Source organism: Idiotropiscis lumnitzeri, chromosome 4 (assembly GCF_059441095.1).
Source record: "Idiotropiscis lumnitzeri isolate Australia: NSW breed Sydney's pygmy pipehorse chromosome 4, RoL_Ilum_1.0, whole genome shotgun sequence".
NCBI classification, from domain to species: domain Eukaryota; kingdom Metazoa; phylum Chordata; class Actinopteri; order Syngnathiformes; family Syngnathidae; genus Idiotropiscis; species Idiotropiscis lumnitzeri.
The window spans coordinates 13666931-13942587 of NC_142394.1; the positions used below are offsets into that span (position 1 = coordinate 13666931).

The following is a 275657-nucleotide window of genomic DNA, read 5'->3' on the forward strand; positions in this document are numbered from 1 at the left end:
ACTTCATTTGTTTCTTTATTTATTTATTTATACGGCAGTGTCAAGTTTCCATGCCCGTTTTCAATTTAAGCATGATTAATTTTCTAAATATATAGTCAGTCCATGAGTAAGTTCTTGTCAGTATTTCAGGCCGACACACGTGCACCCAGTCCGTCCCGCGTCAGCGACGGGACATCGGCGTAGAGAAAATCATTTCTACGTCTCACGTAGGTGCCGCACAAGTGGACATGCAGCCAAAGGAAGATAAAGAAAAAATAAATAAATAAAAACAGGCACAGACACACACACACACGTATCCACGGTGAAATGAAAATAATATGGGACACACGTCATTGAAGTATGAGGGACTGAAATATCCAAGAACAATGTTTTTTTTTTTTTTTTTTTTATTTGGCTGTCAGGGGTGCGGCATATGACCTCTAGGCCATTTGGTTGATCTTGCAGGGTGGACCTGAAATACTGACGAAAACCTACAGACGGACTAAAACACTGTCGAATGCCCACCTTTGAAAATAACAACAACAACAAAAATCACCTGACATGGGCATAAATGCTTGCATCGTTTTTCATTCGACGAGGACGCTCGGAGAACTTCACTTGGCCATACTCCACCGCCACGTCTTCTCTCATTTTTAATGACATCCTCGGCTGATTAGCGATCCGGATGTCAGCGTACGTCAAGTCCTCTTCATCTTTGACCAAAGACAAAAATTGGAGAAGGAATGAAAACTTTAGCAAAAAGCTGTGTTCAAACCACAAATGGCCAAAATCTGTACCTTCGATACTGCTTCGCTTTTTCTTCTGCTTGTAGACAACTGCCAATCCGATCATTAAGAGGATGAACAATGCTGAGAGAATTCCCCCCATTATAGGAAAATAATTATTTTGAGGGCTCGTGGATCCATAGATGGGATTGTCACACTTTTTTTTTTGTATTTCTGGCATCCACTGAGCTATGTGCGTCCCATTCGAGGTGCAGTTAATGAACACTACAAACACACAAATAAACAAAAACATCAACAACCAGCAAACAGTATTCAGCATCACCGTAGTTCCCCGATGAATTTATTTCTCACCACAAGATAGATGAACTTCTTTTTGTAATTCACTGACGTTATTTCTAACAGAGCAGGTTAGTTGTCCTGAGATGTTTTGTTTCAGGGTGATGTTGTTTACGTGCACATCCCCTGAGAGGAGATCGGATTTTTGTAGTGGTTTTTGGTTCAGGCTCCAAATGTATTGAAGACTGTCCCCTCTCGTTGAGGAGCAATACACCGGCTGCTTTCCTTGGATTTGACACTCCGTGGCCACATGGACGGAGGTTACAAGATCTGAGAGAAACACACAAACTGTTCATACTGGCATAAAACGGCTCGATGGTTCCCATTATTTTATTGGTTGAAAAGCGGACATTTAGACAAAGACTAAATGTATACATCACTATGTGGGAGCTGAATCTATGCTGCCTGAACTGAAGCGAGGCGAGTGAACCACTATGCTATCAGTGACTTCATAGTACAATTTATGTGTTCTGGAATATAAATACCAACTAAGGGCAGACAAACAGACAAAAGCAGGAAGTGAGAGTATGGGAATGTGCATGTGGTTGGAGTGGACACAAAGTAAAGAGCAAAATGTGTCCAATTGTCATTTAGTCTCAAGATTTGATGCTAAAACCAGACATATGTTGGAGCTTTGTAAACTGTGACCATCTAGGAGCTTTTTGTCCTTGTCAGCAAAAGAAACAAATCTTGTGGACTTAAATGGATATCGACCACAGTATTTGGCCATTTTTGGGTCAAAATCAATCTCACTTGTTCGAAATAACCCTTTCACTACAAATATTAATGCAGCATCGTAATCATGTCTTGTGAGAATTTGAGAGGCATTTTAATAGGGTGAGCGGCAAGAGCCACAAATCACCTTGCATTGAAAAAAAATCCATGTCTAGCTAAATTTGTAGCAAAAAAAAACATACTGTACATAAAACGACACATTTCCACCAAGCAGTATGGTTTGGTTCACTTTACTGAAATACGCATTTTTTTTGTGGTTTTTTTTTGCAGTAAGCCAGCCCTCCCTCAATATCTCCATTTGATTCAAAATGGCCGTCTCTTAACTGGAACATGTAAGAGGGAACACATTACTACTATTCTGGCCTCCCTGTGAACTTTCGAGTCATTTTCAAAATTCTGTTGCAGCACTTTTTCAGATGTAGTTCTTGTTTGAGTGCTCAATAAATAAATTGAGTTGAGTGCTTCTGCTGTAAAGCGTCCCAAAATGTCTCATGCATACAGTCCCACTTTAGTTGATGTATGCCGCTGTCCATGTAACTGACGTGTTGCAAATAATGGAATGTAAGAGTAAAATGGGAAAAAAATATTTGGTCCCATAAATTAATTTAGGAATTTTCACATTTCATTTTTTTTCTGAACCATATCTTGGTGAAAAATAGGTTAAACATATGTATCGATTAAATTACTTTTGATGATGATTTTTTTTTCCCAAACAAAAGGATAAAGTTTGAGTGAAAAAAAAGCAAATATTGTCATTAACTGAACAAAGAAAGACAAACGACAGACAAACGAATATTTGTCGGGTGACTTAAAGAGGGCTATACACAAGTGATGCACTCATAAGCTGAGACATTTGGAGTATTTTTTTACAAGAAGCTCTATATAGTCTTGATACCCTACTATCCAAAAAGTCTGAATTTGCTTAAGCCTGCTTTGCACACCATCCATCCCATCTGATTTGGGGCAAGATATGGGGTACATCTTTTACAGGTGGTGAGCCAATCGCAAAGCACATAGCAATAAACGCTGATTCACGCTCAAATACACACCCTATGGATAATTTAGAGTCTCCAATTACCCTACCATGAATTAGAGATGTAGTATCAAGTAGCCATCGAAAAAATCCACAGCCACACAGTCATTGCTAACTTCTACCACTCTGTGACTGGAAGCACCATTTTCTTTTTTCCACTGGACCACTGTTTGGAAATTACAAGATCATTCTTTTTTTAGATATTCACCTTGAATGAACAGCTGCAGTGTCCGAGTCTCGGTTTCAATTCCACTGCTGTTAAAGATCCGAAGAGTATAGTTTGCACTATCACTTCTGCTCAGGTTTTCAATTGTCAACGTCCTATCGCTTTGGGTGAAGTTGAATCTTGTGGATTCATTTTTGGGAAATTTGCCCTTTCTCCATGTTAAAATCTTTTTTCCATTTGTCTCCCAGCTAAATCTAAATGGGACTTCATTCAACAATAGGAGGACTATTTTTCCAGCCAGTGGTCCGTAACACTGCGCTCCAGCTCTTGTGCCATCACACAGCTTGTCCGCACCTAGAAAAGAATAATGGAACAATTAATCACATGAAGAGCTCTTGTTCATGAAGCCAAATTTAAAAGTGATCGATAACTCATTGTGTCTTTTTGGATGAGTGGTTGAAATAAATCTTTTAAGAATTATTAATATCAATAATATTAATATTTGCTGATCTGGTAAAGTAATGTTTTTATTGTTGTGAAAATAATGTAAATTGATTTTTACAGTTTTTGGGAAAAGAGATCTCACAAATAATCATTCCACCTAGAATGAAGCGTTAAGTTGTCTGTGACTGTCATACGCCACATTTCGCATATGTAGCATTAAATAAATATTTCATGACATGTAAATTATTTCATTGCCCTACATTTTACATTCAGTTACAATAAATTGCTGAATTATTTATCTACCAAATGTTTAAAGACATTTTCTTCAACTTAATTGCCACTGTTCCAAAAGGATTGGCAATTTGAGACAACAAATGGCAACGGACCGAACGAGCTTAAAAGCAAACACATGAATCCATAATTGCTGCAACTGTAAGAACGAAATGTCTAACCTTGAGAAACTGTGAAGAGCCATACCACAAGTCCAACTGTTGCTCTCATAGCTTTGACAACCAACTCAGCTGCCTCGAAAAGGATGTGAGAGCAGTTTTTGAATTTGTTCTTTTTATCCTGATTGCAGAGAGGAAAGGGAAGTTCTACTTCTTGTTTTATCAACTTTACGTGTGAAGGCCTTCGTTTCAGAATCCCTCCAGCTCAAAAGGAGAAAAATAATGTCAGGTAGCCTGGAGCTCCTTTACACAGACACAACTTGCATAGTTCCCTTAAATAACCTAGTTATATTCTTTTATTTATTTTTTTTATCTTTTTATATTTTTTTTAATATATGTATATAATTTCTTACACTGTGTTGACGTTTGTTGCACACAATTGAATATACAGTGCCTTGCAAAAGTGTTCTCCTATTTGGCTTTGTTCTTCTTGTTTTTTTTTAAACCCATTTTGTGCCCTCAAATTAAAATCATTTTTAAATCTGAATTTAAGAGAATGGATCTGCACAAAAGTCAAGGTTTTGGCATCAAATAAGAATGAGATATATTAAAAAAATACAAAACCAACCAATTACCTTCAAAGGTCGCAGAATCGGTGAAATCAAGTCCACTCATGTACAATCTAAGTGTTACATGACTTTTTAGTAAGACACACCTTTTCTGAAAGGCCTCAGAGTTTGCAACACCAACGCTAGAGGAGCTGTTTGCGGAACACAGCCATGAAGCACAAGTCAGAGGCAAAGTTGCAGAGAGGTAAGAGACAGGGTTGAGTTAAAAAATAAAAAGCCAAATCTGTGATGATCCCCAACAAGTCCATCCCAATCAAATAGAAATAGAAATCTGCTCAAAAACTTTCAAGTTGACTGAGCCTCAAATGGCTGAAGGAATCACAATAACTACACATTAACTTTACTGTTTTGAGGCATTTATACAACCTGCACCAGTTAAAATGAATTTTAACAGACCTTCACAGTTGTTACTTGCTTAGGTGCTTAATTGGTTGGGAATCAGTTGAACATTATAGTCCACTGTTCAATTATTTGAGGCGATGCCATGCATAATTGTCAACTCATTTGTGTCTCTCATTCGGATGTCATGCTCAATACTCAAAAATAATGAGCATTGCATTGTGTCACTGGAAATGCACTTTCCCTCATTATTGTGCTTTGGCTCCCTCTTCTGGTAAAGCAGGGTATTAACAAACAGCATGCAATAGTGTACAAACAGTACTGTAAATATGTTTTGTCTTCTTTTTATTTGCAGTATATTTTGGTGCACAGATTCAGACAGAATTTATTATTCATTGTGTATGCTATTTACAATATACAATTAAAGCAATTTCTACTTTACCCCCAAGAGACCTAATGCAAAATAAAGAAAATAAAGAGGACCGGTTATCCAGTAGGAAATACATATAATCAAAGGAAATCTGAATTAATCTTGATGATACGGATGAGCCACTTAAATGCTGGAGTGGGCCACATTTTTTCATAAGTGGGAGGCTACATAGGACTACGCACTTCTTAACCAGATGCGCAAGATATAAAAAAAAATAAAAAATGAAAAAAAACTACTTTAAATACAGACAAACTGTGTGCATCCATGCAAAATATGTGCTCTTTTACATTTTTCAATGCTAGTATAAAATATCGACAAATCTAACCCAAAAGAAAGGGTTTGAGTAACATATAACCACATCCATTTTTTTTTTCAGTGCAAAGGGCTTACATCACATACATGAAAAAATATGATTCACGGACGTCACAACACAGCTGAACAAAAGAATCAACATTAAGTGCAGGAACTCCTTTTGTATTTTTTTTCCTACAAAAATGAACTCACTCCAGACTTTAATATTATTGAGGTACAATGTTTTTCATGCAAATCATTCCAAAGCCGCAAAAATAATCATCATAAAAATAATAGGCCGACTCATGTTGTCCTATAGGGCAGTGTCAGAGTAAACACAATTAACATGTCTGCTATCTTGTGGTGATTGGTGGTAATATAACTACAACTACGATAACAACAACAATTTTCTATAATTATAACTAACAACAAACTACAGACGACACCCCAATATTTGCAGTACCCCCCCCCAATATTTTGCATATTTTTGTTTTTTCCCAGTGTTCCCAGAATGTTGACCTCCAGTTCCCAGCTTTTCCATGGAAAACGTGTATTGAATGTTTATCAATGTTTTTTGAAGAATTTGGGGGTTTGTAAAAAAAAAAAATGTTTTTTTTTCTTCACGAAGAGGCCATTCAAAGTGAGGGCCAGGAGTGGCCCATCCCTGCTCTTATACACTAGTGTATACATTCATCATGCAGATCTGGGGAAAGTGTATGTACGATTGGATTTTTATTTTCACAGACTTGGCTGTATGCATGGCTCGGCTCATGAAAAAAATAAATTGCCCTTGTCTCATCTTCTAGGTGCTGAAAACTGAACTTGGCCATATCGTCTGTCTCTTGCATCCTCCAGTACGTCCCGTGGTGCATTAAGATAAATTATTTCCTGGGCTCCCTCAACTGTGGAGACAGTTGCACACAAATATGTTAATACTCCATGTATATGCAAAAACAGTGAGAGAAAACACCACAATTAGCTGCATATAAACATATAGAGTACATAGTCAAAACAGTGACTCACAACAAGTGTACCGCCACACATTGCCGTTCTGAGAGAGCTCATGAAACGTGCTGTCGGAAATAATCTAATTTCACTTAAAGATCCAGTTAGAGGTACGCTTGACCCACTTTACGATGAGTAATAAACCTATTTTAAAAATACTCACATTTTTTTTTTAGCGCAAGTGGCCTAGATGCTTGTTGTGCATTGCTTATTGTCCAGTGAGCTGCTTAAATGACATTGTTTTGTGTTTTTCAGCGAAATGCTTCGGCGCTGTGTTGCGATGCATTGTTCATATTCTGGGAAGCTCAATGTGTGTATGCGTCTGCGTGTGCGTGTCTGTTCGTGTGTGTGCGTGGGTCGTAAGTCGAGTTGAACAGCGAGTGGGCGATCAAAACTGCAATCCATCCCGACGCAAGCTCTGAACAAAGGCAGTAGGGACAAGCTTGAGTTATCAGCGAGGTAAGAATTTTTTGTCTCCAGCTCCCCAGCAATCCTAATGAGAACAAGTTCTAAAAAATATGTTTGAACAATGGACTTGTCATAAATCCATCAAAACAAACTAGTTTAATTGAAAAAAAAAAAATTTGCCTTCTTGTGTCTCGAGTGTAGAAGATCACCACTCCAGTCATTAAGAGAATGATCACTGCCAAAAAGCAGTTACGAATTTTCAGCACTAAACCTGTTTTGGCAAAATACAAACATTTTGTGTTGTTATGGAGAAGACTGTAAAACAGCCAAAAATTCATTTATAAAATGAAAAAAAGAAACTGAGCTCATTCTTTCAGTATTCATACTTGTTAGGCTTTTCCAGCGATCGCTGGAAAATTGTGGCTGGACTCTTAAAACGCAGACACAGGAAAAGATGGGTTACAAAGATATTTATTATTACACTGAATATTCAGTTATCCAAACATCTAGGTATAGAGGTATCCATGTATTAGGTTATATCTATAATTACAACCGTCGACGAAAACGATTAACACAAAGCGCTGGTGGAATAACTCACACCAGGAAAAAGGAATCACGACGGAACGAAAAAGGCTTGCAAAAGGCAAGCAAACAAATAACGAAAATAGCTTACCGCAAAAGGGCAAGAAGCGGACCAATGAGTGAAAAGAGAACAGAAACGAACCGAGCATTAGCTGGAGACGAAAAGAACAAAACGCTGAACACAACACACAAAGCAAGAACACTATCGATACATGAGCAATGTGGGATAATAATCCGACGTTGACTTGTCAGTGTTGGTGGCTTAAGTAGTGTGTAATCAGTAGGTGAATGAGAGTCAGGTGTGGAGCTGGTGGGCGCACAAATTTGTACAGAAACTGTGCGGTAATCTATCAATAATTTACTCTAAACGTAGGAGTCAAGTCAAAAATACTTCAACTATTTATTTGAAACTTCCAGGCCCATTGATAGAAAACAATGAAAAAAATTGTGCGCTGTTTATAACCTTGACGTCCCCTTCTAAATCTAATATGTCACAGATATTGGTAAATATGGTGACTCCACTGGACCGAGTTGCGATACAAATACACAATCGGTGGCTGAAAATATTACAGGTATTGTTATTAAAAAACTACCACTTTCTTTTTCTCGGCTACCGATGTGATTTCTAACATAGCCATCCTGAGACGTGCTGTCTCAGTATGATGCTGTTTGCTTGAACATGTCCGGAGAGGAGCTCTGTGCTAGGGCTGGGCGATAAACCGAAAATTTACCGTTACCGAAATTTATTACAATGACCGAAATCATTTTGCCCATGTCGGTAAATTCGGTGTTAAAAAAAAAGAAAAGCCTTTTCTGTCTGCGGCAATGTTCATGCCCCTTTAAGACCGCCACAGCGCCTCTAGTCACGTGACTCCACCCGTCTGATCGAGAAAGAAAACAGACGTCGCTCTCGTTGCTGGCGATTCAAATCCAGAAGCTTTTTCACCACCCACAACACAACCATGCTGTGCTGAAAGTTCAAAGTGAGAAGCAAGGTTCGACAAGTGACAACAGCCCATGAACGGAGGCGACACCATACGAGAGAACGTCTCAGAGGTGGACGCGATAGCCTAGCACATAGCTAAAGATAAAGCACCTCTAGTTACAGAGGAGCGCACAGGATTTAAACGCTTCATGAAAGCCGTATTTCCCGATATGGACTACATCGGGCCGGGAGCTTAGACATGTCAAGCATTTTGCATCTACATCCGACTTGTGGTCGGGTCGCAACATGGATCCCGGATTGAGCCTGACTGTGCATTACATAAATGACAAGTGGCGACTGCGCACCAGAGTACTCGAGACGGCACATTTCCCCCGATGATGCCCACTTGTTTATTTGGCTTGCATTGACATTTTCTTTCATTTTACTTAGCATTTTTTTAATTTGGCTTTATTTACATCATGCGAGCATCTTGGCGCAATCTATTTGCAGTAAAAGATTTTGCAAGAGGGACCCTTTTTCTTTGTGACATTGTTCAAGTCATGCAAAGCAAGCTATTTGGAATGTTTATTCAAATGATTTTTGTACTTTTATTTTTCATTGAAAGTAATGTGTACCAGTTGGTCAATAAAAAACATTTATGTTGATTTTAGTCCACGGGGGAAATTTATCGTGCATTTATCGTTATCGAGGTAAAATTGCTCAATTTCTCGCGATATTGATTTGAGGTCATATCGCCCAGCCCTACTCTGTGCCCTGTACTGTATGGTTTCTATTGCGCAATTTCAACAGATTAGCTGTGGCAGAAATCTACACTCAACTGAGTGCCAGTTCATTAAAACGTGTGGTCAATCAGAAAAGTCTGAGCTTGAGAAAGTGTGAGGAGCATCACCAATAGTAAAGCTGAAGTCCTCATGATGTTTTTAGGCTGACGCTCAGGAAAGTGTTGAGTGAGCAGTTTAATTTTTTTTATTTCTTTTTTTTTTAATTTCCTAGGCAGGGAGGGAAAGGAAGTTCAAGTTCCCGTTTATTTTCTTTCTCACTTTTTAATTGACAATAAGGTAGACATTCTCAAGTCTTCTTTTTGAAATTCATATACATATACACATCCATCCATCAATCCATTATCTGTACGGCTTGTCCTCACAAGGACATATATATATATATATATATATATATATAGAAATTAGGGCTGTCAAAATTAAAGCATTAACTCAGGTGATTAATCCAAAATATTTAAACTTTTTAACTCAGTTAACTCAGTTTGATTTACTTCAAAAATAATTTGCATACTTTGCAAATATTGTGCCATATTAGCTGTCTTTAGCACGTCTCAGAACAAAACACTGTTTAGGTTACCACTGGGCCTTGCAAACCAACACTGCTGGAGTGTGGCGCTTGTGGGAAGTTTTGAGTAATGTTTCGAAAATAAATGTCTGCAAAGATGTCTCCATTTAGATCGTATTCAAGAATCCAAGAAAGCTATTAGAACAGTCTTTGAATCAAATATACTTCATATTTGGTGATTTTGCATCAATTCCAAGTTATTATTCAAGTAAATATCTGTTTTACGCTTCGAAAAAAATAGTAGTTGAAAAATGTGATTAATTATGATTAATCATGGAATTTTTTGTGGTTTAGCTGTATATATATATATATATAATTTATTTTTATTTTTTTGATATTTTGATATTCATATACATAAGTATGTTTAAGGTTAAAAAAAAGAGTTTTGGGAATTTTGGGGGAAAAGACAAGGCAAGGCACTTTTATTTATGGAGCACATTTCATTTTCATACACAAGGCAAGTCAATGTGCTTCACACAAAAAGAGATACAACACCTAAAAGCATTAACAAACACCGCTGTTAACAACATTCAAAAGCAAAGCAGACCCACCATGACATAATTAGCACAACAAAAGGTACTGCGCACAAGTTAATTACAATTAACACAATTAGAAATTTGTAAACGGTTGTTTAAACACTGTACTCTAAAATATTTGCAAAACAGCATCAAAGTCAGCCATATAATACAACTCATAATACATTATTACCAGAGTTGAGCAGGGGGCGGAACGGTCTGGCCTTCCAGCCCGGCCGGACGCCCATTTTTGGAGCGGGAGGATGTAGGGTGACAAATTTTAAAAAAGGGCTCCATTAAGCAAGGCCGGGGCGGGACGGTGGACAACTGGTGGGCACGATGGCCTCATAGTGAAGAGGTCGTGGGATCGATTCAGGCCCCGGCCTTCCTGTGTGGAGTTCGCATGTTCTCCACTTGCCTGTGTGGGTTTTCTCCCGGTACTCCGTGTCCTCCCACATTCCAAAAACATGCATGACAGGTTGATTGAGGTGTAAGTGTGAGAGAGGGTGGTTCCGGGGGCCAACATTTTTTCTGAATGAGGTCGGACCGGTAACTAGGTCGCAGATGGAGGGCGGGGACTGGCTGGCAGAAAAGGGGCAAGTCCCCAGCTCTGATTATTACCCTGAGAATTATATTTGCTGGTTTAATTTAGTCCGTGATGAAAATTGTTTTGCACATGATCATTTGTTTTCCAGAATTCTACAGCAATTTTTTTTTTCTTCGATTTACTTGAACCTGGACAAAAGTCGGAAAATTAAAATCATTATTTTTGTCACGACAATTTGTTCGTACAATATGTCTGTGAGCAAGACGTACCTGACCGCCTGTTTCGCCTTCTTTTCTTGTACACGCAACAAGACAAGACCACAATTACGAGTAAAGCGGCGAGTGCTGAGCAAACTGGAATCAGGATGGGAAAACGGTTTTCTGAAAATAAGAGGCAAGAAAAATACAAATGCGCAATTCATGTAATACTGACATTGGATATGATGGACAAACAATAAAGTGGAACCTCCAAAATTGAGGCTTTACTTTAACCTGAAATAAAAAATTTCAAGATCATTTTGCTCAATTCACAAAAATAGAAGCGTCTGCTTTCATATTTGAAATCTTAATACTTACCCTGAACATCCAGTTCCACCGTGATCATTTTGACATTGCGCCCGTTCGGGTCAAAGACTTCAACTATATATTGACCCGAGTCAGCCTTCTCAACATTGGAAATTTTTAAAGTCCCATTGTTCATGAAGAACTCTGTTCTGTTCCTGAAGGCTTCCTGTATCACCAGCTTTTCTTTTTTCATCGTAAACACAATGAAGGGCCCGCTGGGAAGCATTTTCTTGCATCGCAGCTGATGGCCGCTCACGTCGGGCATCAATTGCATGAAAACCGACCCTCCAAGAGTGACAGAGCAATGAGAGTTCTCCAATGTACTGTTACATTTTGAATCACCGGGAGGAAGAAAACCTGCAAGTAGGAGCAAAACATTCAAACTTAGACTTCATTGTTATTGAAAAGTTCCTCCTGATGAATACGTTACCATTTGCTGTTCCACCAAACAGCAGAAGAAGAATGACAGCCTGGACCATATTCTTGCCTTCTATATTACGAGCGATGTAGAGAGACTTCGAATCATCAGTAATTTGACAGGATACGTACGGGTACTGTCAAGAAGGAAGGAAGTTGAGTAAAGTGTCTCACTTCTCCTTTGAAGGCCTCGAGCTGTCTGTCACTCAATTTGAATCCAAAATCACAGTTTCAAGGTTCTAGCCTGGCACCACCTTCAGTAAACGGTGAAAACAGATAAATGGACAACTAGTGGACTTTAGTACTGCATGTCATTTTTACATGCAAAAGTATTCCGATTATTTGCACTGCTGTTGACATCAAACAACGGAGCTGCTGAAGAGGTGAAAATGGACTGTTTAAAAAAAAAAAACACAAGGTAAGCACATTCTTTGCTTGCTTTATTATATACTGGATTCATCGAGATTTATGTACAATGAGTTACATTTGTTGAAAGCCTTTTTCTTCATGACTAAATACATAAATTGTGTTATATTCTTATTTAGACTTTTCTCCTGCATTGTACGTTTATTTGACACATATTCCTAATGTCACAAAAAAAACAGTTTAACTTTCTAGAATTTTGAAAACATATTGTGTGCTTTCAAAATTTGTATTTTAAAGTTATCTTTAATGTTTACGTGTTTTAAAATTATCTTTCCGCAAATTTTGTCACAATATAAAATATCAAACATGTACAATACATTAATATATTGGATACATTTTTTTTGGGGGGGGGGGCAAAAGAACATGAAAATATATGTAAAAGTATTGCAGTGCACACGTCCGCCCGTCACTATTGCCTTCATAGATGGATTGGTTCATATTTTACCTGAAAGGAAAACATCCAGCATTTGTGAGGTAGCAGAGTCTTCGAATACAGTCAAAGAGCTGCAGTACAAAACAGTCTACAGCCAAACCACCCATAACATTTGAAAGAAAATCTACAATGCAACATTAAATATATTATGATCAAATTATGAATATCGTCATCCCGATAAGGCAATGGCCCAGCCTGTGGCCAACAGGTGTCAGGAACTATGTTGATGTTGGTATGAATTGAGCCTTTATTTAGTCAAAAGTAGAGGTTTTCCACAATCTTATGGCATGTTGGTGTCAAGGAACTGTTGAAGTGAGATGAGGAGTTTCATTTATACAGTACAATACAATATAAGTGACAAAAGGTGTTTTGTGTCCATTTTGTGGCATCTATGCCCTATTATGAACCTTTTTCTTTTTTTTTGGGTGGGGGTGTCAAGGGACGACACTAATTACTTACTGATTTTCACTATTTACACCAGGCCGTTGCCCCTCTCCTCCATGAGTATTTGGTAAACATTGAATGTGTCTTGAGTTTATATATTTATATCCTGTTCGACATGATCCTAGTGTTGAGTCTCTTGAAAAATGATCTGCTATGAGACAGTTTAAGCTTCTTCTTCCAGTCCATATTCTTCTTCGGATAAAAGGTATCCCAGCTGTCAGCTTCCTCGTCTCCCACCCATGGACCCCAGGCACCGCCATTCAGGCTGGGGTCAGCTCGCGGGTCCTCTGATGGGTACCGTACTGGGACGGCAGTACGGTTGTAGTAGACCAGTCTTGCCATCAACTCTTTGACAACATCTGGTCTCTGCTCGGAGAGGTCAAAACGTTCATAGGGGTCACCAGAGATATTGAAAAGCCATACGGATTTCTTGGGTTCAATGTGCCTCTCAAGGTTCCACCAACTGACAGGGAAGCTCGGAAGCACCTGCAGTGGTGTCCAGTCTCCGTAACCAGGATCACCGGTCAGCAATTTCCAGTCTCCAGCTCGGATTGAGGCCTGCACGGCTGTATTCCAAATTCCAAATCCCTTCTGCAGGGAGCCACTGCGAGCACGGTTGTAGAGAGGGTCAATGTTGTGTAGGATCTCCAATCTGGGAGATTCCTTCCCGTCACTGATGGCTTCCCAAACATCAAATCCATCCACTTCCTTAGTAAGAGACTCATTGCCACCTGCCAGGCGTACTAGTGTGGGGTACCAGTCAGTGATGTGCACGAGGGCTTTACTCACCCTCTTCTTCCTTCTCAACAGAGGACTGTGGACAAATCCCAAGCCTCGGACGCCACCTTCCCAGTAGGTGCCTTTACGCCCCCGAAGTGGCCAATTGTTGCCACCAGACAGTGGTTGTCCACCGTTGTCCGTAGAAAAGACGATGACGCTGTTTTCATAGTAGCCATACTTACGGAGGGCATATGTTATATTCCGAACCGCCTCATCCACCACAGAGACCATGGCAGCATATTTCCTGCGGGCCACGTTGCCCAGCCCTCGGTACGGATAGATGTACTCCCGCGGGGACTGCAAGGGCGTATGAACAGCTTGAAAGGACAGGTAGATAAAGAGTGGCTGAGTTTGGGGATCATGTCTTGCCAGGATTTTGCGGACTCTCTGCGTGTATAAATGGGTGGAGTATTTTCCCCTTTCACTCCACGCTACTGTCTCGTCTTCATGGAGGTCAAAACCACACAGGCCCGGACCGTCACAGGAGTTGTAAGTGTAGTAGTTGACACTACCGGTCAGGGAGCCAAAATAGGTGTCAAAGCCACGTCGTGTTGGCAGACACTCCTTCTTGTAAAAGCCCAAGTGCCATTTGCCCACCATGTGGGTGGAATACCCGAGCTCCTGCAGCCTCTGGGGGAGGGTGACATGGTGGAAGGGTAGACAGTTGGGCTGGCGGGGGCGGATGATGGAGTGCTGTAGGCCTGTGTGAATCTGGTACCTGCAGAACAATCACGGAGCAATATCAGGCTGACAAGTGTGTTTCAATAGGACTAAAGAGCTTCATGTTCTCCTTTCCTTCCTTTCCTTCATCAGCAAATTGTCATATATCATTTATTCTTTAGTTGAATGTCTACACCAGTTCACCCAGCCTTTATTGTTTTGGGGCCAAACTGCTGACTGTAAACATATGAAACTATTGTCCAAAGGCCATCTTCAGAATGTACGTTATGGTAAAGAACACAAATGATTTTATTAACTGACAAGTTAAATGTGATCTATGGAGATATTTTTGCAGTTGTTTGTTCAAGAAAATTCCATGACTTTATATTTATTATTCTCATCATATTAAGCCAAATACAAATCACACTCTGCTGTATATATGTGTGGCACAGATCACACATATGCAGACATGCAATGTGAACATTGTGCAAGTTTGGTGCCTTGCTCAAGGGCACCTTGACAGTAGTTAGGAAGCAGACTAGCATCTCTTGAACGACCGGTTGATTCCAAATCCTCAGCCCTTGTAGATGAGCTAGAACTAATCGTAGAGGTTTAAAAAAAAAAAAAAATAAAATATAACAACATTTTTATTATTTAGCCATAAGGCCATAGTTTTTACTTCATTCCTTTAAAGCAGGTGTGGGAAAACTACGGCCCGGGGGCCACATGCGGCCTGTTAAACGTTTTAATCCGGCCCGCCAAACTTGAAAATATTTAAATGAAGACACCTTGTTAATGTTTTATTTTCTAAATACTGTGGTGTGTCAAAGATATATATTCTGTTGTAATCCTTTTGTTCACTTTCATTTAAAATCAAACCCGTTGTCGCCCGCCAATCAAAAAGTTTGCCCAACCCTGCTTTAAAGAAACTAATAAGAAGGCACATTTTTTTAGAATTTCAAATAACATTGAATGAATTCAAACAATTATATGTTTGCCGCAAAACACTGTTGGGTAAATATTCCAATTGTAAGACAAAATATAGCAAATGTGAAAATGGAACAAGAAATTACTACTACAGCAAGAAGTTTAATTGTTATTTAACAGCTGTGAAATAAATCTGCATGTTAGTTCAATTGTGTTTAAGATTGTGTTCACTAAAACAATTGGGACATTGGCGCTTGAACTAAAGTACTTTCATACGATTTTTTTTTTTTTTTTTTACATGCAATAGATGCGCTATGAGAGAGCTACTGTACCTCCCAGTGATGAGTTGGCTTCGGGATGGTGTGCATATGGGCTGGATGTAATAATTCTCCAACTTCACCCCATCAGCAGCCAGCTTATCCAGCACCGGTGTCTTTATATCAGAGCTGTGATAGCCTATATCGTTGAATCCCTGATCATCTGTCATGATGAAAATTATGTGAGGAGGCTTTGAACCGAGAGATCCTCTGCCAAAAGTCGGACCTGGTTCGTTTTCCACCTGATTGGAACCATTCAGATCCCAGGTGAGGTATCCAAGGCTCAGAAGACTCATCATGGAAAAACTAGTCAGGGCTGCTGTCGCCATTGTTATTCGTCTAAAGGCCAAACAATCTCCAGCGTGATGTCACCAAAGCATCTTGCAGTTACCAAATAAAATTGTACCATACTCTCATGTCTCAAAATTTGTAATGATTGGAAGGTTTGTGAGCCTCAGCCACACTTTCATCCCAGTTCGTCGCCACTCCAAAAATGTTTGAAAGCTCCTCTAAAAACATTTTCCTTCCACTAGTGGTCCAGTTAACACCGCCCATTTACCTTGCAGCTTGGCTGAAAAAACATCAGCTTCCTACCACCTTTAAACACACACAGAGTAATGTTTCTACTAAAGCCAAGTGGCACTCATGAACGTAGATCACATTCCAGTTTGGAGAGTTCAACATACTTGTAAACAGGTAGGAGGTGGATGAATGTATTTAAAAGTTCAAGTATTTGGGCCACATATTTTTATTGTTTTGTTAATTAATCAGGGATTGGGCTAGACACCTTGGATAAATTCATCCTTTTAAATATATAGAAACTTTTTGGGGGAGGCCTTCTTTGTTCCAACATGACAAGGTCCAAAAAGGAATGCCAGGATGAGTTTGGTGTGGAATAACAATGAGCTCCGAGCAAAATCTTATCAGACGCTAGCACGATAAATTCTTTACAATGTACTGTATATGTATGATGGCACATCAATCAAAAACGCCATTCCCCACATTAAACATGATCCTAGAGACAGCCCACATTTCCATTTTGACACATAACTAGAAAGCAAAGAAAAACACTACTCGGGACTTGCGATCAGAGATAGACAGACTCTCAGTCAGAAAAGGTAATGCGCTGGGGAGACTTTAGTCATGGGGCGCCTGCAGGGGTGGACAGACACAATCATAGACCCTGTTCCACACTCCACATGCTTTCACAAACATTCCCTTGATATCGTTTCATGACTAATGCAGAGCTACGAGGAAAGAGACAGAGCAAACTGCGGAAGCCAAGCTCAGATATCATCTCCGGGCAGGCGTAAAAGACCCGCTTCACAAATCATCTAGCGAGTCAACACAACATGACAGAACTCGGTGCCCGTGTGGACGGCTTCTGTGTGGTGGACGCTCCTTATTGCCTCGTGTCAAGGCATGAATGTGGAGTCTTAATGCAGATACATGGAAGATAGAAAAAGGTTATGTGGGGTATATCAGTTGTCAGGAAACGTTGGCAGATACACTTTATTGTTACAAATGGCATAAGAGAAAACATTTCAAGTGTGGCAAAACTAAAAGTTTAGTAAAGAAAGCAAGGAAGAGTGATGAAGTGGAAAAGGAGGCCTGGGAAACCATAGATCAGGGGTGGACAAACGTTTTGATTGGTGGGCCACAATGGGTTCTAAAATTTGACAGGGGGGCCGGACCAGGAGCAGATGGATGGAGTGCGTTGGTAACCTCACCTCATGGGAGAAAGAAAATACATTTAATTTGAAATGAAAGGGAACAAATGCATTACAACAAAATATCTGTCTTTGACACACCACAGCATTTAGAAAATAAAACATTAACAAGGTTTATTCATTAACTGTTTTTCAAATTCGGCGGCCCCCACATGTGGCCCCCGGGCCGTAGTTTGCCCACACCTGCCATAGGTGTTAATATTGGAAATATATAAGCCTTTGCACTAATAAATGTATTCTTTGTTAATTACAACCTCACATAATATTGTGTTCCTCTCTCTCTGATCTTGTATTACAACGTATGACTTTGCAGTGAGACAAAGCAAGATGTCTGTGATTGACGGGCACCCAGTTTGCATGAGGAAGATGAGGTGAGGGTCGTCACCTGAGGAGATTTAGGCAGCCATTACTTTGAGTCATCAGATTCTATTTGAACTGTCCCCTTCCATGCATGTTCTTTATTGAATCGTATCTCTGATTCTCAAAGTGCTTGCCTCGCCTCTTGTTAAAGAATAATATAGATAATAAAGGCACAGCTAACAATCCAAAGTTTAATCACATCCAAACACGGTGACAGCTGTTATAGCACAGACATGAATAGCGGCTACTGTGCGATTTCACAAAGGTCTTGAACCGTGTAGTCTCAATGCTAAAGCTGAGGAGCCTTGTGATGCTGAGGTTTGCAAATTAAATAAAGATTCGCAAAGGTCCGTGCAAAACCTCATGCGCAACATATCTTACCTTGCTTATGTTGATGTTGGCAGCCCCACTAGCCTTGTGGGTATGAAGACTGACGGGCAGCTAATGAGGCTGCCGTAAAGGGCAAGATGTTTGCTGAGGAGTGGAGGCATCCCTGCTACAGGCACAATGCCAGCGATAGTTTAAAGCAGGTCAAAGTGAAAAAAGGTTGCAGCTCAATGGCCAAACACTGACCCATGCAACTTATTTTAAGTTACTCTTAACTGGTAATTTCTTGGGTTTTTTTCTCCTAAAAATACTATGTGAAAATAAAGTATGACAACAAATGATTTACCTGAATCAGCCATCTTTTTTGATTATATTGAGCTTGAACACTTGCAGGTCCAACTAGGACAATCTGAGTGATATAAGTCAGATTTCCCACCTTCCTCGAACGCAGCATAGGACCAATGATTCGAAGCGCAACAATGACATGTCTACCATCTATTGGTGATTTATGATATTACAACTTAAAAAATACCATCGACCTCTTTATATTTGCAGTTAGGCACCTGCTGATTAAATGAATCACAAATTGTTTTCTCTTTGGTTTTCCATATTTTTCTTTTTTTGTCCATTTTTTTCCTGTTATCCTCCCCGCCCCATTTTCCCCTGTTTTTCCTGGAAAATGTATATTGGATATTTATTTGGATTTTTTTTTTTTTATATTTATCTGCTACTTGATGTCGACTGAAAATGGACATCACAGCTGCTCAGGGCTCAGATAACGACCAATCATGGCTCAGCTTAGGTAATCAGGTGAGGCGTGATTGGTCGTTACCTGAGCCCTGAACAACTATGGTGTCATTTTTAGTCAACAGAAGCGACAAAATGGCTGCCGCTGAGATAGCTTAAAAACAGGTGGATTTTGCTGCTCAACTCATACTCCACCAACACAATTATTAATCAGAATGCCATGTTTAGACTAGCAAGATCGCATAGAATATTTTATTGCAAATAACTTTAGGGGGTTGACTTCCCCTTTAAACTTGAAGCACGGGAAGTATTTTTATCATTATTTTCTGTTCCAAAGTATCAGATGGTGCACCGCAGTACAAACATAGCCAGTGCTTTTTTTTTTTTAGCTTCTCACAAGGTTTATGTTGGTTCCTGCGACACCCTGATGAGCCAAGAGGTAAGCAGAGACTTGGGGGTGCAGCTGCAATATGTCAGTCACCAGCAGATGTTTGGTTTTGGCTGAAGGAAGAGGCACTGTTACTGAATACGGCTGCTCCCCTTCACCGCGAACACTGCCTCCATTCTAATCAGCACAGCCCTGCCAGTAAACCGGCACATATTACCCAACCTCTTACCCCAATTTTCTAATCTGAGGACTGGATGGCCATTTTTGTGTTTCTTGTCCTCCAGTACAAAATGATGAATCTAAAAAAGAAAATAAATACACAGTCAGCCTTCAATTCCACATAAAGATGCATTTGTTCTAAGAGTGTTGATCAATATTTGCGTGTTGTTGGTATATTACTTCTCAACAATATTGATGAGAGCTATATTAGCTCGGTTTGTTTCTCTAGCTTTCTATTTGGTCACCGCAGAAAAACTGAAAAAATGAAGCCATCATGGCAACATGTCGCCTTTGGACATACGCGAACGTAACAGAAAATGGAAATGAAAAAAATACTTGATGGTTGAACAGGCACTCCTGATTCAGCAGTTGATACACAATCCATTAAAATGATAATTTTTCTGTTTTTGTTTATAATATATCACTTTAAATTTGCTCTTAATAATAATGGAAGAATAAAGCTTAGTTTCATCGACACCATTAGAGTGAGAATACTTAAACATTATACAGTAGTTGTTTGTAGAGGTGTGGAACTGCACCGGTTATATTTTGCTTAACTTATGAGGGTGGTAAAATATTAAAAATGCCTCTCAGTAATGTGTTACACTAAAAATCACTGGAAATCACACATCAAGACATAGTCTTTGCATGTGAATGTGTCATGTTTGGAACAGAAAGTAGATACTGTATATTGCCTGAAAAGAGAACAGAGTTCCATTTATAAGGGTGACTACTCACACTTCCATGTCGGTGAAGGGTAATGCTTGAGGTTTTTTTTTTTAATGTGCTCAAGGAAATTTTTCACAGACCCCGAAGCTTCTCCCAAATATATTCCGCCACTTGATGTTTATAGTAGCAAAAAAACTTTGCATTTAAAATTTTAACAGTTGTTTTTCTTCCATAAAAGCTTGGTGGTCTTCGCTCGTCGAATAAGCCTCATTACAACTTGTCTAATCGGACTAAACTGGAAGTGCCTGCGTGGTTTTCTGGAGCACAAGAGATATAAGATGGTACATTCATACTTGATGACACCCATCAAGTACTAACATTTAGTCATATGCAGTACATTGTTTTTTTAAACGTCTCCTAAGAGTCATATGCATGCGTTTATTGTTGTTTCAACTTCCGCTCTACACTTAAATTCTCGAAGAAGTGGCAGTTTAGCAGTTTGCCTTTCAGTGTCTCCTAAAACTCACAATTGAAAAAAATGGCTTCTCACCGCCTGGTGCTTGGGCCAAAAAGTCTTTGGAAAAACATTCTCATTTTATTCAAAATATCCACTTACAACAGGTGCGTGAAAGCCAACAGTTTCACATTTTTTCACCAATTCCTCTCAGTATCAGTTTCAATTATTATTTTAGTTGTCGATGGTTTTGACCATGGAGAGTAAAAATAACTTTTTTGAACCCACACCAACCACTGCTTCTCCAGCCTTCTTTCACACGTCACTCCGCTTTTACTGAACTTGAAATTAGATGGAATCCAGCGGCGGACTGAGTCCTATTAGAACAGTGATTCTCAACTGGGGGTCAGAGCCCATTTCGTGGGTCGCGCACCTATTATGGGTGGCCCTTAAGATGCCACATGCCGTATTTTTGACTAAGGTTGAATAATTAAGAAAAATATATTATTCTACTTTTCCCCTTTCGCTCCATTGCATCCAAATATTTAACCATCTGCTCCTTTCTTTCCCTATCCCCACAAATCCTGTCATTCAGCAATTCATCAACAAATTTGTGTTCAATCCATTGATCATCCATCTATCAAAATGTCTTCAATAGCGAGTACAAGCAAACGGTCTCCAAACCGGAAGTCACGGTTACAATGCATCCCATGATGCACCGCGACGAATGCAACTGCATCCTGGGTTCAAAGATGAATCTGAAAACACGCGTGATCGTTAATAGCGATTTATTGTAGTTGTTGTACAGTTTCGATCATAATGCCAAAAAAATCTAATTTATTCCCGTGTTCACTATTGTCCGTTCCGAGGAAAACATGTCTGTGAACGTTTCTCAACACGAGCTGATCGTGCTCATTTTTCGCTATTTGAAGGAGAATGGCTTCCACTCGGCTGCGGAGGAGCTCTTGAGACACAGCCCACAGGTACACGCCATCAAGCAAAAATAAAAAGCTCAGGCGACGGAGAATTATGTTTGCTCATCTTATTGTGTGTGTTGGAAATGTGCGCGAACGCGTGGGTTGGGCTCCCAACCGATTTTACTCTTCGCAGTGGTAGAAAGTAACGTTTCATGGTATCTTTACTTGATTCGAGTATTTATTTTTCAGAAGACTTTTTAACTTTACTCCCTACATTTAAAAAAAGAGGCATCTGCACTTTCTACCACTTATTTTGTCAAAACCGCTTATTTTTACCCATACTTTACCCTTTCCGGCGACCTCGCTTAATATCTTCATTGATTGAAGGATTGGGGTTTTATAAAACGAATAAGAAAAAAACAGGAACAGCTGCGACATTGGAGCTTTAATGACAACGATGTCACAGATTAAGAGAAGCAAGATATTCCCTAACCATTTTGTTGAGTACAAGCGTGATTTGTGGGAAACACGTTTTGGTTGACGTTCAAAAAAATCTTTAATCTGGGGGGAAAAAATCCACAACGCAAGGTGTATTCTTTTTGGTTTTCATTTGCCAATTTAGCATATTTATTTTCTTACTCAGTTCTCATTATGAAAAAGACGCAAAGAAACCTGTCGTTTTGATAGCACAAAGGGTATTGTGCCGAGTTAACCAAGACCAAATGGGTATTGCCTATGATAGACAATTAAAGTTTATTTTTACATACATTACTCAGTTTTTTTTTTAACATTTATTTACTTTGCAAGTAAAGGAGTCAGATCGGTACCTTTACCAGATGTTCTTGTACAAGTGTCTGTACTTCTTAAGTACAGGGTGTGAGCACTTTTGCCAAGTGTAGATTTATTTGCATATTCGGGAATGTCTGCATTTTACAATTGCAGGCACCTGTCAGAAACTTTTCAGTTGATCTTACTTTGTATATTCAGATCCAGCTGTATTTTAAAAAAAATAACAATTTATGTCGATATGATGCAAAGTGACTACGGTAATTTATTTGGCAGTCTGTTTATTATTGTTGTCATTGTACAATAATTGCACTATGAACTCGATAGTATGTATAATAACAGATGTTTACTGTATGGGTTACCTTTGTAGCTAAAATATAATAATAAAGTGTTTATAAATTTATAAACAAATTGTGTGCAATAGAAGTCAAAAACAGTCTGTGACTCAATTACAGGAATTTGTTGTGGGCGCTGCAGGTATATCGTCGTCATTAGTGGAAATCTACAGTTCCTGGTTAAAGTGAGTGTATTGTTAAAGCATGTTTTTTATTTTGTTTACAAATGCGTTTGTGAATATTAAGTGTGTCAATTTCTGTCAGGCACTCCAAGTACAAGCAATCCAGTTCTAATGGAGGAGGATCAACTCAAATTAAAGGTATGATGAAGCAACATTTACAATAAAGGGGAACTCAAGTCTTTTCTTTGCATTAATATAAAATGTCCCCGAGACTAGCCACAATATTCTGATTAATATTGAAATATTGCACTTTGGGTGGTAATATAACAACGTACAACTTATTGAAATAAATTGTCTTTCCTTCGATATTCTGTTTTTGGCACCCAAGTAAAAAGAAATATACGACTTCTTCATGAAAATACCACAAGTTATTACATAAAATTGGCAATTGAAGTGATGTTTTATTCACAGCATTGCTGACTGTTCTTTACTGTCCAAGATGAAATTACCATCCATGTGTTAGAGAATTTAGTGCGGTCTACTTAAAATGTGTTGTCCTTTCCCTTAAAGTATCTCCACCTGGCTGATGTGGCTCTTACCCATAAGCTATTTATCAGGCTGGTGAAGTGTTGTATGTAGTGTCAAACCTTTTTTTTTTAGTATGAAAACGGATGTACAGTGTACATAATGATAAAGCGCATACTATTTTTGTGCATTGTTGTATTCATAAATTCTTGTTTGGGTCCTGATAAACCAGGCCCTTCCAAAAAGGACAAACCAGCAAAGAAATCACAAAAACGGAAGGTGAGTTTTTACTTCACTCTTGAGAAATACTTTTTACTAAACTACTACACCTGAGTGATTTGGATTTGAATTTATAGTTGGTAATACCGAAAGAGGAGCCTGTCACACCGGCAAAGACAAAGAAGCAACAAAATGCTGTGGGTGATGGTGATTCTGATTCGGACTCTGACAGCAGTTTGGACATCGACAAATGGAAGAAAGTATTGTTCCAAATGACAGGTAGGCGTCTATGGGGGTGCTTACATGTACTGTATGTGTCATATGAGAGACAACATTTTGGGCTGTGTGACGAGACCCTCTTCATTATGTAATGTTTCTGCCAATCAAATACCCTCACAATGCTCAAGAAAGGCAAAGGTTGTTTGACCCTGCGATGCACATTTAACCCCAAAACAAGTATGCATACCGTATATAGAGTAGTTGCACCTGCGCACCAAGAGTGACTAAATCAACTGATGAAAAATAGACCGCTTCTTTGCATAAGAATGACTGGATGAACAAGAAATTGCGCGACCCCATGTCAAAAGATACTTCTAAAATCAAATGGAAATGGATCCCTAATGTTTTTGCTGTCTGTCTGCATCCGCCGTACTGTTAACACTTTAACTGTGCCAAAAAGCTGCTGGTAAAATGTCTTTATAACGAAAAAGAAATGTATGAATGGGGGCTGCATGGCTCAAGGGTAGCGTGGTTGTCTCCCAACCCAGACGTTGAGGATTCGATCCCCGACCCTTGTGACCATGATGAAGTGTATTAAGCAAGATACTGACACCCAGTTGCTCCTGATGCTCTGTCATCAGTAGGTAGATAAATGTGAAATCAGTGTGAAACCCTTTGAGGGAGTTTCATAATAGGTGGAAAAGTGCTATACAAGTGAAAGACCATTTACCATGTAAGTGTTTTTACATGAAAAGGGAAATTGTTGGAAATCGCACTCCAACTTAAGGTTAACAGTTATTACTATTCTGTGGACTGATCACCCTCTCATTATGATGACACAAAATACAAGTACAATAAGAAACCCATTGTTAAATTAGTACTTGGTGCAAAAATATGAACTGGTGTCGTCATTGCAAAGTGTGTTGTTCTTGTTTGTTTTTAAGATATACTTTCCTTGTCCACAGAGGTTGACATAGCCAAGATAGATAGCATCAATGCTATGGACTCATCTACTAGCAAACCTTTAAGGAATAGCGCCAGGAAATCTGGAGCAAAGCCTAAAACCACCTTACCTTTTCAACAGCCGGCTGCAAGAAAAGGTGATGTCTCGGAGAAGGCGGTGACGGAGAATCAAGAAAAGTCAAGCCCCAAAACGACTTCTATGAGAACTGGAACTGCACCTGAGACACCCTTGGCCACCTTGAATGGTACTCAGCATCTGACTACATCATCATCATCATCATCATCCAAAGAGACAAAAAAGAAGGGAAAGAAAAAAGTAATAACTCCCGTTGAAGAAAAGGCCGTGGCACCCAAGGTCCAACACAAGAAAAAGAAAAAAAAGGAAGGCAAAGTGAGAGAGAGCACAAGCGAAAACATCAGTGAGGAAAAAGAAGCTGTCGAGCCCAAATGTATTGGAAAACTTGTGGAAGATATTGCAAACTGCAGTACTGGATCCTACAATGAGCAGGTAGCAGTGAACACAACTGGGAGTGCCGAAGAAGGAAAAAGAAAAGAGAAGAAAGCCAAGAAAAGGGAGAAGAAGGCTGCTCATAGTCAAAATATTTCTGAGGCCCTGAGAAAAGACAAAAAATCCAAGAAAAGGAAGCTCCAAGATGGTAATCAAGAGAAAATCTCTGAGGCTGTTGACAGTGTAAAAGGTAGTGAGCATCTCGCTCAACAGGAAAATCCAGACCAGATGGACAACGACAAGGAAGCGAGGACAAACGCAGAGACGACACAATGCATAGATACTCCAAATGCCGATGTGGGAGAAAAGAAAGCAAAGGAGAAAAAGAGTGACAGTGATCCTGCGGAGGGAAGTCCTCAGCCTGTAATTACCAAAACAACGCAGACGAAAAAAGATCAAGCTAATCCTGACGAGGTTGATGAGAAGACAAGCATTGGTATAAAAGAGATAGACAAGCCAAATACAGAAGTTAAAAAGAAAAAGAAAAGAAAACTTGGCACATTAGAAGCACTGCCTGTATTCACACTGGAGACACCAAGTCCTCCATCGCACAAAAAGAAAAGTAAGTCAAACTAAATAGAGAAAACGACAGCTGCTGAGTGAAGTACTGCCAGGTCAGTGTTTGAATTTGTCACTTTCTTTGTGCAGGAAAAAGCAAAGTGGACTCGAATGAATTATTAGCATCGCCGACAACCACATGAACACTGTCATGTGACAACCACAAGGAGGTGTGGTTAGACCAGCCAGCCGGAGTCAAGGCATTGAACTATAATATTCTCTTGACCTTTTTTTTTTTTTTTTTATTCCCATTTTCAGTAGAACAAAATGATTTGCTTCATTTGTGATGAACTGGAGGAGGAGTATGATAATAATAAAGAGGACAAAGTTAGTTGTTTTTTTTGTTTTTTTAAATCAAGGTACCACTTTTTAGAATTTTAATATCACCTACTAAGTGTGTGCGTTATAGTGTCCATATTTGTAACACACAGAGCTGGGCACTTGACCCTTTTACCGGTCTGTCCCCCGCCCTTTGGCCGCAATCTCTGTACCGTTCCAGCCTCCACCCTGAGGCCTTGTTCATAAAAATTGTCCTCCCCCGACCCCATTCATGTTGTCCCCAAATGAAGAATCAGAATCAGAAGAAATTTTCTTTTAAACTCTGGATGTTCTTAAAAAAAGTCAAAACATGTCCCCAATATCCTACTAGACAGCTATTAAGATTGCATCATGCAATGACAGCTGGGATTTATTTTATTTTTTTACTAAAGTGGATGTTTGTCTTTGTGTGCCCTACGATTGGCTGGCAACCAGTTCAGGGTGTACGCCGCCTACTGCTAAAAGACCGCTGGAACCAGCCCGCAACCGTTGTGAAGATAAATGGATGGAGGACGGATGTTTTTATTTAAAGTACAGAAATACTGAATACTTTGGCGTTGTTTTTTGTTCCACAACATATTGTACAATATGCTTTTATATCCAATTAAACAGTTTTTTGTTAAACATGCTGGTTTGATTGAAAATTCTGTGAAGTGATTCTGACTGTGCTCAAAATCTCTTGTCAGAAAAGATTATTTTATAGAGTATATCAAATCCAAAATGTTCTCTCAAGTAATACCATCTGGAGTCTCACACCCAGTATTGGCCTTCTCTACGCATAAACCGTGTGCCTGAGAAATACAGTATTCGGATCTCCCGTTCACCAATAGGTGGCAGTGTTGTACCAAATAGCTAGTTGCTATCCGCTAATAAATCCCAAAAGAAGACGTACTCTGTTGTATTTTTCATTTGCTGGACTCAAAATTGAACGCTATGTCAGCCTAATTTTCAATTGAAGCTTATGCGTACTCTTTTTCAAAATCAAGATAATGTGGAGGTTAAATAGAGTCCGCCATAAAGCTGGCCGAGCAGGCAACAGCCTGGAGGAGTTCCGGGCAAAGAGGCAAGAGCACGAAAAAGGTAAGAACGACTGAAAGTGATGGAAAATCAGGTAGATTTATTATTAAATGTGTTTGACTAATAACATCGGAATATGTGATTTGTTACTATGAACGTATTTTGTAAAAAGAAAAATGCATATTTAATTTTGTTAATATTTTGAATGTCATGTTGCCAAAAGCTGCTGTCAGATGGGTGAAATGTGGTTTTTGGTTCCGTAGCCCTTCGTCAGGCCCGCCGAGACAGACAATTGGTGAGCAAGAGACTCCTGGTGAATGAAGATGAGGGGCAGCAAGAAGCCACCATGCAGACTTGTTCAGATGAAAATGTGAGTAGCAGCTAATATTCACATCAATTGACGTGAAATGAAAACTTTGCTTGCGTCTTCCTTGCACAGGATGTAGTCAGTTTGTTCCACAAACTTCAACACAGTGGTCCAGAGAGGGAAGCCCACCTGACAATCTTGTGTAAATCTCTCCGTGACCTGTCGGCTCAGCTCGTCTTCATCAAGTAAGCCCCCCATTTCCTTCTATTTTTCTGTATGTAGTTTTCACTCTGGTTTGTACTCTCCATTGTACACTTCATATACATTCTGTCTAGGCAAGAGAACAGTATCCACATGCTGGTCACCCTCCTTACTGGCTCCAACACTCAGAGACGCCTGCAGGCTGTTCGCTGTCTCCATGAGCTGTCCCACTCTCCTCATCCAAGTGTGGCCCCAGCTTGTCTGCCTGCCACACCTTACCTCCTCACCTATCTGTCTGGACAAAGCACCAGGTTCACGGTCAGTAACTTTGTTCTCCACACCCAGTTTCATAAGATAGAACTATTCATCTTCTAGTTTTTGTGTATTCACACAGGAGTTATGTCTCTACACGCTTGGGAACTTGTGTCCAGACAGCCATGTTGTGAGAAAGAAACTTCTAGCTCAGGGAATTATACCAGCACTTGCCACCTGCATAGAGGTACAAAATTCACTCTGTCGGGAATACTTTAATTGAAGACCTTAAGAATGTGCTTTAAATAATAAATTATAATGCATGTGTCCAGAATCAGAGGCATAACATGGCAGTGGTGGAAGCTGTCGCTTTCACTCTTTCACAGCTGCTCCAAACCAAAGACGCACCAGAGAAAATGATCCCGTAAGCACCTCAACTACCGCATGCATGCGTGGTGATACAAGTGTGAAATTATTTTTTATCATTATTATTATTATTGCTATTTGCAGATCCAAAAAAATCACAAGTGAGAGCATTATAGAGGAACTGCCAACAGTGCTTTGTGGGCCTACTCTAAACGATGATATCAGGCTGTGTCCAAATCTAAACAAAATCAAGAGCAAGCTTAGACAACATCAAGCTAGCAGTAAAGAAGCTATCCTAAATGCAAGATTGGTCATCGTCAAAATGAAGAGGGGGGAAACTAGAAGCAATCATAGAAGAATAAACGTAATAAATCACAACAAAACAAATAAACAAAGTAAAGATTGGTCATCGTCAAAATGAAGAGGGGGGAAACTAGAAGCAATCATAGAAGAATAAACGTAATAAATCACAACAAAACAAATAAACAAAGTAGAATGGAACGCCAAAGCTTCAATTTCAAACAAATATGTAATTTAAAGAAAGCAAAGGGATAAATAATAAAATAATAAGGCAGTGCCTCGCCCGTAGCTAAATTGAAAGGGCAGAGGGAGCATCACTAAACACCGATCCATTTTTTTATTTTACTGAAATGTGTAGAATAATATATATTTGATGCATTCAAAATATTTTGTTGTTTTGCTTGTTATCTATTCATGTGTTTCCTAGTTTCTTCCCGAACTGGTGTGAATTTTAATAAAAAGTGCTGGGTATGTGATGGGGGTCCAGCCAAGGTGGCACTTGGGGATGCAAAGAGACCCCGGTGGGGCAGAGACACCCCAAACAGCCCAGAACAAAACCGGCCTAGATACCCTCTCTCTCTCGATTCGTCTGATTCAAATAAACAAGGAACGGCCCCAAAATAAATATAGGGTATTAAAATCGAGAAGAATGCAAATATGATAATATCATCAAGATATATAATCTTATTATTAATAACCTAACTAGAATTTTAAAAAGTAACTATGAGGAAACAATACACTATAACAAATAATAGACAATTTGTATCAGAATACAGTATGACCAGTGCCTCATGGTGTCTCTCTCATTTTACAGGTTGGTTCTGGCCTCTACTTTACCTTCCCACCTTTTAGCAGTCCTAAAACCTGACCAGAATTTTTCTCTGGGCCCAGCCGTTGAGTGTGCATGGTGTCTGCATTACCTCGCGTGCAGGTGAGTGCTGTCGGCTCACCTCAGCATGGATGTCAATCGGCACTTATTGGCTCACATGTAATGTAAGTGTTATTGAAGACGTGACTCTCCTCTGTTGATATCTTCTGCTAAGTGGGGAAGATAACCGAGCTCTGTTGGCTTGTGGGGCTCTGCTGCAGTGCAGTACCTTGTTAGTGTCGCTGGGTGGCGCTGTCACTCAAGGAAACAGCCCTGACGGAGTTGAATTGGTGAGTTAATGTTTGCATGTGTACTATAATTGGTAATTTTTCAATATTTTTGGGAAACAAAAGAAAACCACAATTTTTAGAACACGCACAGGTATTTGTTTTTCGGGTCTTAACTTACTTGAATATCTGTCTGGTTGACACTTTTGTTACAATGGCAATAGAAACATACCAATGTGTGTTCTAAAATATTTTATCTTGCAAAATTTAAAATGCCCACGTTTGTGTTGCCTTGTGCAGTACACATTCTTTTATTTTCAGACATAATACCTAATTTGAAAGCACATCATTTTATTATGTATTTATTTATGCATGTTTTCCATGTCCACCTCCTCAGCTCATCTGTCCTCTGCTGAGGTGCGTAGGGAACCTCCTGTCCTCCTGCACGCCAGATGTGGCGGGCGCTGGTTTGAGTGACGTTGGACTTGCGGTCACTCTCTGTGCTCTGCTAAAGGCTTACGTCCGGACTCAACCCTCTTTGGCCAGAGAGAGTGCCTGGGTCCTCAACAATCTCACAGGTGGTTCTTCATTCTACACATATTCCAATACATTTTATTTAAACACAAAGTAAAACAACTCACAAGACCCAAATACCCATTACCGTTACCCAATGGGTAGCACAGGGTTTTTTATGAAAAGGAACTGTCGGCATCTACTACAGATCTAAAGTCTACACACCCGTACTCAAATTCAAGGTTTTTGTGATTTAGAAAAATGACACCTAGACATTTTTTCCCAGATGTGTTTGAGAGATTTTGTTATGGTCTGATAAAACCAAGGTAGAACGTTTTGGCCACAATTGCAAAAGGTATATTGGGGCAAACATGCCTACAGTGAAACATCGTGCAAACATCATGCTTTGAGGCTTTTTTTTTTTTTTTAATGTGTCTGTGTGTTCAGTTGGCAGCCTGAAACTATGGCCTTAGAGCAGGGGTGTGTAGACTTTTTACATCTGTTGTGTACTGAGCATGATGCAATCAAACATTTGTTTTGAACTGTCTGCTCATTTCCTTTGTATTTTATTTTCCAATCGTTGAATCGAAGAAACTGGACTCTTTTGTTGAGGATGTTTCACCTTTGTTTCACCGGCTGCCAGGATGGCCGAGTGGTCTAAGGCGCCGCGTTCAGGACCCAGTCTCCCCAGGAGGCCTGGGTTCGAATCTCAAATTTCCCCATTGTGGCACTAATAAAGGGCAAATTATTATTATTATTATTATACAGTTGTAAATGTTACTTTATTTTAGTACTTTAGGTTCTCTGAGATTAATATTAATCAGAATTATTCAATTTTGTTGTAGTTATTAAAAGCTGAATTAAAATACGGTAGTCAACGTCTTTGTAAAAAATAAATAAATAAGGGTGGAACATATATTGATATCAATCAATTTTAATATAATCTAATAATTAATATAATTTTTAATTAATATAATGTTTAATGGTATCTTATCAATATTGTTTTGCTTTGTAATCCAAGTTAAATCTAAGTAGGTAAATTTACCATTTAACTGAATTGATTTTAAAGTGGAAAAATGTGCAAAAAAACTTAAATAGCATGGACTTTGTTGAAAGTTAGTGTTACTTTGCTAATTACACACTATTACACGTTACTCTATGTTCTAAAATATTTTACATATTAAATGAATGTGATGTTAAGTAATTACTGAGATAAATTATTCAATATTTTTCGAGTGAAATGTTTCTTTTTATTTAATTTTCTTAAATTTGAAATTAAAATTACAATTGTTTTTTGTGATCCAGCTGAGTCCAATGTATTCTGTTCGGCCTTGATGACACTCAACTTGGTCCAGAGTTTGATCCAACTCCTTCCAGTCACTCAAGGCATCAACACAATGGTCTGTACAAGAACTGAAGTTAATATCTTATATCTTAACCATGTTGGGCTCCATCTCATGTTCAGATCCTGAGAGTTTTGGCAAATGTGGCCCACAAGAAGAAGGAGTTCTGTGTCCAGTTGGCTGAGATCGGATTGTTGTCTTCCCTCACCGCCACACTTAAAATGGCAGAGCAAGAGGTGGTGACCCTGAGTCTCGACATCCTTTTCATGCTCTTAGCTAGTGGTTCACAAGTACGTAAGTCAAACTTGATTGTGACCCGTTTGCATCAAATTGTCGTCATCTCTCATAAGGACTGCCTTATATTCTTCCTCAGGTGGTTGAGGACTTTGTGAGGCAAGGTGGCATTTCACTTCTTGAAACTTTTCAATACTACAGCGAAGGAGATGTGAGGCAAAAGGCAGCATACCTCCTGGAGCGCCATCTTCTGTCTTCCTCCTCCCAGTGCATTGTAAATAATCTCCAATGGTTTTCTTTTCAAATGTCTTCTAACCAGGCATTTCTAAGTAAAGCTGTGTTGTGTTGCAGGGCAGCTGCATCCCTTCTTCTTGACGGCAAGTCAGATATGGGCAATGTAACATTAAATACAAACGCATCAAAGACCTCTCTGAGAAAGGAAACGTACTCATCACATTTTTTTTTTAAATGCCAACAATGTTTTTAAATGTATAATCATGATTGGTTCTGTATGATTTGATAATAAATGTAATTACCGTACTTTTCGGACTATAAGTTAAACCAGTCAAAAAAATGCATCACGAAGAAGAAATAAAACGTGTCACTCCGCAGTCTAAGTCGCATTGTTTTGTGACATGCTAAAGAATGTTATAGTATTGCACCAAAAGTATGTAACTAACACCCGCTAGATTGCTATTTTTGTATGAGCTGTGATTTTAATATATACAAGTCGCACCCGAGTATAGGTCACAGGACCAGCCAAACTACAGTATGTATGAAAAAAAAATTAAAAAGTGAGACTTATAGTCCGAAAAATACAATGTACGTCAAAAGATTTTTAAAAGTTTATCTCCATCTGCTTTTTTTGGAAAGTGAATTTATCAATTTTTTTGAAACAAGATTTGTTTTTAAAGTGTGTTTTTACCACCCATTTTAAAATAAACCAGCTGCTATGAATCCAACCTCTGAATTACATAATTACAATTATTGACTACATCATTCCCAACGCAAAATCAGTAAGCCAGAATATGTTCTATATTGAACAGCAAAATAAGTTGTCCTGTCAATAAATAAAATAGCGAGTCAACTAACCCTGTCTATTAGGCGGATATTAAAATGAATCGAAGGTTTACCTGCATGACACACGAGTCCTTCAAAGAAGCCTCGTATAGATTGATTTTAAACAAACAAGCCAACTTAACCCTGGAAACCATACTATTTTCACTCATTACTGTTTACAAAAAAAACAACACCTATATCTTAAATAGAGGTGACGATTACGCCACTCAGCTTCTGCAGAACCAGGAAACAGAAGTAGTTTTGCCACTCTTTTAAGTTGTGTTCAAGAGTGGCAGTGTATTTGATTTCAAGCTATTTTCACCGCTTTAAATTGGCTAAAATTGCCTCAAAGTTACAAACAACGTCGGTACGGACCATTAGTATCGATTTGTGAAGGAAAAAAAAGGAATTTTACCATAATTGGACATAAAAGCAAACAGTGACGATATCAAGATCTCTGCACTCAATACAACGTGCTGTAAAAATAAAAGACTTTAAAGGTCATTGTTGAAGCAGTGGCTTTGTGTCAGTGGGCCGCACCATAGACTTTGGACACAGAGGTTTGGGGATCAAGTCTTGTGCTAGGACAATCCCAGGGATAAAGGTTTTACTGTGTATGCCCTGCATTTGGCTGACAGCCAGCTCAGGGTGTAACCTGCTCACTGGCCAAAGTCAGCTGGGATATGCTCCAGCATGCCTGCAACCCTCCTGAGGATAAGTCGTTTGGAAAATGGATGGATGGATTTTGCAGCAGTGACAAGCTCACAATAATGCCCTTGCCATCAATTAAGCAATATCTCAAGTGGAGGAATGCACATGATGTTTTGGTCCTTTATTGTCTCATAAAGAAATACATGATATTGAATTAAATAGAAACGTAAAGAAATGGTTTCTTCACTTCCCCATTTTGTTCCTACAGGCATTCACTAATTGATTGTATTGGTTGGCTTTACACAGTACATATTAAGTAAGATTTCCTTCTCTATGGATGTCCACACAGCATTGGTAGTCTTTCCATGCGAATAAACATCCTGTGACATCCAAAGTGCTAAGCTCCTCCTCTTGATAAGTCTCAAATTTCTGTCACTCTTCTCCCCACCCACAACATTGCATAACAGTTATCCGCTCCATTGGTTCACCCTCCGGAAAACATGAGTTCCATTATGTATTTGAATATTTGACTTTTACAAAGCCGTAACCTTACTCTGATGACACCATGAGTTAGTCATTTATCAGTGGGTTTATTATTGTTGCAGTTTGCATCTGCACAGGGCCTTTAAAATCAATAATGCAAGCTGATATAACTTAAACATTGTTTCCGTAACCAATCCAAGGTTAAATTCACCAAACCATCTTGAAAAGCTATCTGAAGTTTTTTTTTGCCCTTTGATTGGTTGACCTGAGCTAGACTTCTTTTTCTAAGAAAACACTTGCTCACATAATACATTTAATAATCAGAAACTCTGATGAATATATTTTTTTCATTCAGTTGGTTTTGTCACCTTAGATACATATTGATCCTAAACTACTCCATATCACGACTGTGTGTAGCACATTGCCTGTTATTTTGCTTTTTTTTTTTAATAGCACTTATGACTTCAATTGCAGCGTATTGATGGTGACATAAATTGGTGGTTTAAGTCAGGTTAAGACTACACTGATGGCTCAGGTAATCTTGTAACAAAAGAGGCCCTCAATTTTTCAAGTTAGTCACTGAATGTCTTCAGTGATCCTGCTTCAGTTCATGTCACAAGACAGAACAGCAGCATCAACGTCAAGCATATGGGATGGGTCAGAAGTTTGTGTTTTTTGCTCTTTAACAACCACATGATCCTTTGCCTGTGAATGAGCCAAATATCAATTTTTTTATATTGCAAAAGGTGGACCACTTTTATGAGTCTGCGTTCATGTCATGCACTTAGCTTCCAGCACTTCATACACACAGCAAAAGTGTATTTATAAAATACCAGCACCATAAAAATTATTCTATTTCGCAATAATGCAAATGATATTCTAAATCCACAATATTTAGCATTATTAAACCAGTGGATTCCAGTATTTAAGTTTATAAATAAAAAACAAAAAAAAACCTCATTTGGTCACTTAATTTATTTCTTTAAGAAGGCAAACAGCAGTTCAAATGTAATAAGACAATCTCCCCACTCTATGATGTCCATCCCGAGGCGTTTCAGGTCATCCATATTTGGTCCAAGTGCGTCATCGCTTGAGGTCAAAGCATTTAATAGACGTAGTTGGTGGTGTGCAGAGACTGCATGGAGGCCTGGTCGGCTGAGCCTGTGGCCTTGTAGTCTCCTTTGGCAGCCAGGCCATTGATCTGAGGAGAGAGTTAATCATCAGCCATGTTACCTGTGCAACATTACAGAACAAACAACTTCTGACAAATCATTTACCAGTCATAATAAAGTTAGGTAATCCAAGATAACAGAGGGTTAATATTCCAGCGTGTGTTTATTGACGAGCCCCTCGTCGTCATTGAGTCTTACCATGGCCCTTTTGCAGAAAACATCCTGTGCAGTGGCTTTGTTGGCGGCTTTGCCCTGCCAGGCTGCAAGAGTGGAGGCCTGAAGCGCACGGCCATACGAGAAGGTGAGCCTCCAGGGGCGACTGAGCGGCACCTGGTTAATGGCGTTCAAGTTGAGCGAGGCCTCTTCCTCACTCTGGCCCCCAGACAGGAAGCAGATGCCTACAAAGTTACAGCAAGTGACATTGACAAATGAAGCAGTGACTCGTAATTAATATACTGTTGAAAACTGTCAAATTGATCTGAAAATGAACCACAAATGTATCTTCAACTAATTATAGGAGTGAAATGTAGTGACAAGCAGAACAATTAAATGCTCTGAGCACAGATGCCTGAACCTGTGCACCCAGTTGTGTTGTGAAATATTTTGGGAAACATCGTCCGCATGCATGTCGTCGTCATACAAAAACGCTCACCCGGCACAGCGGCTGGCACGGTGCGCCTCAGAGCCGTCACGGTAGCCATGGCGACCTCCTGAGGGGTGAACTTCTTTGTGCAGGAGTGTCCAGCGGTGACCATGTTGGGCTTCAGCAATGTTCCTTCCAGGTACACGTGATGATCAGAAAGAGCCTTGTACACAGCGGCTAGAACCTGTGGAGACACATGCTTCTCAATATTCTATTTTTTTGGGGGGCAAACCGCTTTCTCATTTAAAAGTATTCAACTGAGGGCCTTCCTACCTTTTCGGTGACATACTGGCATCTCTGCAGGTCATGGGTTCCATCAGGAAGGATCTCTGGCTCCACAATGGGCACCAGTCCATTCTGATGAAAGATATCAGTGCGTTTTTATTACCAAATCCCCCCCCCAAAAAAACACATGCACTACTAGGCCAAGATATTTTGGACATCATCCTTACTTTCTCAGAGAAAAATGCACTAGTTTCACCACAATTCCGGCACATGCAGGAATGTGCGAGATTGCTCAGCCACATTAGCATTGTTTGAATTCTCCTGAGTACCATTCTAAAAGTTGCAAATTGAGTCGCGTTTCTGAGAGGGCGATGCCAACCTGTTGACAGATGCTGGCATATCTAGCCAGTACGTTGGCATTCTCGGCAATGGCAAGAGGTGTGGGGCAGCTGTCTGAGATCTTGAGCACACACCTCCACTTGGCAAAGTCACAGCCGTCCTTCTTGTACTGGGCACAGCGCTCCGAGAGGCCGTCAAGACCTGAGGAGAAACGCCAAGCATTGTGGTTTTGAAAATGAATAAAAAAAGACATTTGAAAGAGAAACGGCAGGATGAGCACAGTTATCTGATGAAAAACCAACTGGGATCATTTTTACCTTGTGTGGTTGTCTCTCCGTCTGTTCCATTCAGACCAGCTGTGCCTTTGTCCACCTTAAAGAGGAAGCCGCCATTAACTTTCAAAATAAGGAAACCCGGTAGAAGGTGAATTGTGTCCCACAGTCACAAACCAGTATGCTATCATTTCTTAAAATAACATACATGCTCTAGGTGTATATATGGAAAACTATGGAACGCTTATTAAAAACCCGCTGATTGATCTCTCCACTGATCTATTATTGCACCCAACACTGACAATAGGGATAAATTGTTACAGGCAAGTGGCACTGTTTTTCTCTCTTTGAATGAGTGATTACATTGAAAAAAAACAATGTACATGATTAGAAATCAAAATGTCAAAACATCTGACTTACTTCCTGTTCCGAGCAACTAAAAATATACAGAGTTGTCATTATCCGGGTATAGCACCAACTGAAATTATTCGTGAGTCCAATACTTTTAGAATCAAGTATTCCGCCAATCATCCCATCAGTTAATCAGATAATTGATTTTGCATTATTAAACACTAAGACGGACATTGTATTATTTTTGCCCAGTTGGGGGTGTAATCTTCACATTCTAATGTAGTATGTGTGGTGTTTAAAGGCGGGGCCTAGCTTTTGTCAGGCTGTTTACGAGCAGACCCATTGCCCAGTCTGCGTGACTGTTCTGTGACATACTTGTGAGCGGTGGCGGTTGGCAGCTGTAAATCAACGTGGTAATAATGTGTCGTTTGTTTAAGGAAGCGATTGAAAGTGTTCCTGTACTTGGTCAACTACGGCGGCATTACAATTAATTTTAACTGGTGATGGAGGGCTCTATTAAATTGGCTAAAATCAAAATGTTCCCTTGTGGGTTATTGTAGACGTACTGCTGTAGTACACGTTGCTCTTTATTTTCTTTGGTAGGTCTGGAATGATTCTAAAATTCAACCATTATCTGTCTTGGCATCGTCATGTCAATTTATTTCCACACGCAGAGACAGTCTATGTGGAAACATCATCTCTGAGAATGAGATTTTGTTTCAAACTTTACTTGTCAAATTATTGGCGTTATTCCATGAATTGTTACGGCTTCATTATTGTATTCACATCACAAAATTGCATCCATGTATCTGCAAAGTCAAGTCACCACCCCAGTGACAAGCTATTTGCACCCCTACACGTACAAGGATTTGAGAGAGCTTTGCACACTCACCTTGATGCCCACAACAATGCCCCTTTCTTTGATGACTTGAGGGAAGGGCTTTCCATTATCTGACTTCTGGTAGAGCGTCTCGTGGAAAAGGATGACCCCTCCTATGGCATTAGGGACGGGGTCAGCTGCTGTGAAGAGAAGGTCACGGAAGCAGCGACGGTTTTCCTCATTGTTCTCCACGTTGATCTTCTGGAGACGCTTTCCCATGGTGCCTTCCAGGTCAGAAGAAAAACAAGCAATTCACTCACAACTTAAAAAAATAAGAATACAAAGAAGAATTACTGGTGCCCTCATGTGAACTGACCGGTGGACTCATCTGCCGCCAGGATTCCTTTCCCTGGGGCCACAATCTTCTGTGCAATTTCACAGAGCTCTTTCTTCTGTGCCGGAGAGAGGGATGGAAATTGCTGAGCCATTCTGTTGGGGGACAAACAGGTTATTTAAAAAGTGAGCAAGTCATGCTCTCCAGAAAGTATGAGGAAGATGTTGTTTTTTTTCTCTGTATAATTGACTGCCTCTCCTGCATCACCTCTGTAAATGTTTGGCTTGGTTCAACCTACGCAAATCTTTTCCTCCCTGGCCAACAAGTGGTGGAGAGTAACTAAATACAAATACCTTCATACTGTTCGATATTAGATTGGTACTTTGTGTGAGTATTTCGTTTTCTGATTAATGTCTTGTTAATTTTACTTCCTACATTTGAAAACATATTTACACTTTCTATCCCTTCACCAAAAGTGACTTTTTAGGACAGAAATAAGTGACTAATAGAAAGAGGTCAACCTCAATTGAGTCTATAAAAAGGCAGAAAAACAAGGCCATTAATGACATGGTGGACGTGAACCAGAGAGCATCAACGACAACACAAATGATTCGGAGATAATTTCCTATCCGTGGCCTTATCTGGGCAAATAAGATGTTATCGACGCAAAGAATGATTCGTAGTAAATACCTTGTGTCAGCCTGAAAACAAACACCAATTTCTGGCAACAAATAAAAAATAAATTCCCTTCTTATCAAAATCAGTATTGGATTTGACCGGCAGTAAAAATTTTACTTTTGTACTTAAGTACATTTCAGGCCTTTTTCCTCCCTCCCTTTCATACTATCACTTAAGTATAAAGTATGAATACTTTTGCCACTCCTGTGTTGCAACTGGAGTTCATAGTCGACTTGGACGATACATTCTAAAAAATAAAAAAAAATGAACCTTAAAAAGCCAAACTTGGAAAGGCAGGAGCCTATTTCAAATCAGCGTTATTTTGGCTGCACAGACAACGACTTCTCTTTGCACTAAGTCATGGGATTGGCATGTTTTATCCATGCTGACGCGTCAGTACACGCTCAAATGTGTAGTCAGCAAAGAAACCTCCACAGGCTTCAGCTCGCACAAGCACGCAACTCGTCAAGCAGGTTTTGGGAACTAAAACGCAGAAAAAATATTCAGGGTAATTTTATGAAATTAGTCTCGCCTCTGTCAACCCCTTCCACCCACTAACAAAGAGTAGTAAAAAGTGGACCACTTACTTGAGTAGGACCGATGTGGCGTGGATTCACACTGAAAGCGGAGGATGAAGGGAGCATCCAATGGCGTATTTAAGCGAGCGAGAGAGGCGGACCTCCGGATGTGACGTGGCAGGGCGTGCGTCACCCCGGAAACGCAATTGGCCCAAAGCCCATAGACATGGGCGGTGTTAAAAGACATCAATAGTGCTCCTTTCTGGACTTCGGGGGCAGTCCAGGCAAGAGTTAAAACAATCAAAGGTAACGATGTGTCATCCGAGCAATAAATTGACTCCTGAACATGGCGCTCGGTTTAACTACAATGTCGCAATGCAGGTTTCTGTGCGTGTGATATTAGGTTGATTAAGTCGGGTAAGTCCCTATTGAAGCCCAAGTACTGAATGCACAGCTCAAATAAACTACTGTATGAACAAAATAGTAATCATAGTATAAAGACAAAAGCTGCAGCACAGTAAACGGTTGGGTTGCACATCTGCCTCACACTTAAGACGTTCTGAGTTTGAATCCCAGCTCAGGCCATGTTATGTGGAGTTTACATTTTCTCCCTATGCATGAATGGGGTGCATGTGGGGTACTCCAGCTTTCTCTAAATTCAAAATTTTCAACAGGTGTGGGTGTGAGATTGAGTTGGTGAGATGGTAGTGGTGGAGGTTGAGGAAGAGGAGGACCCAAAAGTGCAGGGAAGTGAGGCAGGGGTAACTTAAATGGCATTTAATAGATAAAAATAAAACACAAAAGTACAAAATAAACGGGAGCAACAAAATGCAAGGACTTGACTGAGGTGAAGTGAAAATAAAGTGAGACAGGCATGAATGCAATGGCCATAGACGCTGACATGAACACATCAAACAAAGGTAATGCACCGACAAGAACTATATGCACTTTGAGAGTGACTGGAGACCACTCCAGCCTGTACCAGGTACAGTGTACCTCACTCCGTTCTAGATGCTTTTCGAGCTCACCTGTGCGAAAGAAGATGAATGGAATGTTCTAGAGTCCCTGTCAGTTGTGGACCCTGAGAATCATTATCATGTGAAACTTGAAAAACTCAAACACATTTGTTGGAGAGCCTAGGGGGTGGACTGTATAGGTGATTTGGTTCAATGGGGGTATGCTCTTTTCACCCCTGGGTGTCGGTCAGAACACAAGGATGAGTCCAAGATGTGGGTTGGCAGCTTTAATAGTGTATCTTCACATAACATGTAACAGCACAGGCAACAGGCGGACAAAACATAGGCACATGGGAATGAGGTGATGGGCTCAGGCATGCAGGATGCATGTGAGCTTGTGGCAGTGAGCTCATGAAGCAATGAGCGGGTGGCAGACAGTGAGCACGTGTGTGCCAAGCAGTGGTCACGTGTATGTGTGTGTGTGTGTGTGGTTTTGCGGTCAGGAACGCACACAGACACTGAGGCATCAAACACGTCACATACTAGTGGTGGTCGGCTGACAATTGCTGCGCTACAGGCATTTGCCAGTAACCCGTATGCGGGCGCTTCTCGCGAGAGCTCGGCACCGACGCAACTCCAGTCATTCAACAAGCACACAAACAATGACGACACTCAACTTCGGAACCTTTCTAACAACATTAATATGTTACCATAATATTGACATATATCTAAATATCAATGCCACAGTACAGTTGAATGTGAATTTAGGACAACACACAAAAAGGCCTCCGTCGAGAAAATGTGTACCTACATTATGAGGATCGATAACATAATCAACAGCTAACTGGTTTTGTGTGGAAGAAATTCACATGTAGTCATCAACAATAAAGATGTGACATCACAAATGTAACCATGAATAAATGCACAGAAATTCCACACTATGCGCTACAAGTTTTTTTTCAGGATTTCTAATAAAAAATATGACGTTCCATTTTCAGTTCTTGCATGTGTAATGGTCAGACGTACCGATATTTTTGTCAAGAAAGTGCAAATCACTCATCATCATATAATTTCTAGTAAAAGTAAGAATTTCTATTCTATAATTGAAATTGGCTTGAGGTGAACGCTTTGCATCTGCCATGCGTCACTGCCCACCAAACACGTCGCACATGCTGTTGACACTGGAGAACCAGTTTTTACACAACATGGACTCTGCACCAAGTGCACTATACCCTCCTGTATTGCTGATCAATGTTCAGTCAAGGGTCCATGACTTGCTTTTACATGTGGACTCTGAGAAAGGACAGTTCATTGTTGAACTCAGCAGACATAGATATGACAAAGAAAACTATTGTATTGTTAATCTGATGGCATGTGGACTTTACAAATCCAGTTGAACTTTTGTCAGTGGTTTTGCAATTCTTAAAATGTCATTTTCACTATTTGTGCCATTGCTCAATCTCTATCCGCCTGTAAATATATTCTCTCATCTCAATCATTATAAAGGGATGCCGGCACAATATAAGAGGATAGTATGCCATCTTAAAATCGATACAACAGTGTAGTGCAGAGTGTTTGGCCGAGATTCCCAGCCACTATGCAACATGTGAGATTCTCAGGTTTCACTCAGATGGTCTGAAAAGAGGACCAGTGACGGGTAGAACAAATACTGTTCCATTACCGCCACCACGACACATCATAACTATTACAGCACGTTTAGTTTTTGCGAGCCATGAGCTTTTCGTCGTGTAAAAACACTGGACTCCAGACACTGGGACTGTGAAGTTCCCATTCTGAACATTTCAAGGCACGTTAAGTCGCTCCATGGCACTAGATGGCGCACGTGCAATTGAATATTGATGTTGCGCTGCAGCTTCCGTTTCCGGGAGTAAAGACCCGGAGTGTCAACATTTGCTAATTATATTTCACATTTTCTTAATCTCCCACGTCAAAAAGTGGTAAGATTTTTTACGACCGACTCGGGTCGAATTAAACATAATAACATGAAGCGGTAAATTTTGTGTTTGAAAAAGACCGTTAGTCCACAGTCTGCACGTTAGCGATCCTCTTAGCATATGGCTAACATTAGCGCCATAGTAGCCTGATGTGAATGCGGCTTTTATTTACCAGATAGAACTTTGTATTTATGCCTGTCTACTGTGTATCGTTCTGTTCTGTTCGGTTTTACACGACAACGCCAGACAGCCACTTTGGAACACTTGTTTATTGCTTATCAACTGAAGTACTCTACACACACAGCACAAGAAAAATGTTCACCATTACCACTACTTGTTTTGTTGTTCCAGGTGTCTCAGGATGTCGGGGCAGAAGCGTCCTGCAGACCCCAGCGGCCCTTCCTCAACCTCTGGTGTGCACCCAGAGAAGCGGAGAGAGCGAGACGGAGAGGACGGAGGTCCCGGTCTAAGTGCTGCAGCTGCTGGGGGGAGCACAGCGGTGGAGACAGTCATCAAATTGGGAGGGGTTTCTAACTCGGTCAGCTTGTTTATTATTCTCGCTGTCTTCGTTATAACTGATTTAATTTGAAGGACAGTTAATTTGTGTGCGTGTTCATTGGTAATGTTCTATCGCTTGTGTTTCAGGAAGAACAAGATATCAAAGCTCTCCAGGCTAAGAACCGAAAACTGGGAGAATCTCTAGATCAAAGACAGGTGCGTTTTGTGAGCTTTTTTCACGAACCAAAATCTGTGGTTGAGTTTGGTACCTCTCCCTGTCCAATATGCAGTACTCTAGCGAGTTCACCATTTGCCGTGCTGTTCGAATGTGTAGTGACTATGCCTACAGTGTATCCTAAAATGCATCTTGAAAAGTACTGAACAACCGATGGTCACGAGAAAAGTAATTAACCCTTGTTGTATCAAGATTTATTACGGTAAGAAATCCAGCTGACATTGATATGACACGTAATTATGGGATACATTTAAAATAAATGTCCCAGAGCAATGTTCCAAAATATGAATGAATTATATAGATCCGAATATAAATCCCTTTTTAGTGAGTAGGGAATGGGAAGAGGATTTGGACCACAGTCTGTTTTTATTTTTTAAACTGGAGATTTTATTTTTGGACTTGATGGATTGCAGGGGATTGAAGATGAATTGCGAGAACGAATCGAGAGACTAGAGACCCGCCAGGCCACGGATGATGCAAGCCTGCTCATACTCAATAGATACTGGAACCAGGTGAACACTTTGTGATATATACTTGACACGAATAAATAAGAACCACTTGAGCACCTTAAAATATGTCAACAGAATGTCAAGGTGTCCTCCTCCTATACTTTCAGCTTGATGAAAATATTAAGCTGTTCATCAGACTGTATGACCAATCGCCAAGCGAACCAGAGAAGTCTCCAACGGGAGAGGGAAGGAACCTCAAGCCGGAAACCCCTGAACCGGATGGAGACTCCAATCAGGAGAGGGCCAAGGACAGAGGTAATGAGAGAGGAAATGTCGAATGAATGTAGTGAAAGTGCTTTTCGACAAAAATAGTTTGGAAACTGTTTCAAGTTAAAAGTCCTTGTGAAGTTAATCTGCCGGTGTTTCGTCATAAGCGGACATCCATACAAAATAATACAATTTAAACGCATACCATTTCAGCTGATTTATTTTAAAGAAGAATTCTATCACATTTTCAATATTTTATTGAACAATTATTTTTTTCTTGAAGAACAAAAACATACATTTTGAGTTACTTATTTTTTATTACTGTTCCATTAAATTGATATTATAATCATGCACTCCACTGTTGTCACACAGGGCACCAGGGCGAAACGTCCAACTCGTTCCTTGCCACTTTGGCCAGCAGCACCAGTGAGGAGATGGAAGCTGAGCTCCAAGAGAGGGTACAGTCCAGCCAATTGCAGGCCACTCGCGTTGTGGAGGTGTACAAGTGTCTAAAGAGCACAGTAGACCAACTGAAGGCAGATATGGATTCTGGAGTTGGTGAGTTAAATTACAAAACATTAAATAATTACACTGGTCAACAATTTTTTTCTTTCAATCAGAGATGCAAGTTAACTTTTGCAAATGAATATTAATATTTTTTTTGCATTGCGTAACAAATCTGCCCCTTGTTTTTTTTTCTCTGGCACAAACGTTTACTTTTTGTAATAATAATGTAATAATATATTATTCTGATATTCATGAGTTACGGGTTAGATTCAGCAACAAGGTTTTTTTCTGAAACGTCAGATATAAATTACAACTCAGGGTACAATCTATGCTTTTACAAGTACATATCTAAAAATTGATGTGCTAGAAAAAATATATTCAGATTATATTAATAAATGTAAAAAATATGTTTAAGGACATAATGCCAGCTCTGATTAAGATTTTTCTGTTGACCAGTGTTATGAATGAACCTGTGTAGATTAAGGACCACAGCTTTTAATGACTTGCTCTTTGTGCTTTATATGATTAATTCTCACAGTTAATAACTGTTGTTGGATGTTATTTGTCAGCTGCAAGTTTGTGCCATGTCGTTTCCAAATTAAACACGCTGCTGACCAGTGAAAATGAGCGTCTTCAACAACTGTCTGAGAACCTCAAGCAGAAACACAGTCACATGACCAGTGAGGTAGGAATAATATGGTCATATACAAATATATTGTTTATGAGAGAAAACTTCCTTCTTGTGGTCATATTGACTTTGCTTCGAGTCGTCATATAAAGTAGAAGATTTAAGGCTACACCAGTTGCTGTGACAATTTACAAATATCACAACATACTGCTGGACATTCACTCATTAACAATTATTTTCATAACATTCATGTATTGTTATCCTATTTTAGTTTTTGTTGTCTCCCACTTCCTTTGAGCAGTAGTGTTCTATTGTGTAGAGCAGAGGTATTCAATTAAAAGTCACAGAGGTCCATGACTAAAATTTCTTCCAATTAAAAGGTCCGAACCAAAGTCCAACTTCCCTTAATGTCTAGCCTATGTTTACATTTTAATATAGTTTCAATATTTAGTCATTTGCAACAGAGCGCACTTATATACTAAATATTTAGCAATGTCCCCATGAAACACCTTTGCCAGTTGGAACGGAGTCAGGGCAATTGGGATTTGGTAGATTATTTCACACATCTGGGCTTTGTGTTTTCCTTTAAATAATGTTTGTGCAACCGCATTTAAGCACTCCTTCACAACTTCCCCATCACTGAATGTTTTTTTTATGTTTCCCCAAAATCCATGATACTTTTATTGAACATTCGTTTGCATGCCGCTGGGCTATAAACGAAAATGTAAAAATCTGTTATACTGCACTCGAAGTTCGATGTTTTTGCGTGCGCTCACCTCAAACTTCAGCGGATAATTTTGCACAAAAGGGCGGTGCTTTGTTTCGTTGTGGCGCTTCGCAATGTTGGGACGGTTTCGGAGCATATGATGCACGTTGGTTTTGAATCGGCAGCAGCCAGAACGAAACTAAATTTCTCCGTCCATTCATTTAAAACAACACGCATCGACCTAGCTAACTTTTTAACAAGGCATACTGTCAGCAGCACTCACTTCCGGTCTGCTGCGCAATTGGCAGTGGATCGTAAACAAAAGATTTGATTGGCTCAAATCAGTGCCGCCTTTTCCGCATTAACTAGAATTGCAGCGTCAACGTTTGCGAATGCGCCCTGAAAAAAAATCATCATAGATTGGTCATGGGTCCGGTACGAACCATCTGTCGGTCCGAATCCGGACCGCGGTCCGCCATTTGGTGGTGCCTGGTGTAGAGTGACTTTTTGTCCTATGTACTTAACACTTTTGCGGCTCTCATGCATGTCTCCCCCTCTCTTCCTCACCTGTGTAGTCCCGATCTCTTGGCCGCGCAGCAAACAAGGCAGACCAGCGTGTCAGTGAGCTGCAAGTTCTGAGTGAAGAGCTTCAGTGGGATATGGAGAAGATCCGTCGACGAGAAAATCGTCTCAATGCCCACATGAGTGAGATACTTGAGAGGGTACGCCATACTTTTTTAGGGAAATACATACTGCATCCATGTATGTCTGTTTGTCGTTAAGTCAAACCTGCTTTCATGCCCGTTAGGTGAACAGCAAAGGTTATAAAGTGTGTGGGGAGGCGAGTAGTGTCTGTGGGACCATCACTATCAACAAAAGAAAGGTAGGAAATATCATATGTTAACATTTATTTTTGTACAGTATATCTTCACTTTTTTGTGTGTTCTGTGACATTCTTCTCCTGCAGTTTGAGGAAATGAACAGTGAATTGGAAGAAAACCAGGAGCTGGCGGACAATCGTCTCATTGAGCTCCAGAAGCTCCAACAGGACCTGCAAAATGTGCTGCAGGAAAACAACAACATGAAGGTGCGTCTCATGTCTCATGTTCCATTATTTTGCGGACATCTTTAACAGGGCCGCCCAGGGCGGAAGCGAATCAGGCGTTCACCTAGGGCGCCATCAGCTGGAGGTGCTGCTAAATTAATGTTAAAAAAAAAAATGCTCGTTAGTTATTCTTAAGCAGGGTACACCCACATGGATTTTTTTTTCATCTTGAAAGATTTTTTTATCTTTGTCAGACACCACAGAAAGATTAAAAAATGTGTGTAACAGTTTGGGTTGTAATTGTGTGTGGGGAGCTCAGAAAATCTAAATACAGCGACCCTCACACATAAGGATTCTTTACCACCAACGTTGTAGTAGTAAGTATTCAGTCCGCCGAGTGAGAGAAACATGAAGACAAGCAAGCTTTTCGAGGTATGCGCCGATAGTTGTCGAGTGAGCAATGTAGGATAACAATGTCGGCGTGGAAATACTTTGGAAAATACTTCCTGCTGTCTAGAGAACACATATTTAAGAAAAAAAAAAAGAAGAAAGCTTGCCTATCTACAGAGCCGCTAAGGTGACATGGAAGAAAAAGAAGGAAAAAAAAACAAAACAACAACAACTGTTGCATTCCTTTGCAAAGATTTATGTTCTCATGCAATGATTGAGCGAGAACACAGTTTGGTCCTCATTCATCAGTCAGAGAAAGGCCGTCATAGAAATTAAAATATTGTGTACGATGTTTCCGTTATGACTCTCAATGTAATTTTATATTTTTGTGGATTAATAATAATATTTCTGTAATATCATATAATGATAATCCACCAAATAATTTTATATTAACATTAACCTTGGGTATGGACATTGACGCATGCATGGAAATTAATTAGGTTCGTAACATTAAATTTAATGTTGCATGAGTCATAAAATTCTGAAAATTTTCCATTTTTTATTTTATATTGTGTGGCGTTATCTTCGGAATTAAAAACAATGTTGAAAATTCAACTTCTATTGTATGTGTATGTGAATCGACAATGAAGGGGTGTGCCATATAAAATCTCGGCGAGGACGTGACATTGGCTGAGGCCGCCCCTGATCTGTACTAATAGAAAGCTTCACAACATTGCATTTCACTCCAATTTTTAAGTCTTCCGTCATGAATGTGTACTCACTCTTCCCACTCAGGCTGAGCTGCTGAGTCGAGCAGAGGGCATGGTGAAGGACACCTCTGAGTATCGCTGTCTTCAGTCCCAATTTTCTGTGCTGTACAACGAGTCTCTGATCCTCAAGGCTCAGTTAGATGAGACACGCTCCCGTCTCAACACAACTAGGACGGCACGACTTCGACAGCTGGAGCACATGGAGGTAAGCTCATTGTGTCCGTGGTGTGCGTGTGTCCGTACAAAGTGAGAGCTGCCATGCTTATTTCGTACAGAATGACGAGGTGACTTTGCAGAGGAAGGTTCGCACTGAAGTGTTTCAGCTAGAAGATACCCTTGCTCAAGTAAGGAAGGAGTATGAGATGCTGCGTATTGAATTTGAACAGACTCTTGCCGCCAACGAGCAGGCAGGTGAGGATTCAAACCTTACGGAACCCCAGGCTTTGCTCATCAGTGTTTGCAAAGGTTGGCAGAGATGTAAATGTTGAATTTTCCTCATTCAGGCCCAATAAACAGAGAGATGCGCCATCTGATCAGCACCCTGCAAACTCATAACCAGCAGATGAAGGGAGAAGTTGTGAAATACAAGCTGAGATTGAGAGAGACACAAGCTGAACTCAACCAGGTTTGATGCAAAAAATAAAAATAGAATAAAAAAAGGAATTCTTTCTCACGTATTGGTCTTTTGAAGCATAATGGTGCTGGACATGATCCTGAAATAATGTATTTTATGTTGTTATTGTAGATTCGCATTTCAAAGGGAAGCACCATTTTGCAAACTCAGTCAAGCACGGAGATAGACGTGAAAGAGGAGACGACGTCCCCTACGACAGCAGCTGTGTCAGGGGAGGCAGTGGTCAAATTGGAACCTCCTGAAAACGACAATTCTATGCCAAATAGCACTGGTAACTGCGACACAGTTGCGCACAGTAACATCTCAGGTCAAGCACGATCCCTTTGAGACTTTCAACTTTTTGAAGCAATTATTCTATAGAAATGTTAGAAATCCCTTTATTGTCATTGTACTCAAGTGTGCAACGAGATTAGATATGAAGTGAAGGTCAAACTTGCACGATCCAAAACCCTTTCTAAATGGCAAAAAACATTTTGAGCGGCATTTTACCATTAACTGTGCGTGTAAATATATTTTCATAACCAAACAAACATTATAGCGTTGCTCCTCAAGTGCAACAAAGACAGTAGGTACATGGTGGAAAAATGCTCAAAAAGCAAAACACATAATCGCTGAACTGATCTCTTGTGAGGCACTCTGTCTCACATGACATAAATCAGAAAGGTGATTTGTGTGACTTGATTTTCCCAAATGTTTTAATCTCTTTACAAACTGTACGACTCATTTGTGTTCAGAGTGTCAATTGTGTGATTATCTGTTTCTCAAGGCAACTCTGTGAAAACTGAGCCAGGAGCCGAACCTGAGGCAACCGTCAAGGAGGAGGAAAAAGAGGAGAAGAAAGAGAAGGAGGAAAAGAAGGACAAAGAAATCATTAAGAAAGAGGAGAAAGACCGTGAAAGGGAAAAGGAGAGAGAACGGCCAATTCGCAGTAGCACGACCAGCAGTGGGATGAAGGAAGAGAAGGAGAAAGTGGGAATTGGCAACCAACCCGAGGAATCATCCGGGGAACGTCTTTCTGCAGCTGGAGGGCCAAAGAGGAAAGAGATGGAGCAGCTGAAGATTGTCAGAGTAGAGCTCAAGTGAGTCACCTATATGGTTTGGATCCCCCCTTGACAATAACGAGTAGTGTTTTACTAATATATATATATTACAAGATAGTTGTGATATCACTTTTACATTGCCTGTGCAGGAAAGCTCAGGAGTCCCAGAGGGAAATGAAGCTGCTCTTAGACATGTATCGATCCGCGCCAAAGGAGCAAAGGGACAAAGTCCAGCTGATGGCAGCAGAGAAGAAGGCCAAGTCGGAGGTGACCAACTCTGCGCAACACAGTCACAAAGTTATGATGACGTGCAAAAATTCTGACCAATGGTGCAGAGGTGTTACGTGATGCTTTCTTGCCGATTCCAGTCAGAGGAGCTGCGTCAGAGATTGAGGGAGCTGGAGGAGCGCGAAAGGAGGGAAGGCAAAAAAATGGCTGACGAGGAGGCCCTAAGAAAGATTCGCTCTGTCGAGGAGCAGATCGACATCCTCAACAAAAAGCTGTCTACAGCGAAACAGGTGTGTGAGCAGGTCATTGCCGCATGTATGCACACAGCCTACAGTTTGTTTTCCAGGGTTATCGGACTGTGTTTTTTTTCTTTTTTTTCTTTTTTTCTTTTTTTTTTTTGTTTTGCAGGCTACATCGTTGTTATAGTTGTAAGGCCATTATGACTTTGAAAGCTGTATAATTGTGCATCATATTACACAGAATTCGCCCATTTCATTATTATGTACATTGTCAATTGTTGTTTGAGGACAGAGATAGAGAGGCCACATTGAGATTGGTTGGGTGTGCAGAGGAGGGACAGTGGCGAAAATAGTAGACGGATGTTGAAAGGGGACGAATTGCTGTGAGGCCTCCATAGTAGGGTTATATCACAATGGGAAAAACATGTATTGTGTTCAACAAATTGAAGTCAGAAGTCATGGAAAATGTGGCCAGCAAAAATAACCATACAGCTATGGTTCAATTGATGTTCAGAAGGGGGTTTGGTGAAATTAAAATAATGCCTTTTTAAAAGTAAACTTGTAATATTCATACTGATTTACTGACAAAATGAAAAATACAAACCCATTTATCAAGAACCATGAGGTGGACGCGCTTTATTTTAGTTTAGTGGGTCACATAAAATGATGTACTGTGCTACGTCTGACCCCTGCGCCTTGAATTTGACATCTATGCCCTCCACCATTGCCAACACCCTTCCTGCTTCGTGTGCAGGAGGAGGACGCCTTGCTGAGCGAGATGGACGTGACAGGACAGGCCTTCGAGGACATGCAGGAACAGAACATACGGCTGATGCAGCAGCTCCGGGAAAAGGATGATGCCAACTTTAAGCTGATGAGCGAGCGCATCAAGTCCAACCAGATCCACAAGCTACTGAAAGAGGAGAAGGAGGAGCTGTCGGATCAGCTGCTCACTTTAAAAACACAGGTGACTTTCCACTCTTACCAAACGTATGCTGACCCAAAGAATTTTTGTTTTCCCAAGGTTACGTATTTAATCTGTTTTTGTGCAATTGTTAGGTGGATGCCCAGCTGCAGGTGGTCAGGAAGCTTGAAGAGAAAGAGCGCCTTCTACAGGGCACTATCAGCACTGCTGAGAGGGAGTTGACATTAAGGACTCAAGCACTGGATATGAACAAACGCAAGGTAGCGTCTCATTTCAGATGGAGGATGCGAGCCATTTTTGCAGTGGCGTAAAGGGCGTCACACATTAACAACCACGATCGATTCCAATCAAAGTCATATGGTGATTTTTATAAACTAGGTTGACATATTGTATCTCTTTGTGGCTCTTGGCATATTTACTGAAGGAAATTGCAAAGCCAAAGCTGCAATGTTCAGCATAAATGAGTACACAACTGAAAATGATTTTCAAATTTCTCATGATTCCACTGGGCAACACATTTAGACATAATTTTTAGAAATGCAAAGCACACTTTTATGGAATATTTTTTGGTGCAGATTCTGAATCAGTCCTTGTTTTTTTCTCTATCACATCAGGGTTTCATAATGATGATAATAATGTAACAATACTATAATATCTAATATATTACTAGATTTCATAGTGTCTATGAATTGAGGGTTGAATTCAAAATTAGGTGGAATTTATTTTCTGAAACTTCATACCTCTGAATTACAACGCTTGGTAATTTTGTGACATTTTTGTTCAGTGATTTTCCATGACATTTTCCAGTGGGAAATGTCCGTGTGCTCAATGAAGGTTGTACAATTCTGTCATAAAACACATTGACTCTGAAAGAAAACTTCCGGTATTGTAATTCGTCGACGTTTACTCATTTAACTCGAGCGCTGCCTTTATTGTTCACTAAACCTTCTTCCACAGGCCACCCGTTTCAAAATTAAGCCGTAAAACAAACAGAAGGGATTGTAGTGATTGAAATGAGTGCTTGAAAGTTCAGTAAGTGAAATTGTCATCCTCCAGGCTCAAGAGTCAACGTTGTTGTCAGAGGAGGTTCGAATTCAGTTGGAGCAAGTTCACCAGAGGCTCGTCGTGGTCCGAGAGGAGGTCGTAGAAAATAGCATCTCCAGGGAGAAGGAGTCGTTCAACTCCCGGAGAGCACAGGTAGCGCATACATACACGAGTGAGACCTCTGTCCCACATCAATTCGTCGCCCCTTAAGAAGCAATAATCTCAAGCCTCTCTTCCATAATGGCCTTCGAAGCTGGCATTTTTATGTCATGTGCATGGTGCTGATGCAGGATGGGAGGGATTGATGTAAAAAAAGAAAGAAAGAAAAAAATCCTCATTGAGACATATCTGGCAGAAAGACACCAGCTGTGACCAGATTGTAAAGATCTGCTGGCCTCAGCCTGCGTTTAAACCAATTGAGGCCAACGTTGACAGGCATCTAATCATCTTAGTAAAGCAACCCCTGTCATGTGTGCAAGTCCCACACATTCCCAGCAAAAAGCTGCTTCACTTTCACGCAAATAAATTCTGGCTGTACTTTTCCGCCTCTGGTGTGTATACCAAAAGTAATACTGGAGCATACAGGAGGTCCTCTGCTTACGACGTTGAGGACAGGCTTGGTTAGCACTGCATTCACTGTTCTTCATTTGACTGACTTATATTGACGGTAAGGCAGGGCGATAAAGCTTTTTGTATTTGACAAAAATCCCTATTTTAGATTTTAGGGCTAGGGGGTGGCAGTTTCTCTCTCTCCCTTTTTCTTATAGTAAAAACAAATGTTCAAAAATCAATTATTAAATACAAGGTTTTCTTTGGGTTTCATGCCCTTCTGGGATTTGCAAACAAGCTTTCAAAACAAGAGTATTTTTTTTCTCATTGGAGAAATGTCTCATTTGTTAAAATCTGTGTAAACACAAGCCTGAATAAATTTGTATTTTACATGCCTCAACAATTCCACAAAATATGCGCCAGCAAATTCTAGCCAGAATTGTTAGTCGAAGTTGTGGCGAGTCTTCACCACAGAAATGATTTTTTTTCTCCCTGACACATCTCATCTGTACCGCATTTATTTTGAAGGGTAATATTGTATGATTTTGAAATCATATGAAACTGCTATACTTTGTCCCATATCCACGGTTTGAATTATTACTATAGGCAACATTTTTAAGAGGAGGGGTTGTCTATTGCTCGTGTTTTTCTCCTTAGTTCAACCAGCCTTGCTTTAATCTAATCCTTAGACTGTTTGATCCAATCACACCAGCACAATACCTCGTATTTTCCACTGATTTGGCTAAAATCAATTGTGATTCTGTAAAACAAACCAAACAAGCTGCAAATTTAATGCCTGATTTGACATTGTTTGTTGTTTCAGGAGGACATCTCAAAACTGAGGCGAAAAATTGAGAAGGCCAAGAAACCAGCTGAGAAAATTAGCAACGGTGATGAAATCCTGAATGAAGAAATTAGCGAGTATAAGGTGAGTTGGTGTCATGAAAATATCTGCCAAATAAATGATTTGGCAGATATTTTTTGGGAGTCTTTTGCAGTTGAGTCTACTACTCAGATAGTCATATCGCTTGCTGTCCTAGATATTCCTATGCACTCATTAAATCCATTCATCTGAGGACAAAACATCCCCCTCTCTCTCTCTCCGTCCCAGGCTCGGCTCACGTGTCCCTGTTGCAACTCACGGGTGAAGGATGCTGTCCTGACAAAGTGCTTCCACGTCTTCTGCTTCGAGTGCGTCAAGACGCGCTACGACACACGCCAGAGGAAATGCCCCAAGTGCAACGCTGCGTTTGGAGCCAACGACTTTCATCGCATTTACATCGGCTAGGCCTGCGAGTCCACTCCTAATGGGAGGGACGAGGACAGAGCATTGTTGTGCAGATGGTGCCGGGAGCGAGGCTGGCCACAGTGCCTGCTCTCCTCTTTTCTGGTCAGGCTCTCATGGGGAAGAGGCTCCAGAGTACATGTGCAGCCACAAACTGGACTAGAGGCTTTTAAGGTTTACTGACTGCATTTCTACACGTGTATGGCTCATACACACACACACACACACACACACACAAAAAAAGACTAACAACATTCCTATGGTTCCTCACGTTGAAGTTGATGGTTTGTAAGGTTTGTGCGTATGCGTTGTTTGCTGTTTCTTTTTTTTTTTATTTGAAAACTGCTGAAACTGTACTGAACTTTTTTCAAGTGACTCAGTGTTGTCACTGGATATTAAACTGAAAGTTGAGCCTTTCTTTACGTGAAATACTTTCCAAGGAAACTGTTACAAACACTATCGTGGATAAGATTACAAGCACTTACTTGTGTTATTAGACTTAACGTCTTTTCAGATTACCCTTGCAAACACCACCATAAAAAAATGCTTGGCAATAAATTTAGCTGCTTTGGAAATTTCAGTGGAAACTTTTAGCAACTTAAAAAGGGACTATGCTAAAGCGCATCTATTTTCCTTTTAATTAATTTTTTGTTTTTGTTTTAGGAAATCTTCAAACTACCGGGCTCTGTGTAAAAAAGAAAAAGAGTACCTACTTGACCCCTAAACCTAATAACAGGTTAGGTCTACCTCAGCAGCAACAACTAAATTAAAAAAAAATCAATAACAGGCAATGAGTCTCACATCTCTGGAGATATTTTACGTTGGGTTCAAGTCTCTTTTTTTTTTCTTTTCTTTTTTTCCCCCCCACTCCAGGTGATTTTTTTGGGGGGGGCGGGGCGACTGATGTCCTGCTGAAGAATTCAATTACGTTTCATCTTAAAGTCGCAAACTGATGGCAGAACATTCTCCCTTAATATTTTCTGCTAAAGAAAATAATTCATGGTTCCATCTATCATGACAAGTTGTCCAGTTCCTGAAAAAACAACGCAACCCCCAGTCCATCACACTGCCACCACCATAATTTGCCTGTTCGTATGATATTTTTCTGAAATGCTCTTACATTTTCTCCATATGGAATGACAAACACACCTACCAACAAAACGTAACTTTTGACTTAACAGTCCGTGACTTTGTAACCCTTTATAGGCTGATGTCAATTACTTTATCTGTTCTTGGATTGAGGCACGGTGGACAATTGGTTTGCACGATGGCCTCACAATGAGACACAGCAGTGGTCGTGGGTTTGATTCCGGCGCTGGCCTTCCTGTGTGGAGATTGCATGTTCTCCCCGTGCCTGCGTGGGTTTTCTCCGGGTTCTCCGGTTTCCTCCCTCATTCCAAAAACATGCATGCCAGGTTGATTGGACACTCTAAATTGCACCTAGGTATGAGTGTGAGCGTGGATGGTTGTTTGTCTATGTGTGCTCTGCAATTGGCTGGCAACCAGTTCAGGGTGTACCCCGCCTACTGCCCGAAGATAGCTGGAATATGCTCCAGCACCCCCTGTGACCCTAGTGAGGACAAGCGGTACAGATAATGGATGTTCTTGGATTTGATGTGGCAGGGGAATCAGACTTGGGTTTGATGGTGAAAATGAACTCAACTTTCCACAAAACAGAAAAAAATAATTTGATAATAAGCCAAAATATTTTTTTCAGGGCACTCTTTGATATTGTGGTTGAAGGATATGTGGTTGAAGGATGAAAGTTATTGATGCTCTTTGGTCACTTACCACCAGCGTTAATAGAACGCACATTTATTCGAGAGCTGCTATTGGCTACAACTCACACCTCGTCACTTAATTCAGTCACTCTTTGGCCCACTCTCAGTTTGTTCTTTATGTGAAATCTTCCTTTGCTCTTTCACTTTTGATGACATCACAACCGAGCCAGCAAACTCACTCTGAACGGCTCACTATCATAATGAAACAAAAACAATAGTAAGTGAAGAGCAACCTTTTGTTTGATTTATTGCACTTATTTAGAACACAACAAATAATGTGTTTATGAAGAAAAACATGATGTTAAAAAGTAATCGTAAATAAAAACGATTTTCATATTTTCATTGTATTTATTTATTTGTTTATTTATTTATTTATTTTGCTGAGCCTCCTCAAATTTACCGCTGCCAAATTACGTCAGGTTTACGTACTCCTGTAGTGACATCATCACACAGTCCCGGAAAATTAGTTTGCATCTCACTGACTACAAGTCCCACAATGCACTCCTGCGTCAATCCCTGTGCTTCTCTTCAAGGAGACACGTCTTCTTGGTTCTGTGGTTGCATTCGTCAAACGCGACGAGACTTGGGATACTTTGTTTGAGCGGCAACAACGACCATTTTGCTTCATACTTAGCAAACTAATCCGAATTTAATGTGAGTGTGGAGAAGAAAGGCCACCAGTCGTGACTTTGTGTACGGCTCCGAGCTCAAATTAAGACGATTTAGAAGTCTCGTGGTCAGATCAAAACCACAGGATTTTCCCTCCATCGTGTTCTCCGAGCTCAAATTAAGACGATTTAGAAGTCTCGTGGTCAGATCAAAACCACAGGATTTTCCCTCCATCGTGTTCTCCACGACTTTAGGAACATTAGAGCACCGAGGCTTTGTTTTTTTTTTTTTAATTATCATCATTAATATTATTAAAATACAATTTACGGTATTTTAACTGTTTGATACCAAATATACCCAGGCGCTTAGTCGTTAGAAGCAAAATTGACATTTGCAACGTTGCCAAAGTTTATAATTAAATTCTCGGTCCCATTCGACTCTTAACACGTTCAGGCTTAGAAGAGCCTATTTTATTGCTGGAGACTATTTTCAACTTCGTATGCCGCATTCTAGTTTGACTTAAGAGTCACACGTCCTGCTCAGCCGGTTCTGCTCAATTTAATTTTATATCGTTATTTTTATTTTTACTGCTCGCCAATCCCGCAACGATGACTTTTTGTGTGCGAGCCGTGCTGCGATTCCTGCGGCCGTCTTATGTGCTGCTGCTTTTGGCTTTAGCGGTGCTCCATGCTGGAGCCCAGCAAGCCCAACAGAAGGCGTCGGCGGCTGGGAAGGAGAGCCAGCCGACGGTCACCCTCCGCGGCATGCTCCGCGGAACCGGCCAGGAGCTCCACCGATACGTGGAGTCACTTGTGGGAATCGGCGCCATCCGATCAGCTGCAGAGGTAAAATGAGCACGTAAATATGAAGTACTGTATGTGTGTCTTTCTACTCTTAAGTTTTTAAATAACTCTTTGTATTTTCCTAACGCTGTTCATGTGCCACAGAGCCGGCCCTTTCAAAAAAAAAAAACGTAACTATGTAAACTGAGTAGGCCTCACAACTATGCATTGGTTTTATACCTGAAGTATATATACCACTATTGTAAGACAAAGTCACGTTATGCACAGTTTGAACATTAACAATGCGCTTAACTATTGATAAATAACAACATTTGTACATAAGGACAGTAAAAACTTGACTTATGAGTGCGGCTGTTTGGTTTTTGCTTTGACTTGCGAGCAAAAAAACTAAATAAATAGAAGCTCTGGATCAGCACGGTGGACGACTGGTTAGCACAATGGCCTCACAGTGAGAGAAAGCAGCGGCCGTGCGTTCGATCCCCGCTCCGGCCATCCTGTGTGGAGTTTGCATGTTCTCCCCGTGCCTGCGTGGGTTTCCTCCAGGTACTCTGGTGTCCTCCCACACTCCAAAAACATGCATGGCAGGTTGATTGGACACTCTAAATTGCCCCGAGGTATGAGTGTATGCGCAGTTGTTCGTCTCTGTGTGCCCTGCAATTGGCTGGCAACCAGTTCAGGGTGTCCCCCGCACACTTCCCGAAGATAGCTGGGATAGGCTCCAGCCATTTGTTTCTGTGTACCTGTATTATGCTGCCCCCTAATGGCCAAGGTGCACACCTTAAAGGAGTAGCACAGTGTCCATTTAAATGAAGCCAAAATTTGTCAAAAACAGTTTATTGTTTACGTTATATTCAGTTATGTTTGTCATTTATTTTCTTTGTTTGTGTCTATGTAATATAAAGCACCCAAGGCACACACACTAAAAGGAATACCACGTCGGGTTGGAATAATGGCACTAACATTCATATCATGTAGAAACATGATTTGAGAAAATACTGTTTTGACTTACAAGTGTGGAGGGAGTGCACGTAAAACCAGGGTCAATAAGAATTACTCATCTTGGCCTGAGATTGAAAATCATTCACGTCTACTTCATTTCTTGCTTAAGGGTGCACCTAAATTGCAAATTGTCATTGCTATTAAATGAGACAAAAAGTCAAAAGAAGAAAAAAACTGCCTATGCTTTGGGCCGGCTCTGATGTACCGCTTGTTTGATCAAAGCTTAACTGAACACTAACTGAACCTATTTCACCCTGTCATGTCTCCATGCAACCACGTGTTCTCTCACGCTCTCGTTTGCTTGTTAATCTCACCACCTCATCTCTTCTTCATCGTCTCCTCCTCCTCTTCTTCACCCACTCACTCCCATCCCTCCCAGAGTGCACTCTTGTTTCTCGAGTCACTGCTTGGTCGGGAGAACGTCAATTCAGTGGCCATGGTAAGAAAAAAAAACCCGGGATGTTTACTCCTGACTTTTATTTATTTATTTTTTGGGTGGGTTCTAGGATGACATGCTTTGTTCAGCCCAAAAGGTTTAAGAATGAATATTAACTTTTTCTTTTCGCGTTTTTGTAGTTCCTTTTCGAGGGACCCAAGGGACTTAGTTATGTTTTACGCTTTTGTGCTCAAGGGTCACATTATTTTTTTTAAAAAACTGTCAATTGTATTTTGTATTTTACTACAAAAGTAAATTATTTTACTGGAAATGTGAGTGTGAATGCAAGTACAAAATACATTTCACATTAAATACAAATTTTATATTTTGGTACAATTGTTTATTTTATTCACCCTAAATAACTTCACCAATTAATGTATTTGATTGCATCAAATGATATTGCTTAATTACAATAAATTAAACATAAACCTGAAATGAGATGGATAAAACATTATTCATTTAAAAATTAATAACACGTTTTAATGAACCAATTTTGGCTGGGGTGGCAGGGTTGTCCGCAGAATTGGTGCAAAAAATATTTTGGGACTCTTGATGTTTCGTAAATGCTTAGTGAATGGGGCCACTACTACTTTGTCCATTCCTACATTAGGGACACTAGTTAAGATGTTATGAACCACAACATGAGGTATATTTGCACAATCACAAACATTATAAGTGTGTTGTGTTTTTTTTATGGTGGTGTCGAGCACTACTCTGAGTGATTTTAATGCAAAAAAAAAAAGTTGAAATACAAAACTTGAGTATCATGTCCATGAGTAGATCAAAGCATTATCATTTTTTTTGTTGCATTTCCTCTTCTTAGCAGATGTCCTGTTGCTGTTCTGTACTGTACCTTCTCCAATTGCTGCATCGTAGCCACTAAAATGTCGTTTACGTGCATTGCATGTCTGCTGCGGCTCCTCTCATCTGATAATGCAGTGGGACAGAAATAGTTGGATCGGAAACTGGAATAGAACTGTAATCTAGCAGGAGATTATGTGTCCAGTTTAGGATTTTGTGTCAAGTCATTGAGGAAAATAATGTTTTGAAATCATTAATTTGTTGCCTTTAATAGGTGGAGTATTTGGAATTCCAAATCCTGATTTTTATTCTGGTTTGTGCTTGAGCTATGTTTGCTGTATTCTGTTTGAAACGATTCCTCCTTACCTCAAACTACACTTCAAGAATTTGTTCATCTACTAGTTTCTTTATCTGTGGTGCAGACTGAGATGACTCATTCTCAGACTGCTGATGTTAGTCACACTGTTTCCTCTCACGTGACTTTAATCCTTTTACACGCTTTGATGTCATCATTTGTTACGAAAAAAAATCACAGCACCACAACTGTGATAGGATACGGTGGCTACGGTGCAGTAATTTCCAGTAACTTTTCATGGCAAGTTGTGGGAATATTTATGACCGTATTCTATATAAATTCTGAGCCCGATCACGTTCACATTTTGTATTTGTAATCACTCGTCAATTTTTGATGAAGCTGTGACATTTTGCCCGAGTTGGGCAAGGAAAGTATCATATGAAATATGAGTGCGCGGTTGTTTTGGCCAATGTGTTTTGAAAGTAAAATTTTGATACACGAGCCCACTTGATGGTGGAGGTGAACTCGACAAACTTCTCAACAAACAGCAGTTTGGTAGATGGGAACAATTCTTCAGAGGTTTTTATTGCCACTCCCACTTGGAGTTTCCTGTCCAAGTAAACATAAAACGAAGAAAATTGGCGCCAGACGGAATTTGTTAATGTTTGTTTACCCAATGTAGTAATGTGTTTAAAAAATAAAAAAAAATTAAAAACAGTGCAGAAGCTGGTATTGGTTGGCCCATAAATCACTCAGGCCCGATTACAAGCATTTTCTTTCTTGCATGGCTGGTATAGATTAGTGTCCTTTCTATTAATTTCAGTGGGTCAAGATGATTTGAGATACGATTTGACATATCGATAATTGTTTGTGTGGTCAAGAAGCGAATTTAACTCGCATCTCAGCAGGGTTCGCGGTTAACCGCTTCCCGATTGCCCGGGGCAAGTGAAATTTGGCCACGGGCAAGGTAAAATTATGGGCAACTTGCCCGACCGGGCAAGCATTTTTTAAAGCGGCCAAATATCTTTAATTTCGACGAAAACTGTGGTGTGATCTGTTTGTGTGCACTGTATGGTGATGGTTTAACCCAGACACCCCTTATGTTGTGGTATGGTCCATTGGCCTTATCGGGGGCAATGGGCGGGCGCTACGGGGATCAGTTAGTTCAGTGAATGTCGAGTTAAAGTGGACGTCAATAAATCCCGCAGTATTGGAACTCGCTGTAGTAGCATCCTCGTTTGAAGTTTGAAAAACACAACAAAAACCTACGATATTTCGGCAGAAAATTGACAGCCGGAAGTTTTCTTACCTTCTGCGCATGTTTACAAGTGGCGACGAGTTCGTTCAAATCCGAACATTTCGGATTCCTCTGACATGACTAAAATAGCTCGAATATTTTTAAGTAGACAATTCAGTTGTGAGTAAGGAAGGGAGTAATATTTGATTATTGGCTGTTAATTCATTAGCTCCATGATGTGACCTGACATAGTGTCAGTGACTGTGTTCTGTTTATGCTATGAAACTTATGGAGGCAGCTCCACAGGCACTGGTCTTAAAGGAATACACAAATTTCCCACACTCATAATTTACTCATGTGATTCCTCGATTAATACGCTCTCCTGGACTTAAAATTGATCATCTGGATTGCTGTAATATCATTTTCCCAATTTAACATGCAGATTTGTTAATTATTAACACTACAATTAACATTTTCAATAACTGCACAGGATGATACATTTGCTGTTGTGAGTAGGGTTTCATGGTTGATGATGAAAACAAGATTAAATTATGCTTATCAGATTATGTTTATTTACATTTGTGGCGCACATTTTACAACCATAAACATTGTATTCTTTGAGAAAAAAAATTGTCACTTGCCCAAGTCGGGCAAGTAATTTGGCCACTCGGGCAAGGCAAATTTTAGTGGCACTTGCCCTATGGGCAAGCAGTTTTTAAAGTTAACCGTGAACCCTGATCTGGAAGCACCACTGTGACTACGAACTTTGTTCTCATGGAAAGTTTACAAGTGCACTTTGAGAATTTCTGGACGATCTCGTCATCATTTGAGATTGATTTTTAAAAATCATTCTTCTCAGACGCAAACAACATCAGTAGATTGAAGTGACACAAGCATAGCGCCTGCTGCCATAAGGTGCCAGATGCCTGAGTCGTGCTCTGATATGCTCACTAGTCGTCACTTATTGAGCCAATGTGTTGTGCAGCAGGTGCAGATCAGCAACTTGCAGGGCTCCCCTCGACCTTGACGGATGCCAGCTGCGTTTGTGAGTGCGACATTGTGCCAGTGTTTGGAGGGTACGCGAATAGAGTGAGGCAGCTGTTGTCACTCGCATTATTCTTGGCTCGATGCAGCAGCACAACGTTTCTGCCAGAATATAATGCAGTTCCGTGGCTCTATCTGGCCACAATATTAGGTACATTGGCTCAATCGAATGAGATTTAATACAAGAGTTGTGTCAGATGATTCCCCTTCTCACCTCGTTTTCAATACTGACTGACCGATTAGACTAAATGTTTGCGTTTGGGTGGAAAGTTCCTGTTTGATCAAGACGACAGTCCGACCAGGCCGTCTTTCTAAAATAATGGTCATCAGATAGAGCACAGTCCATGTTTAGTAAAGATAGTGGGCAGTGACTTACACATGTATAAAAGAGGACTATGAAAAGCTGTATGGGCATTTTTTTCAAAGACTTGTCCACACCAGTAAGTAGGGCTGGATGATTTTAGAGAAAATAATATTCATGATTCCAGTATTTTGGTTGATATTCAAGTCTCGTTTAATAAATTCTTTATTGATTTCAAAACTTTTTTCAGTCTTTTTTCAACTACCAAAACTCAACTTCTCAAAATGACCTCCATGCCTCTTGCGCCTTGTGTTACCATCATTTATGCAAAATTCAAATTTCATTTTCATTGCGCGGCATCCACACCTTTACATTTGTTGTTTTGAAGGTATCCGTCAAACTGAACTATATTTGTTGATGCATATTTTTCCCACTGCTCTTGTATATAATCTTGTTTTTTGAAAATGTTAAACGATTACCCGATGTCGCTTCCTGTGCATTGAGGCTTAATTGAAGCTCTGAACGTGTCAGGGCTCTTTGAAGATGGATGTTTATATTCTGATTCTTATTTGGGTGGTGATCAGAATATGTTGTGTTGGTTTGAGTGTCACGCTCTCGATCTAAAACCAGTCCTCTCTGACCCAAAACAGTTTCTGGGAATGGTGGTCCGCTTCCTGGCTGAAGGAGCTGCGAGCGGCCTGAATGTTATCGCCGTTTACGTCACAGAGATCCTCAGGGTCACCGGATTTGATGGTAGGTGGCAAGGCCACGTTCTTTGGCGGTTAAAGGTGAAAATATGAGAATATTTTGAATTTGCACTGTTTATTTGAAAGTGCATAATTTCATTAGCTTATAACATGATATATACTCTTTAGGAATAAAAACAATCTAGGGTTGAAGCCATTAAATATTTAGGTATTTAGGTATTTGGATAGCCTACTGAAAATTCTAGTATTCAAATAGTGAAATCTGCCAACAATAACTTCAAAATAAAAGCCACTGATGTCTGTGTATTACTGAATTTGTAAAGATTTTATTTTCTAGTTGTCCTTATCACGTTGGCGGTATGTTACCGTCATGCGTGAAATTGATGCTGTGGCTGCCATGAGCTGTCACACCATATAAATAGACACCTGAGGCAAAAAAAAAAAAAAAATCCTTGCACATTTCTTTGAATCAAGGTACTCTACTTAATTGAGAACTCGTTTCACCCCTTAAAAAAAAAATCTTGTTTTGTCATTTATGAACACTTGAGCCTACTACACTACTGTTTTTAATTTATGTTGGTACTTCCTACGTGGAGAGCCAAGTGATTTTTTTTCAGGTCATACTTGGTTTACAGTTCAATACTGTTGAGGAAGCAGCCTACAGATTGTTTAGTTGTACCTGACTTTTATGCACAATACATTTGCAATTTATTTCATTTAGTATTTTCTTTCTTATTTTTATTTAAAAAAATGGTTTGGTTTTAAATATTAATTTAACTATCACGTATATTTTAATTGAATCATTATGGGTTTTTTTCCCCCCCTTATATTTAAGTGTTAATGTTCATGCTGTTCATAATGATGGTGACAATTTTCTCTTCACAGCTGCCCACACGCTACCCCGCTTCACGCCAGAGGGTGTGACCACAGTGGCCCAGTGGGGCGTCTTGGCCATCATTGGTTACTGGGTCCTGACCATCTTTCTGCGCTTGGCGATTGATGCGCTACGCCACGTCTTCTGGTTGGTGAAAATGACTGTGGTGCTGTGGCTCTTCGCCATGATCGTCAGCGACAGCACCGCGAGCGCCGACACCACGGCCGTGCGCCTGGGCGGCCTGGTGCTGGGATACATCCTACTGACCTTGCTCACCACTGGCTCGAACAAGACCGGTGCACTCGAGCATCGCCTGAGGAGCCTAGAGGGCCGAGTGAAGGCGTTTGAAAAGAGGAAAGGCAATTAGGGAGGAAACATTGGACAAAGGTGACAGTGAAGAGCCACTATCGGTTTTTGTTTGTGTGTGATAAAACCCATGATGAGCAATAAAGTGGATTTTTAATTGGGAATTACAATCTGAATTTTTGTTTAAGTGATTTATGTGTGCTGTGTTTAGAGCTGAATGATTTAAAACTAAACCAAAAAAGAGTTCTAACTATAATTATGATTTGTTTTCCCCCCTCAATATCAAAAGTCATTTAATAAGATGTTTTTTATGTTTTCTTCCCATGTACTTTTTAAAGAAACCAGTCATAAAATATGTAGTACAAATAAACAACCATTTTTATTAGACAAATTATTTGTTCTTACAGGTTCTGCATATACAAAAATAAGGAAACATTTAATTAAGATGAAAGATGTGTATATATATATGCAGCCCTTTCAATTTGAAAATCACATTTTGGTGCATTGCGAAGCCTTATTTGAATTACATTATTTTTGGGTAATTAAATGACACCAGATCAAAGAAGCCTCACAATTGAGGGCCTCAGAAGTGCCTCAAAATATTTTTACAGAATGCAGAAATTCACCCAATTGCTGACATAAGGGTGTTATCCATTCCCCTTCTCTCTTGTGCAACACAAATGTTTGAATAGTAATTTAAGTTGTTGGAGGTCCTGGATAGAGTGGGGGGGGGGGGGCGGCAGGGGGTTAACAACCCTCTGCACCTGCTTGGTTTCTTGTTGCTGTCAGCTGGAGGTTTATGTGATCCTCTGAGCTCACCATAGCCATCTCCAGTCACACTTCCCCTCCAGTTTCATCTCAAATCTCTTCTCCGCTTGTCAAGGACGGACGCGAGAGTGCACAATCCAGAGGTCTCATACTTAATGTTAAAAACTCAGAAAAACCTCATTTACATTCACAACCGAAATTCTAACAAGTTTAATGTATTCATTTATTCTTAACGTCATTCCTAATCAATAGTGCCAGCCAACGTAATTATTTACAATGATGACCATTTCTCCCGCCTGGAACAACAGCAGAGCTATGCAAGGATGCTCTTTGTGGACTACAGCTCGGCATTCAACACAATCATGCCGGACATCCTCGTCGCCAAACTGGACATTCTCGGCCTCCCCGCCCTCACACGCATCTGGATTAAGGACTTTCTGACCAACAGACCCCAGACTGTGTTGCTCGGCCCCTACACGTCCTCCACCCGCACGCTGAGCACCGGTTCCCCTCAAGGATGCGTGCTGAGCCCTCTCCTATACGCCCTCTACACCTTCGACTGCAGCCCGGCCCACGGCAACAACACCATCGTCAAGTTTGCTGACGACACAACAGTGGTCGGTCTGATCTCGGAAGGTGACGAGACAGCCTACAGAGAGGAGGTCCAGAGACTGACGGCTTGGTGCGAGGACAACAGACTGCAACTCAACATTGCAAAATCAAAGGAGATCGTTCGTCATCGACTTCAGGAGGAACAAGACGGTGCCGCCCCCCGTCTGCATCGAAGGCGTGTGTGTGGAGAGGGTCCACACGTTCAAGTTCCTGGGAGTACAGATCTCCGATGACCTTTCTTGGACACACAACACCACAGCAGTGGTAAAGAAGGTCCACCAGCGTCTGCACTTCCTGAGAGTCCTCAGGAAATTCAACCTGGACAGGAAGCTGCTGCTAGCCTTCTACCACTCGTCCATCGAGAGCCTGCTGACGTACTGTGTCTCCACCTGGTACAGCAGCTGCACTGAGGCGGACAGAGTGAGGCTCCAGAGGACGGTCAAAACAGCGCAAAGGATTATTGGCTGCCCTCTCCCCTCACTGTCGGACGTCTACACCGCCCGGTGCCTCAGAAGGGCTCTCAACATCGTCAAAGACAATACCCACCCAAACTCCCACCTGTTCGACCTGATGCCCTCTGGTAGGCGCTACAGGTGCATCAAATCAAGGACCAATAGACTGAGAAACAGTTTCTTTCCAAGAGCCATCTCACACACACACACACCCACGACCACCCTTACTTTGCAGAACAGCAATGTGATGTGTTTTTATACATCCTATTCAGTATTATTTTGCATTGCACTAACTATTCTCTTATTTATCTGAATTATTGTTGTATTGCACTGGAGAGGGGGGCTCTCTAATCTCGTTGCACACTTGAGTACAATGACAATAAAGGGATTTCTGATTCTCATTCTTTAACTAATCAGAATTCATATTTGTGCTCACATGGTAAGAGTGCTGGTCCTCGCCAGTGTCATAGAGAAACCAACAGTACAGGAGTTAGTCGCTTTAATGCACAGTTTGTTAGATACATATTTTGCCATGAAACTTGTTTTTATAAAACATTCCCAAGCAAATAACAGCGCACAAGCTTAACATCAATCTTGATTGCATTTACATACAATTGCATCAAACACAATAGAAGAGCAAAAAGCAGAATTCAACTAGACAAACTGCTGTACATGTAAAATGAATGGATGTTAGAGCTGGGTATCGATTCAAATTTGCAAAATCAATTTGATTCACAAGGGCCCAATTTGATTTTCTCTGATGGACTTTCGGTTAATGATTTCACGCAGTACGTACAAATTTGACTTTGATATGGAAGCAAGGCTGTAAATAGTGTGAACGTCTTACGCCAACTTGGTACATTAGTAAAAATATGAATTATGAATTGAACCCAATACAGTAAAACGAATCATGTATATTTTATTGAACATTACCTGATCAAAACAAAAAATAAATCAATTCCAACCATTGGTCAGGCTGTGTATAAATATAGTGGCAAAAAGTCACTCGAACTCATGAAATTCACAAGTTTCAGTTCATTGCTGTCTTTGCTTTTTTAAAGCCCAAAACCTCCAGACATCTGCTTTAAAGCTTGTCGGCACCTATTTGATGAGCTTCCACCATGTTATTTTCATATGCTACTCTCATGCAGTGATGAGCTCTCGTGTGAGCGAGAACTCACATTAATTTATGCGAAAAATATCAACTTATGGTTTTATGAATCGATATCAGGCTCTGAAGAGAAAAATCGATTCGATTAATCAATTTGTTTTAACCCCAGTCCTGATGGGTGTGTGATTAACATTTCTGAGCAATGAGGCAGCTTGGTCTGAGTTTGAGTTCTGATTTAAAAAAAAAAAAAAAAACATTTAGAATTAAAAGCTGTTTCCAAACATGAGGTAGAATAGTCACCCTAAACTTAGGGCCGGGTGTTTCCTGCTCACACAAGGCCTTAAATTAGCGTTTTACGCTTGTTTGCAGAAGATGATGGCTTTTAAAAAGACTCCATAGCTCATGAAGTGATTATAAATGAGACAGACTGAATATAAAATGTTCACAAGTTTGTTGTAAAATTAGGCACAAGTGTTGTTGATTTGGTTGATAAACATTGGTCCTATGCATCTGATGATTTTGCTTTTGCCTTCAAAACATTGTCACATTTGAACTGTCTAAAATACACATTTTGCATAAATTCCACAATGACAAAATAAGTTTTAAAAAAAAAGTTATACGTGTGAAAAATGTCAGTAACAACATACATAAATCATAATTTTCCAAAGGGAAAATTAAAATTGCACAGGTATAATAGAAACGTATGCCAAAGGCACGCAAAAAACAGATTACACCGATTAGAAGTGTTTTGTATTGCCGAGCGCAGCGTGTTCCCCGAGTGCTGAGGTCAATTTGAGAGCTACTTTCTAAAATGAGCTGAGCAGATGTGACCTGAGACATCAGAAAAGTTATCATGAACATGTACATTATACATTCAAGCAACACGTGATTATGAACTGCATCACATTGACACATTTAACTACTGTATGAATACAAAGCGGCAGCACGGTGAGCCTAGTGGTTAGCATATCTGCCTCACAGTCGAGAGGTTTTGGCTCCGAATCTCACTTTTGGCTTTCCTATGTGGAATTTACATGTTCTCCCAACGCTTTGTTCAAAGTACACCGACTTCCTCCCACATTCCGAAAACATGCATGTTAGAATAAGTAAGGACTCATGCTTGGTTGTTGATGAACAGGAAGGATGAATGAACTTGAAGCCCCCTAGTGGCTGAGAAAGGCAATGCTCTATCAATGATGATTTGCACATGTTCCCTAGTGACTGAACTAATGGGCAGATGGTGCAGATTTTCTGTCCCTTTCACTTTTAAATTTAATACAGAGCAGTCAATTAATTGTGAAAAGAATGTATTTAATTAACCGGATAGTCCTGGGAAGAAATTCTACACGTCTCGCCCCTAATTTTCGTTCCCTCCCCTAAGTGAGAGTAGCTGGCATAAGACAATTTTTCATTGTCAGTTATGACTGAGTGCAGGGGCAGACTTGGCATTACAAACACAATTATCAGAGGCCCTTATATTTCCAGGGACCATAAAACGTCTCATAAAGATGGACATAATTGGTTAAGAATTGTTTCGATTGCGTGCAATTGGTGGCTTGTCGCATCTTGAAGCTACTGAAAAACTTAGTTGTCTCGACATGACCAAATCTGACATAGTGTGTTGAGCTACATCCACGCTACACAAATACTGTACTCAAAGCAGCATTATTTTTTGCTCAGATCTCATTAAAATGTAAAAAAATAGCAATAATTGATGATTTTAGCCACGGTCGAGACAAATGCCCAATTTTTTCTTTGAAAATTCTTCCACCTTTGGCCACCCATGCTTTGCCACTATTTTTTTTCAACACCACTGCACATGATGACCTCTATACGTTTCCATTAAATAAACAGTAAATGCCAGCAGAAGCATCACAAAATGAATCAATACTGATGGCACTGCCAGTTTTCTCCACTAAAAGAAGGCCAGCCACACAGACACACTCTTAAAGATTGACCTGACCGTGTGTCGCAATAGAGGAGCTCTTGTTTTCTTTCTTTCATAACCAACATGCACCTTGTGATTTGCGCCTGTAGTGAGTGTAGCTGGTCCCAGTGGTTGTGCACCCCTTAGAAGTTTAGTTTATCGGAGGTGTAAACACTGGCAAAGGTGGAGTCAGAGGTGAGTGGAAGGTCGCCGGAAAAGCGCAGCCCCTTGAGCTCGAACTTCGGGTCGGGGTCCGAGGAGGGACCACCACTTGCAAAGGATGGAGCTGGTACTACGTCGTGCCCAGTGGAAGCAACAACCTGCGAAGGCTGAAAAAGAGAAATATACTTGGTAAGTAGAACTAAGGGCCCCTTTGTTGTTTAATCTGCACTCCGTCAAGCCTAAACTGTCATTTTTTTGGCCATTTGGCTGAAAAAAAAAAATCACAAAATATTCATTGTACACTCACAGAACTTACCAGAACTTGAAATTTAAATTAAGTACTGCACATGACAAATTATTACATGTTGTGTGGGTTTGTACCTCAAGCTGTGTCGTGTTCGGATCCGGATGGATGTCCACTCTGTTGTAAGCCTGATAGTGAAACGACATGTTTAGTCACTGCTGCCATAAAGGTGAAATGCACTTGTGATCCAATCATTTGTGCCACATCAGTAAATTATTGCTTAGTACACCAAGAAAAGTAAGGAGTTCATTTTTGTTCTCCAAGGTTCAACATTTTGTGATATAACCTACAGGGTTCACAATTGAACTCCTTGGTACAAATAGGTACTGTTTATGGTTAGAAAAGGTACAGAAAATAACGCGAATAATGCTTTGTTGTTGTTGTTGTTGTTTTTTTTTGCAGGAAATGACTCCATCGTCAAAAATCTGACTTTGACAAAAAAAAAAAAAAAAGAAAAGAGGCAGTTATGTTAGTAGCGTGACGATAAATAGTCCTAACGAGCAAAGGGACCTTTTTTGTTGATATTTAACGGTCCAAACTAGTGCTTGGTCTATGTGAATGTGTTTCAAAACTTCTGTACGGAATGCAGTTTAAATATATAAACAGTCGTCGCCATTATCTAGATCAGGGATGGGCAACTTGATGAACTTTATGCACTTTCAACGAATTGTCATCGGTTCTTGTATAGGAGGGAAAGAAAAATCACTCGTTTGTGTACTTTTCCAGGTTGCATTGCGGCATTGGAACTTGTCTTATTTGACTGGCACATGAAGTTGAAGCTGCATGTTGTTTATACGAAACCGTGACACTGTAAACAATGGATGGTAGGAAATGAAAAAGACATTACAGGTGGCCCGACGGAGGGGGGTGCAGGCGCAACAGAATGTTCCCTTGGGACCACAGGCTGATACGAGTACGTTCCAGAAGATGGCGCCGCAGAGTACGTTGGTCCTGTGGGTTGATTTGTGCCCTGCCATTTGAAGAAGGATTTTTTTTTTAAAAATAATTCTGAATGTGATTCTGAGCGGCCATTTGAGGCGGCACCTACATGGTAATACACAGCAGGTGCCGGTGCTGCTGCTTGAGTCGTTTGAGGAGCGTTTGTTTTGGAAGCCTTCTTTTTGCAACAGCATCTTCTTATGCAGCAACAGCAGATAGACACCGCAGCAACAATGGCAACAAAAAAGATGACATAAACATACGCAGGGGTATGTACTGTAAAAGCAGAGAGAGGAGGATTGAGTTATAAGCCATCGTTAGTGTATATGGATATGTTTCTGAATGGTAAATGCACCGTGCCTCACCTTCTTCAACCTCCATGTTGGCCACAAACCCCAAGAAGCCGTCCTTGTCCTGGAACTCATAGATACCAGAATCTTCTACTTTCACAGAAAGTATTTCCAGGCTGCTACTCTCCAAGATAAGTCTGTCCTCAAAATGTGAGCCTTCCGAGTAGTCATACTGACCGGTCAAACTGCCAGAGCGCATCACTCTTATGGGATGCAAGTCGCTCATGCTCGGTTTGAAGGTGATGTCCCACGGAGTAAAGGTCACAGGGAAATACATGCTGAAGTGTGTGTCCTCCTTGGGTTTGTAGTTAATTGTGTGCTCTGTGTGGCATAAAATTGATTGTTAAACATGACTTGTTTAGTACAAACAGTTGGGTTGAAACCATTGAACCAATTGTTAGAAACAGGTGAATGCCAATACCGCGCATCACATCGAGCCGATACTGGCCTTATTTCTAGGTAATAATAATAATAATAATTTGCCCTTTATTAGTCCCACAATGGGGAAATTCGAGATTCGAACCCAGTCCTCCTGGGGAGACTGGGTCCTGAACACGGCGCCTTAGACCACTCGGCCATCCTGGCATGGGTATTCGTAAAGGTGCCGATATCAGCCACGATACTTCTCGGAAAAATAAAAGCAACAGTAGTTAAGTCCTTCTTGCCAGTAGTCGGTGCTACTCTGAGGCTGTTTAAGATAGGCGGCTCGGCAAATGGAATCATGGATTGTTTTATATGTTTTTAGCAAATGATGAAAAGATGAAGTCCAAGTAAACTACTACACCACCTTGACACACGCATGCCAAGACTACAAGATACTTAACATTGTTCCCTAACATGCAATATATATCCTCCCAAACACTCACCTGTCACTACGAGTTTTTTCCTTGACAACAAAGTGTAGTCTTTCTTGCGGAAGTTGTAGTAGCCGCTGTCAGCTTGCGTGAGGTCTGACATTTCCCAGGAATTTTGCTTCACCCGGCCTCTGGATGCACCACTGGCCTGAGTGCGATTCCACAGGATTACTGGGTCCGGGTTGTCAAGCGTGGAGAATTCCAGGATTTCGGAATAAGTGGGAATATCGACGCGATACCTAGTGTGGTAATACCTCTGCACCATATCAGCACACTCTAGTAACAGACAGGGAGAAATGGTTAGGCTGTTGGAAAATACTAAGCATGACAAAAACTGTTTTCACCTTGGTTTGTTGATTGTTTGAAAAGTGGTAGTAAAGATTTGATTTATTTTGGCACAACAAACAACCGCCTCATACTTGTTTGGCATCTGTAAATATGCTGGATTTTTTTTTTCTCGTTTTTTTTTCTCTGCTTTTGAGATATCCTACTTTTTGGGTGGTCCCTGAATGCACTGTGAGGCAAACGTCTCTGCGAATGCGCCAAAGAATAGCCTGGGTAGTATACATTAATGTTACAAATTTGCCTGTATTCCCAAATATGAATTATTGTGTGTAAATGTAAAAAGCTGAGGTTTCTGATTTCATGTCGTTGTTTACTCATCTGTTATGTCAGTGTTAATTCTAAACGTGATTTGTTTGTGTGTGTCATGCTTTGTTGCCACCTTGTGTCATCTATACGCAATAACATACCCCCCTTTTTGTGGTGAGGGGGGTTGAATGAGTGGCAGGAGGGCTTCGTCCCTAACACCAGTGTATACCCAGTCACCGTATCGGTGCAAAATAATCTTACCTAAAACTTTCAGTGTGATGCGTTCAAGAAATATGGCACCAAATGGAACTGAAAAATATCCGTTGTCTTTTTCCGTCACGTGTTGCAGAGAAAGACTTCCAAAGTTAACCTTGAAACGTGGGTCCAATGCCTGAAAAGGGTGACAACACAAGAGATGTTTTGGATGAGTTAAGCACGTTTGAGTTTTTCCTTTTTTAATTTATTTTATGCCAATGAGATCCTCGTGATTATTATAGCACAAAGAGAAGCACACCTTGCCGTTTTCAAACACTACCCTCCTGCCTTCACCATTCTTTGGAGAGAAGTAAATCTTTCCAGTGAATCCTGGTGGCGAATAAGTGTAAGGGAAGCTAAGAGTTCCACCGTAGCACACTTCATACTGTTTGCCAAAGGAACCTGGAATTGGACAAAATAAATATAAATTGGGAACATCAAAACATTGCACTCTCTTATTTTATGCTATTTCTTTTATCAAAGTAGCTTCTCGAATGGAGTTTATCTATTCATACCTGTTCAGAAATGATTCATTTATTAAATTATAATTGATTAAAAATGTTTACCCTTAAATCTCTATCGCCATATACTGTATACCGTTACAGCGAAGGGATGCAGTTGATACCGTGATATGAATTTTGGGCCATATCGCCAAGCTGTACTGCACTCTATGTCACCCATTTTTGTCCACCTTACTTATTTAACCATCTTAACTGTATTAATTCAAATGTAATTAACCTCCCCAACTATGTCTATTTTTTTTATTTTCAACTTTTTCGCTTTAAACACTTTATATAAATAATGTACTGTTTTACATCAAATTGTTGCGTGTTATTTACTGGCTTGAATCATAATATTTTTCTAAAACTGGGTTTAAATATTGACTCAACAGTTGAAATTGTAGTTGTTATTTTCTAGATTTTAATATTTTGAATTCCTGGACAAGAAACTAACCTTTCAGTAATATTCATATAGTTAGTGGATAGAGACGTTTAATGGCTTGACTGAATATTACGCATTTTGCTTGCAAGGAGAATCATACGGACCATAATAGTACATAGTGGCAGAATTGAACTTTTTCAAATATAGAAAGCCATTGGAGCAATTAATTGCATACCCTTGATGTCCATCTTACTGACCAATGCACGTACCGTCCTAACTAACCAAGACTTTTCAGCGCACTAGTAACATGACTAGGCGAACTCTTACAAGTAACATTTACTGCCTTCCACTACTTTATGACATTTTTTCACACTAGTAGCACGACTTTGGCATACTAGGACAGCTACACTTTAGTAGACATTTTAGTGCTATTAGTAAGGTCCAACAGGCTACTCGTGCATGACATGCGCTTACTAGTTGAGCCTGATATTATGTCACAACAAGTTTAATTGCATATTAGTAGGCCAAAAGTGACACTAGTAGTGGTGAATACCAACCTGGATACCAACGATATTCAATAAAAGCGCCAACAGCTTTCCATAATACGTGTGCGTGTTATTGCTTTTACTCACCACACAGGAAGCATAGAAGCAGAAGGAATACGAACAACATGATCTGTACAAAAACAACACGGCGATAGATATGTATTGTGCAGTAAACACGGAACAAAACAGTACGCTTTGACATACGGTATTTTATTAGTAACTTATACTTACTCGGGTATTAATGGGCGTTTTCCCCCCCAAAGAAGCGGAGTTACAGTAAACGCAAGGACACACAGAAACTGGGCGAGGCTTTGCTCTCAAGTGGGCGTCACTACTGCGTTGGATGTGCGCACTCTGCCCGTTGACACTTACTGGGTACATTACATACATTTTATTTGGGACTTACGAAGTGCTTCACTTGTAGAATGTGTATCGTTTTTTTTTTTACATTTTAAAAAAGTATACAACGTTTTACATTAAAACACAAATCAAGTAAATCCAATTAAATATCCACCCAGAGGCGAAACATCGCGGAGATAAACTCATCCCAAATTATTTTCGGTGCCCAGACCCCTGCCAAAACTCAAGGGCATGCACGCTATGACGAGCACACACTTACACGCACACATACAGCCCACTCGAGAGAAGTGCTATTGTTACCACTATGTATTTACGCAGGGTGTCCAATTTAATATTGTGATTTGAACATTAAAAATAGCACAAAATTCTTCCAACACATTATATTCTGTTTGACTACCAATTTGTTTGCATATATGCAAAAGGTTAAAGTTACAAGTACTTTGCTATAGATTTAAACCCCACTAATTCATACCACTTCATCATTAAAAGAAGCTGTACCCAGGCAGAAGCTCATCTTATGGGCCTCATGCTCAGCAGTCGTTTTGATTCTTTTTCCTTATTTATTTATTTATTTGTCTCCGGGGTTTGGGCTTGATTGGTCACTGATGGAGCTAGCTGGCAAGCTAGCGCTCGACTCCAGTAGGACCCTAGCTTTTGCCTGGCTAGGCAAATGTTAGTCATTTTAACTTTAACCACATCTTGCTAATTTTTGTCTTTTCTTGTTTTTCCATAGCATTGTGACTAACAGTCGATTGGACAAATGATCAGTTCCTCGTCCAAAACCAGACAAACAGCATGACTGTATAATGCTTGGGATACCAAATTTCTAGTCAGAAGCTGAGATGCACTGTGTTTGTTTACGGATTTAGCTGTAGGGATGTGGATATAGATTAATTTGTACACTTGTTGTCACACGAACTAAAAATAGTTGCTCCATTATGATACACAAATGGTGCTGTATTTGGTAATGATCATTTTTATGGAGTTGTGTATGTATGCAGTGTGGAGTCACCGTCGCACCTCGACGCTCGCTAGCTCGCGGTTTAAATTAGACAGCTCTAATCTTAACCTAACCATAAATAGCCCTCTAATCCTAACTTCCTAATTTAACCCTCTATATTGCAGATATTTATTTTGCTGTTAGAGAATGAGATGATGTGGTTAGAGAAATGATGTGGAGCGCAAAATCTGGTCCATGGTCCTCATGTGTTTTACCTGAGCCAGAGATGAGTATCCATCCTTAATATCAATTGTGTCTGAAACAAGTGATTCCCTCCAGATGTGCTACAAAATTATTTTTCATCTATCTATGCCAACAAAGTGGAGACATGTGTAACAATTAAAAGCTCTTTCACTTAACAGCAGAAAGTGCAATTAACCTGCATCTTTGCCTATTGCCATTCATGCAATCGCTTTCAATGAAACATGCGCAGATTTCAAACTAAGTATACCTGTGAATAAAATGCGATGAGCTCATAATTTTTTTAGTAGCCTATATGTGCATTTTTGTCATGCTTATTTGGAGGTGGTGTGCTGTGTGATTTATGTAATGTAAAATATGTCCCAGTTTGCTTCATGAAGCTTTGGTGAAAATGTGAGCTAATTGAAATGTATATATTCATGTGTAACAATGTAATGCATATTATTACTGTTCTATTGTATTGTGCTGCATGGTAGTTTAAAAAGTGGTGAAAGGAACGAGGGTGACAGGCCCCCAACTTAGATTTGCTCAGACGCTGTGGCAGTTTCGTAATCATTTCTTTAAACCACTTCATCTACCCAATGAATTGAGAGTGTTTTATTTATTTATTTATTTATTTATCTATTGAGAAAGTACTATACAAATTAAGATGTATTGTATTGTATCATATTATATTATATTGTTTATTTATTTATGTATTTATTTATTTATTTATATATATATATTATGGTACTCTGTGTTTTATTGGTTCCATACCTTATAATATTTCATTTTCGTGAATAATGTTACTGAATTGTATATTTTGCGTACTTTGAATGAATCGCACAGCACTTTTGGCCACCTTGTTGTTTATAAACAAGCTCGATATATAAATGTGGACGAGATTGAATACTGATTGAATACTATACTTAGATGTGATAATTTATTTAACACGAGACATTTGTAAGACAAATCACGTCACGTGCAAAAAACATCAATTGTGAATTGATCATTTAAAGCGAAAGTGGATGTTGAATCTGGTTATTTCTGGTCTATGTATATGTGACGCTTAGGGCTTTTCTTTTTTTTTGGTCTGTTCTGACGGAATCGGGGTGACTTTTTACCCCCCTTATTTGCAATCAATTTGAATCTTGGCGCAAAGCCCCGCTGGAGTAGACTGCGCCGTAAGGAAGCGTTTGCGCAAAGAGCGTATCTGTTTCCAGGAGCTACCCAACGTAATGGTGTGTGCGACGCAGTTGGCGTAAAAGCAGTTGAGAATATAGCCGACACATCGCCATAAATAACAGGAGGAAGCCACTGCGCGTGCGCGCTGCGGATCAACGTTTATACCCGTTTATCCCCATTCATGTAGAACATTATCAAATATCTTCCCGTGGACTTGCATCTCGCGTATTCTGCAGGTGGGTTCGGGCTGTTTTGGTTTGAACGTGTGATGACGTTTAGATAATCAATAAGTGATCATTTGGATCGCGTGAGCGGGGCTCATCAGGCCGTCACGTCACTGAGGTCTGCTTTAGATATGTTTGCCGCACCTTGCTCGGTGTTTGCAGGTGTGCATGGAAGATCAACACCACACAATACAATGGATGGAAACTTGTCTGTTTCCTTTGCATTGCTGTCACTTGTGTGGAAAGATGAAACAACCTGACCTTTTTTGTCCCTACAGGAATATGTGCCCCTTCGCCCTGCTCGCAGTGCTGTGCAGCCTCCCATTTGCTACAGGTGAGTTGTCTTTTAATCATTTTGACAGCACTTGCAGCCGAACTCCAGTCTAAGAAAGGTTATAATTAAATGTGGCTATCAGATTGTACACCTGTTAGCATGTCTACAGTAATGCCAATGCCAAGGTCAACTTAAAAAAATAAATCAACATTTGGGACCACAGGAGCTTTTTATCAAGATGGTGACCAATCTTTGTGCCGTGGCACCATTTAGAGAGAAATCCTCCAATTATACGGTTTCACCTTGTTGGTCAGAAGTGGTTTATATACTACAAATAATCATATACACTTTTTTGGATCGATACCAGTGACCGATACCAAGAAACCGATACCACGACTTCTTTTGATAATGAAAATATCTATTAAAATTAATGCTAAATCATTTTTAACAAATATCTTTCATTTATTCCTGACAAAGGGCACAACCGTCATACTGCAATATGGAATTTAAGTTGAAAATAAGACACAATTCACTCTAATTTAGGTTTCTTTGTTCTCTATAAATTGATGTGTAAAAGAATACAGGTGCAATTATTAACTGTTATTAACAATTATTGTTAACTGTTAAGCATGACTGTGAAATTGGAAAATTGGCTGGGTGATACATCTGAATAAAAATCATCACAAAGTACAAATTATTTCACATGAGCCAATATTGATAATTATTCATAGTTTTGCCTTTTCAAAGTAATACAAATATTAAATGGATTAAAGATGAAGCACAATAAAATACAACCATCTGGAGGAAAAATGACATTTATTTTACAAAATCTACATGTACGTACATACAAATACAAAAAAGTAATAAATAAATTTGCTATGAATAAAATGTACACAGTGATGATTATCAGCATGACTTGCGTACTTTATAGACAATCAATAATGGATTGGTTCAACAGTCATGGTTTGCATATTTGACTAAAGAAGTTTTATCAAAAGTGTAAATGGATTATAGTCACTTTATTATTATATGATATGATGTTGTTTTTAATGGAGCATTTCTCTCATGCAGACACTTTACTTGTTAAAGACTCTTCAAGTTATTGCATTTCATGTAGTGTATAAATATAATTTTGCTTCTTTACAGGTTGGGTCGTACTTGGTGAGTCAACCAAAACAATTTATCATATTATTTTCTCCTGGGAAATAGGAAACGAAGGTTATTGACTTCCTTTTCCACTTTGACAGGAGACAGAGAAGAAGTCCAAATGGTTTGTGCTGGGAAGGAATTCCGTTTGCCGGTCTATTCTACATCAAGAACCGTGACATTTACTCAGAACTCTGCAGGACCGAGGCGTATTCTTCTAGAGAAGACCGTTGTGAGTGAATTCTGCGCTGTGAATTCTGTTTTGTGTTCTAATGCACGCAGATGACAAACCTAAATTCTTTATTCAGGTTAATGACCATCGATTTGAGTGGACCAAAGATAAGATGCTGGTCCTGAAAAATGTGACTCATGCAGACCAGGGCCTTTATTCAATCAAACTATCTTCAGGATTCACCTACGAGACGGTTCGTCTGACAGTTTCAGGTTGGACACTTTTCTCTGTTTTGTTAAAGCCACACTTGTCAATCTTTGACATGCCATTAGAGCCCCCCCCCCACCCACTCAAAAAAATGTGTACATTTGTAATGTGTTTGTAAAATGCTAAATAGCAGTGCAATTATCCTCACGTGGGTTGAGGGTTAAAAACGGTACAGTAAAAATATAATAATAACATAAAATGCGAAGAAACAGTGTGAGCGTTATAATGAATTCTGTGCTGTTTACATTCTTAGCCACCTGGGGGCAATATTATGCAGACATACAGACGTACATGATGTCGATCACTACTTCTTACTAAATTATTTTTTATTTATTTATTTATTTTTATGGAGGATAAAGAATATAGGCCTGACCGTGAGTATAAAAAAAAATGTACAAATGGGCACACATTACGAATGTCAGTGTCCAAAATCAGAAAACCAAATGATTGACCTGCAAAATGATGTAATATTTTCTGTAACACCTTATATTATTGCAAAGGAAATTGTTTGTTTTGACTTCCACTTTTAAGCTTTAATACCTTTGTTTTCAAAACACCTGTTTCATAAAGAACATGCATCCTCAATCGTACGCGTCAGTGTTCTGATCGTCCGTTTCACGCATTTGTCTCATCCTAGAATGCATCAAGTCGTACTACAGAAACTACGGAGAAAACTTTGACCACAACATCCCAGAAAACAGCTTCCTTCTCGAGTTTACTCCCCGAGGCGCTCCATCCGAGGCGATGCCAATCGTCTTGTGGAACCGGACCGACCCTGACACAGGCGTTGCGGGTCGGGGCAGGCTGCTGCGAGACAGGAAGGTCCGGATGGCCGACAGAGTGACGCAAGCCGACCAAGGCAACTACACAGTGCGAGACGCTGAGGGCAAAGTGTTGTCTCGCAGCACTCTCGTTGTCCGCGGTGAGGTACAACGTGAGGACAAATGAATCATATTTTCAGCATTTCACAAAACTAACCACCTTTTTTTTTTTCTTAATGATGTATCCTATGCAGGACATACTTTCAACGTGACCCGCTTCACCAAGGAGTCTCTGAACCTCCCCCTCTTCCTCCCCGTGCCACGGGCCTACCTCATCTTTACCCCCACCCGACACCCCGACGAATCCTCATTGGGTCCTTTCGACTCCAAGCCCCCCCGCGGGCCCGTGCAGTTAATGCGTGAGGGCCACATCACCGACCACGACATGCGGTACAGAGGCTTGGTCTCCATGGTCAGGAACGGCTCTGTCAATGAAGTGGTCATTGCGAGGTTGACCTCGAGGCACGATGGCGTCTATGAGATCAGAGACATTAACGGCAACCTGGTGTCGTCGACCTTGTTGCAGGTGATTGGTGAGTGACACACTTTTTAGAACACAATTTCTCTCCGCAGTCAGTGCTAGGTAGTAAAGAATTACAAATACTAAAGACTTCAGGTATCTGTGCTTTACTGAAGTGTTTATTTTTCTGATCATCTTTTCCTTTTTAGTCTCTACATTTGAAAATGGATACTTTATATTCCTTGCTTTGTCAAAAGAAGATAATACAACAGAGAGCAGAATAATGAAACTCTGAGGGCTTATTATAAGCGATCAAACATTCGCACTCTTATAAAGTCTCTTAGAATGTGTTTCCTTCATTTTATACAATTTCTTTCATTGGATGTATGTGATTTTAGCATGTACTGGTACCAGTACAATGTTATTATAATGAACAAAGACTAACAAAATAACTAAAACTAAAATTAAAAAAAAATATTTTGATAAAATAAAATAAAAATTATAGTGGTTTAAAAAAAAAAAGGTTGAACAGTTGTTTACTTTATTGCACTATAGTTACTGCCCCCCCCCCACCTTGCTCTTCCTAAATACGCCATATATTAAAAAAAATAATAATAATAAAAAGTAAACTAAAAGAAAGCATTTTCAAAAAAATAAAAACAAACATACCTGCTCTTAAAACTATAAAAAAGCTAACTGAAGTCTAAATGAAACAAATAACTATAATGAAAAAAATAATCAAAATTATTAAAACACTGGGTCCTACGCACTGCTCTTGTGTGTACTTGACTGCATTTCTGTATTTTTAACTTTTACATAATGACAGGCGTTGAATCAATATTTCTACTTTGACCAATCTTATTTCACATTTGTACTTGTGCAGAATGAGAGTACCTTTGCTGCCTCTGTCTAGAGTTACCATTGGCGTCTGCAGCTGCTAACTGCTTCGTTCTCTAATTGCTCCAGAAAGGGGGAGCAGGTGGCGAGCTCTTCTCAAGTCCATTACTGTCCCTTCCGGCATGTTTGTGTCCATGGCCGGTTTCATCTTGTTCATGAAGCGCTACCCCAACTGCAGCCTGTCACAGATTATCGCCTGCCTCAGGACCAACCGCACGCCGCAAGCCCAGCCCCCGAGGGTCAACATCCAGGTGAACAGATTGATCGGGACAACCACGATGCCCTGTTGAGGAGCCTATTAACTCATTTACTGCCACTGACGGCTAAAGACGTCAAGGATCCATTTTTTTTCATTTTTTTTTTACCAATTGAGATTTAAGTTAGAAAAATGCATCTTAATGACAAAATAGGCAAACGGTTGATTGTTTGCGACGACGCAGATCCAAATTATGAGGTGGACATGTGCACTAGCGCAATACCATAGAAACAGAAGTGAAAGGGTGTATTTGGCCCTACATGACTGTTGTTTATGCTGCATTTAGAACTACAGCCAGCCAAGCCCTCAGCCTGTGGACTATTATAATCACGGCCAGCAGCAAGGGACACCGAGAAAATGGACCCCAAGAGCCAGCCCGATTCATACTGTAAGTGACTCCCAACTTGTTTTACTGCTCATTTGCAATGTACTATCCACACATATTGTATTTATTTGTTGCTGTTTGTATTTCCAGGGTTACACTCCCGTTATGGATGGAACTCCACCTCAGGTGACCCTTGTTCACGGGAGGGCTGAAAATGATGAAGGCCAAAGATGTGTGAGCTCGCCCTGTCAGAATTCAACGGCTGAGGTACGTCAGATGTTTGCGTGTAGAAGTCATTGGATTTTCATGAAATCACTAATTCCCTTCTTAGCAGGAAACGTCAAATGAGGAAGAAAGAAGGATTTCCTTTCCAATCGCTGGTGCTTCAGATTGCCTGCAGTCTTCCGAAGGTTGCGTTCAATTCCAGATCACAAAGGAACCAGTTCAAGAAAGACGGAGCAACACTAATGAGTATTTTACCGCTCTGCCGCTGGACAAAGAAATATCTGACACTTGCGGCGTTTACACTTCGGAAAAGCTGAACTTCTTATAGTGCGTGGAGTGGTGGCAGAGATGCATGTGGACAAAGTTAAAGAGAAGAAAACCCTCACCTGTGCCTTTTGCAACGGAGTCTATAATGTACTTCCAGTGGTTTGCATGCCATTATTGTCTGTGTAATGGTATATTTGAAGCATGAGCTGAATATTATCTTTCCTGCTTCATATTATTCACTCTGATGCTGCCAGAGATTCATAAGTCTCTGCTGTCCTCTGATGCTACCTCCAGATCCTCAGGACCACTGTGATATGCACTGTATATATTTGTTGAATCTGTCCAGGTGTTTGCGTGTGTGCTCAGTGAGATCGCTACATCTAGAGGGCTATAAGCAGAAATTTGGCTGTGTTTGAAAAAGGGAACATTAACTTACTGTACTAATATCGAGAAGGAATTTATTATTGCCATCGTGTTAACCTTGTCAAACTTAAATGAGTTATATTAAATGTCTGTGATGTAAGATCATAATTTTAGCATAACTCTTGGGGCACTGTACAACTGATAAATGTTCTATACACTGAAAAAAATGGAGTGCTATTTCCTTGAAAAAAAATAGTAATGATTTTTTTTTTACTCAGAAATTCTACATAAGTTTTGCAACAAGAGTTTTTGAGTATTTTTTTTTGCATAGTATTAGTTCATTAAAGAATGTCACCCAACCCTTCAGATTGTTAAGATACGGCCACTTTACCAACTTGGCCGTGCCGCTCCTGCTGTGAGTTAGAAATCGCTGGTGTCTGTTGAAATACTCGTACTTCCAAGACCAGTTTTTGGGTTTCCTTATGTTGACACCACTAATATACCAACTTACTGGATGAGTGACTGTCTCCCAACATGAAGGTTGGGGCTTCAGTCCTCAACATTGAGTAACTTTTTTTTTAATAAACTAATACAAGTAAAGAAATCTCCATAGAAAACTTACATTGAATTTTGTTACTATTTTTTTTCCAAGTAAACATTCAATTTTTCTGTGCAGTTTTCTCCCAATTAATAACCTCTGAACCTTGTCAAGAGCGAAATATTGATCAACAAATCACTCCAAGTGAAGAAAATAGCTGAACTTGTAATATTTTAAAATCGTGTATCATTCCTTTCAAAATAAATATATATATTATCGAACTTTTAATATTTTGAAATCGTGTATCATTCCTTTTCAAATATATATATATATATATATATATATATATATATTATCAGATTCTGATTTTATCATTTTGTCCAGTTCATTCTGAACTGTGCTTTCATTTTAGATCAATTAATTAAAACAAAAAGGCATGTCGTCATCGGCGGAGGCGACTGAGCCTATAAAGAGAGCGCAAAGGGCATTTTAACCGTAAAATTATTTTGGTTTTATTATTAGAATAATGGATAGATGGATGGATGTTCACAATTTAACCAATGGGGGGCGCAATGCACTAGTCTGTCGAAAACCAACAAGAAGAAGAAGTTCCTGTTGGAGCGGCAATGAAAGGCGAGCGTGCTTTCTCCAACTTAATGAAAATATTGTGAAGGGAACGTCAACTGCACTATACGCCAGTGTAGAAACGAAATAAGTCAAATCCCGTCATCAGAAGTGATTTTTAAGATTTGACCGGGACGATGTCTTTGGTTTGTGCAAGTAAGTGACCTTAAATTGATACAAAGGCTGGGTTGCAAGCTAGCTGTGCTAACGCTGGTGGCTAAATTAAGCTAACGTTCGCGGCCATGCAGTGCCGCCGCTTGTGTACCAAAGCTCCCAAATTTTCTTGCTGACTCAAAAAACTACCCAAATGTGAATGTCTTTCTTGTTCAGTTTCCAACGAGTTACCCGAGCACCCGTGCGTCTCTCCGGTGTCCAACCAAGTGTTTGAGCGCCGGCTCATCGAGAAGTACATCGTAGAGAATGGGACAGACCCGATGAATGGGCAGCCACTGTCCGAGGAACAACTTATAGATATCAAAGGTGCAGCAATACTTTAAAAATTGGTTTGTCTAGCGCAGCTTCTCTTTTTATTTAATGCCTTGCATTTTGCTAACATTATATTGTGCATATTTAAGTCATCTCTTGAAAATGAGTGGGAGTACCCAATCGATGCAAAGCCACACTATTACAATTTTGCTCTTCCATGTCTCCCTTATGACTGCTCATCATTGTGTTTGTGCAAGGCTGACTTTTTATACTTGTCTGCTAGTCTCCCATCCTGTTAAACCAAAGGTACCATCAGCTACAAGCATTCCTGCTATCCTGAAGTCCCTCCAAGATGAGTGGGTAAGTGTTTGTGAAGATTTCTCTTTGATCGAGTACTCAGGGGATATTTGGCATTGAGGTGGAATTTCAAGACGAACCTGAAATTCCCTACAATGTTTACAGGTGAATGTTCCACTCCTACAACTTTTTCTTAAACAACTAGTACTCTTTCAAAGAGCTGGACAACAAAATTTACAACAGATTTGTTATCCTAAACTCAATCAATATGTTTTCTGGGTAAACTGAAATTTGTGTTTTATCGGAAAGCGATGATATCATTGGAAATTACAAATGCAATCACCTGTTGTGAATTTTGCTGTTTAACTGCTGATTAGAGCACAACAAATTGTGCAAAACGAACGGAAACATTAAAAACATTTTGGCAATGCTTTTTTTTCAAAGTTTTTCTCTCAAGGTTATAGTACATTAAGGGTTCATTCTAAAATTTCACCAAAAGCCAAATATCCTCAACTTTTGATTGTAGTGTAGTTTCCTTCTAAAATATATATATTGTGATTTTTGGAAATTTAATAGTTTGAGAGGAAAATGATTACTCGGCACCACAGATGTATAATAAACTGTATTTCAATGTTTATTTTATATTTATTATACTGAGATTTGAAATTCAAGTTATCCTCAGGTAAAGATATTTTATTAGCTATTTTCTTGTCTTCTAGGATGCTGTTATGCTTCATAGCTTCACCCTGAGGCAGCAGCTGCAGACGACTCGCCAAGAGCTCTCGCACGCCCTCTATCAACATGATGCCGCATGCAGAGTCATCGCTCGACTCACCAAAGAGGTCGCTGCAGCCAGAGAAGGTAGTTTGATAGCAGTTTGTGTGACCTGTTGTTTTAAACATACCCTTGTGTTCTCATTGAATCTGTGAGTTTACACAATTTGTCTATTTTCCTCTTCCACAGCTCTTGCCACACTCAAACCGCAGGCTGGGTTGATCACGCCTCAGGCAGCCCCTGCTTCTCAGCCAGCCACAGTGGTGCGTGATAAACAATTTATTCACACTCAAAGGGGACTGATGATTGGTGTAATTGTGCAGCAAATTTTTGTTCATTCTCCCTTTTGTCTGGCAGGGATCTGCTGGTGTGCCGATGGAGATTAGTGAACAAGTAGGCATGACTCCAGAGATCATCCAGAAGGTAATATATATCTTCTTTAATGACTGTCTTTTTATTTGATGGGTCAGTTTTCTTGTGCAGTGTTTAGACTAGTATTACTAAGTATTTTCTTATTTTTGCAGCTTCAAGACAAAGCCACAATTCTTACCACCGAGAGAAAGAAGGTATGGGGGAAAGGTTTCAACTGTCAAATTTCATTGAGATTCATTTTAGAATTTTTGTGAAGTTTGTCCATCAACTGGCTATTTGTCTTTTGTCCAGAGAGGAAAAACTGTTCCAGAAGAGCTGGTTAGATCTGAAGAACTTGGCAGGTACCGCCAAGTGGCTTCTCATGCTGTAAGTGTTTATATTTATATGAAAGTCATTCATTTAGAGTCCATTGTCACTTAACGATAAGAAACATTTCATCAAGTAACTCCAATAAGTGGATTACAAAAAAGATATACACCAAATCCCTGCCTCGATGCTTACAAAGGGGGCATTTTTTCTACGCTGCTAATGTTATACTGCATTCACACGCTTCACTCTGCATAGAAACAAGTTGGGGCCATTGTGTCAAGCCTGAAAAAAGAGTTCATAACAAACAATTAGCAACAATTGGGATCATTTATCACATTATGAGGAAGATCAAATTGACCACACCTTTTTAAGGCCATATTCACAAATACTGCAGTTGAACGTAAAGCCCTGGTGGACAAAACTTATACTTGCACCTCACACGCACTTTATTGTGGTTAATAATGCACAATAAAATTTTATGAGTGCTCATTCAGTCAATCGGGTAATCAATATAATGTCGATTCTAAAAAGCTTTGCTAGCTGCAGCCCTTCTTTTGTGTTGACACGCATATTTGTTTTGCTTTCAGGGTCTTCACAGTGCCAGTGTGCCAGGTATTCTTGCTCTGGATCTGTGTCCCTCGGACACCAACAAAGTGCTCACTGGTATGTTAGTCTCATGTTTGGAAATTGATTTTGCCCATTTAGTCATCAGGTGACTTGGCTCTGATGTAGCTGTGCTTCATTCTTCTAGGTGGCGCTGATAAAAACGTGGTTGTGTTTGACAAGAGCGAGGAGCAGATTGTGGCAACGCTGAAGGGTCACACCAAGAAGGTCACCTCTGTCATCTACCATCCATCTCAGGTCACTTACCGTTTCATATTTTTCCGCACCATGATTACTGCGATCCTGTAATAATTGTAGTTGTCCTTTCCTGCTCCAGTCTGTAGTTTTCTCTGCATCTCCCGACACCACCATCCGCGTGTGGTCCGTCACCGGGGGCAACTGTGTCCAGGTGGTGCGCGCTCACGACGCAGGTGTCACTGGATTGTCCCTGCATGCTACTGGGGACTACCTGCTCAGCTCTTCTGAAGATCAGGTATGTGTTCCGCTTCTGTCAACAAACAAAGCAAAAACATGACACATTTCATGTGGTCTGGGTCAGGAAATCTGTTTTTACCATGGGTTTTGGAGATGGAATGCTGATAGTACTGTCACATCAGTGACTAACTTAACCTCAATGCAGCCAAGCAGTATGAAATTTAGCAGTGACTTAATTTATGTCGCTTTGGCTTCATTGTCTAATTGTTGTTTTGCAGTACTGGGCCTTCTCTGACATCCAGACTGGCCAAGTTCTGACAAAGGTCACAGATGAAAGTGCCGGCTGTGGTAAGCGCCAGTGTGTGTTGGCCATTCTTAATGTAGGAGCTCTTCTCCAGATACTTATGTTCCTGTTTGACTCTCCTCCCGCAGCCCTCACCTGTGCTCAGTTCCACCCCGATGGTCTCATCTTTGGTACTGGAACTGCTGACTCCCAGATCAAAATCTGGGACCTGAAGGAGCGCACCAACGTGGCCAACTTCCCAGGTCACTCGGGCCCCGTCACCTCCATCGCTTTCTCTGAGAATGGATATTATCTGGCGACAGGTAAAAACAACTTACATGTTTACTTTTTTCTTTTGTTATTGATTTTTTTTTAATAGTCACCCTTTCTTTGTGTTAAAAAAAACGAACAAAAAAAAATCTGCAGTTGTCATCGACTGCTGATTTTACGATAAAGTGACCTGAATTTGTGCTTTGCATTAAGACGTGTGTAATCACCTTTGTTTCTGGTGATGTGCTCCAGGTGCACAGGATAGTTCGCTGAAACTCTGGGATCTGAGGAAACTGAAGAACTTCAAGACAATCACACTGGACAACAACTACGAGGTATTTTTTCGTTTTTTTTTAAGGGCTTCCTTTATTAAGTCAGCATTTTCCCCTTTTTATTGCACACAAATATGTTCTCTAAGGAATTTTGCCATGAAAGAGGGCACCTATCAGATTAGCCCTCAAAGAGATGTTCAGTTTTGTTGAAAAGTGATGACAGACATGCCTAACACTGATTACTTGGTGTTGATGGCAACATCTCTCAACCATTTCAGCCTGTTTGCAGTGTTTTCATTCCTTACTCATTTCTTACTCTTGCAGGTGAAGTCCCTCGTGTTTGACCAGAGTGGTACCTACCTGGCTGTTGGAGGGTCTGACATCCGTGTCTACATCTGCAAACAGTGGTCCGAGGTCCTCAATTTCACAGGTGAGGGCCCATTTGCCATTGTATTATCATATGTAGCTCCAAAGTTTTACATTGGCATTGATTTGTTCATTTGGTGCCTTTGTAGATCACACGGGTTTGGTGAGCGGAGTGGCCTTTGGTGAGAACGCTCGTTTCCTGAGCTCTGCGGGAATGGACCGAAGTTTGAAATTTTACAGTTTGTAGAAATACATAAATTGATTATGACATGAGGCAGACAACTGAGGTACACCAGAGACTGTGGATATGTACGTGGCTTAGATTGGTATAATTTGTAGTTAAAAAAAAAAAAAATCACTGCTAACTCTGCTTCTTTAGTGTTAGTCCTCATGTGCATGAATCAAAAGTTGATAAGATATCTATTTGAAGGCTCAGCAGCATAATTTCTTTTTTGCAGTGTCAGGTTAAATAATGTGAATTCAGACACCGCATCATGTCCTGTTTTATTTTTATAGCATCCCTGATTTAAACCGTTGTATTTTGTGTGTTTATTTGTAACAGTTGGGAGGGTAGGGCCTTAGGTGAGGTCATAAGTAAAATTCCCTGTCTCTTAATGTTGACACGTTAAAATGGTTTGAAAGTGCATCTGGAGTAACAATAGCAGAGACGTAAAATGGTGTTTGAAAATCTCGCCCTTCTCTCGTTTCATTTCCCACTTTGCATTGGGAATTTTGTTCACTCTTGTTGATTGCTGTCTAATCAAATGTGTCTCACAATGTGCTCTTTTACAGTAAAATATCTTTTGTATGCTATTTACCAGATTCCAATTTTCATGATACTGTCTTGATGTGAATCTATAAACCTTGGAACACCCCAAATTATTTACAATATTGAAAAAAATAATCTACATGTCAGTGCATTTTCATTTTTCTATTTTAAAATATGCTGGTCACTGTCCTGAAATATTAAAATTTTACCAAATGCTCACATCTTACCTTTATGTTAGGTTGTAGTTTTTTCAAAATTTTTTTGGGGGGGGGGACTGTTGACAGAAGGTATACATTGTAAAAGCCTGCTTTATACAGCCAAGTTCCTCAACAAGGACTTAATTGTATAGACCATATGCCCTCAATATAATATACGGTGAGAGCGTGTCATAAAGGAAAACAACCTCCTCCTGACTCGCAACATGCAAACTGGTGTATGGAAAACTGTTGAGTGTTTATTGCATATCTCCATGTGCAGTGAAGGCCTTCTCAGCTGACCCCATTATCAGAATCATAGACCTTCAGAGCAGCGCCTTTATTTGTCCTGGGATTGGTTCACCAACAAGGTCTACTATACTTGTACTCTGATTGGTTGAGCTCAATATGCGCAGCCAAGTTGATTTACAAGGTACAATGATGCCGGTCATTTCTAAAAATAAATTTTGAAGATGCACTTTCCAAGAAAAAGTGGACTGTGTGAGGCCGGGTCAACAACCACCATTGCTGGCTGGCTTGCATTAACCCGAAAAATATATTTGGGGGGCACTTTCAGAGCAGCATGTTTGAGTGCTACAGCTATTTTATAGAGACAGGTAGGAGTAAAGAAAGCTCTGCTGCATCAGAACCTCTGGTGAGTATTGTGTATTTTTATTTAAGGTTCCCTTGATAGTTATTATCAGCCGTGAGATCTTAAGTAGCAGGTACTCATCCTAAAATATGCTAAATGTTTCTGCTTCTTGAATGCCACGCATAGTGATGCAGCTTTTATATATTGTGATTGTTTTCTGACCGAAACTTACTCACTGCCACTGCATAATTCTTTTTTTTTTTTTTTAAATCTAATCTATGCAAGACCTTTTGTGGGTCGAGGCTTCTTTAAACACAAGTGGGCAGGGGCGGCAGTGCTGCATGCAGTTTGCCTTATTCTGCTTGCCAGAACAATGGACCTAAATGACCAGATGATCCATTTAATTGCATTGCAAAATGAATCAAGAAGACAGCGTGGTAGGATTGTGCACGTGTATAATTTTTACCCACAACAGATTTTGCTTTTAAATTGGGCCTGCAAATTGGTGCTGTTATTAAATCCCATTTTTTTTTTTATTTGATTTTTTTTTTATTAAACAGCTGGCTGAAGTAAAGCTTCTCCTTTTACAACAGAACTTAGAAACCATATTTCATGTATTTGTTGTATCTCTGTTGGATTACAGTAATGCACTTTATTTTGGAATTAGCCAGGCTACCAAAAGCATCTACCTTTGGTCCAAAATGTTGCTGCTCACCTGCAAACTGGAACTCGTAGAAGGGAGCCATTAACTGAATTTCTGCACTCTATCCCTTCACTGGCTCCATGTCTAGTTTAGAGTACCATTTTAAAATAAATTTTCAACTCTTAAAATGGTCTTGCCCCACCTAACCTCTCCAAGCTCCTTCACCTTTACCCATCAGCCCTGTGCCTCAGGTCTGTAGAATGGACGTGGTGAGGACGAAGCAAACCCTCAGAGGGGATTGAGATTTTTTTTTATTGCAGGTCCTGCCCTTTGGAATGACCTCCAGTTAGATGTTTTACTATAAACAGTTTTTTAAATGTTGTGTATGTATAAATTTAGCTGTCTTTGTTTTCATGTTTGATTCTTTTCTGTATGTTCAACACTTGTCAGGCCAAAATTGTCACTTATTATGGGGAAACATTTTCAATAAAAAAAGTATTATTGTATATTGAATTTAAATAGGATATCAAGGAATTTGATTTAATTCTCGGACAATTTGATTCAATCATACGATGAATGTTTTATTTCGCATGTTTTCAATATTACGGTAAAAGATGGCGCCCTTTGCCGCCATTTAAAATGGCGAGCTCGCGTGTCGTGGCGAGAGTCACGTGAGACCGCAGTAACGTGACTTTTCCCAACAGGAAGTGGGAGTCAAATCATACAAGTTCTCTTTTACGCGACGTCTACTTCGACCCAGTTTACGTTCACCGTTGGTGACGGAGACATCTATGTCAAAAGTGCTTGGAGACCGGCGGAATTGAGCGAAAACAAACGGGTGAGCCTGCTCAACTTCATCTGTGACTAAATGTACCCGTGAGACGTTAACATTTATTCACGCCAATTATTAATTTAACATTAATTTCAAATAACGCACCATCGCGAAGGCTCTGTTGATTGTTTCATAAGGTTCCATCTCATTTTAATTGGTACTGCGTGACAGAAAACAACTGACCCAGTTGGGATATGAGTCATAACTTTTGTTCGTTTTTTGGTTTTCCAATAAAATGAAAATCTCAATTGCACAATATTGGTCCTACTATCATTTACTTTCGTACTCTGTTGTACACAAGGACAAAAACAAACAAAAAGTCATACATCACTGGACTCTTCTTTTCAATACAATCGAAGCGTTGCTTACTTGTCCATCCTTCTGATACAAAGCAAATCAGTAGTCTCCAATATTTTTCTGTACAGCGAAACACCTGAAGAATTCACAAACTCCTTAGTTACTTGCTGAGTTTCGGTTTTTATTGGTACGATCTCAGACAGCTCGAACAATTCATGCAAGAGTGGAATATTCTGATTACACTAAGGGGAACTTCGTGCTTCCCCTTTCACACTTGATTAAATTATGTCTGTTGACGGAGATGATTTAGTTCTTAAATGATGCTTAAAAGTGGTTGCACACTGTACTTAAATTGATGTATGGATACTTAGTAAAAACAGATGCACTAATTCTAATGTTGTACTTCTGTAGAAGCAAAGTATAGAAAGTAAAATGTTAAGTGCAAAAGTAAATATTAATTCTAATTGTCAACAAGAAAAAAAAAACATGGGAAAAAACTGCACCCAAACATTTACTCTATTATTTACTTATTGTGCCCGTAATAAGAGGGAAAAAAGCACAGCACCAAAGTATTTTTATTTCATGTCTTCCTACCACTGTTATAAATACATTCCCCCCCTTCTTGTTTACAGGCGAACTCAGTGGTACCTCAAATCCTTGAGGGAATGTGACACTGAATATATGATTGTGTGTTTTTGGTGCTGTGCAGGCAGCCATGGGCGCCATGTTTCGCAGTGAGGAGGTGTGTCTGGTGCAGCTCTTCCTCCAGTCCGGTTCGGCCTACAATTGTGTCAGCGAGTTGGGGGAGCTGGGCCTGGTGGAGTTCAGAGATGTGAGCTACACTCGCTGCGTGGTCTTTAGAGTTCAGCGACATGAGAATCCGACAACTTGCCTCGTGAACTGTTACGCATTGGACAGATTAATCTTAATTGTCTGTCCACGTGTCACAGTTCTCCACTCCGTATTTCATCCTGCAAACATACCATCAGTTTCAAAGCTGTTCTCTTTTAATAAGTGTTCAAATCGAGCCATCACATGTCACTATGCAGTGCTCATCTTTTTTTTCTATTCTGCATCATGTGTAAATTCCAAGATGCTGGCGTTCAGTCACCTAACAGTAATATTTTCCTTTTCCGTTGCGATCAGATGAGTGATTTCACCCTTTCTTCCTCTTACGTCTCCTGATGCTTTAGTTAAATCCCAACGTGAACGCCTTTCAAAGGAAATTTGTTGGTGAGGTGAGACGATGCGAGGAGCTCGAGAAAACATTTTGTAAGTATTTACCTGTTCTGTTTTCAATGTAAACAATAACTTGGTACTGCTGCAGTTCCTTTATTGGAATTTACGTACTAGATTGCTGTGGCAGGCCATGTATTTGGTACCTGGGCCTTGAAATGGGACATGTCTGACCTGATTTACCCTTTTAATGTCACCACAATCACCCTGTAATTAACAAACCGTCAATACTAAACAAAAACACAAAATGACGCCACTGAATTTGTCTGATTAAAAATAATCACAATAATAAAATACGTCATACTGACCTGAGATGTTAATTAAAAAAATGTTTTATTTTGTGCACATTGCTACACAAGTGTTCTGCTAGTCAAAGTTGGCTGAAAGTTACAATTGACAGCACTACTGATTGTGAAAGGCCGTGGGCAAATTAGCTTGTCGTGGCAACACAGAGTCTGAAATGTCATTTGCAAAAAAAAAAAAAACGACCACGTTGGCTACTCGACGTAGTGGAGAAATCCTACAAAATGAATAGAACAGTCGCGTTTGTAATAAATAATCAAATTTCATGGAACAGGTAGAGTTTGGGTCATGCGTGTCGGTCAGTGCACTGTAAGATTGCTCATATTTGCTGTCCAAACTGATCTGATCCATTTTGTTTGCCCTCCAGCATTCTTGGAGCAGGAGATCAATCGATCCCTTTCTCCCCCTTTGAACGGCCCCCTTCCACCTCCCTGTCCGATGCCTTCTGCCCCTCAGCCCCGCGAGCTCATCACCATCGAGGAGGAGAGCGAGAGGCTGGCCCGGGAGCTCCGAGAGGTATTCCGAAACATCTTACCATACTTTTTGATATCAATAAGAAAGGAAATAAGAAAACTCTGACTTGTTCCTTCTTAATCTTGTGTCTGTTTCTATTCTAACCAGGTGTCCAGGAACAGAGACAGTCTTCGCGCTCAGCTGACCCAGCTGTGCCAGTACAGAGGAGTACTGACCAGAACGCACTCTCTTACAGTCTCGCAGGTCTTTATTGCATCTGTCTTCATTATTAAATCACATGCTACACTAACTAACTGTCATTTTTGGGGGGGATTTCGCTCAGACGCCTCTGTCTATTCTGGAAAACCAAGGTCTGTTTGACAACCACCGTGATGTCCACCTGAGGTACGTCATCATGTCTGTCTCATGGTCTTGCTTGTATGTCTGGACATACCCCTCCGACGGGACTGATTTGAACTAATGATAAAAAACAAACAAACAAAAGGCTGGTGTATTGCAGCATCTGATATTAAATGTCATCTCTTTCAGTTTTGTAGCGGGTGTGGTCCACCCTTGGAGAGTTCCCTCATTTGAACGCCTGCTGTGGCGAGCGTGCCGTGGTTACATCATTGTGGATTTCAAAGAAATGGAGGATCGTCTCGAGCACCCAGACACGGTAGGAAATGCGGTACGGGGAACCGCCGTCGTCTATGACTTGCTGTTCTTACAGGAGTTGTTTCCATCTGCAGGGAGAGATGGTGCAGTGGACGGTGTTTCTCATTTCATACTGGGGGGATCAGATAGGACAAAAAGTCAAGAAGATTTGCGACTGGTGGGTAAATCTGTGAATTTGCTTTTTGGCATCTACGGCGCAGAGTTTGTTAATCTTTAGGCTTCTCTTTTGCGACAGCTTTCGCACACAGACGTTTGCATATCCTGAGAACACAGCTGAAAGAGAAGAGATTCTCCAGGGACTACAAGGCAGAATTGAAGACATCAAATCTGTACGTGTCAAGCCTCTGTACCAATATTGATACAAGGTGACCCAAAAAAATGGACATCTTTGAAATATATTAGAATAATTTTCATGTCCTAGGCCAATGAAGGTAATTAGGCTTGATGTTAAAAATAAAACTGATTGATCAAAAATCCTACAACATATTTCAATTGATGTAGTTTCTAATGACTGATTTCACGAGGCACAAATTATAGTTACGCCTGAATTTTAGCGAATAGAAGAACAAGAATACTATGAGCTGTTTGAACTTGGTTGTTTTCTTCCCGAAGGTGTTGTCTCAGACCGAGGCTTTCCTGCAGCAGCTTCTCATGCGTGCAGTACCCGTGCTGCCTCAGTGGAAGGTGCGCGTCCAGAAGTGCAAGGCGGTCCAAATGGTCCTAAACCTCTGCAGTCCCTCCGTCACAGACAAGTGCCTGATCGCTGAGGCGTGGTGTCCCGTCGCTAAGCTGCCCGAGCTACAGAGCGCCCTGAGAGAGGGAGGGGTGAGACGCATGTTCAAACCTGTAACCTTGAACAGATGAACGGAGCTCTTAATCGAACGTCTTCATCATCCTCAGAGGAAAAGCGGCAGTGGTGTCGACTCCTTCTACAACCGCTTGCCTTCGTCTACCTCGCCGCCTACCCTGTTTCCTCTCAACTCTTTCACCACTGGTTTCCAGAATATTGTGGATGCCTACGGAGTGGCGAGTTACCGGGAAGTCAACCCAGGTACGTCACCATAAAGCATCTCCAACACTGGCCTGTCATTTCTTAACCATTCTCATATTTCAACTCTCTTATGTCTTCATAGCCATCTACACCATAATTACATTCCCCTTCCTGTTTGCGGTCATGTTCGGCGATGTGGGTCATGGTGTGCTGATGACTCTGGCTGGCCTTTGGATGGTTCTCGAGGAGAAGGACCCCAAGCTGAGAAAAAGCAATAATGAGGTGCACCAAAGTTGATTGCGTGATGATCCTTTGCTTGGTCGATTATTTTTGCTATTTGTTGTAAGCTTGAATTTGAGTTAAACATACCCTAAAACATTGCGATAACATAATTTCAAATAATTATAATTTAAAAAAAATGTACAAAAGTTGTTTTTTTAGCATTCCCCTTAAAAATACTTTTTTTATGGTTTACAGCTAAGCATGTACATGTTACTCCAGCAATTTCCGCAGACAATAAAATAAAGGCGAATGGAAAACTAAAGTTACCCCTATAACTGCGGTACACTTCTCGTGATAACTTGCGTTCTTTTTTGTTTGCTATACAGTGCTCTGGTTCTCCCCAAGATGTCTGAATACTGCGGCGTAGCTGTCCTCCTTTCTTTGAGCATATTCAGGCACTTTACCTTCTCCTGGAGCGTTTTGCCTTCTTCTGGCATTTCTGCTGTTTGCCGAAAGGCTCAGAAACAGCGGGTTGTTTGGGTGCCATCTTAGGGAGGTCAAGAAAGAGCACAAAATATGCGGATAGGTGCGAACAGATTTAGTTTTGTCCGCAGAAAACTTAAATCGGCGAGGCTTGAGTAATCCATTTTTTTTTACCTCTGTCAAGTGGGAGGGAGAGAATAATTTTTCTGAACGTCATGCATTTTGATGTCATTGCCATCCCGTGCCTGATTTGTCAAATCGCACGCTGCTGATCAGAAACTGTCCTTCGCCACAATCGTGGTGTATTTGTTTTTTTTTCCCTATGTAACAAATTTGACCTTTTTGGTTTTTCAGATCTGGAAGATGATGTTTGGAGGTCGCTATCTGATTCTGCTGATGGGAATTTTCTCCATCTACACGGGAGCCATTTACAACGAGTGCTTCAGTCGGGGTCTCAACGTCTTCAGCTCAGGGTGGCATGTCGGTCCGATGTTTGAGAAAAACTATTGGAAGTGAGTTATTTTTCCCAAAAATGTTTTGAAATTTTTAATTTTTGCTTAAAGGTTAACTTTTCCTGCATTTTTTAAATATTTTTTGTGTTCCCTGTAGTGCATCCGTCCTGGCAGGAAACAAGTTTTTGTCTATGGATCCTGTTGTGCCTGGTGTCTTTACCAGTCCTTACCCATTTGGCATTGACCCGGTACGACAGTCAAACTAATCTCCAATTAATGTTTCTTTCTCTCAGGTTTTCACTCACTTAACTGTGTTTTCCATTGTGTTCTGGTCAGATTTGGGGTTTGGCCAACAACAAGCTAACCTTCCTCAACTCGTACAAGATGAAGATGTCTGTTATTATTGGCGTCATCCACATGACTTTTGGAGTCTGTTTGTCATTCTTCAACTATGTGTAAGTTGCCAACCAGCACCCTGCCAGTTCTGTTTCCTTCTACAGTATCCTGACTCGATGCCTTCTAAATGCCGTCATCATTGCAGGCACTTTGGCAAGTTGAGCAGTCTGTTCCTCGTGCTGATCCCAGAGCTGTTCTTCATGTTGTGTCTGTTTGGATACCTGGTGTTTATGGTGGTCTTCAAGTGGATCGCTTACAGTCCCGCCCAATCCAAAATGGCCCCCAGTATACTCATCCATTTTATAGACATGTTCCTCTTTGCTGAAAACCAAGACAACGCACCACTATATACGGGTCAGGTGTGTGTGCTTCTTAACATATTTCCTAATTCCTCTGTTGAACTTTCCTTTTTTTGTTTTGCCATACATTTTTTGGTCATGCTGCCTCCTCAACAGTAGAGTATCCAAAATGCTGACATTTTAGTGCTCATTGTTTTTACAATCTATAGCAATCAGCGTGGTATAGGTGTACTCCATCATACTTGATTTGTAATGTAATTGTTATAAATTTTTTTAAATGAAAAATATGTAAATTATCATCAGGCCAGTGCATTTCTAAACCAATACATAATTTCCTCCACAATGGGAAAAAAAGTATTGTGAATAATTTTTCTGACAATATTCAACCAATCAGATCTGAACATTATCTTGAAATGGCATTTTCTTTTTACACTGTGTCTCATTAGATTGTCTAAATGTTCCTAAGGTAGTGTTGTTGACTTTATAATCAGAGTTGTAGATTGAAAGTTGATTTTCTTGAAGCCACATTGTCGTCATACTGTAAATATATTTACGATAAAGAACTAAATTGACAAATGTTGTAGAGCTTCCTTTTAATTTACGAGGAAAAAAATGCTTCATGATCAATAAAATAGAATGCAGCATTTTAGTCTGGATTTTTGAAGACCCAGTAAAAATTGACCCGCAACAATGTTGTTGTTATGGTAACCTGTAAGGAGATCATTCATTGTGTTCATTCATGCAGAGTATCGTACAGAAAGTGCTTGTGGTGCTGGCACTATGCTCCGTTCCCGTCCTTCTGCTCGGGAAGCCACTACAGGAATACATCACACACAAGGGGAGCCGGCGTCAGCTGGTGAGTGCGTCTCCCCGCAACTTGAACACTTCATGTGGGTCCATTTGGTGAATAATGTTTTGCTTGCTACAGCATTTGCAAGAAGACAGACACCCACTGGTGGCCGATGAAACCGCCGTCAACGCCCGACACGTGGACGTCGACGGAGGAGGGTCTGCTGGGGACGAGGTGCAGGCATAACATTTGACAGTTACTGTTCAGTTGTATTATATCTCAAGTACGCTACAGTTGTATTTACGGTAGGTGTAATTACAATCCATTTTGAAAAACGTGTGGTGTGTTGCGTCTATTGTGACAGCTTGTGTGTGACTGGCGGCTGTGATCGCTTATTGAGGACTGCGTGTGTGTGCGTGTGTGAAAAAGGAGCCGAGGAGAACAGCTCTGTCATTCAGTTGGTATGACGTCACACTTCTGGGTTTGTCGCTCGTCAGAATCTAATTTCGGAAAAACTATTATTTTGTCAAATACACCAAATAAATTTTTTTCCCTTGATTTATTATTTGTATTATGCGTAATTACTTTACTTCTGATACAAATAGATTCGATTTGCCATTTTCTGAACTTACTTCACACTTGTTCTTTAAAAAGCCTTGGAACGTAAACTCATAAGTACAATTTTATGACTTGAAGTCGAACCCACAACCTCTGCACTGTGAGGCCACCGTGCCGCCTAATCCAGTATAGTATTATTTAATTGAAACAGTTCTGTTGTGTTGCATATAATCTTTCCGCACTGTTTGTTCTAAAACATTAATTTAGGTCCAATTTCTATTAAGATTGAACGATTAAAATATTACATTTTTTTTCGTTTTTTCAATTTTCTATTTTCCGACATTCTGGGGCAGTGCTAATGTTCAAACTGTGCTAAACAGTGTCTTACTGTATTGCAATATGAATTAGAACTTTTAAGGACTTAAGCTTCAATCTTTTTATCACAGTTTTTTTAATGTGTTTTTAATGAAGCCGTTACTGAACATCTCTTCTTTTTATTTGTAGGAGTTTGATGCTGCTGACGCGTTTATGCATCAGGCCATCCACACTATCGAGTACTGCCTGGGCTGCATCTCCAACACCGCCTCCTACCTGCGTCTCTGGGCTCTCAGTCTGGCACATGCACGTTAGTAGCACCCAAACTGAGTTTTGCTTGCATGGCATGCACAGACACACACACGCACACGCGCACGCACACGCTTCCTTCTTTTCAACAGGACACTCATTCCATTCTATTGTCAGGGAATTATTCAGCCACACATGACTTGGAATTTCCAAGCTGTAAAGACCAGCTGACTGAGGTTGTTTGTCTCCACAGAGCTGTCAGAGGTCTTGTGGGTCATGGTGATGCGCATTGCCCTGAGGTGGCAGGGCTACGTGGGCTCTGCAGTTCTCTTTGTAGTCTTTGCCTTCTTTGCTGTGTTGACCATCTCCATCCTGCTGATTATGGAGGGCCTCTCAGCTTTCTTGCACGCACTGCGTCTGCACTGGTAAATTCCTTTTTTTCCAGTCACATTTTTTTGGAGGAAGTGTCTTTGAGGAAGTGTGACTCATTTAATTTGTACTTATCATTCTCTAAATGAATGGTTCTCAGACTGACGGCCACAAGCTGTAACTGTCATAAATCTAACATCCCTGCATGACTGTAGCATTTCCAGTTCCCACATTATTGATGACATTGGCAAAATATAATTAATATAAGGTTTTCAGCATGTGGTTAAATTCACCGTTTTAGCAACATATAAAGGTGCACCACGTGTTTTAGAATTGGTCAGCATGATTGACTCTGTATTGGCCTTCCACTTCCAAAAGCCATAGAATAAAAATGTATTTTAAGACCAATTTTAAAAATGGACAGAGGGGGGGGGGGCTGCCTAACTCTGACTGCGCTTATGAAAATTAGCTCCTCTTTATTTGCAGCCATGTTGTTAGTGAAGCAATGCACGTCAGTTTTTCTTTCTATTAAACCAGTAGTAAATTTGTCGGTAGAAACGTGAGAAAAAAAATCCCATGGCATTTAGCGGTCCACATGGTAGTTGCATTTGATTGGCGTTAGGAATATTTGGGGGCTTTTTTCTCCCTGTAAGGGGTCCCTGGACCCAAAAGGCTTGAGAACCCCAGCCTTATGTTAAACAAGGGTATAGAAATTATTTTATGTTCTTCATATGTCTGTCTCTATGATCAACGGGTGGTCTGTAAAGTGGCATGGCCTTTGAATGTTTTTCTTCCAGGGTGGAGTTCCAGAACAAATTCTACAGTGGTTCAGGCTACAAGCTGCACCCATTCTCTTTCTCATCTCTGATCAATGCGTCAGCTGCCATATGATCCTCATCCTGGCCAAAGAATTCACTGAAATTGCAAAATCATTCATTTACCTCATTGACATCTTGGACTACAGCAGACGAACACATCAGTGTTCTGTGGACTGAGGCTATGTAACGGTTTAATTGCACAATGAACATGATGGTATGGACTGTTATTATGGCACCATCCAAGAATCAGTTGCATTATATATATAAAAAATAGACTTAACTATTCCCTTTTCTAATTTTATTCACTCAGTGTTATATAATTGTATTCTAATTATTCGTTCCTAAATAAAGATTTAGTTATTGATGCCTTTCACTGTGACATTTGCAATAATCTTACATTTAGGGGAAAGCATGTTAAATTGGCAGGTTGAACTTCAATTCAGCCAGGTCTGCTGAATCAACCGAATGCTGTGTTTCTTGAGCGCACGCAAGTGTTAAACAATTAATGTTAGCAACAGTTCCAGCTTGTGCCTTATTGCTATAGCTTGTCACTCATTAAGTTGTTGGTCCCATGCTGATATTTTGAACCACATTACATGTTTCTTATCTTTTTTCCTTTGTTATGCACTGTCAAAGTGATCAAATTTCGACTGAAATTAAAAATAATTTTCTTGTGTTCTTGTATTTATGTGAACAGTCATTCATTACAAAAGTGAAGTGTAAATACATTTCAGTTGTACTTTAATAGGGATTCATGCAAAAATTAACATGCACATAAATTAGAATTATTCAGTCATCTGATTTTAATTAAGTCATAGTACCGCTCATATAACACCTCGCATCGGACACTCCGCACTCACTTTATCAATTGTTTTATTTTTTAATACTTAAATAATTTCAATAATTGAGTGACTAGGAGAAACAATTGCTTTTAATTATTTCATAAGCGGTACCAGGGCTCCTCGCTTTACTTAGTTCACATCCTAGTTCCTACGGCGACGCAATCAGGGGCCGTGATAGACTACCACTACAAAAATACATTATTGAATGGAAAAGAAGTTAAAAAAACAAGTGCGCCGTTCGTATACCCGAAGTTATTTTTTTATGTATCAAGTCGTGGATTATAAGCGGAACAATCGGATCGTCGACGCTTGTTTCTTTTAGTTCCTTTTTAAAATCACGTACACGGATGTAACCTGAATGTCAAACATGGCGGTGTTTGTATTTTACGGAATACATTGAGCAAAAAATATGTTTAGTTTGTCTTTTTATTTGTATTTTTTAGTGAATGCGCTTTGACGACTTGAATAATAACATTTCTATACGTGGTTTAAATAAATTTGTGGCGAAAATGGCTCTGAACAACATGAGTCGAGGCGTTCGTTTGCTTTTTGGTCAAATTCAGCGATGTACTGTGGCCACAAACCTACAAGGTAAAGACATATAAGTCCATTTGATTGAGTACTCACGGCTTACGTGACATTTCCAACACACTGCTTCATGTATAGAACTATATTTACTTGTATTATTATTGTGTAATTTTGATCTAGTGTTTGTTTGTTCGTTTGAAAAGCTGCTCGGTGTATGACCCAGTCAACTACTCAACCGCAGCCCTGCACAGTAGAAAACGAATCCGTAAATCCAACTTTTAAGAACCGAAACCCTCGGAACCTGGAGCGGATGGCCCTGGCGGTGAAAGATCGCGGCTGGAAGACGACATGGCCACACCGGGAGTTCTACCACAGGTCTGTTTTGGACCCGTTTTGATTTCCACCGCATATTCGCGGTAACCCTTTCGTGGGTTCATTGTTCGCCTGTGGCTTTGTGTGCGCTGTGATTCTGAAATACAACTAGACTGAGCCCAAGTTGTGAATAATCACAAAGTAGTAATTATTGTCAAGTAGTTATGTTGACGTTCAAACCACAAGCTCCAACACCCCCCACCCCCCTTTACCTCCAGGTTGGTGTTTTATCGCAGCCAGAGATATGTGATGGCTCAAGTCTTCTCTTGCTCCTCACCTGATCCGGTGCTCTCGTGCTCGACCAAAGAGTGGGCATTGAAGAAGGAGCTGCCCTCCACAAACTGCGTGGCGGCATGTCAGGCCGTGGGCGAGGTGCTCGCGCATCGATGCAAGCAGGCCGGCATTACCAGGATGGTGTACAGGGCCATTCCCTGGACGTATCGCTCTGATGCTGTAAGTGCGACGGAACGTTGGCTGGAGATGTTTCAAATGCATGGCTGTTAACTTGTCCTGATTTTTGCCTTGTACAGGTTCAGTCATTCCGGGCAGCAATGAAAGAGGGAGGAATCATCCTTAGCGAACCCAGAAGGAAATACATTGGAACCTAATTGTAAGACTCACCTGTTAATTGTTTTGTAAAATTTGTTCTTGTGTTAAAATGGCCACCATGACAATACAATGAATCAGATAATGCTGTTTCTGTCAATAAACTGTCCACCTATTTTCTGTAGCGCCTGTCCTGTTTGCCTTGTTCTCTTGCAGGGCACATTTAGACACATTCACACCGATGTTATGGTCGAAATTTCTTACGCTCTGGATATCTACACACACTGTATTTTCGTCATATGAACCATCAGACCAAGATATATAATTCCAAATGTTTTTCCACCTTTCAACGTGACTTATAACCCATACAACTCAATTGTAAACTAAAATCTTTTTAAGGGGGAAAATACAACCCCAATTCCAATGAAGTTGGGAGTTTGTGTTAAACATAAAACCAGAACACAATAATGCAAATCCTGTTCAAACTATATTTCATGGAATACACCTCAACGACAAGATGTTTAATGTTCAAATTGATTAAAAAAATGTTTTAGCAAGTAACCAAATTATACGGCTGCAACAAGTGTTTGACGAGATATCCTCTTTCCCAGTCTTTTTTGCCACCTGTCCCACCTTTTTTGGAACATGAAGCAACCATGAACTTCTAAGTAAATGATTATTTGCAAAAAAAAAAGTTTATCAGTTTGAATATTAGATATCATGTCCTTTGTAGTGTATTCAATTAAAATGCAGGGTGAACGTGATTTGCGAATCACTATTGTTTTTATGTTTAACAACAAATTGCAACTTCTTTGCTAACGAGGATGTAGAATAACCTGATTACGTATACATGGACACACTCAAAATGATTCTTGATTGATTTTTATTACAGCACTTAGTCTTTTTGTTGAGAAGTCTATAAACAGCGCTTTTGTTGTGGCAATATAGTTCGAATGGTGGGAATTATGCTACAAAAACACTAATAATGACATTCGTTTTTGCTTTGATGAGGTTGTTTAAATTGCTGGAAGTCAAATTTCTTCTTGTGCTGCGGTGAAAATATTCACATCCCTGGTTTATCTTCAAGTTGGACTTTCTCCCCAAAACATCCTATTACATCGCCTAACTAGAAGCTGAGCTACACGGTGTTTGTTTACGCAGCAAACTCGTGACGAGAGTGCATAGGTATTCTCACTTCTTGTCCTGAAACTAATATGTTCATTGTGGGGACTCTATTAGTTGTCCAATCATATTACATAATAATTCCTGCATTGGATTATGATTCTGATGAAATACTGATTTTGAAAAGAAATCCAAGGATAAATTGTGTGACCATGGATCTTGAGTTTGACAACCTCACATGGACACACAACACAGGGGAGAACATCCACACTCCACTTAGGAATACCAAAGCTGAGATTCAAACCTCGGAAATGTGAGGACATCGTGCTGAACGAATTAATGAATAGAATCAAATAATTGTTGGTTCGTTTTAATTTTGATGTGCTTGTGATCATGAGTGAGTTGCATACAGTGGAGTTAAACACATCAGCACAAGTGGACAGTGCTTATAAAACAGTAATTATCATACTACAGCTTGAATTGGCTCAGGCTGTCTGATGTGCCAGATAATAAGGTGCGCGCATGTTAAAACAATGAGCGATTAGTGAGGGGGGAAAAAAATCAGCATCTGGAGATCCCGCAAACAGGATTTGGAATAATAGAGCAAAATATAAATACATGAGACTGAATACCTGAATGATAATTTCTCACAGGCTTGTACAAAACATCAGCAGTTAATTATCCATGCGACAACATGGTACAAGTAGAATCAAGCATGTGACAAAAGAAGATACATACAGTAGCTTATAAATACAATATCATCATTCTCTGGAGAAGGCACTCATGCAGCTGCAATAAACATAAAATATGTAAAACATAAATCTGACATTCTCATTGGCACATTGGAATACACACTTACCGGTTTAACACTGGCCCTGACTCGCTCCAGAAAGTACAGCTTCGAAACTAGAAAAAGCCATCAGTGAGAGTTAGTGAGTCACGTGACTCTTCTGATAGGACGAGACCTTCAATTGGCAGCGTGTCAAGAAAAATTGCATAGTTGACATCTGGAGTGCTGAAATGTTGTTGAAACACTAGATGAACTAAACAGACAAGTCTGAGCCAGTCGCTCAAATACTGCTGTAGTCCAACAACATCTTCAGCAGTGAACCATCAGCTCAATGGCACAACACGCATATGCAAGAACCGAACTTAATTTAAAACTTGCATTGTGTAATTAGCTAAAAGAATCATCCTTGCCATCTTATGAGCCTTCAGGTTCTTAAAAAGAAAAGAAGAAGTAGAAGCTCTTCCTTTTCCTCTGACTTCTTTAGGTTTTGTCGTGGGCGGAGTCCGGCAGACTCCGTGGTTCGGGTGACAGATCCACACAGGCACTCTGGTGAATCAAACCCTTTCGGCCGTGGCTCCGCCTCCGTTGTCGCGGCGATCGTCGTGGACTGGCGGGCAGCTTTGAAAAGGAAGGATAGAGATTTGTATGAGGAGCTATGAGACACTCATGTGCATGATATCACAGATCAGGAGGAGCTATCAAATGTTAAATCATCAATCTATACCGTATTTTCTATCATTGTTCAAATGTGTCTGTTGAAAACTTGACTACATTGTATAAAATAAAGAGTTTATTATTACTCTTTGGAAGAGGTCTGAACTCCACCAAATGTCATTTTAGAGTGTTCACTTGTTTGGTAGTCAGCAAGTATCAAAATGCGGGGGTTTCTTGATGTGTGCATTATCTTTTCAAGGAACTAAAACTAAACCTCCTGTGGCCTATTTGTGCATTAGGCTGCGCTTGCGTGACCGTTACGCAAACGTGATTGCCAAAGGCATTTACCTGATTGCATCCTTTGTCCACATCATCTAGTTCACTAATGGACTGCATGAGGGAAAACAGGTTCATTCTACCACTGCGACTGACACTTGGAGTCTTGGGAGGAGAGATGGAAAAATACATCAAGTGAAGCGATATGAATGCTGCACTACAGTGCGCGTGTGTGCGTGTGTGTGTGAGTTAGCTTACAGTGATGATGACAGGTGGCGCTATCTGCTCAGCTTCTTGGTGAGGATCAGGCTGTATAAACACCTGAGAAGATTAAGGACGAAGGACATGTATGCAAACTACACAATACAATATGGATTGACTACATATCCGATAAAGCAGAACACATATTGTATCAAATCAATTTCCTCCATTGGAATGAATTGAAATGCCAATAGGGCATACTGTAGATCAGGGGTGGGCAAACTTTCTGATTTGGCGGGCCACAATGGGTTCTAAAATTTGACAGAGGGGCCGGACCAGGAGCAGATGGATGGCGTGTTTTTGTAACCTCATCGGGAAAAAAAACCCATTTAATTTTAAATGAAAGTGAACAAAAGCATTACAACAATATATATGTCTTTGAAAAAGCACAGTATTTAGAAAATAAAACATGAACAAGGTTTAGTCATTTAAATTTTTTTCAAGTCCGGTGGGCCGGATTAAAACGTCTAACGGGCCGCATGTGGCCCCCCGGGCCGTAGTTTGCTCACACCTGCTGTAGATGCAACTGTAATCTATTACCTCTTCCACAGACTCCTCTTTTTCATCGCTGCTCTCTGTGATCTCATCATCCTCGTCAAGTCCTTCATCCTCCGGCTCTTCTTCCTCCTCATCTTCTTCCTCATCTTCTTCTTCCTCCTCCTCCTCCTCCTCGTCATCACCCGGCTTCTCTCCGTCGTCTTTGCGCTCAGATTTCTGCCTTTGGTCTCTGGACTTTCGCCTCCAGAGTAAACTGTGACGCTGCTGGCTGGAATGAAGAGCAAAAATGTAAAAACCTTCCGAAGCCACAAAAGCTGACCAGGGTGTCCATAGAGCCTCTTTTTAAATTTAGCCCATTTATTGTGAAATGGGAAGTAGAGTGACTTCCAGTTTTTCAGTGTCTGTGTTAAACAGTCCTTTTGATCGCACTGTTCACATTTTGATGAGACCACGTCAACCTAACAATTAATCAACAGTAACTCAGTTCGGCATTGCAAAACTACAAACAGGATGTTCTCAGGGGGAAGTGGCCAGTGAACTTAAAGTGTCACAGAATGTCATCAGCAGGTTGCAATGGAGATACAGAGAGACTGTGGACATCCTTGAAAATGAAGTCCAGCTCCTTGTAAGAGATCAGTTGTACAAAAAGCAGTCAAACGCTGACCGATTGGACAGTATATACATCATCACTTGCTTTTGTAAGACATTTTTTTTTTACATTGTAAAGCGACTTTGTGGACACACTGAACTCCGATGGTTGACTTTACAACGAGGGTTCATTTCTGACCTGGCGTTGAGGATGCCATTGTAGGTGTGCAGCTGCTTCATGAAGCCGGCGTTGGGTTTGACTATGGAGCGGCAATCCCTCACGTAACCTAACGCCACATCCAAGGACCAGCGCTGCTGCTTCATGGCGTAGGCAATCACTGTGGACGAGGAACGAGACACACCCATCTTGCAGTGCACCAACACCGCCTGTCCGCTTTTCCTGCGGCACACAAGTCAACAAAAAGTTGGTGAACTAAAAAGGTTGAAAGTTGACATGGACTAGAACACTGAATATCAACAAAGACAGGGCATTGTAAACCTTTAGAGGTGTAATTTTCCAGTAAATGTTTGTTGCTCAAAAGTGATTTAGTGGCAAACACGCAGAAACTTCAGTGTCGCCGAACAAAGTCAGAAACTGTGTTGTTGCATGTTGCGCAAAACCTTGCAGCGCTGATGAACTTGTACGTGTCGGTCCAGTGGGGGAGCAGGTCAGTGGCCTCCACGTCATACACTCTGATGTTCATGTAGGTGAAGGATTCTGGGAAGAAGTTGTCGATCTCCCTCGTCACATTCAGAATGTAGCCGACGCTGTTAAAAAAAAAAAATGCACGCTCGCTGGTGAGAACACAACTGTAGGAGACGGCACAATACGGTGCTACAAAGAAAAAGAACAAACTTGTTTTTCTGCAGCTCCTCAAAATTGGCAGCGTTCCACTCCGAGCCCTGAAAGCAGAGAAAAAAAGTCAGTGGGATTGGGAAAGCACGGATTATACGTTGTATTGCTTCCAAAACAGATTTACTCTAATTAGCAGTGCCTCCCAACCTTTACTGACCCCAAGGTACATATCTTAAATTAGAAAAATCTCATCTCAAACAAAACTCTCATAAAAAGTATACATACTGAAACAATGATGATCCTGTCTCAATTTACTTAGGGTGAAATCTGGGCCTGTTTCACCAAATACAAAGACATACATGTGTGATTGGCAATTGGAGACAAAAGTTCTTTTGGACATTGGCTGGAAGCGCATTTAATATTTCTGTCTGTCACTATATTGTATGTTTCCGGCAGAAACAGAAGAACAAAGATTCTTTGAGCAAATAAATACAGTGGTGCCTTGACTTACGCAAAACACACAACTCTTGAATCACGTTTTCCCTTTCAAACGAATGAAAATGCTATTAATCGGTTACAGCCCTGCAAAAAACACTCCCTCAATTTTAAAACATGATTTTAAAGAGGAAATAGCTCTCCACACGGTATTGTACTTTGATGAATGAACTCCATCTTGATAAATCACATGATGTTTAAATCAATCTCGACATGTGAGACGCCTGCAACGCAGCTGATCTGATTAACAGAGTGGCGCATGTAACGAGAAAAGATCATGTCACGTGGTAAACGGGTGAGCAGAGATCTTTATTCAAAATGATTTTCCAAAAGTCTTCATGCAATCTCAGCAAATGTTATAGAGGAAGGAAGAACAAATGCTTCAACATAAAAGCACTCACTCACCAGGTAAAGATAGTCAAAAATCTTCGATGGTTTGTCCATCTGAGCCATGGTAACCAGAATCTCATTGTCAATGTACTGCTTGAACGGCCTCATGTCGAAGCCGATTCGGGTCTTCAGGGTCGTGTGTACCTACAATGCAAAGACCGCTCTCGTCATTTTTCCTTGTCTCTCTCTGTATCGGTCAACGCCTACCATCTTGGACGTGAGGTTATCCAAATCTTCTGTCCTCATGATGTCTCTCAAGTGTTCCCTGATCAGCCTCTCTTTCGAGGTTCTGTCTGGACTACTGCAAATGGAACACAGAGAGTCCCTTAGTTGAGATATTCCAAAAGATTCGATCCAGATTTGTTCATTTCGAGTGTATGCGTGTCAATTCTAAATAGAACGTAAGACTGAGTTAATTCCTCTTCCGGGAGTAATTCTGCCATATTTACTTTTGATTGTCGCTGTCTTTTCTGACCGACTCCAAGTCATCCATGGCCTCCCACTCGTTGAGGCAGAAGCGGTCCGACTCAATGTGCTGGTGGTAGTGCTGGGCCCACTCCAGGCCGCAGCCCGGGATCACGGCGCCTTTGACGGCCCGCTCGCAACAGCCGTGCAAAGACTGGAGTACTGACCTTGAGATAGAAAAAACAGAGGTCAATTTTTATGGCTGTATTGCACTCGTGTAGTGCAGTTTAGGGATGTGTCTCAGCAGTTGAAGCCAAGCGCAAAAAAAAAAAAAGTTAGGAATTGGATATCCTCAGATCTGAATGATGCCTTGAATAAACACTGCTCTCCAAAAGTATTTGAAAAGAAAGGCTAATAGTTTTCGTCATGAGCCAAGAGATCAACATTTCGGATTTTATTTCAAGGTATTTATACCGGATCTGATTTACAACTTACAGGAGAAGATGGCTCCGTTTGATTAAAAATACTGTAAGTTGTCCCGATATTAATTAAAAAAAAATTGATTTGTTCTAGTATTCATCTTTTGATGTCAAACTCAAATATTTTCAGTCTACAGCAAAAATTTGCCTCATGGTTCCCAGAGGTGGGCATTCCGATTGCCTGCTGCTGGTGTGGTGCTGCCGAAAAAGAAGATCTGACGGTCCTAAAATATTTGTGATGAAATGCAATAATTTGTTGAATGAAGCATGAAAAAAATATAAATAAAAAAACTTTAATTTAGCGATGACATTATTGTGGCCAAAGTAACGACGATGGATTGGCTGACACTCCAAAAATAGCGGTGATGACCTGTAATTTAGTGATGACGGAAGTGCAGTTAAAATAATGACAAGGTGACTGACGATGACAGATTTAGTCGGATTTGACTTGTTTCTATAATGGCGAGTAGTTGTTTAACTGCGTTTTGGGCGTGTGCACATGCATGCTGATAACTTGTGGTGTGTGATAAACATAAGCAGAGTGATATCAAATATGGGTCACTGAAGGGAAGATGTAAATAGACAAAAGTGGATATTGTAAACACTAAACCACGTTTGTGCAGGTCCTCCCGTTTTCTCCCAAATTCTAAAAACAAGTATGTTAACCGAAATCTGAATGTGAGCGTGACAGAAAGTTTTGTATGTTCTCTGAGATCGACGGAGCATTAATTTGGGTTTTTGCGCTGGCGTTAGGACTTACCACATGGTCTGCATGGAAACCGGCTTAAAAATTCTTGTTTCTTCTGCTGATGTGACACTAAAACCGCTGTGAAGTAGGAGGAGACAGAAACACACTTGAGTCAAAGGAAGATAAGAGAGTGAAAAGGGTACAGACAAAAATGTAAAAGGACGATGAACTTATTGAGCATCAATTAGCGATGGCTGCCGAGAAGCGAGAGGAGAGAATCGTGTTAAAACGCTAATTGGCACAGTTGCAGGCGCAAGTCGACCAGCAGGCGTGATTAATTAAACGTTCTGTGTGACACAGCGTGTGACAGAGGAGCAGCGTGAACGCAGCAGTGGTGTCACGCAGGACGTTTTCATGCACTTCTAGCACGTCCTCGTTCTCACAGTTAGCGCCAAATGATTTCACATGATAGAACTGCGAGTCTTACGTAAGAGCACGAGTAAGTGATAGCAGCAGTTACAATTCATTGGGAATGATTCAGCTCCATAAATAGCAACATTCCTTCTTCCTATCTTCTCTGGCCCGAAACTCAGTGGTCGGCTCTGTGTCTGTGCTGCATATTTCCACCTTTTTTTATTTAATCCCTTACAAGGCCATGTCTAGACGCATTGTATGTCACGTCAGAATGACCAGCAGAATTGAATGCAAACAATCTCTACGTGAGTGTTTTGCTGTATGTCACTTGTTTACAAGGCTGAGTTCCTGAGGGAAATAAGATACACAAGGTTGGGACAAGTCTGCTGAAAGCTTTGCAGGAGTGAAAAAGTAAAGATGAGATTGTAAAATATCAGCCAGATTGCAAAAGTAGGGTGGGGGCGGGGCTTGCTTTAGGGGTCTGCATGCAAGTCTTGTTATTATTATGTTATTAGCAATTCAGTCATTACACAAAACACACTGAATTATCTTAAAGCTCATTTGCTTACTTGTTTACTGCTGCAAACTGCTCTTGCCCCTGTCTAGACCTGGCCCTGATCTCTTATTCATTCTTTTGTTAATTTTATTTTCATTGGTATAAGTTGTTATTGACAGGATTGTTTAAGTTTGATATCTTTGTTGAATGTTGGCAACGTTTAAGTATGTTTGAAATTCACATGACACATAAAAATAATGACAATTTGAAAATCTCCATCCCTTGTCCGCACTTACCCATCTCCGTCCAGATAAACTTGTGTGTCGCTCCAGACGGGTAGAACCAAGCCAATGGTGCACTCATCACTGAAAACAAGCAGATGACCAAAAATGGCCGATGAAGCCATTTGTGAACGTCTGCCAACGTTTTCCTCTCTGTTGGTTGCACACACCTGTCCTGTTTGGGGAAATCCATTCCGAGCAGGATGGTCTCGTCTTTATTCGCGAGCGTGGAGACAATGATGAGATACCTCACTCGGATTGTGCTGACCGACTCCAGCTGCACAGCCTGCACAGAGCGAGGATGAGGATAAAGCAGGAAGTCGTGCCTTTTGTTGCCTCTTAATAAATTGCATAAGAAACCGATTTCTGATTGAACACACAGTTACAACAAATCCCGTCGCACTCAGCGTAAAAGAAAACCAAGCAATTCAGGATTACGGTGGAGTATGCAACGTAGCTCTACATGGTGTCATCTTTTAAAGGACAGCCCACATTTCAGCTTTTCCTTATGTATATTTTATATTAACAACAACCAAGAACTCTTTTTTCTGGTTCAATCAGATCCAATGCGAGAAAGACATCCAACATTGCACCTCTGAAACGATAACAATGCGCTATTTGGATTGACACGATCAGATAACTAGTATATCTGGTATTCCTGTGTTGCCAAATGGCGTGAACAAAATATTGAAAACAACTCGGAGCATGAGGCAATCCAGCTTTACAACAAGGTAACAAACACATAAATAACATAACTGAACGTCAGTGTCATCAATGAATGATCAAGTTGTATTTGTAAGAGTGAGATTCAGAGGGAGTTTTGGAACTAAATCACAAGTTACGTATCGGTTTTCATCCATGATATGTTTAAACCTCATGTGACTGACCATGTGCAGAAGCCACTTCAGGCTATCCATCAAGTTGACAATAGATTCATTATGAAAACAACCCGAACAGAGCACTTCTCGTCACCTTTTGGGCGGGGATTCAATCAATACATGCAAAAATATGAGCCCTCACCAGCTTGATGCTATCTTCTGGTCGAAGCAGCTCAACCATGGCGTGAATGTGTCGGTGACGCTTGTCTGAAGCGCTGTCTGCTGGTTTCTGGGGAGGAGGCGTCTCCTCGTGCAGCTCCTCTCGCTGGGCCTCATCCAGCAGGAGCACCGCTCCCTTCACGAGGGCAAAGCTCTCCCTGAGGACCAACAAGAAACATTTTGTATTTGATACGCTGACAAAAGGCTGAGGGTTCTCTAATGGAAATTATGTGCGGCCGTCAATGTACCTTTTCTGAAATCGCCCTCTTCTTTGGGTGGTTTCATCCTTAAAACATCACATAAATTAGGAGAAGAATGCTTAAAGAAAGCTCACAATTTTTTTTTGTATAGCAGTGTTGCAAGGCTGACTTTATTTGATTTTAAAAATACTCCTTAATAAGGCATGCCCGCTCTAAATTATGAACATCTTGCCATTCGCAAGTGGTGTTTTCCAATTCAAAAGCCATTACAATGACATTTCAATTGACTTGAAGCCCGTGTCCAAATTTGGTATTAGAATAGCGGGAAACAAAAGTGTCCTGTCATTTTGAGAGTGAAATGTGGTGCAACAGTGATAAGAAGCAGTGGAAGCCTGAAGTGAGGAGCAAACCAAAGATAGTGACGAATAAGCAAAGCGAGGGATGCAGGGTGTTTGAGATGGATAAAAAGCCTGGTCGAGGAATAGAATGGCATGGAAAATAAATTTAAAAAATCCAAAAGAGAGATATTTATTGTTAAACTTAAGAAAGGGGCTTCAGGAAAAAGGAAATGTGACACAGCGACATTACCTGTTACGCAACTGACAAGTCCAGACAGTCAAGAAGAGGGAAAAAAATACATTTAAGTGGAGGACTGGGCAGGAGCTATGGGAGAAGAATTATGTGCATTTTGGAAGAGAAGAAGGAAAAGAAAAAAATAAGTTACGATAGCAGCATGATTAGTATGACAAAATATGCAGAAATGAGACTTGGACTCCAGCTTACTTGATGAAACAAGTCACCTGTGGCTGTTAAGGTGAATGGTATTTGTTTGAAGATGGATGAGCGCAGGAAGATGAGAGAGTCATGAGGCGAAAGCTGATGACACAGCGAGCGTTTTAGACAGACAGGAAGTAAGACGATTGCACCATCTCTGCTCTAATGAATATGAATCAGCTTTAATGAAGTCACAAAATATTAGTGGAATGTTTGCTCCCTAAAACTATTTGATACGATGAAAAAACAAAACATTGTTATTGTGCTGATATGATGTGTTGTCCTGGAGCAGACAGATGTTAGTGTTCTGAATACATAATTCTATCGTGGAAAATCAGTGCTTCATATGTGAAGGCATGATGCAAAATGACTCGCTTGACTGACCACCACAAGGCGTGGGAATGACTCACTGGAGCAGTGCTGATGGAGGGAATCCTGTGCAGAGTCAACAGAGCCATTGCACAGTGCAGGTGTCGCTCCACTCAATGAGGGGCAGGCAAGCTCAGACAAGTTTTGCAGGTTCCCTGGGCCAAAAATGTGGGGTACAGAAACACAAATAATCTTTCCTATGGAATACATCCATTAAATTAAGAATAAATGAACAGGTTCTAAATAAAAAAAAAACAATAACTTCAATAGCGATTGACACAACGATCAGAGGAATGAAGACATAAATATTTGAGAAAATTAAAAAAAAAAAAAAATTAAATGAAATTCAGATTTGGACAATTTAATGTTAAACAAGATCGTTTGTTGAACAAAAACAGCATTAACAACTAACGTGGAAAAAAATTAATGAGTGATTTGTTAGACATTTCCATCTTTAGATTGACATGAAATAATCAAACAAAACGAATTTGTGCACAGTTGATCTTAAAAGTAGTTTTCGATGTATTTATTACTATGTAATAAACACAATACAAGTGCTTCAACAAAAAAAAAGTGCCAAGAGATTCTAAAAAAAACAACAACACAAAATAAGCATGAAACGTCACGTTTAGATCCGTTTGTTCTCGATTGACAGTCTAATTCCAAACGCTGCAAACCTTGTTTATGTTAGCCTGTTGCAGCTAGTGGTAGCTCATGCTTCAAATGCGCAGCTTTGTCAACAACAACAAAAAAAACCAAGAAATCATAAGGGAAAAACGGCACACTTCTTACGTTTACAAGACCAAGTCCCAGCACCTATCCCCGTCTGCTTGCAGCCTAAAAAGTGGCAACCTCGAGGAGGAGAGTGAGTAGGACGCAGAGAGCGATATTCGCTATTCCACTGGTTGTTGTCTTCCGCACATAACGTACTTTAACTACCAAGTAGATACTACAGAGCTACGCTGAGTCCACCTCAGCATTTCATGCTACTATCATACACTAACAAGTTGACGAATCATCAAATACGATTATTCAATTATATGACAAATTATATCATGAACGCAACCGTATGTATATTGGATCTAAATTTAACGCGCCGTAGCAAATCGCTTTCAAGATTTTACGTAAGGGGTGGTGGTTACTTCCGGGTGGCGTGTACGCTGATTTTGTGAATGTCAGGAAGAGTCGTGGTTCAAGGTAATTGATTAACCAACGGAAATTGAACTAAATACGAGATACATATCCAGTGTGTGCGCGCCGTAAGGGACCTGATTGTTTCCCATTTCTGTTTGAATAGGATGAAAGCAGTTCACAAACTTATGAAAGTGTTCGTGGCCAAGTCGCTCCCACCTGAGGGGATGAAGATTCTGTCCACGTCTGGAGTGTATGCATCATTTTCATGTCTTATTTGTTTAATTATATAATGGTAGGATTGTATGCTCGCTAAGTAGCGTTTCCCTTTCAAATGTCTCACTGTAATTTGGCAAACTGTTACACTATTAGGTATTGCACGAAATAATCCACGTGCCTGGTCGAAATTGCAGTTTGTTATAAAGCAATGAGTGACGTAATTTTGGGATTTGTATGGAAACAGGTGTGAAATGTGTCTGTGGGACCCAAACGTGCCAAGAGCAGAGTTTCTCAAAGGTGTGCAGGGGGCCCACGGACTTCTGTGTCTGCTGACAGAAAAAATCGATGCTGAGGTTCTTGATGCTGCAGGTAAGGTCCTCTTGTTTTCAATGAAATTACCCTACTCACTTCATCTGGCCATTGTTTGGCACTGTTGAATTCTCGTCATCACAGGTGTGGAACTCCAGTCTCCAAGAGCAACCATCCTGCATCTTTTAGATGTTTCATTCCTACTTAAAAGCTACACAAACATATCTGCACATCTCTAGTGTTGGCTCAACTTTCATGCAATCAGGGCAACATATTCCCAGTTGAGCTGATCATATGAATCAGGTGTGTTGGAGTAGGGAAACATCTAAAAGATGCATGATACTGGCCAGAGTTTGACGCCTCTGTGTAACATTCGGGAAAAAAATTGCTGTTAAATTTCAAGGGTAATTCCACTCTGTCACTCTCTAGACATTGAATTGATTGCAATTTAACTTTTCCTGTTGCTTCAGATGACTATGCCTCCTACTTCTAACATAAATAGTTGGGTTTTCCACACCAACTCGGACTGGTGCGGTCTTAACCAAGCCTTGTTGCAGGAACTGCTTTCATACCTTTCCAAAGGCGAGGCGAGACCAGCTAGACAACTTGAGTCATCCCTTTGCAATCAATTCAATGCTCTGAGAATGAAATTCTCAAGCATACTCTCACTGCCGCCTTTGCATAACGCAAGTGAAGTGAACATCAAAAAGTGAAAAATTAATCAATTCTTATACTCTTAGCTTTCTTCACTCATAAGGTGGCATGGAAAGTGGTTTTATAGTTGTGCCATGCTCTTAACATGCATCTTTCCAATCGTAATACTTGAGTGATTCGATGACGAGTCATTTGATGTTGAACAAATAATGAGTAACTTTGGAGCCACTCCGTATATTTCAAATATCAAGCCTCTGCTGTGTTCTAAATCACAGGGCCCAACCTGAAAGTAATCAGCACCTATTCTGTGGGATACGACCACTTGGCTCTTGATGAAATAAAGAAACGGTCAGAAACTACATAGACAAAACAGTCTTTACCCATATAAGAGAAAACCGTTAATCTTGTATTTTGTTTTCAACAGCGGCATACGTGTCGGCTACACTCCCGACATCCTGACTGACGCTTCCGCTGAACTGACGGTTGCCCTTCTCCTGGCCACAACTCGCAGATTACCTGAAGCGGTGGAAGCAGTCAAAAAGTCTGTCCTTCAAAGTTACACATTTACTCGAAAGAGTTTTTCCAGAGATGGCAAAAGTTAGCACCCACTGTAAAGTATAAATAACATATTTGCGTAAAAAAAAAAAATTAAAGCATCGATGTAACTCCTTTACATAAAGGGGGAAGCCATAATTCCATATTTCGAGAAGTGGGCCTGCATAAAACATATTTTTGTTAAGAAAATTGGTTGACTCCCCTTTAAGCATAAGTTAAAAAAATAACTTGAGTTAAAAAGTAAAAAGACACTTGTCAGTTATATTCAGTAGGCTTCCTGTTTTGCTAAGTTAACAATGACAAAAAAAAAACATCGCAGTACATCTCTAGCGTTGGCTCAACTTTTAGGCTATCAAGATATCTTTGCTATGAACCAAAAATATATATTTTTTTAGATTTATTGTATGACAAAAGCTCAAAGGTTCTAGCTGGCCCAAGACGCATCAAACAATTCTTTTAAATAGCAATAGGAGTTGAAAACCGGTTCTTTTTTAAAAACAGGTTGTGACTAATTTGATTACCAGGAACAATTAGTTTGCTCGTCTGATGATTCCACACCTTGCAATGCTTTAATTTTGTCAAAGGTGAGCATTTTCATTCGCTGCGCGGTATAATAATATACTTGTATAACGTAGCGCGATATCAAAAACATCCACTGTATGTCGTTTTTATAGTTATTTTTGACGTTTCCTTAAAATTCTGTCCAAATATTGCAGCAACTACCGACCACTTTTGTGTAATCATCAAATGATAATGACATCTATGATGTCATATAATTTGGAATATTTAATTCTCTCACCCAGTTATTACTGATAAGACAATCAATACGGACTCGGACTGTTATCGGAATGGCTAGATTATTTCCAATTCCGTTCATGACTCTTAGCTAAGGCCACGGATGTGGAATATTGCTTATCCATATTTGTTGCATCATTTTATTACTGCTTGGTTCACATTCTGCCTTTGATAGCCCCAAGATTTCGATCAATAAAAATCAAAATCTAAACCGGTTGATCTCGCCACTTGTCATCCAAGTAACAATTAAAAAATACATTTACAATACATTTATATTGACATAGCGCTTTCACAACACACAACACAACTTTTTGTTTTCACTTACCAAGAGTTAAGCAAGTTGTTTTCAGACTTGAAATACTCTATCTGCTGAAGCACAGTTACTTTGCGTTAACATTCGAGTAGAAGTCATTTCTTTCATATCGTTCACTCACCAATGGATGTCTCGCAGTGGCGACTGGAAGACCTGGAGCCCGTTCTGGATGTGTGGATACGGTCTTTCAGGCAGCACCGTGGGAGTGATTGGACTGGGACGCATCGGTGAGGCTTCCTTCCTTGCATTACTTAACATCTAAATTGCACGTTTGAATGACGGCCATCATACGGTTTAGACAACTGCCTGGAGGTGGCATGATCATTTGTTCTCAGGGATAGCTACTGCCCGGCGCCTCATGCCATTTGGAGTGAAACGGCTTCTCTACTCTGGGAGAACAGCCAAAGCTGATGCTGCTGAGCTCAATGGAGAGTTTGGTAAGAAAACAAATGAAACAAATAAACATGAAAGATGATTGAGATGAGAGTTGGCCAAAAATCAGGATCTCCAAAATGCATGGAACATAAACTAAGTCACTCTCTGCCCTTTTGTTTTTTTTTGGTCGCAGTTCCTCTGGATACGCTTTTGACAGAGAGTGACTTCATTGTTGTTTCGTGCTCATTGACGCCAGAGACCCGGGGCCTGTGTGATAAGGCCTTCTTCAGCAAGATGAAGAACACTGCTGTCTTCATCAACTCAAGCAGGTAGCTTCTGAAGCAATCACAAGAATTTGGTCTGAAATCTTTCGTCGAATGCATCTCAGGTTGCCCGAGTTGGAGTTTGATATTAAAAAGAAAAGACGATATGCCAGACGTTATATTATTAAGATTTACACGCTGAACAGTAATGCTGCTGCTAAATAGAACATCCAGCATCCCTTTTGGTGTTGCTTAAAACACTGCCTGTCCAGTTAATAAAAACTTATGATTATGACTCTTTGACGAGCTGTGCTTATGTGATTGAAGCGACTTAATCCACGTCCGAATACCACCACTATCACATTGCTATTATAGAAACCATCATCAATAGCTTATAAAAAAAAATACATGACAGCATATTGTGCCATTTGGAGCTGTTAAAAAAATCAAATGTTTCAATTCAATGAAATCCATTTAATTTGTATCTTGAGCATACTTCAACAGATTTGTGGTGCAACACGGAGGTTTTTACTCTCCTGTATTTAGTCCTATAGATTCACAACAATGATTGTTGACATTTGGCTCTCAAGGGGGGCTGTAGTGAACCAGGAGGATCTTTACGAGGCTCTGACCACTGGAAAAATTGCTGCGGCCGGCCTGGATGTAACAACACCTGAGCCGCTGCCGACAAACCACCCGCTTCTTTCACTCAAAAACTGTGGTAAGTGTGGAGCGCTAAAATTAGACCTGTTTGTCTGCTTCCTCTTATGGTCAATTTGTCTTTGACTCCATGTCTCTCTCGCTTTGCTCAGTGGTTTTGCCACACATCGGCAGCGCCACCTACTCCACAAGAGGCGCCATGGCTTCCTTGGCAGCCCAAAATCTGTTGGCGGGTTTACAGGGCACACAAATGCCTAGCGAACTCACTTTCTAGAACCTGAAATGGAGCGGCCATCGTGCCTTTCAACTCCCCTTGTGCTGCTTGAATGGAAAAGTGAATACATTTTTGGTGACATCAAATATAAGCTCGCATTCGTGCATTTCTGTTACAAACCCACTAACAGCACTTTAACAAACTATTTGCTACAATTAAACATATCCTACTAAGACTCATTGATTGGCTAGCTGACTTTTTTCAATTCAATTCAATTCCAATTGGTATAGTTTACAATAGTAATTTTTTCTGAGAAAAAATAATTACATTTACATTGAATTAAATTTCCTTGTGTCCGTTGCAGTTTCTTCATTGTCAGTGAATTCAGAAGTGGCAAACTTAACAAAAACTTTACGTGACTTCATACAGTACATGAATCAGAATGCAGTCAGGGTGAGAGCTAGGGCTGAACGATTTATTGTTTTGGGATCGAAATCGCAATCTCAGACAAGATCGTCAAACCGTCACGACCCAGGTCACGCAGAACTGATTTAAAGCGCAAAGTAATTTCTTTCTCTGCTGCTTGAATGCTAGGCGCTAAGCTAGCTTGCACAGCAGTAAGAACTTTATTTGTACTAAATGCTATGATGACAAATAAATGACCCCGCTAACAAGTAGCGTATTAAATGAGGAGGCAAACGAGGGGTCGCCAAGTGTGCTAATCGCTGAAGTGAAATGCAGCACTGGGAAGGACCCAAAACAAGTGCTTAGGTGTACAGTTGGCTTTTCACAGATGTCTGGTTAGAACCCCGTTAGGGCAGAGAGCCAGCAGCTATGAACAGAAATGTATTTCAATCAATACGTATGTAGACATAGAATAAGACAACGATTACTTTAGCAATTTAGCAGATGCTCTCAGACCGGTCATCATGAATAAAAGCTCGTTATTGAACGTTCATTAAATATTTATAATCTCATCAATGTTATTTGCACTATTTTGCACAGCAGAGTTTTGAGATTTTAATCAAATTCGCTTTGCTAAGGGACAATGATTTAATTGATATATAATCTAATGTTTATGTACAAAGAAAATTGACATTAGTACGAAATGTAAAACATTTTGGGGTTTAAAAAAATCATTTTTCACATACACAAATACGCAAATACAAATTTATACTTGACAGAAAGTAGTTGTAAAAACCTGAAAGAACTGAGCCCCTCATAAAACCTCTTTAGTGTCCTTGCATTATCACAGTAATCGCTTTTATTGATTTTTAATGGTACAATGGCATTTTCTGTCATGTTTGTAAATGACGTAAAGAACATCGCAAATTAAATTGAAATCGCAATATCTGTCAGAGAAATCGCAACGCAATTTTTTCCCCCAAAAATCGTTCAGCCCTAGTGAGAACATGAATCACATAAGAAATTCAAGAATTTGGTCTGGCCAAGCTGCTGCGGAATCAATGCAGAGTATCTTGGAGAGAACCTTTGTCCTTCCAGCAGGTTGAATTCTTTGAGTGCTTGTGAAGATGCGATGACTGGCTGAAGCGCTTTCCACACTTGAGGCAAGTATAAGGCTTTTCTCCCGTATGGACACGGATATGCTTCTTACAGTCCGCCAAGTTCGTGAATGTCTTTGAGCAGATTTTGCAGGCATACTTTTTGTCTCCTTCCACCAGAAGCACGTTCACTTCAGCAGCTGCTTTCTTGCACTTGGACAACACGTCCTCGGAAGCTCTTGTCAGAGGCGCTTTCTCGGGCTCAACTGATCCGGAGGTTGCTGAGGGATCCTCTTCGGATACTGGCACCGCCTTGGGAGCGATGCGACGGAAAGTCGTTCCGCTTGAGCCCGCTTTTCCCTTTGAGGACCTTGAAGGTTCCAGGCCGAGGAATCCCGCTAGGGAGTTGGGTGCAGGCTGAATGATGAGTGTGTCGCTAAAAGCAGGAGTCCGAGTGGGGAGAAGCTGTTGCAACGGCAAAGAAGTTACTGGGAAAACGAGAGCTGAATCTGATGCCTGAACAGGAGACGCATTTGAGTTTTGACACGAATGGAAAGCACCACCTGCAGCAGCATCACTGGCGGCAGCGGCGGCGGTGGCAGCCGCCGTCAGACTCGCGAGACTCGCTTCTTCTTCCAGAGCGCCTATCTCACTGTCTTGACCAGGATTTAGGAAGCAGGAAAGGGCCAGTTCGGAAAGACTGTCAATGGCCTCATCCTCACAGACATCTCCGCACTCTTTTTCAGGAAGATCTGAGCAAAGCTGCGTTTGTAAACAGCTGACAAGGCCATCCGGACTCGTTATTTTGTCACCATTTACTTCAGATGAGTCCTGTGACGGAGAGGATGGCGAAAAATCAGGAGAGGAGGAGGTCATGTTTTCTTTTTTTATCGTCACTGTCTCCACCAGGGGCCTGCCTTCATCTTTGACAAAAGTCTCTCCACCCGCGCCGCTGTCTGATTGACTTGGCAGCTGAATCTCCTCTGAGTCAGTCATGGTTAGGCCATATTTTTCCTCCACCTCGTCCAATTGGCCCTCCCAGATGTTTACCCTCATCTTTAAGCGTTCCGGAGAGAGCAGATCCTCTCCTTGCTCCTCGTTGTTAGCTATGCTTCGGCTCACTGCTGGAGAACTTTCTTCATCTCCAGACATTCTGCAGCTCCTCTTTCTGTCTCTCAGCCTGTCCTCGTGTAACTTTCTCTTGTGCTCGGAGGAATCTTCCCCCGACTGGCTCACCTCTACGCCCTCCTCGTCAAGTAACTCCACAGATGTGAGCTGGGTTTGAGAGGGTGGATGCTCCCGATGCTGCACTGACCGCCAGCCTTTAGGCGCCGTAGATGGGAAGTTTTTTCTGGACAGGTGGAGCTTACAGGCCTTGACCACAGAGTTGAGGTGCAGGTGCGAGGCAGCCAGCAGGACATCCATAACGTTGGAGGCCCCGAGCGATAAAGTGGATGTGTAGATCATGTCCAGCAGGGTGGAGAAGGCCTCCGGGGTCACCACCTCCGGGTCGAGCACCATCAAACCGGGAGCTCCGACTTTATCGACAGTTTGTCCTCGAGCATCGTCGCCGCCCTCACTGGAGCTGATGAGAGCCTTGAAGTGGGAGCTGCATGCTGCCAGAATGGCGCGGTGTGCATGGAATTTTTGGCCTCCCACCTCCACCACACAGTCACACATGTGAGCATGGATCCGCTGGAGGTTCAGCTGCTGGAAAATGTGCTGAAAATGACTTGGAAAGTCCATATTTCAGCGTTCCCCCACTATATGAACTAACTCTTTCTAATGCCTTTTTACAGTATTGAGAGTTAAGCACTTTGTGTGTAGTACCACACTGAGTCGTAACATAATAGGAAAAACTGAGGTCTATTGGGTGTGATGCATTGTCATTAAAACAAGGAAGAGGCAGAAAAGCTAAACCATAAGAGACCAGTTATATTTGTTCCCAAAGAGTCGGTTGTTGCATGCTCTAGTTTTTGTGTTGCTATTACGTGTGTATTGCACTGTATAGTGATGTTAATTACCTTTAGCCCATCTATGGCGTTTCGCATTGTTAGCATTAATCTGTCAGACAAAAATAATTGTTTAATCTCACCAGTTAATGTTTAAATATGCAATGGTTAATTTTCTTTAATTGCATATTGTTTTGTATTTGTTACTTGCAATTGTTTGGTCGTATATAGCGTAACATCTGCTGTTTTAAACTAAACTGTGAACAAGTACTCGAGAATACTTTTAAAAGTGTGTTTTATTACATTCGTGAGATATAACTATTTTTAAATGGTCTATAATGTAGATGTTCACCTATTGTGGTCGACACTGAAACGCATGCCTCGCGATAAACAGGAGTACACTGTGCTCACGCCTCTGACGACATTACAGCAGGTATAAATGTCTGAAATGTGCTAGAAATTTGGATCATCGTCTGACCTCTCAGTCCCGTCAGACGTGAACGTTTCATTGTCTGCATTCGAGGCTCAAGCAGATCTCTGTGTGGAGGAGATGCTGGCCTTGCAACCCGATCGCACGGAAGGAATCGATCCGTTGCTCAACACAAAGATCCGAAATTAATCGTTGTTCGTGCACGAAATGAGGTCCAGAAATATGCAGGAGGATTCATTGTTGGTCGGAGAGTGCGCGAATGACGTCTGGTGAATATTTCTCAGATCGTCCAACTCGCGAGGAATTCAGCATAATAATGCAACATTACCACCAAGTGGTCGTCTTGTGAAAGCGCAGCAATTATTTCCTGGAACCAATTGCACTATAATTTGATTTTCCACACGGACTGTTGTTACAAACGCACACGTTGGCATCAAGTTGGCGCGATGGCTGATGCCCAAGAAACCGTCCGTAAAAAACAGAAAATGTCCAAAGTTTGGGATCATTTCAGACTTAAAGAATATAACATAGTGCAATGTGACCATTGCCAAGCAGAATTGGCGTTCCACAGTAGCACGTCAACGATGATCTCGCATCTGAACCGAAAGCACCCGGTCGTTGTTTCCAGCTCGACAAGCGTCGACGACACAAGGTAACGTAAACATTCTTGTTACTTTTTTTATTCCAGCCTACAAACGCCCCTGTTATTACTTACGAAGGCAATACAATACATTGATTGGGCTTGTAATTAACGTCATATGTTATTAATTCAACTATCAGTAAAGCAAAACAGAGGGCCCATTTAAATGCACAAAATAAGTGTTTTACTGTTAAATTTCGATGTGTGCCAAATACCACTGGCATTTTGCTAACATTTGCTTAGCCTTACTTGTAATCTTTTATAAATTTTAGCATTCACATTGATTATTTTGTTGAGTAATCGATGAATCAGATTAAACAAAGTTTGAATTTCCATTCCTAAATTGAAAAAAAAATACATTTGAAATTGACAGTGCAGAAAATTTACAAAAATTCTCAAATAAATGAATTGAGATTCAGTCTCTGAATTTGTCCTTAACATGTCAGAGAAAGGGGAAGTAAAAGCAAAAATTTGCAAATGCTTTATTTTCACTCAACACCAATCTACTTTATAGAGCATTGCAGAAGTCACATATTAAACTGTTGAGAGGCTGAAATTTCAGGGATTTGAGCATTTTGAAATTAAATTAGTGCTTGAAAATTAATTTAATCAATTACTCGGCAGTTATTCAATTGTTGCAGCTCTACTTTAACATAATCTCAATTTTTATAACATTCAGAACATTGCAACTTGTAATTGACGATTGTCAAGTAATAATGACATAGTGTGGGTTAGCTTCCGTTTTTCATTGACTACTTGGTAAAGAAATAACATGCACGTGGCCATGACACTCAGTCACTTTGTACCATGTCCAACCAACAAAAAAAAAACTAATTTAGCTCCTAATGCAGAGATGTTTAAACCCAAAAGGTTGATTGACTTATGAGGCTGGGGAAAACATTTTGCATTTCTGGGGGGCCGTGTGTAGTTTTGGTGAAAACTGTTTTCGTCTTAACTTCTCCTGTTTTCCGCTCCACTGTGACGCCTTTTTCTTGACAACTTTGCCAAGGAGTTGGATTTGCTTTAAAATTCAGAATCAAATCTACACTTGTGCACTAAGATCAAATTGTCCATTGGAGGAGGAAATCAGTTGAACGATCATTATGGATTAAACATTTTGATGTGTTTTTAATTGTGTGAAATAAGAATTAATTGGTTGAAATGAAAGAAAACAATTAGTTTGTGGGCCTCTGACAATTTTCTGTTTGTCAAATGGTAAGCCCGCCCTTGTATCTGAAGTTATTTGTTAGTAATTGCAGTTCCATCAATCTATATTACCGGTAAGTTTACTTTGAAGTAAGTACCGGGCTAGTTTAATATCATATTTGCTATGCAAACTAATAAATTGCTTTTTTCCCCACCTCCCAGCACATCACTTGGTCGCTCAGCTGCATCATGCTCAGTTAAAGAAGCAGCTTTGCTCACGGAGAGCATTTTGGACATGCTGGTCACTGATATGCGCCCACTATCCATGGTGGAAGACAAAGGATTTAGAAAGATGATTTCAACCTTCAACAACAAGTACAGCATACCGCCAATATCTTATTTCACAAATATCATGGAGAGGAGGCACCAAGAAATGACTGAGAAATTGAAAAATGTCCTTCAGGACACAGAATGTGTTGCACTGACCACAGACATCTGGACGAGTGTGACCACCGAAGCCAACCTCGGGGTGACCTGTCACTTCTTGGGGGACGATTGGGAGATGAAGTCCCTCTACCTCACAATGATGCGTCTCGAAGAGAGGCACACTGCTGTCGATATTGCGGACTGGCTGGAGGAGACGGCTGCCAAATTTCTCATTCCATTGCTAAAGGTGAAGGCAGTCGTCCATGACAATGATTCCAATGTCGTGGGGGCGGCAGGAATTTTGAAGGAGAGGCATGGCTGGACATCCGTGATATGCTCAGGACACACTCTGAATTTAGTTGTTCAGAGCACGCTTAAAAACAAAGAAAGCATAGCTAATTGTGTGGATTCTGCTCGATGCCTGGTTGAGCATTTTAATAGGAATGAATTAGCTTGTACCAAACTGAAAGAAAAGCAGCAACAAATGGGAATGCCGCCAGTGATGTTGATTCAGGATGTAAATAGTCGGTGGATCAGCACATATCACATGCTTTCCAGGCTTCTCGGACAAAGATGGCCGGTGACCGCGGCGCTTTCCGATCCCGCAGTCACCAAACAGCACTACCTGGATCTCGATCCAGAGCAGTGGAACCTCAGCGAAGAGCTGACTCAGATCCTCGGGCCATTTGAAGGAGCGACAGAGTTTCTGAGCGGGGAGCAATATGTTACTCTCTCTGCTCTTCCACAGCTGGTGCACAATCTTAAGAAGTCAACGCTGAGTTCAGCCGTCAAAACCGCATCTGTCAGGGCCTTCCAGGCTCAAGTGGCAGAACAGATCACAGAGAGATGGCAAAAATTGTTTTTATTTCAACCCGAAGCTCCTAACGCTGTCCTCCTGGCTGCTGCTTTGGACCCAAGGTTTCGAAAGCTGAAGTTCTTGCCTGCTGAGGACGTGTTTAAAGTCCAGTGTGCAATCCAGTCCATGGCACTCGCTGTTAAAAAGGAAGCAAGACAGTCAAATGAAAGCAGAAGTGAAGCCACTGCCAAAACAAAAGACCGTTTAGGTACAAAATATGGATCATTGCTCAAAAGCATTCTGGGATCATCATCAGACTCCAGCAGCAGCGAGGAAGAGGAGGAGGAAGAGGAGAATTTGGATGAGCAGCTAAGTCAAGCGGTGCAGAAGGAGGTCTTGCAGTATTTTGGTGAACAGCCGCTTTCCAAGAAGGAAAATCCACTGCCATGGTGGAGATCAAACGCTGCGCGATATCCAACCTTGGCAAAGTTGGCCAAATCCTTTTTGGGTATCCCAGCGACATCGACGCCCTCAGAGCGGATGTTTAACGCTGCTGGGAACATCTCCTCAAAGCGGAGGGCAAGCCTCGGTCCAGAGCAAGTTGATATGTTGACTTTTCTCCATTGTAATCATACGCTCTTTTAAAGGCTTGCACTTGCACAAATCCATCAACACACACAGCCCTACCTACCTCAAGATACCTTTCAATGTTTGCTTTATGATTGAAGCATCTAAGCCCACATGGCCTGGAATTCCAGTTTTTATATACATTTTTTAGACCAATGTTTTAAATTTGAATGGTACAAGATATCAACAATGATATTCACATTTTTAAGGTTACAAGATCTCAATCTTTTAATTACCTATTCTTTAAAAATGTCTTAAACTGCTCATACGTTGACTTACACTGTTATATTGAATTGTTTTTTGGAATGTTTTATACACATCCATCCATTATCCGAGCTGCTTATCATCGACGCTGCACGCGATAAGCGGTGTCATAGGTTTTTATAAACAAGGTGTTCAAAAAACCCCTCTTCTGTTTTTCTGTGTGGCGCTCAGTGAAAAAAACTTTCATGTTCCAGTTTTAGAATGTTTCACTTGAATTTTTCAGTCACATTGAAATTTGACATGCGACATTTCTAATCCATGTATGTAGTGACAGACACGCGAAATGGAAAAAAGTTAAAAAAAAAGTTAACACCACGTATGTTTAAACATAATATTTTATCCAACATATTGTCTTTTAATAACAATGGTCATTCATACTTTAACATGTTTTGTTGAAAAAATAGGAACAATCGCTATGTTTCAACAGCAAAATCAAGGGACTAAGGAACGCAATGAAAATGAATGTTATGCATGTCGTGCAATTGCGCAGATGCTGGACATTCGTCACATGTCGCCTTGCAAACCGCCTCTGACATTGGAGATCCTCGGGATGGAAGGAAGACGCCCCTCATATACTGTCCAGCTGCTTTAGTACAAACGGAGCTGTGAATAACAAGATTTTTGATCAGCCAACAACAAATGTAACAGTTATATAGTCATTTATAATTAAATTGTAATTTTTTAAACCGATATCAGTTATTTTCCATTCATAACATTTTCTCAAGACAAAACTATCCAAAATGCATTCCTCTCATTGCAGCCATCAAGCTGGTCACCAGAAAACGGAATTTTCAGTATTTTTTTTTTTTTGCATTTGTTCTTCCTTCTTTATCATCACAAACTTAACGTGTATAGTCTCATTAATAATAATGACGAAAAGCCTGATGAATCTTTAGCGGCATTTCAATGTCATTTGCGCCTACTCACTGGCTCTCAGGAGAGCGACGTAAATAAGAAAGTTTCGTAAAGATGAGACAACGTCTTGTCGCATTTTCTTCTTCATTTCCTCTGGGTCAATCTTAGGTCCCAGACCTTCCAGTTTGAACATGATAGCAGTGGGTTAACGATTTAGGTTCTCTGTTTTGCTTTCACCGCGAGGATGCTCTGTTCCAGTAGCGTGGAAGAAACGCTACGACCCGGAAATAAGCGCCGGAAGTAGTTTAGGTCAAGTACGGCGTCTTCGGAGAGACAAACTACGAAGGCTGGAACTTGATATAAATGGCAAAATAATTAAAGATATAAAATATATATTAATAAACCGCTGGATTAAAATTAAAATGGCGAGAAGAAAATATTACTGTACAAAGTACCCTATCAACTGTACTTGTTAATGTCGCCCACCATCGAGCGCTGATATTGATTAAAGACACGAAAATTAAATGAAAATTCCACAAACCACCAAAATGAATAATAATAACTTACTTATTACTATTGTTTCAATAACTTGTCATAGCAAGATGACCTCACTACAAGCCCGTAGATGTAAACAAACAAGCACATGGATTCAAAATTGTTTACTTTCGTTTAATACGAGTGAATGCAGCAGCCCACTATAAATAAATCCGATGGATATGTTGTTAGACTAGTAGAAGTCTGGAACACTGCAATCCTGTAATGAGCCATTGGGATAACACGCATTTGATAATAAGATCCAAAGCCAACACCCTCATCTCCTATTAACTTAGATTTAAGAAACACTTTAACACTGGACGGTGGACCCCCATTCACACCTTCAAACCAAATAGTAAAACGTGGATAATAAACATCAACAAACATTGGTCATTTTGAGAAAACTATTGAGAAATCATCTGTGTGTTGTGAAGTACTCCTAGGATGGCGATGCATGTGGCGGTCTGACCTTGCAAAGGGAGGAGTGTGGGTATAGTGGGCAGACTATAGAGGAGTTGGGGGCGGGGTCGGGGAGGAGGATTGCACGAGAGAGAGGGTGGGTGGGTCTATTTCTGAGCTCAGGGCCGAGGATTAAACTGAGAGCAGTTCCGGCACGATGACAGTATTACGGGTCCCAAGTTGTAGGGAGACCGTAGTAGTGATTTATGCACCCTGGACGATCTGAAAATATATTCATAACAGGGAGACAATGAATACACGAGTGCTGCTGTTAACGTCCAGTTTGTGTTTGAGGCGACACCGGAAGTCCACCACGCAAACCACAAGATGGCAGCACCTCGCTACTGTAGTTCCATCTCCAGGGTTCCCTATGTTGCAAAAATTCAGGAAAGCACTATATTTTCATATTAATTAGTATAAAGGGAGCTAGGATACAGTACAAAATAAAAATAGCTAATTAATAACTTAAAATTATGTGGTGACATTTCAGGTGTACCACAACAGCATCCAGCACATAGACAACACCCCACCACCACCCCATCATCATCATCCTCATCCGGTCTGGGGATCACGCGGCGTATTTTTCGAGAGAGAGAGAGAGAGAGAGAGACAATCGCTGTTTGTGTTCACATTATCCGCATCACCCTCCGTAGACTGCCAGTCTGCCAGACTGCCTCCTCCTGAAAACCACGAGGTGAGTGAACAATAATCCACGCGCACAGGCGCCCGATCGCTTGCCTTCCTCGCACCTTGCGTCCATTCCCGTCATCTCCGCTTGAGATTTCGCGGCCGAATGAATAATTCAATTGACGGCAGTTCACGCAGCTCACGGACTACACCCAGGTTCCAATTTGATTGAGGCGATGGATATTTCAATCGGATTAAGATTATATATGAATCCAACAAAAAACTGACGTTTTTCCTTTGTTTAGACTCTTGATTTGCCCGACTGCTGATTCACAATTTGACCATAGGGGAAGGGTGGATGCTTTCTGGAGGCAGTGTGTGACCACACGTATATCCACATTTCCACATTTTCGATGCGTTTAGTTGAATCATTCTGCATACTGTTAGCTGTGATATTGAGGCGCAATGATGAATGCACGGTGAAAACTGAACTGAATCCTGTGATTCATAATGATCCAAAAAGTGTAGCTAGTCAAGCACATATTATGAATGGGCGTAGGCGACTGGCAGTGCCGTGGGACATTCATCCTTTTTTATTCTTTCCCAGTCTTCATGTCCTGGCCAGAAGCAGTAGCCCCGTTCTCCTTCTTCTGCGCCAGGCCATGCCGTACATGACAACACAACTAGACCGGAACAATGCGTTTCGGTGTTGCGGGGTTTTGATTTAATCCACGACATGGTTTTAACACCGTCTCAGGTCACACTTTCATTGACACAGCTCTGCTTTGGAGGCAGCAACATTACATCTGTGGCCTGTAAGATAATGTGGAATATCAATATTTGTCATTAAGTATCAATCAAAGTGTGAATTTCAGGTTCATATTTGCCGTGATGGAATCCTTCTTGTGCATTACGATGGTCATTAGCAATTTTTAAGATGATGGCTTTATGTTTCCCTAAAAAAAATAGACACTAATTAAAACATTTATTTTTTTTCTTGCGCATCAGGTTTTAGAGATATTCTTTTGATTTATTGTTTTATGTTTGAGATATAAACTTGCACCAACAGATTTGACCAAAAGTTATAATTTATAATAATGACATTTCAGACAAATAAATCCACCAATTGCTCAACCTAACCCTTAATTCGCAAATATTACTGCCAGCCTATGTTATGAGGATAAGTGGTTCAGATAATGGATGGATTTTCTATGTAGAATATTATATTATTGTTTCATACTATTATTATTATTATTATTATTATTATTATTATTATTATTATGAAAACCTGATGTGAAAAAAATGAGGGTGAATTTGTAATAACAGCCAAAAATTCTAGAAATCCATAAAAAGTTGACTTGCATCTCTGATTAAAAAATGTAGTAAAAAATATTGACCAAGGTTAACTAACAGGTGAACCATCTCAACACTTTTATTGTAATTGATAAACACATCTATTGAAATTGACCATAGTTTACCTTTTCAACCGCTTTAATACTCACGTCTTCTTGATGATATCCATTACGCTACTTAATCTTTCTTGCATCCTCCAAAATCTGACAGCAATAAGCAATATTGCAACTGGCAATACCATCTGGTTGTTGCTTAGCCTCTTTCAACCTCAACATTAGGAGGACTGTTCACTCCTCTGGCCTTCTACTGTCCTCCTCTTTACTTGGATAACTCTTCATTGTTTTCCTATAACACGACACATGCACAGTAAGAAGATGGAATAGTCCATTGCCTGAGAAGCTAGAGGAGGAACTTGAAACGGTCAAGATAATTTAAGCATTTTGTTTTGTTTTTACCCACATATAAGACCAAACAATAATAATAGAGTTAAATTAAATCAAACTTTATTCTTCAGTTTTTTTTTAGATGCCCCTGAATATCTTTGGAACCCCAGGCAATTGCCCGTGCTTGCCTAATGGCAAGCCTGCCCTTTGCCCACATGCGAGGGCATTACGGAACTTAAGTTGTCCCATTTTTGTTTTCACTCCACTCAACCGGCAGGGTAGCTCAAGCTTGCTCCTATTTTAAATTTGCTAGCAATCCAATGCAAAAATGTAACCAAGTGACAGCTCGTAACTCAAAAAATAAATCAGGGCACTGGCATGAAGTCTAGTTATTGGGCTAAAGTATGTTTATAATATTGAAGTTCCCGATTAATACTTAATCCTCTATTTGTTAAATTCCAGTTCATTCCTACAGAATATTTCCAATTTAAAAAAAAATCTCCAAATTTCGCATCTCTACTCCTGTGATGTGTGAAAACGGTGGATCTTCTGTGTTTGGCTTACGTGTGTGCTGTGGTCCTGCTGCAGGCGGCGTGCAGTGACTCAGGGATGTATGTTATTCCATGTGATGGGACGTGCATGCTCTGAGCTCATGCTGCCAGAGGAGACACACAAGGGGTAGAGCTCGCACATCAGGAAAGTCTTGATGCCTGCCTGCATTAGCCTCTGACTGCCCCGCTGACTGCTCCACTGTCCCACTTACTGCAGCCAGCCTGGCCTGCCATGATCTTCGTTTTTCCTGCGTGTCCGCAGGGCAGTTACTGGCTTGGTCTTCTAGGCCAAATGATTCTTCGGTCAACCGATAACTTAGCGGAGTCTTGTTGTTGTCACTGTAGGACGTTGACTCATTAATAGTTTAAATTAGGGCATTATTGTCACGGCGATAATGGGATGTGCAATATGCATATCACAAAGACGTGCAGTAAATTCTTAAATTCATATGGGATTGCATGCTTTTATCTGACTTTGACCAATCAAAAGGAGCATTGCCATCCAATAAAAGAACAGTATCTCAAGGCATTAAGAATTCTAAAAAGACTTTAATAACCATATTAACAGTGTTATACATCCTATCAACACATTCAAACTTATGTAAACACTTTTTAAATGATTCTTTAGCACCTGTTCTCACTCTCACTTTGTTGCTTTGGTCCCTCACTGTTGACAATTACTGCAAAAAAATAAAACAGACACAAAACTCAATAAACCATTTTATATTTAAACACCGAAAATCAACTAGTTTAATGCCAGAATGTGATGCAAACTGGCTAACGGAAATTAGCATTGATGTTTCTGTAATTATTATACACCGTAATGACACTTTCTGAATCAGTAGTTCAGTTATCCTTCGATGTTCATTTTTCATCTCACCCAGATATTTTCTAGGCTTCCCTCCTTGGGAGGCGCCTTTATCTCCTCGCATGACGTATGAACTAGATGAATGGAGAGAAAAAAAATGTCACACACACTCCAAAACCTTGTCGAAAGGCTTCTCAGGGGAGTTGAAGCTGCTATTACGCTTGCTGTCGGTCTTCCACTTCTTTTGTACATACAGCCCAGGTTGTTTTTATAATGCTTGGATGGATGATGGTTGTATAGGAGGAGAGGGTGGGTACAAAAATATGAGTGAAAATCATATCCGTGCGTACACTATGTTGCAGAGGAAAGGGAGACACGACCTCATTGATGTGACAGCTCCATGGTGATGGCACAGTTGACTGGCAGCGGTGCCACAATGTAGGCCAACTCTATTTAGGAGCATATCGTACAAAAGGTTATTAGGATGGAACAGCGTAGACTTTCTGTTCAGCTTTAAGGAGATCTCTCTTTTCATTTCAATCGTAATATTTAATATGAATACTTTGAGAAAATGGGTTTACAGGATCCGACATGACATTTCGGCAAAAGAAGGCACGCTCACGTTTTCATTTGATTGTTTTATATTTTGGGCCTTCGTAGGTTCGGGATGCTCTATGCACAAATTGAAGTTACATTGGAATGGAACCCCTGTCTTTGTTTGTTTCGCCTTTGAGCTGCAGTACTGTTGGAATGATATTTTAAGATGGTTCTCCTGATATGCAGTTATTGAAGTAAGCCTCAGACATGGACAATATATCACGCGCTCACATCCAGCGAGGCTTCATCAGAGATCAAGATGTTCTTCTCGCGAAAGCATCGATAGTGACGTGTAGCACAACACAGCGCGCTATTAATCTTCAAAAGGTTCATTATTTCATAGTGCACTGGGGACTGTGAGCCCCGCCAAGTCGCTGATGAAAGGGGAAATGAAATGAGTTGTGTATGGTGAGTCCGGGCTTCATAAGGCTAATGGAATGAGTTTGCACGGCCGCATGAAGAGCAGCAGATGTGATGTTGTCGGGAATACCAGTGGCAGGCCCACATAGGATCATCCAGTTCAGGATTATAAGTTTCCTGTCCATGTGGGCAGCAGTAGCTCTTGGCTTCCTGACTAGACAGTCGCAGGTTCAAAATCTGCTGTAGGCAAAGTCAGGGGTGGGGCTCTTATAATACTCGTTCATATGTATGAAACGCCACTTTTACATTAATGACAAGTTCGTCGAATTACAATCGAATGACTTAAACAAAATTAAATTGTTCCACTTTAAAATAAACCAACTTGAATCGGATCTCACCCTATTTACAGAATCAAGATACTTTATGCATCAAATCAATTCGTCTATTATTGGCTAATAGCTGAGTTTTCTTTCTCTTTATGGTGCTATGATGAATATCCAAATGAGGTCACTTGGGTCGAAATAATTGGAATTGTGTCACTTGCACGATGAATTGAAAATTCTGAGTAATGTGTTTCCATGGTCATTTGTGGATGACCTCAGTCTCATACAAACAAACATTCATTCACATTCACACCACTGGACAATTTAGAGTCTTCAATTAAGCTAACATGAATGTTTTTCGAATGTGGGACGGCGGAGTTATCAAGAGCAGGGGTGGGCAAACCTTTTGATTGGCGGGCCACAATGGAGAAAACAACTACATTTAATTTTAGATGAAAGTGAACAAAAGCATTACAACAATTTATATGTCTTTGAAAAACAACAGTATTTAGAAAATAAAACATTAACAAGGTTTAGTCATTTACATTTTTTTTTAAGTTCGGCGGGCCGGATTAAAATATTTAACGGGCCACATGTGGCCCCCGGGCCGCAGTTTTCCCACACCTGATCGAGAGAGAGAAGCCACAAAAGCACAGAGAACCTGCAAACTCTACACTGGAAGGTTGCATGCAACTTTTGACCAATTTGATTCCTGCCAAACATTTCTGGCTTCACAGTGAGACAAGATACGACCAGTTTTCCAGTTCGTCAAGACATTTTTTAGTACATCAGCTGCTAACCTGTCAAAGTGGTCACAGTTCATTTTAAAGGGGCAACAACAACAAGCAAATGTCATAAAAATCCTTGAAGTGGTTTCTGAGCTACTCAAAACCACAACCGTGATACACACAAAGGAAAAGATGGATATGATTTCATTCGGTGTTGGTCAAGTTACAGTATGAACCCAGATGACTGAAGAAAAATTGTAACTGCAGTTCATCTCCTCCAATTGAGAAAAGTAAGATTGACGACATAAGAATGAAATCTCCTTCTGTGCAGTTTCATTCCATTTAGTTCCAAGCAAAATATTTCATTCTGGAAGCCCCAATTTACGCATTCTGAATTCATGTTTGGATTTTAACTGATATTTTTGTGTCACATTTGACAGCAGCCATTGAAAATAAATATTTTTCTGCCAAGTGTGTTGTGTTTGTGAGTGTATGACTGAAGTGAAGTGTGAAGTATGAAGTGCCACTGCTCTGCTGCTGCTGCTGTGTTCAGCTGGAGGGCAGTTCGTGTGTGTGTACGTGTGTGTGTGTTTGTGGGACAGAATTGGGGCAAGATGTCAATAGCTGCCTTTCCAAAATAAAGCCGCAGTTTAGTCAGTGAAGGAGGCTCTTTTTCTCTCTCGCTTATCATATGAAAGCTTGTGAGGTTGTAACAGCAGCGTTTGCAACCAGCTGACTGAATAATTCAAGTTTGTTATTCGCAAGAAGGACAGAGCGGACCGTCGATGAACTCCGTGTGTGCTCGTAGCAAACCACAGGACTGAACAACAGACTGTTTTGTCAGACAGAGAGACTTTGTGTGGGAAAATGGGCTCCGAGTGGGGGATTGTCTTGAAAGAATGAGACGCAGACGTTGCAGCACAGGGATTGAGACAGCCCTCATAACCTCAAACGCACAATGAAGACTAGAGGAGGCTGCAGGGCATAGTGAGTCGCTGCATGGGAACTTTAGCATACGGCAGTAGTTGACCATCGGACTCCCAGCAGTTTTTGCTCATTGATTTGCTACTGGGATGAAATAAAATGTCTGATAACTAAGTGGGGTATATAAGTGCAGATGCATTTAAAGCAAGCAAGGAGAGGACAAATGAAGCAAAATGGAGAACTCAACTGCATTTGGTAGTTTCCAAATCTCTGCCAAGGCCAAACAATCCTGATTTGAATCACCACAAAATTACACACCTTTGGCTGTGGAGTCAGAAATGCCATACGTGGCGCTTCAAAGTGTTCTAATTGAAAATAAACATGGACTAACCAAACCCTATGTCTATTTTTCTTATACCGCTGGTTCTCCAGCCTACCTATAAAAATACAAATACAGTCACATTAAGCTTAAAAATATGTACTTGATTCAATTAAAATGTGTGGCAAATTAGGTAAATAAAAATGTACCGATAGAAAGGAGTTTACATGTGTTTCTTAAACGTAAAAGGTAACGGAATTTGTCTTAACAAATGTACATGATGAATACGTTTAAGCCACATAATGCACTTTGAACATTTAATTCCACAATTCTTCATATTTAAAGGGAGCTTGTGTACAACCCTAGACTAAACAGCAGCTGTTTGCAGTGCATAAATACAGCCACTCATTCACAGTCAAATTCACACCTACAGATAATTTAGAGTTTTCAACAAATTGAACGTGGGTATTTTTGGAATGTGCCAGGAAGCTAAATTAAAGGAATAACAAGCAATCTCCACACAAGAAGCCCGGAGCCGAGCCTGGATTGCCGAGCCACTCTGTAACCGTGTTGGCGTTACAAGCATCCTTTTGGGCAACCATGACCATTCAAAGAAATCTCTTCAACTACACAGCAGTTATGTGCAGTGAGTGACTGGTGATGAGTTGATGGTGTACCATTCTCGTCTCCAACGGGCGCTTGACCACAATCGTCCTCAGTATAGATTATAGAATATAGATGCATGAATTGGTGCTCAAACAAATTGATTGACAGGGCTTCCTATGTTCCCGTTAAATCGACGCCTCCTGGACAGACAATACTTAGAGGCATATATTATTCATCCTCTGCACAAAATAACTAATATTATTGCTGTTTATTGAGTTACTGAAACTTGTGATGACTCTTCTTCATTTGTTGCCTGTATGATCTTACTATACTGCCCCCTGTTGGCCAAGGCCAGCACGCCAAAAGGAGCAGCACAACGATAATGTATTCTGTTAACTAGATTTTTTGCTGTTTTTATAATGTCCAACATTATAGAGCGCTATTCTCCTAATTGAAAAAAAAATATGACAAAAATTGGTCACTCAACAAATTATCTTTTGTATCTCCAGGGACCGCTGTACTGCTAAGTAACTTAAACAATAGCTGATATCAACATTTCGTTTATTCAACAAGAACACAATACTTGAGTGTCATGCCATCTTGCTATGTTTGCCTTAAGGAATGCTGCTCTCATCAACATTCTCAACTCCTTCTTATGAACACACTCCCTCGCGACACACTGTAGTTACTTTTGTTCTTTCTATTCATCCACTTCACTTGAGCAATGCATTTCTTAGACGCTTCCCTCTTCGGCCTCTTTAAAATCTCCCCTCCCTCCGCACCCCCTCCAATATCCTGTCCTTTCTCTCGTTTCTTTTCTTCGAGCCACTCTTTCACTATCCCAGTCCCCTTTTCTCAGCCCCCTTTAAAGCCGCCTCCCATTTCCCCGTTTCACCTCTGCAACCCCCATCTGTCTTTCCAGTGTCCCCTCTAGTTTTTTGCGCTCGTTGCCTGCTTTGGCAATGGTGTAGAAGAAGGCGGTCGGAGGCTGTGCTAGCTGCATTAGCCCCATGCATTATTCATGTACCCTTGCAGTCTGTGTTGGTCTTCTGCTGCCTTTTCACTGGAACGCACGGGCCTCCTCAAAAAACTCGGTGAATGGGACACAGGGCTTAAAGGAGGAGTTGCAAGATGAAGTCCAACAGAAGCAGTTTACGTCAAGCAGGTCAACGCTGAAGTGTAATTTTAGTCGGTTTTGATGTGTGGTTATGCACTGTCTCTCTTAACCCCGCAGCCAACGGCAAAGCATTCCCCAAATGTTTATTTTCGCCCCAAGCTGGCTTTAGGTTCCAGCCATATCCGCCACTGATGTTCGTGATGAATGCGATTTTAGGACCGGCCAAGATTTTCTGTCTGCTTGGCAGCCTTTCTGTGTGCTCGCCACACTCGGTTGTCCTCTTTCGAGCGCCCAGCCAGAACTGTTAACCGAACTGGGCGCTATGAAATTTTAATTTAGACAACCAGATGAGGATGGAGGGCCTCGTCTCCCCATCGCCATGTGCATCAGAGATTGTGGTGGAGCGAGAGTGAGAGTGAGAGAGAGAGAAAGCGAGAGAGCCTTGGGGACCAGAGGAGGGGCCTCTTGGAAAACCACATTCACATAGCTGGTTTGGATTCACATCTGCTTTGCTTGACATACTTTCAGGAGTCACCCTGAAAATATCATACTGGAATATTTTTTTTTCACTCAAAGATGCTGATCAGATTTGATTACAGGATGTTTCAATCTTCATTGTAGACATCAGCTTCTTGCGTGGACATTGATTATTTTACTCGACACGTCTCGCTGATGGATTTGTAATCTGCTCGTCACAGGTGGCTACTCCAGATTGGGACCAGCACCAATGATCACAAAGGTCCCCCTACAGCTCCTTTCAGCCAATCCTGGAGGGGCTGCAGAGCTGATGTCTCAAAGGGCGAGCGGCTGTTTGTTTTGTGGAGTCCTAAAGAGGCAAGCTTCATCACGGTGAGTCACACCAGCTCACAGTTCCTAGTTATGCGGGGCACTATGTCGGGACCCTGCAAATGTTCATCTGGTTTGGATTATTCCCGTCTTTGAACGTTTATCCTATGTGCATGCTTTTTTTCTGGATTCTGTTTGGAGCTAAACATCTTAGGCAATCCCTTTCTGGGTTTAGCATGAACTCTACTGCACAAGCAGAATCGAGTCATAAAGGTTTAATATTACATGAAAAAAATGTGCTCGTAAACCAATGGAATGGCTTCTTAGGGTGGATATAAAACTGCTAGAATCCTGCTGCTCTAACTCATTGGAGATGGTTACCTGACTCGGCAATAGAAGGAGAAAGAGTGAAAATGAATTCTGTGTGGGATCTGCTCGACCTGACACTCCACTTACACACACCCAGTGCACTTATACACACACGAGATGGAGTGCTTTGCCAGTCCCCGTTCCTCTGCGGCGCGTCAATAATCACACTCATCTCCCTGGCCGCAGCTGTCAGCGATGTCGCTTCGCTCATCCTTTTTCATCTTCACCAATCGGCCTCAGAACAGATCAGCAGGAGGTGCTAAAGTGACACCCTGCCCAATGTTGTCCCGTGCAGATCGAAGGCTTCTAATCCTCTTAAAGGTCAAACCTACGCGGCATGCTATAGTATTACTGCGGGAGTCGCGTCATCACTGGCACACAAACAGCAACTGAGATGACGATCAAGCCAGGATTGTTTCTTAAACCCAATCAGAAATTCTGTCCTGCATATCGTCGAGGAATTGAATCTGATGAATGTAGAATGCGTCATTAAATTTTTGGGAGGACCAAATCTGTTGAGTTGGATGAAAAAAAAACAACATTTTTTTAGCTTCCATTGCTTTGTTCAAAACGACGACATTATTTCAACTTGACAGTGCAGAGCATTCAGGAAAATAAACTAATTAAGATCTATTTACTGGTTTGATCCATATACTGTCAGAAAACTGGCAAAACTGTTGATTATTGTTTTACAAATTAAAAGCAGATGTTTGCAAATATCTTATTTGGCTGGGAGGCTGGAATTCAGAGGATTTGGACAGTTTGAAGTTAAAAGACTTCTAAACCGTTGATCAATTAGCAAAATTGTTGCTGATTCCTTTGATAATTATGGTTAAACAATTTTAATAACCTGTTTTCCAATTTTTTGGATGCAGTGGGTTGGAAGGTATGTGAGGGTCAGCCAATGTCAGGTTGTTCCTAAATTTGGCACTGCGGTTGGGAATCACCATTTCAGAATCGGACAAGACCTGGGTGTTCAAACAATTGTTTCTCATGTGAGTCGCAATTCACATATTAATGTTTTTTCAAAAATAGAAGTGTTTCAAAAATCCAAACCACACATATGCGACAAACCAAATGTCCCCTCCGCATAAGTCGCCTCTGCTCTCTCATCATCTGAGGCTCCAGTGTTAACTGATCCGTTCCAGTATGCAAAACATGTATGACAGGACCGAAATAAAAGAATATTTGAGGAAAACAAAAACACAGAGAGTGAAAATGCATTTCCAACAAATCGAGTATTCGTCTGAAGATGAAGAAGAAACATACCAAAACTGTTTCAGATCTTAAAACCACAATAAGGTTTGATTTTGACACATATCCTTACTCTGTGAATGCCTTTCAACCATACTTCAAAGTTACACAACAAGCACATAGTAAATGTGTGTGTGTTAGATTTCGTAAAGCATATTTTTAGACGAGTCTGCACAAAGCATAACAAAGATGTGGGGAACTCCTTTCCAAATGAAGGTTATAACCCCGTCCTGCTTTTGCTTCCTCGTGGTTTCACTGAGGCCTTTGTCTCTCATTATGTCCTGACATGGTGTGATTAAAGAACAGCCAAATCAGAAGAAATGCGTGACAGCAGAATCCTTGTTAATATGTAGATTGACGCATGTCTGTGAGTTGTTATTGTCCGCCAGTGAAGCAATTTATTTTTTTATTTTTGCTCTGAATCAGGTCTTCAGGTCCGGGAATCATATGATGCGTTCCGGCTGGCGACACTCTGCTGCCTCCTCCCTCTCGTCTTCTTCTTTCTGTCTTGCACTCCTGACTGGTTGCATGTCTGATTAGTCATCGCACACAAGGATGGCAATACACACGTCTTAGCAAATCAAAGAGGATGAGATTGCAATTATGGAGATGAATCTGCGCTCTGATTTATCTTACAAAGATATTTCCTCTGAGATGCTTTGTTCTGCTTCTGTGTGCTCAGTGTCTGAAATGAAAGCCTTCCTTATCTGTGTCTCCTTAGATAAATGGAGGAGAAGGAGCGGTGTCGTAGTAGGTCTCCGGCTCGGAGGGCAAGCCGGGTTCAGCAGGTGGTGGGAACTATAATACGTCGTACCCGAGAATCACTGAGCAGGTACAACTCGTCCCAGTTGGGGAAATGCAATAACGTAATTTTGGTGTGACGAAACTGTCTGAGAAGTGTTACGAAATCTGCACCTTTTTCACTCTGTGGGGGCCGTGCTGCATAATGTCACCTCAAGATTGAATGTCTGGATGTATTTTTTAAACAATACCAATGGAAAATCATACATATGCGAGAGACTGAAGCGCATCAGCCACCAAGTTAAGTTTGAATTCATTTATTGCGCGTTACAATAATGTCAACTTTAGTAGACATCTCTGTGACGTCACATCATTTCTAGTAGATATGCCTCAAATATTTCTACCTCTTCCTCCATCGCTCCTCTGTCGATACGAGATGCTTAAAAGATGAGCCCCCACACACAGCACGTGACGTGACGTCGTCTTTTGCACGTGTCACTTGCCGTCGTGCTTTGTGGGCATGCGTGTCACATCACGGACACGTTCCAGTCACATTAGACGACACGTTTGTTTTTGTAACGTGAACGAGTTCATCAAAATCATCACACCCAGCAGTATGAAGGTTGCTGCCTAGTCAGCTCATCATTTTATTTACTGCATCACTCGTAGCTCTTAGGCTATGTTCACACTGCAGCTCAATTATAATTTTTTTTTTTTTTGGTCCATGTGCGACACGTCAGATTTTTTCAAGTGGCGTGCATTTTCTTCAAATCCGACCATGCGGACGGTTCATTTTTTTTACACCTCATCTTTAGTAAACGTCTCCATGAAATTAGGCCATCAAAAAGCATCGTTTCACTTGACGTTGTGCTTTTTGCGCTTGTTTGTTACATCGTGGACGTGTTCCGTTCACAGAAATCGCATGTTTTTGTAACGTGAACAAATACATAAAAATATCTGATATAACAAAAAAAAATAAAAATACATCTGTATTGGGCATCACGCCATGCAGTGTGAACGGAGCCTTAGACCTTTGAAACATACCAGCAATCATTTAAATAATCAATCAACCATTTGATCTTAACTCTCCATTTTAACAAGAGATTTTGGACAATTCCATATAACCAAATTTGTTTAAATAATTTGGAAAAGGCCCTTTATCCTAGGACAGTGCACAGAACCTGAGCACCCCGACCCTAACCCCATCAAACACGTTTGGCACGGAGGAGAACCCAGATTGTGTGCTTATTCATTACCGGTCAAAACACGCCAATCGGTAATAATACAGGACTGTGCAGTTACATGATCTCCTTGGTCCCCCCACCACCGTAGCCCACCTCACCCCACAAGTCCTTGTTATATGTTCTTACACTTTCCCTCATTTAACTTCTCACCCATTTTGGACCCCTCAGAGAGCGGTTGCTAGGCGATGGGAGGCCTCAACGTTCCAACAGCCTGTCCAATCAGAATTACCAAGCCAAGCTGTCACTGCAGATCACCAGAGATCCTGTGCTGGACCGAAGTACCGGACATGGATTCGCGCTCACCACAAACACACCCCTGCTGGTCAGGGATGTGGTCACAGGTACATGCAGTGTGCTACAGAGTGTGTCCACATTGGGCTCTTTAAGTGGCCACTGCTTTACGTAACACTTCACAACCTCTCTCCCACTCTCACACACAGACATGCACGTGTCGATTGTCTTGGCATTCAGGCTGCCGGGCTTGGAGCCAGCGGGGTTGGCCTGAACAACAGTGACAACCTGCTCACCCTTTCTAAATTCAATCACTTTTCCGTTAGCCATCTTTAAGAAGCAAAAGAAAGAAATGCTGGTGTATTACTTGTATCAGTAGCTCACTGTACAGGATGATTGATGCACCAAGTAATCTCTTTATCGGTCGCTCATTGTAACACAATTAAAAAATTCAACCTTCGACACGTAATAAAGGAGAAGAGTAAGCCAGTTTTATTTTTAGGACTAGGAAAAAAAATTTAAATTGAAATCCACATATAATAGTGATGATGATAATGATTGCGCCATTGTCAGGTGACATTACAAAATGACTTTTGCTACATTGGGTACCTGTCGGTCTTTAGTGGGGACTTAATCCGTCTCTTACTACCGCCACTGTCTCATTGTAATCCTATTCAAAAACTCAATATTACAGCACACATTTATTCCATGCACATCATCCGGAGGAGTTCGCAATTAATATTTACCTAATAACATGACAAATTCATAGAAAAATGTATCATCAGCATCAGGGATGCTGATTATTATGTTTTAATGGTGGAGATGGCTACAGACATGCTTCGCTAGTAGACGTTGTCTAAAACGTGTTTTGGTCAGACCAACCAATCAGAGGATGGAAAAATGCTGATGTCATCGAGAGCAAGTACTCTGGACCAGGACAGAGAAATTTGATATTTGATTGGCTAAAGAAAACGTCCCATTGCTAATTGAGTTGAAGTTACATCAGTGAGCCCAGGGAAGATTAACTTGTCAGGGCAACACTTGATTGCACAAAAAAAATATTACATCAACATCAAATGGAAGTAGTCCTGCCAGGAGAAACAAAATGAAATGAGGAGAGTAAACTATTGGGAATGTACAAATACAGTTCCATGGAACAAATATTACACTTTCTGTAGTCCATGTACCTTGGTGCTTCTGATAGTTTTTAGGCCATCAGAAAAGGCCTTGCTGGCTCTTAAAGCTCACCACTGACATTGCCAAAGATGTTTTCTTGTCCAATTAAAAGGGTAACTGATAGAAAAAGGGGGATAGAACGATGGATGCAGAAAACATGAGACTCGGAAATTGGCCAAAGTGCAAACAAAAGTGAGGAAATGCTATGATATTGACATGGGTGCGGCTGCGCCTGACAGCTTTATTGGGACATTTGTGGATTAGTTTGACGCATGGCAAAACAAAGAGGAAGGGGAGGGCTCTTAAAAAACTGTAAAGATCAGGATATTAGCAGAAGTGACACATAAGCTCGACGGGGGAGGGGCGTGCTCTTGTGCAGCATGAGTGAGCCTGAATGTGTGCCAACGTGTGCGTGTACAAAACTGCATGCATCTCATGGGCAGACGGGGCTTTGCCAGGCAGATGGGGCGTGCGAAAGGAGTGCGGGGGCGTATGCATTTACGCGTATGTGGTCTCCGTGTGTTTTTGTGTTGCAAGTGTGCGTTACTAAGCGTAAGCCCAAACTGCTGCTCCACAGTCTTGCTCGCTTGCCTAAAGACAAATGAGTATAAATAAAACGCGAGAAAGCGGTGTGGAGCCGGGTTGGAAGAGTCCCAGAATAACTGTAACCCCTCACGTTCAGTCGAGCTGTTGAGTCAGCCATGTTGAATAACCAAATGTGTCATTTTGTGTGTGCGTGTGTGCCTGTGTATGTCCGCGTGTATGTACGCCTACGTCCGTGTGTAAAGCTCTGCTTTAATCTGTGCTAAAAGTAGCCATACTAGCCCACATATGCAACCAGGATTGTTTTATGCAAGCATGCACGTTTTTGATTGCGTGTGCGTGTGTGTGTGTGCGTGTGTGTATGTAGGGAGTCCTGCAGATGGGATACTCTATCCAGGAGATCAAGTGCTGCAGATCAATGATACAATGCTGGAGGATTTGAACGCCGATCAGGTGGAAAACATCTTAAGGTGAGAATTGCGGAAACACTTCCATCCATCCATCCAGAAGTGTTTGCTTTTGTACAGGAAGACCCCCTTTGGAGGTTATTATACTCAACAAAAACGAACAAAATAACTGAACAGTCAAATTGAAAAAAACATTATCGTTAATGAAATAGAATAAAAAAGAGAGTGCTTTAAAAACAGAAACACACAACTATCTGAAACTAAGTCTTACGCTTATAAATCTAAAACTAACTACAATTGTTTGTCATTTAATTACATGCATAAATGAGGCTTTGGGGTTCATTTTTAAATGACTTTATTTCTCTTTTACTGTACGGCCGTACAGAAGGAAAGTAGGTCAAACTGTTGTTTGGGATTTACAGTTTCTTGTATTACACTGTACTTATTATTGTGAACTTTTTTAAATATATAACTTGCAGTAAAGAAATACTCTATATATGGAAACAACTGAAACAAATACGAAAACTAATAAAAAATTAATTAAAGCAAATCATTTTGAAAAGGGCCAATAATTTTAAATAACAAAAGTCAAAATGAATCCAAAACTATTCTAAGCCTGCCCCCTTCACCCTCTTGTCATGTTCCATCACAATGGCTTTTGAATGTCTATAGTTGGAGTTTAAAAAGGAAATAAACTATAATTCTATAGCTCATTTCCCAGCTGTCTTAAAAACAAGTCTGTGGCACTGTGGCATTTTTTACAGAATATTTAATGGTGAAAAATAAACTCAGCTTTCATTAGAATGACCACCAGTAGATTGGAAATCACAGGTGCATTCCCGTCGGCTATTGGCTGTCTCCTCCTTTTCCATGCCTAGTGTTTGTGGCAGCAAGCTGATCGCTTCTACTCGCACAAGTAGGGCCCCAAGTGTGGAAAACAAGCGAGTGCCCAGATAATCAAAGCTGATACGACTACTTAAAGTGAAGGCCTAAAGAGATTCCATTGCATTGTCACCTTTAGAGGCAGCATTTAATCACCAAGCTGTTGAAATATACTTGTCGATTCCCTCAATGAAATGGACTCACTGCCCTACTAGTTTATGATTAACTGTATTACATGTCCTCTAATTAAACCACCTGATCAGATCAATTAACCTTTCCAGTAACCAGGCCACGCGTTGTGCCAATATGTGCGTGTGACCCTTCCAGTACAAAGCAGTGTCATTAGATGAGCTTCACTATTTGGCGGCGTACGTTAGGGTTGATTCATGCTGTGGGGGGGAGAGTATGTGAGACAATAGTTTAGCAGGTTTGGGGCAGAGCTTGTAGGAAAAAGTGCTTGCTTGACAGCTGAAACAAGAATATGATCTGTGTGTGTGTATGTTGTTTTTCCGCACAGGGACTTAGAGGACTGTATAACCGTGACAATCCTCCGGCACATGACTGTGAGTACAAAGAAGACATTGATGAACTTCGCTCGGCATGCCTTCACTAAGAGTCATTGCACCATCACTCATACCAATATCTCCCTTTACTGTATTTCAAGCATGTAGCTTCAAGATTAAGTGTTCTACGTGACAAAGTACAAATGTACAAACAGCAAGTCGGCCTACTGAGTCAGACTTAGTGGAATAATGAACTGCTTTTGTCCTGCTTGAGTTCAGCAAGCGTGTTTCCGCCAACACAACGCCACATGTCGTTTATGTGTATGTGTGTTGCAGAATCCCAAATCATCCATCATGTCAGCAGAGAAGAGGGCCCGTCTGAGAAGTAATCCAGTTAAAGTGCGCTTTGCAGAAGAGGTGGTGGTCAATGGGCACACTCAGGTGACAACATTTATATCCACAAAGACTTCTTTAGAAATAGAATTCAAATGAAAAATATACACATTTGTCACAGTGTGGCCATTTAAGGCACACTGTGCAGCAAGTAAACTGTGTAAACGTGTCAATACAGGACGAGAGAAACAGCGAGCATAGAAAGTCAAAAATTACAGATAAAAATTAGTCTTGGGCTGAAAATTTTAAAATTCAGTATTAGGAAGAAATAAAAAGCAATAAATGCTAAAATACAATAAATTTAGAATTCTATTCACATGGACAATAGCGCAGAAAGCCAACATGGACTTTCTATCCCTTTTCATGATTTTCACCAAGATTTTAAGATTTTTTTTTTGTCTGGGAGATTTTTTTTCTTATATTTTCATGTCGTGATTTTCATTCATGTTTAAATTAAATATTTTTTTTTTAAATTATCTAAACTGTTCCCACAAAAAAGCACACGCCAAATGCTTTCATAAAATGCTTAATTATGATGAAACCCCATTGAATAATTTTGTTGATGAAGAGGAGTGTCTCAATACCTTTTTCAGTATATAAGAAAAATATTAGCCCATCTGTCACAAAGACCATCTATTGTCATGAATATTTTGATGATCTATATCATAAGCTTCAATAAACTGTCCATGACAATGTAGTAACAGTATCATTATCCTTACTGTATCTGTTCTGCTACGATCCAATAATGTTAGCAGCCTAATCCAATTAAATTTCCCCTTCACTTCTGAGACACTCAGGTAGATCTAGCGGCTTATTTTCCGTTGATAAAAATCTTTAGTGTTGCTTTATAAGGGGCAGCCATTTTACCATGCTGTGCTTTTTGCACACATTATAGTAGACATTTGAGGCATTTCTCCATTGCAGACTTGTCATGTTCTCTTTGTTCTTTTTTTTTTTAAATTCTCTCCATCAGGGAAACTCTCTTCTCTTCCTGCCCAATGTTCTAAAAGTCTATTTAGAGAATGGACAGACCAAGGCCTTCAAATTTGACCACACCACCACCGTCAAGGTATGTGCTGTACATGAGCACCCGTGTGAAAAGTGTGTCCAAATCTGTTTTGGGTGGAGCTTTCTCATATGCAGTACTCCATGTTTGAATTAATGCTCACTAAAAAGATTTTAGTTTCAAGAAGTCTGAAGTTGGCGTACTGTAAGAGTAATATTCACACAGCATGACATTTTGCAATTGCTCAAGAGTATTCATTGCGGGGGAGACTTTTGCCGCACTCCAATGGCGTGATAGTGAAAAAGCAATTAATTTGATGGCTTCTGAAGGAGGAAAGAGGGGGAGAATTTTCCGGTGTGTGAGGATAACGTAAGAATAACTCGCGTTTGGAATGGCGGTAAAGCTGTGATGTAACGCATTTGGTATTTGTAAATGTAGTTTAAAAAAAAAACACACCATTTTTTTACAGCAGGTTTTGTGTTTTGTTGCTTGTTTTCCTCACCACAGGGAGCCAAAAGTGAGTGAGTCCATTTGCACTGACCATCTGCCGTTAGCAGGCTGGAGTGAAATCATTTTGTCGAACGGGGGTCTCAACTGTTTTTTTTTTTCACCATTCCAGGATATTGTTCTGACTCTGAAGGATAAACTATCCATCCGGGCTATTGAATACTTTTCCCTGGTGCTAGAGCAACAGTACAGCATCACCAAACTCCTGTTGCTGCATGAAGATGAACTTATACAGAAGGCAAGAAAACAACATCAATGAAATCTAAAATGTTTGTTGCTTTGACTTCCAGAACTTGCGGTAACTTTTCCATCGGTGTCTCATGACTCCATCAGGTGGTGCAAAAAAAAGACTCCCATGATTACAGATGTCTGTTTCGAGTATGCTTCATTCCCAGAGATCCCACGGACATGCAGCAGGAGGACGCCTTTGCCTTTGAGTACTTATTTTTACAGGTTAGCGAAGCACAGCTGCTACTTGCTGAGTGTTTGCCTCTCAAAATGTTTGTTTTTAAAATGATAAATTGGGTATCCAAATATTATTTATGTACAAGGATGTACATGTATTTTCGATTTTTACGTCTGGACAAAAAGTGCTTGTCTTGCCTAGCAAGCATAAAATTTACTTTGGTTTGTGCTTCCAGAGTGTAGGCGATGTACTACAGGAGCGCTTTGCTGTCGAAATGAAGTGTAACACGGCACTTCGCCTCGCTGCCCTGCATATGCACGAGAGATTGCATAGCTGCGGACTGACCAGGGCCTCCATCAAAGCCATTACGTAAGTGTTAATGTGCACGGTTTATGGTTCACATTGAAAAAACACATTTCAAGCTAATATACATTACTCACAAAAAAAGTTAGATATCGCTAAATTGATTTCCGGGTGAAATGACAGTATGAACCTAAAATGCACTATAAAATTTGGATTGTCATTTTAGCATCTTTTTCGTGTCGTGGGTGTACACTTTGAGGCTGTATCCATGTGCTTATCATTTCTTCTTCTGGGTGTTGACAGGAAGGAGTTTGGACTTGACAGCTTCATTTCTCCCACGCTGCTGAGCAACATGAGGGAGAAGGACCTGAGGAAAGCCATCAGCTACCACCTCAAAAAAATTCAGTCTCTGTTAGAGCCTCGGCAGAAGGTAAGAGTTTGACCGAGGGGCCTGTGAATACAGTACTGTGTAAAAATGATGGCCAATAAAAGTTCATTTGTGGTTGTAGGGTTGGCTAAGAGCTAATCCTCCTGTGGTTTTAAAGTGATATATAGAGTGACAGCTTGAGTAGTCAGGGCACTTTATGGGATATATGTAGCCTGGTAAGATGAGTGCAGGACATTATTTTGCTGAATTTATTTTTCTTTCTCTGGCGATACGTATTCCCCGTGTTTACTCAACCCACTTTTCTTTTGTCCTCCTATTCCTCATTTTTATGTTGCTTTAGGTGATATCTGCTTCCCAGGCTCGTCTGGCCTACCTCACTCAACTGGGAGAGCTTGTTTCTTATGGGGGAAGATCCTACTCAGCTACGATGATGGTAATGGTTAAGTCCACTATCTCAATTCTAATTTATAACGTGTAACACCATAGATAAGATGATGGAAATTAGTTGTTACAGTCATTGGAAACTTCTAACCAACTGAGTTCAACACACGCGGCGCAGCAACACATACAAATACAACATAAAACGATTCTGAGAGGCATATACTGTATTTTTTCTGGTCTGTCGGAACAGCAACTATGGGTGCAGCTTTGTAAAGGGGCATGAATGACGAACCATGAAATAGCAGGGAACTTTGTATCTGCTTTGTTGACCTTCCCGCAGTATCTGAATACTATTTAAAGTTTTTCTGTGCTGATGTTTTCCCTCTCATCAACACCCAGCTTCAAGAAAGGGAGGTGTTGGTCAGCCTGTTGGTGGGAGCCAAGTATGGCATGAGTCAGGTCATCAACCACAAACTCAACGTAATCTCTACATTGGTTGAGTTTAGCAGCATCAGCCGTGTGGAGTTGCTTTCTGAGTCGGATAAAGTCAGTCTACTGCGCATCTCACTGCACGACATGAAGGTAAGGAAGTTACTTGCACGTGAATACTGAGATACTTGGCTTTATTTTTCATTAAAAAGGAGGCACTTTGATGCTGACACAGATTAGACAATTGATGCTGGAGTAAATATAGGTCAAGCATGCTTCCTGTGACACCCAAGTAGCTTAAGGGAGTGTGTATGAGTTCCATAAGCTTAATTCACTGGACTCAAATGTGACTCTCTCTCCTCCTTTGTCCCACTCCATTTCCTTTTTCTCCCTTACCCCCCTGGCTTAAATCACTTCCGCTTTACACTATCTTCCACAATGCCTTCCATCTCTCAGCCATTTGCCTTACTGATGGACTCTCTGGCAGCCAAAGACCTAGGGTGTCTGCTGGGAGGGTACTGCAAACTCATGGTGGATCCGAGTCTCAATGTCTTCCGAATGGGGCGCCCCAAAGTGAGGGTGCACCGCATTGCTGCTGAAGAAGGTGTGTGTGGGAAGTTCACCGTAGTAGAGGGCGTGTGCTATGAGTCCCTATCAAGTGAGCAAAAACTGTTTTAAGTAATTACTCTCTGCTTTTGACCATTTCGATCCATGGGTCATTCCAGAACATTACATTACAATTGTCCTGAGATGACTGTACGAAAACACAGCACATGATAAATAAAATACTGAACAGTCGTAAAAAGTGTATTGATGATGGCAGAGCTGGACAAATCTGTTTTTCAATTCTGGAATGACTCCGTTATTTCCATCACATGTTAATGTTTGCCACCAAGTATGGGTAGAGACAGAAAAGCCACTCATTCGTATCTAATGATGAACTGACACAGTATTTTGCTAACATATAGTTTCTCGTGCTAGGTTATGTGTCTCGCTGCTGCAGTGACTCAGATGAATCAACCGATGAGGATGATCCAATGGACTCTCAGAATTACAAACACCATGACCCAGCAAGTCAGGACTGGGAGGAAAGGCGGAGGGAGGAGGAAGAAAAGAGGAAAGAGGAGGAGAGACGAGAGAGGGAGGAGCAGAAAGGCAAACAGGAAGTGAAGATAGTAGTGACAACAGAAGGTTGTGAATACGAGGATGAAGAGGAACGAGGTGCTTCAGGAATCGGTCTGCGTAAAGTGATGAATGAGGAACTGAATCCAGAGGCCAGTTGGTACCACACAGATCTACGGGTAACCAGCAGCGTTTCCAGCTTGTCGAGCAGCTCGCTGAGTGCTGCCCTAGAGGAGAGCAGTGCAACAGTCAAGGTTTGTCCTCATCTAGAAGCGTCATTCACAAGAGAGAATCCCCAAAGTTTGGATGTTCATCAACCCTATCTTATGGAAACAAAACGCCTCCAAGGCCCGTCAAGACCGACCAATCTCAACTACCGAATCAATGACAACTCTTGTCTTTGTTTTGCCGAACTCTCTAAAGCTGATTTCCTCTCAAGCCCATCGGGGGCTACTAGTGATGATGAAGAGGAGGAAGAGGAGGAGGAAGAGCGGGGAAGGGAGGTACTAAGACGCATTTCTAAGATCCCGAGTTCGAGAGATTTAAGGATGATTGACAGCACACCTTTCGATAGAGTGCCCATTAAAAGAAAGAAGAAAAAGACCCCTCCCAAAGTACCAATACGAACCAGTTCCATACCAGGCCACAAAGCAGGACAAGCTGAGCAGCGCCTCTCCAAAGATGAAGAGTCTCTTTTCCAAACTCCTTCCCCAAACCCTAAAGCAGCTCTTTTGGCCAAAGAGAATGTGTCAGAGTCTGAAGAGGAGTTCTTTGATGCACAGGAAAGATTCACTCCTCCAGTTCCAGATCTCTCAGGTTTGTTCATGATGTATAACTTCATGATGTCATTATTAATTCAAATGCATGCTTGCATGCTTTTTATTTGATGGACATTTGTCAAACCGTAACTGGAAAAGATGCATACAATTATTTAAGAAAGATTATTCAAGACAAATTGCCTCTCTCTTGCAGATGTAGAGCTTGCGGATCGGCGGAATGCTAATCGGTTGAGTGGAACGTGGAATTCACTTCCAGCTGCTAAAGGGAAAGAGCTATGCTCACCTCTTTTCAAGAAAGTGCAACCTTCTGAATTCAAGAATGGAGTAGAGGATCGTAAACATCCCACAAATAACCTTGTTAGTAAACCATATCCTGCAGAGAAACCTGAAGTTAAGGTTAAACCACCACTGGCACCGAAGCCCCATCTGCCTCCCAAACCCCAGATTATCCCCCCCAAGTCTCCAAAGCATGGGAAATCATATGCTCACTGCAACGGAGATGCTTGTGGACGTCTGTCTTCTGATCTCCTGGAAATGGAGCCAGACACGATGGAGTTCAAGTCGGTTACATATGGTACAGGAGGGTCGCCACTCATCACTGCGGTGCGATGTAACAAACAACCGTTACCAGTCACAGCGCTGCAAACCAGAGAGGAACTGGTAAACAAGCCAAAAGAGAATAGACAACATGTTGTTTCCAAAGACAAAACATACATTCCTGACAAAAAGGACCCGTCTGAATTGACAAAAAGTCATGGGACTACGAAAACTCCACCATATGCCCCCCTTATCCCTCGCTCAAATTCAGGTTCGAAGTTATCTGCTCCCCCTCCAGTACCACCAAAACCCACTTCCCCAAAAATTCTCCACCCTTTAACATTAGTTGCTAGCTCTCCGGTCTCTCCAACAGATCCAAGCAAACGCATCTTTCAAGACAGCACAAGCCCACCAAATGGTATTAACCCCTGGAGCAGCCGCAATGGCAGTGTCCAGTCAGGACCAAGAAGAGTGTCCGTGAGCCATGAGAGCCTGTCACCCAAAAATGCAGACGCATCAATTGCCACCTCCCTCACCTCAGACAGCTCCAAAGTGGTTAGTGGCCACGAAAGTAGAGAAGAACGAAGATCTGGGTCTGGCTCAGATCTTAGGAGTAGTTCTTCTAGCCTTGGAGGCAGACTCTCTGCCTCTGCTCTTAGAGGGAAGATTCAGGCGCTTCCTTGGTATATGACCCGCTCACAGGAGATTTTAGGGACTCTGGACTACCCCTCCACCAACTCAATCAATGGCGATACGTCTGGCTTTGGGTCAGGTTTGTCTGTTGCAAGTGGGCTGTCGGATTCGAACAAGACCCCTGTGAAGGATAAAGAAATGGTGGCCTCAAAATCAGGCGGGAGAGGGAATATTTTAGAGGATGGAGCTGAGGTTGTCATAGCGACCATTAAGGAGGCAGAGGAAGTAAGCTCATACTTGAGAAAGGTTAATGGGACAAATGGGTCGCATCCGAATCTCAATTTTGCAAGCAACAGTGCACACAATGTTTCATCAGAGCAGCCTCAGTCACGGACCCACTCGGCAGTGGGAATGGGAGGCATATCTAACATGCAAGTTGGCGGCGACTCGCCAACCTCTTCTCTTGGAGACGGCACCCCTCCGCAGCAGAGAGAGGCCTGTGGCTGCCGTACCGTTTACGCCAACTGCTTCAGTGGCGACAACGAGGATGGCATCAGCTTCGACGAGGAGCTTACTGTCTATGAGTTCTCCCGCCGCACGCGTCCAAAAACAACACGACCTCCTCCTGTCCCTTCGCCCACCACACCCCCTCCAAATCCCAATATCTTGTCACTGCTGAGAGACAACCCCCGTCCACTTTCTACTTTCTCCACTGCCTCCTCTGAACTCAGCCCCTTAGTTTCGTGTCCGGTGTCGCCGACAACGTCACTCCGGGGTCCCCTTCATTCCCTTACCAACAAGAACTACGGTGGCCTGAAAGGAGGTTTTGCCTCCTTGCGACAAGATATAGATCAGCTTTTGTTGGTTTTGGAGAGGGCATTACCTGAACAGATGCAAACAGACATCCTGTCAAAGCAGGATGGTGCCGCGCCCGACCCCAATCACAATGGAAGTGAAGGCAGCACGACTCAAACGGGTTGTACGGGATGCAGTCCTGCGAGCATGACAGAGGCCGAGAGGAGTCTTCTCCAAGCAGAGGCTCGACGATTAGCGTCCGGGTGTCAGCGGGCCACGCGTGTAGGCTGGGCTCCTGATGAAGCCCTCCGGTCTTTATCTAACAGCTTTGGTGCGTTGGTTCAGCTATCTGCAGCATGCATGCGAACCAGTCCATGCTCCGACTGCGACAGCTGCCATAATGCGAGCTTGGATGACGACAGCCAGGAGCCTATGGACAAGTTGAAAGAGATCGTGGCTCTGTACCGAGAATTTGTTGGGGCTGTTGAGACAGCTGGAACTGGTGCTGGAGGCAAGAGTGTGGGCCTTAATGGCTCTGGACAGAGCCAAGGAGAAGGTGATGGCGTCAGGCTTCTTGCCAAACGCTGCACTGTACTCATCTCGTCTGTGTTTGCGCTCACACAGCTCTTCCGGACACCCACGTTAGTCTCCTCTGATACTGCTAGTGGTGTACCCCTCAACTTCTAAACTTTGAACCCCAGGACTGTTTAGACACTGAATTTAGAGTACGAGAGGTATAGGACCCTTTGTTCTTTGTACAGTAAGTGCCATGCACATGCACACCACACATATCGACGTGAAAACACAAAGCCCACAAAACGCTAAACGAGGAGAGGAAACCTGGCCTAGCCTCTTTGTGGATGCGTCTGGACTATGCATTTGTACATATGAGTTTTATAACTCTTATATTTCTCTTATTTTATTACAACCTGTGTACGTATGTGAGGATGAATTGCCCATTTATGTATTTATGTATTTATTTTTTACAGTATTTGCACCGTGGTCTGTGATGTTCAGGTCTCTGGTGGTTAAAAAATATGAAACTATGGATGTCACTGGATTTTTTTTTTTTTTACCTTATATTTAAGACAGTATTATTTGAATTTAGATTCAGTCACTCCACAAGGTGTAATCTGTAAATTGTCTCTTTTTAAATTAAAATCTAGTAGTCCATTTTACTAAGAACGATCATAAATGCACAAAAATGAACCAACTTGTTTTCTATATACAGGTTTGCACCTTTTTAAGGATTTTGTTTTTCCAACATAATAATAACAAATAACTTGGATTAGACAGTACCATTACAAATCAGGGAGAGTACTTCTGACTGTTACAGATTGCACCTTTTTATAAAGGCACATAACCTTGTGTTAAGTGTTTTTCTACGCTTTCCTCTGTCCTTACTGAGCATCTGTGAAACACTTTCATCATTCAAACATTATGCAGTATTATAATGTAGTTTTCATATACGTATATAAAGACAGCATATATTTTCTGGAAATGTGAGCGTAAGGACCATGGCATAAAACAAGGGAACGTGTTTATGTTAAAATATTTTTGGCAAGTCCGAAAAGTGACTGTTGACGCTGTTTTGATGTAGCAATGATCCAAAGTCTTAAAACAACTATCCACAATTGTCTCCCCTATACTTTCCTTTTTGGGTATGTTAGTGACGAATTATGTACATGAGTTTCAAAATGTACCTTTTTATCTCTGTCTCATATTAATGTCACTACTTCAGTTTCTGGCTATGCAAACGCTAATGATGGGTAAATGAAGCTTCAAATCTGCTTCATGAACCAGTTGTAGTATTTTTGGACTCCTTTATTTAAAGCAACAGTGCCATCTACAGGACTCAAAAATACAACAACTGGTTCATGAATCAAATTTGAAGCTTAATTTTCCCATTACGAGCAAACGCCTCTTCTCTTTTTGTCTTGTAACAACAATAACCGCGCTGTTTGTCCGAGAATAACCGGTGCTTTTTTTGATGGAAATATTGGTCAGTGTCTCAATTCTGGAGAACCTAGCAGCATTTTCACTTGCAACGTTCGGCAAAGTTGCATGGCATTAGAATTTGTCATTTTAAAGCCTCCATACTGATCTATGTGAGTTGTCAGTGTTAATTTAATCTGCTTGTTTACACCACCTGGAAAATAGAGAATAACGTCTGCTTCCACAAATGGGAACGAGAAAGAGTACATTAGCAAAGATGTAGTTTTACCAGTAGGTGACAGTTCATGTTTAAAAAGCCCCCAACTCTCGACAGAAGCCTCCATTTGTGTGCCAACATCTGGACGTAGAACTCATAATGTGCAGCTGTTGCATTTAACAGTGCCTGTGCCACTTCAACGTTTGTTCTCCTTCTGGGTTATAGTTGTACATTTCATCCGCAGTCATGTTTCTGTACCCACAATTATGCAGATGTACCAAGATATATGTTTGGGAATAAATGACACGATGACCTTTAAATGTTTTGGACTGATGTCAAAACATTGTTGTCCCAAGTCCTTCTCTTTTTAACCATGCAATCTGTTTTGATTGCTGCTGTCAGAAAGGTATTCATGAGCATGTTTATTCTAGTGGCAGGATTTTACAGTGGTGCAAAAGCACCTGAGATTCACGTAGCTAAATTTGAACCAAAATGTACAATATGATACAGCTCGTGTGTTGTCGCAGTATTATGTGGAGGAGGCATGACATTGCAGCAAATTACTATATTGTGCAGATATCAATTTTTTTAAATAGTACCTTAGGTTTACGTAATAATGTGGACAGGGAATGTTAACTGCACAACCGTTTTCTTTTTCCCCAGACAGCAAGATGATTGAGAACACTTATAGCCTACGCTCCTTTAAAGCAGAGCTTTTAATTTTGTCCCAATGAAAAGAAACACTTGAGCAGAGAGGCTTTGTAACCACGACAGCTCAGCCCTCCAGCCTGAGCCAAAGTCTCCCTTCCAAGTCAGATTGCCCTTAATCTGATCATTATCTGTCTGACTTCTTGATTTAGCAATCTAGAAAGTCTGCGGCGAGGCACATGTCAAAATCACATTCTCACAGTGATGTGACTGATTTCTGTAAACACAAAAGAAAGCATGTTCGGTGTTTGTTGTTGATGAGATTCAATGCGAAGTAGAGCGAGCACATATTTGTGTATGCGTGGTACTGGTAAAAAAGTACAAGGCTTCCCAAAGTTTCAGATGTGGCACAATTTTCTGAACTGCTTGTCCTGGTTTTGACACAAAATGAGTCAAATAGGATAGGTTCTGCAATATAAAAGTTTGATCATCAGGCGCACAATTTCACATTGAAGGGTTTTGTTCCGTGATGCCTTTTTTTTTAAATAGAATATAATAATCCAATATGATTTATTTCTGTGTCATTGGAGATGAAAACATTAGGGATAGTGTTTTAAAGGACCACAGAAGTCAACTGACTTCATAGTTGCCATTTACAGGAATCACGAAATGAACTGATGAGTCAATGCACTCCACGGAAAACATACAACAGCATTTAGTTTGACGTTCAACATTTTATTTGGTTGTGACAAACGGCTTGAGCCGTTTGTGCTTTAGGGAAAAGCATTCATGTTCATAAAGCCCAACCATATAAAAGGCAACACTTTTGATTGTTGAAAATGAAAAGCAGTTAAGAAATAGGCCAAGTGGTCCATTTACATGGCAGCTTGAGCTTTTTGTGCCACTGAACATTTTCCTCTGCCGCCATTATGGTTCTGTGCACCCAAACAGGACTGCATGTACGCCTCTCCAGGCGGTCAGGGACGGCTGCTGACTGGCTGCAGCTACTCGAGTGTGAAATGTGAGCCCATTATGTCAACAGATGTTACAGACAGCGGAGCAGAGCAAGCATGACATAAGGAAGGACATATTCCGGAGTGAGTGCAGAGCCCAAAATAAATGTGACAAAAAAAGAGAAGCGGAAGTTTTGCAGCTCATTATATTAAATACTTTCCGAATAAGAAATACAAATGCAGCAGTCGTGCATGCTCATCATGATTGTAGGTTTATGTAAGGCTGCCGATATGAAAAAAAAACGCCAATTAGATGTAATGACAAGATGGACACATGCTTGTGAGGCTTACTCCCATTCAAATTGAATGTGGTGGAAATGAACCATCAGGTGAAATCATTTAAGAGACGATCCATTTAATCCACTTTTGGACAATTCCCTGGGAGAATTCAGTAATTATGGCGGTGATGTGGTCAAATTAGAGCTAGTTTTCGAACAAACCAACAGCGATAATGTTCCATAAAACACACAGCACAACACAAAACTCCTCAAATAACTTCAGTTTGATACTGTAAACAAAAAAGGTGCTGAGCTGGCGAGTTTGCACAAAGAGCAAAGCAATACTTTTTTTCCTCATTGGACCCTTGTGTACCGTTGAAATCAGGTGACAGTTACACAAAGTCATGCTCGTAGGCAGTGAGCTCACACCGAATGTTATCCCTCCCAAAGTGCAACGTCATCTCTGGAAATATCCTTACGACGCCATTTGTTCATACATCTTCCTCCTCCTCACTAGGTCAGCCACACATTTTCTCTCTCACACTTTCATATGAGCTTCAGCAGCAGCTCGTAGGTGGCGTTGATTATGCCCCAGGAGAGGAGTGAGCGGTGGTAGTTGAGGTGGGCCCCCCGAAAGAGCATAGCCACGCTTCCACCTCGCTCCCGCCACACCGTGAGCAGCACCTGCCCACACGGCTGGAAGGCTCCGCCCACCCGAGACTGAGCTCGCGACTTAATCACGTTTAATGGGTAAAACATGATGCCGAGCGCCGCCCCCAGAACGCCCCCGCATACAAAATCGTTAACCAGGTGACCGGCCCGGCTAGTGGCTTCGGGGAGCTGTTCCTTTATGGGTCCTCGCAACCCGAAGAAGAGCACGTTGCTGGGGCCGTTGCGGAGGAGTATCGGTACGAGGCCACGGTAGCACTCCCGGAAACCGTACTCCGTCAGAAGTGTCCTGAAGGTATGCGCCGTATTGTTGAAGCGTCCGTGGTGTCGGTGGTCCTGAAGGAGCGTCTGCACACGCTCAAAGGGAGCAAGGAAGGCCTCCGCCGTCCCCGCCAGCGCAGCGGCGAAGCTCCGCGTGACCAGCTCCGGCACGCCGCTGCCCTCGGCCCGCTCCAGAAGAACTCGGGAGAAGTCCTCGTACAAGCCGAACATGATGGCCACTGTGGTGGTCTTCTGGAGAAGCGGGGGGAGCAGCCCCCTGTAAAGATTCCGAAGGCCGTCCCTCTGGAGCTGGCGTACCGCCTCGACCGCCAGAACGCCGTGTAGCTGCTGACGGAAGAGAACCTTCTGGATGGGAAAGGTCACCATGATGTTGGTGAAAGCCGCGAGGGAGCCGCAGACGTAATGCTTTCCTTGAGGTCCTAGAATGGCGCTCAGAGAGCCGGTGGAAAGCAAGGAGTGACCTCCTTTGGTCAAAGAGGCCGGCGGTGGCGGCGTCTGGGCTGATGGAGATTCCATGATGCCAAGGGAGACTCAGTGCTCCTGGAAAATCACATGAGACCTGCTCTCCTCGATAAACACCTGGCATGACACAGACAATATTTTCAGACCAGAGGTGCACAGGTACAAAAAAGAAGAAAAATTATAGCGTACCACCAGTGTTGAACCATAAGGAGTTCAAACAACGAGAGTTCAAGTTTCGGGCGAACGCAAACGGAACGCGTGTATTTTTGATTAACGTTTCTGTGAACAAGTTCATTATGGGTTCAATGAAAGTTTTCTGAATGGCAGTTAAAAAGGCGTGAACTCGGCCAGAGACACTCTAAACAGGCCATAATTGGGCAGAAAATAACATTTAGCAACCCCGGTGGCCACCAGCAGTCGCACTATGCCATCAAAATACGGTGCTTGCTTGGAGGGGAGCAAAAAAAAAAAAGGATGCAATATCAAGAATTAAAATGTTGAATTTTTAATTTTATGCAAAGAATGCAGGAGGAAAAAAATGACAGTATGCCAGAGGATAACGGCACGCAGAAACACATTTGGGGAATGGGGAAGTGGAGGAAGTGAACTTGTTCATATTTGGAACAACTAATTTAGTTAAAAGAAAAGCAGTTATGAACTGAACAAGTTCATGTTATGATTCGTGAGCTGAACTTTGAACTAACTTGTGTATAAAATAAACTTTCCCAGCACGGCATAACACATTTCTTCAGGTACCACTTGATAAAAAAAACGAGAACTATAATGAGACTTAACACAGGATTTAAGGAATAATTCTAAGAAGGAATTAAACACAGCCAGCCGCACAATCAGTAACGCAACAGAACACAACTGAATTGTTTTCTATTTGTTTTGATTTGTTGCAGTTTTTTTTAATTAAAATATCTCTGGATATATTATAAAGATATTTGCAAAGGTTACATAATTAGCATATTAAATCTCAGTGACTCGATTAAAAAAAAAAAAAGCTCCTTTACCATCATGAGAATTTATGTATGGGATTATTATAATTATTAAACTTAACTTTGTATTCTCTGCTACAATGAGCACTTTTTCTCTTTGACAATTGTGTCATGTTTGTGGTTCAAGGCATTCTACACTCAAGCAGGGAATGTATATATTATAGAGAACTCAAAGAGTACCTGTTGTGGCAGTTAATGCAGAAAGTGAACAACCGTGATCTTGGAAATATGACGAGGATGACATCATCATGTGAACAGCCACTAAACAACTTGAGCCCACGCCTCAAATGCAATTCTGGTGAGCCTGCATCACTCACAGTGCATGTCCATCCATCCATTATCGTAGCCACTTATCCTCACAAGGGTCGCGAGCGTGCCTATCCCAGCTGTCTTCGGGCAGCAGGCGGGGCTACACTCTGAACTGCTTGTCAGCCAATTGCAGGGCAAATACGAACAACAATCCGCGCCCACAAACACACCTGGGGACAATTTGGAGTGTTCAATTAACCTGTCATGCATGTTTTTGGAATCTGGGAGGAACCGGAGTACCCGAAGGAAACCCACGTAAGCACGGGGAGAACATGCATACACCACACAGGAAGGCCGGAGACGGAATCGAACCCTGCACCTCTGAACTGTGAGGTCATCGTGCTAACCAGTCAGGCTACCCAGATTTTGGAGGCGTTTGCCAAAGCAAAAATATTAGCACCAAAATCACTGTTCTGCTTAATGTTTGTTTTCACAAAAAGCTAATTTTTGCCAGATTTTAGGAGAAGCGGCTGAATTTTGTAAAACATTTGGTAGATTATGTGTTAATATAATCACAAATCCATCGATTCTCCGTACCGGTCATCCTCACATACAAAGGTCATAAGGACGTTCTTGAGTCAAGAATCTTGACGGCATTTGGCTGTCGCACCGCCGCCGGACTGAGCGTGCCTGAAATTATGACGAAAGTATGACAGACATGCTCACAAACAATGCAATATTATGTGGGTCAAAATGCACAAAAACTGTTGGCAGTGCTGAAAACACCTGGCAGTGAATGAGTGAAGTGAGGTTGCTTTAAGTACACAATGTGTAATTCTCTTTTGTCTTAAGCTTAGTTTGACAACGAACCTCAACTGGAAGTGGAAATAAACAGCTTCAAACGGCTTTTTTTTGAAGATCAATCCATCCAATATCTGAACCGCTTCTCGTCTAAAGTGTCAAGGGCGTGCTGGAGCCTATCCCAGCTGTCTACGAGCAGGAATTGCTCACTAATTCTATTGGCTACACGGCTCCTTTGTGAGAAGTGAGATGAGTTCACTGAGGCCATACAGCACTTCTTAAAGTTGTGGCCCGTAAATGTTTTCAGCAAGCAGGGTTGTAAATTCAGGGTTTGATGCTTCCTGCTGTAGACTTCCAGAGATTTGGACAGCGTGACCTCATAGATGTGGCTATGGTTAAAAGTATTTAAGTTATGTAATACTTATTTAAAATAAAAACTTTCATAAGTCCAACACAGAAAAATTTGCATTGTCTCAGCAGAAATAGTGTTTACGGGAAAAAGAAACCTGAAACAGATATCAGATGATTAACTATCCAACCTAATCTATCAGCAGCGTTATTTGTTATTTCGAGTGCTGATGTTTTTATTAATCATATCTGATAAATCTGATTGAATTGACCTGCACTATTTACTACTTTATTAGGGATGTAATGATTCACTCAAGTTTTTGATTTGATATTCAGTTCCCGATTTTGATTCCATTAGATTTCTTTTAAACTGCTGCCATGCTTGTCTCTGTGTACTATCAACGCAATATGCATTGATGTTTGGCGCAAGCGTGTAAATGTTTAGTGCTTTTTAAATGGACCCAAAAACGATAAACTATGCTAAGTTGCACTAATACTATGAAACTACCAATAAATACTAAAAGAAATACTTATAAAGATATTCCACTTTTATTGGGTACCAATCCATTGGTGCCTGAAAATACATGATAAAATTAAGGCAAACAGTTGAGTTCATGTTCAATCTTATTTAATTCTGTTTTGAATTTTAACGTTAATTCAAAAAATTTAGCCTGTCCAAGGTGACTTCGGGCGAAAGGCGGACGACACCCTGAATTGGTCGCCAATCAATCGCAGGGCACACGGACACATTTTTAAACTTGGGTTTGAAGATTGGGCCTTTTTGTAAGACGCTACGTTTAATAAGTCTAGTTAATAAATGGCTTGGATTGGCATTCATCACAGGGTTAGTCCGTCTCTGATGAGGCAGGAACAAGTTTATACACAGGCCTGAAATATCCTAGGTGTTAACCAGATTATTATTCAACCTCTGGCTGAGACAATTAACATATAATTGTAAGCACTACGACATCGTCAGCAACGTCGCAGCTGAACGGTTACCGTGCAAACATAAAGCAGCAATTCGTGCATCATTGTGCATACTTTGGCTTTAGTTATGGTGACGCGAAGCGCTCCTCCGCCTTAATGTCTTCGATCGATTGCGAACACGCCCTGTTTCATTGCAGTTTGTCCAGTAATGCTAGTTTTCGATCTTGATAAAAACAAATAGTCGTAAAACATTAATTATTCAAAAGGTGGAATGTGAACGTTTTAAGAAAAACGTGCAACACAGGAGGTTAGATGTCATCAAATGCTAGCATTCTTAACGCATTCGCTTATCATACCTGCTAGCTTGACTATAACAACTGATTTTGCACGAATAACCTATCAAAGTTATTAATTATGGAATGTATTGGGAACTACAATCACGGCATGTCAGTTTAGCATGCTAGGTGGCTAACCTGTCAGCCTCTGAATGGACAAGGCGCTGCATGATGACAGGTTGTGGACACTGGACTGAACGGACATTGAACGACAGGAAACAAAGGGGGACCTCCACGTTTAAAAAATTGCGACCTTAAATGTATCCGTACCTGCTGAGTGTTGCAGTCGCTGTCCTGTCCTTTCCTGTCCTGTCCCGCGACAGGTGGAGAGCACAGCACCCAATCTACTTCCCTGCAGGAAATAGGCCACTGGTCTAGGTCGTGTCTGCAGCACCAGCAACAAGTCCCACTTCTTCTGTCTGAACTGTACACTGTACTGACTATTGGTTTGCGTTATCGCCATCTAGTGAATAGATGTGTAATTCTAGGTAATGTAAATGGTAAGATTATACAGTATTTTGATGGTAAGCACTAAGCAGTAAATATATGGCTGTTGTCGTTGATGATAATGCTTATTGTGGTTCCATAATAAAAGATGGTTGGCTCTTGATGTGATAAGGTTTCATATGCAATATCCGCTCGAGACACTGAGGGCAGTTGCAAACTGCATTGTGGGGATTTCTCCATTAGATGTCACTAACACATAGTCAACCCACACATGTATTGAATAACCATAACAAGACTGTAAACCACTAAAACCAGTATAATTGCAAGATACATTTTTCTTTAGATTTTAAAGTCAGTCGTGCCAAACGATACTGTATATACTATTTGGAGGCCAAAATATTGTAAAAAAAAAAAAAAAAAAAAAAGACCAATCATTGTCATTTTTCACGATTTCCACCAATCAGAGCAGATCGTCACCAGATGATGTCCTTGTTTCTCAAATGAGTGTATACTGTCGTAAAAATTAGGATTGCGCTGTAATTTTATTTCAGACATGTCGGCATTCGTTTGAACCCTAAAACAACTACAAGATAACCTAGTGAAATCTACTACCTAGTCGTCAGCAGCACACAGTTGAAATTAATGTATTCCCAAGCGATTGATTTGATGATGATGATGATAAAGATGATGGTGATGATGATTTAGGTGGAGTGGGTTTGATTCACGCATTTATGTCCGTGCTTTGACTGTTGCGGTTGTTTATTTTTACAGTCGTTGTCTATGGCTGCCGTAAAGTAGGGCATTTACGACAGCGAATGACGTCACAAGTAAACCCTGAAATGATCGACCGTCGGGGATAATTACAAAAAATATATATAAGTTGATCTCTTTTACAATGCGTGTAGCATCACACGCGAACTCATGCATGTTGACTGTTACCAATAGGCGTAAATTGGAACACAATAAAACCAACCAGATAAAATAACCCCGAGGACTAGCTTGATAATGCTAGCGTCGGGCTTCTTATAGCTTGCTGGTGATAGGTTGTGCTTAATCTTGCTAATGTAACTTGCTCCCGCTACAAGACAAGAATTCTGTATGCCAGAGCTGGACTACAACGAGAGCTACAGTTGGAGGTAGTTTGTCGCCTTCGATACAAGCAACTGTTCTTCACAAATGTCAGCGCAAAAAGACTGCGAGTTTTTGGTCAAAAGAGCTCGAGAGCTTGTTCCTGATGACCCTTGTGCGGCTAAAGCCTGGCTCATAACTGCCAGAACGCTTTACCCTGCCGACTTCAACATTCAGGTAAGGTGGGCATGCTTTTTGGTTATCAAGTCTTCTGGTACACTTGTACCGTTTAAAGAAATTCTACTTTTACAAAAACTCAATGATGAATTCCTAATGAATGAGTTCAAGTCATCTAAACCACGATCAGTTCTTTTCAATGCAAACGTGTGCAAAGTCCCTGTGTCACAGTAATCATTCTTCTCCACAGTATGAAATGTACATCATTGAACGCAATGCAGAAAGGACATCTTGTGCTGGGAGGTTGCTGTATGACATGTGAGTAACATGCTCAGTAAATGACGTCTTGGAGCGGCAACACATTGATATTTCGTCCATCCTTTAGGTTTTTAAATTTTCCAGATCAGCCTATTGTGTGGCGCGAGATCAGTGTCATTACAGCAGCTCTGCGCAGTGATGCTCAGGACAAACATTCTCTGTTCCTTCGAGGTGAGAGAAGTGTGCATTGTTATGTTATAATACTCTCTTTGAGGATTTAAAGCCTATTTTGATGGCTCTATTGTCTTCACCAGGGCTTTTTGAAACATTGCCTGGTCGTATACAGTGTGAGATGTTGCTGAAGGCAACCGAGCAGTGCTTCAACACTTTGGAGAAGGCAGAGATGCTCTTGCTCCTCCTGAAACGCTTTCCAGAGTCCGTGGTCCAACATGGGGTGCGTGATTCATAACAAAGCAGTGAAAAAAAGGGTAATCAACTTGACAATGCGATGAAATATAATTGAATGATCCGTTTGTGTCAATAGGTGAGTCTGGGTGAGACACTTTTAGAAGCAGAAGCATCTGAGAAAGTGGAATCACCGATCAACTGCTTCAGAAAACTTTTTGGTCCGTAAACACTTTCCTTAGTGCTTGCAATTATTTGCTTGCAATTATTTTCTAGAGTTAAAAAAACACTTGCAAAGTGCAGTTAGAAATTATGAACTTGATCACAGGACACTGTTTTACCTCAAAGACACAGTATGAAATAATAGTCAAACTGTCACCACCATGTAACACCTGCTCAAAAGTTTTAAAGTCACATTTTAACCTTAATAAATGTCATGTATTGAAATAAGTTAATCACCAATGTAAAAATGACAACCCTAATTTAAATGATGAATAATTTAGGTGTAAAGCAAAAGTAACATTGGTCAACAGCAAATTTTAATCAGAGATGGCTCTGTGTGTTCGAAAATGTATTTTTGACACTAATTTTAAAAAATGTCTTTACTTTTTTTATAGCACGTGAGGCATATGAGATATTTTCATTTTTCTTTTTGTTTGACCTACAAAAGCTTGTGCAATGCAGATTTTACCATACATTGTTATTTATAGTTATGATGTTTCAGAAATAAAAAGTTGCTGAACCTAGTTTCTGCCTTTGTATTACAGTGTGTGACGTCCTTCCTTTGGTTATAAACAACATGGACATGCGTCTGCCAGCCAGCTTGATGCAGAAATACATCCTGAAAGCTGCTGAATTCTACATCGGTTATGTCACCCGGGGACCTTCACCCGATGGACAGATAAATGGTGCAGTAGATCAGCTTGCTTGTTCTTGACTTCTGTGGTTTCATTTATTCTGACAGCAGTAACATTCAGCTTTGTCTTTTTATTCCTTCTGTTAGCATCTCAAGAAGGAGGTCCCCTAAAGTCTCCCAGTGTCTCCCGTGGCTCCCAGCGCTACATTATAGACGGCTTGTCGGAAAAGTCTTCAGTGGTCGCCGATCCTTGGGAGAGGCTGTTGGACCTCCTTGCTGTCGTCGGCACTCGATGTGAGTGGCAGGGGGACAAAGGACAGAGGTAGACAATCTATGATGTCTCTTTTTACCTATAAAATAGTTATTTTGTATTGTATAAAAATGATCAAATATCATGCTTGTTACTCATCACTGTTATAAATCAACAAATATGCCATTTTTCAAATGGTAGTGTTGGAATACTTAGCGCTTTCATAATTCATAAAATCGAGGATCCTTTGTAGTCTAGTTGATTGAATATTTTGAAGCCCTTGCTCATCATCCCACTGATGCCACCACAGTGATTCCTTGTGTTCAATCATGGTTATCTTATAATGCCGATCCAGCAAATAAAGGATGGGTGCTTTTTTATGATTTTCAATTGAAATACACATTTTATTCATTAGCTCCACTCATAAATGTATGCTGTTAGTACAGTACATCCATTTTGACAAGCTTTGTATTTTTCTAATTTTGATGATTAAGACTTCAAATTTGGAATAGCTGCTATGGTTGAAATTGGATTTCTAATGTATAACATGTAGCTTTGCTGGACTTAAATTGGCGTGCAGTCATGGTTGAAACTTAAATAATATTTGTTTGAAAAATGTTTTTTGTTTGTGCAAAAAATTATGGGAGTATAAATCAAGGACTCTTAAGGCTTTTGAACTAATCTGTTGGGGTGTACTCATTAATGTTGGAGACTGTAATAAAGATTTTTGATTTTAATTAAAAAAAATTAAAAAAAAAAGACAGCAATATAATACCTTTGCTAATGTATTTGTACCTCTATTTTCTAGGAGCTATATCGACTTACTTCAGAGAGTGAAGGAGCTGTGTCGATACTTACCAGGCCTTGAGGGAGACACCAGAGCTCGCTGCTGCAGTCAGGTGGTTATCTGCACCGCCCTCGTCCTCTTCCGCAACGCCTTCCTCTATGTCTCAACTGTACAGCCGGCGCTGTTCCAAGGTTGCTGCACACACGCACACAAACATTGACTCACTATGTTAAAGTGTATGAAACCTGACGACCTGTTGGTTGTATTCATCAGGTGTGAATACCCTGAACTTGGGCCCGTGGATTCTAGTGGAGGATTTTAGCTCAGTGTACAATGATGTGGACGTGGAGAGAGGAACAGTCAAACACACTCACAAGAAGCGCAAAATGGCTGATGGTCGAGAGAAGACCATTGTGAGGATAATACCAATATACACCAATGAATGTATTCTATTATGTCTTCAATTACAGTGTCTGTGTGTGCGTATGTGTTATTCCAGAGCTCAGATGATGAGGAAGGCTTGGGTAAGGTGCGTGGTCGACACATCCTGGTGAACAAGACTGAGATGCCCAACTGGTCAGAGACTCTAGAGGGCTTTTATACAGCCAGGGAAAGCTGGGACCTTCTTCACTCCCATGACAGCCTTGAAACTGGTGATCACTTCCTATGCTCTTTTATGTGTTCATGTTCCGTTAGTCCCAGGGCACTTTGTAAAAATGGGTTGAGGAGCTTCATTTAGATTCAATTAGTGCTTTGCCATCATCGTTTGCCATCTGCCGGCAATTATAAAACTTGTGAGATTTTGGGCGTCACTTACTCACAGATTATCACTATTTGTGAGGGAACACTATAAATTTCAAATGATTGTGTCGTAATTTTTTTTATTTACATTTTTGGGGGGTTATCTTTTTTCTTTTTACAGAGTTCAAAAAGATTTGTGCCTCTTGGAAGACAGACAGCTGGCTGTGGTTCCGAATATTCCTCACTGACATGATCATCTACCAGGCAAGAAACAATTCCATAAACTGGAACAGTACTGAGCCAAGTCCTGTCAAGCTACTACAAACAATCACAAAAGTCCCTGACAGAATATTGTCCTATCATCTTGCTTGTTAAGTGAGGGTTTACCCTGTGTTTTCCAGGGACAGTACCGTAAGGCCCTGTCCAGCCTGCACCAGATGGCCGCCGTGCAGCAGCCCCTGTCGGGCCAGCAGAGTCCCTCGGGTCAGACCAGTCTGGAGCACCACCGGGCCCTCATACAGCAGGCATCTTGCCACTATGCACTGGGAGAATACAGGGTAAGCTCAAAAAGAAGCATGCTTGTTTCGTACAGAATGACTTGTCGCTGCTGCCACGAGGTTGATTTAATTGTTCATTTTTTTAGATGGCCTGTGAGAAGCTTCTTGATGTTGTCGGCGGACTGGTACCCCCGAATCATGCACCAACAAAGACCACTGAGGATCAGACAAAAGTCAAGACAAAACTGAAGAAAAGTAAGATATTTAGTTTTTGGTTGTTTCCGAAAGTGATTTGATCAATAGCAAAATCATATGAATAATTATTAATTTGTCCAAACTAGGTCATGACCTGAGACTGCTCCCATGTACCAGTAACGCTGTATTACCTTTCTGCCTCCAGTTGATGTTGGCCTGCTTCAAGGTACTGTATGTCCACCTTGTTGCACTACGCAGTGCTGCACTAAAACAAGCTCTGATTGACCATTTCCTTCTTTGTGCCACCCAGCCTCGAGCCTTTACAGACAACCGAGACGACCTGTCGTTGGGTCACGTGGTGGTCCTCCTGCAATATGACTGGCCTCAAGGCGAGATGCTCTTTCTAAAAGCAGTGGATAAAATCTGTCTGCAAGGCGGTTTCCAGTATGAGAATTTCTTCAACTATGTCACCAGTATCCTCCCTTACAGCCTCTTCATTTTCTATTCTAATCAGTTTTCTGTATGTTGGTTTAGTAGCCTGTGTGACAGAAAATTGGATTATTGAGCCATTGCAAAAAGGGAAATTTTTTTGGGTGTGTTTTCGACCACATTTTTGTTTAAAAATATCTGTCAAACAAGGTGATGCCCTATTTTAACAAACGCAGGCAGAAAGGAAGACATCTAAGCGTTTTTTTGTATTGCTGTCAAATGGCAACAATAGTCAAATTTGACCCAAGCAGGTTGTCAGTTTTTTTTTTTTCAGACAGTAAATCATTTCGGAGTATAATTCGTTCCAGTCAAAAAATGCAACATGAAGATGGCAAAAAAAAAAGAAAAAAAGTCGCTTTACAAAAACAAAGACCAAGAACTTGACTTGGACTCGCACCCAAAATCCCCGTTCCCCAATCGTGGGTGCATTCGGAAATATGCTCCGAGTGCGCAGGCGCGCACAGCTTCACTCCGACAGTTCGGAAACTCAGCACATTGTTCAAATGTTCCGTTTGGTTATACAGTGTGCCCCATGAAAGTCAACACGATGAGCAAGTCCGAACTCTAAATTTAATATATCGAGTACAAGTCGCACCTGGGTGTACGTCGCTGGACCAGCCACAGTATGAAAAATGCATCCAAATTTATCAATATGCTTAACCAGCCGCTGCTACGAGAAGCTGGGACTTCCTCCTGGGACCAAAATCTTAGCAGCGCCATACCCCTTCTGTTCTCTTGTCTTGGATGATCCTTGATCCTCACATCCTTTGTCAGACATCGACATGCTGGAGGAGTTTGCATACCTGCGCACCCCTGACGGAGGCAGGATCCAGCTGGAGCTGCTGCCCAATCAGGGAATGCTGATTAAGTAAGTACCTTACATTCAATCAGTCAGCATCCGCTCCAGCATACCCCAAGTTTTGTTGGTGTGTTGTTAAGAGAGATCAACTTGATAATCAGCTTGTCGAAGACCTGAGCTGAAAATAAGCTGTCATAGGAGCGGGCTTTAAAAAGAGAAGGGTTATGCAGTATCTCATGAAATTGAGTACACCTCTTGCATATTTGGAATTTTTTTATGGGTGAGTGCAGAAGAAGAAATTACACTTTGCTATAATGTAAAGTACTAAGTGTAAATGAACTATCCCTTCAAAATAACTAAACACAGCGATTATTGTCTAGACTGCTGGCAACAAAAGTGACTACAACTGTTTATGATTTTTCACAATAATTACGTATCAACAAATTTTTCACATTTTTTAAAATCAGAGATGCAAGAAACTTTCTCGATTCTTTTTTTCAATTGATTCTGAATATGACCTAATTTTTTCCGAGCACATCAGGTTTCATAATGGCAATAATAACATCATAATAGAAATATTATATAGAAATATAATATGTACTATTTCGTAATGCTTCTGAATTAAGGGTTCGGTTCAGCAACAGGTGGATTTTTTTCTGACACATCAAAGCTATAAATTACCCATAAACTACAACGCATGGTAAAATCCGTGTTGTGCAAGCTTTTATAAGTCAAACTTAATAAAGAAAAATGCTAATTTCTTAATAACCTGATGTGATAGAAAAAAATGGACATTTGTAGCAGTCAGCGTCAAAAATACGTTTAGTGTCACTTAAAGCCATCTCTGAATAAAATTAGCCGTTGACCAGTGTAAATAATGACGTGATGAGGATGTGAAGGCACTGATCACCTCACTTATTATCAACGATGATTGAACAAGGTAGGAAACGAACACATCTACAACATTCCTAAGATATCCCAATATCTGATCACTGTTGTTACTTTTAGAAGGGGCCTCGGTGTGTCTTTTTCACATTTTTAGCGTTTATTTGTCATAAGGCGTCATACTGACCTTGCGGAGACCAATATGAGAGTACGAGAGGTGATAACACCAAATGTAACACTAACAAGCCAAATGACACCTTGGAGGAGAAATTGCTCATTGGGCCCAATGTGGGCAATTTCCCCTAAGGATGTGCTCACTTTTGTTGCCTGCAGTTTAGATATTAATGGTTGTGTGTTGAGAGGAAAGTACAATTTATACTGTGATACAAGATTTGCACTGACCGCTCTCCAATGTTGCAAAGTGGCAAAATTCTTCTCTATTGTCCCATGAAAAGATATAAAGTATTTCCAAAAATGGGAGGGTTGTACTTACTTTTGTGAGATACTGTCTGTCAAATTGCTCCATTTCCACTTTCAAAGTTGCAGACTTTAGCACACTTAAATGCAGCCACACTGACCGAGTGTTTGAATGTTGCTGTCCCTCAGGAACCCTAGGCCCGCCCTGGGGTTGGAGTTAAACACCCTTCTGCTACAAGGGGTGCAGACGATGGACAGGTACCCCAGGCCCCTCCTACCACAGTGCCCATCCCTCCCCCCGCACCAGTCACCATTCATTCCAAACTCCAACACCTATCATACCGACCCCGCTCCCTTCCAGAATTTTATTTGGGCCAGTCATTAAAGAACAAGTCGTCGTCGCCGTTTGGTTGATTTGAGCCATCGCTCGTCTTTCTGTGGTCATCACCGTTGTTAGTTGAGACGATGTCGTTCTTGTTGTGCAGTTAGTTTCTTTTGGCCTTTCCACAGCACTTGATCTCATTTCATTTGTGCTTATATTTCACGTGTACTGTTGATTGATCTCTTGTTGTTCAACCACGTCTGATTGATATATGTCACGTTCAAACATTTGTCTCTAAACGCAATGACCGTTTCCCTGTGCTCTCTTGCGTAGACACCACACAGTGACGAGAGGGATCACCAAAGGAGTGAAGGAGGATTTCCGTCTGGCCATGGAGAGGCAAGTGTCACGGTGTGGGGAGAACCTGCTCAATGTGCTTCACCGTTTCTGTATCAACGAGAAAATCATCATCGTCCAGTCTCTCCCTTGACACTTTTAACACTCGCAAAAAGGAGGTTTGACAGATTTTTTTTTTTAATGGAAGAATTTGGAAACAGCACCTCATAGTGACCACACTGGTATTCTTTTTTTTATTTTTTAATAATAACCATATGTAGTTAAGTACTGGTGTGCTCGCGTCAACATGCATAACACAGTATTTCAAGTGGTTTCATTATAAAGTGATATTCTGTCACAATTTTGATAAAATAATTGACATTTTGATTATCTTTGTGAGAAAGAACGGAATTGTTATTCTCTTCTGAATCATGACCACTACCACCGTTTGGCACAAGATGGCAGCAGCTAGAAATTGCATTCAAATGAAAATGGTGACAAAGTTGGTAACTTCTATGGGAAGCCTTGACTACAAACACTAGGATACCTTGCTGACATTTGTCAAGCAAAGTGAGCCACATAAATACCTAGTTTTGGAACTCCTTCGATTGTGCAAGTGTACTTGGATTCTCCTTTTTTATTTTGCTGTCGTGTATCTTAGATTTTCCTTGAATTGTAAATAAAGCAGTTAACAACCCTGGTGTATTATTTAGATTTAGATTTTTTTTTTTTTACTTGACAATAAAGCATTCGTATTGGCTTTTGACAAACAAACGTGTTATTGAGATGAGTTGCAATTTTTTAATGTGAACGAAACATCTTAAGTACCAATTTTCACATTATGTATTTTTATGTTGTATGTTGCTAAAAAAAGAAAAGTATAAAATCCAAGAGCGCTGGAAAAAACTAAATAAAAAAAAATAGCGATGAACTATTCAGAGCGTGTCGATTTTCATCAGGCGCCACTGCCTAACCCCAGAATTATTCAATTTGATCAAAATTTAAACTAGGAGGTTTAGCCTCAACTCTGACTAAGTAATTGAGTGAGAATACATGCGACATATTACAACCCAAGACATACAGTATTTGACCAAATGTTGGGCTTTATTATCAAAACACAAAGACAATCTACTTCCTGTTCTCCCCCTGGCGTTCAGTGCTTGAATGGCGCCCTGTCCAAGTACCGCATGCGTAAACATCTTGACAATCTTTAAGACGCTGTCAAGATTTTCTTGAAAGGTTGTACTATTCAAATTCCTCATATAATGTTCCCCAACGCTTACCAGCGCATGCCTTTTACAGGCTAGCCCTAACTAACGTCTCGTGGGATGTGTGGCTGCACATGTCAGAAACCACTACGACCTCCATTCTTTTCATTTTACGCAGACAAAACTGACAGTACAACTCGTCGCACACTGCCTTTATTACAACAACTACGGTAGGAATAAATACAACATTGACACCCGGTTTAGTAGCACATTTGAAGCAGGGTTACTCCCATCAAAAATACTTTTTGAAACAGTCTAAGGCTACCTTCCCAACATCAATATGACAGCAATTGAATCATTTTGATGTCATATTGATTCTGATTTGACATCAAATGGGTTACATTGACTGTCATATGTGCTCAAAAGTGAGTTTTATATATACACTATTCACAAAAAGTACGGAATATGTGACTTTCAAGGAAAATTTCAGTGTAAACCAAATAGTCACTCTAAACTAAACACGTTAACTTAATCTGACCGTCTTGAAACATTTGAACCTTCTAACACGGAGGCATTCAAGTTTTGAGGTCAGCTGTAAAGGTTTATCCTAAAATTTTACCAGAAAGCCAACAACCCCCGCCCTTTTGCGTGTAGTGTACTCTACGTATATATAAATCTAGGCAAGTGATGTGTGACATAACTATTTTTTCACAGTCTTTTATTGTGTGAGTACAGTGCAAGACTTGTTTTCATTGCACAAAATTCCTTCAAATATACATGTTCAAAAAAAAAAACATACCAGCACAAATTATTAGTACACACTCACCAAAACATTCTAACCAAGAAATAATAAAAATAAATCAGCATATTCTATATGCTCATACCCAACGAATAACAATCTTTCTAAAGAGCATTACAGGTTTAATTCTTAATTGAATTTGCATAGCCAAGGAAAAAAAAAACATCTGGGCGAAGTTTAGTTGGATTAATCTGACTAATCATCTCGTGAGAAAATGAATGTCATTGTGCTTGGGGTGTGTGTATGTGTCATACAGAGGGAAAATGAAGTGTAAAAGAATGATTATTTAGCATCATGAGCTTCCTGCAGGTCCTACGCTCCAACTTCCAAGAAGAAGGTGACGCTCCCAAGGTAACGGTCGGTGGGCGAATCGTTGATGATGCCTTTCCCGTTCAGCTTGCACTGCACTTGGATGTGAGTGTCGTACTGCACTCCCGAGAAGCGCACGGCCACCACCGGGGACGAGTAGTTCACCTGATGGCCCAGGCCCAGACGTCAGGACATAAAGGTGATTGTGTGGCAAATGGTTTGCATTCATTTCTTTGGAATATGCTCTTACGTGTCGGAGTTTCCCGTAGTAAGGATAGTACTTCAGGTCAAAAATACTCCTGGGGAAAAATTGTATTTCTCCCAAAGCATCTGGTGGTCCTCTCTGAAAGTGACATTTATTGAGAGACATTAATTAAATGTTTATTATTTTTCATCGTAAAATATAATTCTAATTTTGTAATATAGTGGTTCCACTTTACAGTCTCAAATTACAACACGCATATTAAAAGGAGATGTTGATTGATACCTTGACTCCACAAGTCACGTTGACCGGTTTTCCTTGGCCAGGCAGGTATCCAAGAATCTAGAAGAGAAAATGTTTTATTTTAGCAACATTTGTCCATTATCTGTTTTCTGGAATATGGGAGGAAACTGGAGTAAACCCACCCAGGAATGGAAAGAACATGCAAACACAGAAGTCCACACAAATTAAGCAGTGACTCATACTTTAATTTTAAAGAAACCCACCAAATGTACTTATGACTAATTGGCTGTACAAATACTTAAAATCGCTTTTAATGAAACACACTGAAATGTCACAAGATGTTTCCCAAGGCCTGGCTAATAGCAAAGCAGTAGTTGGTGTCAAGGAGGTACCGAATTGTTGAACTAAGATCTTTGCATGTCAGAGAAGAGATAGGTTTAGCCTGGGTTGTTAGTGGAAGTTTCAATTTAAAAGGGAAGTCAACTCAAACATTTTCTTTACTTTTATAGGTTTTATGTGCCCCCAGTAGTCTAAATATGACATTCTGACTGATGATGCGTTTGTGGAATATGAGTTAAGGCGCAAAATCCACCAGTTTTTATCCATCTCAGGTCTGGCTCTTTTGTCGCTCGCTATCAACTGAAAATGACATCACAGTTGCTCAGGGCTCAGGTAACAAACAATCATGGCTTACCTGTTTTCTAAAGCGGATGTCACGTGCCTAAACATAATGGAAAACAGGGGCAAGGGGGTTTGTACGGCGGACGTCACACTTCAAAAGTTAATCGGCGACGTGGGCCATCATGCAGTTCCACGGACCCAGAAATAGACCGGCCGTTTGTGAAAATCGACACATTTTCCAGAATTTACTGTTGGCCAGCATGCCCTTGATTCGAGGCGATGGTAAAATTTTAGGTGCTGTCAGTCGCTCACATTTCTCAGCTATTCTCTCCATCGCGACAGCAATCGTTAAAATCTGCAAATAATTGACATTTCGCTCCCTGAAAAAGTTTTTAATTCCTTAAAGATGTCAAAAAAATGAGCTACTTTTGTCTGCATGAAACTTCTTAACTCACTTCACCATACAGTAGCTCCTTGACAACAATATGCTGGCAAAACACTACTTTTGTCTAAGTGAAGCTCCTAAATTCACTTCAGCATAATTCCTTGGCTCCAAGATACCACAAGATGGCAACCAAGGCGTTTATTGCTATCATCAATTTTTGTCATCTTGTTAAAGCGGCCGCAAGGTGTGACTGCATAACATGCTGCCTTATATTTGTACCACTGACTTAAAGAAAAAAAGTCCAGTCCTTTCCAGCCTTACCCTGTTCATTCGGAGGAGGATACACGGCCTCCCCTGCGAGTAGCCGTAATGGGGGTCCTGCAGCCCTGAGCACTCCCCCAGCCATGACCTCTTGAACTGGCACGCTTTCCTCTCGGCGTCCTCCTCCAAGTCTTCCTGCATGAAGTACCTGTCCTGTGTGCAGCGGATGTTCTTCCTCTCCTGCGCGCCATCGTTGTAGGCTAAGGGGGTGAAATAGGGGGATCGGGGCTTGAATAAATCTTCGCAATAGCTCTTCTTCCCTGCCAAGGCCTCTGATTAAGGCAGTATGAATGGATACAAGCGAAGCGAGGGGATGGGGGTGGGGGCACACACAAAGAGGCTATCCCTTCCCAGCATGCAATGCCGGAGCAAAAGACTACGGGACAAAGGTACTGATGAGGCTCAGCGAACTGGGTTTTATTCAGCCTAGCCTCCTAAGTGGCGCAAACTCACGTCGTAGGTGTTCATCCATGGAGCGGGCGTAGCGCTTCCATGATTTGCGGTCGGAGGCGTTGAAGGAGATGTCGTGACCTTCCAGGTGTGGCGCCATGGTCATACCTGCCAGTGGAGACCCACAGACAGTCAACTGTGACGAGACACGAGTGGGTATCCACAGGCAGAAGGAGAGCAGGTGGGAGGCTGAAGACTTGATTGATGGAGTGGCATGTCTGAAGTCTAATAAGTTTCTAAAATTTTTACACCAAATACCACCCCCCCCAAAAATATTTTGCTTTGCAGAGTCCACCATCATGACCAACAGTAAAATACAGTAATGTCGATAGTTCGTTAAAAAATAAGAATCCCATTATATTTATTATTCTGAGTCACCGTATCATTATGCAGAGGAAAAATAACAATTTAAGTATTTCATGAAAAAAGTGTCATATATTGAAGTGAAATACCAATTGTGCTTTTAGTAAAAATTGAAAGCAAGCAGTTCACATTTAATGTTCAAGTTAAATGTAATTAAACTGGAATTGAAAAAAAAAAAATAATATAGTTGAAAAGTAAAAACTAGATTTCTTTTCCCAAACAATTTCTATTCCCAATTATTGATTGTATTTCATGTATTAAATGTCCATTTTATCACGATTTCATTCCGGGATTCTTTTTCATACCACAAGAGGGAACGCGCTTACCACTAGTGCTATTCCGGCCACACAAATATGATTTTGTGCAAAGCGATATTTTTGATGGGCAAGCATAGAAACAATTCAATTAAATTACACTTAAAAAAAATGAAAACCCGACGCAAAAAAATGTTCCGACCTTGGCGTAATATCATACAAAGACACCCAATCGATTTTGTTGAGGATGTTGAAAAAGGAAGCAAGGAATTTATTGCTTTTTTTTCTGTCAGTCTCCTGATAGTCTGATAAAAATAGTTCCCAATTGTTGTAATAACATAATTAATTCAAAATCATGAATTATGGTACAATTAGATAAGATATTAGCAGCTACCTGTGGGGAATAATATTTTATATAGTTTAGGCACGACTCTTTGCTTAACCTAGCTGATGATGTCATTGAGGGTCATGCTTATATAAATTGACCCCACTGTTATGTAACAGTCGGTTGGAAGTGCAGAACGTCTCGCAAACAAAAAATTACAGATGTCGGTAGAGTAAAGATTTACTTTAAATTAAAGCTCAATGGATGGTTGGGCAAGCAATTCAACAGTCCTTTTTAAATGGGTTCGAACCAATGACGTCAGCACAATGTTTTTTTTACAGGGGTTAACTTCTTTCAACACTTCTGTGACAATTTGTTATGTTAAAATAACTTTTGGTCATTAAATTCCAGTCATAATATGAACGTGGAATGTTCCAAAGGTAAACTAACTAAAAACTATTTGAGGCTGCGACTGAACAATCGCGTTGTCATCGTGTTCCAATTATTTGGGCTAATTCAAACGAATCGACTAGAAATCGCCGAGATATTCCGATGCAGTGTGAAAGGTGTGGGGTTTCGTTTACCTGGTGGCATCACTCTGTCGTTATAGGTAGGATGGTAGGGACTAATAGACCACATGAGGCAAAATATACAGCCGCCAAACATGGCTGCCAGGAAGGTATAAAGTGCAGCGTAGAAGAGAAGGATGAGGCCTAAAAAGTGAAAGAAAAGAGTTATTAGAAGAACTCATGAGACTTCAGTTGGATTTAATGCTGGAATATCATGTGAGGTACATAAAAACCTTTCTGCATATGAACATTGCATTTGGACTGAAATCATCTGTAATGACCCAATGTGCGTTTATTATTATTTATTTCTCCAGCCTAAGCTTCTTGGCTTTCCGTTTTTTGGCGACCTGACTTCAAGGGCATCTTGCCGTCTCGCCTCCACTCACTGTATAATGGTGGACTGAATTGTTTTACGTAAATGGAGAGGGGGAGGCGTTGAGAAAGTTTCCTCAACAAATACACTTATTGTTGCCACCGATGCATTGTCAGTGAAATATTGATATGTGTAATTGTACGTTTATTACTGAGTGTCATTTTATTTTCTCAGGATTATAATTCTATTAAGGGCCATTCTGTTGATCATGGGCCCCTAAAATCCTTCTCCTTATTCCGCACTTTTCCACGCCCCAGGTTGCAATTTATAGATGTTTGAAATATTTTGTCTAATCGGATTCTTAATGTTATTTTTTACATCTTATCACAAAGTCCACTTTGAGGGAAAAAAATGGACACAAACCTAAATGAATTTTTTTCGTTTTTCTAACGAGGCTCAAATGACTGACGTTTTGCTGTGTGGGCACTTTTCACAGGTCGGACTATGTAGTTGCAGCCATGCCTCGTGTCCCCCGAGTCCACAAAGGCCTTCCTGTTTGAGCCCAGTGAGAATTCTTCCAGCTGTCTTTTCACTCAGGAACACAGTGAACCTCCGGTGGACATCGTAGTGAAGGTTTTTTTTTTGTTTGTTTTTTTTTGCAGCCATGGAGGCCCGGCCAGCTCCAAGGAGCACCAATCAGCCTGCTCTGGTATTGTATGGACGCGCTTACTCACTCGCTCATTCTTCCCCGGGATACGTGGGCCCCTATTCCTCCTTAAGGGTGCACTCATTGACAAGATGGCTGCAGCATCCAGCATCGTTTTTTATTTTTTTATTTTACCCAGATAAGATAGATATTCTTGACAAATGTTCGTAGCAAACGTTTAGAGGGGGTCGGCGGGGTGTACGTGTTAGCTTGCTCCAAGGGGGTTATGCAACCATGATGAGTTCAGTGTAGGGGGGTCGCCGCAGCTTTGGGAACGAGGATGTGGAGAGCATGTTAAGAGCGGATGGAATGTGATTTCTGGCTAACGCGAGGCTCGGAGCGCCGCGCTCCCACTGGGATCCCGTCCCCAGGCGGGCTGTTTTTCTCGGGAATTGTCTGTGCACCTATCTAAACACCAGTGACACACACATACACGTACACTAGACTGGAAGAACTGTTCAAGTTTCCCCAAAAGCATCCCTTCAGGAAGGGTGTGCAACCTAGGGCTTGCGGGCCCTTTACGGCTTGCGGGAACATTTGATCTAAACCGAAAAACGAAGAAAACCTTAGAGGCACAGATTGTATGAAGATAAAAAGAACAGTTTTCTCCACACAGGAAGGCTGCATCATTATATGAACTGATCTGAGAACTGAGATGCAGGTGAGCCAACCACTCACCACTGTGCTGCCGCATTTGACCCGCTAATTATGATGCACCAAGGCTTCGTGCACAAAAAAACAATCGGGCTGCTTTTGTCCCAGTTTTGCTCCTTCCCAACCAAGGACATCGATCGTGGTCTTATGTCTTAAGATTAGCCCTTGATCTGAGGTGTGCTGTGCATGGAATTGTGCAGATAATCGGGTCTGAAATGGGTCAGGGCTGGCAATCTCAAATATTAAATGTGTTCAATAATTACAAACATCTTTGTGCGTGGTGAAAGCCGACCTCTCAAGTCATTTGATTCCATGAACTGGGACGTGAACGTAATGAAGACAATCAAAGAAGGAAGCGGAAGTAAAAAAAATAAACATGTCGTACCGGATGAGTTTTTTTGTATAAAAGTGGGTTCCCCAGACAGCAGGAAGTGTTTTCCAAAGCAAAGTGTCAGTTCGTCTTCGTGTTTGTGAGATCACGTGTGATCATGTATGATCGCGCTCATATGTGACTTGACTGCATGTGAAACTGAATCTTAGTGCGTAGTTGAGATTCTCCGATGAGAGCACACACACAATATGACCAAAATTGTGGCGTTTTTATGCGTGGGATCTGTCACAGAGCACAAAAAATGTCATTTAAAATTTTAAAAATCCTAATGTGTGTACCAGGCTTCAGTTACACTTATTACTTTATTTTTTTAATCTCTTTTTATATATTGCTACTTGTATAAAGTGCTATTTTAATTTAAAAAAAAAATCTAATAAATAAATGGCGGAGTTTTCAGTTTTTCATCCATAAGCCCAACCAAAATGCAAGAATCCCACGAGCCAGTAAACCTCTCCCCCGCCTTGCGTCAACTCACTCCAGCTCTTTCCCGAGCGGCCCATGAACTCCTTGGTCTCGGCATTCCACAGGTAGGTCTTCAAGTCGCTGATCTTCTGGTGCAGTGTCCTCCTGGGCAAGGGCCGGCGCTTCCACCTTTCGAAGTTGAGGTCCTCTTGCTCCAGAGGCTGGTGCTCGGCCAGCTCCTCCTGCTCCTCCTCCAGCTCCTGGCCGTGTTTGAGGATCACCTTGGTAGGCTGACGGAGAGAAGGGGAGAAAAGGCGCTCAACGCACATGTCCACCTCTGCCTGGTCAAAAGTGCTTTTTTTCTTTTCGGGAGAAAATGACCGACATTTAAGACGACCCTTCACTTGGCTGCATATTCATGATGTGGTCCTGTCTCCTGTCTCCGTGATTAGGCGGATCATAAGATCCCGCTGGTGACCTTCACGGCCCCACATCGGGAGAGACGACCTCCCTTGGAGCGGACCCTCCTGCTTGCATGCGGCAGCTCATGTCCAGATGTTTGGACTCGCAGACCCCAGGGGGACACGCAAGTACAGTAAGTATCCCCCGAAAGAGTCCCCACACTCTCCACATAACTAAATTTGAACACCTAACACGCTTATTTCATATCCTCAAAAGATGATTTTCATTTGACGTCATTTGAGCACTTACTGGACTTTTTGGGAGCGGGATCTCCTCAGCTCCTCCTTCTGTGGAACTGGGCTCCATCTTCTCAGCAAAAACCTACACGTCATTTGACATGTTTTTGAAAATGTTCAAATAGCCTGCAAACGAATCGAAGAGCCGCACCAATTTAACGGCCACAAAAATAAATCACTTACCTGAAGATTTTCCAGTAGAAAATGTCTTTAAAAAAGTGTGGAATATTAAAAAAAATGCTTTTTGTCAAAAGTTTTTAAGGGGTTTCATTAGAAAGTTTGAGGCCGAGGTGTGGAGAGCCTCCTTCATCTAAACGCCCAACATAGTGAATGAAGTCAGGAACTGAGAAACATGGGGGGGTGGGATACTAAAGTGCTTTCTTTTTTTTTTTTTTTTCTTTTTTTTTTTTTGGAAGGGTTCAAGGGACATTTTGGCAACGGCCCGGAGCCCGGCGCTGCATTCTACACACGCACACCGTTGCTCATTGTCTGCTAAGCTGCGCTAAAGCAAAGCCTGAATACAATATTTATAGCTGGTTGCAACACGAAAGACACAACCAATCATTTCCTTCATGCCTCAGTCATGTACCTGTGCAAAAAAAATGCTGTGATTGATCTATTTTATTCTGTTTGCAAGCATTGAAAGCAGTATAATTAATGACACGGTGACATGCGCTGGCACATGCATTCTGCATCTTACAGAGCCTCTTTGCAAGCGTTCAACATAAACCCCTCAAGTTCAAGGAGTCCTCCCCCCCCCGAACCTCCCTCCCACCGTCACACGAAGCCATCTGCACAACAGTCACGTAGCACCAAGTGCTAGCCTGGGTGCAAGTGGAAGAGGAGGACTCACTTGTGAGGCCGGCTTTCTGTTACATGAAAAGAGAAGTTGCGTCATGGAAAGAAAAACGACTGGATATTTGGAACGTGCGTCCACGCGTGCTTCTTTGTGCGAATTTCATGGTGAATGGGGGACTCATTCTCACTATGTTGCACTTTTGCTAGAAGCCCGCCAAAGGAGTTCATTGAGTGCCGTGATGACCCTAAAAAGTCATTTCAATGCATCGATCATGTTAAAATGAGAGTTTGGTGTTGAAAGGTACTGCTCGAGATGTGCATTTGAAAGTGAGGATTTTCACACAGGCAAACCCTGAATGTTGGTGACTGCACTGCATTGTGGTCTTGATCCAAGACTTACTGTGTACTCGAACAGTCTACCATCACACCCATCCATTTTCTATTGTGCTTGTTCTCATTTGAGTAACGGGTGAGATAGAACTTACTCCAAAACATTTTAGCCAAGATGCTCCGCATTACACGCTGGACTGGTCCAGTCACCACACAATGACAGGGCACCAACAAACATTCATTCACTCTCACATTCACATCACTGACAACACACTCGCCATACATAAAAGCCAGAGCTGAGATTCAAACCGTGAACCTCAGATTTGTGAAGTAGACATAATAACCAAGTTCACTATGCTGCCTTTATTTCCATCCATCCATTTATTTTCTATGCTGCTTATCCTCATTTGGGTTGTGGGTGAACTGGCGTCTATCCTAGCTGATTGGGGGTGTATGGTGTGGAGTGGGTGGCCCACCTAATCTCAAGGCACATATAAATAACAATTCACTTTCACATCGATGGACAGTTTCAAATTCCGTCCGGACATTTTTTATGAACCAAGCCCGAGGTTGGAGGCCAGAGGACGGTTAACTGACCGATGCCTGGCTCTGGTTTTCAGAAGCATGTTTTAAACACTTGCACGGCACTACACATTACAATTCAACCTACATACAATAATTATTTGACAGATAAATTAATGATTATACGGAGTCTGTACCACCTAATAATAATTTAAATGGTTTTCTGATGAAAATCCAAACGTCTGATAATGCAGATGCAGATGTCTGACAGCAGATGGGGCCAAAGTCCAATCTGATATCACACACGTCTATGAGGCGCCGTTCGGGACATAATTCAGGAATCGCTCTCACACTCACTAGTAGAATGCGCTCATACACATAGGTGAAATGTTTTCGCTCATACACACTAGTGAAATGCGCTCATACACACTAGTGAAATACGCTCATACACATTACTGAAATGCGCTCATACACATTACTGAAATGCGCTCATACACATGGGTGAAAATGTCGCTCATACACACTCGTGAAATGCGCTCATACACACGTGTGAAATCCGCTCATACACATGTGTGAAATGCGCTCATATACATTACTGAAATGCGCTCATACACATGGGTGAAAATGTCGCTCATACACAATACTGAAATGCGCTCATACACACGTGTGAAATCCGCTCATACACATGTGTGAAATGCGCTCATACACGTGTGAAATGCGCTCATACACATGGGTGAAAATGTCGCTCATACACAATACTGAAATGCGCTCATACACATGTGTGAAATCCGCTCATACACATGTGTGAAATGCGCTCATACACATTACTGAAATGCGCTCATACACATGGGTGAAAATGTCGCTCATACACAATACTGAAATGCGCTCATACACACGTGTGAAATCCGCTCATACACATGTGTGAAATGCGCTCATACACATGTGTGAAATGCGCTCATACACATTACTGAAAAGTGCTCATACACACTAGTGAAATGCGCTCATACAAACAAACACTATGACACGCTCGCTTAACAATCCAACATTTAAAAAAAATAATAATTTATTTAACATTTAATGGATGGGCGCCACGGCGATCGAGTGGTTGGCACGTCTGCCTCGCAGTGCAGAGATCCAGGATTCCAATCGGGGATGCGGCCATCCTGTGTGGAGTTTGCATGTTCTCCCATGCCTGCATGGGTCCTCTGGTTTCCTCCTACAGTCCCAAAAAAAGTCTCCTACCACACCGTCGAGTTTCCTCAATGACCATGGTGCTTGGTTCTTTACGCTGGGAGGCTCGCCATCAATGCACAGGAATCTTCAATGAAGTTTTAATGCTTCCATAAGACATGACCTGTTTATTATAATTATTTATTTATTTATACCAAGACATTTGTTTTTCGTCTCATTTCTTTAGAAAAAGCTACATTTGTCTGCAAAAAAACAATCGACGTAGAACCATTTTCGATAATAATACAATATTACACAATTTTAGGTTGCAATTTCATTTAATAAAACATTGACAATTATCTTTTGAAACACCATGTATGACTCACTTTTCATTTGTTATTCAACAAGCAAAACAGTGGCGATCAAAGTCGTGCCAACTAAATGACATCTCATATGCATCTGACTGCAATAGTATCTCACATTCAAATTTACAATTACAGGTAATGGAAATGACTACTGGTGACCTCGATTCCACTGCATTTCAGTCAGAATACCTCAAACATCATAAAAATCAAAACGTTGTGTATTATTTCTCATTCTAAACATCGAAAGAAATACTGTATAATGGCCTGGCGACGTTAGCATAGTTTATAGCATATAGCATAGCTTAGCTCTTCTGCATCAAGTGAGTTACGCGCTCTTTGACGCCGATACAGATCAAAATAAGGCTGTTTCCGTCTCACGGTCACTTCTGCTCACCCCAACAGCCTTCCCCGTTGCTACCACATGGAGATTCGATGGGTTTTTTTATTCGCCTCTTCAAAATCATGTCCGATGGTCTTCTCTGGCTCCCGTTTTAGCCTGTCAATCAAATAACGATGTAGGCGGGACTTCCGGTTCAAAATCGATCTCAGAATTTTCTCTATTTTGACATGACTTTCGTTGCAATTACATACTGTCGCATGAACAATTTGCTAACTTAAGCACTAATAATAATAATAAATTAAAAAAAGAATGCCCATCCTCAAACGTCACATGAACGCCAGCGACTACACGACTTCCTATTGGTTGTCCCGATCGTCTTAAAAAAAATGCAACCTCCAAATTAAAAGCATGCATGTTTACTAAATGAGCAAAAGCGTTATTTTAAGAGAATAATCAACACAAATATGGATTATATTAAATATATATTCTATGCAGTATGTCACCAAGTTATGGCATTGCTTGAGTTCGGCCACTTCATGACTTTTGGGCAGCGGACATGTTTGACTTTGAAAGACTAAGGAAAGGAGTTCCGATGACGTCATATATAAATACCTCTCACACACTATGGTGAAATACGCGCACACACTCAAGTGAAACACACTCACACAACACGTTGAAACGTGCGCATATAATCTACTGAAATCCTTTGACACACCTACGTGAAAAAACCTCCCATACACACAACTGAAATGGTCACATACACACTACTGAAACGCTTTCATACGCACAACGAAACACTCTCATACGTGCTACTGATTTCGTTTTGCTCCCAAATACAAGTGAAATGCACTAATTTACAATACTGAAACGCTGAAAATTAAAAAAAAAAAAACACACAACTGAAAATTGGTTTGCTCATAAACAAGACTGAAATGCGCCCATATACAATACTGAATTGTTTTCGTCAGCAAGCTTGTACATAAATTAGACACCCTTTCTGAAAAAGTATTTAACATGTAATATACAACAAAATAAAATCACATTCAACAGTTCTCATAAAAAGAACAAAACGCTAAGGGGATGAAAGTCAATATTGAAAATACACTTTATACAGAAAGTTTGGATCAAATAATTAATAATTGGTTTCTGTTTAAAATAATGTCTGGACGAAAAAATACATTGCTTGAACCCGTTAGTAAGTGAAACAAAGCATGACTTCCTTCCCACAAACTTATGAATATAACATTTATTCGTCACACTGGCGAGGACGCGCTACCGACGTATTGACGTCACGCTGCCATTACCCTCTAAACTTAAATACATACATAAATAAATTATTTGCTGGGTGGGCTGAAGGCGGACTCGACAGATTTCTACCAGAGCTGTGCGCTGTTTCTACCCCTAGGTGTCAGTAACTCCCATGACTTTTTACTTTTTGTAAATACCTTACGTGTTCCTTATTCCCGGGTGTGCTGTTTTTAGTATAATGAAATGGGAACTCTACGTAAAGTAGAACGACGTGTGCGCATTGTTTATGACCGTCGCAATTTTGTACCTATTTTATCAAAAAGGGTAAATAATGGTACATTTGCTGAAAAAACACACACAAGCATGCCAATCCTCTGATTTATCTTGCACCACCGGACCAGCCGATTCCGCGGTTGTCCGCTGCAGATTTTAAAAGCAAAGAAGGAAAGGGGAATTAAGCTTCACTTTAGATCTCTACAATAGTCTTTGGTAACCGTGGAATCTGATATGTTTGTTCGTATCGTTTCTCCTTCAAACATCTCTTGAGTTGCCGACACGAATGTAATATGTTCCTCCTCTTTTGCCGACACGAATGTCATATGCTGTTGCAACGCACTACAGCATTATTTTTTTAATTTATTATTATTATTAGTGCTTTAGTTAGCAAATTGTTCATGCGACAGTATGTAATTGCAACGAAAGTCATGTCAAAATAGAGAAAATTCTGAGATCGATTTTGAACCGGAAGTCCCGCCTACATCGTTATTTGATTGACAGGCTAAAACGGGAGCCAGAGAAGACCATCGGACATGATTTTGAAGAGGCGAATAAAAAAACCCATCGAATCTCCATGTGGTAGCAACGGGGAAGGCTGTTGGGGTGAGCAGAAGTGACCGTGAGACGGAAACAGCCTTATTTTGATCTGTATCGGCGTCAAAGAGCGCGTAACTCACTTGATGCAGAAGAGCTAAGCTATGCTATATGCTATAAACTATGCTAACGTCGCCAGGCCATTATACAGTATTTCTTTCGATGTTTAGAATGAGAAATAATACACAACGTTTTGATTTTTATGATGTTTGAGGTATTCTGACTGAAATGCAGTGGAATCGAGGTCACCAGTAGTCATTTCCATTACCTGTAATTGTAAATTTGAATGTGAGATACTATTGCAGTCAGATGCATATGAGATGTCATTTAGTTGGCACGACTTTGATCGCCACTGTTTTGCTTGTTGAATAACAAATGAAAAGTGAGTCATACATGGTGTTTCAAAAGATAATTGTCAATGTTTTATTAAATGAAATTGCAACCTAAAATTGTGTAATATTGTATTATTATCGAAAATGGTTCTACGTCGATTGTTTTTTTGCAGACAAATGTAGCTTTTTCTAAAGAAATGAGACGAAAAACAAATGTCTTGGTATAAATAAATAAATAATTATAATAAACAGGTCATGTCTTATGGAAGCATTAAAACTTCATTGAAGATTCCTGTGCATTGATGGCGAGCCTCCCAGCGTAAAGAACCAAGCACCATGGTCATTGAGGAAACTCGACGGTGTGGTAGGAGACTTTTTTTGGGACTGTAGGAGGAAACCAGAGGACCCATGCAGGCATGGGAGAACATGCAAACTCCACACAGGATGGCCGCATCCCCGATTGGAATCCTGGATCTCTGCACTGCGAGGCAGACGTGCCAACCACTCGATCGCCGTGGCGCCCATCCATTAAATGTTAAATAAATTATTATTTTTTTTAAATGTTGGATTGTTAAGCGAGCGTGTCATAGTGTTTGTTTGTATGAGCGCATTTCACTAGTGTGTATGAGCACTTTTCAGTAATGTGTATGAGCGCATTTCACACATGTGTATGAGCGGATTTCACACGTGTGTATGAGCGCATTTCAGTATTGTGTATGAGCGACATTTTCACCCATGTGTATGAGCGCATTTCAGTAATGTATATGAGCGCATTTCACACATGTGTATGAGCGCATTTCACACATGTGTATGAGCGGATTTCACACGTGTGTATGAGCGCATTTCACGAGTGTGTATGAGCGACATTTTCACCCATGTGTATGAGCGCATTTCAGTAATGTGTATGAGCGCATTTCACTAGTGTGTATGAGCGACAACATTTTCACCCATGTGTATGAGCGTATTTCACTAGTGTGTATGAGCGCATTTCACTAGTGTGTATGAGCGAAAACATTTCACCTATGTGTATGAGCGCATTCTACTAGTGAGTGTGAGAGCGATTCCTGAATTATGTCCCGAACGGCGCCTCATACACGTCCCGTCTTTAGGCTTTATGTGACAACGCACTCCCAAATGACTTTAACTATCCATCCATCCATCCATTTTCTGTACCGCTTCGCCTCACTAGGGTCGCGGGGGGTGCTGGAGCCTATCCCAGCTATCTTCGGGCAGTAGGCAGGGGACACCCTGAACTGGTTGCCAGCCAATTGCAGGGCACACAGAGACGAACAACCATCCGCACTCACACTCATACCTGGGGGCAATTTAGAGTGTTCAATCGGCCTACCATGCATGTTTTTGGAACGTGGGAGGAAACCGGACTACCCGGAGGAAACCCACGCAGGCACGGGGAGAACATGCAAACTCCACACAGAATGGCCGGAGCCGGGATTGAACCCACGACCGACGCTGTCTCTCACTGTGAGGCCATCGTGCTAACCAGTCGGGCCAGTGTGTGGACTTGAACTAGATTAAAAAAAAGGCATATCTGACAGAATGTTACATATTCATAAGCATCACTGGATCTGAAGCGTCATGTTTCCACACAACGAAAATTGAGATGTCAACATTATTTGTTTGCTATATCTTTACAAGAAAATTCTAATTTCACTGAAATAATAAACAATATCTCAAAATATTTCTCCGTTAACCAAATTGATTTCAACTAAGTAAGTGAGCATGCAGGTTCACAATCATTAGTTTACACTTTCGATGAAAATTAAGTAATATACATATTTCAAGTTCTACAAGTTGATTTTTGTTTAATTATCTGAAATTGACTTGCTGTATTTGGTTTTACTGCGTTCTCGTTTACAATAGACTTTAAAGCACAAAAGTGAATTGCTTATAACGCAATCTAATTAAACAAAATGGCGCAGAATAGGACACTAAACGACGATAGCTTCAACTGAAGATATATATATATATATATATATATATATATATATATTAAATTGAATTATTCGTGCTTGTGGTTGAACTGACATATGTGGATATTAATTTTTAAAAACCGTGTTTGTTTTGATATTAAGAAGCGAGCTAATATATTAGCAATAGCTATAGTCAATGTCAACAGGTTTCAAGCTACTATGTGTACATATCGAGTATGTTTTTTTTTTTCCTTCGTAGGTATGACATGCGCACTCGGGGCCACACTGTTGCCCAGACACCGACACACGGCAAGGACAGAGACCGACGGACGTGCGAGCAGACGCGGGGATGTGAGTCAGTCGGGGGCGGAGGAGGGAGCTTGGTCGAGGGAGGGAGCTACTGTCCTCGAGCAGAGGCTCTGTCCATTCAATGACTACGGACAGCCGGCCCGAAGCTTTACAGCAAATAACGTCGAGGCGTCACGCTTGGCTCGTTCGCTTTGATTTACAAGCGTCCGTGGCCGAACATGCCCCCCGTGCCGAGCCTCCAGTCCAGCGGGCTGACGCTGTCCGAGATCAGCATCGGTAGGTGTGTGTATGTGTGCAAGGTCAACAGCGTGTCTGAACAACACACGTGCTTAGCGTGTGAGCTAACGTGGAGAATACCAATCTTTCAAATTGGCAATCATAATAAGCAATAGACTGACGTTATATCACATATTTTTTCAGGTTCATCGAGGCCGCAGCGCGTCACTGCAGGTGCGGCACCCTGCATGCTTCTTTCCATGCATCGTGCTATGTTCGCCACCAGCAAAATACGGTTGACAGCAACAATGTGTTACATGACATGATGGCTGCAATTAGCTCCCAGTTGCTTTTGTTCTAACAAAGAGCAGTGTTATGATTTGATGTGGTCGTGGGAGTTGGACAAGTTTGGGAGGAAAGTCATATTTTGCATTTGTAGGAGAGCATGGATTGGTAAAATATGAGTATGTAAATATAGTCTAAAAGCTCAACATGAAATGCAGTTGTGAATATATTCCTGTTGTGGAATGAGCTGTCACTTAGGCACAAAGAATGATATGCGGCAGTATGCATGCTTCTTTCTAAGCATTGTGTTCCTGCAAAATGCAGAGGACAGCAACTGTGTGGTACGTTGTTAAGAAAGAGCAGTGTTGTTGTGGCTGTGGAAGTTGCACACAATTGGGAAGGAAAGTCATATTAATACGATTACTAATATTGATCACAATTTCTAAATAAAAAAAACAAGGTTGAAGGGCATTTCTGTAAATGTTGACATATTTATGTTTTTTTAGTGTTATGAGTTGCTTGAAATGGCTGGTGATGATGTTGCTAAACCGATTAATCATACATGTCATTTTTTTTTCTCGAGATACATAGACTACAAAAAAGTGGATGTCGGCTGTAACCAATGCCAAAACACATTCTCACTAATGGGCAGCAGGGAGAGACTCCACTTCGGTTCAAAAGAAGCCAGTCTGGCTAGTTATTGATGACATAATCAACTTACTTCTAATGGCTAATTGCTGTGTGGTTGGTAATTGTGGCAGCGGAGAGTGATGTTGGGACAAGACAGAGGTAAAATTGAGTGTATGCCTTGTCTGTGGACATGCATTCTCAATCGTGTGGTCAATACAGTGAGGGATAAAGTAATACACGCTTGGGAAGAATTAAGTTGAGATGACAGTAAGGCCAAGTTTAAAACCCTATACTAAACTGTAAGTGCACCTGTCATCATGCTGATTACTGTCAAGTGCCTACTTATGCTTTATAGTATGATGCCATCCCATGTCTTGATGATCTAAAATGAACCCAGTGAACCATTTCCTCAATATATTTATAGACTCAACTGTATGGTTTCATTGCTCAGTCAATGCAGCGTGATTGTAAGTAAGCCAGTTATGATCCCATCCATCAATTTTCTAAACCACTTGTACTTATGAGTGTGAGCTGGAGCCCATCTCAGCTGACAAAGGACGAGAGGTGGGATATCCACTGAATTGCTGGCCGACTAATTGCAGGGCACGTTGAGGCAAACGGCAACCCACAATTCCAATGGAGTTGGGACTTTGTGTTAAACATAAATGAAAACACAATACAAGGAATTGCAAATCATTTCCACTCATATTCAATTGAATTCCGTAGAAGGGCAAAATATTTCATGTTCAAACTGATAAACGTCATTGTTTTTTGTTCATTTTGAATTTGATGCCTGCGACAACAAAAAAGCTTGTTACTATGTTAGATCACCTTTTACAACATTCAACGAACGTTTGGGAAGTGAGGACGCAAATTGTTGAAGCGTGAAATTCTTTACAACTTCCGTTACTCAACAGTCTGGCGTCTCCGTTGTCATAGTTTGCGCCTCATAATGTGCCATGCATTTTTAACGGGCGTCAGGTCTGGACTGCTGGCAAGTCAGCCTGGTCGTCACACTCTTCTTCTACAAAATCATTCTGTGTTATCACATGTAGAATGTGGCTTGGGATCCTCTTTTGAAAAAAAAAAAAAGAGCAAGGACGTCCTTGAAAAAGATGGATGGCAGCATATGTTGCTCCATTCAGTATCTACCTTTCAGCATCAATGATGCGTCCACAGATGTGCACGTTCCCCATGCCATGGGCACTAATATGCCGTAATATCATCACAGCTGCTGGCTTTTGAACTTTCACTGCTAACAATCCAGAACGTCCTTTTTGTCCTCCTTGGCCCAGAGGACACAATGGTGTATCCCTTGTTTATGCACTCAGTACAGCGTTGTTTTCAAAAACTTTGACTAAAGTCCCTTTTACACTTCTTGCTAAATAAATCCATGATTTTTCGGTTTATTCCCGAATCGCCCTGAGAATATTACACCCACCAAGGTAGTACCAGCGCAATGTTGGGATGTCGGACAGAAAGCAAGCAGTTGTCCATGTCTGACAAATTTTATGTACACCACACCAGACTCTCATCTCTGAAAGAGCCTTCTGAGAACGTTTTAAGGCCACAAAATACAAATATTATAAAAATTAATAACTAAAATGACAAAGTAAAAAAGTCTGGCATTCAGGGACTGCTCACTTTTCTGAGTCCTGTGTTTTTGTTTTGGGTTTTTCTTTTCTCCACGATTGTTCTCTTTCTTGCCAAGTGGGGCAAATTCCAGTTGAATTCCAGCCAAGAGTGTAGCCAGAAATATTTTAAAGCCAGAGGTGGCTTTCCATGTGTGTGTCATTCTCTGTCATATGATCCACAGTCAAGGTTCATGAAATAAAATTCAGACATACCCAGAACAATGCGCACAGGGGCGCTGTAAAGGGAGGAATGAGGAGAAGGATTCTAGGGGCCCAGAAGGGCCTTTAATAAAATCGAAATCCTGAAAAAATAATATGACACTCAATAATATTTGTTTGGGAAATTTTCTCAACGCCTCGCCCTCTCCGTTCACGTGAAATTATTTCGTCCACTAAGATTTCTTTTCATGGGGCCCAAAATCCCGAGCAGTGCACCTGGATGTGCATTACGCTCATAATCAAGCAGGAAAAAAATCAAAGCTTTGCTGGGCTTAATTGACGAGATAATGCCATATTCTTTGTCTTGGCTTTGCTTTCGTGACTCATGCGCTGATTCAGTGGCTAACAAGCAATCAGAGTGATCAATTCTCACCGGCGGTCGGCGCCATTTTTCATGTGTGAATTTTATTCCATTAAATCACTGGATGGTGTGATAAACAATGACTTCGCAGCTGTTTTTTTTTCACTTGCTGTAGCATGAAAGGAATGATTTTGATCGATGTTCGAAATAATTTTATGCTATTCTTTTAAAGTTTCCATTCAGATCAATTTTATATGTGTTCTTTAAACATGCAGAATATCTAAATACATTATGGCAGAGTATCAAGCGGTCTTAGTATAGTGCATCCATGTGAAAATGGTAGAAAAGTCACAGATATCATAATTTTCTGCTTGGCGTCGGGGTGGCTAAAGAGTGACTAGCCATCACAAGACAGTTTTTTTTCCCCATTTGACCAATATGTTATTGTAGTCTCAGCACAGCCACACGCTGAGCTCGAGCTCTGTGTCCACTTTTGTCCATAATTGCTATGCCCAATTCTATTCTCAGCACAACAACTTTCAAGCATTTACTGTATTTTTCAATGTGATAAAATGAGCCGTATTGATTTTGAATGAAATCTGACACAAGATGGCCCAAGACGGTCGCTGAGGTCCAATTTCAGCCTCCCTTTCAGCCCTCTTCCTGTCACACATTTCCACTGATCTCCAAACTCTCAGGAATTGTTATATAATAACACAACAGCCTCGGTTATGTTAACTCAGTGATTCCTAACGTTTACTGAGCCGAGTCACTTACATATTTCACATGAGAAGAATCCCACAGCACACCACCAAACAAAAATGTTACAAATGTTTGTATGCTGAAATGATGATGATCTTGTCACAGTTTAATCACATATTACAGTAACTTACTCAGTGTGTGCGAGCCATAACTTTGTTTTGTTATATGAATGGCAGCAAGTGGCTGTACCGGTCAATTGTACCTTCTGTTGCCTAGCGAAAGAGGATTTAATTGTTTGGCCCGTCACTACATGTTGTTGGCAAACATAAATTAACAAAGGAATATTATTTGACTAATTTAGCGAAATTAGATACTCCCCACGGTGCACCTGATGATTTATCACAGGACACGAATGCATGACTGTGGCAGGACTCTACAAAGAGGCAATTACATTTTTTGATTTACTGGCAGTTTATGAGAGTGTTTGTATACTTCCTTCTAGGTTCTTTTAAGAGGAGGAAGAGGAAATCCATCATCGTCACGGTGATGCTGCTCATCGTATCAGTGCTCATCCTCATATTTGGCTTGGCAGCGACGACCAGGACGCAAAACATCACAGTGGGCGGCTACTACCCAGGACTCATTGTGAGCTGTGCATGGAACAGACGCAAACACACCCACTGCCACTTAATACAATATGTGATGTAAGCAAGTGCTTCCCACTCACAATTCCTGAAGGGTGTGGGGTGAATTTTCCCAGCATTCATTATTTAGCATCGCTGTCATTAGAGGCTGAGGGATATGAAGAGTCTTTGCCATTTATTTGTTTTCTCAGTTTTTAGCATTCTGACAGACGCACAATGAAGTATAAAAAGTACAGACAGTTTTAATTAACATCTTTGAAGGGGAAGTTAACCCCTGAAAAAAAAATTCAGCAAAATGTTCTATCTAAAGATAGCATTCTGATGAGTATTGCTTTTGTGGAATATGAGATAAGCAACAAAATCCACCCATTATTAGCCATCTCAGGGGGCGGCCATTTTGTCACTTCTGTTATTGGTAACGACCAATCACAGCTCACCTGTTTTCTGAAGTTGAGCCATGATTGGTCGTTATCTGAGCCCTGAGCAACTGTGATGTCATTTTCAGTCGACAGCAAGTGGCAAAAATGGCCGCCCCCTGAGATGGTTCAAAACATTTTGATTTTATTGCGTATTCCACAAACGTAATATTAATCAGAAATGCCATGTTTTGAGTAGTGGGCCTGCACAGAACATTTTTTTTGGTTGACTTGACTTGAATTGTGGCTCATAAACTTTATTTTGTTTCTATGCTGATCTGTCAAAATATTGCTTTACATAAAACTTGTCTATGGTGCAAGAAGGACCGTGGCTTTACTTGACTTAAGAGCAGTGCTTTTCAGTTATTTTCAGTTACGGCCAAGATTTTGTGCACCACCCAACTCTCCGCCACAACATAAAATCGAATTATTTGTCAAAATAGTTGACTAAATGTATATATATAAAACTAAAACTAATACCAAAATGAATAAAAACTCAATTAAAATGAAGCATTTTTGGAAAAAAAAAATACAAATTATTAAACACATCCACTCTAAACACTAATTAAAACAAATAAACTAACTACGCACAATGAAAATCCCAAACTTGTAAAACCTGAGCCTCACAGCTGCGTTCTCTTTCCTTTCAGCTGGGCTTTGGCTCTTTCCTGGGAATCATTGGCTCCCATTTAATCGAGAACAAGAGGCAGATGGTAAGCATTGTGACGGTGGTGTCACCTCGCACGGACAGTGCCAGAGCACTCGTCCAAGTTCTCTTACAGCAGTTTGACGTTTGTGCCAATGCAATGACACAACCCCCACACCCCAGCAGAGCCAAGTCGAGCCTGCAGAGGTTTGCGCCGCTGTGTACCCGAGCTTAGTGATCCGCATCCAGAAATAGATGCAGACTGTAAGAGGAGCAGGCCAGATGTCCACACTGGAATGTGGGGAGGGAAACTACAGCGGGACGCTGCGAGAGCTGACGTGACAAATGACTTTGGCCCGTGACGCCTTTTCCAACAACGTAGCAAAGTTTGGACAGCAGGCACCTCGGTCAGCGCGTGCCGTGACGGATTACGCCACATGGCTGACCACTTGTTTATACCTTTTAGATTTTGTTGCTGATGATTTATGATGTTGGTGTTTATGTATGTTTATTGCCTGTGCATTCACTGGCATCATGATACAATTCCAGTCGACAGTTTGGATGCTATGGAATGGTTTTGCATTTTTGCCAAGTTGGAGTTACTAGACATTTGAAATAACCAGAAAAAAACTTTTAATTGTATTTATACACAATAAAATGTGTGTTTCCAATGTCAAGCAGACTTCCTCTGGAGTTGGTACTTTATCCGCCCTGAAATACCGAAGAGTAAACTGTTACGAATGCTTTTTAGGTTCTATTAGGGGTAATTAATTGATTTCAATTTTTGTCAGGATTCCTTTTCCTTTGTTGCGGCCTCTGTAGTCCAAAGTGCGTTCACACAGGTGTGTGATGCGTCCACTAACAAAATAGCTGCGTGCAGCAACAAGTCCCTTTACAATATCAGAGTCAGTGTTGACAACATAGCAATTTGGTTGCTATATTTCCTCAAGCACTCTCGCTTCTATTTTTCAAAATAACGTCTACTGACTTTGATTCCTGCTGAGACAGAGAGCACATGAGCTCAATCATTTTCACGTCTTCCATATGACAAGAAAGGAGTCCAGTGATAGGCATATAGAGAGATGATTTATAGCATTGTCAAAGACGAGGTGAAACAAAAAAAAAAGAGAGATGAAATTCATTAATTGGATTGTTTTCAGGCAGCATGATGGCCTCACTGTTTGGAGTTGCGGGGTTTGATGCTGGCTCCGGTCTTCCTGGCACGGTGGACGACTGGTTAGCACGACGGCCTCGCAGTGCAGAGGTTGTGGGTTTGATTCCGGCTCCGGCCTTCCTGTGTGGAGTTTGCATTCTCTCTCGGTGTCTGCGTGGGTTTTCTCCGGGTATTCTGGTTTCCTTCCACATTCCAAAAACGTGGATGGTAGGTTTATTGGACACTCTGAATTGCCCCTATGTGCTTTTGTGAGCTCGGATGGTTGTTTGTCTTTGGGTGCCCTGCGATTGGCTGGCAGCCAGTTCAGGGTGCACCCCGCCTACTTCCCAAAGACAGGCTGCAACACCCCCCACGACCCTCGTAAAGAAGCGAAATGGATGGATGGATTGTTTTCAGGGAAAACAATCAATTTGCTCAGCTCTGGTTTTAAAAAAGGTGCAATGATTAACTAATTGATTGTTAATTGATGATCAAATTAATTAATGATATTAGTAATCGATAAATGATTTAGAGACGTTGTTGAAACTAAAATTGTGCAAAACCCCTGAATTTGCAGCCTCTTCTATGGTCCTTCATGAAAGCAGACATATTATCTTTGGGTCGAATCAAAAAGTAAAGATTTGCAAATCTCTGGTTTTGCTTTGGAAAACAATATTCAACATTTTTGCCAATTTTCTGACATGTTACAGAAACAGGAAATGACGCTTAATAAATGTTTGGGCATTTTCTCCTCTGTCAATTTGAAATTTTTATTATTTTTTTTTAATATAGGGATGGAAATTAAAATGTGTTTTTCTGCTCCAATTCATCAATTAATGAACAAAATAATCGATCATTAAAATAATCCTTAGTTGCATCCCTGGTTTTCATCAATCCTAACCAGAAGAAGCAATTCAATATGCATGCTTGTGCTTATGTTTCGGAGCGCTGCATGAAGGATAAAGCTGATTGTGCGCTGTGCTGTATGCTCTTTTTCCAGTTAGTGGCTTCTATTGTCTTCATCAGCTTTGGAGTGGTGGCTGCATTCTGCTGTGCTATTGTAGATGGAGTTTTTGCTGCCAGGCATATTGTGAGTATAACGAATGTTTCTGACAAAGTAAAGCCAATAAATTGTACAGTTGTCAAACATTGGCAAGTTTGAAATAAAAAGCTGCACGTCTTGCAAATTCTTCCAAAATGAGTAAATTTAGGAGCACAACTGTTTGTTAGATTTGAATGAAACGTGTGCTTAAATGTACGACTCACCTATTAATCAATGCCAGATCCGTCAAAGTTTAATTCACCGGATGAAACATACATGGCAAGCTCGCTGAGTGGTCGCGAGAGCAATTCCCTATCATGCACGTCATATCAAACATGAAGTAACCACTAATGTACCCTTAAAAACTATTAGGTGAAAATCAGATCTGAGTGGGCGGAAAGCGAAAAGAGCTTCTTGATGTCACTTCTATAAGTGATTCATTCATTAGGTGGTGATGGGGAAAAAAATGACCATGCTTTGAGGGACTGCAGAGGAAATGAAGAGAAGGTGGCATTCGGATAATGGAGGCTGCCGATTTTCTTTTTTTTTTAAACGTTTTGTAGTTTTATAACCCGGTCAATTCTCACCCAAATGATGTGTGAAAGTTCAATATTAAATTTAAGTTTAGCTGTTGTTAATATTAAAATAAACAAATGTACTGAATTAATATACTGACGTCTTAACTCCAATGGCCAAAGTCAAATGGAATTAGTACTTAAATTTTCCTCTCTTTTGAAACAACAATGCCAAGATGAAACGAAAGTCATATTCTCATTGCTGAGCAAAAAAGAAAAGAAATTCGGCAAGTATTTCCAAAGCTCCAGCTTAACTTTTTTTCTTGGAGCACAGTGGCCCCAAGTCTATAATATTATGGGTGCAAGTAGAATTCTGGGGGGCACTCTTGAAACACAAATTGATTTGTGACGTAAATATTTACACTTTCATTCATTACATGGGTGAAAGTGTGGAGCAGAAGTTGATCAGCAACAAAAAAAGATTTCAAGAATTAAATAAATAAATAAATCACCAAATTTATTGATTACTCATGCATGAATGCTTGAATTTTAGGGGCGGTCTGGAGCCCTTATTTTAGTGAATTACAGAAGATAGTTCAAAAACAAATAATGCCAAAGTCAAACAAATTAGGCCAATTTTGTGTGTAGAAATCAAATAAAATGGTGGTCATTGCCTTTCAGGACCTGAGGCCTCTGTATGCAGGACGCTGTGACTACCACTCCAGTGAGACTGCATCTGAGCGAGACGTAAGAGATGCCCACCATCCGTATTTATACATTGAATGTCGAATGAAAAAAATGTGATGTTAGATGTTGCGTGATCCTCAGGTGGCATGTCAGACATCTCGCACATCCTGCAACCTGCGTGTGAGGAGCAACACGTGTTATTGCTGCGACCTGTACAACTGCGGAAAGTGAGTACAACCGGGCGGTCGAATGACGGCACCAACTCGGAAGCGAGCTGTCTGCTTTTGCGTCGCTCGCCGTGATTGTTGCCACTTGTGTGGGACACTTCAATATGGGGCCAAAAATGCAAACTCACATGCAAATCCTCTCACAACTCTCAGAAATTCTAGACCTAACAAAAACGGCACTCACACCAAAAACAAACCTACAAAAACTGACAGTCAGCAAAAATAAACAAATCGCAGGCAACAATCCTCTCACATTTACCCCCAGAAAAACTCTCACTTGCACAAATAACCTCTCACACTTGAACAAAACATGTTCACACATTAAACACTCACATCAAGAAAGGGCACACAAATACACTAAAAAATAAACTATCACCAACCAAAAACCTCTCAAACGCACAAAAAACTCCCACAAAGGCCATCAACCTCTCTCAGAATATCTCATACACACACACACACCACTTTGATATGAGGTGCCGTATGGGGTAAAAATATATATTTATTTTTAAACATTTATCTCTCGCCAAGATTAATAAAAAAAACTAAATTAAAACAAGGTGTTTGGGGGAAAAATACAAACAAATGAAAACTAACTAAAACTAATTGAATTTCAAAAACAAGTAAAAAAAAAAAATGTTTTAAAAAAAACAAACAATCCAAAACTATTATAACCCTACTTCTCACCCTCACCAAAGATCTCCAACAACACAAAAACTCTCATGCAGACCAACTACCGTTTTTGACTTTCACTTAGACTTAAAAAAAAAAAAGTTCTCACACAGAAAAAAAAATATTTTTCCTGTGCGCGTATGTGTATGTGTTTGTGTTTACAAGTAAGAGCACTGTGAATAAGAGACCTTTTCTGGTGTATTTGAGCCATTTTTGTGTTCGACGTGAGAGTTATTTTTGTGTGTATGTACTACACATTCTATCAATTGTGATCAGAAGAAGAAGAATGTTTCTTTTTTTTTCTTTTAACCTTTGTTTCAGAGAACATCCTCTAATGGGACTTCAGAATAGAGATGGTTTGAAAAAGTTTAAGAAACCATCCATGATTTGGAAGTAGGTCCTCTTTTTTTAGATCCATCATGGCTGTCTTTCAAATGAAAATGACTCCACTGTAGCGCTGTGTTTTCCCCCTGCATGCCGTGTGTGTGACACCCACTGTAGACGTCCATGTGCTTTCTCCGCAGCAGCCTCCTCTGTGTTTCGTCTGAGTTGACTGACACCCAAAGTGAAACTTTTGAGCTCTGACTACCGCTTTTGCTGTTCCCTGTATTAGTCGCGTGGAGGTGGTGGGCGGCTACCACGAGTACACAGATGTGAAGAGCTGCCAGGACGTGGTGCACCTCTACCACCTGCTCTGGTCAGCCACCATCCTCAACATTGTGGCTCTCTTCTTGGGAATCATCACTGCTGCGGTGCTGGGCGGCTTCAAAGACATGGTGGGGCGGGGCGAGCTTTTAGGCTTTCGAGACCATGCTGGAGACGAATTACGATTAATGTGGTTTCCTCTTTGATCAGACGCCTGCTCAAACATCAGAAAGTGCATCTGAACCGGAGGCCATCACAGCGTCAGTCGCCTCTGAGGCTCCAACACGCACTAATTCCAATGTCAACTCCTACCGCAACACTGCCCCCTGCCTGCCACCATACACGGCCTACGATGCACAGGTAATGTATACTATTACAGCGTGCGTGGAGCTTTTAGAAGAGTGTACTTCAGACCCCCGCCGCTAGATAGCGGCATCAAATTGCATTTCCATTCATTGCAATGTGGAAAGATAATTTGAACTACAGTGAACGGAGGCTCCCTCCATAGCGTCGTTAAATTTCACTCCACCCTCGCAACAAATGAAATCTGCGATATAGACTGAATACTGATTAAATACTCCTTAGGTGTGTTTTTATTGCATTTAGGGCACTTCAGGTTTCGACATTAATAGTGACCTGAGGCCATTATTTGACGGTTGTGTCACCCGAAGTTCGCGGATTCAGGCCAAAATTGCAATAAAAGAAACGCGAACCCAGAGCCACGATGTAGAGTAGGTGTGGGCAAACTACGGCCTGGTAGCCACATGCGGCCCGTTAAACGTTTTAATTCGGCCCGCCGAAGTTGAAAAAAATTAAATGAATAAACCTTGTTAATGTTTTATTTTCTAAATACCGTGGTGTGTCAAATACATATTTTGTTGTAATGCTTTTGTTCACGTTCATTTAAAATGAAATGATTTTTTTTTCTCCGGTGAGGTGAGGTTACCAAAACACTCCATCCATCTGCTCGTGGTCCGGCCCCTCTGTCGTATTTTAGAACCCATTATGGCCTGCTATTCAAAAGGTTTGCCCACCCCTGATGTAGAGATTAAAGAGTAGAAAAAAGTAGATCTTTGCTGCCATCTTGTGCTGTCTACAGGCAGTTATTTAACGCGGTGTCATAAGCCATGGTATTATCAGGGGTATTAATTCAAGTCGGACTTGGTAGGACTTCACCGGAGACCGACGTGAAATGCACACACAAGCAAATAAAGAGAAAGTGTCCTGCAATGACTTAAAGATTATTTTGTTTTTCTTTTTTTTGTCAGGGCTCCTATATGTTCGCCGACTCCTCCGGCCTGTCAGACGACTCTCAATCCGGAGCCAGTCACCTGTGGCCCACCATGGTGCCGCCGCGCTACTCCCCGCCCCACAGCCATCCGGACGACAAACCGCCACCGTACAGCCCGTGAGAGGGCTCAAATGTCGTCTCCGGGGTCTCCCCAAAGGACCAAAGTGTGGAACCCGAGTAGGAGGGCGAGTACGGCTGATGCTAACTTTTGAGTTGAGAACCACTTTAAAGGAGCAAAGGGGTAGTCTGGGCACTGCTTGCACGCTTGGCCCGTACCGTTCAAGCGAATCCAGGAAGAGGCAACCTGTTTACACAGTCGTTCTGCCTTAACGCAAACAGTCTTCCAACACCGCGGCATTCTGTTATCTTTATCTTTTCAGATGATTTCCGCTAAACACATCAGACAGTCCTCCATGATTCTTGATGGAACAAAGTTAGAAGTTACTCAACCATAGTGTTTTACAGCAGCGCTCGCCGACATTTTCTTGCGCCACGGACCAATTTCACACCAATGTGTCAATATACTGATGGACTGCATATGACATGATTGAAAATAAAACGCAGAATGTACTTGTTATAATTAGTGGATGCCCTGTGTTTGTTTTTTTTTCAACAAGCTAGTCCCATCTTGAGGTGTCGGGAGACAATGATACCAAAGGTTACTGAGATCCAGTCTGCTCCTTAGAAAAGTGACAAGGTATAGATAAGATGTTGCAATTGGAAATGGTCTCTTCTTGTTTTTTTTGGGTTGAGTTTCTTCACCCTAGTTTTTGAGGACGGCTGATTTAGAGAGTCGCTATCTTATCAAAGACCAGTAAGAAGGCATCACATGCTTGTAGTGTAGAAGCAGCAATCGCATAGACAGTATGGTAATCCACAGTTGCATTTAAACATGGACTCTGGTCTTTTCTTACGGGAGGGATGTTATTCCACCTCAAACTCTTTTTTTTATCCTACACTCAAAGGCAGAAACTATAGACTCCAAACAGTACCTCCTTGTCTTTGTAATTAGTCACAATGTCATCAACGGCACATGAGATAAGCTGGAGCAATCGACGTGAAACTCACAGAAGCAGAAGAAAGAGAATGAGAGACAGAGGTAGATTAAGTCCTTGTAAGGCCCCTGATGTTTTTTATTTTTATTTTTTTTAGAAAAACTGATTCCCAGGAGTATTGAGTTCACACTTCTTATTTGTAAAGTTTTTTTATTACAGAAGGAGGACAATATTGTTTTTTTTAGCTATTTTTTGATCGATCTCCATTATGTTCTTTTGCAATCGTCAGATTGACATTTGTGAAAGTGACGGTCTTTAATACTACCATACAATACTTTAGTTCTGCCGAGTCTACGTATCAGATTTTGTTTCAATAAACCACAATGCAAATTGTCTTTTTTTTTCTTCATTGCGTAGCCATTTTGCAGGGGTTTATTGAACAGTAGGGTGGGTCCGCATAAAAGCAAACAAGAACTTTTCAGTCACGTCTCAAATTTTCTTCAAATTTGAACAAAACATTTTTGTTCTAAAGAGAGCACATTTTACATGGAACAAGTTTGACAATAAATGCAATGTTACTTGACAACCACTCTCGGTATATGAAACAAATCTGATTAACGTCATTTGCTTTTGTAATGTTTAATTGTAAAGCCATTTTGTGGACATATTAGTAAATTAATGTAATGCTCATTTGGATTATACAATACCTATAAAATGCCACTCTGTAGCAGTATTACTTTGCAAAAAAAAAAAAAAAACACCTCTCGAGCCTTGTTAATGGTTAAGTAGTTTTACTGCATTCTTGTTTTATTTAACTGTTGTTCAAATATATTTACACTTGTATGTCTTAAGAATGTTTAAAATCTAAAAAACATCCGTTAAGCTTTTTGTATGGCAACTGGAAGACTCTAAAATGACTGAATTTATATTACTGGATTCTATTGGGAAAAAAAGTTTTTTCTAATAGAGAACGGAAGACAACCAGAAACACTGAAAAAATTAAGGTAAAACAGTAAAAGAATAATTTATTGTCATCCGACTTCCAATCATAAAGATGAGAGGAACATTTTTAATACAGCAACAATAATTAATATAAGAAAAGCAAGAATGGTTCTACAAAAAGGACATGACACAGAATTTATACTGTACATTTCTCACACCCGCTCTCTCTCTCACACACACACACACACACACACACACACACCAATGTTAATCCGTTCAATGTTGTTGACATGACATAGAACAGGGGTCACCAATGTGATGATCATGAGCAGCCCGCAGGCCTGTTTTAAAACGAGCTAATGAGAAATGGGACATTGTAATTTATTAGGAATGTTGCAAAAGTTATTTGAAAATGTAACTTGCAGAGATGAGTAAAAATAAAGTGTTGACTAATTCCTACCTTCTTAATTCACCACTTGTAATTATTTCAGAAGTGTGTAGCAAACTCGTAGCCCATCACATTAATCAGTACCCGAGAAATAGCTCTCCGTTTCAAAAAGGTTGGTGAGCCCTGACATAGGTCCGTGTCAGCGCTGCCGGTTTACTCACCGCTTCACTCACAGTGAGAAGTCAATGAAAGAGTTAAAACTAAGAGCAACAAAACAAGCCCTCCCCAATGATTACATACTAAGTGCTAACTTCCCATCAATAATCTAAGTGTTGACTCCTCGCACGCATGGGCTTGAGAAACAAGAATAAAACAAATTTAAACTGCCTAACCAAAACTTTAAATACCTTCAATGGCACCCATGTGCGGGCTTGCCAATAACAACAATAAAAATATATATTTCAGATTAGGATACTGTTTTGTGCAAAGATGAGCGACGTCAACAAGGGAATGTGGCGTGAACGTAGCTGAAATATTAGTCCGCTGAAACTTCAACTGTTTTTTGTTTTTTTTAAATAACAGAAACCCGAATATAGTTAAAGGGCTGAAATTGTAATCAATTGGTCGTGAAATTATTATTTACTAGAAATAATGTGCCTTTGTTCATCTATCTATGCCAGCGACGTATGGTGATAAGTAGAACAATTAAGTGCTCTTCCACTTGTTGGCACAAGGTACAATTAATCTGCGTAACATACCTGTAGCCATTCGCACAACAGAATATTAGCGTTGTGTTCAGCTAGCGGGCCCAGATTTCACACCAAGTACATTTTTAAGTCAATTAAGACGTCAAATTACATTTTTTTAAATGCAGGTGCCTTTGCGCAATTAAGGTTGGGAAACACTGTTCTATCAAACATGGCCTAAAATTCATTCCTCAAGCAGCAAAGATCAACACTGTAATGGGTAAAACTTAACGAGTTGGATGAGGATTAACTGTCAGCTCTTCAAAGTCTTGTTGAAAATACAGATTAGAATGACATGCGGTGCAGTCACGTGTGTGAACATTCACTCATCCAGACCACCGTGGAGAAAAGAAAACTCCACGGATGAGGAGTGGAAGTCCAAGCGGGGGCCTCCAAAAAGGCACGAGTGATGGCGCAGGCCAGCGTGGCTCAATACGTCTCTGGAATGTTAAAATTGAAGTCCGACTTGCTTTCAGGAGCGCTAACATTCATGGGTGGCCCAGGGCGGCTCATCAGCATTTGCTCGTCGAAGTCGAAAATGTCGTCCCAGTTCAAAATCTGGCCCTGGGCAGGTGGACGCACGCCCTCCTGACCGGGAGGCATTCGGTGCATGGCGCCGTCCTCGCCAATGAACGGCACACCCGACCCGTCCGTGCTCCACGAGTTGGGCTTCATCTGCATCGTCTTGCAGGGCAGCAGGCGGTAAATGTTGTCCTCGCCGTCCTTGGCCTTCTTCCCGCTGGGGTCCACGTTATGGACTTGCTTACAGTGGTTGGAGAGCAGCTGATAGTTGAGGAAGGTCTCGTGACACATCAGGCACTGGTAGCGCCGCTCGCCCGTGTGCTGGATTTCGTGTTTAGTCCTGTACTCGGCCAGAGCAAAGACTTTGTCGCAGTAGCGGCATGGGTATTTCCTTTCCCACGAGTGCGTGTTGAAGTGGCGGCGGAGGCTGGTCCGACATACGTAAGGACGCTTGCACACGGTGCACACGTAGAAAGTCTTGCCATCCATGATCAGCTCGTAGTGGTCCTCAGACTCGGATTTTGTCTTCTTCTTGTTAGGCGAGGACTTGAGATTCTCAGGTATTTGCGGTATGGATCTCTTTACTTTGTTGGATTTGGAGCCGCCCTCCCCTGGATCTTCCTTAACTGGTACAATGTCGTAAGTGTTCTCCCCGATGTTAGCGTAAACTTTACAATCGGGGGAAATGGAATCGATTTCTGTGGCTGCATTGAGTGTGACCGTCTTTTTCGTGGCAATCGTGGGTTTGACAACATTTCTTTGACTCTGAGAGCTGTCCGAGATGTCCAACAGCCTAATTTTGAAATCCCCTTGCTGAGGCGAAGTGGAAATTTGCTTTTTGTGGACACCCAATACATCTGTGTTTTCCATCACATTGCCGTTTCCAGATGATTGAGAAGCACTGGGCAGCTCAGGGGTCAAGCTACTGGTCTTGGCCGGCGTAGTTGGAGTACTTCCGGATGAAATTCTGGCGGGGGAATTGAGGTTATTGGAGCTACTGTCCGGACTTCGCATAGGGCTTCTGTCGGGAAGCTTTATTTCTTGCGTCCCTGCAGGTGCTTCCTCTTTAATTGTTGCAGTTGAGCATTCTTCACTTTGCACCTTTTCAACTTTATCTGAATCCTTCGTGTCAATATAAATGACATCCCCTGAAGCTTCCTGACTGGCAGCTTGTGACTTGGCATCTGTCTCCGAGACAAACATGACGTCATCATCCGAGTCCCCGCCTTTATCCGTGGTATCGCTCGACTGTTTGAACTCCTCCGCAGATATAGAATACGACTCCGAGATGATGGGCATATTCATTCCTGATGATGTTTGGCTTTGGCCGTTTTCCTCCTTTGACAAACCAGGCAGCCCTCTGACGTGAGAGAGCGGTGTCGCCAGGTTTGCGAGGAACTTCACCCCGAGTGTCTGCCCGGCGCTCATGAGCTCCTCCAACAAGTCCGAGCGAATCCGTACAATCTTGGAGCTGTAAATGTAATTGATGATGTGCTCGAAGATCTCCGCTCGGAGGAAGTTAAGTTCAATGACTTGCCCAGCGACGATAAATAGCTGGTGGAAATATGTACTCGATGCAGACAGGATGGCTTTGTGGGCTTTGAACTTCTTGTCTTGCACAATAATAGTAACATCGCAAAATAATCCAGTATTGCGCTGCTCGTTCATTGACTTCAACAACGCAACCGAGTACTCCGTGTTAGTCGCAGAGATCAGCTTTAGAGTCGGCATGTCTGCAGGATGAGAAAGTAAAATAAGAACAATTGTGAATTAGAGGAGATATATTAAGCTTTTTTTTTTTTTTAATAATTTAAAACTGTCCAGCTGCTTAAGCACTTTCCCTCCCACTCAGGTCATAGACTGTAGTCAAGTACCCCAGGACGGTTTAAAAAAAATAAATAAATCTTATTGCACTTTGGATGCAGTTACAAAATTTCCATCTTTAAGGAATGCTTTATTTTTTTTCATGGATTTCAACAACGCGCCCAAATCTGATGCTCTGCGTATTCAATTCGATCTTACATGTTGTGAATGTGTTGTAAGTCTCGACAGGAGGGTTGCGCGCAAGTTATATAGTTCAGACATGTAAAAAAAAACAACAAAAAAAAAGACAAAAAAAACAAAGGGGTGACTTTGGTCATCGGTGCTCAAATAATAGTTCGTCGTTTTCTCTGCATATTTTAGGCTAACATTTCTTAATGGGTATTTACAGAATACCTCGTTACTGTAACACCCTTGCATGTGGTAAAGCCGACCCAATCACTTATCTAGTTCTCAGCTGCTTACGCAATGGCAAAAGAACAGTTAAAAAAACAAAAACACAATGAACACTCATACAGAAGTTTGTCACAGCTCTCGCCCGGACACTACCACATAGGCTTGCCGACGTCGCACGGTACCACACCAAATATGTTTAAAATATTTCTTAGAAAACACACATTTCCAAAACTTTAAACATATTAAAAGCCAGAGGTATGCTTGCTTCTACTTGTGGAAGCAGGACCAAAGGATGAGAAAATAAGCGAACATTTTACTTAGCAACTATTTAAGTGTCCTTTATTAGAAGTAGCATTTAATCAAACCACCATAAAACATAGGTCAATTAACGTTGTGGTGTGGCTCATGACATGACTTCACAAATCTGGGTTGAAACAGCAGTGCTTGCTTGGCTTTTGGCTTTGACATCATAGTGTTTCGGCCTGGTCATCTCACTGAATGCCATTGGTGGAGAAACTCTGTGTGGGGGCGGTTATTATGTTAATTAGTTATAGCGTTTCAAAACATTGTCCACATTTTCAGAAACAGGGAAAACTATTGATTTACTTGGTTAATGTTACATTTGATCGGTGGGCAGGCACTGTAGAGACTCAAATATTTTAAATTACAAAGTATTTTTTCTGTAATATGTCAAGAACACTAGTTGTATTATGAGAATTCCTCTGTGGCAATTCAATTGTCTTTCTACTAAACTAGATCGTGCAGTAATGCCATTATTTCATTTAATCAACGTATTTAAGGAGATCTTGAGTTCATGTTTTTGGGCCAACAGATTTGACGTGAAATTGCATGAAATTCTTACGTTTACATATAAAGTATGAAAACTCTGCAAGCAATCCCCATGACACAATGATTAGTAAAAGTGACGTTTGCTAGTTTTCCTTGAGCAAAAGTAATTGCATCTACAATTCATTTAGCAGACTAACTTAAAGTCTTTACGTGTAGCAGATAGATTAATGCACTTACTGTGAATTGTCTGCGTACTAAAAAATGTGATAATACCGTTTTCTCATTCTATTATGAACAATAGGACAGCAAGGGCCTAAATTATGACAGCTCGCTAGCGCATTACCTTGCAGAAATGCACAACTGTTATTACTTTTGACACGGAGGTGTAATCGGATGACAAGATAAATATTGAAAATGTATCAGTTTACCTGAGCCTTGTGCCTTTTCCGCCCCCAAAAAGAAAACAGCGTTCGTAGCTAATGCGTTTAGCCGCTTGGCTACACAATGGCAAAGAGCGGAGGGGCTTCACCTGCCAAACGAGGAGAGCTGCGTCGTCGCGTGATTGTCACAACAGCCACGAGGAGTCGCCACTGCGTGACATTAAAACGTTAATTTCGAAAGGATAGTTTCAAGAAGTGCACAGTAACTTTTCTTTAAAACATGATCAATTACAGTCCAGAAGCTTTCAAATATTAAAATAACTTCCGGGTTGTCTGGACTGCCTTCAAAATGAGAAGTGACGAAAGTGCTGCTTCAGAAAAAGAAGTACGAAACTTAATTGTTCCAAAGTAGTTGTGGATCATTACTAGCATTTTTTTTTTTTGCTGTAAAGCAACAGGTCCTGTGCTTATCCAACACTATAATTTGCTGTGTGAATGAATAATGGGAACAGTCTATTTAGAGCTATATTAAGCTGATTTGAGTAGCTCGACTTACTAACTAAACATTTTTCTTCAGTTCTGGGGGGGTGGGGGGCAGTATCGGAGCATAGACATACACACATAAATAGAGCGTTTAGAGCTGAATGGTACGTCGATGTGACCGCCATATTGGATAGATCAGCTGCTTTGGAGTCAAATTCAGAACTCTATTTTGCTGGTCCATCCTTCGTCCTTTACAGAGCATACCGGAACATTTCTAAGACTCTTATTGGCATACAGGGCAAATTCACAGATGGGCTCGTACAGGGGTCTGTCCTTAAAAAAAATAAAATAAATAAAAAATGAACAAAAATTCTCATCCTCGTCCCGAGGTCGAAATACCCATGATGGCCACACTGAAACTGTTATATTAAATATTCAAACATCTATATATAGGGTAGTATTTAAAATAAACAGAACTACAGTGATATTGTTTTTTTTTTATGTTACCTATATATTAGTAAGTATATATATTAGTGAGTGTGTGATGGAAAGGAATTAACTTTATGCACCTTGTCGTAGTTGTTTTATAAATTGAGTCCATTTATTTACTTGATTAAGTATGACGCGATCCTAGTGAGGACAAACGGTTCAATAGTTCACACATACAATATGGCGGAGGCGTTAACGCATGAAGCATTCACGTATACAAAGTCTTGGCGAGTTCGACGTCGAAACTTTCGGAAACGGAAATACATCACAGAAGAAGTAGGAGGAGGCGGAAACGGAAATGCATACAACTGTCGGTTGTTGGCCAACAGTACATTTGTTTGGCAGCGGATTTCTCCTGGCTCAATGCGTTTTTTGGAGCAAGTTTTAGTCCATTGTTGTAACGATTGTTTTTTTCCTGAGATTCATTCGCTTCAATCATGCCACAATTCAGCCGTTCGGCCTCTCGGAGTCCCCGACGTGCTCGAACTCGCTCTCGCAGTCGGAGCCGTAGCCGTGAGAGGAGCGTATCTCCGGCCAGCTTCGGGCCCAGACTACCGAGGCCCCGCGACAGGGAGCGCGAGCGACAGGAAAGGGAGCACCGACTCAGGGAGGCGAGGACCATAAAGCGGTTCCGTATCGGAAGCCCCCGCGGCAGTCGCTCCCGATCCCGAGAAAGGTACACGGGTGGCGGCGGCCAAAATCACAACCGCTGGTCAGAGCAGAGAGACGCTTCGTGGAGGCACGGCGGCTCCAGAGACGATTTTTACCACGACCAGCAGAGAGACGATGCTTACAGACAGAGACAAGAAGAACTCATGGCAAGGTATGGATTAGAAATGTAATTTCTTCCGTTTAACACTTCCTGCACGTGACGGTAATGAGTCAAGGGACTTGATAAAGTAGTAAACAAAGTTCAATGTAAACATAATGGAGGACTTATTAAAAAAAAGATAAAAAACGACAGCATTTTAATTTATTACCTCTGTAATTTTGACCCAAGACTGTGATCCCATTACTTTTTGAGACGGAGTACAACTACTAATATGAGTACAGTACTATTGCACTCTAAGAAATAGAGGCAGACGTGTGATCCTGTTACTGTAGCATTTGGAGCATGCCAAAAAATATCTCTCAGTTAGACGAGCGCAGCATCATAGTGAATTATGATTATAATTTTTATGATAATGATGATGTGCGCGCTGAAACACTGAAATGTTCACGGTGGTGCTTGTGTTGCGTTTGGAAGGCAGATCTCTCGTTTTAAGACAATTTACATATATTATGGTTAATTTGGGCAAGTCTTGTAAACATGACATGTAGCCATTATCCTACATCAATTTTTTTAAAACCCCCCCCAAAAAAACAAAGCAGTCGTTGTGAGAAGATGGAACTTGGGATGAGAAGATATCATGCCCCTTGTGATGGAACTAAATATTTTTGAAAAACACAAATTTCAATTGAATGTGGCACAAGTTTCACTCAAATATCACAGACATTTCAACATCTTAACTACATGATTTTCTAACAGTCTTGTCACAACTCACCTATAGAGCTTGTAAAGTGAATTCATTTTTTTTCCCATCCCTAATATATTATACATATTTAATAATAATTGCTTAAAACCTGCTACGAATGATATCTGTGTAGTATTGAATTGTTAACAACACTCTAATCTGCGTGTCAAATTTACAAGTTATTTTTGTCATCAAACCTTTAAATAGTAAGACGTAAACTTAGGCAACAGGTGTGCTTGTGTGACGCAGGCGGCTGAAGGAGCGAGAGAGGATCGGCGAGCAAGGTTGTCCCGAAGTGTGGGGATATTCGCCGAGGGTGAAAGAAGAAGAGTAAGTCAAATAAGTGTCGCTGTCTCCCCGAAATGTTTTGTCTCTTTTAAAGCACTAGCGTAGAAAGTTTAACATCGCTTTTGTTTGTTCTCCACCAGCTCTGATGAATTCACACCCGTTGAAGACGACGGGAAAAATGTCAGCTCAGCGTCAAACTCGGAAGGTAAGTGTTTAGCACAAAATCACACATATTTATAAATAAAGAAAATTGAATTACATGTACTTCAGTATTGTCAACTTTTGCCATGAACTCAAAATGGATTTGATGTGCACGCTGTTTCCACTGATCATCCTGGAAATATTTCTAAGGCTTAAATGAAGTCCACCTGTGGTATTTGCATTTTTACAAGTCAGGACCACCCACTCTAAAGAGGCAGATTTCAGCGAGGGTTTTTGTCATTCAAGATCCTGATTTTTGACAAAATCATGTTCCAAACTAAGACACTTGAGACCTGTTTTAAATTGTGAAGGGAAAGACGTAGTGTTGTCTTAGAACACTATTGCTTTTGTGTGTTTGTAGATGAAAAGAGGAAGAAAAAGAAGAAGAAATCCAAGAAGAAAAAGCATAAGAAGCAGTCAGACAGCGGCATGGAGTCCGACGCAGATGGTAAGTAACGTTTAAAATCATTGTTCAATGTTACTATTACTCACATGCTTAACTGATGTCATTTTTTTCTTCAGAGGATGGAGTAAAGAAAAAGAAGAATAAGAAAAAGAAGAGCAAGAAGTATGTCTTATTGTCACACTTGTTTTCCTCAACAAAGAAGTATAGTGAATTAGACGTTACATTTCCTCTCAGGTCCAAGAAGTCAAAGAAGAAGAAGGCAAGGAAGAGCCGTAAGTCGTCGAGTGAATCCAGCAGCAGTGACTCTGAGGAAGAAGAGGAGGACGCTGGCGAAGTGATGTGGGTTGAGAAAGGCTCCGCCGAAGATAACCTGGTGGGACCCGAAGCGCCGCTCACGCTCCTGTCTCAGGATGAGAGACCTTTAGAGTAAGTTTGGCATTTGGAAAAAAAAAAGTTAACATTTGAGAAGTATAACTTCATTCAAGCTGTGTATCATTTTGTCTTGTAGTTTCGGTCACGCTCTGCTGCCGGGTGAAGGTGCAGCCATGGCGGAATACGTTAAAGCAGGAAAACGTATTCCAAGGAGAGGAGAAATTGGTCTGACGAGCAACGAGATTGCAGACTTTGAGAAATCGGGCTACGTCATGAGCGGCAGCAGGTACGTAGTCGCCTTCATACGTCTTGACACTGATATGCAGTGCTCCACGTAGACGCTCTTCAATGAAATGAGCGTTGTACTCAGTTGGTATGAATATCACCTCCCTGCAGACACCGCCGCATGGAGGCCGTGCGTCTGCGAAAGGAAAACCAGATCTACAGCGCAGACGAGAAGAGAGCGCTGGCCTCCTTCAATCAGGAGGAAAGACGGAAAAGGGAGAGCAAGATCCTGTCCAGCTTCAAAGAAATGGTCTACAGGAAGACCAAAGGGAAAGAGGACAAGCCATGAGACAAACGGCTCAATTTGGAGCACAATGTTTGGAAGCCATTATGTACATACCATCTTTTTTTTGTAAAATAGGTCAATTATTTGCTTTCATTTACTCTTTTTCCATGTTGAAAATCTGTCATTAAAATGATTTTTGGAAAACTACTAGTACCGAGATATCCTCATTTTTTATTGTTCATCACATAATACAGCTGATCCTTTTGTTAAGGAAAAATATGTACGTTTTGTAAATTTGACACACCATAGAGAATAATTTTAATCCTGTCAAAAATATGTCACAAATAATATGAAATGATATAATAATTAAGAATGAAGGCATTATCCTCACTGAATCACACCTGGTTGACTATCAATAAAAAAAAACACAACTACGACCTAAAAAAAAAACTGAAGCTCCTACCTCAAACTACAGGTTTGAGCCAGCAAACCTTAAGATATGTTACAATACTTTTGCCAATATAGTCACAGATCAGAAAATAGTAGCAATTGTGTGTTTTTGTTGCATAATACTTTTTAAAAAGGCACAGTACACATTGAACATACATCTTTGTAAAAATGTGCAGATATCGTTCACCATGCTAATTTGCATCTGTAGTGTTTCTTTATAAATTGACCAAAATAAAAGTTGGAGAAACTACTCTCAAATTGATCATTATAGAATGCATGCATAGATGTGTCAAAACTGCAACTAAAAAGTCAGTCAAGCAGTGTCAAAACCAGATTAAGTACATTTTGCTTGCATGTTAGGAAATAAATGTTTGCAAGAAGCGTATCATAATCAATATTAGAAGTCAAATTGAACAATTTGTCAGTTTCATTCAAATGCGCACCTGCGGGTCTTAACATTTAGTGTGGTTTGTCATTACTGCAACACAAAAACGGAAACATTCTCTCATCTGTTCAGATAACGCGACTATTGTTCATGATTGGATTCAAAACTTATTGTTGACAATGTTCAGATACACTTTGCACATTTTGCTTGTACATTGTGCATATCTTGATTCTATTCACATCATAGACATATAAACTTGCAAAACTAACATGACCTCAACATAATGTACCTTGAGTCTTTTTGTTGCGTGGTGTTCTTTTCGACAGTTGCGTGGCCTCAATCTTCTGCCCCACAAATTGGTCACATGGACGACCAACTTCTGTCATGACTTTCTGCATGTCGTCACACTGGCATGTAAGTTCGCTTGTGCTCGGACGGGACTGCATTGTGAAAACAGATAACAGCTAAAAATACTTGGTCTAATGAGTCAAACATATTGAAGGGGATAGTAAAAAGTGAGATGAAGCTTTAGGGGATGCATGGCTAAAACATATATGCTACATAATCAGAATTGCCTTTTTTGTCTTTGTATACAATATAATGAAATTTGAGGTTGTTACTCCTTGGTGCCTACATATGATATTTACTGAAAATACAATAAAATGAGAACAGTACAAAAATAATATATATATATATATATATCATGCAAAGATTTCCATGCACAATGTGCGTTACATGACTAAAAATTTGTATTCATTTTGGTCACGTGGAATCAATCCGTTTTACATACAGCTTATAGTCACTAGGGTCGCAGGTGTGCCGGAACTCGGATTCAAACACAAAATAGCCGAACTGTGTGGCAGATGTGCTAACCAGTCATCGACCATGCTGCGCAGACTCAAAATATGAGTCAATCCTGTAATAGCTCGATAATACAGTACTTTAAAAAAATACACTCGCTTTCAGCAACGAAAATTTGATTCTTACAGTCAATGGCAACCAAAATCATTACTTTCATACCATAGCAAGGAACATGACCAAAGCATCATTATCGTACCATCCACAGTCATGAAATTGTTTCATGAAATAGAATGCACACATACCTGTTTACCAATCTTGCCCAACATATTTATAGAATCAGGAACAAACCTAAGCAAAAAGCAACGTTTGCAATTGTGAAGAAATGAGCCATCGATCACAGAATGCAAAAAGGTGTCAGCCGTCTGTGACAACTGAGCGCTCTGATTGGCTGTTAGCTCATTCATACCATTGACGGCTTAAGACGTCAAAGATCCATTTTTTTTTTTTTTTACTCGGCTGGTAGTGAATGAGTCAGCTAGGTAATAAGTACATGAGATAGAAGTAAGACTAGGATGTAGTACACAAAGGGAAAGCAACTGTAAAGAAAATGGGATCAAATAAATTAAAAGGAGCATTTTACTTAGATTTGTTCCGACAGTAATATGAGTGTGTAGGGCAAGGTTCTGTAAATGTGTGCCCTTTATTTTATGACACCCTGACTGTGGAAGGTAAATTAACAATGACTTCTCAGATTCCGAAGGACAATGTGAATAATGTGCTCACCTTCATATGGCCATCCGTCAGTATCACCCTACTGAAAATTTTCTGGTTATGCCCCTGGCATTTAGATCCCTGTGTAACACCACTTTTTTCCTATTATCTTTGGTGTAAAGAATCCATGTCTGCAGTTATTTTCTTATTTATTGCACAATAACAAGATACCTTTACAGTGTGCTTTTGTAATAAATGTTTTGTTAAGAGCTTTGTGACAGCTGCAGCTGTTGTCAAAGCGCTATATAAATTAAGTATTGTATAATTTTCAAGGTCAGTCACTATTTTGAAGTTAATATTTAACCAATGTAAGTATTCCATCCATCCATCGCCTTCTACTTCTGCGGGCTCGGCTCACGAGGGCAGCAGCTTAAGAAGCAAGCCCACTCTTCCCTCTCCCGAGCCATTCTGTCCAGGTCTTCTGGGGGAAATCCCAACGTGTTTTCCAGGCCAGTCAGTCCCTCCAGCATGTCCTGGGTCACCCACGGGACCTCCTGCTGATGGGATGTGTCTAGAACACCTCACCAGGGAGACATCCAAGTCATCTTAACTACATGCTTGAGCCACCTCATCTGGCTCCTCTTGATGCAGAAGAGCAGCAGCTCCACTCTGAGTTCCTCCCGGATGACGGAACTTCTCACTCTATAGGTAGAGCTGCAGTGGAAACTCATTTCGGTGGCTTGAATCTTGGATCTTGTTCTTATGGTCACAAGCCAAAAGTCGTATGTGAGGGTAGGAACGTAGATTGGCCGGTAAATCAAGCGCTTCGCCTTTTGTTACGAAGTCTGCATAACAGCAGGTGCTGCACATCTGCCTGTTGTTGTCCTGCTCTATTCTTGTCTCATCCCTGACCTGAAGTGAGTACTCCACACTTGTCTCAGATTTGGACTAGATGAAGCCAACACACTCTGCAAAAATTAGAGACGCTATAGCCGTACTGAGGGGACCAAACCGGACCAACTCAAAACCTCGGCTGCAACAGGAAATTCTGTCCATAAAGGTTACGATTAGAATTGTGACAATTTGGGCAACCGAACACCAAAAATCAGAACAAGAGGTGCTATACAAGGATCTAGTGCTAATCAGGTCCGAGACTGGACATTTTAGTCTTCCATTGTGGCCGTATTTGATTTTACGCACACTGGTTACTAGGGAGCAACCCCAATCCGTGGTGGTTTTTGAAAACATTGTCATTACCTATCAGTCTTCGTGCAAAGCTGCAACAAATTGTCAAAAATTAAAGAAGCAAACAAAATGTCAGTCAGATACAATGCCACAATTTACTGTCAAATTAGGGTCAGTTTCAATCTCTTTAAATTGGCAAATGTTTCACAATATTAACAGCACTGTAAATATGGAATATTAGAACGTGTATCTTTATGCACTATAAAAACGATGGTAGCTTACACAATGTAAAATCATGTTAAGATGCTCACCTACAAAATTGAAATGACTATGGACGAGAATAAAGTAGGAATACTTTAGCCAATTTACAGTGGGTGGGGACATGCCGACCACGGCACCTGACGATGGCGGCAGGTTTGGAGGATGACGCCCTGGCAGGGAGACGGTTGGCTCTGCCCCATTTACAAGAAACAGCCTATCCATGAAGCATTGTTGTCTCCGGTAAAGGTTGACAAAACTAGCGTAAAATGGTCACTGCAGAGGTGGATGTTGTCGTGAATTCTAAGCTCTCTATCGCAGTGACTCTTCACAAAATCAATCGACTTTTTCTTCATTTTTGGGGAATTTAAATAGTGACACCGAGCTGTTCTGTAAATTATGTCATCCAGGGAAGATGCATTTGCGGATCGTAGGCATAGCTAACGAGGTACATGCGCGTTATGGTGGTCGGAATACGTCAAGAGGTGTTCTTCAAGTTGGGGCTGAGGGGGTTTTTGTACAGAATCAATAGTTGTAAATCGTACACATGGGTTGTGACAGCCTAAATGAGATTTAATTAAGCTTTGTCGTGTGGTATTTGTATGTTGAGGAGCACTGCATTATTCCATGACAGTGTGTTAAAGAGCAAATAGAAACAATCTACTCAACAATTTCTAACATTTTTATTATTAACATGGACACAAATAAATGTGCAATAGAACTTCTTTAAATGTACAACAAATAACGTTCTTCCGTGTCATTTCGTCAGTGGATGTTCTCGAGCCCCTGTAAAGGAAATAAACATTGACTGTTGAGCATCATTTAGCAATAAAGTACTGACATGAGTTTGTTTTGGTTGCGAGCTTTCAATAAACAAAGTTGGGCCTGCGACTAACAGACGTGAGCTTTAACCTTGGAGTCATAGTAGTGCCCTGTTCCCGACACCCGCTTGTCTCTCTCCATCAGGTACCACTGCCACGGAACTCGGGCGATTCTTTTCTCCTAGGTGAAAGTAAAAATACACAGATTCACCGTTTAGAACAAGACGTTTACACGTTTCTTCTTACCGCCGCTACATTCGCACCTAGCACCCCAATCATTCATCAGGAGCTCACCTTGCCACCATTGGTGAATTTATGGATCTGTGTGGTGGCGACGCCGGGAATGATCAGACACGCCGCCATGATACCGAGGCTGGGCAGAATTTCATACCACATGACGGCGTCAGGCGTTCAACTGCCCGGAAAAAGAATAAACTCAATTGACCACCGAGTTGCCCGTTTATTTTTGCTAGGGCGGCTAACAAGATGGCGTTCCCTAACAGCGAGAGACGTTCTACTACCGGAAGTAAAAACTACCGCCTGCCTAAATTATTTAAACTAAAATAATTCAAGACGATATCTTCGGAGAAAACAGTGTTAATTAAGAGTGTAGATTATTTTTTAGTGTTAAATGTATTTAAAAGTAAAGCAGAAAACAAGTAACAAAGTCCTTAACTATCATGGGATGCGACAAGCCAAATCCTGAGCTTTTATTTTGAATGGACTTAATATTCGCGTTGAATGTGTGTTGTGTCCACAGCGCCTCTTGTTGTGTTTTTATAGTACTACGTCAGGGAGGGCATTGAATCTTGCGCATGCGTGTCTGGTTCCCACCCACTTGCTGAAGTTGTTAAAAAAAAGTAAACAAGTATTGAGAATGACAGAAAGTTGACTCGGGTAGCTTTTTACAAACATGAAGGAAGATAAGGAAAATACGCGACCCAGGGAGAGGAGGTTGGAATTAATGTGTGAGGATTCGGATAGGACGGAGAAGTCGAAGGAAAAGAAGGAGACCATGACAAAGGTAACCCCGAGCTAAGCTAGCTAGGTTAGCTCGTTGGTGCGGTTGTTTGTGGTTGTTGTAAGGGACACAATTTAATCCATATTTCGTTAGGCTGTCATCTTTTTTTTTACCATGTTCTACATATAAGTTTATGTATACGTGTGTTTTATGTTTATGGAATTTTTATGTTTTAATTATTGGTATAGTTGACAACTTTCATAAATGAAAATAAGGGACGCCTACCACGGCATTTCGGGTCCATGGCCCCCACAATAGGATGAAGCGACTCTAACGGTGTTGCATTTGTATTTGAATCAAATACATCAATCGTCATCATCATCGCAAAACTCTTTTCAGATGTGAAAAATATCATCGAACTTCAGCACAGTATTTTCTATAGCTACACTGGGATGGTCTGGAGCCTGCTCACTGTTGTGCACTACGTGCATTATCCTCAGAGGGTAGCTTTGTTTCCTCAAGTTGGCGAAGGCAGAGTTGTAAATTCCATAATTCACATTTGTATTGTCTATGCTAAACATTGAGATTTGATAAAACAATAATCCAAATTTTCCCAACGACTATTCTATGTGAGCTACAATCACAATCGATAATTTATTTCCCTGTGAAATCAAGCATTTTGTTTGTGAAACACATTTTTATTGCCTTATTTGATCTGTCATTCTACATCAGGCGTGGGCAAACTACATGTGCGTAAACGCATATCGTCAGCTCAACCTAACGTGGACAAGTGGTATAGAAAATGGATGAATTTTTTTTTCTATTTTTTTTATGGACAATTTATCAAAATAGAATTGTAAATGGCCATATCTGTTCCCTATGCTGTGTACTAATGGAGGAATAACACTTCACTTTTTTAGATTGTGATCAGAAGGCTGCCACCAAGTCTCACTAAAGAGGAGCTGGAGGAGCAACTGCAGCCACTTCCAGAAGTGGACTACTTGGAGTTCTTCTCCAATGACACCAGGTGAGCTTGTGACATCTTAAACTTGACGTAAAATTACACATGCAATGGATTCTTTTTTTTTGTGTATGAATAGCTGGGGGAAATTGAAAAAAAATGGTGCAACTAATTCATATAACACTGCCCACACCATGAGGTTGTATGCCTACGACTTGGAAGCCTGGCTGGGCGATGATCTGCCATTTTGACGTGACAGCTGGCCTATGCTGAATAATTATTACAGGCTATTTTAATTACTACACACAAAAAAAAAGTTGAATTATAAAGAAAGGTATGACATAGATGCACTAAAGAATTGAATCAGTGTCAGCTAAAGCAAAGAAATAAATTCTTAAATTTAAACTGCTGCACAATACATTTAGGCATATAATATAATATAATATAATATAATATAATATAATATAATATAATATAATATAATATAATATAATATAATATAATATAATATAATATAATATAATATAATATAATATAATATAATATAAATATAAATATAATATAATATAATATAATATAATAATGTAATAATTTTATTCATTATGTAATTGCTATATAACTGTCATATTTTCTGGAAAAAAAAGACAAATTTTACTGCAGTCGACTGAGAAATTTGGATCAATTCAATGTACGTATATCTGAATGCCTGTATTGTACTGCCTCCAAGTGGCCAAGGCACACATACCAGAAGGAGCCACACAATGTCCATTAAATTGAAGCAAAAAAAAATAATATCAAAATCTATTTCATTTACATTCTCTTGAATTATGTCACAACTATGTCTGTATTAAATTAGTTATACATAGTTACAACTGGGAACATTATATAATTATATTGTTAAATTAATAACTATTTTCCAAACTCATTTTGAATATACACTTTTCACCACAACAAGATTTACCTGCTTATGTTTGGACTGCTTACATTGTTTTCTTCACACACCGGGCTAGTGGTAGCCGTTATACTTGTTTGAACCTCTTAGTTTCATCCCCGGTCGTGATGGTAAATAACAGAGAGGGGGGCAGAGCGAGCAGGACAAAAAAACAAAACAGGCGGATTTCTTTTTCTCTTCAAAAAGAGGAAAAAAGTGTACTTAATCTTTTATTCTTTGCATATTTTGACATAATACAAATGCTTGGGGGGGCAGGGGGCTCCTGAGATGTCTGCATTAATGGCGTTTTTCCTCTCAGCTTGTATCCTCACCTCTTTGCGAGGGCTTACATCAACTTTAAGAACCAAGAGGATATCGTCCTGTTCAGGGATCGCTTTGATGGCTACGTGTTCATTGACAACAGAGGTATCAGAAGGCATTCTGATGTTAAAGTTTATGTGACAATGTCCACTTACTGGGGTGTTTGCACATGTTTGTTACCAAACAGGACAGGAGTACCCTGCTATTGTTGAGTTTGCACCTTTTCAAAAGACTTCCAAGAAAAGAAGCAAGAAAAAGGACGCCAAATGTGGAACCATTAGTGACGGTGGGTATTTTCAGGGATGAAATTATTATTATTATTATTATACTTCTATTCATCCACACTCTTGGAATAATTTCTCATTTGTTTTGCGCATTAAAGCACAGAAGAGCAAAACTGACATCTTTTAAGCAAAAAATACGATATATTTGCTTATGTGTAAGATTTGGTGGCCATACTGGTGTACCAAAAACGTCCATCCAACCAGTTTCTTCACACATATTAACAAGCACCCCTTCCCCCTCACATTCACACAGCCAGTCACTCACTGTGGGTCAGCCTAGTGTATTCACTAAAAACATTTGTGGGCCAATTTGATCTTCTGTATTTTTAGTAATTAAATAAAGAAAAAACATTAAATACATTTTATTCTTAATGTTTTGTTTTATTTTTGTGTATATGTTCTTCTAGATCCCGATTACAAGAAGTTCTTGGATTATTACACTGGAGACAATGAAAAGTTGACGTCCACACCTGAGACTCTGCTAGAAGAGATTGAAGCCAGGTCAAAGGAGCTTGTAGGTAAGGAAACGTTAAAGTAGGACCGGGCCATTAATCAATTTTATCATTTAATTCTAATTTGTTTGTCGGACTTTTTTTTTTGCTGCTGATGTGCACTGCTTCCAGCAAACAGAGAGGAGCTAGTTTACCAAAGAAGAGTCAGTGTTGCCAAAATTAATTTAGTGCCCTTTTTTCTGAAGTGGTCTAATTACTTTTCAAATAACAAGAATGGAACCCGAAGGGAGGCCATCACAGAGTCAGTCAATGTTGCCAAAGGCCCGGTGTCGAGTCCATAAATATGTTGCATAAGCAGTGATAGAACCGCGTAGTAGTGTTTTCTTTTTCTTTTTTTATCCTAGGTATGCGCATCAAAGTCACAAATAATTTGCAGAGGTCGCCTTGTCTCACCTGTACAACTACACATGCGAAAAACCTGAGAGAAAGCAGAAGAGAGGCACTTCTTTTAACATCCTCGTTAATTCGAAAATATATTCATCTCTAATCTTTCTGTGGAAGTTAATGCTGGTGGGCAGAAGGGTGGTACTTATACTGGATATAAACTATTTTCGTAGTTGACAGAAATCCCATAAGGGAAAGAATATAAATAAAAATATTCTCCAAGTAAAGGGAATTAAATCAATGAAATGTTATTTTTGTGAAGCAAATGACATTTTCAAGGCCATGTCGACCAGCCCTACATTAAAGTAATCATCTAATAATTGTTTGTGTCTTAGTTCCACTAAATCCAACCTTTGTTTTTCCTGAAGCTAAAAAAACAACTCCTCTGCTGGACTTTCTGAAGAATAAGCAGGTAAGTAAGGCACAGCATTGAGCCGATCTTAACTGCAGAAGATAAACTTGTTCTCTCCTCAGAGAATCAGGGAGGAGAAGAAAGAGGAGAGGAGGCGGCGGGAGCTTGAGCGCAAGCGCCTTCGAGACGAGGAGCGCCGCAAGTGGCGCGAGGAGGAGCGGCGGAAGCGCAAGGGAGCCGAGAAAATGAAGAAACCTGAGAATGGCAAGGACCAAGTCAAAGACGAGCCAAAAATAAAAGTAAGTAGGGGAGGTGGAAAGAGTACTTGCACGTTGACGGAGTAACATGTTACAAAATGTAATAATCTCATGTAAAGTACAGATATTTGAAATATGTATTCACGTACTATAAAAATGCATGTCTTTTTGTTCACAACACTGGTCAATTGGTAGTTCAAAATCCCTTTCACACACACACACCGCAGAATGATGTCCTCTCCTTTCGCCCTCCGTGTAGCTGTTGAAGAAGCCAGACAGAGGCGACGATGCCGACTCAGACAAAATGAAGGAGAAATTCAAAAAAGCCGAGAGGCCCGGCAAAGAGGACAACAGAAGCGCAGAGCACAAGAGACGACAAAACAATGACAACAAGGAGGAGCGCGCAAAGAAGTACGTCATAATTGGTTTATATTGGTTTGTGGTTAAAAAATGTTTATCCATTCTATCTTATTTCACCGAAAACCTGGAAGTTTTTTGTGTTCAATTTATGTCTATTAAATTTATTTTAGCATGCATTTTGTTTTCACTTTTTTTTAGTTTTATATAGAGTACTGTTTATCCTTATGTCTACATCTTGTCTTGTCATTGATATGTTGTCTACTTTGACTTTACACACTGCAATTTATTTTAATCAACTTTTTTTCTTGTTTTCTACATACATTTTATTTTAGCAGACACATTTGCTTACACATTGTATTGCGTCAGATTTATTTTTACTTTATTTAGTTTAAACACTCTAACATGAGTTGACTTGTATATTATTTAATTTTACTTTGCTTGTATATTTTATTCAATTTTATTTAGTTTGAGTTCATTTTAGTGTATGAACTCAATGCATTTTACTTCATATACCAGATCGAGCTACTGGTTGATCGCGATTGACGAAATGGGCACCCCTAATATATCCAATATTTTTTCTTATTTTTCCTTATTTAAATTAAATTTTATACTCTGCAACATACTTTACCTTGTTTTGGGGTCAGTGTTATTTTTAATTTAATCAAATTAATTTTTATTTAGTTTTTCCAGGCCAATATATTTTACTTCACCTAGTTTTGTTTCAGCTGGATTTTCAATTGAATTACATTCACTTAAGTTAGTCTATTCACTCATAACATAATTGTAATTTATCTCCACATTAAAAAAAAACATTTTATGCAAATAGTTAATAATTAGTTAATTTTAAAAAATTGGACAGATTTGTCTTAATTTTTGATTAATTTTAATAAATTGAATTAAACTAATGAATTTAATCATTAGAATTTAGTTGTATTTAGATTTATTAATATATAATATTCATATATGTAATACTACAACATCTTCCATGTTTTCTCCCCCCACAGAGCAGACGAGGAAGGCCGCAAGGAGTTTCGGGAGCATGACGCTGACCGTGACAGGGAGCGAGAGCTGGAGAAGGAGCGTCAACAGAGGGAGAAAGAACGCATGAGGCGGCAGGAGCGACGCAGGAGGAGGGAAAGGCACGATGGCGAGAATGTCAGCAGGAAGTGGGCGGATGAGGAGGGACCAGCCAAGAAGGAGAGGGAGCGGCCACCAGACAAGAAACGGACAGATAACGCGTCAGAATCTGACAAGATGGAGAAGACGCCAAAACAAGACAAGAAGGACGACAGCGCCAAGAGAGAACGGCTACGGAATAAAGTAATGCATCAAGTCCTTTTATCAAAATTCTGTTTATAGCTACCAGTCAATTATGTATCCATTTCTTCCATCTATACATGCTATGTATGTATTGTTAAAGATTATTTTCAAGGGTCTGTATTACGCATTTTATTCAAGACTACCTTTTTAAGGAGGGTGTTTCTTTACAATTTTGTCATCAATACTTTCCTTAGTTTTTTTTTCATTTATCAACCCATGCATTTTTTAAAAATATATAATTTTCAAAATATTTTTTCATATATTTTTTATTTTTAAGTTACTGGTTTCTGTGTATTTAAAAAAGCGTTACATTTCAAAACGATTGTTTTTTTAGTTAACGTTTTTTATTGACTTTTTTTCATCGATCCATTTAAGAATATTTCAGGGTCATGTTTTCTTCAATTAACACTTCTTAGTTCTTTCAGTCATCCATATAGTCATTTTTAAAATTTTCATATTTGAAATTATTTTTTCATGAATATTTTATTAATTCATGCAAAAAAGTATTCATTTATTCGTCCATATACATGCAGACATTTTAAAATTGAATTTCCACTCGTGTGTTGAATTAATTCATTCATACGTGCATTTTTAAAATTGCGTTTTGCGTAAGAAATATCGATTGTTTTCACAGTGTTTCGAATGTGTTGACAAAGATATTCACAATTATTAATTGCTATCCTTAAAAATCATTGGATTGATGAGGCAATTAAGGGAATGTAACAAAAAAAATATTCAGAAAATCAATTTCATTTTAAAATTGAGCTGAATCATTTCCCTTTGGGAAAAAAAGATACATATCAAATTGTCTTTTATTGGTGAGATAGACACCCCTGATATTTGTGTGGTTGTTGTGTGTATTTGAAGCTTTATTATCCATTAAAAAATAATAATAGCTATAGTGTTTATTTCGCAAGTATAATTCTTTTTTTTTTTTTTTTTTTTTTTTTTTGACAGGATCGCCCTGCTATCCAGCTGTACCAGCCTGGGGCAAGAAGCCGCAATCGTCCAGCAGGAGGAGGCGGCGATGCCATCTCTGCTGAAAGGAAGCCAGACACGGAGATAAAGAAAATGGCTGACTAAGCGGATTTTTGCTTGAGCATGTTTTTGGTCTGGTGGTGGAGAGCACGGCCATCCAGACTCTGAGCAGCATGCCGCCTCAGGGCCCGATCTTCCATGTTTGGGAACCACTAGTGGTTGCCGGTGGTGCCAGGCAGTGCCTCAAAGTGGGCCTCTTTAGTTTCACTCCTTAGGAAAACTAAGAGTTTGGCTACAGGGCACAGAAAACCCTTAAGTGACCTTACGTTTTGACAGTATCACTGCAAACATTGTGTTTTCATTTTTAATCTAAACAGCATTGACAAGCTTGTAAATGGCATTTCATGGACGTGGAATAAACACGGCTCTTGTTACAAGTTGTAACAGACTATGCTGCATTTGTGTGTTATGCTCATTCATCTGAACAATTGAGCTTGAATTGCTTTAATCGGTTTAGTGCATTCACACAAATAAGCACTTTCACGCATGAGCTGCTGTCGACCACAGCTCACGCCAATACCCTCACACACACTCTTGGTGCAGCCTGAGCAAACCAACCAACGGCCACAAGATTGTTGATTTCAGACACTACCTCATGAGGCTCTTCCTCTTAAAGGCACATACATAACATGTTATTTTTCTATTTGTGCATTTTTTGTTGATATGTTTTTTTGCTTAACACTGATTAGGAAGCTTGAGGCCAGGAAAACAATAGTGGGGTTAGATTTAGACCAACTCAAGATGAGACGGAATATAATTGAGACCAAGAAATAATTGATGAGGAGGAATCACATTCAAATCAAAGAAAGATATCAACACATGTATCGGTATTTTGATGTTCATTCTCACCCATTTGTAACAGAAGTCCAAATTTGAGGTACATTTCCCATTCAAGCAATACATGCCAAGCAAGCCATCTAAATGTGGCACAGAGATTTGGGTAAAATGCTAGGACAAGTTGTGAATGGGAAAAAATGCAGATGTTGTTTTTGAAAGGGAAACAAATGGTATTGGCTATTAAGACAACTTTACATTTGATATTTTTCACCTACTACACTGATGATGAGGAGCTGTTCCTCCCAAAACATGATGGGAACTATAATAAAACACAATGCTGAACAAAAACATCTGATAGACATGGTTGATGTAAGACAAGATATCTATCTTGGAATATTGGGAACATGTCAAGTGCAATTTGAGGATAGTTTCCTTTGTAGGTAATAACTTGGACCCTGTAATAATCAGTATGCCAAGTGTTATTTGCTTATGCATTTTGCTAAAAATAATGGATAATTATTTTTTTTGTTTTTGCTTACAAGTATTTAAAATCAGAACAATGTATAACTGGGTAAGATAGTAACAAATCTGTAGTATCACGATATTACCTGCTAGTGTCGCTGTCAATAAAAAGGCACGACTAAATGGCCGGAAGTGTCATAGGCAAAAGCATAGCGCGTCACATAGCTCTTCCTCTTCTATCGCCGCCGTAGTGGGGAAAGGACTGTGGTCGACATGGTAACTCGTAAAATCGTCCAACATCCATCACAATATACACTGTAGACTCTTATGTTTGTTCAGAACACTTGGGTGAAATACCCACGGAGTCCAACCTTTGTGTATGTCGCGTCCAAATATTTTATTTTATGTATTTGGAAGGCGCAGCGCATTCCAAAGCAAGTCAGCTAGCTAGCTAGCAAGCATAAACGCTCAAATAGGACGGTGTAGCATGTGGCGTGGTAACCGTACAGTTTTCATATGTGTAGCGTGCACTTAGATGATTTATTTGTGTTATATGTGATTTTTTTTTTCTTTCAGTCGTCCCACAAGACTTTCAGAATCAAGCGCTTTCTGGCCAAGAAGCAGAAGCAAAACAGGCCCATTCCTCAGTGGATCAGAATGAAAACCGGCAACAAGATCAGGTGAGGGTTATGCGTTTGTGTATAATGCTGTACATGACAGTTTAAAACGGTAAGGTAATTTTTATTATAACATTTTAAACACTGGCTAATGATAAATCGCGTTTCCCTCCATTGAGAGTTAAGTCTAACATGAAGCATTGAATTGAAAACTTATGACCTTGGTGAATCGAATTGGGCTATTGATGCCTTGCACCTGAAACAGTTTGATATCGTTTTTTTCCAGTTTTATTGCTGCACTGCATGTTTTACTCGTAAAATGATCCAAGTCAGGGCTGAGCAAACTTGTGGTCAAGAGTCCCTTTGTTTTTTGTTAGTTTTTTATTTAAATTGGTAGATGGGGCCACTTCATTTACAGATGGAAAAAAAATAAGTACCATGTGTTTGTTAGTTTATTTTGATTAAATGATTCATAATTTAGCCAGTGTGTATTTACATTTGTTCTTCAAATTCTGTATTTCTACAAAAAAGTTCAATTGCAGTTCCTTTATTTTATTTTTTTCGATTGCAGAAAAATAACTCAAAATTGATTAATTAGTTGAGCAGTAATAGGCTTTTGTTCTTATACATCTCAACGGCTGGCCAATTTGTCACTTGCTGTTGACTGAAAATTACATCACAGTTACTCGGGGCTCATGGCTCAACTTCCGAAAACAGTTGCGCCGTGATGGGTTGCCACCTGAGACCTGAAGAAACTGTGACGTCATTTTCGCTCGGCAGAAAGTGAGAAAATGGCTGGCACCTGAGATGGCTGAAAACGCGTCAATCTTGCTGCTTAACTCATGTTCCAAAAACACAATATTAATCAGAATGCCATGTTTAGACTAGTGAAGGCGCAAAGAACATTTTATTACTAAGAATTTTTGGGGTTGACTTCCCTTGTAAGAAAACTAACATTAATTGCTGTTACATTGATTATTGAATGACAAAAGAAACAAAATAACAGTAAATAAATATGTCACCTGCAATGGGTAGACTCCCCGCACCTCCAAAATAATTACTTTTCTGGAGACCCAAACATGGCACGTTTGTTCAACCATTCGCATTGCATTGTCAAAAAGAGCAAGCCATTTTAAAAATTTAAGAATGGTTAGTCATTTGTAAAAATAATACCCACCTGTGGACTGACCCATAGTATAAATTTGTGGGAAAAAATTCAGTTCCAGAGTGTTACTTAATTAACCAGTTTTTGGTGGAAATTGATAAGTAAAGAAAAATGTCAGGACTAAAAAAAAATTGGGGGCTGGACTAAAAAAAGCGAGCAGGCTGATAAGTAAAGAAAAATATTTCAGGACTCTTCAGGACTAAAAAAAAAATCATTGGGCTGGACTAAAGAAGTGAGCAGGCTGTATTTGGGCTGTATTAGCCCACATGCTTCAAGTGTCTGTGTGTGAGACAGTAATGTCTTCCTGTGATTACTGTCAAGCATTTCTTCGATATTCAGCAGTTTACGCCTAACGTCGCTGTGAGGCTTTTTTTTTGGGTGGTCTCCAATGTACTTAAAAAAAATTGCTAAAGCGTGTCGAGGTAAAAACATGCAATTCGGGGGGCTCAATGCGATCCTTCTCAAAACTCACTTAGTTGCACCCCCTGTAATGCTGGGGAGAGCAGCCCCCAGTAACAGTCACGTCTGATAAAGATAAAATTGGGTGGAATGTGAACCTATCATTTCTAGATCAATTCCAGTGATCCCATTTTTGACAAGCTCATCCTGGAATTTTCCTTAATAGACAGGCACCACATTCTTAGGGAAGCTGCACTGAAAAATTGTCACCTATTTCCTTTAATGAGCAAGTAACGTCAGCAGTCTGGTGTAGCATCTTGTCAAACTTGGATTGATTTTGGATTAATTTGTCATTAAAGCAAATACTAAATCACCAGTTTATCTATTAAAACAAGTTCAGCCCTTACATTTGTATCTGGGAGGATATGTTTGACAGTAATTGGAAGGAAATCATCAGATTATAGCATGAGTTCATTGGTTTAGTTATACACTCAAATGCCAAAATCAGATGTGTTGATGTGTTGGCATAACTGCATTGATACTTTGCATAGTGTAATGGTCGCGTACAACATGTAGCAGTAAAGCAGGTCTGCAATTGCAGCACTTGATGGCTGTGAAGTGCTGTCATTAACCCTGCTGAGATTATTGTTCAGCCTCAGAGTTTGTCATCCTCTTCATCACTGAGGATGAAGAGGACGCTCTGTCTCTGAAACACTGTTAGCTAGTCAGACATTGTTGTAAGAAGTGTTACTTAACAAGGAAAAGCCTACTTAAGTCATTTTGTATTTGCTGCACTAATGAATAATTGCATTGTTTTCTTGTGGATTCTGTGAGCCAGGAGTACATTGTGCCCATAACCACCACTCTCAACACATATTTGTGTGATTAGTGATTTTGAATCTGTAATAGGTAAACCACAATTGTGTGTGGGAGTGTCTGAGATCAAAAAGTGTGGGATTTGAGTGTTTTTTGTTTTTTCAATAGTTGCCTGAACCGCAGTCTGTTGGAGTGGCAAGCTGCTTGCAGTATCCATGAATTAGAAACTGGAATTTGTAAAACATGTTTTTGTTTTATATCAGTGAAAATCAGAGGATAAAGTAAAGCCGGTTTGTCTTGACCATTGTCCTGGATCCTACAGGTACAACTCCAAGAGGAGACACTGGAGGAGGACCAAGCTGGGTCTGTAAACATGACGTTCCCGCGGAATCCAGCCTCCTCCAGTCTATTGAAGGACCTCCAGCTGCCAGGAAGGAGAGGCTCATTGTTGGGTGGAGCAGCAGCTGTTTTGTACACATTCTGGTTCTACGTTCATGTTTGAAAATAAAAGATCTGTGATCAAACAAACATTTGATGTACATTATCACATTTCGCATAATTTTGACTGTATTTTGGTTTATTCGGTTACAACATGAATGGCACTAAGCAATTAACTGCAACATCTGACATTCCTTGCTTTTAAAATGTTTCACAGGGAGGAGTGAAGCAAAATGAAAAGCAGTCTTTGGGGTTTTTCCGATCTGTCCACACCACAAATGCTTGCATTTGTAGCCCATGTTAGCTTGTCTTGGCCAAATATAACTCTGGCATTCAATTTGGAAAAAAATAAGCAACACTAACAAGTTAGTAGGTTAAATATTGTAATTGGATCATGCTATGGTTTAAAACACTTTCAATGGAATGAAGGCACAAGTGACCGAAAATGTCAGCGTCGACTGGCACGAAACGAGAAAAATCTTCTCAGGGAGCCAAACCTCCAACTGCCTCCTTGCCTGCTGCGGTCAAACGAGTCCAACTCGTCCGCCAAAGCTTCCGCGTCCTCTACAGGCGCTGCCCTCACGTCGGCGCCGCTACTGTTGTTACAGTTTTTGTTGGCGTTGGGTTCCCCCCTGCGGGCGTGCTCGTTGTCCCACATCCCGAGCAGCTCCTTCATCTCGCTAGGGGCGTCCGCTCGCAGGTACTGCCAGGCCCGCCTGCCGCCGTAGTCCATAACGTCCACGTCGGCACCGAACGCTCCCACCAGGAGCTTCACAACCGCGTAGTGGCCGTGCATGCTGGCGACGTGCAGCGGGGTGAGTCCTCCGCTCCCCCGCACGTCCACGCTCACCGGCTGTCCTCCGGCTTTCTCGGCTCGGTGGAGCAGTTTGAGCAGTGTCTCGTCCCGGCCGCTCTTGGCCAACCAGTGGAGCACCGAGTAGCCGCTGATGAAGTCCCGCCGCGTGAGCAGCAGCGGCTCCTCGGATACGAACTCCAACAGCGTGTCGCAATTGCCATCAGCGGCTGACAGCATCCACGCGTGCTCCATGGGGTACAGAACCCACCCCAATCCCCCTTGGGGCAGCTCTTTGGATTTCTTGCGCTGAGCAGGTGTGTCAATGTTCGCGTCTGAATCGTCTTGGCGCCTCTGTAGCAGCCGAGACCTCCGCTGCGGAGCACCGGGCGTGAGCGACATGCCATACCGGGAGAGTCGCTCCACAACGGAGCCTTGTCTCGACTCTCGGCCGCGGTGGGCGTCAAGGGTGGCATCTTGCCCAGCCGAGCAGCCCTCATGCATGGTATTGCTGTTCCGGTTTGGATGACAACCCGACTGAATTAAATGTCAAAACTTGAACGCGTTCCTTTTCCACCGAAACACGATACATTTTTCCACTGAGCTCATCTCCATTTTGAATTTTAAAAAAATACTAGTCTAGATCGTTGACGCGACTCACCTGTTTGACTTTAATTTTGTTTGCTGACGTATGTTTGAAAGCAACAAAGCGTTTCGACTGCGGTATGTTTATATTCCAACCTGAAACAGCGAGTCAACAAATGAGGTCGAAAGCGACCAGTTATTGCTTAAATATTTCCCTCTTCCCCAGAGGAACTGAGCCAAAGTTCATGGTAATCTCAAGGCGGGAGTGTGTCACGTGACCACGGATGATTGCAAAACCAGGAAGTGCATGTTTATTTTTATTTCACAACATTAAAGTGACACATTTCAAATAAATAACGATTTTAAACATGCTAAATTAAAACAATCTGAACAGTCAAAAGTTGTTTTTGAACATTTTGTCAGTGTCAGGCTCTGAGGGAAGATCAATCAGATCTTCATATATTTGTAGGAATGAGTCATACTCGGGGCAGCAATCTGAAAGAAATTGCACATCACAAAGGCGGATTGAGCCATTTTACATTTAAAAATAATTCACATGAGATCACAATACAGTTGCATCTCTAAAGTGAGTTAGGCACTAGAAGTCCTATAAGTTTATCAAGGTATGAAAATTACCTAGGCGAGGTGGCCGGTCTGGGAGAGGAGAGACGTAATCATACAAGTCTTCCGAGGAACGAGGCGTTTGTTGGAAACTCAGACCAACCAGAGGGAGACTACCAAGACGAAACAAATCCTCAGGAACCCCGTATGTCTCAACCTCTGTAACGGGAAAAAAAACTGTTTAAATGCAATCAAGCTGCTGAATTTTTTCCCCACCATTGTACAGTCAAAAAAGACACTTACCCAATGGGTCATAGGGGATCATTTTCTCAATTTCTGGATAGCCTTCTTCCTTTGGAGCTACATGCTTGGCTTCCTGTTGGGCAACAAAACTATACTTAAAAAAAACTAAGGGTGCAAACATTCTTTAGACAAATAACAAAATTGAAGGTTAACATTTCATTGATGATGCAAAGGCATAATGTAGAGTGTGCAAAGGGGGAAAAAAAAAAATAGTTGTCCGTGTCTCTAATGCAGTGCTTCTCAAAAAGTGGGGCGCGCGATGATAGGGGCGCCTGTGAACCTGGGGAACATGCTTTTTTCCCCCTCGCCATAGTACAGATGACCAAAATGGCAATCTCAGACAATGCAATTTTTAGATAGTCATAGCTGCGGTTTGTGCCCCTTGTTCACGCATGCAGTACTGATTCAAAATAATAAAGCTTGTTGCCCTGGAAGTCATTTTTCACCACTATGTGAATGCCTACCACCAAGCTATCTTGCGCCGCAGCAGTATGAGCTTTATTTGTACTATATGTATAGATAAGTGCTTTAAGAGAGTTCAGCAGCACATCAGAGACTACCTTCCTCCCACACTGGACCCCAACCAGTTTCCATACCGGGCTAACAGATCCACTGAGGACGCCCTCGACACTGCTGTTGTGTTGGGCCACCTGGAACAACAGCAGAGCTATGCCAGGATGCTCTTTGTGGACTACAGCTCGGCATTTAATACAAATCATCCCAGAAATCCTCATCACCAAACTGAACATTCGACCTCCCCACCCTCACCTGGATTAAGGACTTTCTGACCAACAGAGGACAGACTGATGCTCAGCCCCTACACATCCTCCACCCGAAAGCTGAGCACCGGTTCCCCTCAAAGATGCGTGCTGAGCCCTCTCCTGTATGCTCTCTGCACCCATGACTGCAGCCCGGACCACGGAAAGAACATTGTCAAATGACGATACGACAGTGGTCGGTCTGATTTCAAAAGGAGATGAATATTTGAGGGAGGAGTTCCAGATCGGTTTGCATGAGGACAATAAATTTACAGCTCAACACTGTAAAAACCAAGGACTTCAGGAGGAACAATACTGTAACGTCCCTCCTCTACATCAAAAGCGAGTGTGTGGAGAGGGTCCACACATTCAAGTTCCTGGGAGTACAGATCTCTGATGACCTCTCCTGGACACACTACACCACCGCAGTGATAAAGAAGGTCCACCGGCGTCTGCACTTCCTGAGGGTCCTCAGGAAATTCAATCTGGACAAGTAGCTTCTGCTTCTTCTCAAACAGCATACACTTTTTTTTTTTTTTTTTTAAATAGATTGAATTTAAGCAATAACAAAAATGAAGGCCCATTTGGGAGCCGGGGTTATAGTTGTGGAATCTTAAATTATAGTTACTTTTTCATTTTGAGTTTTGGTTTTTAAATTTAGCTTTAATTTGTGTTCACAACAGATTTTAGTTTTAGTTTTTAATATAACTCCCAGAAGACTGACCTTTTGGTCCAGGAAATGGCCATGCCGTTAAAGAAATTATTTTAAAATCAACCCCAAAGGTTTGAGTATTAAATAGCCAAAGATGAAAATTAAGCACATTTTCTCTACACTTATAGTTAGTTTTGTTAAACGTAAAATGTAAGGTCAGTCAATTATCATTTTAGTTTATTTATATTTGTTAATTTTTTTTTGCATGTTTAGTTTTTTGTTACCTATAATAACCTTGTAGTGAGCAGAAAATTGCCAGCTCTTTTAAGTGAGCCAAGACATAAGTCGCTTTTGTTAAGAGAGCTGGAATTCCCATCACTAGCTCTTATGATGGAACAAGCAAACCGCAGGAAATTAAGAAAAATTAAAAAGCTTTTTAACCAACATCTGACTCCCCGTCGAAATCTTGTATGCAGAAATGCTCGTTATTTTTTATGCTTTCAAGATTAAAGTGAAGCAAGCTATAACCAAAGCTTTGATTTTTCAGAGAGTGCATAGAAGTTGCCTGAATTCCAATAATTCTACCGCTACTGGAAACATCCTACTGCTTTGCAGCCCTAAAAACAATTGCAATGAATGTCAAAAGCATAGCCAACCTTTAGGATGTCAGTTTTCTTCCCTTGATTATTGACAACAGGAGTTGCCAACTGCGCGTTGACAACCCCAAAAGCCTTACGACCAGTACGCAGAGGAGTTCTCATAGTTTTGGCATTTCGTGGCGTCTGCGATAGCTCTGTAAACATTCAAAGTTAAATTAAGGATACCAAGGCCTAAACACGATTAATACCAAGAAGTTCCCTACCTGGTACGAAGGAAAGACTTTGATTTCCACGGTTGATGTGAGCCATTGTATCTGAAAAGAAAGAGGCAGACGTTAACATTAAATGATTATTCCATTATTAGCACGCGTTTAAAATCTTTCTACATGGGCGTTTACTCAGTCAACAATGTCAATTATCTAGACCACAAAGTCATAAAATAAAACAACCTCGAGATACTAACGGCAACGTTACCGTAGTTGGGCTAATGAGTCTGATTTGTACAAACTCGGATTGGACGCCCAAAAGCAAAACGGCTTCGGTATGGAAAAGAAAACGGACCGCGGCTCCTCTTTAAATCCGATGCTCTCACGCCATTGGTCGATTTTGCAAACACGGATATGAGTGGGCGTGAACCTGAAAATACACTTCCGGGGAACATTTTTTTGCTCCTCTCTCCCTTTCCCACCAAAATATATCATAATTAATTAAAAGACTGATGAGAAATTTTAGTCACGATATTAACTCAAGTGATTAATCCAAAAATTCTTAACTCAGTTAAATATTTTAACTCAGTTAACTCAGTTTGATTTACTTAAAAAAATATTTGCATATTGTGCCATATTAGCTGTCTTTAGCACGTCTCAGAACAAAACACTGTGTTTAAGTTACCACTGGGCCTTGCAAACCAACACTGCTGGAGTGTGGCGCTTGTGGGAAGTTTTGAGCAATGTTTCGAAAATAAATGTCTGTAAATCTGTCTCCATTTAGATCGTATTCAAGAATCCAAGAAAGCTATTAGTACAGTCTTTGAATTAAATATACTTCATATTTGGTGATTTTGCATCAATTCCAAGATATTATTCAAGTAAATATCTGTTATAAGCTTAGCAAAAAATAGCAGTTGAAAAATGTGATTAATCACAATTGTGATTAATTTGTGAAAAAAATAATCACTTGACAGCATATATATATATATATATATATATATATATATATATATATATATATATATATATATATATATATATATATATATATATATATATATACATGTCATTATCCACACTGCTTATCCTGCACAGCAGGCGTGGCCGAACTACGGTCCGGGGGCCACATTCTACCCGTTAAACGTTTTAATCCGGCCCGCCGAACTTGAAAAAAAAATAGACGAATGAACCTTGTTAATGTTTTATTTTCTAATTATTGTGGTTTTTCAAAGACATATATATTGTTGTAATGCATTTGTTCACTTTCATTTAAAATTAAATGTATTTTTTTTTCTCTGATGAGGTGAGGTGACCAAAACACGCCATTCATCTGCTCCTGGTCCGGCCCCTCTGTCAAATTTTAGAACCCATTGTGGCCCACCAATCAAAAAGTTTGATTGGAGCCTATATCAGATGACGACGGGTGAAAGGACACTCCACCCTGAACTGGTCGCCAGCCAGTCACGGGGCAGTATATATATATATATATATATATATATATATATATATATATATATACACACATACGTGTGTGTGTGTGTGTGCGTGTGGGGGTGGGGGTGGGGGTGTGTGTGTGTGTGTGTGTGTTAGCTTTATGCATTGATCTATCCACTCGTGATGTTCATTCACTGAGGTTCACTTCCAGTCGGTGTGGACGAAACCATTAAAGCCGCTCGTAGGGGATTTAATTGAGTATTGTTTGTTCAAGATGATTGTTCATGATTATTTAAACATGTACAATGGATCTGTCGTAATATAATGATACATCAATTTCACAACTGTCCAAGAATTTGCGTCGCGATCGTTTGTGATAAGTCATATATCACGTTGCTTTAGCAATGGTATATGCCGAAGGAGAGGGCGATCTTTCGGTGTAACCTCAGCTCCTCAGCTTCCCCCGCTCAACTCGGAGAGCTTGCTCGGCTAACGGCTATCACCAATGGCGTCCACGGAGATAGCGAGGCAAGCGGTGAGTAGCCCGTTTTAATTAACCCACATTAATAGTACTGTTTCTCTCAAATCATTTGAAAAAACATGCATCATTGGAAACATTGCCATTTTGAATGGAGTGGGTGTGCGAGTCAGCAGCCTCCCTCCATTGTGGTTATCGTCATTTTATCGGCAAAATGTCGTGTTGAGATTATGCTAATCTAGAATTGTCAATGTGAAGCTCGATAAGGCTTCGTTATCTGCACCAATAATAATGTTATAGTTCCACAATGATCTATCGCCCGCGCGTGTTGGTTTGACACTATTGTTGGCAAAAACGCACAAGTGCCGTGCAAAATGTCCATTTTAATCAATGAAAGTCTGCGCAAATGATAAAAAAAAGAAAAAAAGAAAGACGCGCTGTGGTAAAGAGGCCATTCATTTTCAACGGGGGCATTTCAACGATGCTCATTTCCGTTATGTTATCTCATGCAAGTCAATTCAACTTTCAATCGGGCGTTGTCATGTGCGTCTAAGCGGAAAAAAAGCAAAAATATTCTTGGTATTTAACCCTGCAATTTTCACCAAAAAATGTCGTGTCTAATGTTACTCTGCATATTTTACTGTGGGTGCTTTAAAAAAAAAAGTCAGACAATGTGCCCAGAATAGCACGTTTCTCTCAGTTTGACATCCCTTTCTGCGGCTGGCTGGTGTGTGGAACTTGGCTGTGGGTGTCTTGAAAGGCAGGAAGGGTTTTTGGAATGTTGCACTTCTAACAGGGTTGTATGTCGTCGTTTGGGGGCCCAAGGAAAACCCAAGTCATGGGGCTGTCCACATCCGTGTACTGATGATTTTGAATATTAATCCTTACGATTACCTGAAAAAAAAGGCATTTGACAGAAGTCTCCTCTTTCCTGATCCACTTTATTGAGATAAAATCATTCTTGACAATTCTTTTCTAACAAGTGAATAATCTCAACACTTATGGGAATTGACATCAATCAACATATTTTTTAGAGGGGATCTCAGATGGAAACATCCCCTATCCATGCTGCAATGGATGCCAAGTGGACAAAATTTATCATGTCATATAATCCTGATTTAGATTTTTATGAGACGTTTTGGGGTCCCTGGAAATCTTGGCTGCCCAGGCAATTACCTGCGTTTGCCTAATGTCTCACCCTCCCTTGCTTCCAGCTAAAATACTTTCAAGGATTTTTGTTTAAACATGTATGTCATTTTACACCTCCACCCAGCACCTGTTTAAATCCAATTTCAGACATCTAAATAATCAACTGTCTTTTTCACCAATTGTCCTCCTCTCCTTGGAATGTTTCTGCTGACAAAGTTGTGACCGCAAAGCCGAGCAGCCCTTGTGTTATGTTGGGACGCATAACGACTGCTCGCTTTGCCTTATAATATAAATTCTTTGCAATTTCTCACATCGTAGGCTGCAGGAAAAGGCATTTTAACCACTGCTACAGTCCACACTCATCCACCCACACATGCTTCAACTGGGATTTTCACACTTGTTTCAGAGAGACCCTGCGTGCAATGTAATACAATGCTTGCTGGGTTGTTTATCAGTTTTGTCGTCGCATTCATAGTTACACGAATTGGCCAGAACATTACTCACACTTGGACAATCAGAGGCCTAATTTTTAGTGCAGGTCATGGTGCCCAGTTTCTGATTTAAAGTCTGTATGTGGAATATTTCCATGTACATTAATTACATGCAGTACACTTAAATTACACAAGCCACATTAATTTCTCATGTGTCAACAGCAGGCAGTGAACATTCAAAATCAAACTACAATATGTAAGCATTATAAATAGTAAACGTTTCTCTGTGTTTTGTTGCCCCAATTACCGCCATACACCGTTGGTTTGATTGAGTGTAACCCAACCTTTCACATTACTCAGCTAGTTGACAATTACTTTCCTTATTTAATTCTGAATACACACCATATTTAACCACTTTTCTGAAGTAGAAAACAGACCATCCTAATACAGTGCTGGTTATTTTTTTATGAAGAGATGGACGTCATACTCAGCTGTTTGTGAGGTTTTGACACACCCACATGGCAAGATTAAGAAACCAAAATGTTAGAAACCTCGATAAGATCTGTAACCAGGATGGCCGAGTGGTCTAAGGCGCCGCGTTCAGGACCCAGTCTCCCCAGGAGGCCTGGGTTTTATTGGCTGCCAGGATGGCCGAGTGGTCTAAGGCGCCGCGTTCCGGACCCAGTCTCCCCAGGAGGCCTGGGTTCGAATCTCGAATTTCCCCATTGTGGGACTAATAAAGGGAATATTAACCCCTCTCCATATAATGTACAGTAGATCAGACACCATTCAACATTGTCAATCAAATGCATTATAACCTCCGAAAAGGCGCACTACTATTGGATGTCATTAGATTTTGCAGGTGTTCATAAAGTGGCGGCCTGTGAGCATATATTATCTTAAAATGTGAACCCGGTGAAATCGCCAATAATATACACACTTGCTTTGTCATTTCCTGGTGCGGGTAGAAAGTCGAGAGTCCAGGAAACAGGAAGTCAGCAGCGGAAATATGTAACACAAGCTAACAATTATTAATCAAGTGTGATAGAAAGGCTGTTAATCTTTGTAGGATGGTGTTCGCCTCACATTTTTTTGTCGTTTATGTTTAGGGAGAAGGTGCCCGTGCAGTACCTCTCGCTGGCCATGTTGGTTTTGACAGCATGCCGGACCAGCTGGTCAACAAATCTGTCAATCATGGATTTTGTTTCAACATCCTTTGTGTCGGTGAGTATGTCGTATTTGACAACAGATTGGAAAAGAGAGAAAGAGAGAGACTGTTATGTTCATTCCTTTACAAGTGCTTAATTTTCACTGAACCCACAATAATATTGTTTTCGCAATATCTGACATGAACATCGAGATGTGAAATTGTGTCCATATTGCCGAGCCCTAGTGTGGACTGTGGATTAGTTATTTGTGGTTATTGACATTAAAATTAACAGTTTTAGTGTCGACTTGAATGTGGTTGCAGTGCTGCGCAAACATTTTGAGTTATACCCTGAGCTTCTCATAAGGTCAAGCTCTATTAAATGTCCCGCTGCTTTTACTCAACAATGGTTGACTGTCCGTAGCGAGAGAGTCAAACAACAGTAAGCTGTTTTGTGTCGATTCTGCACACAAGTTCCTGAACTCATCGCTGCGTGCTTCCTCTTTTTTTGTTTAATTAACATCTTTTTTTGTTTAATTATCTTTATCAGTGCAGCACAATGAGATCTATTCATTTCGATGTGTTTTATGGCATCTTTTTTTTCTTTACTATAAATGAAATAGTTATTTGTCTTGATGCTGGGGTATACCCTTTACTGGTCGCCAGTCAATCACATGAGATAAGGCAAACCGCCATTCACATTTATGGAATATTTAGTCCTACTTTCAAGGATGCTTCTTAAAAATGCCGCATCTTAAAACAACAGATTATCGCAAATGTAAGATGAGTTAAAAAAAAATGCTACAGTGTGTCTTCCTAAAAAGGTACACTTAAGTTGGTGATGTAGCATTGCAAAATAGGTAGCCAAAATATTGAATCCACCCTCCCCCAAAAATCTGCATGTCAGTTACAGCCATTCTACAACGTCTGTTTGAATTTAGAATCATTTCATTCCTTCTAGTGTAGCTTTTCCTTCCAGATTTTTTTTCTAACAATGACTATTAATATCCCCAAATAACTCGGAGTACTAGTTTTAAAACGTTTTGGGGGGAAAATGGCAAGATATCTTACAAAAGTGGGCCAACATACAGTCGATGGCAGGTCAGGTTGTGAAGAATTAAAAATAGACGGAGCTCGCTAACTGAGTCATCTGACTGCCTCCGAGATAAATGAATATCACAGTACATCAGTGAACAAACTGCTTGCTATCTCTGTGCTTCTCCTTCCGTTTGGATGTATATTTTGTTTGCATCTTTACTATTACTTAAAACGTAATCTATTATTATTTCCTCAAATAGAAACCTCAGCTGAAATGAATAGTGTGTGTGTCATCTGATTGTCATAAAAAAAAGACATGCGTGCGTGTTGACCTCCACCAAGGTTTAGCAATGGATCACCACCAAATTTTACACAATCAACGATACGGTGCAACATCCTTTATATGTTTGAATTTGTTTTTGTTAGTTAAAAATCCTGAAACCAGCACCAAGATGTTAAAGATTTTTATTGCATGCACGCAACCTCAACACAGTCATTTGTGGAAAGTTGTTTTTAAATAAAACCTGCTAACAAAAAAAGCATACGGCCATGGGGGAGCTCATAACCCGCGTTTATACTTCCTGTTGAAGATAATGATCCCTTGTCATGTAAAAAAACAAACAAAAAAAATGTGTAATTGGGGCTAAATGACTTTTTTTATAGCTTTGTGGCCGTGTCCCTGTGAAAAGAGAATATAGACCATACCCACCTGGTTTATACTCGTGTGAATTTTCATCATCCTGTTGTCTAGGTGAGACAGGTCTGGGAAAGTCCACCCTGATGGACACGCTGTTCAACACCAAGTTCGAGGGCGAGCCCACCCAGCACAACCAGCCTGGGGTGACGCTCAAGTCCAACACCTACGAACTGCAGGAGAGCAACGTGCGCCTCAAGCTCACCGTTGTCAACACGGTGGGCTTTGGAGACCAGATTAACAAAGAAGACAGGTGTGTTCCATGCAGATGTGATCATGAGTACACATTGAACCCCAGCTATTCCCTTGCAAGGGATAGGGACAGAGCTATGCTGTCAATAGCGAAAATCCTCAGTTAATTATTTCTATGTATCTACATATAATAAATGTTAGGGAATACAGGCGATTGTTTTTTTTTTCTTTTTGCAGAAAAGCAGACTACAAAAGCTCGTAGTGGCTACTTTGTGAGAAAAGCAGAAACATACTTTACTTTTGTCTGTGAAGTGTGCACAACATGTATTTAATGGCAACCAACAAAACGGGACATCTCAAATGCAGACTGAAAAACGGGGACTATATGAGTTGTTAGCAAAAGACTGATCGGTTCCCAAAGAAGTCAGCAAATTTGCAAATAGGTTGACACTACGCTCTGCATCCATAAACCGTCTCTGTTTTTCCCCGCCAGCTACAAGTCCATTGTGGAATTCATCGATGCCCAGTTTGAAGCATATCTCCAAGAGGAGCTGAAAATAAAGCGCACACTACACAGCTACCACGACACCCGCATCCACGCCTGCCTCTACTTCATTGCTCCCACGGGCCACTCGCTCAAATCCCTCGACCTGGTCACCATGAAGAAGCTTGACAGCAAGGTGAGTGCCACGTCACATGAATGCATGTTTAGTAGGAGAAAGTGGTTAGTTGATGTGATCGATTGCTTCGGAATGGTTTCCACATTCACCCTAATTCCATTTCAGTTGTTTTAATGTTTAATCCTTAAAATAAAAAAAAATCAACACACACAAAAATATGTTAAACAGAAAAATCTTCAATATGGTGGGACCGCATATAAGGTGAACCAGAACCTCGCAGGGGATTACTACATTGTTGTTTGATTATATTTCAATCCTTTGTGTTATGGTCCTACGTTACTGTGAAAAAAAAGTACTTTGTGTAAAATAGTATTTGTGTGTCAACGTTTATCTTTCATGTTAAACATGGCTGGCAGGATGTAGCACGTCACGGTTCACCAACCTTTAAAGAGGCCTTCTGCCTGCATGCAGATTATTCCAAGTGACGTGAAGTATCAGTGTCACTCATCTGAGAAATTTAGTCCACTGTGTGACTGCAGCCTACGAGCAATCCGACCTGTTTCCCAGAGCAGCTGCATCCCGCGACAAACACTCACGGTGATGTGGAGCTGCCTTGGTCTATTACAAGATTTAACCTCTGAACTGTGTGGATGGCAAAATCATGTCAATCATTTACATCACCTACTGTTGTGTCTGACTGTTGACTCAAAAGGAAGCCAAAATGGTGTGTCACTTGCTTCCATTTTAACGAGGTTATGATTTCTTATAGATGCAATGGAATTTAATACGAGCAAGGCATATTTTTACTTTCGTAAGAAAAAAAAATGTAACTGTATTCGGCTGCACCCCACACTTCTGACCGTGTCTTCTTCTCTCAACCCCAAGGTCAACATCATCCCAATCGTTGCCAAGTCGGACGCCATCTCCAAGAGCGAGCTGGCCAAGTTCAAGATCAAAATCACCAGTGAGCTGGTCAGCAATGGCGTGCAGATCTACCAGTTCCCCACTGACGACGAGTCAGTCGCAGAGATCAACTCCACCATGAACGTAAGCCGCCCATACGTAGTTTAAAATGTGGAGATGCGACGTCGGTGACCGCTCAAGCTGTCAGTGAGCCGTCCCATGTGTCGTCGTCACTGCAGACTGTCATCCAGCTCAGAGCTGACTGTGTGGGAAAATGATCGTGTCTTTCTCACACATGAGTCAAAAACACTTGGCTGGCTTCACTGTCTGTGTTCAGTGTGTGTCTGTGAAGGCTAAGGCAGTTTGAGTGTGCAAGGAGGAACACATTCAGTTCAGGAAGTGGGTCTGGATTTCTACAGAAAAACAAGTATTTTTAAAAATCTCAATTATGGTGTGTGTGTTTCCAAACTTTTTGGAAAGCATTGTCCTTGAGGGAAGACTTCCCAAAACGCTTTTCAACATTTGAGTGCAAATTTTTTTTATTTTTGTTTACAATGTAAATCATCTTTGTTTATTTTTTGCTAACTTAATGTTCAAGTATAATATTTGCTATTTCAGCCACTTCTATATTGGTGGCCACTTACACACAGTGATCTTACAAAACAACTAAAGATGGGATTATGCGCGCTTTCATACTACAATGTGGCATCCCGTCACTCCTCTGCGTCAGTAACAAAATCTGGTGTAAGGTATAAATTATTGTCGGACAGTGAAATTTTCTAACCGGTGTTGTTTTAGCCATTCATTTCAGAACATGTCTCTTTCACCCTGAGAACCGGAAGAGTTGATTCAGCATTTACCCACTTCTTCCTTTTACCCAGAGCCTAGCCAATCAGCTCTGCTACTGCCTTGAAAGGCTCAAAAGGAAAATTGCCGATGAATGTGCCCACCCATTCTTCAGAATAGTGACACCAAAAGGTGTAAAAATACCTAATTCTTGTATTCTTGGCATGCGACGGTTGTTGCAAGTTGTCTGTTGGTGTTTTTTCCATGTGGCGTCGCTGGATAATTTGTGTGGAAAAAAGATTATTTAGCTCCAACAATGTACGCGTGGACATAGCCTCAAAGCACATTTCTTATCTATTTGTATAGTCAGCTTTGTTTGGGTTGTTCACTGTTCTGTACATGATAAGGAAGCTGGCAGTGGACCAACGCTCACGTCTCATTCAACTCCTCAGAGCCATTTGCCCTTTGCCGTGGTGGGCAGCACGGAGGAGGTGAAGATCGGGAACAAGATGGTGAAGGCCCGCCAGTATCCCTGGGGCACGGTGCAGGGTAAGGCAGCCTCACTTCCTGCCTCGCCGGAAATGGCAGCGTGCTCCCTGCCATTCGTCCGTGCCGCCGCTTTTTTCCTCCTATGGCTTGTACAACCTCATTCAGCATGTTGAACTGTTACAGCACACGACACTAATGGACTTTCTATTGATTCAAATTGACTTGTTGAGAAATCCATCACAATGAGTTGCAAGCACAGAGCAGCCACATTAGTTTATGAGCCCTTTGGAGCATGTGAAATTTCAGGGAACGTTCCAAGTTTTAAGCATTAATTTGGAGATCTTCCTTCTTGATGCATAAATGACCTAATAAAGTCAAAACACAATTTATCTATAGCCAATACTGGCTTCATGTCTAAACAACACACTTAAACAACACTTAATATTATTATTGTGTAAATTTCCCCCCTGCTCCATTTTCTGCACTGATTGCCTAAAGAGGTGTGAAAAGCTGCAAGTCATTACTGTATTTCACTCCCATCGTTCACAATAGTATGATTAAAAAGGCAACTTATTGTAAGGTTGTATGTTTCTTGCCAGAGGCTTTTTGTAACGTTAAGTCATATGTTTTGCATGCACATATACTCACATAGTTCACTCTCTACATAACTTGGTAGAGAGAGATAGAATTTGACAGTGGTCTCTTTCTTGTTTCTCTTGGATCAGGACAGTTTTTAACGCTCTATTTATTTGTCATGTCTTGCACAGTGGAGAACGAGAATCACTGTGACTTTGTCAAACTGCGAGAAATGCTGATCCGGGTGAACATGGAGGACCTGCGGGAGCAGACACATACGCGCCACTATGAGCTGTACCGTCGCTGCAAGTTGGAGGAGATGGGCTTCAAGGACACGGACCCTGACAGCAAGCCCTTCAGGTACTAAAAACAAGGCTCATTCTATGTTTTTATTTCCTCATCTCGAGTCAAGCCCTTCATCATCAACTCTCATCTCTTTTTCCGCCGTACTAGTCTACAGGAGACATATGAAGCAAAGAGGAACGAGTTCATGGGCGAGCTGCAAAAGAAGGAAGAAGAAATGCGGCAAATGTTCGTCCAGCGAGTCAAAGAGAAGGAGGCGGAGCTCAAAGAAGCTGAGAAAGAGGTTGGCATCGTTAACTCTCTGCTACAGCCATGTCGCAGGGCTCTTCTCACTGTTTCATTATCCTTTTAATCTCCACAACTCCTCACTGCCGCATATAGCTACACGAGAAATTTGACCGCTTGAAGAAACTGCACCAGGACGAGAAGAAGAAGCTGGAGGACAAGAAGAAGTCCCTGGACGACGAGCTCAACACATTCAAACAGAAAAAGACTGCCACTGAGCTCTTGCAGAATCAAGCCCAGCAGGCCGGAGGCTCCACCACGCTCAAGCGGGACAAAGAAAAGAAGAAGTAAGTGTCTCCATTGTAACTTCATGACTTTAAATATGTGTTAGAATTCAACTTCAAAGTGGTCAATGAGGAGATGTTTTATTCAACTGGAAACAGAAAATAACTTTTCCCATAATTGGAAACGGTAAGAAAAATCGGGTGAAGTGTTTAGATTCAGGGGCAACTAAAAAGAGTCTAACCTATACCGAACTGATAAATGAATTGCTTCAAAAGTGTGTCTTAATACACGTGTCCTTGTAGTCTCTTAATGTTATTAGATGTCCAATTTAGTAAGCTTTAATTTTAATGAGCCTCTCTTATGTCATCAAGTCCTCAGTGTGCTTTTTTTTTGTCCCTGCTGATTAAGAAGAAGCCTTGGATTTGTTCTATTTTGATTCATACGCTGGATTTTTTTGTAGCGCCACATGCCTTCTGAAGCTTTCATGTTAAGGGGACATTTATTACCATATCAATAGAAAGCTGACTTGTTTTGAATACTTCGCCACGATAAATGTTGTCCTAACATACATCATAAACGTAACTACTTCCACTTGATTTGTAAGCAGACATTGTCTACTAAATGTTTCCAATTAACTCTTTTTTCATTAATGACCCCTGTGTGTTTTGTCAGCTTAGAGGTGACCAATTGAACCAGATGAACTCAAGTATCATGTTGCTTTATCATCGATGCTTATGTGAATACCGTGTGCGTGTGTTGGCAAATGAAAATACTTGCACTGAGCACACACCTTTTTGTTGCTTTAAACGTCACAAACCACTTCTTCTCTTTCTAAGTATCAAAGGAAATGTTCATTTTCAATAACACTGCTCAATTCCGACAGTCCCACTACCACCAATTTCAATATCTTTTATTTGGACAGTGAAACCTCTAAAGTTGAACACCCTTGATGTCAAACAAACGATGGGCTTAATAATTCATTAATTGTCAAAGACTGGTCGATTGTTAGGAATTGAGTAACAAACCCTGAAGCGGTTGGCGACAAAAACTGTTGCAACCAGTAGCGCAGGGGTGTCAAACTCAAATACACAGTGGGCCGAAAAGTAAAACTTGAACAAAGCCGCGGGCCAGCATTGAACAAATGAACCTTTTAATGTGGACCCAAACAAGAGTTGCTTTTTTTGTCGTGCTTTAGCCTCATTAGAGTCATGGGTGAGCTGGAGCCTATCCCAGCTGACTTGGGTGAGAGCAATACATTGCAACTTTATTTATATAGTGCATTTCTCAACAGCAGGTACAACCCAGGACTTGTCGGCAGTCAGCCAACCATTTACACTCACATTCACACTATGGATAATTTAGAGTCTTCAATTAACCTAACGCATTTTTTTTCAATGAGCCCAACTTCTTAGAACAGTGAGGCAGACGTGCTAACCACAATTTCCCTTGATTGCACACTATATTAGAATTTTGTTATTCCTGATCTGTATAAATAATTCTAAATCCAAACAATGAATGTCCCAAAATGGATTGCATTCAACCTTAGAGGTTTTTCTGTACATTCAATGTGTGTTCTGGTACAACACTTCCTCCAGGTCACAGCTACTGAGTGCTGCTTGTAGTGTGGATGAAGTGTAAGTGCATGTATCACCCATGTTGCATCCATCATATTTTCCAGTTAACTGATACTGCACTTGATGCATGCTGCTTGAGGCACCTTGTTCTGGTAAGAACTGACCCATCATCTCACAATTTAATCAAACACCAACTCGCCACAACAGTCGTTCATGTAAATTGGCAGTGTTTATTGCTCACGTGCCAGCTTCTAAATCAGCCACTTTATCATCTGGTCACTCCATCTGGCCTCAGCGGAGTCACAAAAGTCTCCTTTTTGTGGAGAAGCTATTCTCTGCCCGCCCCTGCCTTTCACACAAAGAGCCCATCGAAAGGGTCATGCCAGAACAGCGAGCTGGCGCAGGTCTCAACTGGGTTTGTAGGGCTGTTTTGTTTAAGGATCTCGCATGACCAGACTCACACACGCACTTACACTTGTGCACACACAAAGGCCCAAGAGAGAGGCAGATGTTAAAGCCCTCGACCTTTGACGACGACTGAAAGGAGGGAAGACTTGTCATGTTCTGTAGGGCAGCAGTCCCCAACCACTGGATCAAATACTGAATCAAAGATATTTTATTGATCATTGGCTCATGATTGTCTAACCCTTTGGCTCAATCACATAATTTAGTATAAGAGCTGCATTGAAGATAAGATAAGAAAAATATTGGTTTGTCACTGCAAGGGTTTCTCACGTATTGCATAATTAGATTTGGCAAAAGTAACACACTTGGGTGTTGTTTCCTACCAAAATTGGACTGGCTCGTTGAATACAAACAAGCACACGGCTGTTATTAATTCCACGAAAAATGCTTTTAACTCATTTACTGCCATTGACCGCTAAAGACGTCAAAGATCCATTCTGTTATTTTATTTTTTTTATTCTGTCAAAAATAATGCCTTATCTGATATCATGCATCCATGGTGCAAAACGTTTGCCGACCCCGGCTGTAGGCAACTCTCGAGGAGCACACAAAAGCGATCCAAAATTAGGTCTCACGCGTCAAATCTCCTCTGATTGCCAGCTGGCCATTAATGATGATGTCACAGATGTTACGTGTTTATGCAACAAAGCAGTAACGGCCCTTCTCTCTTATTTCCAGAGAAGGATTCCTGTAGAAAAGTGCTCCCTTGTGGCCACCCTGCTGTGAATGATCGTCCCTTACAGTGAACCCCTCCCCAATGTCCCCACAACCTCCCCCGCCCAAAATGCCCTCAGTCCTGGGCGTTACTCAGTTGGACTCCTTTTTAAACACACCACTCTAATTATGATGTTTATTTTTTTGTATACAAGATACATTCCACACTTCTTTATTTTTCTATGTAGTGACTTTCTTGCATGGCGTGTGGAGTGCGCTTTTTCTTTTCCTTATTAACACACAACATGACCTTGTTGTGATGGGCAGAAATGTAACAAAGCTCAAGAGAAACACACCTCCAGTGTCACCTTAAAAGAACAAACCCAGTTAAAGGTTCATCTTTAAACAGATAATAGTTCTCAGACATTCAAGTGGTAATTTCACGAGAATACCAGCTGCAATATAACTAGAAAACAGTCGCGAATTTTACCAGAATAAAAAGTCAGAAAAGTAGTCATGTTAACAGAAAAAAATGTAATATTAAGGCATAAAAAGTGTGCTAGTAATATTAGATTTTTCTTGTACAACTTCGACATTTTGCCTTGTATCGTGGCAACTTTTTTCCGCGTCATTTTAGTACAACTTCTTTGTGAAATGTTTTTCTTGTCAATATTGTACTTGTACTCTAATAGTGTTTTCTCTGACTATGACTACTTTAGCTCCTTGTACATTATGACTTTATTCTCACAAAAAATATTTTTTCTTGTTGGATTGCAGTTTTCTTGTAAAATTACTACTTTTTCTCAAATTTACACTTAATTATAAAAATCCCAATTTTTTTCCTCATAATTCCCCTTTGTATTGCCTTTCCAAAGAATAACCGATATGATTTAAGCAGTTTCCTTCTGCTTCAAGTTGGTCATGTTCTGTACAGCTCATAGTTTGGCAGTGTTAGTTCACTCAAACTAACCAAAGCACCTAAGACTGTCCTTGGAGGATGTAAAATGTTATTGTTCAAAGGCCAGCTCGGTGCTAAAAGACAACTAGAAGGTGAGCTATTAAAGCTTCTCAACCTACTATTATTAGACTTTGATCTTGGATGTTGTCTTAGCATCATTGTGAGTCCCGTGCCAAAACGTGCCATAAGAGACCATCGTAATAATCTCAGACACGTTCACAATGAGTGTTTCGCTTGGCTTTATCTCTTTGCCACTTCTCCCCATACCTCATTGACAGTCATGTATGTGTTTTATGCAGATTTTGGGATTAGCTGTTACATTTGCACTTTTGTTTTTTTATACACAAATGTGATGAAATTGTATGTTTGTTGTTAGTGCAATTGTTACTATTTTTTTGTTTGTTCCTGTGTTTTTTTTAGAATGGCACATTTTAAAGGTCATGTTTGTACTGGTTTTAGTTTTTGGAGTTTTTGACTACAGAGGAAATAAAGACAGTTCTCAACATGTTAGGGCAAAATCTTGTTTATGCTTTATGTATGTTATCATTTACAGTTGATTTCTCTCAAGAGCAGAGACCTTGGCCTTCCATGTTCCTCAGTTTACTGGTTTGTGTGTATTTCCTTTGCAGTACTCCCTGGCTCTGCACTGAGTAGGTCCCAGCTCTAAGGGACCTTCCTCAAATGCCACCAGTTTTGTGGGATCCTGTCCCTGTTTTTTTTTTTTTGTTTACATTGTAACCCCACACCACAACCCCCTTCCATGTGTTCTTTTAATTACTTCTTTGCACCGCTTGGTCTCTTATTTCTTCCACTTAAAATCAGATGGTGATTTGCATGCTGCACATTTGAGTTATTTAAAAAAATAATTTATAGCAATAGCAAAACATTTAAATGTATTCACTCAATCTTGTGATTTTCTGCCACTTTTTGAATTTGAATGCATTCTAACCAAACTCTTTCCCTGATACCAGATGCATTTCTTCTTCACTAATGTCTACATCTTTTTTTCTTTCTCTTGTAGCTTCTTTTAATGTGTCTTGACCATCTGAAGAGGGCGATGGCAGCTTCAGCAACAACTAAGCACCCTTTACCTCTTCTGTTCCCCTTGCTGCTGTATTGACCTTTTTTTTCTTCTTCTCTCCCATCACATCATCTCCTTTTTGTCAAACATGGGTTTATGTGGACTCGCATGGTATCTCTGATCCACCTTGTGACATTCTGGACCAGCGGTGGGGGACCTACAGCCCGTGTTGAGGAATTGGAATTAAAAAGGTCCAACCATTTAACCCCAAAACCGCTCACAAGAAATATTTAATAATTAATGGCAAAAGTACACCAGCTATGATCTTAAATATGGGCTGGCAGGTCGGGTTGGACAATTTAAATCCACTTGTCTTAATGTAAAATGAAAGGCCTCTGAAAATCATCGGAGGACCGAAACATTAATTTAAACACAACCGAAAAAGTGTAGGTGTACACTGAAATTAATAAAAATCACCAAATTTAAGTCATCACTATGCCAAAGCAATATAAAAATACTGTATTAGCACTTCTTTTGATGGTGCCCGTGTTTACATGCCACTGTTGAATACCATGGAGATCACATGTAAAGGCCTTTTTGACACATGCTTTAATATTCTCCAGCCTTCTGTATTCTATATTTCGCATGCATTTATAAAACAATTCCTTTACTGCTGTGGCCTGCTTGTTTTCAATACCATAAATAATTATTTTCCTGTTTCCTCCAAATGGTGCAAATCATATGAATTTCAATTTGTTAAATCCCATAATTTCAGCTCCTTTATGTTGCCAAATATTACTATAAAATTGAGTTGAAGTGAGCCCAGATGGGAGTGTTAAAAAATACCCATGAATTTCTATAATTTATAAGGATATATTTTGTGTATTGAAGTGCATTGAAGACTTGTTGTTCATGACCTATGCTCTTGGGTGGTGCAAAGTAAAAGTTTTGGTGTCAGAAGAATAATTTTTCTAGTATCCGTCCATGTCAGAAACCCTTGACCACTCGACCAATAATTCAATATCTTGCCTAAGTTTGATTCCATTCATGTACATTTTCAATAAAAACAAATATGAACCAAGAATTTAACATTTACTTGCTCTTTCTTGACTGAATGGCCTGTGCTGTTCAAAATTTAGTTTGATTTTGGGATTAAAAATACAATTTGAAAATTCGGAGTTTTTAATACATGTTTTATTAGCTGAGTTACGTGTTTTTTTTCAAATGACTTAAAAGAAGACCTTTACATGGTCGTTCATTACTAGGTACTGTAGTGTATTTGGCACAAAGCATTGTGGGTACTTTGACGCCATGACAGAAGTAAGCTAGCGGGAGCAGAAAATGGATGGTCCTTGTCTGCGTAGTCGAGTCAACATGCATGCCGAGACGCATTTTCCCAAGCGACTCTGTCCCAAAATTTCCCTTTTTTTCGTGAAGAAGATTTAGAAGGTCAATGAAACGGTTATCCAAATTATTTTCTGTTACATACCCGGCAAGTAGCTCTCGCAAACGTTAGTTAGCCAAAAGAGGCTAACAGACGGCTAATATATATATATATTTTTAATATTCATTATATTTCGAGCAAAACAGCGGCTGCAGAGAAAGGTAAGAGGACTACTAATGTGACCGCTCACACACGGACACAAAGCAATTTTTAAACGAAGCATTTGGTTCCAACGTGGAGGGTTTGCGATAACGGCCTGCTACTTCGGTCATTTAATTTAAATGCATACAACCTTACCTAAAACAATCACATTTGCTTTAAGACAGTCCCGAAGTATTTGTATTTGCTGCAATTTAGTGTGGAATGTATTCCTCTGATCTTTCTGGTTACTTTATAATTGACATGAGCGCATCACAGTTGCTCCCCATCTGTAATCTATCCTTCAACATAATCCGATGCCCAAGTATGCTTTACTGAGGAAAAAAATTAAAAAAAAAAAGTGACCCATCTCACTACCAACTATTATTTCTATCCAAAAGTTTTGATTCGATCTTTATTCATTTTGAGCAGTAAATAATATATATATCAATAACGTAAACAATGACAATTTATGTGAGTTGAACAGCTATACCTGACACAGGAGTCCTTGGTTTCAGACATTGTTCTTAAATCTTAAGTAAATCAGATGGCGTCATAATTTTATCACTAACCTACGCTAATGCAGTAGTAAATTTGTTATTTCTGGATGAGTATGATGTATTTGTAGTTCTTATATGTAAATCAATTACTGGTTAATCAGAAACATTAAGTGTGGAGGTGCCACTTGTACTACCTGACCACATATTTTTGCGCTATAACATTGCGTATCACTAATCCGCGCCAATGCAGTCGTAAAGTCACAATTTAAGTACATATTTATATGGTAAACACTTTTCAGCTATAAATATAAAACAGTCTAATATGAAAACTCACAAGTAAGGCAGTAACTGTTCCTACCTGCGCTGACGGACGATGTATTCTCATGCTGCTGTTCAAAGTAGTTTACTGCATGCCATTCGTAATCTTGAAATGTTGTAAAATAAAATATATGTCTGAATGGAAAACACTTTTAGGCATGTGACGTAATAGTCCTTACACCACTGCACAAACTAATACGTCGCACACCTTTAATAATCTGAAAATGTCATATTTACTCTCAAGATTTGTAGATTGTAACTTCTAGTGGAGCAATAGGAAATGATAAAATGAAAAAGAAGCAGGTGTGGTGGTAACTGAGCATTGCTGTCTCACGCTGTGTGATGATTTTTTTCTTAGGCCGCTGCGCAAACTAGTTCATTGCTCACCTTTGTAAGCCCCAAACATTGGTATATAATAAACTTGGGACCACTTAAAGAGAATGAACAGCTCTTTACATATTAATTCTTTGACTTATTTAGAATTGCCACATTCCTTGATGCTTGCTAATGTAAATTTTCTTGACATCTTTGGTGTGCTCTACAGGTATGGCTTGGTTTTGACTGGACGCTGCAGGTGATGGCAGAGGGCAGCGGTGCAGACAAAATGCGCTCCTTTGACCCGAGTCATAGCTCCGAAGCAAAAAAGAGACATATTTTTTCTGATGGCGGTTAGTGTTATTTAATTGAATTGAAATATGGTTAAAAGGGAGACATATTTATGGAAAATTTACTTCAATAGCTTTTACACAAATTGGTCTCTACAGTGCTTGCTCATCAAATAAATATTGTATTAACTGCAGAGAGCCGCCACTTCACAGCAGCACTATCATGTCAAATCCAAAGGTTATGCAGAGCAGCACAGATTAGTGTTAGCAAACAGCATCATTAATGTTAGCTTCTACTAAGCAGATATATAAATTGCCAAAAGTACAACTCTAAGTAGTTAACGAGCCGAACGGCCATCTTAAAGCAAGCAGGCTTTGCTACCAGCAACCCACCCCAATATACCAACATACCGTGCCACCCTAACTGATAGGAATTTTCTATCTTGAGTCTCAGAATTCAATTGATGTCCTCACTAATATTTCTGAATTATGTATTTTCAGGAGAAGAGCCAATGAGGAAGATGCCCGTTTCAAAGTTTGGTTCGCGACCTCGATTTGAACCTGTGCAGTTTGTTAGCGGTGGCAGCAGCAGCAGCAGCATTGGCCCCTGCGGGGCAGCATGTGGCGCTGATGAGAAGGAGAACGATAAGGAGCCCAGAAGGAGTGAATGGAATGCTGGTCGATACAGGGAATATGAACACCCTTCCTACATCAACACTGGCAGAGCATCGAGCACCTCCTCCCTCAGACCTTCTTTTGAGTCTTGGGCTTCACGTAGGACTCAAGACCGGGAAAAAAATAACCTTCCTTCATTCTGTCCAGTCAGCTTAGGCTACGGAGGCCGGGGCTACTCATCACACTTCATGGCCAAAATACAACAAGACTATATGAGCAAATATGAGACCCACAGCTCTCGCAACACAGATTGCTACTCACAACCTTACAGGCACAACGGCTACGGGGGAGGGAACAGATCAGGCGGCTGGGACTGTGGACGTCAGGGTTTGGGGTACAGCCACCAGGATCGTCCTCATAACCGACCATACAGCAGCCCCGCCACCTCTCAGCCTGGGGCTTCGTCACAGCCGCTTCCTATCAACCAGGCCACGCTGATGGAGAAGCAGAGGCTCGTCGCCAGTTTGGCATCCGCGTTGGCAGCCTCTTTTTGGGACCCTCAGTATGCCACCGGAATAGAGGCTCCAAATTACAGTTTCATGTTGAGTCGCAGCATCCAGGCCTGCAAAACCAACCCTCAGTACATTTACGTCAACCTAAAGGATATCCCTCACGCCGACCTGCCCAAGAACCGCAAAGTGCCGTTGGATGGCTACGCTTGTGAGCTGAGATGTCAGGGAGTCTATCTGGCCACGGGATACTCGGGCAGTAAAAACGGGGCGAGGGACCGCGCCTCCGCGAATGCCGTCAAACTCTTCATGAAGCCCGTCGAGGTGCGCTTGCTGCCGCGCAAGTACAGGCACACAACACTCAATGATGTTGTGGTGTGCCAGATTAATTGCCCTGCCCCCACCTTAACGCCCGCTCTTTGGAACCCGGAGAACATTGGACATCCCAGCTTTAAGGGTCCTTACGAGCCTGACATGCGTAAGCACTGGACTGAGTTTGTAGTCATGGACAACGCCCAAGACGCCATCTGCATTCTCAACAATTCCGCCGCTTTCAGTCACATGAAAGTGGACTACAAGTTCGATCTGCTGCCCAATGGCTCCTGGCTGTGCAGCGTCTACGTGCAGGATGAGATGGTGGCCCAGGCCAGCGGCACAAAAAAGAACTCCAAGCACTCTGCGGCAGCAGAGGCCCTGGCGAAGCTGCGCTTGAACCAGGCGGAACGACAGCACCAGCAGCAGGCGCCCCAGCACGCCTGGCGAAATCAGCCGTCGGTGTTCTCCGGTGGGCAAATGGGCATGAAAAAAAAACATCTGAGCGAGCTGGTCATCTTGGAGAATTCCGATAACGCCGTGTGCATCATCAATGACACTGCTCAGTTCAACAAGGTGACGGCCGACTACAAGTTCATCTGTTTGCCCGATCATCGCTGGAGGTGCGAAGTTTATTTGGAAGGACAGTACGTGGCATCAGGAGTGGGAGCCAAAAAGCAGGTGAAGCACATTGCGGCACAGGAGGCCTTGGACACCCTGAGACAGACGCAGGCCGTGGTCAAGTCCAACCTGAGGAAGGAGGGTCACAACGACGCCATCTCCCGCTCCCAGATCCTGGGTCGCTCGGGGGAGCAGGACATGAGGCAGGAGATAAAAGAGGACAACATCGGGAACCAGCTGCTACGCAAGATGGGCTGGACGGGAGGAGGCTTGGGCCGAGACGGAGAAGGCATCGCTGAGCCCATCAAAGTCAAGGAGCAGTTCTCCAGGGAGGGCTTGGGTATGGACACGGACAAGTTGGGGCGCCAGCTCAGCAAACGGGACATTGAGGATATCATCCGGAACTATGTCAGCTCGGACCGCCAAGACGACCTGCACTTCTCCACCGACCTGACCAACGACGAGCGAAAGCAGATCCACCAAGTGTCTCAAAAGTACGGCTTACGCAGCAAGTCGTATGGACAGGGCAGGCAGCGCTTCCTCGTCGTTAGTCGCAGAGTGGACACAAATCAGCTGATTGGCCAGCTCCTGCAGGAAGGCCAAGTGGGGCGCTACGAACTGGTCAAACCTCAGGCCTCACACTAATTTGCATGGCAACTCTAGCTGCCAGCTTGGACTTAAGAACAAATCAGTGTCATAAATCCACATCATGATTTGGATTCTTAAAGGGAAGGTTCCTGCATTCCTTTCCCAAGAAATGTCTCAAATCTTTTGATTCCACATCACCCTTACTTTTGTGTAAGCTTGTGCCCAGTGTTTTGATCAGGGTCATTATTTCTTTCGTCACCAAAAGTTTGACTATTTAACTGTCTGTAAAACATTCAATGCTTGTCGATTCATATAACAATTGGACTATGGAACCATTAAGTCGTTTTTTTTTTTGCAACACTCTTATGGTAGCACTTTTAATGGGTATTGTATGAGCGCTGCATCTGCATTAATAACATGTGTCCAGACATGTCCATGAATAAAATCAGACTGGCTTTGACAAATTCTAGTTTCATTAAAAGGGAAGACCATTAATGTATAACCTTTTATTTACAAGAAAATGTCATTTGTTACATGGGTTACCTGTGCAAATTTTAATAAGACATAATCCTGGATGATCAACTCACTCTGACCAGTGATATTTGTATGATTGTGGAGTAGCTTAGACATATTCTCAGTCTTTATGTCAGCGTTTGTTCAGGAAACCAAGTGTCCAAATGGGGCTGTTCATGTAATGTGTGTAGTACTCAAACATAACATGTGAAATACAGAAGGCAGTCTGTAAGAGATTAATCAATGTTCATGTCAGGTTAATTCTATAGTTCTATAGCAATGAAAAATATCAGTCCCACTAAGAAAGGTTTTCAAAAGGCAAAACAAAGCTTGCTGAAACAAAAAGAAATATCCATAAATACATTTTGTTTTGTGGAAATAAGAACAGTTGGTAGTTTTACAGCAAGCACACTTTGCACAAAAAAGAGGCAAGTAACCCAGATTTATCAAGGTACATTAACTTTTTTTTTTTTTTAAACAAAAACTTTTTGCCTGATGACGGCTTCGTCAGTGAGTGCCACAAACATGACAGTGTACAAATTTGGCAACTGACAGTTTTTTGTTTTTTTTTTGCAGGGGGGGGGGGACAAAGTGTATACTGTGAGATGAGCTGATGATGAGGGGCCGGACACACTGTTCATGGCAGGGACCACGATGATTATGATGATGATGATGTGGGTCAACAGTCGCGCCAACTCTGTTCAACGATAGCAGAAACCCTCTTTTCATACTCCCGCTTGTTCTCCTGGTACAGCTGCGCTGCCTGGCTGTTAGCTGGACTGTTTGGGTTGGGCTCATCCAGTAAAGACTTTGGAAAACAACAAAAGCATGTCAGCGGTTGAGTGGATGACAAAAGCCAGCACCACGAATGTGGCATTTATTACCTGTATTGACGTTAATATTGACGACACATCATAAGTGGGACTCCAACGATTCTGAAGTATATCTAAGCATATGCTGCCGTCGGCGTATACTGCAAAAAGGAGCAAACTAAGTGTTAGTATTGATGTTATGAGCCATAACATTACATACTAACAGCATAAGAACAACAGATGCCTCACTTACCATTGGGATGAAACATTTTAGAGACAAATCTCACTGTTGGAGGCTTATTTGGATATTCCTCTGTGAACTCTATGGTAAGTTTGAACGTTCCTGGAACCAGGAAAAACATCATTACAGAAAACTAGGGGGTAACAAATATTGCACTGGAGAGGGGGGGCTCTCCAATCTTGTTTTACAATGACAAAGGGCATTTTGATTCTGATTTCCTCAAATATAGTGAACCCTGAATAATGGCAACTTCAATTATAAGATTTTTGGAGGGGCAACCCATCAAGTACTGCACCGGGACTTGTGGCATCTAGGTGCCAATGATAAAGTATGTTGAGGAACTTTGTTCATACCAAAGTACTGCTTTGCCATTATTTAGTGGCATCTAGAGCAAACAAACTTTTTGGAGGAATGTCAATTACTGATTTTCACAGCAGGGCTCCATCCCTGCCTCCTGCACGCTGCTGTAATAGCATCTGCATTTGTTGAAGGCCATACCACATGTATATTGCCGGGGTATGTCATCCGTATTGAAATAATAAGCATACTTGACTAAATTATCATTACATACTTAATCTCGTTTTCGAGGGGAACCATTCATTTTCAAGTGATGCTGACACAGGAGAGGCATTGAAGTTCAAATTCAGGGTGCAGCCTTACCAATTGGTCTCTTGTGTGTTGTACTTAGTTTACTTCATAAAATCAGCGGAGCTAACTTCATTGCCCCCCCCCCCCCATGGATATGTAATTCAATTAGTCTAGACTTATTTTATTCAAAGTGACCCTTGTAGCTGAATAAAGCACATTATGAAAAAACTTCTTTCTAGACGACTTACCATCTTCAAAAGGAGTTCCCTCTGGCCTAAGACAAAATACATTAAAAAAAAAAGTTAGTGAGTTGTCATATGTCAGAAAGTCTGTTTCATTAAAGTTTGGAGCCACCTTACCCAAAAATGACAGCATTCCACACCATAATATTGTTTTCTGAGGGGGCTCCACTGACTCCAGCAGGTGGATCTTCTTGCAGCCTGACAAATGGAGAACATAAACAAGTTGAAGTAACAGTGTCGTGATGACTAACACTATTATTAATCACATTGGCCAACACTTTCAAATTTGAGATTGATATAAACCAAAACTAATGACAAGGCCTCACGTATATCCCCGTATATGAGTGGGGACAAACAGTCAGATCATATTTTTCGGCAAGAGGATTTGAAAAGTAATTCCTTGTTGTTACTCCTTGTTGTATTTACAAGCCCTACGTACATTTGTTGTTGTGTAAATTATATATTTCCCAACTCCAATGTTTTAAAATCTCTGCTTTTTGCCATTATGAACTTTGACACAGTTTTAACATCTGTGTTATTTTTCTCCGTAGTGTTTTTTCAATGCTTTTTTGGTGTAAATACATAAAATACCTCAAAAGCCCAGAAAATGGACAAAGCTTAATTACATAGTACACCGACGAAAAAAGGATTGCTTTAAAAGACCACAAAATATGATGACAATGTGGAAATGTTGCAACGCTCACGGGCTAGCCCTCGGGTTACTAAGGTTAGCTTTCAGCTACTTGCCTTGTTTCTCGTCTCGCTTACCGTTTAAAATCTCTCATTAAACGTCGTCTCGCCGGGGTTGACATCTTGTTCACGCTTAAATGTATGAAACGGGGACACGGGAGATCGCGCTAAAGTAAAGGGAAGTGTGTTATTAGTCTAAATAAGTGATTAGTTTAAACACTAAGCTAACTAGATGGCGATTGTTAGTTTGTCAAATATTTGGCTGCCTCCGCCGCGAGCCCACGGACGCAACCATAAGTATTAGAAAGGGAACGTTACAGCCGTTTAGCCCAAATTTACCGACTTGTAAATAAAAATAAGCACTTTAAGTTTTATCCTTGATTAAGTGGATATATAGTTGTTAATGTATACGTATAATGAATGTAATATCGCCACATTTAAAGAAACCGCATTTGACGGCGTTCGCCGCACAAATGGAACCTTCCAGAAACGATTACGTCATGCGCCAAGCACCCAAATCTTATTTTTGTACATTTGCATTTCCAAAGGCTCTGTATATACTTTTATATAATGTTATTAAACTTAAATATGTATCGATTTTTTTCAAAAAAGAATTCACTTTATATGGATAAATATAGTGACGTCAACCGAGAGCTGTCTCGGAAGGTTGTTACTACAAATGACCACGAGATGGCGTGCTGCTCCACTCGTTCAGTGTGTGGGCAACAAAGCAAAATAAAAGGCAGCTCACTTAACTACTCTTTTGGATCGCTTCTGCTCAAATTGGAGATGTGGGTTCGATTCCCGGTGCGGGCTCCGTATTTTGACGACGACTCCGCAGTTGCTCAACCCCAAGGGAAATTACATATGACACACCTGCGTTGACTTAAAAACGCAAAACCCAAACAAGTCCCCTTGCCTTTCGAGTGTAAAGATAACGATTAACTTTTTTTCTGCATTTGATATTCCCAGAAATCGTGTTTACTCACTTCTTCCAGACTAAAAAGGGGAGAAAAAAAACTTTTTTTCGGCACGCAGGGACCAATCGCTTCCCAGGAAAATGTGACTGCTAGGAATTCCCCACGCATTATTGGAGAGAACGTCAGCCTTGTGCCAGCCAGGGAGCCGCGGCTGGAGGCTTCAACCGCTGCCCGCTCATGTCGCCGAGGCTCGCCCTCTCCGTTTCGGGATAATGCTGTTATTTTTCCTTATGTTTTATTCCCGAAGACGGGAACGTCTAAGTAATCCTCCTCTCCTAAGGGTGAGTCAAGTTTACATATTACACATATTTCGCTGTTGTAATGTAAACAGTGCATGTATTCTTCCCATTTATTGCTTTTAAATACGGCTGTTAAGAGATTGTGTCTGCTAAGGGAATAGGCTGGATGATGTTATAATAGCAAATAATTCGTAATAAGAGATAGTGGTCTCACGTTGATCCAATTTAACTCGCATAATGTGAGTGCTTGCTGTTGCCTAGTTACTGGCACTGCTATAGACCAGAGCTTCTCAAACTTTTTACACCAAGTACCACCTAAAAAACGTAGCTTTTCAAGTACCACCAGTATCATGACTAATGTGAAAATTCAGTAGCACAGTAGGCCCAAGTGTTAATTTAAACAAGACTCAGGTTTTATTCATAAAAGGTATACTTAATATTGTAAGCCACTGTGCCGACTAAAATAATTTCCCTGATAAAACAAATACATAAATTGAGCATGTTAGTGCGTGTGAAAAAAAATGTGCATATTTCGGTACGATGTGTGATGAATGTGCAAAGGGAGATTACTTGTGTCCAGGAGGCGAGTCTCTTCACGTCAAAAACACGTTTGACCTTGTGCTACTCACTTTCAATATTCTTCTAAAAATAATGTCGCCCTATTTTACTGAGCAGCCAGGACTGAAAGCATGCACTTCCCTTCCATTTGGTTTAGTTGGGTTAGCATGTCTGCGTCACACTTCTTGACTCCTGGCCTTTTTGGGGTTATGCATGCTTTGTGGGTATTCCTTCTTTCTTATACATTCCAAAAAGCTTGTTAGCTTAATCGAAGACTTACTTGTTCATAGACCTGAATGGTTGTCTGTCTAGATGTGCCCTGCAATTAGCCAGTGTCCAGTCCAGGGTTCAGAGTGCCTCTCGCCCTAAAATCAGATTGCATAGGCTCCAGCTCACCTCTGATCCCAATGAGGACACACTGTAGAGAAAATGAATGAATGGTCATTGTCACATCATTCCTCTTTTTTGTGATTGGCAATCTGTGTTTCGGTGGTACAATCTGAGTATAATTGGTTTATGGGGACGTTGAATTTGCTCTCAGCTGATATTTTGTCATTGTCATCTTTGCCTAAAAGTGGTGGTCTTTCACTTGTGTAGCAAACATGGCGGTCACAAGCACCTTGTGGTTTTCTCCAGTGTGTTAGTGAGTATTTCGTTGCCTAAAAGAGTCTTATGTCAGCATGTCATGAATCATTTTTACGAAATTCCCCCCATCAAAACAATAGTAGCAGATTCTGTGTCATGTGGTGTAAAAGCACAGGTGCCTATGGGAGGCCACCGCCTTGACATGATGTCAACCGCTGAGCTTTATTTTCTAAGACAGGATTTTGGAGGAATGTTGATGAAAACATCTGTGAACTCCTTTGCTTTTATTTACTTGCTTGCAACATTGCTGTGCAATACACACTATTGTGCGTGTGATCCATACGAGTCTCCCGGGGACTCTAAAATGTATCCCAGATGTTTACATTTTTGGTCAAAGACGTTTTTGTCATGGGACGCTTTCGCCCAACTTCATTGGTCTCCGGCTCCCTTCAGAGGACACTATGACGCTGGTGGTGGGAGGGGAAGACCGAACGGCAGACAAGAATCCCCCTTAGCGCCCCCTCCTCCCATCCAGTTTTCCCATGGTGGGATCACTGGGAGAGGGATAATTGGAAACTTCAATCCACTGAAAGCAATTATCCCTACAGCGAGTTTCCAAATATACTCCAGCGAAGTCTCGCCCTCTGCCTTTTGTTATTACACCATCCCACCATGCTGCTGTCTTCTGAATGCTCATCGGTACGTGCGTGTGTTTGTGTTTGTGTGTGTGCAGATTACAGAATGTGTGCCTTCCCAGCAGCTTTCTTATCCCGTGACAGCAGAGTCACTCCTCCAGTGTGATCTTGCAGAGCCAAGGCTCTGTTTTTTTTTTTTTTTTTTTTTTTTTTTTAATAATATTGACCGAAGCTCCTTGGGCCTTTCTTGTCCTGCTTGTCTGAGGTCTGCTCGGCCTCCTTAATGGCCCTCTATGTATCGATCCGACTACATGAAAAAGACAAACTGAGCTCATAAGCTGTTTAGAAGGCAGCGCTGCTCAAGTTTCAAAAAAGCTTTCACAACGGATGAGTCACAGATGAGTACAATGAGTTCAAATGTATTTCCTTTTTTTTTTTTAACGTTTGCTTTTGGGGAATGTTTGCAAACTAACACATTCGGTTGTCGGTAGAAATCACCCGACTTACTTAACTGAAACCTACCCACCCTATCCTCCTGTCGCTGTTAATTGATTTGTTGGATGGTTGACTGCCTCTACCCAACCAACTTTGCTCCTACCCTAAAGATCCACCCACCAATCTTGCTTACTATAGACTTAATGATTTCTTAAGTAATGCTTCTTACATAACTAACATATCTACCTACCTAAGCCACCTACCTACCTTCTCACTGTACGCAATCGTCAAGCCACTCACTTACCTACCCACCCTACCCAGATAGAGTACTGCAGTTTACCTGTTATACTGGTGTACCGTGATTTCATTTCCCGATACATTGTATACCATTTTAATTTCCTATAAAAACTCTTCTGTGTAGTGTTTAAATGTGACATCACAATACTAAAAATCTGTGCAAGCTGTGGTCATTAGTGTCATAGGTTACAATTATTTCCCTCCATGTCTACCTTATTCTGTAATTTGACACCCAAATCGTAACCACAAGGTGGCAATGTTCATAATGCTTTGACTCCACCGTCCCGTGAGATGGCTGATGGCACCAATGACATGCAAACACAATTGCAGGAACCCACTTGCAAAAAAGAGAAGCAAAACTGTCTCACTTCCCCTTTTGGTGGTAGAAAACAACCGTTGCTCGCTGTTGCATGTTCCTGATGTGTTGGGAGAACTGCTGCGCTCGAGAGTTCCTTTTAATGGCGACAGCTGAATTCCACCCTTGTCAGATATGTCCGAGGCCGCTGCTGCTGTGTATGACGTCAGGTTGAGAGAGTGGGGACACAGGGGAGGTTTCAGCTGCTGCCTCATTCTTCTCTTGCATTTCATGTCTGGCAAGCTTTTGACCCACAGCATTCACCATGTGTGACATTTTCCCTCATTGTGTGGATTTCCATAATTTAGGTCTATTTTTAAACACCAATTCCCTAAGGGTGCGACATACCAGTTTCACAGCATACTTTTATCAATATTATCCCTTTTTGAATTTATCTGTAACCTTTTTTTTTTTTTAGGAATTCAGATGCACTTTAATCCCTTTAATCCACTAATGCACTTTAATCCACACACTACATATTATACACTAATCAAATGCTTGAAAATTAATTTTAACCTCTGTTCAAACCTTTAGCTTTATCGATTTAAAAATAACAATTTATTGATGTAGAGGTTATTAAGAGGTATTAGGAATGTTGTGCTTGCTTCAACCCAGATAAACTCTCTCTCCTTATTTCATGTCAACTAGTCTAACCTGCTCAATTGTCAAGATAACTATTTGACACTTTAAGAAGACAAAGATCGGAAACAGCAGTTTGTGTTCTTACTCTGCCAAATTGTAAATCTTTTATTAAAACTGGTCAAAGCTACAGTTAGCTTAGCTGGCTAAATTAGCTACCTACAATTATTAGAAACCTCAACAGCATTTGTAGTTTAATGAATTATGGAGCTTGTGCTCATTTGGGCTTCTTAGTGGTGACTTGAAACGTTTTACAACATAATATTATATAAATATAATAATACAATAATATTATGTATTTTATATACCTTTTCTCAAATATGATGTTACAGTTGGCTTACAATCTTTCAATTAAACAACACAAGATGCTTGTTCTTTTTTCCAGTAATCTAATCACTATCAAATTAGTTTGAACAGCTCCTAAATACGTCTGAAATTGCTGTTGTTCTAGTCGTGGGATTTAAGTAACATTTGTGTATTTCCCTTGCTTGTGCAACATACGACATATCATTTGACTTTGCCTCCATTGTGGTGAATCACTCTTACAGCACGTCATGTGATTACTTAACCTCACTGCTTTGATATTTTTATGATGGCTCAACACTCGCAGTCTACAGTCGCGCTGATGAACAATTGAGGAGTGGCTTGGGCTGACAGGTTCTATTTTACTGGAACTTTGATTTTTGTCTTTTGAGTTAATTTAAGCACGACACACACATTCTCGAGGTTAGTTGAATAATTCAACTGCCATGAGTCAATAGCTGTTATAATCCTGGCCTTGAGTGGCAAGTGTGCAGTATATTCTTGCTCCGGGCCTGCTTGTGTTGTAATTATAATGAGCTTGAGCTCCACCAGCCTGGTCTTTGGAGTAAACTGGAGCTGTTGTGTCGCTTACAACTGAATAATGGGTGTTTATGTAGTTTTCATGGAAGAGAGCTATATCAATGACCTCTGTGTGACGATATGAGACTGTTGAGAGCAGAGTGTCTTTTATATTTAATGAGTTGCACTCAGCTAGTGCTTTCTGCTCAAGCCGCTGTCCATTTTGCGCTGAAGCAATTCAGGCAGTGTCCCACCGGGTTTTGCAGATTACACTGTGTTGTATTTTCATTTTTTCAAATGTGTGATTCAACTGTAAAATTCTCTAAATGCTGAATGTTTTTTTTCGGAATTTCTTGCCTCTCTCCTTGTCTTTTCTGTTACGTTGGTGTAAGGGCGCCACAGTGGACGACTTGTTAGCATGTCAGCTTCACAGTACCGAGGTTCGGGGTTCGATTCCGGCTCCAACTTTCCTGTGTGGAGTTTGCATTATTCCCCATGCCTGTGTGTGTTTTCTCCGGGTACTCCAGTTTCCTCCCACATTCCAAAATGCCTGCTAGGTTAATGGGATACTCTAAATTGGCCGTAAGTGTGATTGTGAGTGTGAGTGGTTGTTTGTCTTTGAAATTATTCACAGAAATACATCTGTAATTTTCAAGTGTTTTTCAGTTCCACAAATACAACTTGCGTGATTTTCTGCTTGAGTTATTTCTGCAGTTATCTTCACCTCCAGGTTCTCTTTTAAAGTGGAAAATTAAAAAATGGAAAAATGAGCCATTATCTAATTTTTCTTCGGGCTTTATTTAACACAAGTCAGGAAACAAAATACGACCGCATTATAAACAAGAATGACAATGTCAGTGAAGACATAATTTTTCTTCATTAATGGTAATTCGAGGACATTTGTTATTTCACCAGTGTTGTCGAAAAGGCTGCTCGAAGACTGCAACACTGGCTCCTTTAAGAAGGCGGAGCTTAGCGCTCCAACTCTCATAGTGCGTGTGCGCGCCAATAGGAAGGAGAAAGAAGGAGAGACGGTGACGAGAATTGTGTCACTTCTGTTCATCAAGTTAACTTTATTCAAGCTGTAGTCCAAATTTTTATCCTGCTTCGAGTTGTGTGTGAGACAAAACCGCACAATTTCATTTGAAGCATCAAGACGTGTGTACTGTAACTTCAACCTTATTAAACGTCAGAAAACTCAAGACCCTCGTTATTGAAGTTCTACCCGGACTCACAACAGTGATTTGTATACTCCTACCTGCACACGTTAATTACACATTCTTCAAGTGTGATTCATACAGTAGCCTCTCTCCTTAATCCGTACCTAGCTTGTAGTTAGCTGTTTCAAAAACATTGGTGACATCTTGTTTAACACTGGCTTCTGCAGGCCTGTGCCGCATTACGTCATCACTGGAATGAATCAGTCACATGATTCATATACACTGTGTATATAGTTGCTATCATCACTGCGCTTAGTTACACTCTGTGGTCATCCTCGGTCAACTCAGCCTCATCATTTTCAGAGTGGGACTGACAGCTAAAATGAGCAATTGTTACTTGCACAGCACCACAAAGGATGACTGTCCTGCTGGTTTTTAGAAGTGCTGATAGTCTTTGCCTCACCCGTGGTCGTCCAGACGGTCTTCTTTTTCTTGACCTCCGGGCAACACAAATAATGCGGCGTGTCCTCCAAAGCCCCCGTGTATGTCAGGCCTTCAAGGATGTTCTTATCAGAGTTTATGAGTCCACAGTCCTCTGACATGACTCTCAAAGGAATGATTTGGATTCCCTCTGATGCTTATAAAAATGACATTCATTTGTGGACTGCTGAAAAGGCGAAAAAGCGGCATGCGCTGGTGATCTGTTGTGTGTCGGTGCAATAGGAATTTTTCTCTTTCAAATGGGGACTCAGGTTGAAAATAAGGGGTGTGTGTTTTCACATGATATCAAGGCATGTCTGACATTTGCTTCATTCAAGCAAAGAAGGCCTTTTTGCGATTTCTATGGAATTTGATGGGATGCCTTTCCTCACTTTGGATTTGTTTTGCTGAGATTCCTTCGGAGTTCTTGTTCAGAGTTACAAAGTAATACTTACGTACCGTAATCAGATTCAAATACTTTATATAAGCACAGTAGAGGCATTTCCTTGGCATGATTGATGCTTTGTATCTTTTCATCCGCTGTTATCTTCATTCGGTGTCTTTCTTCATTAACAACACAATTGTTAAATGTGTTCAGCTGAATTTATATACGGAAAAAAATAGTAGTCGAGCAGCTGGATGGCCCATTTTCACTCAAAACTCATGTATTATTTTGGTGAAGAAAATTAAACAAGCTTGCATTTTCAATTTTATCAACTTGTTTTGGAGTTATCAGTAAATAACAAACTACTCTTGTCACACACTTTTTTCCACTGCAATATGGACACACCCTTGCCACCCCCCATATCTTAGTGTGACCTCAGTGGAGGAACTGGACACAATTCATACAACATAATAAAATCTAAATCACTGAAGGCACATTGTTTATATCCAAAATCTGCCCTAAATCGATACGAAAATGTATGTGTATTGTATGGCTCAGTGGTGTAGTGGCCGTCTCCCAACCTGAAGGTTGTGACTTCAATCCTCATCCTCATCCCTTGTGACCATGTTAAAGTGTCCTTGAGGACGACACTGAACCCCAAAATGTTCTTGATGCAATATCGTCAGTAGGGAAATGAGGAAATAGTTTTAAAGTGCTTTGAGTAAAATCTCTACCGTCATTATGGGTGGGTATTTTTACCACTGACGTCAATTAGTGGAGCACTATAACATAAGTGCAAATTAAAGAGTCCCTTAAATCAAGTAAAAAAAAATATTGAATATGCTCCTGCATGGACTCCAACCATGCAGACTGTCCGCCTCTGCACTGAATTTAAAGGGTATGAGATCAGCTAATTCCTCTAGCCGGCGAGCAAATTGGCTGTGTTCACACCCACTGTGGCGCAAACACCCATTTGTAACTGCCATTGGTTGCGTTAAAACAACAATAGAAACAAAAATCCACCCATACGCGCAGTCAGACCGTGCTTTGGCACAAATGTAGGGCCCTCTTTGCGTTCCACTGTGCAATTCAAATGACCTTGTTGAGTCAACGAAATGTTGAAAGGCTTGCTTCCTATTTTAAATTCATTTGGGGAAATACACATGCGAAGAGCTAAACAACACTGAGTTACACTGAGCACTCGCAAGTTCACTGTCACTGGAGTTCCCCATTGTCCTCATAGTTCCTCTGCTTCCAAAGGAGAACAACACCGTATGATTATTAGACAAGCTGGAGAGTGCATATGTCCTATTTATGTAGAAATTTGACCCCACCAGGTACCTCAATCACCTTGGACCTTGGATCTTGTGTAGGTGTACCTGTTTAGCTGTGTGTGTATGTGAAGACCATGATAATCCTCCTATGGCTCTCAGATGTAGCTTGATATAAAGGTGGCGTACAGATGGGTCTGTGTAAAGAGGCTTTGGTGCTCACCACAGACCACCGCTTCCTGTTTGCTCACGTCATTTCTCATCAGCGTATTCTCACCAAAGTCACAGCTAGATTCATCTATCAACGCTGAACCAAGGATTGTGAGAGTGATTAAAATACACCAAGTAATCCCGTTCTCCAAATTGTATTTTAGAATTTCATACTTGTGGTCTAATGACTGTTCTCATAATATTGAGCCCTTCACTTGCTCTAGTTATGACTTTACCATAATCAGTTGACAACCTCATCGTTTTATGCTGTATGTTGTTGTTCTATTACGACTGCCATTATGTATGCTGGATTAAAAGTTGTCCTTACTTGGGAGTTTGCCCGAAGTTTTTTTTTTACATACTTCATTCCTGTACGTACGTAACTCTCACTATTCTCGCCATATTGACTCTTGAGTATGTCTATGAGTAGGAATATGAAATTAACAATTTAACTCTTAATTTCATTAAGTAAGTACAATAAAAGGGTGTACAACGAAAAGAAGACTTGAGGGATAGTTACCATTTTACCAGTTTTCCAATGTGGTTTCTCAAATCTGGGTGGCATCAACGTAAAGATGTCAAATGTGACCCTGCTACGCTGTTAATGCCAGAATAAATATAGAAATACAACATTGATTGTTGAGAGCAACCTCTTATTATTGTCAACTACAAGCCCAGACAATCCCTTTAATAATCATTAGCTGGCTAATTTAGTATTCAAATCTGCTTGCTTTATTCTTATTTTGGGTTTATTATGGTGGTAAGTGTTTTGTCAAATCGAAGTGGGTTAACGGTTTGACTTCCCCTCTGTTCTCTCTGTCTGTGGCATTGCCCCCCCCCCACCCCCCATTTTAATGGATGCCCCTGTAGCAGGCGTGAGGTGTGGGTTACGTGATGTCAGAAAATGGAAATACAGGCACGTTTGAACCCACACTGTTGTCTCACGTCTCTTCATACACAAGCAGTTGGTTGCTGCTCTTTTGCTGCGTTCTGAGGCAATTTTTGTCGTTTGCCCATATGTGGCCTTTGTTAATCAAACACTTTTTTTTTTTAATTTGTCACCCCCTCACCCAAAAATGGGCTTCCGGCCGGGTCGGACGGACTACACATCTCTGCCAATTTGTAACCACTGAATATGACTTAATTCATTGTGATTTTTAATCTCTATCAGATAAATATTTTTTCCCCGTGAAAATCACATAACCCAAAAATATACAACACTAATCTTCAAAATTATTACTTGAATGTACATTTTCTTTCCACATATATATAATTTGTCTTGCAATTACAACTTTATTCTGACTATTTTCATAGTTCATGTTCAAGGCCTCCTTTGTAACATACTTTTTCCTAATACAATCTTAAGAATTTTTCAATTCAATTTGAATTGTTGCCTGTGCCACACTCGCTTACCTTTGCGACGGTGGTTGCTCAGTGACAGTGAATCTCAATTGAGCCTGAGATGATGTCACCGTGTCTTGTGATGGAACGTGATCGCTTCATCTTCAAGTGAGGGGAGGACTCAATGCCTTTGTTCTTTGTGCCTCTCGGAGGCAGCAGTTCTTTTATGAGTTGTGGTTTTATTTGTTATGCACTCCCCCGCATGTCTGTTGCTAATCTGCCAGCTGTACAAAGCTAATAGGCGAAAATTTCTCCTTAAAGGCTCCATTTTAGGCCTCCCTTTTTTTTCGTCAGGTCAAAGTCTACAGTGGGTGCGTACCTGTGTTTACCTTCACCTCCCCGTTGCAGGAGAAACCCGTCTATCGCCTTTCTCGTAGCCCGGCCCTGTGGCTGAGTTCCTCCCATCCCCCCTTCCCTCCTCACCTCCATCCAATCCCAGTGAATGCACCTGAGCAGATTTGCCTGCAAGGCTCCGCACCTAAGTGAGCGCTGATTGGCCAGGTGCAGGCCGCCTGCCCGGGGGCCGCTCTCTACCAATGGCGACGAGGCTGCGTGACTCATAGGGAGAGGACGGCTCGCTTCACGACACTTCTCCTTTTTCTACCTCCAACTCATTCGTTGTCTCGTCTTCTTGTTTTTTTTTTTTTTTCGTTTTTTTTTTTTTTTTTTTACCCGCCCTCCCTCACCTCAATTTACAGTTTGTTGCCGTGAGAAAGGTGCGGAGCGGGCCTCTGGTTGGTTCCTGCACACCGTCAGTTGTCGCTTTAAAGGTTCTCTTTGGATTACCCCCCTCACCCCACCACCCCTTGTTTTTGCCCTTTTGTGTTTGACTTTTTCATTGGTTGTATCAATGTCGACGCTTGTTTTGATGCTTTCCACGATGGATCTGGTCACCTGCATACTGTTCATTTGAGGTTCGTGGTTGTTTTCTCTCTTTTAATGGTCTTCAATGCATTGAGGATCGGAGCGTTTGTTACAATGCAAAGAAAAAGTGACATGTTAAGGGTTTGCTACAGCGACTTTGCCTAAGGACGTCAATGCGATTCATTTTCAAGGGACTGTTTACACCTCAGACTTTTTGAGTCAAAACCAACTAGTAGATTCTGAATTTATTAAAGATTTAGGCACCTGGTTCTGGCTGTGTTGGCTTTGCCTTATATGGCGTGTTGAAATAAGGGCGGGAGCTGACAGTTTTGCAAGGCCCGCCAAACCGACCAAGCCCACATGTTTTTTTTTTTAATCATGCTGTAATAGTCACTTATTGTACAGTGCATCACTTTTGAATTCATTTTCACTCAAACCAAGTTTGCAGCTGTTTCTGTTGTGTTGTTTTTGACCGCTGCTCTCGCTTTTGTAATAAGTCTGTCGTGCGTGACTTCCCAATCAAACGATCATCAGAGCAGAATGTTGTTCATCTTGTAGCTTTACAAAAAAGGAGGAGGTGAAAATGGGGATCAGAAGATCTTGATTTCACTTCATTAGAAGGTTCAACCGCAGTTTCTTGTTCCTCTTGTAACACGTTTGCACCCCCACCCCCGCCCAGCCCCTAAAGCTTTCAAAACCTTGCGTGGAAGATCTCAAGCTCCACAGATGCATGTTGCAGCTTCCTGTTTCAGGGGAAACCGAGGCTGGGGTCACGTTTAACATGAGATCTGACTTCTCAAGCAGGCCCCATTTGGCAAAGACTCACACACACACGCTTTAGGATGTTCTTTCGCATTTGGCACTTGGTAGCTGATTTGGTTGCCTGATGTCAATTGGCACTAGAAGCACAGCAAGAGAAACTCTCCTTTTTAGTCTATGACTCGTTGATTTGGATGAATGGTCCGTCCGACTTTGCATGTTGACCCAGCCGTGCTGTGTGACTCCCCCTCTCACGTCACTGCTTTGCATTGGAAATTGGGACCAGTTCACGACTCCCACTCTGTTTATAGAGGCTGATGTTCAGGTGATGGGGGGTGGTCAGCAGTGGTCATTGGCACCTCGTTTTAATAGAAACGAAAGCATGTTCAAGCCTGTCAGTACATGATTTGACACTACATGTCAGAAGCCTTGGCATATCAGAAAGGAGGATGGGTGGAGTACCAGCATGCTCGGATATGTACAAGTTAAAGTTTGTAAGAATGCGGTTTCTGCTGGTGTCACTCCAAAAGGAATTTTAATTACCTTGACTGAAAAAGTTAAGATTTTTTTTTTTTTTTAGCTTTTAGATGGTTATCAGAGGTGGTCCATTGACCACAAAAAAGATTTACTTCCATTGGAGGATCCACAAGTAGCCAATCCAGGATTGGACAATAAAGGAATTTGGAAAATTCAGAAATGTTCATCCATTTCTCAGTGAATTACAATGACAATGACAACATAAATGCATATACTGGAAGTGGGCATACAAATTAGGATTGACAGACCTTGGGGAAGGCTTTAGCCTCACTGAATTGTAGTTTTTTATGTTTATGTTTACAATAAGGTTTTTTGATATTTCAGTCTGGACTTGGCATACTGCTTAATGTACTTTCATTTCAGTTAACAGTAGCTGTAAATTAAAAAACAATTTTTTTTGTGATTGCACAGCCTTCTTTCTTGTTGAACTCATCAAACATGTTGATTATGTTTCTGTTTAGCTATAGTTCATTGAGATTGATTGTGGTGATGTTTTAACTCACAGGTGTCCAACTCAAGGCCATATTAGTCCCTCAACTTCATTGTACGTGGCCCATGGAAGCAATTCTTGTGCGTAACCTTCTCTGATTCTTGTTGAACTCATTACCATCCTTTCTAAATGCCATATGTAGAAGTCATAACATAGAGATATTGCAAGCATTTTTGGTTAGCAAGCCCCCTTTTTACAGTAACTTGAACTCGTGTTGAAAAAAATATTATCCTTGACATCGGACTTCAAAACCAGTTTTCCAAAAATGGGTTTGACACCCATGTTGTAACTATTAGCTATAAGCCAAGGTAGCTCATTGCTTATATGCCCTCAGGTTCAGTTGTAACAAACTTGCCTGGGGTCAATTGTAACATTTATATAACATTCACCACCAAGATAAATTTGACTTGAATGCACCAGTAAAACTTTGATTTTTATTGGGAAAACCATTGACCATACATTCCGTCCACTTCTGAGGAATGTGAATTTGCACCTTCACAAGTAATTGATCATCCTTGTCCAGTTCTACCAACCAACCAAGTGTTCCATCAATCAAGCTTCTGCTCTGACTACTGACCGTATCTCTGCTTCAGCTATGAAGCCAGCCACTCAAAAAACTCTCACCTGAACAAACACTGACTTGGCTGAACTTAAGACCTACAATTGCTCGACCCTTGCCAAAAGCCTGCAAACAGAAATTCCCTTTAACACCAAGGAAGAGGAAACAGCGATAACTGACACTGTGGCACCTATTTTTGTGTGTAACACAAAGTACAGTGTAATTGTCTGCATGGAATTTTATTTCACTTGTTATTTTGCTAAACCTTGCGCAGGTAGAATTGGGTGTAACAGCGCGTTCGCTCCTTTGGACGGCATTGTGGTATGGACCTACCGTAGTCTTTTCCCGGCCAATCATTGTGGTATCCCTCATTTGCATCAAAATCAGGGCATTCCGAGTGTGGTACACTCGGGTACCGTGTGACATATAATAAATAAATAAATAAACTTGCTGGGCTCCGCACATAACTTTGGCAGGTAAACTGCAAGCTCTCCCCTTGCGGTGATGTACACGTCGTATGTGGCACCACCTTGCACCCCTGATCGTGCGTCTGTGTATATTGTATTTTGTATTTGTGGAACTAAATAGGTATTGTTTCAATGTGCTCTCCCATTTTATTTTATTAGAGAATATACAGTATTTTACCCCACCTACAATTAATTTAGAATTCATTTTACATTCCCATTTAATTTTAATTTTATTTGCATACCTTTAATAAGGTTCATGCAAATTAAATAAAAAAAAGTCCTATTTTTTGGTGAATGATGCAAAAATCAGTTTAGGAGCTCTGCTTGGCTCGAAGAAGATATTTTATTTTTTTACATTTCCATGCCATTTGCATGTCACTTTCTACATTTGACTCATTCTCTGCTAAAGGTTGTGGCTCCTTGTTTTCTAACGCTTGGAAAATAAAATCAGAGTAGGGAAGATTAATATCTAACACCCGTCCCTGCCCTAAAGCCTGCTGCCTTGGTGTCACAGATCAAGGCACTTGTGTGTGCGGGGTGTGTTTGTGTGAGATACAGTGATACATTGAAGACCACATGCGGGCCCTGGATCTTTCCAGCCCACTCTTTATGAAAAAAAAAAATCTAATAAAAAATTGAGCAACCGACTGCTAATGTTGCAACTGTCTCATACTTGGAGCATGCTGGGACTAGCAGCCTCACTATTTCTTTCTCTATCTATTTACACTCCATCCCAGTCAGTCTTGACACACATCATTTTTCTTCTTCTCCTCAGACTTTATTTTTATTTTAAGAATTTAAGTGGATGTGATGCAATTTTGTCCTGCATTGAACCGCTCTCTGTTCGTGAAACTAGTTGTCAGCTAATTTTCATTCGGATTTTACATTTTTCATGCCAATTCTGAAGAGGCCGGATGTTTGAATCATGACACCCACCTGACCTAAAAAAAAAAACTCTTTAATTTAGAAAATTTAGAAAAGAGGTGGCCAGGTGGGATACTATGTGGGAAATTCAGGTCACACCCTCTGATAACAAACACACACGCACGCTTGTGGTTATGCAAGGTTCCATTCTGGTCAAGGGTCAAGATTATGCGATTGTAAAGTCATCGCAACATGGCTGCTCGCCTGCAGACGTCATTCTATCTCTTTAAGAGAGAGTTGGCTATTGGGTTTAATTGTCAGTAAATAACCTCTAACCATTTTTTTTAATTGAGGCTAATTGGAATGCAGTGTCAAGTAATAGTAAATAATATAATATAAATACATTTGAATCCGCAAGTCATCTCGATACTGTTTTTTTTTCTTCTTTTTTTTTTTTTTGTGTGTGTGCCACAACATATGTTGCTCCTGCACAATGACAGCCAGCAAGAAACATATTTGATGTCATTACATTGCAACTGTATTAACTTTCTGATTGCGGTCAGTAATCACAAGGTTGTTGTTTGCACAAGGACATTGAAAATATATTGCTAACCAAAACAGTGGCTGGCACCGACAGAGGTACATAAGAGGTACGAGCATGTGGGGTTTTACCGGCCGGAAATGTCTCTCTAGTAGCATCTGTAATCATTCCACAGTGTTCATCCATTGTTATATTCTGGGTGTGTCTTCAGATCCAGCTTGCCTACAGGTTTTCTGTATTTTCTCAAAAATCGTCATTTTATTCAGATTTATACCACGCCCAACTTTTTGTCTTTTTCGTTTTCATGTATTCTTAGAATATCGGGACTGATAATGGGTGGGTTAAGTTATTTTAAAAAAAATCACTGATAAACCTCCAATTTGCATTTTCCAGGAAAACCTAGTGAAATGAACCCCCCCCCCCCAAAATCAAACAACAAAGGTTTTTGCAGATGTCTAACCGCAATTATGCGGCCTTTCACTGTTGTTTTAATTATCTTACACATTAACTTGTGTTTTACATGCATACTGTATATAAAGGACGAACACCTTATATTTGTAATTGTATAATGCATTCGTAATACATCAAATCATAATGATAATAAAGTATTGATATTATGCATGACCTGACCCGATTTATAATAATATTATGACTATATGTACAGATAAAGCCCTTACTTCCAGTAAAGGCCTTACCTCCTAATTATCGCCTGCTACATTTAAGTCTGCATTTGAGTCCTATATCTTGGTACAAGAACAATGGCCAGTAAAGTTGTGTGTGTACAACGGCCTGTAGGTTTACTACATGTCAGATAAAAGCAGAGGGAAGAAGCTTATAAAAAAGAAAAATCTATTGTGTGTGCCTCAGCCCGCCATTTGTAATTTTGAGGTCCTTTCAAATCCTTTGTCAACAACGCTGGTCTGTTCGATACACATGCTGAGTGCAAAGCTGTCTGGTCTCCACCCTGTATGAGGTAACGTGTTTCCAAACAGAGTGTAAGATGGAATTGTGTGTGAGCATTTTACAGTGAGAGAAGTTAACATTAAATGCATTTGTGGCTCCATATGAAGAGTGCAATTGATTTCCCTCATGGATCCACACGGAAAAGTGTCTGTGCTCTTAATGACTGCTGGGAATGTCTCAGCGTGTGTTTCTTCATTTCCAGATTCATGAACCGATATAGTTTATTAGTCCAGTGAGGGAAATGATGGTTTCATCATGCCACGATACCTGTCTTATAATCTCTTGATTCTTAGCTCTCAAATGTCGCTTTTTGCATGTTTGGGAAATTGAAGGGTGGCAGAATTGGACTAAAATACGCTCTACTTTTCTCAGCATTTGGTGTTTATTGTCTAAAAGATTTGTGACACAGCGATTTACATATGATATAAATAATTATCTAAGTGGTTCCTCAAAGCGTTCAAATTCTACCAGTCTAGATCAGGGGTGGATATAGATCGTTCAAGCGATCGTTGAATTCAAGAACGAAGCATATTTTGCCCAACCCTGGTGTAGAAGCATAACAGCTATATATACCGTTGTTATAAATGTGTTACATGTCATTATATTCCATTCCATTCTATGCCCTCGTGATGAAGCTGCTTACTTTAGCCAAGGAATAGGAAGTAGTTAGCTGGCTTATTCGCAAACAAAAGTGAAAGCTATGAGTGCTGAGATTATTTCATGTGAAAGCTATGAAAATTGTTTCTTGCAGTTAGCATGCCGTTAAACTGCTTTTCATTGTTCTGCTTTTTGTGTTTGTCAGCTAAATCTTAACGTTATGCAACATACTAACATACATTCGCATAGCGGGTTTGGAAAGCAAATAAGTCCAAATGCTTTGTTTATCATGCTACTGCATGTGAGACTTTTTTGGAATCTGCTTTAGTAGTTATTATAATCATTGTTAGAATGCTGCTAGAACTAGTGATACCCACCTGATCTTGATTGATCTGCAACACAAAAATGTTGGTTCGCTAATTCTGGTAAATCTTAGATCAATTAATTAATATATTGAATTAAAAAGGACTATTTCTGTCTGAATAAAACTCAATAGTGTGTTGTGTGTACAGTCAGCTGTTAAGTTGAATTAGAAAATGATTATTTCACTTAACATTGTAAATATTGCCAATTAGCTAATTAGAATATTTATTTTACCTGGTAAAGTGATTTTTGCTCCTGAACTTCAGCACACACGAGCCTACGACATCACCTTCATTTTCACACGTGATTAAAAGATATCTGTGCGGTGTGAGTGATATTTGTTAATGTTAATATAGTTCATGTAGTGAAGCATTTTTTTTTTCACAATTTGGCACATGGTGTCGCACATCCGCTACAGAACTCGTTCCTTTTTAAACATGTTTAAAGAATAGCACAATATTTTGAAAAATAAACAAAGTGATTTAAAATTAAATATTTCTTTTCTAAAGTCATGGAGCACCACGACCGAATTAAACTTTTGTTGATCCTAAATGTAAGAAATGGACCCAACTAACCAACATTCGAGCTGCCACACTGGCTTTAATTGTTCTGCTTTCGGAAATGTTTGTTAGCTTTTGAAAGCTCAAGTGAATGATATGGAATTTTTTTTTGTTTTTTTTGTTATTGTTTTTGGTAGTAGTTGTTTTATATGTCTAAATATGTGTTGGAGAGTGCCTGATATTGTTAGTCATCTACTATACTTTGAGCTACCAAAAAGCTTGACATTGCTCAGCCATGTGGAAATACACGCAAGCGCGAATGTGAAAAGCTATATGTGGAAACATTTTTGGGGGGTGGAAAGTGGTTTCTGTAAAACCAGTCTGACATTTTACTAAAAAAATGTTGGAAAGTTCTTGATATTGTTAGTAAGGTGCCAATTAGCTTTTTGTTGCTCTGCCATGCAGAAATATTGGTTATCATTAACTATAAAGTGAAAGCTGTGAATCTGTTGTTTGGTAGTGGAAGTAGTTGGAGGCTTGCAAAGTGTTGGAAAGGTTCCCACAAAACTTCCACCAGAAGTTATTGGAAATTCTGAAAGTATTCCCAATTGAAAACTTTCCATGGGAATTACCTGAGTGTGATTCAACGGAAATGTACTGCATTCATTCATTCACCATACTGACTAATGTTTTGTCATAAGTAATCTTCCTTGCAAAATACATACATGTAGCTCCCCTTCCCCATATGCGAGGCCTTTCCAGTACATTATTGTTCCTTTTTTTCCTACGTCACTTAAGTGGAGGCGTTTTGCTTACAACTAAACAACGGCTTTGCACTTGGAAAACATGACAAATATTGCTCAATTTTGTATCTAAATAAAGTTGTATTGTATTGTAAATGGCTGGATTCCTTTTTATTCCCATATAAAGTTTACCGTTTTGAACAATCCTGGAATTTTGCAAATTCTA

The 275657-nt window shown here is 40.7% G+C and overlaps 34 protein-coding genes and 1 non-coding gene across 57 annotated transcripts in view; 20 read left to right on the forward strand and 15 right to left on the reverse strand.

The window, feature by feature from the left end:
• Positions 1-338: 338 nt before the first annotated feature.
• LOC148338216 (uncharacterized) lies at positions 339-4013 on the reverse strand. Its single transcript, XM_088292342.1, has 5 exons — positions 3892-4013; positions 3038-3349; positions 1077-1331; positions 777-989; positions 339-692 (listed from the first exon to the last, which is right to left on the reverse strand). The coding sequence occupies exons 1-5, from the start codon at positions 3938-3940 to the stop codon at positions 532-534; spliced, it is 990 nt and encodes a 329-aa protein (XP_088148468.1). The 5' UTR covers positions 3941-4013; the 3' UTR covers positions 339-531.
• A 6546-nt stretch (positions 4014-10559) lies between these two features.
• Positions 10560-11959, reverse strand: LOC148338217 (uncharacterized). The gene is made up of 4 exons (XM_088292343.1): positions 11858-11959; positions 11440-11784; positions 11134-11244; positions 10560-11052 (listed from the first exon to the last, which is right to left on the reverse strand). Exons 1-4 carry the CDS (start codon positions 11904-11906, stop codon positions 10961-10963), a joined length of 597 nt encoding a protein of 198 aa, XP_088148469.1. The 5' UTR covers positions 11907-11959; the 3' UTR covers positions 10560-10960.
• A 1287-nt stretch (positions 11960-13246) lies between these two features.
• Positions 13247-21432, reverse strand: LOC148338218 (arylsulfatase I-like). Of its 2 annotated transcripts, XM_088294183.1 has the most exons (3): positions 21426-21432; positions 15847-16147; positions 13247-14645 (listed from the first exon to the last, which is right to left on the reverse strand). In XM_088294183.1, the coding sequence occupies exons 1-3, from the start codon at positions 21430-21432 to the stop codon at positions 13247-13249; spliced, it is 1707 nt and encodes a 568-aa protein (XP_088150309.1). The 2 variants fall into 2 exon arrangements, with proteins under 2 accessions (XP_088150309.1, XP_088150308.1); XM_088294182.1 differs by lacking the exon at positions 21426-21432 and having other exon boundaries at positions 15847-16175.
• On the forward strand, positions 21415-26669 carry LOC148338219 (uncharacterized). Its single transcript, XM_088294185.1, has 7 exons — positions 21415-21708; positions 22884-22948; positions 23028-23083; positions 23643-23689; positions 23767-23908; positions 24814-25881; positions 25968-26669. Exons 1-7 carry the CDS (start codon positions 21601-21603, stop codon positions 26018-26020), a joined length of 1539 nt encoding a protein of 512 aa, XP_088150311.1. The 5' UTR covers positions 21415-21600; the 3' UTR covers positions 26021-26669.
• A 295-nt stretch (positions 26670-26964) lies between these two features.
• tmco6 (transmembrane and coiled-coil domains 6) lies at positions 26965-32785 on the forward strand. Its single transcript, XM_088294186.1, has 13 exons — positions 26965-27275; positions 27476-27582; positions 27652-27764; positions 27855-28038; positions 28115-28219; positions 28305-28396; positions 29453-29569; positions 29682-29796; positions 30131-30311; positions 31552-31646; positions 31712-31879; positions 31963-32097; positions 32175-32785. Exons 1-13 carry the CDS (start codon positions 27185-27187, stop codon positions 32196-32198), a joined length of 1527 nt encoding a protein of 508 aa, XP_088150312.1. The 5' UTR covers positions 26965-27184; the 3' UTR covers positions 32199-32785.
• Positions 32786-34973: 2188 nt separating this feature from the next.
• Positions 34974-39597, reverse strand: aldob (aldolase, fructose-bisphosphate B). The gene is made up of 9 exons (XM_088293536.1): positions 39438-39597; positions 38215-38327; positions 37911-38122; positions 36713-36767; positions 36436-36596; positions 36105-36188; positions 35841-36015; positions 35387-35586; positions 34974-35217 (listed from the first exon to the last, which is right to left on the reverse strand). The coding sequence occupies exons 2-9, from the start codon at positions 38324-38326 to the stop codon at positions 35122-35124; spliced, it is 1095 nt and encodes a 364-aa protein (XP_088149662.1). The 5' UTR covers position 38327; positions 39438-39597; the 3' UTR covers positions 34974-35121.
• A 2543-nt stretch (positions 39598-42140) lies between these two features.
• rnf20 (ring finger protein 20, E3 ubiquitin protein ligase) lies at positions 42141-54136 on the forward strand. The gene is made up of 22 exons (XM_088294908.1): positions 42141-42282; positions 42631-42817; positions 42925-42993; positions 43426-43524; positions 43629-43776; positions 44101-44286; positions 44805-44920; positions 46145-46291; positions 46378-46452; positions 46537-46656; positions 47800-47979; positions 48050-48185; positions 48278-48399; positions 48520-48679; positions 49175-49487; positions 49598-49715; positions 49817-49966; positions 50670-50882; positions 50975-51100; positions 51897-52037; positions 53257-53361; positions 53545-54136. The coding sequence occupies exons 2-22, from the start codon at positions 42641-42643 to the stop codon at positions 53719-53721; spliced, it is 3078 nt and encodes a 1025-aa protein (XP_088151034.1). The 5' UTR covers positions 42141-42282; positions 42631-42640; the 3' UTR covers positions 53722-54136.
• Positions 54137-56279: 2143 nt separating this feature from the next.
• LOC148338223 (voltage-gated monoatomic cation channel TMEM109) lies at positions 56280-64075 on the forward strand. 2 transcript variants are annotated; one of them, XM_088294917.1, is made up of 4 exons: positions 56280-56953; positions 58290-58349; positions 62675-62777; positions 63617-64075. In XM_088294917.1, exons 1-4 carry the CDS (start codon positions 56717-56719, stop codon positions 63970-63972), a joined length of 756 nt encoding a protein of 251 aa, XP_088151043.1. In that variant the 5' UTR covers positions 56280-56716; the 3' UTR covers positions 63973-64075. The 2 variants fall into 2 exon arrangements, with proteins under 2 accessions (XP_088151043.1, XP_088151044.1); XM_088294918.1 differs by lacking the exon at positions 58290-58349.
• A 2150-nt stretch (positions 64076-66225) lies between these two features.
• On the reverse strand, positions 66226-73887 carry LOC148338224 (uncharacterized). The gene is made up of 9 exons (XM_088295058.1): positions 73751-73887; positions 72496-72638; positions 72243-72372; positions 71403-71666; positions 70552-70857; positions 70296-70462; positions 70095-70217; positions 69325-69375; positions 66226-69110 (listed from the first exon to the last, which is right to left on the reverse strand). The coding sequence occupies exons 1-9, from the start codon at positions 73863-73865 to the stop codon at positions 68925-68927; spliced, it is 1485 nt and encodes a 494-aa protein (XP_088151184.1). The 5' UTR covers positions 73866-73887; the 3' UTR covers positions 66226-68924.
• A 2631-nt stretch (positions 73888-76518) lies between these two features.
• On the forward strand, positions 76519-82843 carry LOC148338225 (uncharacterized). Of its 2 annotated transcripts, none has more exons than XM_088294074.1 (11): positions 76519-76624; positions 76891-76946; positions 78033-78047; positions 78134-78264; positions 78341-78476; positions 79109-79393; positions 79487-79825; positions 80719-80900; positions 81192-81293; positions 81381-81497; positions 81562-82843. In XM_088294074.1, the coding sequence occupies exons 2-11, from the start codon at positions 76895-76897 to the stop codon at positions 81781-81783; spliced, it is 1581 nt and encodes a 526-aa protein (XP_088150200.1). In that variant the 5' UTR covers positions 76519-76624; positions 76891-76894; the 3' UTR covers positions 81784-82843. The 2 variants fall into 2 exon arrangements, with proteins under 2 accessions (XP_088150200.1, XP_088150201.1); XM_088294075.1 differs by having other exon boundaries at positions 81565-82843.
• Positions 82844-83209: 366 nt separating this feature from the next.
• Positions 83210-88649, forward strand: prpf19 (pre-mRNA processing factor 19). Its single transcript, XM_088295144.1, has 16 exons — positions 83210-83403; positions 83578-83727; positions 83957-84033; positions 84690-84831; positions 84934-85007; positions 85102-85167; positions 85269-85310; positions 85408-85482; positions 86013-86088; positions 86177-86286; positions 86366-86521; positions 86742-86811; positions 86896-87069; positions 87269-87351; positions 87613-87718; positions 87804-88649. Exons 1-16 carry the CDS (start codon positions 83385-83387, stop codon positions 87899-87901), a joined length of 1518 nt encoding a protein of 505 aa, XP_088151270.1. The 5' UTR covers positions 83210-83384; the 3' UTR covers positions 87902-88649.
• Positions 88650-90496: 1847 nt separating this feature from the next.
• On the forward strand, positions 90497-100274 carry tcirg1b (T cell immune regulator 1, ATPase H+ transporting V0 subunit a3b). The gene is made up of 21 exons (XM_088295020.1): positions 90497-90690; positions 91691-91813; positions 92175-92253; positions 92888-93036; positions 93142-93237; positions 93317-93378; positions 93523-93649; positions 93723-93805; positions 93884-93977; positions 94261-94473; positions 94549-94699; positions 94782-94921; positions 95699-95856; positions 95954-96044; positions 96133-96251; positions 96338-96551; positions 97237-97347; positions 97420-97515; positions 98344-98464; positions 98657-98828; positions 99570-100274. The coding sequence occupies exons 2-21, from the start codon at positions 91697-91699 to the stop codon at positions 99661-99663; spliced, it is 2487 nt and encodes an 828-aa protein (XP_088151146.1). The 5' UTR covers positions 90497-90690; positions 91691-91696; the 3' UTR covers positions 99664-100274.
• A 309-nt stretch (positions 100275-100583) lies between these two features.
• On the forward strand, positions 100584-102062 carry mrpl18 (mitochondrial ribosomal protein L18). The gene is made up of 4 exons (XM_088294240.1): positions 100584-101023; positions 101164-101335; positions 101551-101785; positions 101863-102062. Exons 1-4 carry the CDS (start codon positions 100879-100881, stop codon positions 101938-101940), a joined length of 630 nt encoding a protein of 209 aa, XP_088150366.1. The 5' UTR covers positions 100584-100878; the 3' UTR covers positions 101941-102062.
• Positions 102063-102800: 738 nt separating this feature from the next.
• On the reverse strand, positions 102801-114043 carry LOC148338229 (protein phosphatase Slingshot homolog 3). 6 transcript variants are annotated; one of them, XM_088295023.1, is made up of 18 exons: positions 113684-114043; positions 112933-113046; positions 112532-112624; positions 111797-111834; positions 111532-111706; positions 110682-110797; positions 110527-110595; positions 109393-109458; positions 108198-108380; positions 107956-108049; positions 107764-107892; positions 106924-106970; positions 106689-106835; positions 106267-106467; positions 105522-105747; positions 104979-105029; positions 104793-104885; positions 102801-104408 (listed from the first exon to the last, which is right to left on the reverse strand). In XM_088295023.1, exons 2-18 carry the CDS (start codon positions 112978-112980, stop codon positions 104271-104273), a joined length of 1914 nt encoding a protein of 637 aa, XP_088151149.1. In that variant the 5' UTR covers positions 112981-113046; positions 113684-114043; the 3' UTR covers positions 102801-104270. The 6 variants fall into 6 exon arrangements, with proteins under 6 accessions (XP_088151149.1, XP_088151147.1, XP_088151148.1 ...); XM_088295021.1 differs by having other exon boundaries at positions 102802-104408; positions 104979-105041; positions 113684-114041; XM_088295022.1 differs by lacking the exon at positions 113684-114043 and adding an exon at positions 113569-113665 and having other exon boundaries at positions 102802-104408; positions 104979-105041.
• On the forward strand, positions 113885-118739 carry grhpra (glyoxylate reductase/hydroxypyruvate reductase a). Its single transcript, XM_088295032.1, has 10 exons — positions 113885-114088; positions 114189-114275; positions 114486-114610; positions 115480-115552; positions 115629-115745; positions 117006-117094; positions 117203-117304; positions 117436-117571; positions 118096-118226; positions 118318-118739. Exons 2-10 carry the CDS (start codon positions 114190-114192, stop codon positions 118437-118439), a joined length of 981 nt encoding a protein of 326 aa, XP_088151158.1. The 5' UTR covers positions 113885-114088; position 114189; the 3' UTR covers positions 118440-118739.
• Positions 117965-122580, reverse strand: LOC148338231 (zinc finger and BTB domain-containing protein 5-like). The gene has a single exon (XM_088295031.1). It carries the CDS (start codon positions 121625-121627, stop codon positions 119843-119845), a length of 1785 nt encoding a protein of 594 aa, XP_088151157.1. The 5' UTR covers positions 121628-122580; the 3' UTR covers positions 117965-119842.
• A 100-nt stretch (positions 122581-122680) lies between these two features.
• On the forward strand, positions 122681-126460 carry LOC148338232 (E3 SUMO-protein ligase ZBED1-like). Of its 2 annotated transcripts, XM_088295030.1 has the most exons (3): positions 122681-122915; positions 124272-124722; positions 125034-125316. In XM_088295030.1, exons 1-3 carry the CDS (start codon positions 122710-122712, stop codon positions 125163-125165), a joined length of 789 nt encoding a protein of 262 aa, XP_088151156.1. In that variant the 5' UTR covers positions 122681-122709; the 3' UTR covers positions 125166-125316. The 2 variants fall into 2 exon arrangements, with proteins under 2 accessions (XP_088151156.1, XP_088151155.1); XM_088295029.1 differs by having other exon boundaries at positions 124272-126460.
• Positions 126461-126491: 31 nt separating this feature from the next.
• tomm5 (translocase of outer mitochondrial membrane 5 homolog (yeast)) lies at positions 126492-127332 on the reverse strand. The gene is made up of 2 exons (XM_088295033.1): positions 127090-127332; positions 126492-126765 (listed from the first exon to the last, which is right to left on the reverse strand). The coding sequence occupies exons 1-2, from the start codon at positions 127208-127210 to the stop codon at positions 126731-126733; spliced, it is 156 nt and encodes a 51-aa protein (XP_088151159.1). The 5' UTR covers positions 127211-127332; the 3' UTR covers positions 126492-126730.
• A 1241-nt stretch (positions 127333-128573) lies between these two features.
• On the forward strand, positions 128574-154993 carry frmpd1b (FERM and PDZ domain containing 1b). Of its 2 annotated transcripts, XM_088293460.1 has the most exons (17): positions 128574-128704; positions 137405-137555; positions 139542-139947; positions 141269-141441; positions 143418-143520; positions 144857-144902; positions 145179-145283; positions 146209-146304; positions 146861-146986; positions 147082-147201; positions 147390-147523; positions 147761-147887; positions 148186-148278; positions 148626-148808; positions 149112-149313; positions 149637-150593; positions 150750-154993. In XM_088293460.1, exons 3-17 carry the CDS (start codon positions 139841-139843, stop codon positions 153206-153208), a joined length of 5031 nt encoding a protein of 1676 aa, XP_088149586.1. In that variant the 5' UTR covers positions 128574-128704; positions 137405-137555; positions 139542-139840; the 3' UTR covers positions 153209-154993. The 2 variants fall into 2 exon arrangements, with proteins under 2 accessions (XP_088149586.1, XP_088149585.1); XM_088293459.1 differs by lacking the exons at positions 128574-128704; positions 137405-137555; positions 139542-139947; positions 141269-141441; positions 143418-143520 and having other exon boundaries at positions 144768-144902; positions 149112-149259.
• A 1587-nt stretch (positions 154994-156580) lies between these two features.
• On the reverse strand, positions 156581-162061 carry slc25a51b (solute carrier family 25 member 51b). The gene is made up of 2 exons (XM_088293463.1): positions 161897-162061; positions 156581-158082 (listed from the first exon to the last, which is right to left on the reverse strand). The coding sequence occupies exon 2, from the start codon at positions 158017-158019 to the stop codon at positions 157099-157101; it is 921 nt and encodes a 306-aa protein (XP_088149589.1). The 5' UTR covers positions 158020-158082; positions 161897-162061; the 3' UTR covers positions 156581-157098.
• Positions 162062-162851: 790 nt separating this feature from the next.
• Positions 162852-171252, forward strand: ints10 (integrator complex subunit 10). Of its 2 annotated transcripts, XM_088295018.1 has the most exons (18): positions 162852-163378; positions 163569-163636; positions 163704-163807; positions 163891-164030; positions 164121-164202; positions 164749-164889; positions 164985-165159; positions 165896-166065; positions 166148-166287; positions 166374-166527; positions 166797-166879; positions 167017-167172; positions 167259-167367; positions 167454-167533; positions 167618-167780; positions 168571-168664; positions 170087-170155; positions 170553-171252. In XM_088295018.1, exons 1-18 carry the CDS (start codon positions 163250-163252, stop codon positions 170707-170709), a joined length of 2214 nt encoding a protein of 737 aa, XP_088151144.1. In that variant the 5' UTR covers positions 162852-163249; the 3' UTR covers positions 170710-171252. The 2 variants fall into 2 exon arrangements, with proteins under 2 accessions (XP_088151144.1, XP_088151145.1); XM_088295019.1 differs by lacking the exon at positions 170087-170155 and having other exon boundaries at positions 162853-163378.
• A 711-nt stretch (positions 171253-171963) lies between these two features.
• Positions 171964-180103, reverse strand: atp1b4 (ATPase Na+/K+ transporting family member beta 4). The gene is made up of 9 exons (XM_088294939.1): positions 179952-180103; positions 179782-179853; positions 179144-179360; positions 176620-176748; positions 175097-175201; positions 174644-174843; positions 173359-173415; positions 173122-173214; positions 171964-173036 (listed from the first exon to the last, which is right to left on the reverse strand). The coding sequence occupies exons 2-9, from the start codon at positions 179836-179838 to the stop codon at positions 172875-172877; spliced, it is 1020 nt and encodes a 339-aa protein (XP_088151065.1). The 5' UTR covers positions 179839-179853; positions 179952-180103; the 3' UTR covers positions 171964-172874.
• A 7698-nt stretch (positions 180104-187801) lies between these two features.
• tmem255a (transmembrane protein 255A) lies at positions 187802-200981 on the forward strand. Of its 3 annotated transcripts, XM_088295101.1 has the most exons (11): positions 187804-188259; positions 188404-188433; positions 192473-192615; positions 193681-193743; positions 195830-195919; positions 197068-197133; positions 197215-197300; positions 198291-198362; positions 198583-198745; positions 198825-198974; positions 199883-200981. In XM_088295101.1, the coding sequence occupies exons 1-11, from the start codon at positions 188202-188204 to the stop codon at positions 200024-200026; spliced, it is 1065 nt and encodes a 354-aa protein (XP_088151227.1). In that variant the 5' UTR covers positions 187804-188201; the 3' UTR covers positions 200027-200981. The 3 variants fall into 3 exon arrangements, with proteins under 3 accessions (XP_088151230.1, XP_088151227.1, XP_088151229.1); XM_088295104.1 differs by lacking the exon at positions 198291-198362 and having other exon boundaries at positions 187802-188259; XM_088295103.1 differs by lacking the exon at positions 188404-188433 and having other exon boundaries at positions 187808-188259.
• An 805-nt stretch (positions 200982-201786) lies between these two features.
• Positions 201787-207401, reverse strand: zbtb33 (zinc finger and BTB domain containing 33). 3 transcript variants are annotated; one of them, XM_088295082.1, is made up of 2 exons: positions 207034-207401; positions 201787-205231 (listed from the first exon to the last, which is right to left on the reverse strand). In XM_088295082.1, the coding sequence occupies exon 2, from the start codon at positions 205227-205229 to the stop codon at positions 203406-203408; it is 1824 nt and encodes a 607-aa protein (XP_088151208.1). In that variant the 5' UTR covers positions 205230-205231; positions 207034-207401; the 3' UTR covers positions 201787-203405. The 3 variants fall into 3 exon arrangements, 2 of the variants coding, with proteins under 2 accessions (XP_088151208.1, XP_088151207.1); XM_088295081.1 differs by having other exon boundaries at positions 206933-207401; XR_015842984.1 differs by lacking the exon at positions 201787-205231 and adding an exon at positions 206038-206233 and having other exon boundaries at positions 206933-207401.
• Positions 207402-208118: 717 nt separating this feature from the next.
• nkap (NFKB activating protein) lies at positions 208119-211355 on the forward strand. Its single transcript, XM_088294094.1, has 8 exons — positions 208119-208679; positions 209620-209700; positions 209799-209863; positions 210221-210307; positions 210382-210427; positions 210500-210691; positions 210774-210923; positions 211034-211355. Exons 1-8 carry the CDS (start codon positions 208294-208296, stop codon positions 211209-211211), a joined length of 1185 nt encoding a protein of 394 aa, XP_088150220.1. The 5' UTR covers positions 208119-208293; the 3' UTR covers positions 211212-211355.
• Positions 211356-215606: 4251 nt separating this feature from the next.
• Positions 215607-216459, reverse strand: ndufa1 (NADH:ubiquinone oxidoreductase subunit A1). The gene is made up of 3 exons (XM_088294605.1): positions 216054-216459; positions 215851-215940; positions 215607-215724 (listed from the first exon to the last, which is right to left on the reverse strand). Exons 1-3 carry the CDS (start codon positions 216153-216155, stop codon positions 215704-215706), a joined length of 213 nt encoding a protein of 70 aa, XP_088150731.1. The 5' UTR covers positions 216156-216459; the 3' UTR covers positions 215607-215703.
• A 55-nt stretch (positions 216460-216514) lies between these two features.
• Positions 216515-223838, forward strand: upf3b (UPF3B regulator of nonsense mediated mRNA decay). Its single transcript, XM_088294604.1, has 10 exons — positions 216515-216783; positions 217641-217747; positions 218932-219038; positions 219121-219219; positions 219625-219735; positions 220482-220525; positions 220588-220764; positions 220982-221133; positions 222087-222402; positions 223360-223838. Exons 1-10 carry the CDS (start codon positions 216673-216675, stop codon positions 223483-223485), a joined length of 1350 nt encoding a protein of 449 aa, XP_088150730.1. The 5' UTR covers positions 216515-216672; the 3' UTR covers positions 223486-223838.
• Positions 223839-224851: 1013 nt separating this feature from the next.
• rpl39 (ribosomal protein L39) lies at positions 224852-228204 on the forward strand. Its single transcript, XM_088294424.1, has 3 exons — positions 224852-224955; positions 225256-225359; positions 227999-228204. The coding sequence occupies exons 1-3, from the start codon at positions 224953-224955 to the stop codon at positions 228045-228047; spliced, it is 156 nt and encodes a 51-aa protein (XP_088150550.1). The 5' UTR covers positions 224852-224952; the 3' UTR covers positions 228048-228204.
• LOC148338244 (small nucleolar RNA SNORA69) lies at positions 227441-227577 on the forward strand. Its single transcript, XR_015843007.1, has one exon. It is a non-coding gene; the product is annotated as a small nucleolar RNA SNORA69 (small nucleolar RNA).
• Positions 227565-229756, reverse strand: sowahd (sosondowah ankyrin repeat domain family d). Its single transcript, XM_088294420.1, has 2 exons — positions 229569-229756; positions 227565-229418 (listed from the first exon to the last, which is right to left on the reverse strand). Exon 2 carries the CDS (start codon positions 229409-229411, stop codon positions 228563-228565), a length of 849 nt encoding a protein of 282 aa, XP_088150546.1. The 5' UTR covers positions 229412-229418; positions 229569-229756; the 3' UTR covers positions 227565-228562.
• Positions 229757-229796: 40 nt separating this feature from the next.
• On the reverse strand, positions 229797-232947 carry pttg1 (PTTG1 regulator of sister chromatid separation, securin). 3 transcript variants are annotated; one of them, XM_088294421.1, is made up of 6 exons: positions 232840-232947; positions 232629-232679; positions 232423-232559; positions 230357-230429; positions 230129-230272; positions 229797-229987 (listed from the first exon to the last, which is right to left on the reverse strand). In XM_088294421.1, the coding sequence occupies exons 2-6, from the start codon at positions 232672-232674 to the stop codon at positions 229887-229889; spliced, it is 501 nt and encodes a 166-aa protein (XP_088150547.1). In that variant the 5' UTR covers positions 232675-232679; positions 232840-232947; the 3' UTR covers positions 229797-229886. The 3 variants fall into 3 exon arrangements, with proteins under 3 accessions (XP_088150547.1, XP_088150548.1, XP_088150549.1); XM_088294422.1 differs by having other exon boundaries at positions 232829-232925; XM_088294423.1 differs by having other exon boundaries at positions 232815-232921.
• Positions 232948-234223: 1276 nt separating this feature from the next.
• septin6 (septin 6) lies at positions 234224-249080 on the forward strand. Of its 4 annotated transcripts, XM_088293599.1 has the most exons (11): positions 234225-234543; positions 237176-237290; positions 239003-239198; positions 239631-239817; positions 240643-240804; positions 241899-241995; positions 242703-242871; positions 242965-243097; positions 243196-243386; positions 245003-245050; positions 246042-247498. In XM_088293599.1, exons 1-10 carry the CDS (start codon positions 234514-234516, stop codon positions 245004-245006), a joined length of 1284 nt encoding a protein of 427 aa, XP_088149725.1. In that variant the 5' UTR covers positions 234225-234513; the 3' UTR covers positions 245007-245050; positions 246042-247498. The 4 variants fall into 4 exon arrangements, with proteins under 4 accessions (XP_088149723.1, XP_088149725.1, XP_088149726.1 ...); XM_088293597.1 differs by lacking the exon at positions 245003-245050 and having other exon boundaries at positions 234224-234543; XM_088293598.1 differs by lacking the exons at positions 245003-245050; positions 246042-247498 and adding an exon at positions 247997-249080 and having other exon boundaries at positions 234226-234543.
• A 200-nt stretch (positions 249081-249280) lies between these two features.
• nkrf (NFKB repressing factor) lies at positions 249281-254232 on the forward strand. Of its 2 annotated transcripts, XM_088293643.1 has the most exons (3): positions 249281-249601; positions 250941-251064; positions 251503-254232. In XM_088293643.1, exons 2-3 carry the CDS (start codon positions 250974-250976, stop codon positions 253701-253703), a joined length of 2292 nt encoding a protein of 763 aa, XP_088149769.1. In that variant the 5' UTR covers positions 249281-249601; positions 250941-250973; the 3' UTR covers positions 253704-254232. The 2 variants fall into 2 exon arrangements, with proteins under 2 accessions (XP_088149769.1, XP_088149770.1); XM_088293644.1 differs by lacking the exon at positions 250941-251064.
• On the reverse strand, positions 254138-257016 carry ube2a (ubiquitin-conjugating enzyme E2A (RAD6 homolog)). Its single transcript, XM_088293646.1, has 6 exons — positions 256811-257016; positions 256160-256240; positions 256049-256074; positions 255225-255314; positions 255044-255132; positions 254138-254967 (listed from the first exon to the last, which is right to left on the reverse strand). The coding sequence occupies exons 1-6, from the start codon at positions 256852-256854 to the stop codon at positions 254839-254841; spliced, it is 459 nt and encodes a 152-aa protein (XP_088149772.1). The 5' UTR covers positions 256855-257016; the 3' UTR covers positions 254138-254838.
• A 465-nt stretch (positions 257017-257481) lies between these two features.
• Positions 257482-275657, forward strand: part of elf1 (E74-like ETS transcription factor 1) — a 43633-nt gene continuing 25457 nt past the window's right edge. Inside the window, exon 1 of one of the 2 annotated variants that reach the window (XM_088294903.1) lies at positions 257482-257993. The gene's annotated coding sequence lies outside the window, so the exon portion shown is untranslated. Of the gene's footprint in view, positions 257994-267841; positions 268099-275657 lie in introns of those variants that run through there. The other variant, XM_088294902.1, reaches the window with a different exon arrangement.

Bases quoted from the DNA above. Each gene is read 5' to 3' on its own strand.
- LOC148338216 (XM_088292342.1), bottom strand. From the start codon at position 3,940: ATGAGAGCAACAGTTGGACTTGTGGTATGGCTCTTCACAGTTTCTCAA. The intron at 3,350-3,891 runs GTTAGACATTTC...ATTCTTTTCTAG, and splicing joins GCTCTTCACAGTTTCTCAAG to GTGCGGACAAGCTGTGTGAT. The intron at 1,332-3,037 runs GTGAATATCTAA...TGTTTCTCTCAG, and splicing joins ACTGCAGCTGTTCATTCAAG to ATCTTGTAACCTCCGTCCAT.
- LOC148338217 (XM_088292343.1), bottom strand. From the start codon at position 11,906: ATGGTCCAGGCTGTCATTCTTCTTCTGCTGTTTGGTGGAACAGCAAAT. The intron at 11,245-11,439 runs GTAAGTATTAAG...TCTTATTTTCAG, and splicing joins GGTGGAACTGGATGTTCAGG to AAAACCGTTTTCCCATCCTG. The intron at 11,053-11,133 runs GTACGTCTTGCT...ACTTTTGTCCAG, and splicing joins AAGGCGAAACAGGCGGTCAG to GTTCAAGTAAATCGAAGAAA.
- LOC148338218 (XM_088294182.1), bottom strand. From the start codon at position 16,160: ATGGCGACAGCAGCCCTGACTAGTTTTTCCATGATGAGTCTTCTGAGC. The intron at 14,646-15,846 runs GTACAGTAGCTC...ATTGTTCTGCAG, and splicing joins AGCCAACTCATCACTGGGAG to GTACCAGATTCACACAGGCC.
- LOC148338219 (XM_088294185.1), top strand. From the start codon at position 21,601: ATGTCTGTGAACGTTTCTCAACACGAGCTGATCGTGCTCATTTTTCGC. The intron at 22,949-23,027 runs GTGAGTGTATTG...AATTTCTGTCAG, and splicing joins ATCTACAGTTCCTGGTTAAA to GCACTCCAAGTACAAGCAAT. The intron at 23,084-23,642 runs GTATGATGAAGC...CTGATAAACCAG, and splicing joins AGGATCAACTCAAATTAAAG to GCCCTTCCAAAAAGGACAAA.
- tmco6 (XM_088294186.1), top strand. From the start codon at position 27,185: ATGTGGAGGTTAAATAGAGTCCGCCATAAAGCTGGCCGAGCAGGCAAC. The intron at 31,647-31,711 runs GTCTGTACAAGA...TCTCATGTTCAG, and splicing joins CTCAAGGCATCAACACAATG to ATCCTGAGAGTTTTGGCAAA. The intron at 32,098-32,174 runs GTAAATAATCTC...GTTGTGTTGCAG, and splicing joins CTTCCTCCTCCCAGTGCATT to GGCAGCTGCATCCCTTCTTC.
- aldob (XM_088293536.1), bottom strand. From the start codon at position 38,326: ATGGCTCAGCAATTTCCATCCCTCTCTCCGGCACAGAAGAAAGAGCTC. The intron at 36,189-36,435 runs GTTGGCATCGCC...ATCTTTCATCAG, and splicing joins ATGCCAGCATCTGTCAACAG to AATGGACTGGTGCCCATTGT. The intron at 35,587-35,840 runs GTGAGCGTTTTT...GTAACTTTGTAG, and splicing joins CGTGCCAGCCGCTGTGCCGG to GCATCTGCTTCCTGTCTGGG.
- rnf20 (XM_088294908.1), top strand. From the start codon at position 42,641: ATGTCGGGGCAGAAGCGTCCTGCAGACCCCAGCGGCCCTTCCTCAACC. The intron at 46,292-46,377 runs GTACGCCATACT...CATGCCCGTTAG, and splicing joins TGAGTGAGATACTTGAGAGG to GTGAACAGCAAAGGTTATAA. The intron at 51,101-51,896 runs GTAGCGTCTCAT...GTCATCCTCCAG, and splicing joins TGGATATGAACAAACGCAAG to GCTCAAGAGTCAACGTTGTT.
- LOC148338223 (XM_088294917.1), top strand. From the start codon at position 56,717: ATGACTTTTTGTGTGCGAGCCGTGCTGCGATTCCTGCGGCCGTCTTAT. The intron at 58,350-62,674 runs GTAAGAAAAAAA...GACCCAAAACAG, and splicing joins ACGTCAATTCAGTGGCCATG to TTTCTGGGAATGGTGGTCCG. The intron at 62,778-63,616 runs GTAGGTGGCAAG...TTCTCTTCACAG, and splicing joins CAGGGTCACCGGATTTGATG to CTGCCCACACGCTACCCCGC.
- LOC148338224 (XM_088295058.1), bottom strand. From the start codon at position 73,865: ATGTCAAAGCGTACTGTTTTGTTCCGTGTTTACTGCACAATACATATC. The intron at 72,639-73,750 runs GTGAGTAAAAGC...GTCCAATTCCAG, and splicing joins GCTTCTATGCTTCCTGTGTG to GTTCCTTTGGCAAACAGTAT. The intron at 70,858-71,402 runs GTGAGTGTTTGG...TATGCCACACAG, and splicing joins GAAAAAACTCGTAGTGACAG to AGCACACAATTAACTACAAA.
- LOC148338225 (XM_088294074.1), top strand. From the start codon at position 76,895: ATGTGCCCCTTCGCCCTGCTCGCAGTGCTGTGCAGCCTCCCATTTGCT. The intron at 78,265-78,340 runs GTGAGTGAATTC...TTCTTTATTCAG, and splicing joins TTCTTCTAGAGAAGACCGTT to GTTAATGACCATCGATTTGA. The intron at 78,477-79,108 runs GTTGGACACTTT...GTCTCATCCTAG, and splicing joins GGTTCGTCTGACAGTTTCAG to AATGCATCAAGTCGTACTAC.
- prpf19 (XM_088295144.1), top strand. The intron at 86,089-86,176 runs GTATGTTAGTCT...TCATTCTTCTAG, and splicing joins CACCAACAAAGTGCTCACTG to GTGGCGCTGATAAAAACGTG. The intron at 86,812-86,895 runs GTAAGCGCCAGT...CTCCTCCCGCAG, and splicing joins AGATGAAAGTGCCGGCTGTG to CCCTCACCTGTGCTCAGTTC.
- tcirg1b (XM_088295020.1), top strand. From the start codon at position 91,697: ATGGGCGCCATGTTTCGCAGTGAGGAGGTGTGTCTGGTGCAGCTCTTC. The intron at 93,978-94,260 runs GTACGTGTCAAG...TTCTTCCCGAAG, and splicing joins GAATTGAAGACATCAAATCT to GTGTTGTCTCAGACCGAGGC. The intron at 94,922-95,698 runs GTGCACCAAAGT...TTGGTTTTTCAG, and splicing joins TGAGAAAAAGCAATAATGAG to ATCTGGAAGATGATGTTTGG.
- mrpl18 (XM_088294240.1), top strand. From the start codon at position 100,879: ATGCGCTTTGACGACTTGAATAATAACATTTCTATACGTGGTTTAAAT. The intron at 101,336-101,550 runs GTCTGTTTTGGA...CTTTACCTCCAG, and splicing joins CACCGGGAGTTCTACCACAG to GTTGGTGTTTTATCGCAGCC. The intron at 101,786-101,862 runs GTAAGTGCGACG...TGCCTTGTACAG, and splicing joins GGACGTATCGCTCTGATGCT to GTTCAGTCATTCCGGGCAGC.
- LOC148338229 (XM_088295021.1), bottom strand. From the start codon at position 112,980: ATGGCTCTGTTGACTCTGCACAGGATTCCCTCCATCAGCACTGCTCCA. The intron at 108,050-108,197 runs GTAAATATGGCA...TTCCATTTGCAG, and splicing joins AAAGACAGCGACAATCAAAA to TAGTCCAGACAGAACCTCGA. The intron at 105,748-106,266 runs GTCAGAAATGAA...TCTTCATTCCAG, and splicing joins AATGGCATCCTCAACGCCAG to CCAGCAGCGTCACAGTTTAC.
- grhpra (XM_088295032.1), top strand. From the start codon at position 114,190: ATGAAAGCAGTTCACAAACTTATGAAAGTGTTCGTGGCCAAGTCGCTC. The intron at 115,553-115,628 runs GTCAGAAACTAC...TGTTTTCAACAG, and splicing joins CTTGATGAAATAAAGAAACG to CGGCATACGTGTCGGCTACA. The intron at 118,227-118,317 runs GTAAGTGTGGAG...CGCTTTGCTCAG, and splicing joins TCTTTCACTCAAAAACTGTG to TGGTTTTGCCACACATCGGC.
- LOC148338231 (XM_088295031.1), bottom strand. From the start codon at position 121,627: ATGGACTTTCCAAGTCATTTTCAGCACATTTTCCAGCAGCTGAACCTC.
- LOC148338232 (XM_088295029.1), top strand. From the start codon at position 122,710: ATGGCTGATGCCCAAGAAACCGTCCGTAAAAAACAGAAAATGTCCAAA. The intron at 122,916-124,271 runs GTAACGTAAACA...CCCACCTCCCAG, and splicing joins ACAAGCGTCGACGACACAAG to CACATCACTTGGTCGCTCAG.
- tomm5 (XM_088295033.1), bottom strand. From the start codon at position 127,210: ATGTTCAAACTGGAAGGTCTGGGACCTAAGATTGACCCAGAGGAAATG. The intron at 126,766-127,089 runs GTGAGTAGGCGC...TGTTATTCACAG, and splicing joins CGTCGCTCTCCTGAGAGCCA to CTCCGTTTGTACTAAAGCAG.
- frmpd1b (XM_088293460.1), top strand. From the start codon at position 139,841: ATGGAGGAGAAGGAGCGGTGTCGTAGTAGGTCTCCGGCTCGGAGGGCA. The intron at 139,948-141,268 runs GTACAACTCGTC...TGGACCCCTCAG, and splicing joins ACCCGAGAATCACTGAGCAG to AGAGCGGTTGCTAGGCGATG. The intron at 147,888-148,185 runs GTAAGAGTTTGA...ATGTTGCTTTAG, and splicing joins TGTTAGAGCCTCGGCAGAAG to GTGATATCTGCTTCCCAGGC.
- slc25a51b (XM_088293463.1), bottom strand. From the start codon at position 158,019: ATGGAATCTCCATCAGCCCAGACGCCGCCACCGCCGGCCTCTTTGACC.
- ints10 (XM_088295018.1), top strand. From the start codon at position 163,250: ATGTCAGCGCAAAAAGACTGCGAGTTTTTGGTCAAAAGAGCTCGAGAG. The intron at 163,808-163,890 runs GTGAGAGAAGTG...TGTCTTCACCAG, and splicing joins ACATTCTCTGTTCCTTCGAG to GGCTTTTTGAAACATTGCCT. The intron at 167,781-168,570 runs GTATCCTCCCTT...ATCCTTTGTCAG, and splicing joins TTTCTTCAACTATGTCACCA to ACATCGACATGCTGGAGGAG.
- atp1b4 (XM_088294939.1), bottom strand. From the start codon at position 179,838: ATGGAGCCCAGTTCCACAGAAGGAGGAGCTGAGGAGATCCCGCTCCCA. The intron at 179,361-179,781 runs GTAAGTGCTCAA...TCTCTCCGTCAG, and splicing joins TCCCGCTCCCAAAAAGTCCA to CCTACCAAGGTGATCCTCAA. The intron at 175,202-176,619 runs GTAAACGAAACC...CTCCACTGGCAG, and splicing joins CGACAGAGTGATGCCACCAG to GTATGACCATGGCGCCACAC.
- tmem255a (XM_088295101.1), top strand. From the start codon at position 188,202: ATGCCCCCCGTGCCGAGCCTCCAGTCCAGCGGGCTGACGCTGTCCGAG. The intron at 195,920-197,067 runs GTGAGTATAACG...ATTGCCTTTCAG, and splicing joins TTTTTGCTGCCAGGCATATT to GACCTGAGGCCTCTGTATGC. The intron at 197,134-197,214 runs GTAAGAGATGCC...CGTGATCCTCAG, and splicing joins AGACTGCATCTGAGCGAGAC to GTGGCATGTCAGACATCTCG.
- zbtb33 (XM_088295082.1), bottom strand. From the start codon at position 205,229: ATGCCGACTCTAAAGCTGATCTCTGCGACTAACACGGAGTACTCGGTT.
- nkap (XM_088294094.1), top strand. From the start codon at position 208,294: ATGCCACAATTCAGCCGTTCGGCCTCTCGGAGTCCCCGACGTGCTCGA. The intron at 208,680-209,619 runs GTATGGATTAGA...TGTGTGACGCAG, and splicing joins CAAGAAGAACTCATGGCAAG to GCGGCTGAAGGAGCGAGAGA. The intron at 210,428-210,499 runs GTATGTCTTATT...ATTTCCTCTCAG, and splicing joins AAGAAAAAGAAGAGCAAGAA to GTCCAAGAAGTCAAAGAAGA.
- ndufa1 (XM_088294605.1), bottom strand. From the start codon at position 216,155: ATGTGGTATGAAATTCTGCCCAGCCTCGGTATCATGGCGGCGTGTCTG. The intron at 215,941-216,053 runs GTGAGCTCCTGA...ACTTTCACCTAG, and splicing joins AATTCACCAATGGTGGCAAG to GAGAAAAGAATCGCCCGAGT. The intron at 215,725-215,850 runs GTTAAAGCTCAC...TTTCCTTTACAG, and splicing joins GGCACTACTATGACTCCAAG to GGGCTCGAGAACATCCACTG.
- upf3b (XM_088294604.1), top strand. From the start codon at position 216,673: ATGAAGGAAGATAAGGAAAATACGCGACCCAGGGAGAGGAGGTTGGAA. The intron at 220,765-220,981 runs GTAAGTAGGGGA...CCCTCCGTGTAG, and splicing joins AAGACGAGCCAAAAATAAAA to CTGTTGAAGAAGCCAGACAG. The intron at 222,403-223,359 runs GTAATGCATCAA...TTTTTTTGACAG, and splicing joins GAGAACGGCTACGGAATAAA to GATCGCCCTGCTATCCAGCT.
- rpl39 (XM_088294424.1), top strand. The intron at 225,360-227,998 runs GTGAGGGTTATG...TGGATCCTACAG, and splicing joins AAAACCGGCAACAAGATCAG to GTACAACTCCAAGAGGAGAC.
- sowahd (XM_088294420.1), bottom strand. From the start codon at position 229,411: ATGCATGAGGGCTGCTCGGCTGGGCAAGATGCCACCCTTGACGCCCAC.
- pttg1 (XM_088294421.1), bottom strand. From the start codon at position 232,674: ATGGCTCACATCAACCGTGGAAATCAAAGTCTTTCCTTCGTACCAG. The intron at 232,560-232,628 runs GTAGGGAACTTC...GAATGTTTACAG, and splicing joins AAGTCTTTCCTTCGTACCAG to AGCTATCGCAGACGCCACGA. The intron at 229,988-230,128 runs GTAATTTTCATA...AATTTCTTTCAG, and splicing joins AGACCGGCCACCTCGCCTAG to ATTGCTGCCCCGAGTATGAC.
- septin6 (XM_088293597.1), top strand. From the start codon at position 234,514: ATGGCGTCCACGGAGATAGCGAGGCAAGCG. The intron at 234,544-237,175 runs GTGAGTAGCCCG...GTTTATGTTTAG, and splicing joins CGGAGATAGCGAGGCAAGCG to GGAGAAGGTGCCCGTGCAGT. The intron at 239,199-239,630 runs GTGTGTTCCATG...TTTCCCCGCCAG, and splicing joins CAGATTAACAAAGAAGACAG to CTACAAGTCCATTGTGGAAT.
- nkrf (XM_088293643.1), top strand. From the start codon at position 250,974: ATGGCAGAGGGCAGCGGTGCAGACAAAATGCGCTCCTTTGACCCGAGT. The intron at 251,065-251,502 runs GTTAGTGTTATT...ATGTATTTTCAG, and splicing joins ACATATTTTTTCTGATGGCG to GAGAAGAGCCAATGAGGAAG.
- ube2a (XM_088293646.1), bottom strand. From the start codon at position 256,854: ATGTCAACCCCGGCGAGACGACGTTTAATGAGAGATTTTAAACG. The intron at 256,075-256,159 runs GTAAGGTGGCTC...ATTTTGTCTTAG, and splicing joins TGGAATGCTGTCATTTTTGG to GCCAGAGGGAACTCCTTTTG. The intron at 255,315-256,048 runs GTAAGTCGTCTA...TCCTGGTTCCAG, and splicing joins GGGAACTCCTTTTGAAGATG to GAACGTTCAAACTTACCATA.